We start from the raw sequence: 288,358 nt of genomic DNA on the forward strand, positions 1-288,358 counted from the left end.
TTGATGCCACTCCATTGTCATCTTCCTGCACATTCTTTTTTGGATAATCCAATTCCCTCTTGGATGTCACTGTGATGCCAGATGCTGTTTCATCTCCAAAACCCAGAGTTAAAGCTGCTGCAACTAATGACACTTCCTGCACATACCGTTATTCACAGCACGGGACGATCCTGAAATTCCTACATTACACAGCATGTGAAGTCTGGTGGCTGGGGCCATTTCCCTATCTATTAGATCCTTGCTACTACTAATAAACTACAAATACTGAAGAATTCCTTAGGAATGATAACAACCATGCCACCCATCACATTTTCCTGGCATCTGTTAACAGCATGAAGCAATTCCATACTAATTCACTAAACATGTAATAATGCTTTGCTTTAAAGAGTGTCTGGACCTTAATGGATCTGAGCTTCTTTCCCAAAGTATTTAGGACAAATTTGAGTGAAAAGGCCATTTTGGTTTTTTTTATTGAATTATGACCAGTTTTGTGCCTACTGGGAATAGTCCAAACCATTCAAACATTCCTTAACTAGGAGCCTTAAACCTCAAAATGCTTAATTCATCAGTAGATTGGATTGGAAACTGGAAAGGATCATGTTTGAACTCTGCACCACTCATCCCTGTGTAATGTAGGTAAACATGATGTGGAGATGCCGGCGTTGGACTGGGGTAAACACAGTAAGAAGTTTAACAACACCAGGTTAAAGTCCAACAGGTTTATTTGGTAGCAAAAGCCACACAAGCTTTCGGAGCTGCAAGCCCCTTCTTCAGGTGAGTGGGAATTCCCACTCACCTGAAGAAGGGGCTTGCAGCTCCGAAAGCTTGTGTGGCTTTTGCTACCAAATAAACCTGTTGGACTTTAACCTGGTGTTGTTAAACTTCTTACTAATGTAGGTAAAAACAGGTAAAGTAAAAATAATTGCATTTATAGTGCGCCTTTCACAACCTGAGGACATCTCAAAACAGTACAGACAGTGAAGTAGTTTTGAAGACCCATTGAAAGACAGCACCCCTGACTGGAGGACTCCCCTCAACAGCCTGTACTAGAAACACACTTCTGTGCCGGAATTCTGCCACCCCGCCCGCCACAGAATCAGAGCGAGCGAGGGGTTGACAATAGAAATGTCTGTTGACCTCGGGTGGGATTATCCGGTCTCAGGTTGAGTGAGGCCATAAACTCCTGCCCCTGGTCACTGGAATGGGTCTACTAGTTCAGAGCAAGAGCACCAACTCAGAACTGATGCTGGCTGAACAACTAACAAAAATAATTGTGCTTGGGAGAAATAGCTTGTTCTGCATACTTTCTAACTTCAAGCTCTTGTCAGTTTATCTAAAGTTTAAGCTGCAGTAAAAGCCAATTTGACTATCTGAGATAACAAAAGGAATTTCTCAATCTTAAATCAGAATTAAGCACACTCTCTCCCATTTCACACCAATATACCATCTGAATGGACTGATGTGGCCTTTCATAACCAGCTCTTTTTTATCGGGATTTATCTTGACAGTCCACTTTAAAAGGTATGAAAAATAACTCAATTTTTATCAACCCTTTTATGAGAGGTTTTGATCCAGTCGATGAAAATCTCTGGCAGAAGTAACCAGGAGACAGATTTAACAACCAAAGGACAAGATGTGAATTTATTTTTATAATTATCATGGTCTGGAATGTGTTGCCTGAAGAGATGGTGGAGGCAGATACGATAGGAACTTTCAGAAGGGGATTAGATAAATACTTGAAAAGGAAAAAAATTACAATATTATGGGGAAAGAGCAGAGGGGTGAAATTAAATGGGATAACACTTTCAAAAAGCCAGCACAGGCATAATTGGCCAAATAGCCTTCTCTGCACAGTGATTCTAAACTAAAGGTTGTGTTGAAATATTATCTGGAATGAATGAGTCACAGCTGCATGTGGTTTCCAGCTGCTAGGCTCCAATTCATCTAATGAGCTATTCCATAAAGTTTAAGCCCTTGCCTTAGAAGCTCCAAGTGAGGCAGTTTTTTGATTGCATGAACACATCTGGAGGCTGGCCAACAAAACAGACTGATGTGCATGTCCTGTTGGAAGATTGGAGACTGGTTTGGAATCAAATAATAGGATACATCAATCATTTGGGTTCCATTGTTTATGAACTTTAATTTACTCAAGCGGTGACTGTTGATAGCCTGATTATTGGAAAACTGGTGCAGAAGTAATGAACAAAATCAACAGAGGTTAAAAAAAGTTAAAATATTATGATCTTTTTTCCTTGGTAGAAATTATCTGCTAAACCTCACCTATTACTAATGTTGAGCCTTAACTGCATGGTTGTAGGTCACTCAACCATAGGAAGCATCGCAGCCATGCAGTTTAGGCCCTTCAGGAGTAACTTGGAAGATGGTTGTAAGTGAGATCACTAGTCACGGTGCTCCTAATGTAATGCCTGTTGTGAACAGCGACCAGTTACTAAAGGCTGCACTGCAGCAACTCGCCACGGCTTCTTCAGCAGCATGTCCCAAACCCCTGACCTCTACCATCTAGAAGAACAAGGGCAGCCAGCACAACTCTCTCTAAGCTTTGCTCTAAATTGTACACCATCCTAACTTGGGTATATAATCACTGTTCCTTTATCATCACTGGGTCAAAACCTTGGAAGTCTCTCCCTAACAGCACAGTGGATGTACCGACACTACATGGACTACAGTTCACAATGACACTTATCTCAACTGACCAAGAGATTCAATAAATGGCGACCTTGACAGTGATGGTCACATCCTGAGGATCAATTTTAAGAAGTATATTAATTGTCTGGGATGGTTTAACGATTCTATTTAATCTGTTTGTAGTTAAATTCAGCTCCATCATGCTGTTGGGACTCAGAGACCCACAAAGTTATTTAAAAATATTTTCCTTTTTTTTAAGCTTTGTGGTTCTGTTTCTCGTTTGAGATCTGAAGACCCTGTCTCAGAAAAAAAACTAATCCCAATTTCCTTGCAAATACCAGACTGATTTGTGTCCTGAATCAAATTAGATTTACTTCTCCTGTATAGCTTCAATTATGATGTGGAGATGCTGGCGTTGGACTAGGGTAAACACAGTAAGAAGTTTAACAACACCAGGTTAAAGTCCAACAGGTTTATTTGGTAGCAAAAGCCACACAAGCTTTCAGAGCTTCAAGCCCCTTCTGAAGAAGTTCTGAAGAAGGGGCTTGGAGCTCCGAAAGCTTGTGTGGCTTTTGCTACCAAATAAACCTGTTGGACTTTAACCTGGTGTTGTTAAACTTCTTACTAGCTTCAATTATACAAATGCTGCTTGCAATATATTGGGAGAGGAGAGTTTATATTTTTCTTCAATAGTTTGGAGCAAAGTAGTTAATGCTGTAGAGGTATTGTGGAGGTATATAGTTTGAATGGTAGCTGGGCACAGCATGATACAGTGGAGATCCCCACTTATAGATACAGTGTGCCACTGTCGAGTACCTGAGCAGAAGTTTAGAATTTTGGAACCTCCTATGGTTGTGTTAGATTCTGCATAAATTAAAGCTTTCACTGAGGGAAGCTTGTGCGTTGCTGGATATCCCTGTCTGCTTTGAGCAAAGATGACAGATTGCCCATATCTATGCCAAACATGACTGGTTCAATTTTGCATGCTTCAGCTGAGGAGAAGGGAGGCTTAGCATAGCTCCTTTTTGAATAAAGTGTTTATTGGAAAGGCAAGTTATAATATGCTTGCACAAAATGGTTTAGCCATCCAACCTGGGGTTTAGTTTGCTTCCTTATACTGTCAGAAGGGAGTCTTGAACTCAAGTGGAGTCTCGGAGTTTCTGTGAAAATTCCTTCAGTTTTGGCCGGGAAAATTAAATTCCACCATTCCCGGTTTAATTTTGAATTGTTTCCTTTCTCCTTTCATGTCAAACAACAAACAGCAGCAGCAGCTTACTGAACATCTGTCTGAATCAGTGATTGTCAAGCGTCAGCACTTACAGAGGGAAAACATTGACAGTAAAATTACTTCTTGAAAATCCGACTCAAGCCTTCTTCAATGCTTTTGTTTCAAGCTTACTTCAGGGTAAAGCTAAGTAATGTTGACAAGGTGATTAATCATTTTTGTGATTTCAGCAAAGGCCATGTCTAGTACTAATCTGGGATGCACTGTTTGAAAGGGTGGTGGAAGCAGATCTAATAGTAACTTCCAAAAGGAATTTTAAAATTTATTTATTCATTCACCGGATCTGGACATGGCTAGCTACACCAGTATTTATTGCCCATCCCTAATCGTGCTTAAGAAGGTGCTGGTAAGCTACCTTGTTGAACCGCCAGTCCATGTGGTGTAGGTACACTATGATGTGGGGATGCCGGTGTTGGACTGGGATAAGCACAGTAAGAAGTCTCACAACACTAGGTTAAAGTCCAACAGGTTTATCTGGCAGCACTAGCTGTGTAAGCTAGTGCTGCCAAATAAATCTGTTGGACTTTAACCTGGCGTTGTGAGACTTCTTACTGTAGGTACACCTACTGTGCTGTTAGGGAGTTCCAGGATTTTGAACCAGCGGCAGTGAAGGAACAATAATAAAGTTCCAAGTCAGGATGGTGAGTGGCTTGGAGGGGAACATGGTGTTCCCATGCATCTGCTACCTTTGTCCTTCTAGGTGGTAGATGTTACGGTTTGGAAGGTGCTGTCTAATAAGCCTTGATGCACTTCTGCAGTGCATCTTGATGATGTTACGGTGCCGATCAGGCGGGCTGCATTGCCCTGATGGTGTCGAGCTGCACTCATCCAGACAAGTGGAGCGTATTCCATCACACTCCTGACTTGTATTCCATCACACTCCTGGCTTGTGCCTTGTAGATGGTGGATGGGCTTTGGGGAGTCAGGAGGTGCGTTATTCACCACTGTATTTTACCTTCTGGCAGCTCTTGTAGCCACACTTATATGGCTGGTCTAGTTCAGTTTCTGGTCAATGGTAACTCCCAGGATGTTGATAGTGGGAAATCTACCAATGGTAATTTCAATGAATGTCAAGATGATTAGATTCTCTCTTGCTGATTGCCTGTCATTGTGTGGCTCAATGTCACTTGCCACTTCTTAGTCCTGGCCTAAATGTTGTCCAGGTCTTGCTGCCTATGAACACAGACTGCTTCAGTATATGAGGGGGTCCAAATGGTGCTGAACACCTAATTGGATACTCAAAAAGGCAAGAGGGGAATTGCAAGGCTATGAGTAAGAACAGAGCTCAATTTAGGGAGTTAGTAGTTAAACTAAAAAGTCAGACCTCAAAGGTAGTAATTTCAGGATTGCTACCAGTGCCATGTTGGTGTGTTGCCTCCCAGGTGCCAGGATCCGTGATGTCTCGGATCGTGTTTTCGGGATCCTTAAGGGGGAAGGGGACCAGCCCCAAGTCGTGGTACACATAGGCACCCAAGACATAGGTAGGAAAAGGGATGGGGATGTAAGGCAGAAATTCAGGGAGTTAGGGTGGAAGCTGAGGGCAAGAACAAACAGAGTTGTTATCTCTGGTTTGTTACCCGTGCCATGTGCTAGCGAGGAAAGGAATAGGGAGAGAGAGCAGTTGAACACGTGGCTACAGGGATGGTGCAGGAGGGAGGGATTCAGATACCTGGACAATTGGGGCTCATTCTGGGGTAGGTGGGACCTCTACAAACGGGATGGTCGTCACCTGGACCAGAGGGGTACCAATATCCTGGGGGGGAAATTTGCTAATGCTCTTCGGGGGGGGGGGTTTAAACTAATTCAGCAGGGGGATGGGAACCTGAATTGTAGCTCCAGTGTACAGGAGGTTGAGAGTAGTGAGGTCATGAATAAGGTTTCAAGGTCGCAGGAGTGTACCGGCAGGCAGAAAGCGGGTTTGAAGTGTGTCTACTTCAATACCAGGAGCATCCGGAATAAGGTGGGTAAGATCACCCAGCATGGGTTGGTACCTGGGACTTCGATGTTGTGGCCATCTCGGAGACATGGATAGAGCAGGGACAGGAATGATTGTTGCAGGTTCCGGGGTTTAGATGTTTCAGTAAGATCAGGGAAGGTGGTAAAAGAGGGGGAGGTGTGGCATTGTTAGTCAAGGACAGTATTACGGTGGCAGAAAGGACGTTTGATGAGGACTTGTCTACTGAGGTAGTATGGGCTGAGGTTAGAAACAGGAAAGGAGAGGTCACCCTGTTGGGAGTTTTCTATAGGCCTCCAAAATGTTCCAGAGATGTAGAGGAAAGGATTGCAAAGATGATTCTGGATAGGAGCGAAAGTAACAGGGTAGTTGTTATGGGAGACTTTAACTTTACAGATATTGGCTAGAAACGCTATAGTTTGAGTACTTTAGAGGGGTCAGTTTTTGTCCAATGTGTGCAGGAGGGTTTCCTGACACAGTATGTAGATAGGCCAACAAGAGGCGAGGCCACATTGGATTTGGTACTGGGTAATGAACCAGACCAGGTGTTAGATTTAGAGGTAGGTGAGCACTTTGGTGATCGTGACCACAATTCGGTTACGTTTACTTTAGCGATGGAAAGGGACAGGTAAATACCGAAGGGCAAGAGTTATAGTTGGGGGAAAGGAAATTATGATGCGATTAGGTGAGATTTAGGATGCATAGGATGGGGAAGGAAACTGCAGGGGATGGGCACAATTGAAATGTGGGGCTTGTTCAAGGAAACAGCTACTGCGTGTCCTTGATAAGTATGTACCTGTCAGGCAGGGAGGAAGTGGTCGAGCGAGGGAACCGTAGTTTACTAAAGAAGTTGAATCTCTTGTGAAGAGGAAGAAGGAGACTTATGTTAAGATGAGACATGAAGGCTCAGTTAGGGCACCTGAGAGTTACATGTTAGCCAGGAAGGACCTAAAGAGAGAGCTAAGAAGAGCCAGGAGGGGACATGAGAAGTCTTTGGCAGTTAGGATCAAGGAAAACCCTAAAGCTTTCTATAGGTATGTCAGGAATAAAAGAATGTCTAGGGTAAGATTAGGGCCAGTCAAGGACAGTAGTGGGAAGTTGTGCGTGAAGTCCGAAGGGATAGGAGAGGCACTAAATGAATATTTTTCGTCAGTATTCACACAGGAAAAAGACAATGTTGTCGAGGAGAATACTGAGATACAGGCTATTGGACTAGACGGGATTGAGATTCATAAGGAGGAGGTGTTAGCAATTCTGGAAAGTGTAAAAATAGATAAGTCCCCCGGACCGGATGGGATTTATCCTAGGATTCTCTGGGAGGCTAGGGAGGAGATTGCAGAGCCTTTGGCTTTGGTCTTTATGTCGTCATTGTCTACAGGAATAGTGCCAGAAGATTGGAGGATAGCAAATGTTGTCCCCTTGTTCAAGAAGGGGAGTAGAGACAACCCTGGTAATTATAGACCAGTGAGCCTTACTTCTGTTGTGGGCAAAGGTTTGGAAAGGATTATAAGAGATAGGATTTATAATCATCTAGAAAGGAACAATTTAATCAAGGATAGTCAATACGGTTTTGTGAAAGGTAGGTCGTGCCTCACAAACCTTATTGAGTTCTGTGAGAAAGTGACCAAAGAGGTGGAAGAGGGTAAAGCAGTTGATGTGGTGTATATGGATTTCAGTAAAGCATTTGATAAGGTTCCCCACGGTAAGCTGTTGCAGAAAATACGGACGCATGGGATTGAGGGTGATTTACCGATCAGAAATTGGCTAGCTGTAAGAACAGTAAGAAGTTTAACAACACCAGGTTAAAGTCCAACAGGTTTATTTGGTAGCAAAAGCCACACAAGCTTTCGGAGCTCCAAGCCCCTTCCTTCACTCACCTGAAGAAGGGGCTTGGAGCTCCGAAAGCTTGTGTGGCTTTTGCTACCAAATAAACCTGTTGGACTTTAACCTGGTGTTGTTAAACTTCTTACTGTGTTTACCCCAGTCTAACGCCGGCATCTCCACATCATAGCTGTAAGAAGACAGAGGGTGGTGGTTGATGGGAAATGTTCATCCTGGAGTTCAGTTACTAGTGGTGTACCACAAGGATCTGTTTTGGGGCCACTGCTGTTTGTCATTTTTATTAATGACCTGGATGAGGGCGTAGAAGGATGGGTTAGTAAATTTGCAGATGACACTAAAGTCGGTGGAGTTGTGGACAGTGCGGAAGGATGTTGCAGGTTACAGAGGGACATAGATAAGCTGCAGAGCTGGGCTGAGAGGTGGCAAATGGAGTTTAATGCGGAAAAGTGTGAGGTGATTCACTTTGGAAGGAGTAACAGGAATACAGAGTACTGGGCTAATGGTAAGATACTTGGTAGTGTGGATGAGCAGAGATCTCGGTGTCCATGTGCAGAGATCCCTGAAAGTTGGCACCCAGGTTGATAGGGTTGTTAAGAAGGCGTACGCTGTGTTAGCTTTTATTGGTAGAGGGATTGAGTTTTGGAGCCATGAGGTCATGTTGCAGCTGTACAAAACTCTGGTGCGGCCGCACTTGGAGTATTGCGTACAGTTCTGGTCGCCGCATTATAGGAAGGATGTGGAAGCATTGGAAAGGGTGCAGAGGAAATTTACCAGGATGTTGCCTGGTATGGTGGGAAGGTCTTATGAGGAAAGGCTGAGGGATTTGAGGTTATTTTCGTTAGAGAGAAGAAGGTTAAGAGGTGACTTAATAGAGGCATACAAGATGATCAGAGGATTAGATAGGGTGGACAGTGAGAGCCTTTTGCCTCGGATGGTGATGGCTAGCACGAGGGGACATAGCTTTAAATTGAGGGGTGATACATATAGGACAGATGTCAGAGGTAGGTTCTTTACTCAGAGAGTCGTAAGGGCGTGGAATGCCCTGCCTGTAGCAGTAGTGGACTCGCAAACATCAAGGGCATTTAAATGGTCATTGGATAAACATATGGATGCTATTGGAATAGTGTAGGTTAGATGGGCTTTAAATTGGTTTCACAGGTCGGCGCAACATCGAGGGCCGAAGGGCCTGCACTGTGCTGTAATGTTCTATGTTCTATGTGCTAGTCGGAGTAGGAAAGTCAGGATAGCTAAGATGAATATGTGGCTTGAAAGATGGTGCAAGAGGGAGGGATTCAAATTCCTGGGACATTGGAACCGGTTCTGGGGGAAGTGGGACCAGTACAAATCGGATGGTCTGCACCTGGGCAGGACTGGAACCAATGTCCTAGGGGGAGTGTTTGCTAGTGCTGTTGGGGGAGGTTTAAACTAATGTGGCAAGGGAATGGGAACCGATGCAGGAAGTAAAGTGAGGACAGAAACAAAAGGCAGTAAGGGGAAAAGTGAAAGGCAGAGAAACTAAGATCAAAAATCAAAAAGGGCCATAATAGAGTCCAACACTATGGAGAACTCAGTGAATGAATCACGTAAGGCTGAGAGAAATAAAACACAGGGAGTGTACAAAACATGACCGGACAGATGGTCTGAGAAAGCAGGGCATAGAACAAGGGAAGTCGAGATTAAACTGCATTTATTTCCATGCAAGAGGCCTGATGGGCAAGGCAGATGAATTCAAGGCATGGATGGGTACGTGGGACTGGGATATTATAGCAATTACTGAAACATGGCTAAGAGAGGGGCAGAACTGACAGCTCAATGTTCCAGGGTACAGGTGCTATAGGAAAGATAGAACAGGAGGTTAGAGAGGAGGGGGAGTTGCGTTTTCCATTAGGGAGAACATCACGGCAGTACTGAGAGGGGATACATCCAAGGGTTCGCCCATTATGGGTAGAACTGAAAAATAAGAAGGTACTACAGGCCCCCAAATAGTCAGTGAGAAATTGAGGAGCAAATATGTAAGGAGATTACAGATCGCTGCAAGAAAAATAGGGTGGTAATAGGGGACTTTAACTTTTCCCAACATTGTCTGGGACAGCCATAGTATTTGGGGCTTGGATGGAGAGAAATTTGTTGAGTGCATTCAGAAGGAATTTCTCATTCAGTATGTGGATGGCCCAACTAGAGAGGGGGCAAAACTTGACCCCCTCTTGGGAACTAAGGAAGGGCAGATGACAGAAGTGTTAGTGAGGGATCACTTTGGGACCAGTGACTATAATTCCGTTAGTTATAAGATAGCTATGGAGAATGATAGGTCTGGCCCAAAAGTTAAATTCTAAATTGGGGCAAGGCCAATTTTGATGGTATTAGACAGGAACTTTCAAAAGTTGATTGGGGGAGTCTGTTGGCAGGAAAAGAGACGGCCGATAAGTGGGAGGCTTTCAAAAGTGTGTTAACCAGGGTTCAGGGTAAGCACATTCCTCTTAGAGTGAAGGGCAAGGTTGGTAGAAGTAGGGAATCCTGGATGAGGCAAGGATTGATTATGGCCAGTCAGCATGGCTTTGTGAGTGGAAAATCTTGTCTCACAAATTTGATTGAGTTTTTTGGAAGGGGTAACCAAGAAGGTAGATGAGGGCAGCGCAGTTGATGTTGTCTACATGGACTTTAGCAAGTCCTTTAACAAGGTACCGCATGGTAGGTTGTTGCAAAAGATGAAATCTCATGGGATCCAGGAAATCTCATGGAAGCCAATTGGATACAAAATTGGCTTCACGACAGAAGACAGTGGGTGTTTGTAGAGAGTTGTGGAGGCCTGTGACCAGTGGTGTGCCTCAGGGATCGGTGCTGTGTCCACTGTTATTTGTCATTTATATTAATAATTTGGATGAGAATTTAGGAGGCATGGTTAGTAAGTTTGAAGATGTCACCAAGATTAGTGGCATAGTGGACAGTGAAGAAGGTTATCTAGGATTGCAATGAGATCTTGATCAATTGAGCCAGTGGGCCAATGAATGGCAGATGGAGTTTAATTTAGATAAATGTGAGATGATGCATTTTGGTAGATCAAATTGGGGCAGGATCTACTCAGTTAATGGTAGGGCATTGGGAGAGTTATAGAATAAAGAGATCTAGGACTATACGTTCACAGCTCCTTCAAAGTGGAGTCACAGGTGGTCAGGGTGGTGCAGGAGGCATTTGGCATGCTTGGTTTCATTGGTCAGAACATTGAATACAAGAGTTGGGACATCTTGTTGAAGTTGTACAAGACATTGGTAAGGCCACACTTGGAATACTGTGTACAATTCTGGTCACCATATTATAGAAAGGATATTATTGAACTAGAAAGAGTGCAGAAAAGATTTACTAGGATACTACCGGGACTTGAAGGTTTGAGTTATAAGGAGAGGCTGGATACACTGGGACTTTTTTCCCTGGAGGGCAGGAGACTTAGGGGTGATCTTATAGAGGTTTGTAAAATAATGAGGGGCATAGATCAGCTAGGTAGTCAACATCTTTTCCCAAAGGTAGGGGAGTCTAAAACTAGAGGGCATAGGTTTAGGGTGAGAGGGGAGAAATACAAAAGGGTCCAGAGAGGCAATTTTTTCACACAGAGGATGGTGAGTGTCTGGAACGAGATGCCAGAGGTAGTAGTAGAGGTGGGTACAATTTTGTCTTTTAAAAAGCATTTAGACAGTTACATGGTAAGATGGGTATAGACAGATATGGGCCAAATGCGGGCAATTGGAACTAGCTTAGTGGTAAAAACCGGATGGCATGGACAAGTTGGGCCAAAGGGCATGTTTCCATGCTGTAAACCTCTGTGACTCTAAAAGAGGTTAGGAAAATTGGATCGCTTTTTGAAAGAGCTGTCACAGGTATGATGGGCCAAATAGCCTCCATTTCAGTATGATTCTACCAAACACAAACACATATATTTGATAGTTGCTCAAAGTGGGAAGTCTGTGGGACAGGCTGTCCACATGACAGTAATTAGATTTTGTTAGATTTTACTTTGACAAAGGGTCATCTGGACTTGAAACGTCAGCTCTTTTTTCTCCTTCCAGATGCTGCCAGACCTGCTGAGATTTTCCAGCATTTTCTCTTTTGGTATGAGATTTTATTCATTGGCAATGGTTGACTATAAGTAGCTAACTCCTTTTGGAATCTTTTAGCTCTTTTCCCCTTCCATTTCTTTCCAATGAATTGTTGATGTGATTTATAATTTATTGTAACAATTTAGACAGACCAGTGTGTTGCATGGTATGAACAAGAGATCTCTCAAGTACAAACTGAAAAATAAAGGCCCATTAATGTTTGAAAAGTAATGAAGACCCTGATTTTAATTGTTACCGTGGCGTTAATACCATATTTACCAAGCTTTTAAATAACCTGGAATCCAGTGGCCTTGAGGAAATAATTTTCTCTGCTCACTTCTGGCATAGGATACATTAATTGTTGTGGTTTTCAATTGATTTTCTAAAGTAATCTCAGCTCCAGCCATGATCTCATCCCTATTTAATTCTGGACTTCACCAAATACAAGGAAGCAAGCAACAGATCAGCCTGTACTTTGCAGGACCTGATGTTATAATACAGCCTGGACAAGCCGCACTGAGGGTGGTGTGATGGTGTCAACCTTTCACCTGTTCATACATACCATGATTAGGATTACTAGTCGCCAGCATTGCCCAGAACCTCCCAGAATTGAAGATTAGTCTTCTGGACAGTGTTACAGAAACCCAAGTATTAAAATCAGAAAATGCTGGCAATACTTGGCAGGTCTGGCAGGATCTGTGGAGGGAGGAACTATAAAAAAAAAAGTAATTTCATTGCATTTGTTGCCCGTTCCTGATTGCCCTTGAATGAAAGGCAGTTAAGAGTCAATCACTTTGCTGTGGATCTGGAATCACACGTAGGCCAGACCAGTCCTTCTTTAAATAATAAACTAGATGTGGCTTTACAATAATTGATGATAGTTTATGCAGCACAGCAGGCAGGGAGACTCAAGTGGAGGCCATGTAACGGGCTTCCCACTGGGCACTATGGCCTCCGCTCGTCTCCAGCTGTCGGATTTCCGGTGTCGTCAGATCCAAGCCAGAAATCGATGTGGAGCTTTATAAATTATGTGAATGTCCATTGCCATCTCTGACCTGCTAGTGTCTCCCCCCGCCCCCGCCCCTCTCCCGCCAGGAGTATTTCACTCCAGCGCGGTTTACAACAGCTCTCCTCTAGCGGGGACCTGGCGCTCCAACCCCGCTGGAATGAAGGGTGATCCATGGAGGCACCCCAGGAGTTCGGGTGTAAGGGGGGTGCTCCCTGGGCATTGTCAGTTTGGCAATGCCAGCCTGGCCCCCTGGCACTACCCAAGGGGCAAAGTGGCCACGCCCAGGGGCCACCTTGGCACTACCCACGGGGCATCGTGCAATGCAAAGGGGGCGGGGTCTAATGGGGTGGGGCTTCTGGGGGGAGATCAGTGGGGGTTGGGGCTCCCACTGCCACTCTGCACTTGGGCTTGGTGACAGAGTAAGGGAGGCAGCGATTGGGGCTGGACATTTGGGTGGTGGGGGAGGGGGGGGTGGAGTCGGCCTGCCGGGCCGGGGGGGGGGGGGGGGGGGGGGGGTGGGGGGTCCGGGGCTGCCAGTGGGGTTGGGGGGAGAACAGGAAATCAGGATTGCTAGGGGTTGGGGGGAGGAGGCTCGGACACATCCGGGAGGCTGGTGATCAGGCCATGGAGGGGGGTGGGGGGCGGGTTGCAGTCAACGATGGGGAGTCGCGAGGCTGGCCACTGATCGAGCAAGCCAGCAATTGGGAGGCCAGCAGTTTGGGGCTACTGCACTGGCACCCATCTCCACTATGACAGATCGGCGCATGTTCAGTGACCCGCTCAGCGCTATGCGAATAGGTCCCACCCACTGATTTTTGATGAGATTCACGTTCGGGTCCTCTGTGATGAACAGAACATGGGAGATTCATTTTGAAAATCCCGTTGAAGAAACCATCGGTATTTACTCCAGTTTTTATGCGAATTCGACACTTAGAATTTTTTGGGAGAATCCCACCCGAGCTTTTTATATTCCAGATTTTATTTCACATCAGCAGCCATGTTGGGGTTTGAACCTACATCCCCAGAGCAGAGTCTAGGCCTCTGGATTGCTAGTCCAGTGATACAACCACCACACCATCCCCTCATAGAATTCTATTTACTCGGTTTCTCTCTCCACTGATGCTGTGGATGTCCTGGAATTTTCTGCTTTGATTTCAGATTTCCAGCATTTGCAGTATTTTGCCTCTGTAACAAACTCAAGAAGTTGCCTCTCTGGTGCAGGGTCGAAGATGTCACTGAGCAGCTGCAGAGCATTCTGGCACAGGGAAGGGCATGAACAGATGGAGGTCATGGTTCATATCAGTACCAGCGGATGGGTAGAAAGAGCGATGAGGTCTTGAAGGCAAACGTTAGGAAGCGAGGAACCATAGAATCCCTACAGTGCAGAAGGAGGCCATTCGGCCTATCGAGTCTCCACCGACTCTCTGAAAGAGCATCTTAAACATTCCCAACCTCATAACTCCACATATTTAGCATGGCTAATCCACTTAACCTGCACATCTTTGGACACTAAGGGGCAACTTAGCATGGCCAATTCACCTCACCTGCACAAAGATGGACTGTGGGAGGAAATTGGAGCACCCGGAGGAAATCCACGCAGACATGGGGGAGAAAGTGCAAACTCCACACAGTCACCCAAGGCTGGAATTAAACCTGGATCCCTGGCACTGTGAGTCAGCAGTGCCAACCACTGTGCCACTGCGCCGGAAAGAAATTAAAAGGCAAATACCTCAAAAGTAGTAACCTCCAGATTACTCCCATTGCCACACACTATTGAGTTTTGAAGTGGTGGATAGAGCAGCTGGTTGTGTGCCTAGAGGGATGTTGCTGGAGGAAGGGCATTTGGAATAGGTTTTGGGGAGATACAAGGTGGGTGCATTGCCCCTCAACAGAACTGAGAGCAAACTCTTGTAGGAAATTTTGCTAGGGCTGTTGGGGAGGGTTTAAACTAACTTGGTAGAGAGGATAGAACATAGAACATTACAGCGCAGTACAGGCCCTTCGGCCCTCGATGTTGCGCCGTCCAGTGAAACCAATCCAAAGCCCCTCTAATCTACACTATTCCAATATCATCCATATGTTTATCCAATAACCATTTGAATGCTCTTAATGTTGACGAGTCCACTACTGCTGCAGGCAGGGCATTCCACGCCCTTACTACTCTCTGAGTAAAAAACCTACCTCTAACATCTGTCCTATATCTCTCACCCCTCAATTTAAAGCTATGTCCCCTCGTGTTAGTCATCACCATCCGAGGAAAAAGGCTCTCACTATCCACCCTATCTAATCCTCTGATCATCTTGTATGCCTCTATTAAGTCACCTCTTAACCTTCTTCTCTCTAACGAAAATAACCTCAAGTCCCTCAGCCTTTCCTCATATGATCTTCCCACCATACCAGGCAACATCCTGGTAAATCTCCTCTGCACCCTTTCCAACGCTTCCACATCTTTCCTATAATGCGGTGACCAGAACTGTACGCAATACTCCAAGTGGGGCTGCACCAGAGTTTTGTACAGTTGCAGCATGACCTCATGGCTCCGAAACCCAATCCCTCTACCAATAAAAACTAATAAGGATAGGAAGCAAATGTCATAAAATAGATAACAAGGGAATAAGGAGCTTAATGAATAAGGCAGATGTGCTGAGGGCACAGAGAGACACTCAGAAGAATGATATGATTAGTTATTATTGAACCATGTCTTAAGAAGGGCAGGAACGTCAGCTCAACATTCCTGGTTACTGGGTTTTCAGATCAGATAGAGAGGGGTTTAGAAAAAGGAGCGTTGTGAGAAAGATTCACAGCTGTGAGGAGGGACCATATGCTCGAAGAATCATCAAGTTAGGTTGGACTAAGGAACAAAAAAAGGGACTGCTGGAAGTGTACCATATATCCCTAAACAGTCAGGGAAAGATAGAGGAACAAATCTGAAGGCAATTGCTGAGAAATGCAGAAACAAGAAAAAAGTGGGAATTTCCACTACTCTAGGATTTACTGAGAGAGATTAACGCAAGATAGAATTAGTATAAGACGAAGAATTCTTAAAATGCATTCAAGGGAACTTCTTTTAACTGGTACACAAGCCCAACCTAAGGGATTGGCTTTAAGGAATGAATCTGGACAGGTGGAAAGGGTATCAGTGGGAGAATATTTTGGCAGTAGTGATCATAATTCCGTTAGACATAGAAAGACCAATTTTAGCAGAGCAGGCTTGAAGGGCCGATGGGTCTTCTCCTGCTCCTAATTCATTTGTCCTAATTTGTATGTTTACTAAATTGGGGAGAAAGAGGAATAGAAACAGCTACTTGAAGTTAAATTAGTGTCAGAGAAGTGAGAGGCATTCAAGGATGAAATAAAGAAGGTTCAGAGCAAATATGTTCCTTCTAAGAAAAAGGGTATGAGTCATAAATTGAGACTGACTATCCAGGTGGCAAAGAGCGGATAGGGTTGTGATTGTCTAAGTGCCGTGCCGAGTGAGTTGGTGGCCATGGTCTCCCAAACATTTCAATCATATCAGCACTGTTTGTCCTCCTTGTTGGAGTTCTGGTTAAGTTGGTCTATAATGTTGTCTGAGTCCACCTGCAGTTCATACTGAGTGACCATTTTCAAATAAACCCCAGTCAAACATGGTCAGTACAAACAACTCCTATCAAATAGAGTGGGATAAAGCCAAAACGGAAAGCTTATGTCAGATACAGAGAGGTCAATATTGGTGAAAACCTAGAATGTAGAAATCATCAGTGTAAAATTAGGAAAGCAAAGAGAGGGCATTAAAAGACATTGGCAAGTAAATTTAAGGGCCTGAGTTTTTGCTGGGACAGGAGGAGTCTCTGATTTAGCCAAAGAGGAGCCAAGCCCTATTTTTGCTGGGGGGGGGGGGGGGGGGGGGGGTCATAGGCATATTGTAGTTCTGTGGTTCATAGAGGCAGCTGCACATGTAAAAGTATAGCTGCCATCAAACAGATGCAATTTTCTTTAGTGCCATGTGTAAACCATGCCTCATGAGTTATAAACATTTGAGCAAAAGATCTAAGGCTACTGGAGTCATTTGGAGAAGTAAGGGACCCTTTGGGAGAAGTAGAGTTCTTTAGGAGAGATCAAGTGTCCTTTGGGATTGTTAAAATTAGACATGATAGTGTGTAAGGTGATACAACTGTCAAACTGTCTAAATCCCCAAGCTCTATTAAAAAAAGCCTTCTTTCAATTTCACTGATTATTATTATAGGATTAATACCAAATGATGATTCATAAGTGGTTTTGATGACATGTAAGTTCACAGTTTGATTGACAGGCTCAAGTGTTTGAAATGGGACTATGAATACAAATGTGTATTTTCATAAGAGATTAAATACTTGAAGGAAGTTAAATAGCACTTGGGGCAAATGGGACCAAAGGTTATGAGGAGAAAGCAAGATTAGGCTATTGAGTTGGGCGATCAGCCATGATCATGATGAGTGGCGGAGCAGGCTTAAAGGGCCAAATGGGCTCCTTCTGCTCCTATCTTCTATGTTTCTTCTATGTATAGATATAGATATAGATAGGCTGGAAATTCTAGGATATAGATAGGCTGGAAATTTGGGCAAAGAAATGGCAGATGGAGTTCAATCCAGATAAATGCGAAGTGATGCATTTTGGTAGAAATAATGTAGGGAGGAGCTATACGATAAATGGCAGAACCATAAAGGGTGTAGATACGCAGAGGGACCTGGGTGTGCAAGTCCACAGATCCGTGGAGGTGACGTCACAGGTGGAGAAGGTGGTGAAGAAGGCATATGGCATGCTTGCCTTTATAGGACGGGGCATAGAGTATAAAAGTTGGGGTCTGATGTTGCAGATGTATAGAACGTTGGTTCGGCCGCATTTGGAATACTGCGTCCAGTTCTGGTCGCCACACTACCAGAAGGACGTGGAGGCTTTGGAGAGAGTACAGAGGAGGTTTACCAGGATGTTGCCTGGTATGGAGGGGCTTAGTTATGAGGAGAGATTGGGTAAACTGGGGTTGTTCTCCCTGGAAAGACGGAGGATGAGGGGAGACTTAATAGAGGTGTATAAAATTATGAAAGGCATAGATAGGGTGAACGGTGGGAAGCTTTTCCCCAGGTCGGTGGTGACGTTCACGAGGGGTCATAGGTTCAAGGTGAAGGGGGGGAGGTTTAACACAGATATCAGAAGGACTTATTTTACACAGAGGGTGGTGGGGGCCTGGAATGCGCTGCCAGGCAAGGTGGTGGAGGCAGACACACTGGGAACGTTTAAGACTTATCTAGACAGCCATATGAACGGAATGGGAATGGAGGGATACAAAAGAATGGTCTAGTTTGGACCAGGGAGCGGCACGGGCTTGGAGGGCTGAAGGGCCTGTTCCTGTGCTGTATTGTTCTTTGTTTGTAAATGTATTAAATGGGTTAGAGAGTTGTTTTAAACAGTGAAGTTATCAATAGACATTTAGAACTTGATTTTACTTAGAGTCATAGAGATATACAGCACGGAAACAGGCCCTTCTGTCCAACTCGTCCATGCCGATTAGGTTTCCTAAACTGAACTAGTCCCATTTGCCTATGTTTGGCCCATATCCTTCTGAATCTTTCCTATCCATGTACATGTCAAAATATCTTTTAAATGTTGTAATTGTACCAGCCTTTACCACCTCCTCTGGCAGCTCATTCCATATACGCATCACCCTCTGTGTGAAAAAGTTGTCCCCTCAGCTCCGTTTTAAATCTTTCTCCTCTCACTTTCAACCTATACCCTTTAGTTTGTACTCCCTTACCCTGGGGAAAAGACCTTGGTTATTCACCTTATCTATGCCCCTCATGATTTTATAAACCTCTATAAGATCACCCCTCATCCTCTAATGCTCCAGGGAAAAAATTCCCAGCCTATCCAGCCTCTCCTTATAATTCAAACCTTCCAGTCCTGGTAACATCCTTGTAAATCTTTTTTACACCCTTTCCAGTTTAATAACATCCTTCCTATAGCAGGGCGACCAGAATTGTACCCAGTACTCCAAATGTGGCCTTACCAATGTCTGGCACAGTTGTAACATAACATCCCAACTCCTGTACTCAGTGCTCTGACCGATGAAGGCAAGTGTGATGAACACCTTCTTCACCAACCTGTCTACTTGTGATGTCACTTTCAAGGAATCTGCACCCTTAGGTCTCTCTGTTCGACAACACTCTCCAGGGCCCGACCATTAACTGTCTAAGTCCTGCCCTGGTTTGTCTTACCGAAATGCAACACCTCGTGTTTATCTGAATTAAACTCCATCTGCCACTCCTCGGCCCACTGGCCCAGTTGATCAAGATCCTATTGTAGTCTTCGATAACCTTCTTCACAGTCCACTACACCAATTTTGGTGACAGCTGCAAACTTACTAACCATGCCTCCTATATTCTCATCCAAATTATTTATATAAATGACAAACAACAGTGGACCCAGCACCAATCCCTGTGGCACACCGCTGGTCACAGGTCTCCAGTCTGAAAAACAACCCTCGACCACCACTCTCTGTCTCCTACCGGCAAGCCAATTTTGTATCCAATTGGCTAGCTCTCCCTGGATCCAATCTGATCTAACCTTCTAACTTGGAGGATGTAAATGCAAAGGTTGGTGGGTGGGGGGCATGGATTGGCATACATTGGCAACAAGTTGGCACAGAAACTATATTAGAGTGAGTATGGGGCATAGGTTGACATAGAAGGTATGAGGACCATGGGGTTGGTTGGAGGGGCATAAGACAGTATGGAGGGCACGACGGCTCATGGGGATATGTGAAAGGTATGAGGTGGAATGAGTTGGGATGTATGGGGCGTGAGGAGTGAGGGCTAGAGGGATGTTTTCGGTTTTGTATTTTTTACAGTTGGGTTGAAGTCATAGAGCACTGAGATAGGCCTTTAACACAGCCCACCTAGACACCTGACTGTCCTTGTGATTGGGGCCAACAGGCTTCCATTAATACCCCACCTCCAGAACCAAAATCTGACTGTTCGGGGCACGTTCTCCCGAGTCGGGTTTGCGAATTTGGAATTTTCCTGACTCTAGAAGTGAAAATTTGGCCCAAAGAAAAGTTAAAGATGTTTTAGACATACCCAAAAGACAAAGAGAGGGACAAAGCAGACATTGTAGTTAAGATGGAAGAGTGTGAAATATTGGCTGGAAAAAATGGAGAGAGGAAATGTTCAAGGGTTTAGCATCTTTGGAAGTAGATAAATCCCCAGACCTGGATGAAAAGTACTGAAGGCTGCTAAAGGAAGCAATGGAAAAAACGGTGGGGGCTCGTTCATTCCGAGGGTCGGTATAAATCATTATTTAAAAGGCCACAGATTAATCAGATAGTCATCATGGATTTGTGATGGGAAGGTCATATTTGACTAACTTGACTGTATTTGTTAAGGAGGTTAAAGAGGAACAATAATGAAGATGCCACGCTTGATGTAGGCTCCATGTCTTTCGGCAAGGTAACACGTGGCGGACTGATCAGAAAATTAGAAGCTCATGAGATTTAAGGAAAAGTGAAAATTTGGATCCAAAATTGGCTGAGGGGCAGGAGACAGAGGGAAATGGTTGACAGGTTTTATTTAATGATTGGGAGATTGTTTCTAGTGGGATACTGCTCAGAGTATTGAGTCCCATGCATTTTGTTATTTATATCAATGATTTATATCAATGATAGGGTAAGCACTGCAGCCTCACAGCTCCAGTGACCCGGGTTCAATTCTGTTTGGAGTTTGCACATTCTCCCCGTGTCTGCATGGGTTTTCTCTGGGTGCTCTGGTTTCCTCCCACACTCCAAAGATGTGCAGGTTAGGTTGATTGGCTATGGTAAATTCCCCCTTAATGTCAGGGGGATTAGCAGGGTAAATACATGGAGTTATGGAGATAAGGGCATGGGTGGAATTGTTGTCGGTGCAGGCTCAATAGGCCAAATGGTCTTATTGTGTACTGTAGGGATTCTATGATTCTATTCTATGACTTATGGAGGGATAGAATGAAAAGTAGGGAAGTAAAGCTAAACTTGGTGTACTATGTACTGTTTATTATAGAAAGGATATAGAATCACTGGAGAGGATGCAAAAAAAGGTTCACAAAGATGATACCAGAACTGTGTGGTTCTACCCATCAGGAAAGGATGAAAAGCCCGCGATTCTTTACTCCTGAAAAGATGAGGCTGAGAGGTGACCTCATTAAGGTCCTTACACTATCAAAATCATTCACAGTTTTAGATATAACAAGCGTTTTTCCTTATGTGGGGAAAGCAAAACGAGGGGCCATCAATATCAGATAGTCAACAAGAAATCAAATAGGGAATTCAAAAGAAACCTCTCCACCTGTGTGGTGAGAGTGTGGAATCCGCTCCTACATTATATAGGCATTTAAAGGAAGTTTGGGAAGCTATTAGGGAGAAAGGGTTACGCTAATAATTCAATAAAGATGGACAGAAAGGGGCTCAAGTGAAGCCTAAAGGCCTGGATGGGCTGTTCAGCACTGTATATTCTATGTAAAGCTGAAGACTATGGAAGATATCGATAGATTTGCCAGATGGAAAATAGAATTCAATATGGAGAATTGGGAGATAATGTATTTTGGGAGGACAGACAAGGCAAGGAAATATAGAATAAATAGTAGGATACTGAGAACTGTTGAGTAACAGAGGGACTTGGAGTATGTCCCTCTCAGTAGTAGTATAGATAGATAAGGTGGCTAAAATGGTATATAGAACACTTTACTTTATTGGCAGAGCCTAGAATACAAGGGCAGGGAAGTTACGCCAGATTGTAGAAGATACAGCTAGAATATTGGAGGCAATTTTACCATTTTTTTCTAAGTGCTGGGCGGACTTGAAACTGGGAGAGTTTCAGATCCAAAGTTTGGGCGTGTTTTCAGCACCCCCCCCCCACCCTGCACCCCCCCGCCCCGCCCCCACCCCCCGCCCCAACTCCCATATGCATTCTGCCTGCAAACTTTTTGAGCAAGTCTGTTGCTCGTTGCAGAAGCCTGTGGGTGAGGCTTAACGTGCCAGTAAGCCTGCAGAGGGAGGTAGTGCGCATGTGCAGGCCTCTGATGCTGCACATGAGCATTAGCAGTAGCAGGGGTCTGACAGAAAAGAGAGAGCTGTCTGGTCCCTGCTAGTGCAAGTTGCCTGAAGCAGCCGCCCCCTCCCCCCACCCCAATCGCAGGGGCCCGCAGCCCGAGATACAGCCCCCGCCGACCCCCCGCCGCCCAGACTGATCGCGGACTCCCCTCCCGCACTGATCGCAGACCCCACCAATCGCTGCAGAGTGGCAGTGGGCCTCCTCCCCCATTAGCCCCGCCCCACTCCCACTGGCCCCTCCCTTATTAGCCCCACCACCTGGCACTGCCCGGTGGCCATTGCCCAGGTGCCAGGGTGGTACTGCCAGTCCGGCACTGCCCATGGAGCACCCCCCCCCTTGCCCTCAGTGGCCTCTGGTTCCACCGGTGAGGCCAAGTCGACTGTCTACTCCTCGCCGGCAAGAACCTTTCCTGGAGAGGTCATAAAGAGTGCCGAGCCCAGACGATTGAGCGCCGGGCTCACGAAGCAGATGTAAAACAGTATTAAAATAAATTTACATGCATTAACCTGCCTGTCGCCCATTTCCAGCGAGAGGCTGGCCGCGCCAAAAATCCGGCACTCTTAAAATGTCATCAGTCATGAAAACCAGCGCCAATCACGCTAAGCGCTTCATGCCCGACTTTACCACCACGTCGTACCCAGATACGGGTGCAATACGATGGTAAAATTGCCCCCATTGTGTCCAGTTCTGGTCACTGCATTATAAGAAGGCACGATCTCACTAGACAGGGTTTGAGGAGATTTACACGGGTGTTTCAGAAATTGAGAATTTTACCTATGTTGAAAGAATGGATAGGTTAGGATTGTTCACTTTGGAACAGGAGAGGCTGAGGGAACATTTAGGTGAACTTGTAGATATATGTGGGGCCTATATAGAGTGGAAAAAACCTATTCGCCTTTGCAGAGAAATTAATAATCTGGCAGCATAAATTAAAGTAACCGGCAGAAGAATCAGTGGAAAATTAAGGAGCAATTGTTTTCACCAAGAGGGTGGTGGGGGTCTGGAGCTCAAGGCCTGAACAAGTGATGGAGGCTCATACCCTCATTGTGTGTAAAAAACACTTAGACAGGAACTTGAAATGCCACAGTCTACAGAGCTATGAACCAAGATAGAAAACAGGATTAGGCTGGATAGCTCTTTTACAGCCTGCATGGTCAGTGGGACTAGGCAAAAAATGGTTCGGCACAGACAAGAAGGGCCAAAAGGCCTGTTTCTGAGCTGTAATTTTCTATGGTTCTAAAAGGCCAAATGGCTTCCTACTGTGCTGTAAATTTTCCATATTTCTAAAAATCATAGGGGCACTGGAAAAAGTGTACAATTTCCTTATTGTTTAAAGTTTATGAGTTAGCAATATCGTAAATGGGGAGGGGTGCGGGTGGGGGAGGGAAATGGCCACTTGACTGAACAATTCTTAAAAGTCAATTAGGTAATGAAGGATCTTTTGATGTGGGAAGGCAGAGCACCATCGGGCGGGGCAGGGCGGGGGCGGGGGCGGGGGGGTGGCGGTACTGGTTGACCTGGGGGGCTGGGCTATAGGTGGCAGTCGGCCATGTGATAAGCCCATGGGCCAGGTGAAAACGGACTTGGCAACCCTAATTGTGACTTGAGATTTACCTGCATTTGGAATAATAAACCGCTCTCTAAGGTGAGTGATTGAACAAAGAACAGTACAGCACAGGAACAGCCCTTCAACCTGCTCCAATTGAGCTAATCAATGACAGTAAAGTAATACTTTGGAAAGGAAGAAGCAAAATACCGCTGTAGTACACGGCAGCTCCAGAGAAAGGATGATATGCAGGCTGTTTGTCTATGATGTTTCCTTTAGACAATTCCAGCAGGACCTGTGTTGCTGTTTCTGTCCAGTCATTTTTCTCAGTTGCTGTTCAGCCAGCTAGTACTGTCGCTTTCTGACTTTTTAAAATCTTATGTCTGAAGTGAACCTGTATTCACACAAATGTAAAATCCCCCTTCTCTTCTTTCAAGTCCGTGCATGCTTAGTGGGGGTGATGCATGGCTTCTGTTGTCACGTGACCTGCAGCCGCTCCCACTGTTGGCTGCTGAGCTCAGGGCGACAGGATGTGGTCCCCACGCGGCTGGGTTCGGTCTTGGTTACTTGGCTGTCCAAGCAAGCGCCAGTTATGAGGTGCTGGATGGACGATCCCTTCAACTTCCATTTCTGAAATAAACCAGGAACATATCTTTACATACTTGTATTCACTCAGTGTCTTTCGTGACCTCCGGATGTTTCATGGTCACCATTAACAACACAAGATTTTTATTCCAGAGTTATTTCATTAACAGAATCAAAATTTCCCCCAGCTGTCAAGGTAGGATCTGAACTTGTTTCTCCTAATCATGAGTCCAGGCCTCTGGGTTTCAGTCGCTGACCTACAGTTGTATGACTGTAGCCTCACTGCGCCCTGACTGTTGGTCAGGTGGGAAACATGGAAGCCAATGTAGGCATGGCAAGCTTCCACAAGCTGGAATGAATGAATGAGGGATAAATATTGCCTGGGGCACTGGTGAGAGCTCCCCTGCTCTTCTTTGGAATAGTGCATGCCACTTTATATGTTAATCTGATAGCGCTGGTGGGACCTCATCTTGGGGCCAACACAAAATCATGTTGCTCCTGCCTGATTTATTTTCTAAATATCCAGCTGCTACCTCCCTAATATTGGATTTTAGCATTTTCCTAAGGACAGATGTTAGAATAACTAGCCTACATTTCTTGCTATCAAGTCTCCCTTTTCTCTTGAATGGTGGTGTTAGATTTTCCAAGTGACTGGGACCTTTCCACAATCTAGGGAATTTTAGAAGATTACAAGTGTATCCACTATCTCTGCAGCCGCTTCCTTTAAAACCCTAGGATGACGTGTATCAGATCAACAGGACTTGTCAGTCTTTAGTCCCATTAGTTTTCCTCGTATTTTTCTCTAATGATTGTGATTATTTTAAGTTCCACCCTCCTGTTTGTTCCCTGCCATTCTCCTATTCTTGCAATGTATTTTATGTCTTCCAGTGTGAAAATACCTGCTCAAGGTCTCTGCCGTTTCCTCATTTCCCATGATTAATTCCCCAGTTTTATCCTCTAACACCACTCACGTTAGCTTTTCCTTTTTATATATTTGTAGAAGCTTTTACAAACACAGACGGAAGGCAGCAAGAACTGGCTACAGAGAAGGCAGAGCTAGGAAAGGCACTGGGGAAATGCTCACATCAGAGCTACACTGGAAGTTTTGAAATGCAAGATTCAAGCTGAGTATAGATTTGTGAAACTCCATGATAAACCGAAGGCAGTCAGAGTATAAATCTTCAATGCGGGCCCGGGAAGGTATTATCTGGGCCCGCTAGCATCTCCCCGCCGCCCCCTCTCCCCCCAACCGAGTGGTTCCCACCAGTGGGTTTACAACTGCTCCCCACCAACGGGGAACAGGCATACTCACTCCGCTGGTGGGGACAGAGGCAGTTGAGGCCCCCCGGTCGGTCGGGAGAGTGCCCCTTGGGCAGTGCCAGCTCGGCACACTGGCACTGCCCAAGGGACAAACTGGCACTGCTCACCAGACACTGGGCAATGCAAAGGGGGTGGGGCCAGAGGGGGCAGGGCAAACGTATCGGTGGTGGGAGGGGATTCGCTGCCACTCTGCAAGTGGGATCAGTGGGGGAAAGTGGGCAATTGGGGCTGGCCATCAGGGTTGGGAGGAGGGAGAGGGTCTGGCCATTGGGGTGGGGGGGGGAAGGGGGAGGGTCCGGCCATCGGGGTGGGGGGGAGGGTGTTGGGGTTGGCCATGGGGGAGGGGGGGGGGGGTGGCATGATTGGGGTGGCCTGGGGAGGGATTCGGTATGCCAGTGATCAGGGGGGGTTTGTAGGGAAGGCCAGTGATCGGGAGGCTGGCGATGGGAGCTAGTGCGCATGCGCAGATCTCTGCACTGACAGATCAGTGCGTGCACAATGGCCCACTCAGCGCTATGCTGCCGGCCTCATGGGTAGGATGAGGCCGTGCCCCCTGCTTTTCAGAATGAATCACGCTGAGGTATTCTGTATTGCTCAGACTGTCGGAGATTCATTCAAGTAAGTACGCCCAAAAAACAGGCAGGAAATACTTTCGTTTTCCTGCCTGCCGGACACATTGATTTGTTTTGGGAGAATCCCGGCCATGAAATCTGAGATCAATAGTGTTTTGCTAAAACAGGGTATGATTAGGAAATGAAAGCAAGGCATGTGGGTGGATTTAGGGTAAAAATCAGCCATGATCCCATTGAATCATGGCTTCCTACCATTTCTATTCCAAAAATTCACAAGAAAATCACTGCTCTGTAAGAACACAGACTACAGTGTTCAATAGTTGTATTTATTCCCTTTCCATAACATGCATTTACAACATAGTTTAAATGTGTCACTCTTCCCTCTAATAATATGGTAGTATAGTCATTACATGCCATTGGATTGTTAATCCACAGAACAAGTTCAAACTCTAACAGAGCAGTTTGAGATTTTGAATTTAGTTTGAATAATCTGGGAATAAAATAAAACCTAGTGTCGGTAGGGTTGACCGTGAAGCTGTCAGTTTGTCATTAAAAACCCCTAAACGATGAATGTCCTTTAAGGAAGGAAACCTGTCCGGGTTTATATGGGACTGCATTCCCACAGCAACATGGTTGATTTTTAATGCCTTCTAAGTGGTCTAGAGGTTGTATCAAGTGGTGCAAGGGATGGGCAACAGATTCCAACCTCGTCCGCAACACTCACTCTAATTGTTATTTTGGAACACACGGGCAATTTGTTCGCGTGCACGGCCCCTTTAAATTATTTTGCTTGGCCACATGCAAAGTAATTCAAAGGGGCCAAATTATCTGCTGTCTGCTGGGGACTTGCAGCTGTGGCACAGAGGGGACAATTGCTTGTCAGTAACATCCACATCTGGAGAAAATGGGTGAAACACTCGGTTAGAATATACCTCGTGCCATTTCATCTCTGCAGAGGGAAGAGATTTGGCTATTGAGCCAGTTTAGTCTTAAAGAAATACCGCAGGGTGTTCCTTGGGATATAATAACCAGTGATCCCTGCTGATGTTTATGTTTTAATGTCTCCGCTAAGTTACCATTTTCTGTTTTAAGTGTGCCTCCCGCTGTCTGACCATAGCTGCTATTAGTCAATTTAATGTTTTATTATAAATACAAACCGCAGGTGAAAGCTTGTGTAGTGGGAAGCCCTGCACATGTTTTCCATTAAGAATTAGAATGTTTTAAAGAGCAAGTACTAGGTGATACTGTAGCAAAGAGGCTGATTTACTTTTCACTATTATAACAAAGATATGAAAACCGTTTAAAGTTTTATTTTATTAGTGTCACAAGTAGGCTTACATTAAGACTGCAATGAGGTTACTGTGAAAATCCCTAGTCGCCACATTTCGGCACCTGTTCAGATACACTGAGGGAAAATTTAGCATGACCAATGCACCTAACTAGCACATCTTTGTGGGACTGTGGGAGGAAACTGGAGAACCTGGAGGAAACCCATGCAGACATGGGGAGAACGTGCAGACTCCACACAAACAGTGACCCAAGCCGGGAATCAAACCCAGTCCCTGGTGCTGTGAGGCAGCAGTTTAAAGTTTAAAGTTTTATTTATTAGTCACAAGTATGCTTACATTCACACTGCAATGAAGTTACTGTGAAATTCCCTAGTCGCCATACTCTGGCACCTGTTCGGGTACACGGAGGGAGAATTTAGCATGGCCAATTCACCTAACCTGCACATCTTTGGACTGTGGGAGGAAACCGGAGCACCCGGAGGAAACCCATGCAGACACGGGGAGAATGTGCAAACTCCACATAGACAGTGACCTAAGCCGGGAATCAAACCCGGGTCCCTGGCGCTGTGAGGCAGCAGTGCTAACCACTGTGCCACCGTGCTACCATTTAATGGTGACTCTCCCTCTTCCCTAGATTTAAGTTGGTAGATGCACTAGTTATTTCCCTTCCAATGATCCTTTTCTAATCTTCATCCCCTATTGACTTCGTCATTGACATATCGGAAAGGTCAATCTCTGCTCTGTGCTGAGTGTAAGGTGTCTTGGCAGTGAGCAGCACTCTCCGTTCATGAGTCATGGATTCAAGGCCAGAGACTTGAGCACAAAACTCACACAGACATTCCAGTGCAGTTCGGAGAGAGTGCTGCACTGTCAGGGATGCTATCTTTCGGAGGAGGTATTTAAACAGATATTAAACCTGTTCTCTCAGGTGCAACTGGAAGGGGAGGAGAGTTTGTGACTTAGCCAATATTTATCCTTTAACCAGCCAACTAAAGCACTAATTATTCTTGTCATTACCTCATTGCATACAGCAAGATTCCACAAATAGAGCCTTAGGTACTGTGTTTCCCCATATTTCCAGAAGAAAAAACCAGTATAGCTTGGGAAATGACTGGTGTTGTCTGAGCTGATCTTGTACACCTTAAAATGGAACTCCAGTTCGGACCAGTAGCCATCATTGACAATTCTTTCTGTTTTTTTATTTTGGGTTGCAACATTAACTATAACAGTGGCTGTAAACACTGTTGTCCTATATATCAGGATGACAGGAGAGGAGGAGGAGGGACTGGGTATCTGAGATTGGAGCATGCCTGTATGGAGATCCCACCCTCCGATTCCTCATTGCCGGAAGCTCAATTCCTACAGATACACATAATCTGACGCTCACCTGTCTACCATCCTCTCGACTGCACAGTTCCAGGACGACCTGCGAAGCTATGGAGAAGTTTGTAATCGCCACACACTTGTCCAGCTGCCTGATTAATGGTCCAGAAAACACCCATTCCTGCAAGTAATCCAAAACCCAGTCACAACCATACTGTAACCCCAATTACAACAACAACAATAACTTGTATTTATATAGCATCTTTAGTGCAATAAAACATTCTGAACCACTTTACAGGAGCATTATTAAATGAAATGTGACACCAAGCCACAAAGGAGATAGTGGGACAGATGACCAAAAGGTTGGTGAAAGAAGTAGGTTTCAAGGAGCATCTTAAAAAATGAAAGAAAGATAGAGAAGCAGAGAAGGTTAGAGAGAACATTCCAGAAATTAAAATCTAGGCAGTTAAAGGCACAGCCACCAATGGCAGAATCATTAAAATCGGGACTGCTTAAGAATCATAGAATCCCTACAGTGCAAGAGGAGGTTCTTCGGCCCATCAAGGCTGCACCGACTCTCTGACAGTGTACCTTACCCAGGCCCTTTCTCCCACCCTATCCATGTAACCCCACACATACACCATGGCTAACCTATCTATCCTACACATCTTGGGACACTAAGGGGCAGTTTAGCATAGCCAATCCACCAAACCTGCACACCTTTGGACTGTGAGAGGAAACCGGAGCACCCGGAGGAAACCCATGCAGACACGGGGAGAATGTGCAAACTCCACACAGACAGTGACCCAAGGCTGGAATTGAACCCAGATCCCTGGTGTTGTGAGGTAGCAGTGCTAACCGTTGTGCCACCATGCCAAGATCAGAATTAGAGGAGCATAGGTATCTCAGAGGGTTGTGGAACTGGAGGAGATGAGAGATAGGTAGGGGCTGTGCCATGGAGAGATTTGAAAACAAGGATGAGAATTTAAAATCAAGGCATTGCTTCATTGGGAGCCAAAGTTGGACTAGTGAGCACAGGGGTGATAAGTAAACAGGAGTTAGGATATGGCAACAGAGTTTTGGACACACTTAAATTTAAGATGGGTGGCAGATGGTTGCTGGACAAGAGTGTGTTGGAATAGTCAAGTCTATAGGTAACAAAGGCACGGATAACAGTTTCAGCAATAGATGGACAAAGTCGGGTGATGTTCTAGAGGTGGAAATAGTCAGTCTTCGTGTGGCCAGAAGCTCATCTTGGGGTCAAATATAACACTGAGGTTGCAGACAGTCTGATTCAGCCTAAAACTTTCAGGGAGAGGGATGGAGTTTGGAGCAGGGACTGAAAGGGATTTTACGGCCTCGCTTGTCCCAAAACCGGAAAATCCCACCCAAGGTCAATGGACCTTTCCATGGTCCGCCCCTCACCCGCTCCGATTCCAGTGGCAGGCAGGACCCTAAAATTGTGGCCAAATGCTTTGGTCTCACCAATATTTAAAAAGAGGAAATTTCTACTCAGTCAGGACTAGATGTCGGATAAGCAGTCTGATAGTCGAGCAACAATGAAGAAGCCAAAGATGCTACTTGTGTGAAGTGACAAGGGCAGATGAGAAATGGGAGGAAGCCAGGGATTCATCTTTGTGGGAGGCAGAGATAACAGTGTGGGAGCAGGAAGAGCAATCATTGCATGTTCTGGCTATGCTTAGATAATCATCTGGACACAGTGAAGAGGTCGGTGTTGGCAGAAGATGGTCTGGTCAAACGTGTGAAAGGCAGCAAACATGTCAAGAAAGTTGAGAAGGAAAAATTAAACTTTGTCCCAGTCTTATAGAATGTACCTTGTGATTTACAAGAGAACATAATCACACCATGTTTTTAAAATATTTTTGTTTATATAACCATTATTTTCTACCAGTTTTCTTCCATCCTCTCCTGACTCGTACTGGAGAAGATCTTGGGCACTGGGAACTCTCTGTGATCAGCAAGCTATTCCACCATGAAGTGCATCACAACCAAATGTGATCCCATTAGCAGTTATGATGAGTGAGAAACTTGGCCATTGGATTTTTCCTGTCCTTCCTACATCAGTGGGGCTGTCCTAGCTCAACTCTGTTGCCTCACCCTTCATCAACCCAAAAAAAGATATGGCCTGGATCTATCCAGTAGAATTATTCAGCATCACACGTTCTTCATTTGGGTCAGATCCGAGGCTAATCTGAGGCCCTGTCTGCCCTCTCAGGTGGCACTATTTCAAAGATCAGGATGGGGTTGATATCTCACAATGTTTTGTGTGGTCTTGCTGTGCGCAAAACTGACTGCTGCATCTCCCACACTTCCACATCAACCAGTGCCTGCACTTCAAATACACGTCAACTGGTTGTAAGTTGTTTTGGGAAGCTCTGAGCCTCTGGAGATACTATATAAATGCAGGTCTTTCCTTTTTGGATTTAGAATAGGGAAGGATCTCTTGGTCTCATTCCATGGTTGCTATCCAGCATGCAATTATAGATACTAATCCAAAATATGTTTGAACAGGCACACTGTACCATTCACAACAAATTGCAGGCTGACAATTGCTGCCTGGTCACACATGAATGAAGATGCAGAAGGCAGCTGAGGTGCATGGTTCCTGAGCCTTATGTATGGCTCAGTTTCATATTTCCTAACTCATATCAAGTCCCATCCACCCTCTTGCTCACTGATGTACATTGGTTCCTGCTCCACTAACCTCAATTTAAAAATTCACATCTCCCTCCATGACTTCACCCCTCCCTATCTCTGTAACCTCCACCAGGCCCACAACCGAGGTACTTGCGTTCATCCGATTCTGGCCTCTTGAATATCCCCAATTTTTGACCACTCCACCATTGGTGGCCATGCTTCCAACTGCCTCTGGAATTCTCTGAACTTCTCTGCCTCTATCTCTCCTTTTTTTAGGAGCTAACTCTTTGACCAAACTTTTGGTTATTCTGTGCTTATATGTTCTTGTATGGGTCAATGTTAAACTTAGTTTGATAACAATCCTGTGAAGTAGCTTGAGATTTTTTACTATATTAAAGATATTGGGCGGGATTTTACAGTCTCGCTCGAGCGAGACTGGACATTCCCACCTGAGGTCAACAGACATTTCCATTGTTCGCCCCTCACCTGCTCCGATTTGGAGGCGGGCGAGTCGGTAGAATTCCAGCGATTATATCAATACAAGTTGTTGAGTGGAATTTTCCAGCCCTTCCAGCGGCAAGATCTTCCATTTGTGCTGAAGGTGAGCCCCGTGGCAGGAAGGGAAAGCCACTCAAAACAGTATAGACACCAGTAGGATCCAACCAGTTGCCAAAGGCGAGCCACCTCTGCTGCCGGAAAGCACGCTGCGCAGGGACCGGAAAATCCCACCCGTAATTTAGGAAAGAGAATATTGAAAGCTGCCTCTCACCTGGCTGTAGGGAATACTGGTTTGCATCTCTGAACACTGCCCCAGGGTGATGATGACATTGCCCATTTTGTAAGGGGCTTGAGACTGCATACATCTTCCCCTCTGTCTCACCACAACCGTTTCAGATATTTCCTTTTCTGGGATTCTAAAACAAAAGTAAACATGTGAAGGCCATTCAACATAACATAAGAACATAAGAAATAGGAGCAGGAGTAGGCCATCTAGCCCCTCGAGCCTGCCCCGCCATTCAATAAGATCATGGCTGATCTGAAGTGGATCAGTTCCACTTACCCGCCTGATCCCCATAACCCCTAATTCCCTTACCGATCAGGAATCCATCTATCCGTGATTTAAACATATTCAACGAGGTAGCCTCCACCACTTCAGTGGGCAGAGAATTCCAGAGATTCACCACCCTCTGAGAGAAGAAGTTCCTCCTCAACTCTGTCCTAAACTGACCCCCCTTTATTTTGAGGCTGTGCCCTCTAGTTCTAGTTTCCTTTCTAAGTGGAAAGAATCTCCCCATCTCTACCCTATCCAGCCCCTTCATTATCTTATAGGTCTCTATAAGATCCCCCCTCAGCCTTCTAAATTCCAACGAGTACAAACCCAATCTGCTCAGTCTCTCCTCATAATCAACACCCCTCATCTCTGGTATCAACCTGGTGAACCTTCTCTGCACTCCCCCCAAGGCCAATATATCCTTCCGCAAATAAGGGGACCAATACTGCACACAGTATTCCAGCTGCGGCCTCACCAATGCCCTGTACAGATGCAGCAAGACATCTCTGCTTTTATATTCTATCCCCCTTGCGATATAGGCCAACATTCCATTTGCCTTCTTGATCACCTGTTGCACCTGCAGACTGGGTTTTTGCGTCTCATGCACAAGGACCCCCAGGTCCCTTTGCACAGTAGCATGTTGTAATTTTTTTCCATTTAGATAATAATCCAATTTGCTATTATTTCCTCCAAAGTGAATAACCTCACATTTGTCAACGTTATACTCCATCTGCCAGATCCTCGCCCACTCACTCAGCCTGTCCAAATCTCTCTGCAGACCTTCTACGCCCTCCACATGCTGCACTCAGTCATGGCAAACCTGACAGAAAGCAGTACCTGAGGAAATACATGTCATATATGACATGGAAATGTGTGTGACACCAATATACATGGTAAAGAGTCAACAATGGAGAGTAATGCTTGGAAAGGTGAGGTACAATTCCCACACAAATACTTCTAATATCACTACATGCTCACATTATTCCTCAAAAGGATGACAAATGGTTTTTGACAGCTGCTTGACTCCCAGTGTTATAGTGGTTTTGTTGTGTGCCTCTGCTGTCTCTCAGCCACATTGGTAGAGGCTTCATTCTTTATAATGTCATCAGCTAACCAACAGCAAATGTATAAATTATGGCTAGCTTCCATTTGGAGTAGTGTGTTCAGTCCAGGACGGTGCAGTCTGAATTTTCGCAAAGCCAGAAGGACTCTGCTTCTTATCCAAAATGGCACCAGAGTCAGGATTCTGTAAGTTCTGACTCTGAAACCGACGCTCATCATTTTTGTCGGGGGTTGGGTGTTAGGAATGGGTTGTACTTTGCATATCCATGGTTCACTGAGGCAGCTACACATGGAAATGTTTTTAAACAGATGCAATTTCTGTTACTGGGATATTAAAACATGATTGTGGGCTTTAGACATTTGAAAAAAGGTTTAAAGGTGCTGGAGTTATTTAGGGAGATAAGGTATCCTTTAGGAGAGGTCCAGTTACTCTTTTGGAGAGGTATGGTACCCCTATCAGAGAGGGAAGGTGCCCTTTGGGATTGTTGTAGATGTGAATGTATGTAAAAAGTGGATAAGTTCAATGGAATTGTCAAGCTGTTATGTCATTGAAATCCCCAAGTCCGTTAAATATTTGAGAAAAAAACATCCTGTTATGGTTCTGCTTGTAATTTCACTAGCTGTTTGCTATTATACACCTGAGGGCTATCATTATAGGATTAATGCTGCTTGACTGCTTCTACAATCTGCCATTGTCACCAATTTTTAAAGTTTACTTATTAGTGTCACAAGTAGGCTTACATTAACACTGCAATGAAGTTACTGTGAAAATCCCCTAGTCCGGTGCCTGTTCAGGTACACTGAGGGAGAATTTACCATGACCAATGCACCTAACTAGTATGTCTTTCAGACTGGGGGAGGAAACCAGAGCACCCGGTGGAAACCCACACAGACATGGGGAGAACGTGCAAACTCCGCACAGACAGTGACCCAAGCCAGGAATTGAACCTGGGTCCCTGGCACTGTGAAGTAGCAGTGCTAACCACTGTGCCACCGTGCTGCCCACACGTGTGGAGGTTCTTTAAGTTTACAGTTTAATTGGCAGCTCCACTCTCCTTTATGTGGAGCTATGAATTTAAGTGTTCCTTTATATATGCGATTAAATACTTGAAGGAAATGCCCTCACAAAGAAGGTCGCTGCTATTTGAGAGCTCACCAATGTGCCTCACTTGGTAGATGGCAAGAACCAGCAACTAACTGCATGAGGCCTAATAAGTAGCATAACATTAAATATATTATTCCTCGGGTGGATGGAGCTATTACAAGGGGGCATAACTATAGGGTTCATGGTGGGAGATATAGGAAGGATATCAGAGGTAGGTTCTTCACGCAGAGAGTGGTTGGGGTGTGGAATGGACTGCCTGCAGTGATAGTGGAGTCAGACACTTTAGGAACATTTAAGCGGTTATTGGATAGGCACATGGAGCACACCAGGATGGTAGGGAGTGGGATAGCTTGATCTTGGTTTCAGATGAAGGTCGGCACAACATAGTGGGCCGAAGGGCCTGTTCTGTGCTGTACTGTTCTATGTTCTATATGCAACAGGCACAGGTAGGCTAACAGAATGAGTTGACAAGGAGAAGATGGAATTTAACACACAGAAATTTGAGATGATGCATTTTGGTTGAAAGGATTGGGAGAGACAAGATAGGTAAAGTTGTACAAAGTTGACCAAGCAAATGTTGATAAAAATATAACAATATGAATAAAATAAGGTTTTAGAAACAAGAAACTTGTGGATGTAAGCTTAATATGATTGTTCATTATGATTATAAACTAGGTATATAGCATATTTCTTGCACAACATTGGACTCTGGAAGACACAGCTTGCAAACCCCTGTGGAGTACTCTGTTCATGAGAATTTTTGGTATTGGTCTACATGCACTGGTTTGTATTAGTGAATTTATTAATCAAATCTTGTATCAGAAGAGAAGGACATTTGAGAATTGTAAATTTCAACAATGGACAGAGAACAGAGGGTAAGAGAGGGACCTAATTGGAAACATGCAGCAATCCTACCTCAGCTCAGGATAGACATTCTCGAGGTACCATTGAAAGGACTTGCATTGTAGCTTCTTCCGCAGCTGCACTCGGTCTGCAATACTGAAACAGAGAGCACTAAGTTTTTGAACTTCAAATTAATGGTCATTGTTTACAACAAACAGATTCAACCATTGGAAACATAGCCATTTCTGTGCTCACCGGTGCCCCATTTTACCTATACTTCCTGGAAGAGACTTGTTCAGAAACATAGGAGGACTGATTTGACTTTGATCCTTCAGATACAGACAGGCACTGCTAGGATAGTGAGATTAACGGGTTATGTCCTCTCAGCCATGTCTATGTGGTTAGCACTCTACCCTCTGACTCAGAAGGTTGTGGGTTCAAGCCCCACTTGAGGACACAATCCAGACTGACACTCTCAGTGCAGGAATGAGGGACTGCTGCACTGCCGGGAATGCTGTCTGTAAGACAAGGTGTGGTCCTTAAAGGTCCAATTGCACTGTTTGACGAGGAGCAGAGTCATTCTCCCTATGCCCAAGCCACTGTGTCCAAAAAAATCAGAAACATCTCATTGCTGTAGGATGTGGACAAAATGGCTGCCAGTGTTTCCAATGTAATAAAGGTCACTCCACTGTGAAGTAGCTCAAGGCATGGGCAGCACTTTGCGGTGTGACAAGGTGCTCTAAACAGATAGAAATTCAGTGGATTCAGTGGATATATGAATAGACAAGAAGTTGCTGGAAGATTTTACAGACTTACTTTCCATAGGCCTTTCCAACAGCTGAGGGCCTGGCTTCATAATAATATTGTTTATAGTCATCCATCCAGACCTCCACAGTGCGTTTGGTGTTCCTTCAAGAAACACATGCAAACGTTCTTCAATATCGGAACTTAAAATATAACAGGGACTCATCAACTAATCACCTACTGTCATGTGATTAATGATGTCATACAACCTGGGCTAATTCATATTAAACGAATCATTTTCCTCTCCTCTTTTTATTACCAGCCCATCCCCCCTCCCTTCTGACTCACTCGCCATCTTTCTGTTTCTCTGATATCTTCCCTCACATCAATTTTTAAATTGTTGAATTGTGTACCAAGGTGCTAACTGCATATTGCCAGCCTCATCTCCATTATTTAATGTAAAAGCAAAATACTGCAGATGTGGGAATCTGAAACAAAAACAGAAAATGCTGGAAAATCTCAGCAGATCTGACAGCATCTGTGGAGAGAGAACAGAGCCAATGTTTCGAGCCTGGATGACCATTCGTCAGAGTTGAAGACAACAGAAAATAGGATGAGATTTATACTATTAGGGCGAGGAGAGGGGGAATTGACAAAGATGTCACAGACAAAAAGACAAAGGAGTGTAAATGGTGGTGATCATGGCTAAGAGGGGTGCTGATAGCGGCCGTGTAGAGATCTGAATGTGTAAATGGCAGAACAAAGGTAAGCAGAGTGTCACAGGACAACCTGAATCATGTAACAGATGGCCCTAGTGGGGTTGGGGGACAATGTGGGGGGAACAAGTTGCAAAGTGAGATTTTTAAAATAGTTATTTAATGAACTGCTCTTAGACTTCTGGTTGCACTTTAGTCCCAGGGTCATGAACTTTGACCAATCACTGCAGAGAGAGAGCAGGAAGTTGGCAGGACTTCCTCATTGGGTTGCTCTTCAGTCTGACAGCAGCCTTGCAGACGTCTAGGCAAAAGCAGCTGAGGAAGTTTGTTTGGTTTGACTGCCTGCCTCTCTTCTGTGGCAATGGTGCCTTGGAGAGACAGCATGCAATGAATGGCAGTGTACTTGAGATCTTTTACAATCGGAGGACACCAGGCAAACTGGTGGCAACATCAGGAACAATATTATGATTTGATGCGATAAATTCCCTTTATTTATAATTTCCAGGTTACTTTCCATGCTCCTTTAAAAAGAGAGCACTCGTTGTCATCCTCATTGGCAATCAAGATAAAAATACTAACCTTGCATCGCTTAGCAATATAAACTTTCAGGTTAGTGTGCATTAACTTGGGCTGTATTCCCTCGAGTTTGGAGGATTGAGGGGCAATCTAATCAAGGTGTTTGAAATAATTAAAGGTGAGGAAAAACTATTTCCTCTGGACGAGGAATTCAGAAAAAGGGGGTGACAACATTGAAATGAGAGCCTGGTCATTCTGACGCGATGACAGGAAACACTTCTTCGTATAAAGGGCAGGGATTCAGGTTCCTGGATCATTGGGACCTCTTTCGGGGCAGGTGTGACCTGTACAAAAAAGACGGGTGGCACTTGAATCCCAGGGGGACCAATATCCTGGCAGGAAGGTTGGCTAAGGCTACTGGGGAGACTTTAAACTAGAAAGGTTGGGGGGAGGGAATCGTGATGAGGCGACTGAGAGCGAGGAGGGTAGCCCGCAAATAGAGAAGGATTGTAGACAGGGTAAGAGGGAGAATAGACGGGTGATGGAGAAGGGGAGAGCTCAGACCAAAGGTTTGAGATGTGTCTATTTTAACGCCAGGAGTGTAGTGAATAAAGTGGATAAGCTTAAGAGTGTAGATCGATGCTTGGAAGTGTGATGTGGTGGCCATTACGGAGACTTCGGGACAGGGACAGGACTGGATACTTCAGGGGCCGGGCTTCAGATGTTTCAGAAAGGACAGAGAGGGAGGCAAAAGAGGGGGGGGGGGAGTGGCACTGCTGATCAGGGATAGTGTCACAGCTGTAGAGAAGGTGGAATCCGTGGAGGGATTGTCTACGGAGTCTCTGTGGGTGGAAGTTCAGAGCGGGAAGGGGTCGATAACTTTGCTGGGTGTTTTCTACAGGCCGCCCAATAGTAACAGGGATGTTGAGGAGCAGATAGGGAAACAGATCCTGGAGAGATGTAGTAATGATGTGGAGATGCCGGCTTCCCACTCACCTGAAGAAGGGGCTTGGAGCTCCGAAAGCTTGTGTGGCTTTTGCTACCAAATAACCCTGTTGGACTTTAACCTGGTGTTGTTAAACTTCTTACCGAGATGTAGTAATAACAGGGTTGTCGTGATGGGAGACTTTAATTTCCCAAACATCGATTGGAATATCCCTAGGGTAAGGGGGTTGGATGGGGAGGAGTTTGTTAGGTGTGTTCAGGAGGGTTTCCTGACACAGCATGTGGGTAAGCCTACAAGAGGAGAGGCTGTACTTGATCTGGTACTGGCTAATGAGCCTGGACAGGTGTCGGATCTCTCAGTGGGGGAGCATCTTGGGGATAGTGATCATAACTCTATCTCCTTTACGCTAGCATTGGAAAGAGATAGGATCAGGCAAGCTAAGAAAGTGTTTATCTGGAGTAAGGGGAAATATGAAGCCATCAGGCAGGAGATTAGAGGCGTAAATTGGAAGGAGGCATTCTCGAGGAAAAGTACCAAAGTAAGGTGGCAGATTTTCAAGGAATGTTTGTCTGGAGTCCTGCATGACAACGTTCCGATGAGACAGGGAGGTTTTGGTAGGTTACGGGAAGCGTGGTGCACGAAAGCTGCGCTGAACCTAGTCAAAAAGAAAAGGAAAGCGTACAAAAGGTTCAGAGAGCTAGGCGATGATAGGGATCTAGATGAGTATACGGCTTGTAGGAAGGGACTTAAGAAAGAAATTAGGAGCGCCAGAAGGGGTCACGAGAAGGCCTTGGCAGGTAAGATTAAGGAGAACCCTAAGGCGTTCTATAAATATGTGAAGAGTAAAAGGATGAGATGTGAAGGAATAGGACCTATAAAATGTGAAGGTGAGAAAGTCTGTACAGAACCGGAAGAAATAGCAGAGGTGCTTAATGAATATTTTACCTCGGTATTCACGGTGGAAAAAGACCTGGGTGGTTGTACTACAGGATTGAGGTGGACTGAAAATATTGAGTATGTGGACATTAAGAAAAAGGATGTGTTGGAAATTTTGAATAGCATCAAGATAGATAAGTCGCTGGGACCGGATGGGATGTACCCCAGGTTACTGTGGGAGGCGAGGGAAGAGATTGCAGAGCCTCTGGTGATGATCTTTGCGTCGTCGATGGAGACGGGAGAGGTTCCGGAGGATTGGAGGATTGCGGATGTGGTTCCTATATTCAAGAAAGGGAATAGGGATAGCCCAGGAAATTACCGACTGGTGAGTCTAACCTCAGTGGTTGGTAAGTTGATGGAGAAGATCCTGAGGGACAGGATTTATGAACCTTTAGAGAAGTTAAATATGCTCAAAAGTAGTCACCACGGCTTTGTCAAAGGCAAATCGTGCCTTACAAGCCTGGTGGAGTTCTTTGAAAATGTGACTAAACACATTGATGAAGGAAAAGCGGTAGATGTGGTTTACATGGACTTCAGCAAGGCGTTCGATAAGGTCCCCCATGCAAGACTTCTCGAGAGGGCATGGGATCCAAGGGGCTGTTGCCTTGTGGATCCAGAACTGGCTTGCCTGCAGAAGGCAGAGAGTGGTTGTAGATGGGTCTTTTTCTGAATGGAGGTCGGTCCCAAGTGGAGTGCCCCAGGGATCTGTTCTGGGACCCTTTCATAAATGACCTGGATGAGGAAGTGGAGGGATGGGTTGGTAAGTTTGCCGACGACACGAAGGTTGGTGGTGTTGTGGATAGTTTGGAGGGATGTCAGAAGCTGCAGCGTGACATAGATAGGATGCAAGAGTGGGCAGAGAAGTGGCAGATGGACTTCAACCCGGATAAATGTGTAGTGGTCCATTTTGGCAGGTCAAATGGGATGAAGAAGTATAATATCAAGGGTAAGACTCTTAGCAGTGTAGAGGATCAGAAGGACCTTGGGGTCCAGGTCCATAGGACTCTTAAATCGGCCTTGCAGGTAGAGGAGGTGGTTAAGAAGGTGTATGGTGTGCTGGCCTTCATCAATCGAGGGATTGAGTTTAGGAGTCGGGAGATAATGATGCAGCTTTATAAGACCCTCGTCAGACCCCACTTGGGATACTGTGCTCAGTTCTGGTCGCCTCATTACAGGAAGGATGTGGAAATTATTGAAAGGGTGCAGAGAAGATTTACAAGGATGTTGCCTGGATTGGTTGGCATGCCTTATGAGGATAGGTTGAGGGAGCTCGGTCTTTTCTCCTTGGAGAGACGAAGGATGAGAGGTGACCTGATAGAGGTGTACAAGATGTTGAGAAGTAGATCGGGTGGATTCTCAGAGGCTTTTTCCCAGGGCTGAAATGGCTGCTACGAGAGGACACAGGTTTAAGGTGCTGGAGAGTAGGTACAGAGGAGATGTCAGGGGCCAAGTTTTTCACTCAGAGGGTGGTGGGTGAGTGGAATTGGCTGCCGTCAGTGGTGGTGGAGGCAAACTCGATAGGGTCTTTTAAGAGACTTCTGGATGAGTACATGGGACTTATTAGGATTGAGGGTTATAGGTAAGCCTATATATAGCCTAGGTAGGGAGGGACATGACCGGCGCAACTTGTGGGCCGAAGGGCCTGTTTGTGCTGTAGTTTTTCTATGTTCTATAAAGGGCAGTGGAAATTTGGAACTCTCTTCCTCAAAAGGCGTGGAAAATGTTGGAGCTTTCAAGAATGAGATTGATAGACTTTTGTTGGAGAAATGTGACACAAAGTAAAGGTGGATAAATAGAGTTGAAATACAGGTCAGGCATGATCTAACAGAATAGAAGAGAAGGCTCAAGGCCAGGGCCGAATGGCCTAATGCTGTTCTTATCTTTGAACCAGCTTCAGGAAAGCTCCTTCTATTCTGATCTAACATTGTGTCTTTGTTCCATCTTCAAAATAACAAGCCCTCTTCTATACTTCTGGTTTGAATCCAACTCCCACACATATATTGACTTTTGTGGGAGAGATTGCTGATTATTGGGTTATTTCAATCCCCCTGCCCCCAGGAGGAAGGAGTTAACATGCCGGTTGGGGAGGGGGTGCAATTAGGAGTTAATGACATGTTTCTGTTCCCCTGCCAGCTGAAGTGGCCTGAAATCAAGCATGAGAAGAACACTCCATCTACTCACCTTAACATCCTTTCCTGTCAGAAATCTATCAAAATGCATCATCCTACACTCACTGTATTGTTTATTGAAATATATCTCATCCCACTGCTATTCTAACCCATGAGCCATTGAGGCAGACAATCAGCGTGTGCTTACCTTATATAAGTGAGCGCATTGCCCTCAGGAAAGCTGTACGGGTGCCGCTTACGAAAGACATGCCCCACCCGGCTGCAGGGGACAATCTCCAAACTTCCTCCACACATCCAGACACGGAAAGACAGCTCTAGAACAAGCACAGAAGTTGCTAGATAAAAGGAGACTAAAGTTCCTCGGGTTCACCTTCTACTATCCTGATACCATATTATACAATGGTCATAAGGTTGCCGCAGCATCATAGAGTCATCTATGGTGCAGAAAGAGGCCAGTCTGCCACCCATTGAGTTCATGCTGGCTCTCTGGTGAGAAATCCAGTCAGTCCCATTCCTCTGCTCAATCTCCCATTGTGGTGCAAGTTCATTTCCTTCAAATGCCCAGACAACTTCCTTTTGAAATCATTCTTCATCTGTGCTTCCACTATTCTCATGTGCAACAAGTTCCAGAAATGTTGACTAATCATTGTATTCAATCTCTATTCACAAGTCTCCAACAGACCAAGACATGAGGTGAGGAAACCCCAGAGATGGAGAGCTTTGGGGAACCACAAGTCACCTGTTCTTTGGGATGACCACTCCCTCATTGAAGTATCACCACTACACCCATTCCTTCCATCCATCCCCTTCAAGCACAGACATGTCCTCTGCTGGCTCTGGCTTGTCATGGTCGACATTATCTTGTCCCAAAAATGTCACAGAACAGACTGCACCAACAGGCTGTGATATGAGGGCTGGCTGCCTCAGAGGCTGTGGAAGATTTCTCCTTTTAGACCTGCACCTACAATTAACTTCAATCCAAGGGGAACCTCTCATTGTCAATAAAAGCAACTTGCATTTATATAGTGCCTTTGACATAGTGAAACAACGCAAAGTACTTCACAGGAATGATTATCGAATATAATTTGATTCTGGACCCACATAATGAGTGAAATCTTACCAAAAAAATGGCAGTGTTGGTTCTGGCAAGAAAAATGCCCCTGTCCTCTGGCACAGGTTGGCACTGTCGGGTTGGCACTATCAGGTTGGCATATGCATGGTGCTGACCTGGCAGTGCCAACCTGTGCCAAGGGTCAGTCATGATGTGGAGATGCCGGCGTTGGACTGGGGTAAACACAGTAAGAAGTTTAACAACACCAGGTTAAAGTCCAACAGGTTTATTTGGTAGCAAAAGCCACACAAGCTTTCGGAGCTCCAAGCCCCTTCTTCCCAGGGTCAGGGGGCATTGCCAGGCCATGTCTGGGTGAACCTGTTGTAAACAACGCCATAGGCTTAATATATGGCAAGGGGGGTCTTTAATAATATGGTAATATATTGTAATGTATTTAAATCAGATTCAAGCCAGCAAGAGGCAGAAAGGGGCAGTCACGATTTTGCAGGAGAGATTCGCGACTTCCGGGTTTTGCTGAATCTTGAGCCCCGCCGTCATTCCTGCAGATGGCGCACACGGGCTCAAGGTCAGCCCAGCGAGTCTTAAAAGAGGGGAGAGATGTTTAGGGGAAAATTCCAGATCTTAAGTACTTGCCGCCAACGAGGAAACATTGACAAGAGGCTAGAACTAGAGAATTGCAGGTACTTCGGAGGGAAGTTGAGGGGCTGGAGTAGGTTACAGAAATAGGGAGGGTCAAGGTGATGGAGGAATTTGAAAACAAGAATGAAAAATTTAAGATTGAGGCACTGCTGAGCCAGGAGCCGATGTAGATCAATAGCACACAGGGGGTGGCTGAATGAAACTTAGTGTGACTTAGCGCATGGGCTGCAGAGCTTTGCATGAGCTCAAGTTTACATCTAGTCACAGTATTTTGATTCAGTTTTGAGATTAACATAATTCCCTACATTCTTCTATTCCTCATTTCTCTTCTGATAACTGGAGAAGTGTTTGTTAATGTTGAGGAATTAAGACACATTACCCCAGCTTTTGGTCCATGTTGGGTACTTCTGGATCAGTGGTGGCATAGCTGGGTGTAGAATAAAACTCTCTCCCCTACCCTCACACCATCATAATCCTTTGGCTACCAAACTATGAACAGTTTTACGATTTAACAGCTGTCGCAAACCCTTGTTGATCCTCCAATGAAAATCCTGACTAGAATCTTTACACACCTCTTCCAGCTTGAAGTGTCAGCAATGGTTAAGTGGTAATGCTATCGCTTCTGGGTCAAGAGATTGGGGGTTCAAGTCTCATTCATGGCACTGGAGCTCAATAATCTAGGTTGACACTGCAGTGCAGTATTGAAGGAGAAAGGTACTATCGTGCAGATGAAATGTTGAACAAAGGCTCCACCTGCTCTCTCAGCTGAACATAAAAGATCCCATGGCCATGATTTGAAGAAGACCAGAGGAGTTCACCAGTTGTCAAACTGTAATGGGAAATGGCAGCAACAGCTCTCGATTTTGGAATACCATTCTACTATTGAGCATGAACCAATGTTCAGAATGACCTTACAATCAGCGATCACCTGATAACAGACTACAAGAATAAATACAAAATCTCACCAAAATTTTCACCACCCCAGATGTCCATCTGCGTGTCATATTTTCCAAGGTAGTTGAACCAGGATTTACTAATGACAAAGATCCCTCCGGCAATAACTGGGGTCCTGCAGAAAAAAAGCAGAGGTGTCAGTCGAGGGGTTTTTTAATTCTTTCATGGAATGTGGGTAATTGTTGCCCGTCCCTAATTACCTTCTAGAAGCTGCATTATTGAAGCGCTGCTGTCCATTTGCTGCAGCACACCAGTGTTAGGGAGGGAGTTCCAGGATCTTGATCCCATGACAGTGAAGGAACATTGACATATTTCCAAGTCAGAATGGTGTGTGGCTTGGAGGGGAAATTGCAAGTGGTGGTGTTCCTACGTATCTGCTGTCCTGGTTCTTTGAGGTGCTGTCAAAGGAGCCTTAGTGAGTTGTAGCAGTGCATCTTGTAGGTGGTACACCCTACTGCCACTGTGTGGCGGTGGTGGAGGGAGTGAATGTATAACATGGTACTTGGGGTGCCGATTAAGTAGGCTGCTTTGGATGGTGTTCAGCTTCTTAAGTGTTGTTGGAGCTGCACTCATTCAGGCAAGTAGAGAGCATTCTATCACACTCCTGACTTTAGCCTCGTGGGCAGTCAGGGGGTGAGATACTCGTTGCAAAATTTCCAAACTCTGAACCTGCTCTTATAGCCACAGTATTTATATGGATATCTAGTTCAATGGTCAATGGCAACCACCAGGAGGTTGATAGTGGGGGGGTTCAGCGATGGTAATACCATTGAATGTCAAGGAGCGATGGTTAGATCCTCTCTTGTTGGAGATGGCCATTGCCTAGCACTTGTGTGTTGCGAAAGTTACTTGCCACTTAGCAGATCGAGCCTGAATGTTGTCCAGGTCTTCCTGAATATAGATGTGGACTGTTTCAGTATCTGAGGAGTTGAAAATGGTGCTGAATATTGTGTATTCATCAGGGAATATCCCCACTTCTGACCTTATGATGAAGGGCAGGTCATTGATGAAACAGCTGAAGACGGTGGGGCCTAGGAACCATGAGAGAGGCCCTGGGGCTGATCTGATTGACCTCCAACCACCACAACCATTTCCCTTTTGCTATTGATTCTCATTGACTTCAATGTGAATAGGGCTGCTTGAACCCACACTCAGTCAAATGCTGTTTTGATGTCAAGGGCAGTCATTCTCACCCCGCTTTTGAGTTCAGCTCTTTGTCTGTGTTTGGACCAAGGCTATAATACATTCTGGAGGTTTTGATGAGTAAGTGCTGCTTTAAGCAGTGTCACTTTGATGTCAACTTCCATCATTTTGCTGATGATTGAGAGTAGATTGATGTGGTGGGAATTGGCTAATTGGATTTGCCCTGTTTTTTGTGAAAAGGACATACCTGGGCAATTCTCCACATTATCAGTTAGATGCTGGGGTTATAACTATATTCAAACAGCTTGGCTAGGGGCGCAGCATGTTCCGGAGCACAAGTCTTCAATGAGCGGCATGATGGTACAGTGGTTAGCACTCTTGCCTCACAGCACGAGGGAGCCAGGTTTGATCCCCGAGTCGGGTCACTGTCTGTGTGGAGTTTGCACGTTCTCGCCGTGTCTGCGTGGGTTTCCTCTGGGTGCTCTGGTTTCCTCCCACAGTCCAAAGATGTGTGGATAAGGTGGACTGGCCATGCTCAATAGCCCGTTAGTGTCGGGGAATTAGAAGGGTTAATACGGGGATAGGGCCTGGGTGGGATTGTTGTCGGTGCAGGCTCAATGGGCTGAATGGCCTCCTTCCGCACTAGAGATTCTATGTTCTATGCTGTCAAACCCTTTGGGGTATCCTTTGTTCAAGTCCCAATCCAGAGCTTGGGCACCAAATCCAGACTGACAATCCCAATTTTTCTAATGAGATTTTAAACCAAGGTCTCTCGGGTGGAGGTAAAAGATCCCACAGCCCTTCCATTCTCCACACACACAAGGTTTCATGGGAGGTCACAAATTTTACACAAACATGCTAAAATATAGTCAAGTATTTGAAGTTGAATTTTTCTAGTTTTACAGTTTTGCAATCCAACTGGATAAGTCAATTAGTCCAGCTCTACCTGCTAGAGTTTAGTACTCAGGCAGCTCAGATATTTATCAAGGGTCTACATTTGACAGACCTACAAAAGATCTCGTAAATGCTGTTTAACCTGGTGAGTCACAGAATCATCGAAATTGACAAAGGAGGCCATTCGGCCAATTGTGTCCATGCTGATCGACAAAGAGCTACCCAACCCGATCCCATCAGAATTTTTTACTTATTTCATAATATAAAGCACTGAGCTGCACAAAATCAGCTCTCGAGCGACAACGAGGATGGAGTCAATCTCAGGTCAGGTTTGGTTGACATTTAGTGTGTTAAACTGATTTGTAAGCAAGGTACTGCAATAATCATGGGTGTTTTTAATCTACATACAGAGCGGATGAATTAGATTGGCAAAGGATGCCTGCAACATGAGTTCAAAGGATGTTTTCAGGACAATTGCTTGGAGCAGTACGTTCTAGAGCCAACCAGGGAACACACTGGGCGCGATCTTACCGCCCATCCACACCACGCTCCCGCTGCAGTGAAGACGGAGAATTTGGCGACAAGCTAAATCTCTGTTCACTGCAGCGGGATGGGAAAATCCCACTGGCGTGAATGGTCAGAAACGTCCGGCCACTATTCCAGACTTGGTAATGTGAAATGCAGCAGCATTAATTAAATTAAAGACTTCAAAGCAAAGGAGCATCGAGGCAGCATTGATCATAACATGATAAAATTTCACATTCAGTTTGGATCTAAGACTTGTGTTTTGAACTTACATAAAGGCCATTGCCAGGATACAAAGGCAGAGTAGGCCAAAGTGAACTGGAAAATTATGTTAAAGGATAGGACAGAGGGGATGCATATATTTCATAACATTAGCAAAGATACATTCCAGTGAGAAAGAGGAGAATTATTCACCATCTGTGGGTAACTAAAGAAAATACTTGAACAAGAGGTAAAATGGAGGGAGGAACTTAAAATAGTCACAATCACCAGGGAGAAGGTACTGGGAAAACTGTTAGAGCGAAAGGGTGCCAAGTCCCAGGACCTGACGGCCTGTATTATAGGGTTTTTAAAAGAAATGATTGCAAGAATAATAGATGCATTGATTGTGATCTTCCAAAATTCCCTAAATCCTGGAAAGATCCTGAATTGAAAAATCCCTTTCTCCAGCAGAGAGGAAGATGTTTCCCAGGGTGCCCATGACAAGAGCTGCCTGTGGAGTCTTTTAACATGAAGATGGTGTTATGCTGCAGCTAAATGCAATTTTTGCAGACCAGGAAATTCTCCTGCTTGTACCCACTTGTACCCACTGCCCAAGTTGCCAGATCGGAAGGATTTACAGATTGACAACCAACCTACCTGGCCACATCAGGTACACCGCCATCCATGAACATCAGGTTCTCGGGTGGAACTCCTATCCAGACATTCTGGCTCAGGGGTAGGGAAGTTATCCACTGCACCACAAGACCTCCCAACAGACTGGGAGACAGCTAATATAATACCTCTTTTCAAAGAGGGAGACAGAAAGCAGAAAACTATTGGCCATTTAGCCTGTCACAGGGAAATGCTAGAGTCTACTATTAGGGAGGCAATAGCAGAACATTTAGAAAATCATAATGTGATCAGGCAGAGTCAACAAATAAAAGTTCATGGTGTAGGTGATAAGATATTAGCTTGGATAGAAGATCGGTTAACTAACAGGAAGCAGAGTGTAGACATAAATGGGTCTTTTTCAGGTTGGCGGGATGTGACTAGTGGAGTACCACCAGGGTCAGTGCTGACCTCAACTATTTGCAATCTATTTCAATGACTTGGATACATTGACTGAACGTGTGGTTGTTAAATTTGCAGATGACACAAAGATGGGTAGGAAAGTAAGTTGTCAAGTAGATGGTATAGATGGGATTTTCTACCCCACCCTCCAACTCTTGTGCCATGTACTCTGACGGTGGAGATGGCCCACCATTGGGCAGCAGTGAGATCTTCCAGTCCCACTGCTGTCAACGGGGCTTCCTGTTGTTCGCACCCTCCACCGCTGGGGAATCCACAGTGGGGTGTCGCTGTTGGTGGGACCAGAAGATCCCACCAGTGGAAACGGCTGGAAAATTCCACCCAAAGAGTCTACAGATATAGGTAGGTTAAATGAGTGGGCAAAAATTTGACAGATGGGAGTATAATATGAGTAAAAGAGAACTTGGCCACCTTCGCAGGAAGAACAGAAAAGTGGCATCTTATTTAGATGGGGAGTGACCTCAGAATTCTATGTTACTGAGGGATCTGGGTGTCCTGGTACATAAATCACAAAATGTTAGCATGCAGGTACAGCAAGTGATTAGGAAGGCAAATGAATGTTGTTGATTATTGCAAGGGAGTGGGATTATCAGAAGTAAACAACATTGGAACAAGCTTGGTAAACTCTCTGACTCAGTGCTTACCGTATTGATTTAGTTGGGTCCGACCGTACCATCTTCTGTTCAATAGGCATCTGCTCCCATTTGAAATGTAAACTCCAGTCAAATCCTATGGGGTGGGAGGGGAGACAGCAAGAAGAACAAAAGGGAAACTGAACTGAGAGACTGCAAGAAATGTGCTGAAATTATGGGCGGGATTTTACAGCCTCGCTCAGGCGAGACTGGAAATTCCCACCCGAGGTCAACAGAGATTTCCGTTGTCGGATCTTCACCCGCACCGATTCCATGACGGGCGAGGTGGTAGAGTTCCGGCCTATATCATAAGATAGACACAAGTGAGGCAAATCTGTCAGTCCAGCTCTTAGCTCAGCCACCTAAAGGCTTACATGACACTCTTCACGGGGGCGGCACGGTGGCACAGTGGTTAGCACTGCTGCCTCACAGCACCATGGACCCGGGTTCGATTCCTGGCTTGGGTGACTATCTGTGCAGAGTCTGCGCATTCTCCCCGTGTCTACGTGGGTTTCCTCCGGGTGCTCTGATTTCCTCCCACAGTCCAAAAGACGTGCTGGTGCTCTATGTCAAAAGAAATCAAGGGGATGTAATTCACGCCGTCATACAGGAAGGCAGGGCCTAAACACACTGGCAAAACCCCACTGCTCAGAGATCAGGGCACCATTTGTAAAGGGCACCCCAATCAGAGCAGCAATAAACCTCTCCCCACCCCACCGCAGTGGCCTCAGGGGCTCCCTTTCCCACCCCTGATCAGAGCCAGAATTCACTCCGATCCCCGCCCACCCATCTCAAGATCATCGTCCCATCTCCTCCGTCCAATGATCATCAGCCCCTTCTCCTCCGCCCCCCCTCCCGCCCCTGCGAACATCGGGCCCCTCTGTTTCACCCCCGAAGTCACCGGCCCCTTTTCCCTCCTGCCCCCGTGATCATTAGCCTCTACCGCTACCAAACAACCATCACCGGCATCTCCTGCTCATCTGACCGCTCCCAGTCCACAGCCAAGTCTGCATGAATCCCTCCCTGTGAGGCTCCCACAAGGACCCACCTCTTGGCACTGCCAAGTTGGCCTGTGCATGGTGCCAACCTTGCAGTGCCAACCCTGTGCAAGGGGAAGTGCTGGGGCATTGCCAGGGCATTGCCTAGCAAAGTCCCTTGACCTCAGGGGCTACACTTACCTTTACGACCCCGGGGCAAATCACCCCCCAACAGATTTTCATCTCTGTGAACCTATTGTAAACTACACTAATGGTGAGTGGTCAAGATACGGGGAGGGGTGTATGTGAACCAGGTGTGCACCCGTTATGGACATAACCCTGATGATGTCGCTGTCGAGAACTATGACCTCTGGATCTTTAGTCCTGCCAGAATTCACACGGACGGCTAGCTCAAGATTGCCCCCTTAATATTTATCACCATTACTTTCCTTGGACAGACTTGTTTTGAAAGACTCTGGCAGGGACTTTCCACCCCCGTTTCCGGCGGGCAGGAAAGACAGTAGGGTGGAGAATCCAAAGAGAGTCCCCATACCGTTGTCCCATTGGCATTGTGTGCCCCCCATCCCCCCTCCCCTGATCCCCGTCAATGACATAATGAAGTTCCAGTCATGAAAGGTTGGGAACTCCATTACCATACTGTTAAATATCATTAGTGGGCTTCCCCGCAGTATTATCCCCCGTGTATGGAATTCCTCCTGTGCATTACCATTTATTGGTTCCACCGGCCCCAGCTGTCCTCTGACCCCTCTATATCCCATGTAGGCACTGACTTTTACTGGGATTCAGTTCCCGTGCACCCTCCCCAACCCATCACCCTAGTCTGACCCATGTGTGCATCCTCATTGTCCATCTTTGCAGTGAGTCCTGGCAGCCAATTCCAGTCAGGTGATAGCAAAACCAAGCCTTGAACTGTCCTCACTAAACATCCAATTCCCAACTGGGATGATTGGACACCAATAGCAGCAGCAGCTCAGGCCGTTGTTCTTGATCTCCCTTGCCCTGGAGCAATAAAAACAATTGAAGCTCCTACTGTCTAGTCGAGAAGGGAATAAGTACAGCTACAGCTTAGGGTGTTCATACTTTTTCTCTTTGGTCGTTTAAGTACACATTTATATAGTGCCTTTCATGATCTCAGAATGGCTCAAAGTGCCTTACAGAAAGTGGGATATTTCTAATGTATAGTCTGATGGTGTCATAGAGGTTAACAGTCTTCGGCCCAACTTGTCCCTGCCGCCCAGTTTTGCCACTAAGCTAGTTCCAATTGCCCACATTTGGCTCAAATCCTGCTATACCCATCTTACCCATGTAACTGTGTAAATGCTTTTTAAAAGACAAAATTGTACCCGCCTTTACTACTACCTCTGGCAGCTCGTTCCAGACACTCACCACCCTCTGTGTGAACAAATTGCCCCTCTGAACCCTTTTGTATCTCTCCCCTCTCACCTTAAACCTATGCCCTCTAGTTTTAGATTCCCCTGCCTTTGGGAAAAGATGTTGACTATCTAGCTGATCTATGTCCCTCATTATTTTATAGACCTCTATAAGATCACCCCTAAGCCTCCTACGCTGAAGGGAAAAAAGTCCCAGTCTATCCAGCCTCTCCTTATAACTCAAACCATCAAGTCCCGGTAGCATCCTAGTAAATCTTTTCTGCACTCTTTAGAGTTTAATAATATCCTTAATAGTAAGTGTGGTGTTACTAATATCTTGTACAATTTCAACAAGATGTCCCAACTCCTGTATTCGATGTTCTGACCAATGAAACCAAGCATGCCGAATGCCTTCTTCATCAACCTGTCCATCTGTGACTCCACTTTCAAGGAGCTATGAACCTGTACTCCTAGGTCTCTTTGTTCTATAACAAAGGCCCTGAGTAGGTCCTGCCCTGATTCGATCTACCAAAATGCATCACCTCACATTTATCTAAATTAAACTCCATCTGCCATTCATCGCCCCGCTGGCCCAATTGATCAAGGTCCCGTTACAATATTAGATAACCTTTTTCACTGTCCACTGTTCACTTTTCACCTTAGGAATGCAATAGCCAAAATGATCCATAAATTGTCTTTTGTGATATTGGTTAATTGATAAATATTAGGCAGGACACCACTCCCCCACTCCCATTTTTCCCGCTTTTTCGAACAGTACCACGGGATTTTCATGTCCACTTGAGAGTCATAGAGTCATAGAGGTTTACAGCATGGAAAGAGGTCCTTCGGCCCAACTTGTCCATGCCGCCCTTATTTTTTTTTAAAAACCCCTAAGCTAATCCCAATTGCTCACATTTGGCCCATATCCCTCTATACCCATCGTACCCATGTAACTATCCAAATGCTTTTTAAAAGATAAAATTGTACCCGCCTCTACTACTACCTCTGGCATGCTTGTTCCAGACACTCACCACCCTCTGTGTGAAAAAATTGCCCCTCTGGACACTTTTGTATCTCTCCCCTCTCACCTTAGACATACGCCCTCTAGTTTTAGACTCCCCTACCTTTGGGAAAAAATATTGACTATCTACCTTGTCTATACCCCTCATTATTTTATAGACCTCTATAAGGTCACCCCTCAACCTCCTACGCTCCAGAGAAAAAAGTCCCAGTCTATTCAGCCTCTCCTTATAATTCAATCCATCAAGTCCCGGTAGCATCCTAGTAAATCTTTTCTGCACTCTTTCTAGTTTAATAATATCCTTTCTATAATAGGGTGACCAGAATTGCACACAGTATTCCAAGTGTGGCCTTAGCAATGTCTTGTACAACTTCAACAAGACGCCCCAACGCCTGTATTCAATGTTCTGACCGATGAAACCAAGCATACCGAATGCCTTCTTCACCACTCTGTCCACCTGTGACTCCACTTTCAAGGAGCTATGAACATGTACCCCTAGATCTCTTTGTTCTGTAACTCTCGCCAACGCCCTACCATTAACTGAGTAAGTCCTGCCCTGGTTCAATCTACCAAAATGCATCACCTCGCATTTGTCTAAATTAAACTCCATCTACCATTCGTCAGCCCACTGGCCCAATTGATCAAGATCCCGCTGCAATTGGAGATAACCTTCCTCACTGTCCACCATGCCACCAATCTTGGTGTCATCTACAAACTTACTAACCATGCCTCCTATATTCTCATCCAAATCATTAATATAAATGACAAATAACAGTGGGCCCAGCACTGATCCCTGAGGCACACCACTGGTCACAGGCCTCCAGTTTGAAAAACAACTCTCTGCAACCACCCTCTGGCTTCTGTCAAGAAGCCAATTTTGTATCGATTTAGATATCTCACCCTGGATCCCGTGAGATTTAGCTTTATGCAACAACCTACTATGCGGTACCTTGTCAAAGGCCTTGCTAAAGTCCATGTAGATGAGAGGGTAGACATCTGATCTGAAAGACAACATCTATTACAGAGTCGCATTCCCTGAGTACAGCCCTGGTGTGGCAGCCTGGACTATGTGCACAAAACACTGGGATGCAACTTTGTGAGTACAGCGATCTGACTCAGGGATAGAGTACTATCCCACCGAGCCATGGCTAATAGTCATGGTCATATACAATGCCCATGATCCCATTCATCAGTCGCTATCTCGAGATGCAGGTACTCATGGATTTTATTGTCCTGATGCGCCAGTGAACCCATAGCAATGAACAAAAAAACAGGCCTTTACAAACCTCCAATTCACAAAATTCAAACAGGAGAACAGAGTAAATGAGGAATATAAATCTGGGCTTCCTCGGCTGGATTACCCTGACTCCCATGTAGCCATTCTGAACGCCCCTGGGAATGACTTTTAAAAATAAAAGCAGGCAGCAGCAAAAACATTGCCAGTCTCCATATTCTCTTCCCTTCCTGTTGTAATTTAGTCATTTATGTCACTCAGGTCGCGGTTGCGTCTCCCAGGCCTCAGAAATCGGCTGGGAGGCGAGGCGAGCATTTAGATAATATTTTACATACTATTTAAATGCTATTAGCAGGCCCAGGACTGAATTCTCCAGGTCCGCTAGCATCTCCCACCCCGCCCGAATGTTTCATTCCAGCGGGGATTACAGTAGCTCCTCACTTTCGGGGAATTATCGATCTGACCCTGCTGGAGTGAAGGGGGGGTAATCAGGGCCCCCCAGGGGTTGGACGGCAGGGGGGTGGTGCCCTCCAGGCATGAGGCAGTGCCAAGGGGGCTTGGCCTGTTGGTGGCAATCGGTGGAGTTGGAGATTCCACTGCCATTCTGCCATTGGGACCAATGGGGGCTGGAGGGAGGCCAGCGATCGAGGTGAGCTGTGGGGGGGGGGGGGGGGCGATGGTAAGCCGGGGGGTTGATTTGGTTGGGGGTGTCTGCTAGGGGGGTGGGAGGGGGTCTGCTTGCAGAGGGGGTTGGGGGAGGCTGGAGATCGGGGCGGGACCTGTTCGAGGCAGGCCCGCGAATGAACGGGGGGGCCGCAATCGTGCAGTGGGAGGGTTTGGGGGGGGGAGGCAGCACTGCAGGGGTCCCAGGCTGGCCAGCGATCGAGCTGGCCAGCAAATGAAAGGCTGACAGTTTGGGGCCACTGTGCATGTGCAGAGGGCTACTGGTTTCAGCCTCTCCAGTGTGAATAGGCCCCGCCCCTGAAATCTAATGATATTCACACTGGAGGCCTCTGCATTGCACAGAGTGTGGGAGATTCTAGTGTGAATTCCCACTGAAATAAACCAGCGTGAATTACTCCAGTTTTTCCGCCAATTCGACACTTAGAATTCTTTGGGGAGAATCGCCCCCTGTGTCTGTTCTCAGGACTGACAGGCACAATGATTGAATGCTGCAGAAGAAAAGAACTCAAGTCAAGCAAATGCCCTAAAAATTTACCGGTGCCTTTAACCTACAAGAGAGAGCAAGCCAATCACAATTTCTCACTAAGCTCAGGCCTAGTGCTTTCTCTTTAATTCTTTGAAACATTTTTTAAACAATGTCCAGACAAAGCTCGTTGTACCGACCTCCTCTCAGATCAGCAGATGCAGCCAGATATGCAAAGTTGTCCAGGCTGATGACATCGATGATGGGACTCGCCACACGAGTGTAATCCTGGAGAGTGAGGAAGAGAAGATGGCTGCAGTCAGCATCGAGGAACTACACTCATAAAACAGGGGAAAGGGAAATATCACAGGGTCCCTCCGACACAAGGCAGCATTTGCATTGGTGGAGCACTTCACTGCCTCCTCAGACTCAAAGCATTTTGCAACCCACAGACTGATCTTCAAAGCAACGTTACTTCTCTAAACTGACATCATAACCAGTCAGCGCACAGCCAGATCCCACAGGCAGCAACTGAATGAATGATCAGATATTCTGTACCAGTTGCAGGAAAAAATGTTGATTAAGAAATCAGGAGAACTCCTTGCTCTTCCGCAAGTAATGCCGTCTCCTTATTTCAGGAAGGATGCGGGTGGCATTGGAGGCAGTTCAAAGGAGGTTCACCAGATTGATTCCAGGGATGAAATGGTTGACGTATGAGGAGAGATTAAACAGTTTGGACTTGTACTTGCTGGAGTTTAAAAGGATGAGAGGGGATCTGATCGAGGTATCTAAAATTTTAAATGGGATTGATAAAGTAAATGTAGACCAAAGCCGGAATTTTACCTGCCCGTCCACCACGGGAATCGGAGCGGGCGAGGGGTGGAGCATGGGACAGTTCACTGACCTCGGGCAGGATTTTACGATTTCAGGATGAGCAAGGCCGTAAAATTCCGCCCCAAATGTTTCCTCTTATGGGGCAATCTAGAATAAGACGTCACAGGTATAGGCTGAGAAGCGGTAGATTTAAAACTGAGATGATTTAAAACTGAGAACTACTTCTCACAGAGGGTCATGAATTTGTGGAACTCGCTGCCCCAGAGCACGGTGGAGTCAACCATTGAATGGTGTCAAAAAGTAGACAGATATATTTCTGATAAAAAACGGGCTAAAGGGATATGGGGAATAGGAGGGGAGGTGGGTTTGAGACCAGAGAGAGATCAGCCATGATCTGATTTGAATGGCGGAGCAGGCTTGAAGGACTGACTGAATTTGCCTACTTCTGCTCCTAATTCCGATGTTCCTATGCCATTTTTTACAATCACCTGATGAAGCACATTGCCTCAGGACCACACAGGAACTGTCATAGTTCTGATAGTAAGAAATCTCACAACACCAGGTTAAACTCCAACAGGTTTATTAAAATCCAGCCTCCATTTGGAATTTTCTTTTTAAATGAAAGACACACATTGATTTTTGTTTTGCAGTCTGTATAGTTGTTGTATGTACAACTAGCTTTTGGAACTGGCTGCTCCTTCGTCAGGTGGGTGGGAGTTCTGATCACAAACAGGGCATACAAACACACAAACTCAATTTACATGAATAATGGTTGGAATGTGAGTCTTTACAGCTAATCAAGTCTTAAAGGTACAGACAATGTGAGTGGAGAGAGCATTAAGCACAGGTTAAAGAGATGTGTATTGTTTCCAGCCAGGACAGTTAGTGAGATTTTGCAAGTCCAGGCAAGTTGTGGGGGTTACAGATAGTGTGACATGAACCCAAGATCCCGGTTGAGGCCGTCCTCATGTGTGCAGAACTTGGCTATCAGTCTCTGCTCAGCGACTCTGCGCTGTCATGTGTCGTGAAGGCCGCCTTGGAGAACGCTTACCTGAAGATCGGAGGCCGAATGCCCGTGACCGCTGAAGTGTTCCCCAACAGGAAGACAACAGTCTTGCCTGGTGATTGTCGAGCGGTGTTCATTCATCCGCTGTCGTAGCGTCTGCATGGTTTCCCCAATGTACCATGCCTCGGGACATCCTTTCCTGCAGCGTATCAGGTAGAAACGTTGGCCGAGTTGCAAGAGTATGTACCGTGTACCTGGTGGATGGTGTTCTCACGTGAGATGATGGCATCCGTGTCGATAATCCGGTACGTCTTGCAGAGGTTGCTATGGCAGGGTTGTGTGGTGCCGTGGGCACTGTTCTCCTGAAGGCTGGGTAGTTTGCTGCGGACAATGGTCTGTCATTGCACAACCTCAAACAGGCCATTGTCCACAGCAAACTACCCAGCCTTCAGGAGAACAGTGCCCACGGCACCACACAACCCTGCCACAGCAACCTCTGCAAGACATGCCGGATCATCAACACGGATGCCATCATCTCACGTGAGAACACCATCCACCAGGTACACGGTACATACACTTGCAACTCGGCCAACGTTGTCTACCTGATACGCTGCAGGAAAGGATGTCCGAGGCATGGTACATTGGGGAAACCATGGAGACGCTACGACAACGGATGAATGAACACCGCTCGACAATCACCAGGCAAGACTGTTGTCTTCCTGTTGGGGAACACTTCAGCGGTCACGGGCATTCGGCCTCTGATCTTCAGGTAAGCGTTCTCCAAGGCGGCCTTCACGACACACGACAGCGCAGAGTCACTGAGCAGAGACTGATAGCCAAGTTCTGCACACATGAGGACGGCCTCAACCGGGATCTTGGGTTCATGTCGCACTATCTGCAACCCCCACAACTTGCCTGGACTTGCAAAATCTCACTAACTGTCCTGGCTGGAGACAATACACATCTCTTTAACCTGTGCTTAATGCTCTCTCCACTCACATTGTCTGTACCTTTAAGACTTGATTAGCTGTAAAGACTCACATTCCAATCATTATTCATGTAAATTGAGTTTGTGTCTTTGTATGCCCTGTTTGTGATCAGAACTCCCACCCACCTGACGAAGGAACAGCCAGTTCCGAAAGCTAGTGGCGTTTGCTACAAATAAACCTGTTGGACTTTACCTGGTGTTGTGAGATTTCTTACTGTGTTTACCCCAGTCCAACGCAAGCATCCCCACATCATAGTTCTGAAAGCACATACTCCCCAGTTAGAAGGTCCTGGGTTCATCCCCACTGGTAGTCATGATGTGGAGATGCTGGCGTTGGACTGGGGTGAACACAGTAAGAGTTTTAACAACACCAGGTTAAAGTCCAACAGGTTTATTTGGTAGCAAATACCATAAGCTTTCGGAGTGCTGCTCCTTCGTCAGATGGAGTGGAAATGTGCTCTCAAACAGTGCACAGAGACACAAAATCAAGTTACAGAATGCTGATTAGAATGCGAATCCCTACAGCCAGCCAGGTCTTAAAGATACAGACAATGTGGGTGGAGGGAGCATTAAGCACAGGTTAAAGAGATGTGTATTGTCTCCAGGCAGGACAGCCTGCAAGTCCAGGAGGCAAGCTGTGGGAGTTACTGATAATGTGACATAAATCCAACATCCTGGTTTAGGCCGTCCTCATGTGTGCGGAACATGTGTACTGCAAGCCCACGGATAACCTCACGATGCTCCACTTCTCCAGCTTCCACCCTAAACACGTTAAAGAAGCCATCCCCTACGGACAAGCCCTCCGAATGCACAGGTTCTGCTCGGATGAGGAGGATCGCAACAGACACCTCCAGACACTGAAAGATGCCCTCATAAGAACAGGATATGGCGCTCGACTCATCGAGTAACAGTTCCGACGTGCCACAGCGAAAAACCGCACCGACCTCCTCAGAAGACAAACACGGGACACGGTGGACAAAGTACCCTTCGTCGTCCAGTACTTCCCCGGAGCGGAGAAGCTACGGCATCTCCTCCGGAACCTTCAACATGTCATTGATGAAGACGAACATCTCGCCAAGGCCATCCCCACACCCCCACTTATTGCCTTCAAACAACCGCGCAACCTCAAACAGACCATTGTCCGCAGCAAACTACCCAGCCTTCAGGAGAACAGTGACCACGACACCACACAACCCTGCCACAGCAACCTCTGCAAGACGTGCCGGATCAGCAACACGGATGCCATCATCTCACGTGAGAACACCATCTACCAGGTACACGGTACCTACTCTTGCAACTCGGCCAACGTTGTCTACCTGATACGCTGCAGGAAAGGATGTCCCGAGGCATGGTACATTGGGGAAACCATGCAAACGCTACGACAACGGATGAATGAACACCGCTCGACAATTCACCAGGCAAGACTGTTCTCTTCCTGTGGGGGAACACTTCAGCAGTCACGGGCATTCAGCCTCTGATCTTCAGGTAAGCGTTCTCCAAGGCGGCCTTCATGACACACGACAGCGCAGAGTTGCTGAGCAGAAACTGATAGCCAAGTTCCGCACACATGAGGACGGCCTAAACCGGGATGTTGGATTTATGTCACATTATCAGTAACCCCCACAGCTTGCCTCCTGGACTTGCAGGCTGTCCTGTCTGGAGACAATACACATCTCTTTAACCTGTGCTTAATGCTCCCTCCACCCACATTGTCTGTATCTTTAAGACCTGGCTGGCTGTAGGGATTCGCATTCTAATCAGTATTCTGTAACTTGATTTTGTGTCTCTGTGCACTGTTTGAGATCACATTTCCACTCCTTCTGACGAAGGAGCAGCGCTCCGAAAGCTTATGGTATTTGCTACCAAATAGACCTGTTGGACTTTAACCTGGTGTTGTTAAAACTCTTACTGTGTTCATCCTCACTTCCAGAGACTTGAACACATGATCAAAGTTAACACCCCTAATGCAGTTCTGAGGGGGTGCTGCACTGTCAGAGGTGCCATCTTTCAGATGGAACATTAAAGCAAGACCTCATTTGCCTGCTCAGGGTAGATTAAAAGATTCCATGGCACTATTTCAAAGAAAAGCAGGGAAATTCTCCCTGGTATCCTGGCCAATTGTTATCCCTCAATCAACATCACAAAAACAAATTATCTGGTCACTATGATGCTGGTTATGGGAGTTTGCTGTGCGTAAGTTAGCCTGCCATCGTTCCTACAAGATATCAATGACTACAATTCTAAAGTGAATCATTGGCTGTAAAGCACTTTGGGATGTCCTGAAGTTGTGAAAGGTGCTATATAAATGCAGGCCTTTTTCTCTCGCTATTTCAGAGTCACTTGCAAAGGGTAAAGGGAGGGAAGAGAATGCTGGGAGTAGGAAAAGCAGAGAGAAAGTTCCACAATCACAAAATATTTCTGCTCTGGGATGACTTCTTAACCTCTGCTGTTTAGGTTTACCATAATCAATAAAAAAATTGTTTCGGAATGCTAGCCACACTCCCCTCCCTAGTATTGTCACTTTACCAGAGTACATTACACAGGATGATCCAATCTACTTCCCATTCAGCATGTGTCCACAGCACAGAAACATGGTGGCAGTGGGCAGCTGGGTGGCACAGTGGTTAGCACTGCTGCCTCATTGTGCCAGGGATCCAGGTTCAATTCCAGCCTTTGGTCACTATCTGTGTGCATTTGGCACGTTCTCCCCATGTCTGCTTGGGTTTCCTCCGGGTGCTCTGGTTTCCTCCTACAGTCCAAAGACGTGCGGGTTAGGTTGATTGGCCATGGTAAATTGCCTCATAGTGTCAGGGGGACTAACAGGGTTAAAAGGTGGGGTCAAGGGGATAGGGCCTGGGTGGGATTGTGGTTAGTGCAGACTCGATGGGCCAAATGGCCTCCTTCTACACTGTAGGGATTCTATGATTCTATGAAGCACTTAGAATATGGCAGAGAATCAAACTGGACTGACTGTCTCATACACGAGGATGTCAGAGATGTGGAACAGGAAGAAGTGTCCCATTCGTGGAGTAGAGGTGCTCAAAAACAGAGGCAAACTGCTTGAGGCAGGTCCAAAACCCACAGCCTCCACCACCTAGGACAAGAGCAACAGATACATGGGAACACCACCACCTGAAAGTTCCTCTCCAAGTCACTCACCATCCTGATCTGGAAATATATTACCATTCCTTCATTGTTATTGCATCAAAACCCTGGAATTCGCTCCATAACAGGTGTAACTACATCATGCTGACTGCAATGGTTGAACAAGGCAGTTCACCACAACCTTCTCAAGGGCAATTAGGAATGGGCAATAAATGCTGACCTTGCCTGAGAATCGTTTATTCCCCATCACTAAGGCCCTCGCCTTGACAAGCCCATGTGCTTACCCTTTGGAGTCATTGGGCGGGACTTTCCAGCCACGCTCTCCCAAAGGCCAGAAAATCCCGCCTGAGGTCAATGGACCTTTGCGTGGTCCTTGAAAGGGTTATAAATCACACAAGTTCTAATGCACGGTAGCACAGTGGTTAGCACTGCTGCTTCACAGCTCCAGGGGCCTGGGTTCGATTCCTGGCCTGGGTCGCTGTCTGTGTGGAGTTTGCACGTTCTCCTTGTGTCTGCGTGGGTTTCCTCCGGGTGCTCCGGTTTCCTCCTACAGTCCAAAGATGTGCGGGTTAGGTTGATTGGCCATGCTAAAATTGCCCCTTAGTGTCCTGAGATGCATAGGTTAGGGGGATTAGTGGGTAAAATATGTAGGGATATGGGGATAGGGCCTGGGTGGGATTGTGGTCGGTGCAGGCTCGATGGGCCAAATGGCCTCTTTCTGTACTGTAGGGTTTCTATGAAGTTTAAAAATCACATAAGCTGCAAGCTGAACCTCAGTCACACAGGGAAAGCTATGTGCAAATGATAGGCTTTGATTAAAGTATGCCCAAATAAGGGTCAAGAACTATCTAATCGAATGATGGGCAGCCACAGTTCATGCCTGCCCATTAGAACAAGAAACAATGGAAAGGGAGGTTGAGATACCATTGGTCAGAGATATAGCTATCATTTCCTGACGATATAACATGCACAACTTTTAACTGGACATTATACCCTTATGTGTGCATGATGTAACCATAACTATGATTGGATAGAGATTACACCTGTCTATCTATTGGTATATGGTAATTACTTGTAATTGAAGCTGAGACTTCAATTGCCTTTGTATTTCTGAATTTTTCACTCTGAATGCACATTCAGTGCCCTGTTTAATTTAATAAATCATCTTGAAACCACTCTGTTACTTTGTTTGGCTACTTGAGGGGAATGATAGTTTTTGAAGAAAACCATCGTAATAGCCCCTAACAGTCCTGTCCCGCCCGCTACGATTCTCATGGTGGGCTGGACGGGAAAATTCCGGCCATTCGCTCTGGCCCAGTCCTTGAACTGCCCGCGTCACTGTGGTACAGAACAACTCCCAGAAACTCACCTCATTAACCCTTTGCAAGAGTGGTTGTAGCCAGTCCTTGTTGACCTCACAGTGACTGTCAAGGAAGGTTAGGACCTCTGCAACAGCGGCATCAGCTCCCTTCACCCTTGACCGGATTAACCCTACAGACACAGAAGCATTTTAGACTAAAACAACAACAACTTGCATTTGTACAGTATCTTTAACAACCCAAGACACTTCACAGAAGTGTTATCGGATAGAATTTAACACCATAGAAGGAGATATTAGAACAGGTAAGCAAAAGCTTGATTAAAGAGGTGGGTTTTAAGGAGAGAGGTGCAGAAAAGTGGAAAGGTTTGGGGAGGGAATTCCGGAGATTAGGGCCTTGGCAGCTGAAGATACAGTCGACAATGGTGAAACGATTAAATTGAAGGATGCTCAAGATGCTAGAATCAGAGGAGCACAGATATTTTAGGGGGTTGTAGGCCATTGGGGATTACAGCGATAGGGAGGAGTGGGGCCATGGATGGACTCACAAAGACTTGTATGTTGAATGCCATTAATCCCTCAGTAATTCAGACATGATCCCTCAGCAAAGAGACCACCTTTTGACAGGCTCTCATGTAGAGGCACATTGTTGGGGGAATTCAGGCTTGATTTTTCGCTGTGTCAGTTCTTCTGATCTAGAGGCACTTGGACATACAAACGCCTGGTGCCTCTGATTGGAGGAGAGGAAACCACATGTAATGTGATCCAGTTTCCACAAAAACCATTAAAATTTCATGAAAAGGAACAGAGAAAAATCAACAAAGCTAATGGAACGCTGACCTTTAGATTTAGAGGACTAGAATATAAGACATAAAAGTCATACTTCAGCTATGCAGAGTCCTGGTTAGATCACATCAGGAGCACTGTGAGCAATACTGAAGTGCTGGAAAATGGGATTAGTGTGGCTTAGTGGTTGTTATTGTCAGTGCAGACTCAATGGGCCGAAGGGCCTTTTCTGCGATGTATGACTCTATGGGAGCCAGTTTTACAGTCCTCTCAGATAAGGAGTTTTGGCTGAAAAACCTCTGGCTATGGAAGACAGACACACCATTCCATGATCTTGAAGGAATTTAACTTCTGGTCATAGACATGAACCTAGATTCACTCTGGTATGGTGACAAGCAAATATTTGAGATTTTGCACGTTGTCCAAAACCAATCCTTTTCTCTCTTGAGCAGGGATGCCTGTGTTGCTCATATCCTCCTCAAAACAGCAGAAGTGTCAAAACTATATGGAACAGCAGGTTCCTGTGCCACTCACCAGCACAGATACTCTGGACTGGGACTTCAGCTCTGAATTATCTGCACTCTTTGCAGAGCCAGTTAGTCCAATTCCTTTGCAGACGACAGCAGAAGCTCCTCAAGCCTTCAGCTGAGCACCGACATGCTCTGATCGGAAGGTTCACAGGATAGCAATGAGCCCCAACCTCAGAGACCAACAGTTGCTGTCACACAACCGGCCAAAGCCAAAAGAATGAAGCTGCAGTTTCCACCTGAAACACACAGCAGTAAATCGATGCTGCAGCGAGAGCAGCGACCACCAGCTCATCAAGACTCATCCCAACGAGCAACATGGGTGCAGAAATGAACATGATGCGGCAATGGAAGCAAAACTGCAGGCTGAGCTCATGGATCAGGAATGTTCAAACATGAGGGAGATACACCTTCAAATCCCAGAAGGATTCCCTTTGGAAGGAACAGGACAAACACAGGGTGTCCGAACAAAGCAAACAGGTTGTCAACAAAGAGAAATTCAACTCAAAGAAGCGCAAAGGCAAATCAGATGGAGAGAACCAAGTGCCAGAAACACAGAATGGTACAATTTCAACTCTGAACCAACAAGTTCTGCCCATGGAAACTGAACCCATCACTCCTCCAAATGTGGCAAGAATGATCCAGGCCCTACGCCTGAATGGGGAGGGGCTTGTGAGGAGGTCTGAAGTGCGGCTGAAGGGGGCAGGGCCTGGACAGTGGAGCTAGGCCGGTACGGCCCGATCACGGAGGGAGGGGTGGGACCTGCTACATACTCTGCCTGTGATCAGTGGGTAAGGGAGAGGGGGCCCGCTGAGCATCCTGCCTCTGATCGATGGGGGGATGGAGAGGGGCCCACTGTGCACTCTGCCTGCAATCGGTGCAAAGGGATGGGTGCCTGCTGCAACTCTGCAGGTGATCGGTGGGGGGACGGAGGGACAGTGGGGGGGGAGCTGGGTTGAGGCTGGTTTCATCAGCAGAGACCTGACAACCTGACAGATCTCTCTCTCTCTCTCTGTCAGGCCCCTGCTGTTGCAACTGCACATGTGCAGCCACAGAGATCTGCACATGTGCAACAACTCCTTCTGTTGCCTGATCAAGCTGGCTGGTGAATTAAGCCCCACCCAATGCCTCATGTAGCTAGAAACAGTCTAGCCCATTTTTTCATGCACTAAATGCATAAGATTGGGAGTAAAAATTCACCTAGATCTGCGACTCTCACATTTTCACACTCGACACACTGAATTTTTCTCGTAAAATTCTGCCCAAAGTGTCAATTAGAGAACATACCCATTAATCCCACTCTCCAACTTAGGAAGGTAGCCTTCAATTCGACGTACTCAGAAATGAGAGTGCTACCATTGAGCCAAGGCTGACAGAAAGCTAAGTGGGAGCGACATGTGAAATAATTGACCATGTGATGAACACGGTTGCATTCTGTTAACGGAATGGGGAGCACGGGGAAAAAAACACGAATATATCCAGACTTACCTTCTCGCTTCACATTCCTCAAACACTTGACTTTCGGAATCTTTGTTAAGAGTTCACAGTCATCAGCTGAAAGGAAAACAAGGTCTGATTAATGTTTGAAGGATGAACTGTGTGCTCCAGAACATGAATGTGGCTGTCTCGTTTTTATCACTGGACGTTAGCTACTCCCACTGCATCTTATAATGTTCATAGTGTCAATACAGCACAGGAGGCCATTCAGCCTGTTGAGTCCATGCTGTCTTTCTGTAGAGAAATTCAGTCATATCCATTTCCCCGCTCTATCCCTGTAGCTCTGCAAGTTTATTTTCCTCAAGTGCTCCATCCAATCTCCTTTTAACATCATTAATCGTCACCAATTTCATCACACATGTATGCAACAAGTTTCTGGTCATTAGCACTCAACTGCGTAAAAACGTTCTTCCTCACAACCCCTTTGCATCTCTTACCCAAAACCTTGGACCATTCATTGTAGGCACTAACAGAAACTTGTATTTACATAGCACCTTTAACTTGTTCCAAGGTGCTTCACAGAAACATTATCAAACAAAAGTTGACACCAAGCCACGTAAGGACATATTTAGGCAGTTGACTGGTCAAAGAGTTAGCTGTAAGGAATGTGATGTAGAGAGGCAGAGAGGTTTAGGGAGGGAATTCCAGAGCTTAGGGCCCAGGCAGCTGAAGGCACAGCTATCAAAGGTGGAGCGACTAAAACTGGGGATGCTCAAGTGGCCAGAATTCAATGAGCACAGATATCTGAGAGGGTTTTAGGTTGGTGGAGATAACAGAGCCTGGGAAGGGCAAGTACATGGAGGGATTTGAAAACAAGGATTAGAATTTTAAAATAAAGGCATGGCTTAACTGAGGACTAATGAGCACAGGGGCGATTGATGGACCGGATTTATTGCAAATTAGGACATGAACATCAGAGTTTTGGATGACCTCAAGTTTATGGAGGTGGCATGTAGGAGGTCGGCCAGGAACGTTTTAGAATTGTCAAGTCCTGAAGTCACAAAAGCCATGGAGAAAGATTCAGCAGCAGATGAGCTGAGAGAGGGACTGAGTCGAGCGATGTTACTGAGGTGGAGATAGTCTGAGTGCTGGAGCGAATATGAGGTCAGAAGCTTATCTTGATTGAGGCTAAATTTAGCACTAAGGTTGTGAACAGACTGGCTTAACCTCAGGGTGCTGCTAAGGAGAGGGATGGAGCTGGTAGCTATGGAATGGAGTTTGGAGTGGGGAGCGAGAACAGTGGCTTCAGTCTTTTCAATAGTTAACTGGAGGAAGATTTTGCTCATCCAGTACTGCATGTTTAATAGTTTAGCAGGTGAGAGAGATAGTGATAGGGTGTTGTCACTGCACATGTGAAAACTGATGTATTTTTAGAAGATGTTGGCAAGGGGCAGCATGCAGCTGAGAAATAGGAAATAAATTGTTCATCAACAGATTCCGTGAATTCTGCTAATTTGAGACATTACCTGATGTACACAATACAGTAATGAAATAAAAAAATCTGCTTATGTTACTTCAAGTCGCAAGCAGGAACTATAAACAGTTATTTGGGGCCTGCTTTTCCAGACAGAGTTGGGAAGCAGGTGTTTCAGGATCCTGATCCCCTGCCTTAGGGATGGGGGAAGCAGACATGGAATCTGATTTTCACTGGGAGGTCCGTTGATTGGTTACAGGGTGGGTTGGATGGCAGGGGCAGGAAAGAGACTGAGTGAATATAGGACTAATTGAAACTGTGGCAGGCTGTGATTGCTGGATTACTGATGGAGCAGGAAAGGTAGAATACTGGAACCGAGGGTAGGGCTGCCTCTTACTTTGCTAATGCAGACCTGGAGACCCTCTGTGAAGCACTGAAGAAAAGAACAGGGGATCTCTCTCTGCAGTGTGGCAGGAGAAAGCCCCCCTTCCCCAACCAAGCAGGCCCTTCTAGACATGGCTGAAAATGTGAGCAAATGGAATACAGTCTGGAAGAACTCACTCCGAGCTCCATGACCCTGGGCCCCATGGCTACTGGTCGAACATGGGTAAAGCAGTCTTCTGCTGATTACCACATACCTTCCACTTCAGTTGATGAATCAGTACTTCTCCACGTTGAACACCACTTGGAGGAAGAACTGAGTGTGCAGAATGTACCCTGGGCGGGTGGCTTTAATGTCTGTCACATAGAGTGGCTCAGTAGATCGAGCTGACCAAGTCCTCAAGGACATAGCTGCTAGATAGAGTCTGCGGCAGATGGTGAGTGAACCAACAAGAGGGAAAATATACTTGACCACCTCCTCACTAATTTGCCCGCTGCAGATGCACTTGTCCATGACAGAATCAATAGGAGTAACCGCCATACAGTCCTTGTGGAAACAAAGTCTCATCTTCACTTTGAGGAACCCTCCATCGTGTTGTGTGGTACTACCATCATGCCAAATGGGATAGATTTTGAACCTCATGGTCTGGCATATACCCCACGCTACCATGCCCACTAAGCCAGCGGGTCAACCCTGGTTCAATGAAGAGTGTAGGAGGTCAAGCCAGGAGAAGCCCAGGCAAACCTAAAAATGAGGTGTCAACCTGGTGAAGCTACAACACAGGAACACTTGCGTAATAAGCAGCATAGGAGGCAAGTGATAGAGATAGATAGACTCCACAACCAACGGATCAGAGCTAAGCTCTGCAGTCCTGCCATATCCAGTCGTGAACAGTGGTGGACAATTAAATAACTCACTGGAGGAGGAGGCTCCACAAATATCCCCATCCTCAATAATAGAGGAGCCCAGCACATCAGTACAAAAGATAAGGCTGAAGCATTCGCAACAATCTTCAGCCAGAATTGCTGAGTGGATGATCCAACTCGGCCTCCTCCAATGGTTCCCAACATCTCAGATGTCAGTCTCCAGCCAAATTGATTCACTCCACGTGATATTAAGAAATGGCTGGAGTGCCAAGTAACATTTGTGCCACACAAGTAACAAGCAATGACCACCTCCAGCAGGAGAAATACTAACCATCTCCTCTTGACACAATGCTGCTGAGGACATGCCAGCACTGATACATGCAACTTCCCTTGTTAAAGGCCTATGGCATTGTCCCATAGAGGCCAGCTGTGCCTTATCTCTTTTTCCTTTGTCCTTGCAGGAGAGCAGACCATCAGGTTTCTGAATATAAGAACATTAAGAAATAGGAGCAGGAGTAGGCCATCTAGCCCCTCGAGCCTGCCCCGCCATTCAATAAGATCATGGCTGATCTGAAGTGGATCAGTTCCACTTACCCGCCTGATCCCTATAACCCCTAATTCCCTTACCGATCAGGAATCCATCTATCTGTGATTTAAACATATTCAACGAGGTAGCCTCCACCACTTCAGTGGGCAGAGAATTCCAGAGATTCACCACCCTCTGAGATAAGAAGTTCCTCCTCAACTCTGTCCTAAACTGACCCCACTTTATTTTGAGGCTGTGGTTCTGGTGCCTGGGCCAGTCTCCCTGGTAGAAGCAAAGGCCAATATGGGCAGCCCCTTTGGAGTATGGAGGGCAGACACAGCCCTGCTCAGCTGGGTGCAGATGCACAGTTTCAGGAGACACATTAAGAGTGGATCTATTCCAGGCTATCTCTTCAATGGAGGTGGTGTTGTGACAGGCAGCTCAAAGTGAGTCAAAAGGGTTCAACAAGCCTGAACCAAGTGATCCCTGATGCTGATAACATCCTGACAGAGTTCTCGTTGGTTCTGGCCATCTTCATTAACAGCAGGGGCACCTCTGTGATCTGCACCTTCCCCCCTCCTCCACTTCCATGTTCTTGTTCCTCTGCTTCCTCCAGTGGGCTGTGGCATTGCAGAACCTCACCCTCTATAAGATCCACACCTCCAGGAGGGCCGTGTAATGGAGAATATAGCAGACTACCACAGAGTGTGAGACCCTTAGAGGAGTGATCTCCAGGGCACCACCTGATCCACATCTTCAGAAGCCTGGTGGCCTAGTCGATGGTGGCTCCTATAGCTTCAGTTCTACCACCTCAGGGTCACGTAACCTGGTGAGTATCTCTTCAAGGGGTATCCCTTGTCTCCAAACTCCATCCAAAGAGTTTGGGGGTGGAATAAAGACCTGTAGTACGCTGGATTGCGAGAGGATGAAGTAGTCCTGCTGGCTGCCAGGGTAGGAAGCACACACACACAGGAAGCTTTTGTGGTGCAGAGCAACATAACATTTGGGAAGTGAAGGCCCTTCCTGTCAATGAATCTGACTGGCCAGCCAGTCAGTGCCTTGATGGTCACACGGGTGCAATCGCTGATGCTCCGCACCGCGGGGATCCAGCAATGGAGATGAAACTCACTGCCCTTTGTCTCTGGAAGGCTCCATCTGTCTGGAATTGAGTGTAATGTCCTGCTGTTAAAAAAAGGGCAGCAGTGACCCGAGAGATGCAGTGGTTCAGCAGCCATTTACAAGATGCTACCAAGGTCTGTAGCTGATCCTTGGAAGGAGCCAGTGGCAAGGAGATTCAAGATCATAGTGACTTTACTAGCTAATGACAGGCCATGGCGGGTGGTGCTGCAAGGTACGAAGTCTTCCGCCACACGGGCACAAATCTGTCAGAAAAGTAGAAGTCTCCTGCGGCTCTGGTTCTCTGACATCTCCAGGTCCTCAGTAGTAGTTCCTATGCTGAGGATATGGCTCCATTGCCTTTCTGCCATTCATCCCTTTCCTCTACCCTCCTGATGCCCAGGAGCTCTGCCTACCCTGCTGAGGAAGTTGCTGCTGAATATGAGATTCATGCTTCAATTGCCAACTACAACTGTCCTTATATTCAGTAGGACTCACAATATTGGTGAAAGTCTTCCCCCCCATCCTGATATGTCCCCCATTGCCAGGAGGGCGATGAACCCCTGCACTGTGTAGACAGCACTCTCCCTGCAAACTTTACAGAATCCCTACAGAACCACAGAATCCTTACAGCGCAGAAGGAGACCATTCGGCCCATCAAGTATGCAGCGACTTTCCAAACAAGGCCCACCCCTCCACCCTATGTCCATAAACCCACACATTTTCCATGGCAAATCTACCTAATCTTTTGAGTGTGAGATGAAACCGGAGCACCTGCAGGAAACTCATGCAGACACGGGCGGAACATACAAACCCCACACAGACAGTCGCCCAAGGCTGGAATTGAATCTGGGATCCTGGAACTGTGAGGCAGCAGTGCTAAGCACTGTGCCACAGTGCCACCTTACTTGATGGCACCTATGGACTATGGCTGAGTGTCTCTCTCTTGTATGAGTCCACCTAATCTCAAGGAAAGTCATGACTGGCTCCTCACTGTGTTCCTACCTTCAGCATCTGGCTTTCCCCTGACATGGTGTACAATTCATGCGGCCACACCAAGAATCCCAAACTGACCCTCCACAAGTTCTCAATGTCCTTCTTAGCTAACTTAATTGGCATAATTGCCGAATCGGGCAGTTTTCTTGGAAAAGTCTTGCCAGCAGCTGTTACAGTGACAGGAAACCAGCGTGCCGCCCACTGCCACTATTTTTAGCATTCACTGACCTCCATCCTGGCAAGACCTAAAGTCAGGCTCTTGGTTTTGCAGTTCTAATGCTCTTTCTAGGATTCCTCAAATGTTCAATAAAAAGACATTCCATTAAAAAACAGAAACTCAGTGAGAAAGATCAATCCTTGGTTTACAAAGGAAGTTAGGGGATAGTATTACATTAAAAGAAGAGATTCATAATGTTGCAAAAAATAGTAAATCTGAAGATTGAGAAAGTTTTAAAAACCAAAAGATGGTGACCAAAAAGTTGATTAAAAAAAAGAAAGAAAATAAATGAAAAGGAGAGTAGCTAAAGTAAACGCTAATCCCTTAGATAGACAGGCAGAAGGAATTATCAAGAGCAATGAAGTAATGGCAGAGAAGTGAACAATTACATTAAGGGGGAGCTGATGGCTGAGTGGTATTATCACTGGACTATTAATCCAGAAACTCAGCTAATGTTCTGGAGATCGGGTTTGAATCCCACCAGGTGATGGGACCTATGTTAGACTCCTATTTATTGACTACAGCTCAGCTTTTAACACTATTATTCCTACAAAACCCATCTCCAAACTCGGTGGCCTGGGCCTCGGCACCTCCCTCTGCGACTGGATCCTAAACTTCCTCACCCACAGACCACAATCAGTAAGGATAGGCAACAACACCTCCTCCACGATCATCCTCAACACCGGTGCCCACAAGGCTGTGTTCTCAGCCCTCTACTATACTCCTTGTACACCTATGACTGTGCAGCCAATTCCCCTCCAATTTGATTTTCAAGTTTGCTGACCACACCACTGTAGTGGGACGGATCTCAAACAATGTCGAGACAGAGGACAGGAATGAGATAGAGAATCTGGTGAATTGGTGCGGCAACAATAATCTCTCCCTTTATGTCAATAAAATGAAGGAGATTGTCATCGACTTCAGGAAACATAAAGGAGAACATGCCCCTGTCTTCATCAACGGGGCTGAAGTAGAAAGGGTCAAGAGCTTCAAGATTTTAGGTGTCCAGATCGCCAACAACCTGTCCTGGTCCCCCCCACGCTGACACTATAGTTAAGAAAGCCCACCAACGCCTCTACTTTCTCAGAAGACTAAGGAAATTTGGCATGTCAGTTACGACTCTCACCAACGTTTACAGATGCACCATAAAAAGCATTCTTTCTGGTTGTATCACAGCTTGGTATGGCTCCTGCTCTGCCCAAGACCGCAAGGAACTACAAAAGGTCATGAATGTAACCAAATCCATCATGCAAACCAGCTTCCCATCCATTGACTCTGTCTACACTTCCCGCTGCCTCGGCAAAGCAGCCAGCATAATTAAGGACCTGACGCACCCCAGACATTCTCTCTTCCACCTTCGGGAAAAAGATACAAAAGTCTGAGGTCACGTTCCAACTGACTCAAGAACAGCTCTTCCTTGCTGCTGTCAGACTTTTGAATGGAATTACTTTGCATTAAGTTGATCTTTCTCTACACCCTAGCTATGACTGTAACACTACATTCTGCACTCTCTCGTTTCCTTCTCGATGAACGGTATGTTTTGTCTGTACAGCGCACAAGAAACAATACTTTTCACTGTATGTTAATATATGTGATAATAAATCAAATCAAATCACCATGGCAGATGGTGGAATTTGAATTCAATAAAAAATATCTGGAACTAAGAATCTACTGATCACCACAAAACCATTGTCAATTGTCGAAAAAACCCATCAGGTTCACTAGTGTCCTTTAGGGGAGGAAATCTGCCGTCCTTACCCAGTCTGGCCTACATGTGACTCCAGAGCCACAGCAATGTGGTTGACTCTCAACTGCCCTCCAAGGACAACTGGGGATGGGCAATAAATGCTGGCCAGCCAGTGACACCCATGTCCAACAAATGAATAAAAGAAAATACATTGTATCAATCTTCACAGTTAAAAACATACATTATGTACCAGAAATAGAAGGTAACCTCGCTGCTAATAAGAGTGAGGAACCTAAACTAATTAATATTAGCAGAGAAAAAATATTGGAGAAACTTAAGAGACTAAAATCTAACAAAGCCCCAGGACCTGACAACCCACATCCTAAAGTTCTGAAAGAGATGGCTGCACAGATAGTGGATGCACTGGTTATGATTTTTCAAGATTCCCTGGGCTCGATAGGTCTCAGTGGATTAGAAGTTAGCAAATGCAATGCTGTTATTCAAGAAAGAAAAGAGAGAACATAAAAACTATAGGTCAGTTAGCCTGCTATCATTCATCAGGAGAGTGCTGGAATCTATTATTAAGGAAGTCTTAACAATGAACTTCGAAAAATCAAGGTTTATTACAACTTTTAGAGGATGTAACTAACAGGGTTGATGAAGGGGAACCAGTAGATGTAGTATATACTTGCTCTGGAGGTGATACAGCAAAGGTTGAATAGGTTGGTTTCTGAGAGGCCGTGTCAAATGGGCCCATATTCTCTGGAACTTAGATGAGCAGCCATCTCATTGAAACATACAAGATTCTGAAGGAACATGACAGGGTAGATTCCAAGAAACTAGCTGGGGAATCTAGAACACAGAGACAGAGAATGATCATTGGTTGAGAAAAGATTCCTTCACCAGGAGGGTTGTAGGAACTGTTATCCCAAAGGATTATGGATGCTCTATCATCTATAGTCAAGGCTGGGATAGATTTTTGGTCCCTCAGGGAATCCAGGGATATGGGCATGTGGCAGGAAAGTAGAGTTGAGGCTGAAGATCAGCCATGATCTTACTGAATGGTGGAGCAGACTTCAGAGACCATCCAATCTACTCCTGATTCTAATATTTATGCTTCTTTGTCCTAGGTAATTGATCCTTTTTCCTGAGACTTGTGCCCTCCTATCTTAGATCCCAGGGAGTGTGGGCCCAGGTTACTCAGCCTCTCTCTGCAATAACGTAGGAAACACAGCAGTCAATTTGCCACACAGCAAGATGCGAAAAACAGCAATGTGATAATGACCTGATAATCTGTTTTATTGTGATGTTGATTGAGGGATAAACATTAGTCAGGAAACCAGTTGAATTCCCTTGCTCTTCTTCAAAATTTACATCATTTACATCTATCTGAGAGGGCAGGTTGGGCCTCGCTTTAACATCTAATCTGGAACATGGAACTCTGACAGTGCAGCACTCTCTTATTGCTGCACTGCTAGTGTCGGCCTAGATTTTGGGTTCAAAGCTCTGGAGTGGAACTGGAACTCACACCCTCCTAATTCAGAGATAAGAGAGCTAGCCACTGAGCAAGATGAAGAGGAAGATTGGATCCTATACCCAAATTTTAAGGTTTGAACTCCATGTTTCCATTAAATTCGATGCCTCTTTTTGTGATGGAGTTGGCTGCAAGCCTAGGGTTTTCATACACAGAATCAGTACTTGGAGCAGTGATTTCATCCCTGCCTCCCATGTTATGTATCTCTTCTGCTGCCCCATCCCACCAGCTAAATTTAGACTTAAAAAAACCCAGCTCCTCTAAAAACCTTGAATAGACACACCACAGTTCATTCCTGCCCTCGATTTTCTAAGCACCCCTGTTTGAAGACCGAACAGTTACTCACGATCGCTGCTGAAGTCATCCACAAGAATGATTTCCTGGATTAGTTTAGGGGGACTGCGGTTCAGAATGCTGAAAGAAGCAGGAAAGAGAAGGGGATTAGAAACTGTGACTCATTACCAGCGGGCGCCAGAATAACAAAGCTCCAAGATAGCTCATCCATCTCCCACGATTCCAGATGCTTTGCTTGAACTCCAACTTCAGTAATTGGAATAATACTAAAATTTATTATGAGGGACATGATAACAGAGCGCTTAGAAAATCATAGTATGATTAGGCAGAATCAACATAAATCAACATTGACAAATCAGTTGAGAATTTTTTGAGGTTGATAGGAGGGAACCGGGGATTTGTTCTTCCAAAAAGCATTCGAAAAGGTGTCACACAAGGTGTTATTACCAAAATTAGGGCCGAAGGAATAAATTTACATGGATGTATTATATATTAACGTGGATCGAGGATTAATTAATGGAGAAGAGAGTAGGAATATGGGTCATTTTTGGGTTGACAGGATGGAACTAGCAGAGTTCCAAAAGGATCAGAGTTTGAGCACCAGCTATTTATAATCCATATCATTGACTTTGAAGAGCAGACTGAGTGTAATGTATCCTGGTTTCCTGATGATGTGAAGTTAGGTGGGAAAGTAAGCTGCAAGAAAGATGCAAAGAGTTCTGCAAGATGATTTAGACAAGACTAAGTCAGTGTGTAAGAAGGTGATAGATGGAGTATAAGGTGGGAAAAATGTGAAGTGATCTACTTTTGAGGGAAAATTACAAAGTATATATGGTGAGAGACTGGGGAAAGTTGACATTCGGAAGGATTTGGGAGTCAGACACAAACAAATCACAGAAAATTAAAATTCAAACACAGCAAGTAATTAGGGAAGCAAACAGCACATTAGTCTGTATTACAAAGGGATTGGAGTATAAGAGTGAAGACTGCAATTGCATAAATGTACAAGCACTCAGATCCTGTGCAGATCAGCTGGCAGGGTTATTCGCAAACATCTTCAGCCTCTCTTTACAACAATCTGAGGTCCCTATCTGCTTCAAGAAGACGACCATCATCCCAGTACCAAAGAAAAACCAAGTAGCGTGCCTTAATGACTATCGTCTGGTGGCTCTGACATCCATCATTATGAAGTGCTTCGAAAGGCTAGTCATGGCACAAATCAATTCCAGCCTCCCGGACTGCCTAGATCCACCACAGTTCGCCTATTGCTGCAACAGATCCACAGTAGACGCCACCTCCATGGCCCTGCACTCAACTCTGGAACACCTAGATAACAAAGACACCTATGTCAGACTCCTATTTATTGACTACAGCTTAGCCTTCAACACCATTATTCCTATGAATCTCATCTCCAAACTCCGTGGCCTGGGCCGTGGCTCCTCCCTCTGTGACTGGATCCTGAACTTCCTAACCCACAGACCACAATCAGTAAGGATAGGCAACAACACCTACTCCACGATCATCCTCAACACCGGTGCCCCACAAGGCTGTGTTCTCAGCACCCTACTATACTCCTTACACACCTATGACTTTGTGGCCAAATTCCCCTTCAACATGATTTTCAAGTTTGCTAACGACACCACCGTAGTCGGTCGGATCTCAAACAGTGACAAGACAGAGTACAGGAATGAGATAGAGAATCTAGTGAACTGGTGCAGCAACAAAAATCTCTCTCTCAATGTCAACAAAACGAAGGAGATTGTCATTGACTTCAGGAAGCGTAAAGGAGAACATGCCCCTGTCTACATCAGCGGGAACGAAGTAGAAAGTGTCGAGAGTTTCAAGTTTTTAGGTGTCCAGATCACCAACAACCTGTCCCGGTCCCCCCATGCCGACACTATAGTTAAGAAAGCTCACCAGCGCCTCTACTTTCTCAGAAGACTAAGGAAATGTGGCATGTCAGCTACGAGTCTCACCAACTTTTACCGATGCACCATAGAAAGCATTCTTTCTGTTTGTATCAGTTTGGTATGGCTCCTGCTCTGCCCAAGACCGCAAGGAACTACAAAAGGTCATGAATGTAGCCCAAATTATCACACAAACCAGCCTCCCATCCATTGATTCTGTCTACACTTCGTGCTGCCTCGGAAAAGCAGCCAGCATAATTAAGGACCCAACGCACCCCTGACATTCTCTCTTCCACCTTCTTTCGTCGGGAAAACAATACAAAAGTCTGAGGTCATGTACTAACCGAATCAAGAACAGATTCTTCCCTGCTGCTGTCAGACTTTTGACTTGACCTACCTTGCATTAAGTTGATCTTTCTTTACACCCTAGCTATAACTGCAACACTACATTCTGCACTCTCTTGTTTCCTTCTCTATGAACGGTATGCTTTGTCTGTATAGCACGCAAGTAACAATACTTTTCACTGTATGCTAATACATGTGACAATCATAGAACCCCTACCAGTACAAAAGGAGGTCATTCGGCCCATCAGTCTGTACCAAACACAATCCCACCCAGGCCCTATTCCCGTAATCCCACACATTTACCCTGCTAATCTTCCTGACACTAGGGTCAATTTAGCGTGGCCAATCAACCTAACTTGCACATCTTTCGTCTGTGGGAGGAAACCAGACCACCCAGAAGAAACCCACGCAGACACAGGAAGAAAGTGCAAACTCCACACAGACAGTGACCCGAGGCTGGGAAGTGAACCCGGTACCTTGGCACTTTGAGGCAGCAGTGGTAACCACTGTGCCATCATGCCGCACACACTAAGTCAAATCAAATCAAAGTATTGGTGAGATCGCAACTGGAGTACTGTGTACAGATTCAGTTTCCTTACCTAAGGAAGGATTGGAATGAAGATTCCCTAGATTGATTCAAAAACAGAAAATGCTGGAAAATCTCAGCGGGTCTGACAGTTTCTGTGGAGAGAGAATAGATGTGGAGATGCTGGTGTTGGACTAGGGTAAACACAGTAAGAGTTTTAACAACACCAGGTTAAAGTCCAACAGGTTTATTTGGTAGCAAATGCCATTAGCTTTCGGAGCGCTGCTCCTTCGTCAGATGGAGTGGAAATCTGCTCTCAAGACAGGGCACAGAGACACAAAATCAATTTACAGAATACTGATTAGAATGCGAATCCCTACAGCCAACCAGGTCTTAAAGATACAGACAATGTGAGTGGAGGGAGCATTAAGCACAGGTTAAAGAGATGTGTAATGTCTCCAGACTGTTCTCTTCCTGTGGGGGAGCACTTCAGCGGTCACAGGCATTCAGCCTCTGATCTTCAGGTAAGCATTCTCCAAGGCGGCCTTCACGACACACGACAGCGCAGAGTCGCTGAGCAGAAACTGATAGCCAAGTTCCGCACACATGAGGACGGCCTAAACCGGGATGTTGGGTTTATGTCACACTATCAGTAACCCCCAACAGCTTGCTTCCTGGACTTGCAGAATCTCACTGGCTGTCCTGTCTGGAGACAATACACATCTCTTTAACCTGTGCTTAATGCTCCCTCCACTCACATTGTCTGTATCTTTAAGACCTGGTTGGCTGTAGAGAGAGAATAGAGCCAATGTTTTGAGTCTGGATGATGCTTCGTCAGAGCTAAGAGCAAAGAAAATCAGAAAAGGTTTATACTATCAGGGTGGGGAGGAGGCTGTAATGAGATAAAGGGAATGTAAATGAGGATGAAGAAGGCTGAGAAAGATGCTAAAAGTGTCCATTAAGTGATCAGAATGTGTGAATGGCAGAACAGAGATATAGATGATTAAGGCAGTGCCCTGAAAGGGGAGGTGGGGGGGGGATGATTGAGATAAAAAGTAAAGGAATTAAAGATTATGGTGAACAGGCGGGTGAGTGGAGCCGAGTCCATGAAAAGATCAGCCATGAACGCATTCAGAGGATCATCCTCTGCCATTTCTGCCAACTCCAACATGATGCCACCACCAAACATATCTTCCCCTCACTCCCCCGTCAGCATTGAAGTGAGTTGCCGCAATTGGAGCTCACCTGTAGTGATGGTACCAAAACCAGATGTTATACAGCGGTAACGTGTGGATTACAGAAAAGTCAATGCGGTTACGAAGTCAGATTTATATTCTATTCCTCGATTGGAAGATTGTGTTGAAAAGGCGGGACAAGCAAATTTTATTACCATACTTGACTTACTTAGGGGATATTGGAAAGTATCTTTATCAGAAAGAGTGAAGGACATTTCGGCGCTTGGTCCTCTGCTCTTTGTGATTTTTATTAATGACTTAGAGGAGGGGGCTGAAGGGTGGATCAGTAAATTTGCTGATGACACCAAGATTGGTGGAGTAGTGGATGAGGTGGAGGGCTGTTGTAGACTGCAAAGAGACATAGATAGGATGCAAAGCTGAGCTGAAAAGTGGCAAATGGAGTTTAACCCTGATAAATGTGAGGTGATTCATTTTGGTAGGACAAATTTAAATGTGGATTACAGGGTCAAAGGTAAGGTTCTGAAGACTGTGGAAGAACAGAGAGATCTTGGGGTCCATATCCACAGATCTCTGAAGGTTGCCACTCAAGTGGATAGAGCTGTGAAGAAGACCTATAGTGTGTTAGCTTTTATTAACAGGGGGTTGGGGTTTAAGAACCGTGGGGTTATGCTGCAACTGTACAGGACCTTGGTGAGACCACATTTGGAATATTGTGTGCAGTTCTGGTCACCTCACTATAAGAAGGATGTGGAAGCGCTGGAAAGTATGCAAAGGAGATTTACCAGGATGCTGCCTGGTTTGGAGGGTAGGTCTTATGAGGAAAGGTTGAGGGAGCTAGGGCTGTTCTCTCTGGAGCAGAGGAGGTTGAGGGGAGACTTAGTAGAGGTTTATAAAATGATGAAGGGGATAGATAAGCAAACGTTCAAAGACTATTTCTTCGGGTGGATGGAGCTATTACAAAGGGGCATAACTATAGGGTTCATGGTGGGAGATATAGGAAGGATGTCCGAGGTAGGTTCTTTACTCAGAGAGTGGTTGGGGTGTGGAATGGACTGCCTGCAGTGATAGTGGAGTCAGACACTTTAGGAACATTTAAGCGGTTATTGGATAGGCACATGGAGCACACCAGGATGATAGGGAGTGGGTTAGCTTGATCTTGGTTTCAGATAAAACTCGGCACAACATCGTGGGCCGAAGGGCCTGTTCTGTGCTGTACTGTTCTATGTCTATGTCTAAATGGTCTGTATCAATTTAAAGTCATGCCGTTTGGAATGAAAAATGCACCAGTAACATTCCAAAGACTGAACAACAAGGTAATTTCTGGGCTAAATAGTTGTGCAGTGCACATAGACAATCTGGTGTTTTTCAGTCAGATATGGAAGAAGCATTCGGTACATTTAAAGGAATTATTCATTCAACTACAGGAGACGGGCTTGGTGGTAAACTTGGCTAAAAGTGAGTTCTCAAAAGCCCAAGTCACATTCTTCAACCGTACAATTGGATATGGACAGATGGCCCCACGGAATATGAAAACGAAAGTTACTGGGGATAGATATGTTTCTGATGAAAAGCAGGATAAAGGGCAATGGGGAGCAGGCCGGAAAGTGGAGTTGAGACCAGGATAAGATCAGCCATGATCATGTTAAACGGCGGAATGGGCTTGAAGGGCTGAATTACCTACGCCTGCTCCTAATTCCTATATGTTCCTAAAGGTTCTACTTTGGCTTTATTCTCTACGTGAAACTCTTCTCATCCAATTTCATCTAACCCAATCAACATAACTTTCTATTCACTTCCTCTTAAATGTATCTATATTATTCACCTCAGCCACCCAATGTTGTAGCAAGTTCTACATTCTAACCACACTATGGAAAGTGGTTTCTCCTGAGTTCTCTAATATATTTAATAATGATTATCTTATATTCATGACCCCTACTTTTGGGCAAGCTGAAACATCTTCTCTATGCCTACCCTACCAAACTCCTTCATAATTTTTAAGACTTCTTTATTAAATCGCCCTTCAGTCTTCTCTTTTCTAGAGAAAAGAGTCCCAGCTTTCTCAGTCTTTACAGATAGTTATAACATCTTGATTCTGGTATCATCCTTGAAAATCATTTCTGAATCTTCGCCGTGCTTCTATATCCATTTTTTGTGATATGGAAATTAGAACTGTGCAGCGAGCTCCAAGTATGACCTAAACAAACTTCTGTACAAGTTTAAATAATGTGACATGCTGCAGAATTGCCTGGCAGGCTGTCTGCAGAACTCATCCCCACCAGTCTGAGGCAGAAGCACATGTTTTCTGATACATTTTGGGGTGAACGCAACAAAGATCAGAGAATCAAAGTTCTCTATTAGCTCAGCTCCCTTAAAGGAAAATGTCACTATGCCCGAGAAGATATTGATGACCAATCAGATATATTTATATATTTCCTTCTAATGGTGTTAAAGATGCTGGAACAAAGGACATAAGCTCCAGTCGCCTAATTTTAAGCCTTCTTGCAGTTCAGAGTACTGTGGTTTTATCACTGGACAAGCAATCACATAAGCCTGAACACGCCAATAAAATGATTTATTTATCAGTGCCGCAAGAAAGCTTACATTAACACTGCAATGAAATTACTGTGAAAATCCCCTAGTCACCACACTCCGGTGCCTGTTCAGGTACACTGAGGGAGAATTTAGCATGGCCTAACCAGCATGTCTTTTGGACTGTGGGAGAAAATTGGAGCACCCAGAGGAAACCCACGCAGACACGGGGAGAACGTGCAGACTCCGCACAGACAGTGACCCAAGCTGGGAATCGAATCCGGGTCCCTGGAACTGTGAGGCAGCAAACCACTGTGTCACCATGCATATGAGCTCAAATCCCACCATGGTAGTTTAAGAACTCTATTTCAGGTTTAAAATATCAATATTGGGCAGGATAACTTCAACTTGTGTTTGTGTAATGCTCTGAATGTATTAAATAAAACCTTGGGTTTACACCTTGTATATCTTGCACTCTCTCACTATAGTGTCAACCTAGGTTATTTGGTTGGACTTCTAGAGTATGATTTGAATCCATTCAGGGGTAAGAGGATTATGCATTATACCAATCTTACTACTAACGTGGGAATGAACATGAACATCCCAGGTCTCTGGGTTGGGTGCTATCATTCAGGGCAATTAACTTTTGAATAGCAATGAGTTAAAGAACAAAGAACAGTACAGCACAGGAACTGACCCTTTGGCCCACCAAGCCTGCGCCGACACTTGATGCCTTTGTAAACTGAAGAGATTTTGCCTCTAAGCGGTCTGTATCCATCTATTCCCTTCCTATTCACGTATCTGTCAAGATGCCTCTTAAACATTGCTATTGTACCTGTTTCTACCACCTCCTCTGGCAGCGCTTTCCAGGCACTTACCACTCTCTGTGTAAAATCCTGCCTTTCACATCTCCTTTAAACCTTTCCCCTTTTACCTTAAACCTATGTCCCCTCGTAATTAATATTTCTACCCTGGGTAAAAGACTCAGACTATCCATTCTATCCATGCCTCTCATAATTTTGGAAACTTCTATCAGATTGCTACCCAGCCTCCGACATTCAAGTGAAAACAAACCAAATTTGTCCAAACTCTCCACTTGGCTAATACCCTCCATACCAGGCAAAATCCTGCTAATCCTTTTCTGTATCCTCTCCAAAACCTCCACATCCTTCTGGTAGTGCGGCGATCAGAACTGTAAACAGTCTTCCAAATGTGGACTGACTAAAGTTCGATATAGCTACATGACTTGCCAATTTTTATGCTCTATGCCCCGACCAATGAAGGCAAGCATCATATATGCTTTCTTCACCACCTAATCCACTTGTGTTGCCACTTTCAGGGAACTGTGGATCTGTATGCCGAGATCCCTCTGTATCTTAATGCTTCTAAGGGTTCTGCCATTTACTGTTTACTTCCCACCTGCATCAGACCTTCCAAAATGCATCACCTCACATTTGTCCGGATTAAATTCTATCTGACATTTCCCTGCCTGGTTTGGAGGGTATTAGCCAAGTGGAGAGTTTGGACAAATTTGGTTTGTTTTCACTTGAACGTCGGAGGCTGAGTGGCAATCTGATAGAAGTTTCCAAAAATGATGAGAGGCATGGATAGAATGGATAGTCTGAGTCTTTTTCCCAGGGTAGAAATATTAATAGAAATAGTCTCCAGCCTATCTATATCCTGCTTTATTCTCTGGCAATCCTCCTTGCTGTCTACAGCTCCCCCAATCTTTGTGTCATCTGCAAACTTACTAAAATCAGACCACCCACATTCTCCTCCAAATCGTTTATATATATTACAAAGAACAGGGGTCACAGCACTGGTCCCTGCAGAACACCACTGATCCCAGACCTCCGGTCAGAAAAACATCCTTCCACCGCTACTCTCTGTTTTCTATGACCAAGATGTGGAGATGCCGGCGTTGGACTGGGGTAAACACAGTAAGAAGTTTAACAACACCAGGTTAAAGTCCAACAGGTTTATTTGGTAGCAAAAGCCACACAAGCTTTCGAGGCTCTGAGCCCCTTCTTCAGGTGAGTGGGAATTCTGTTCACAAACAGAACTTATAAGACACAGACTCAATTTACATGAATAATGGTTGGAATGCGAATACTTACAACTAATCCAGTCTTTAAGAAACAAAACAATGGGAGTGGAGAGAGCATCAAGACAGGCTAAAAAGATGTGTATTGTCTCCAGACAAGACAGCCAGTGAAACTCTGCAGGTCCACGCAACTGTGGGAGTTACAAATAGTGTGACATAAATTCTGATTCTAGGATCGCATGATAAAGACTCAGGAGGAAAAAAGCAGAAATATTTATGTGAAATAGTGTGACATAAACCCAATATCCCGGTTGAGGCCGTCCTTGTGTGTGCGGAACCTGGCTATCAGTTTCTGCTCAGCGACTCTGCGCTGTCGTGTGTCGCGAAGGCCGCCTTGGAGAACGCTTACCCGAATATCAGAGGCCGAATGCCCGTGACCGCTGAAGTGCTCCCCAACAGGAAGAGAACAGTCTTGCCTGGTGATTGTCGAGCGGTGTTCATTCATCCGTTGTCGCAGCGTCTGCATAGTTTCCCCAATGTACCATGCCTCGGGACATCCTTTCTTGCAGCGTATCAGGTAGACAACGTTGGCCGAGTTGCAAGAGTATGTACCGTGTACCTGGTGGATGGTGTTCTCACGTGAGATGATGGCATCTGTGTCGATGATCCGGCACGTCTTGCAGAGGTTGCTGTGGCAGGGTTGTGTGGTGTCTTGGTCACTGTTCTCCTGAAGGCTGGGTAGTTTGCTGCGGACAATGGTCTGTTTGAGGTTGTGCGGTTGTTTGAAGGCAAGAAGTGGGGGTGTGGGGATGGCCTTGGCGAGATGTTCGTCTTCATCAATGACATGTTGAAGGCTCCGGAGGAGGTGCCGTAGCTTCTCCGCTCCGGGGAAGTACTGGACAACGAAGGGTACTCTGTCCACTGTGTCCCGTGTTTGTCTTCTGAGGAGGTCGGTGCGGTTTTTCGCTGTGGCGCGTTGGAACTGTTGATCAATGAGTCTAGCGCCATATCCTGTTCTTATGAGGGCATCTTTCAGCGTCTGGAGGTGTCTGTTGCGATCCTCCTCATCGCAACAGACACCTCCAGACGCTGAAAGATGCCCTCATAAGAACAGGATATGGCGCTAGACTCATTGATCAACAGTTCCAACGCGCCACAGCGAAAAACCGCACCGACCTCCTCAGAAGACAAACACGGGACACAGTGGACAGAGTACCCTTCGTTGTCCAGTACTTCCCCGGAGCGGAGAAGCTACGGCACCTCCTCCGGAGCCTTCAACATGTCATTGATGAAGACGAACATCTCGCCAAGGCCATCCCCACACCCCCACTTCTTGCCTTCAAACAACCGCACAACCTCAAACAGACCATTGTCCGCAGCAAACTACCCAGCCTTCAGGAGAACAGTGACCAAGACACCACACAACCCTGCCACAGCAACCTCTGCAAGACGTGCCGGATCATCGACACAGATGCCATCATCTCACGTGAGAACACCATCCACCAGGTACACGGTACATACTCTTGCAACTCGGCCAACGTTGTCTACCTGATACGCTGCAAGAAAGGATGTCCCGAGGCATGGTACATTGGGGAAACTATGCAGACGCTGCGACAACGGATGAATGAACACCGCTCGACAATCACCAGGCAAGACTGTTCTCTTCCTGTTGGGGAGCACTTCAGCGGTCACGGGCATTCGGCCTCTGATATTCGGGTAAGCGTTCTCCAAGGCGGCCTTCGCGACACACGACAGCGCAGAGTCGCTGAGCAGAAACTGATAGCCAGGTTCCGCACACACAAGGACGGCCTCAACCGGGATATTGGGTTTATGTCACACTATTTCACATAAATATTTCTGCTTTTTTCCTCCTGAGTCTTTATCATGCGATCCTAGAATCAGAATTTATGTCACACTATTTGTAACTCCCACAGTTGCGTGGACCTGCAGAGTTTCACTGGCTGTCTTGTCTGGAGACAATACACATCTTTTTAGCCTGTCTTGATGCTCTCTCCACTCCCATTGTTTTGTTTCTTAAAGACTGGATTAGTTGTAAGTATTCGCATTCCAACCATTATTCATGTAAATTGAGTCTGTGTCTTATAAGTTCTGTTTGTGAACAGAATTCCCACTCACCTGAAGAAGGGGCTCAGAGCCTCGAAAGCTTGTGTGGCTTTTGCTACCAAATAAACCTGTTGGACTTTAACCTGGTGTTGTTAAACTTCTTTCTATGACCAAGCCAGTTCTGTATCAATCTTACCAGCTCACTGGGAATCACATGTGACTTCACCTTCTGTATCAGCCTGCCATGAGGCACCTTTTCAAAGGCCTTGCAAAAGTCCATGTAGACAACATCTACCGCCTTGCCCTCGTCAATCATCTTTGTCACTTCCTCAAAAAACTCAATAAAGTTTGTGAGACACAGCCTACCCCGCACAAAGCCATACTGTTTATTGCTAATAAGTCCATGTTTTTCCAAATGTGAGTAAATCCTGTCCCTAAGAATCTTCTCCAATAATTTTCCAGATGATGTAAGCCTCACCGGCCTATAATTTCCCTGTTGCTCTTCTTAAACAAGAGAACAACATTGGCTATTCTCCAGTCCTCTGGGACCTCTCCTGTGACTAAAGAGGATAGAAGGATTTCATACAAGGCTCTTATTTCCTCCCACGCTTCCCTCAGTGTTCTAGGATAGATCCCATCAGGTCCCGGGGACTTGTCTAGCTTAATGTTTTTCAAAACACCCAACACATCCTCCTTTTTTATATCGACATGCCCTAGAATATCAACATACCCCTCTCCAGACTCACCATGTCCTTCTCCTTTGTGAATACCGATGCAAAGTATTTGTTAAGGACCTCACCCGCTTCCTCCGGCTCCACGCATAAATTCCCTCCTTTGTCCTTGAGTGGAACAACCCTTTCCATAGCTACCCTCTTGCTCCTTTATTACATATAAATCACCTTGGGCTTTTCCTTAATCCTGTCTGCCAAGCATATTTCATGGCCACTTCTAGGTCAGGGAGAGGGACAGGTGGAAGGAGAGAGAAAACAGGCCTAATTGATCCTTAATTACTTTCTTGAATATGGCGGACAGATTGTGGTTTTAGTTCCCTCCCCCTGCAAATCCAAAACACACTCAGTGGGGGGCATGTTCAGCCCACTGATGGTATCGCAATCTGTGACCACAAGCAAAATGAAAGACTCTTCAACTTGATGCTTCGCTCATTAAAGGAGCTACAAATTCTCTCAAACCCTCTGCCTTACCCCCGACTGCTTGTGTTCAAATATACATCTCTAAACACATTAAACATTAGAAAGCAGGAAGAGATTGTAAAATTTAATTATTGGAAAATAACCCCTGGAACACTGGTAACATTAGACACAGCACCGCATAAAACAACACTCTGCAGTGTGTTCAAAGGCTGACACTAATAAACAGAGATGGCTTATGTTGCCGGTTCAGACTAATGAATACCAGCTTTTAGCTGCTGGATGAAAGAAGGTTCCTGTCAAAGCTTGTTTCAATTCACCGTAGGGTATGGCACAAAACTTAATCTCCCTCAAACAATGGGGAGAAGTTTCATTTTTAAATCCTGAAACTTTGAAATCTTGTCTTTACTGGGTATGAAATTTAACTACAATTGATCGAAAACTCTGCTCCCCTCTATCCAATTCCCACTGTCCCACTCCCAATCATCCCTCGGCTCATTCGTCTACTTTGGCTTCTGGTCTACAAACACCCAGTTTTAAAATTTTCATCCTTGCTTTCCAATTCCTTCAAGGCCATGTCTAAGACAAGGGGCGTGATCTTATCATCAGCCGATGGGTGCTGCGAGCCGGCAAGATCGCAAGAGAGCCGAGAAATCAGGTTCGCGTCTGAATCCTCGCCTCTCATGACCTTACTGGCACCGAAGATCCTGCACAATCAGCCTCGCACCCATTTCCAGCGCGAGGCTGAATAATATCTATAAATATATTTTAATCTGTTTTAACATTGATTAATGAGCCTTGGGTGTTATTGTCTGGGCTCACTTGCCTCTGTGACCTTGCCGGACGATGTTCTCTCCGGCAAGAATCACAGCTGGTTCCAGCAACGGGCACCAGTCGTTATGGCCTCACTGGTAGAACCAGAGGCCACTGAGATGCCCTGAGGGAGGTCATAGAATCATAGAAACCCTACAGTGCAGAAGGAGGCCATTCGGCCCATCGAGTCTGCACCGACCACAATCCCACCCAGGCCCTATCCCCAAATATTTACCCGCTAATCCCTCTAACCTACACATCTCAGGACTCTAAGGGCCAATTTTTAACCTGGCCAATCAACCTAACCCACACATCTTTGGACTGTGGGAGGAAACCGGAGCACCCGGAGGAAACCCACGCAGACACGAGGTGAATGTGCAAACTCCACACAGACAGTGACCCGAGCCGGGAATTGAACCCGGGACCCTGGAGCTGTGAAGCAGCAGTGCTAACCACTGTGCTACCGTGCCGCCCACGGTAGGTCAGGGGCAAGGAGATGGGCAGTGCTAGCCTGGCATCCTGGCACTGCCCACGGGGGCACTGGGCAGTGCCAAGGGGTGGGGTCTACCGGGGCAGGGCCAGACCAGGAGCAGCTGGTCGGTGGGGGAGGGTGGGGGTGGAGGGGGGAGTTGTTGCGGAAGGAGAGGGAGGGGGGGGGGGGCGCTGTGCACTCTGCATTGAGATTGGGATGGAGTGGGAGGGGGATGATCGGGGCTCGCCAATCTGGGCCGGGGGTGATTGGGCGGCCGATCGGGGGAGGTAGCCAGACTGCTACGTGGGGGTTGGGGTAGCATGTGGGGGGGGGGGGGGGTTGATTGGGCAGCCAAACGTTCAAGAGGCCAGTCGCAGGTGGGGGTTGGCTGGCCGATTGCAGAGAGGTTGGGCGGCCGATTGCAGTGGGAGGTTGGGTGGCCAATAATGGGGTGATAATTGGGGGGAAGGGATGGAGGGTGAGGCGGCCGATTGTTGTGGGGGGAAGAGCGGGATCAGTTCAGGCAAATGCTGGGGGAGGGGGGGGGGGTCGCAATAGGCCGCAGTAGCTGGGAGGTTGCTATGTTTGTGAGGCTGGGTGCTTTGCGGAGGCCATGGAGGCAAGCGTATAGCAGCAGAGACTGAGTGACAGGCCTCTGCTGCTAGAGACCTGCATATACGCAATGACGCCCTCTGCTGCTCTCAGCCACTATTTGGGCAACTTAAGCCCGGCCCCCACCTCTGCGACAGGCGAAAGTCTGTTTCTCCTGTTTTTTCATGCACTGAGTGGATAAGATATCAGATTTGAACTTGCCCAAAAATCGGATCTGAAACTCTCCCGTTTTTCCACCCGTCCTGGACTTAGAATTTTCCAAAAGGCACTTGAGAAGAGTTCACAGCTCTTATTTACAACAACTTCTCATGGAGAGAGGACTGGTTACCTAACAGGACGCAGAGAGTACGGAAAAATAGGTATTTTTGGTTAGCACTGTGGAATGCTGTAGGAATCAATGCTGGGACCTCAACTATTCACAATTTAGATAGGTTAAGTGAATGAGTAAAAATTTGGCAAATGCAGTATAATGTGGAAAAATGTGAACTTCCCCACTTTGGTAGGAAGAGTAGAAAAGCAGTATGTTATTTAAATGGAGTGAGATTGCAGAAATCTGAGGTACAAAGGAATCCAGGTGTCCTGACACATGAATCACAAATGAGTATGCAGGTACAGTAAGTGATTCAGAAGGCAAATGGAGTATTGTCATTCAATGCCAGGAGAGTGAAGTGTAGCAGTAGAGAGGTTTTGCTACAGTTATACAGGGCATTAGTGAGACCACAAGTGGAGTACTGTGGCAACATCCATGGAGAAACAGAGTTAACTGGCGGAATTTTACAGTCTCTCCCCCCGCTGAGATCTTCCAGTCCTGCCAAAGTCAATGGAATGTTGAATGGCACGCTGCATTTTCCAGACCCATCCCCACTGTGACAGGGCGGTAAAATCCCACCCAATGTTTCTTCATTTCTAACACGTCGCCTCCAAAGAAGAGTCTGTTGGAACAACGTATAATTTCTAAGTTGAATATATACATATGTGTGTGTGTGTGAAGTTAGGTAAAAGAGGTTTTGGTTTCATGTAGGTTTGGAATGAGCCGTGGCATATAGAAATCTGGATAGACCTGCAGCTAAAAGGTCAGTTTCTTTGTGTTTGTTTATAAGTATATGCATTTTAATGAGGTTTTACAACCCTGGAAGTTAAAGAAAAGAGTTAAAAAGAGGTTAGAACTTGGTGATTTGTTTTTCAGAAATCACTAAAGTAGCATAAACTGGTCTGTTGCTTAGCAACATTGCTCAAGTGACACAGAGACACAGAGTAAGAAGCATCAAGGGAATGCTCCAGAATTCACTGAAAGAAAACTGTTTGCATTTGTGCCAGTCTCAAGCAAGGAGCCTTTGTCTCAAGCTAGAGGTAACTCTTCACTGGGTTACTGTGATAATGATGTGGAGATGCCGGCGAACAGTGAACAGAATTCCCACTCACCTGAAGAAGGGGCTTGCAGCTCCGAAAGCTTGTGTGGCTTTTGCTACCAAAGAAACCTGTTGGACTTTAACTTGGTGTTGTTAAACTTCTTACTGTGATAAACCACTGTTGTCTGTTATCGGTGGTGGTTAACCACTGTTAGTTAGTATTTATTATTACCTGTACTACCTGTATATGTGGCACATCCCTGTCAGTTCCGCTCAAGACTCCTCCCCCTGGTCTGGGTATAAAGGCGGTGGCTCCTCCCCCCTAGCCTTCAGTACAGACCAGATCTCCGACAGGGATGGCTCCAAGTTCTTGCTAATAAAAGCCTATTTGTCGTGCTCACAACTAGTCTTGACTCGACTGATAGTGCATCAATTACTTGTCTGTTCGCTAAAGGAATATTGGAAAATCGAATCATCTTCTTCCGTTTCTAATGCGATCTTTCCAACCTTTTTGTCAGGTGTCATATAGCTCTTTTTTTTGTTTTAATAAACATTTTATTCTTTGTGTTAAAAGTTCATCAGCAGGCTCATATAAATTTGCTCAGTAGCTGTCCGCGACGGTTTCTAAAAAAAAAGGTAGGGGCTGGAATCTTCTGTCCGTTCGCGCCCTGCCGCCGCTGCAAGCGAAGATGGAGAGTTTGGCGCTCAGCCAAATCTGCGTTCACTGCAGCAGGACCAGAGATACCCACCAGTGTGAACAGCCAGAAGATTCCAACCAGACTCTATCAAGCCAGTTTATACTCTGGGATCTGACTTATTCAGTATTAACATCAGCTGAGATCGAAAAAATTCACATTCGACTTGAAATGATGTTGATCAACCTGCTGCATTTTTCCAATACTTTCTTATTTCAGATCTCCAGCATCTGCAGTTATTCTGGAACACTGTGCACAGTTTAGTCTCCTTATTTAAGATATAACTGCATTAGAAGGTTCACTCAGCTGAATCCTTGTCCTTTGAGGAAGGGTTGGACAAGTTGGGCCTGTGTCCATTGGAGCTCGAAGATTGAGAGGTGATCTTATTGAAACATAAAAGATGCTGACGGGATTTGACAGGATGGAGGCGGAAAGGATGGGAGAGACTAAAACAAGAGGACACACTTTAAAACTGAGGAGTCTCCTATTTAGGGTGGAAATTTGGAGAATTGTTTTCTTTCGGAGGTTCATTTATTTGGAATTTGCCCAGAGAGTAGTGGAGGCAGTGGAAGGGAATTGAATATTTTTAATGCTGAGTTAGATAGTTTCTTGACTGGTGTCAGTCAAAGGGAGTCAAAGGGTAAAGGGCAAGGCAGGAAAATAAAGACTACAATTAGCCATGGTTTTATCAATTAGTGTAGCAGACTCCAGGGGCCGAATGGCCTAGTCCCACTCCAAAATGTCTCAAGATGGTAATTCTACAGAGTGCAAATTGATCTCTAATATCAAATCAGCAACTAAGACCAGAAAAAGAGTTTAGCTCAAAATTCTGCAAAGAAACATAAGATGTGCCCCAAAAGTGAGAGTGACATGTGCATTTGAAATGTTCAGGCACTTCAAATAAACAACCACAACTTTATCACCTCATAAACCCTGTAGGATTCAAAAAAGAAACTTGGCAAAACAACTGCTTAACATTATCTCACACTTCCAAACAAAAGGATCTGGAAGCAGTTAATGGCCAGAAGGGTTGAAAGATCAAGAGTGGTAGCAAAGTTCCTACGTGGTCAAGGGGAAAGTTTTTAAGCAGGCTTTGAGGAGTGTCGGGAGAGGAGGGGGGTGCGGGCTGAACAATTCCAGAGTTTAGAACGTGATAATTGAATGATGGGCCTCTGAAAGAATGGGGAATAAAGAAAGAAAGACCTGCATTTATATAGCAACTTTCACAGCCTCAGGAAGTCCCAAACTGATTTACAGCTAATGAAATATTTTTCAAGTATTGGTCACTATTGTAATTGACGAAATGCAGCAGATAATTTGCACTCAGCAAGCTCCCACAAATAGCAACATGAGAAAGATCAGATCATCCTTTATATTGATAAGTATTGACCAGAACACCATCGAGAACCCCTTCTCCTCTCTTTAAATAAGTGCCATGGAATCTTTTACATTGTGGTGAACTACTGTTACTACATGTATGTGCCTGGACACACCCATGCTGCACCTGGCCCGAGACTCCTCCCTTTCCACCTGAGACCCCTCCCTTTCCACCCAGAGTGGGGTATAAAGGCGATGGTCCCTCCTCCTCGCCTCAGTCTAGACCAGGTCAGCTACAAGGGTGTGCTCCTGTTCTCTGTGAATAAAAGCCTATTAGTTTCCCTCACTCACAGGAGTCTTCGTGTCATAATTGATAGTGCATCATACATCCACATGAGAGAGCAGACTTGGTTTAAAATCTCAACCAAAAGATAGCACCTCTGACAGTGCAACACACCCTCACTATTGCACTGCAGTGTCAACTTAAATTAGAGGCTTAAATCTCTGCAATGAGGCTTGAGCCAACAATCCACTGACTCAGCAACAAGGGTTAGGGTTATTGAGCCATGGCTGATTCAGCAACAGCCGTCTCAGGAAGGAAGAACTTTAGCATCCTTCAAAACCTCAGGCTGACGTGCTTCAATCTGAAATTGGAGAAGCAAGTAGTGCACTCAAGGGGGATTCGGTGAAAGGGATTGCACAGATAGAGTGTAGGAGTTCACAAAGGGGTTTGAAGAGACCGACAACACTCCAGGAATTGAGATGCGGGTGCTGGAAGGTAACAGTGAATTTTAACACACAGCCAGAGGTGATAGATGTGTTGGTACATTGTTGGTATCCATTGGTGCAATCCACTGACCTTTTCACTGTGCGGAGCAACGTTGAGCGAGCCTCATTGTGGAAGGTGATGACAACACTGGTCACTGGCAAGTCCTGGTTGTACTGAATGGAGGAGCATCTGAAAAGCACAAAGTGAGGGCAGTTATAAAGCAGAACTTCCAAGTGAAATACACCAACAGGAATAAGCCTTCAATTCAATCATGGCTGATCTATATTCTGGGATAATCCATATCCCTTTCTTTCTTTACTACACCCATTACCACTCCTTTTGGCTTTTGAACCACAAAATGTTTGTGATTTAACGGAAGTTGGTGCAAGTACACGAGCAACAGAGTTTAGGATGACCTCAAGTTAATGGAAGGTGAAATATGAGAGCCCATCCAGAGATCCATTGGAATAGTCAAATCTAAAGGTAACAAAGGCATGGATGGTGATTTCACCCGCAGGTGAGCTGAGACAGGGAAGTCAGGCAATGTTGTAGAGGTGAAAATAGTAGCTCTTAGTGATAGCGTGGATATGTGGTCAAAAGTTCAGCTCAGGGTCAAATGTGACATCAAGGTTGAACAACCTGGGGTAAATTTTACCGTCCCGCTCACCGCAGGAATCGGAGCAGGTAAAGAGCGAGCCATGGAAAGGTCCGTTGACCTTGATTTTTTGGTTTTGGGACGAGGGAGGCCGGAAAATTCCGCCCTCTGGTTCAATTGTTGCTAAGGAGGCGATGGGGTTGGTAATTAGGGAATGGAGTTTGTGATTGGAAGCGAAGACAATTGCTTCAACCATCTCAATGTCTAATTGGAGAAAATTCTGCTCATCCAGTACTGCATGTCTGATAAGCAGTCGGATCATTTAGCAACAAAGGAGGGGTCAGGAGAAGTGCTGGTGAGGTAGAGCAGAGTGTTGTCAGTGTACAACTGGAAATTATCGCTGTGGTTTCGGATTATATTGCCCAGAATCAACTTTTGGATGAGAAATAGGAAGGGGCCAAGGACAGATCCTTGGGGGACATCAGAGGTAAAAGTGTCAGAGCAGGGAGAAAAGCCATTACAAGTGTTTCTCTGGCCACGGTTCAAAGGGGAAAGCAGCCTATGGTCATCTGGGACTATGGCAACTTTACTTTTTTACCTAAGGAGAAGGTCCCCCTTTTGAGGAGAGGGATCATGACAACAGATTTAAAGGAGAGAGGAGCAACACCTGAAGAGAGAGAACCGTTAATAATACTGAATGACCAGAGCAATCAACTACACCACTGTGTCAGCCAATGAGTTGGCAGGGGTGGGATTTGTGATTTTTGAGTCTCTAAACTCTTGACCGAAACTGCAGCAAACAGAATTTCTTGATTCCAGCAGGATTATTTCTTCAGCAAGGTACAGTAGGTGGGGGATAGTTATGTAATACTAATTATGAGTATAAAATCAATTGAGTCACTTATGGGGGAATTACACAATAGTCATTGTTTTACCATATAACCATAGAATTCTTACAGTGTAGAAAGAGGACATTCGGCCCATCGAGTCTGCATTGACTCCCAAAAAAGCATCCCACCCAAGCCCTACCCTCCACCCTGTCCCCATATACCCATGCATTTACCATGACTAATCCATCCAATCTACACATCTTTGGACACTAAGGGGCAATTTAGCATGGCCCAACCCCCCATCCTGCACATCTTTGTGTTTGTGCTGTCACTATATGCATTCTTAAATAACCCTGTTTTTTCTTATTCTTTAATGGGATGTGGGCATCACTGGCAAGGCCAGCATTTGTCACCTATCTTTAATTGCCCCTGAACTGAGTGGCTTGTCCACCCATTTCAGAGGGCAGTTAACAGTCAGCCACACTGCTGTGGATCTAGAATCAAATGTAGGCCATACCCTGGTAAACACAGTAGATTGCCTCTCCCAAAGGACATTAATGAATCAACGATAGTTGTCATGGTCACCATCACTCGACTAGCTTTACATTCCAGATTTATTAACTGAATTTAAATTCCACCATGTGCCATGGTGGGATTTGAACCCTGTCTCCAAAGCAGACGCCTGGGCCTCTGGATTACTGATCCAATGACATTACCACTACACCAGTGCCTCCCAATTAAGGTTTGCCCTTAATTAATCTAATGAGTGCACATTGGCTAATGTGCTGTATTGCTGTAATCTCGGCAACTGAATTAATCAAAATGAAACTTGCTTCAGGCAGAACTCCACATTAGTCAGAAACTGGTGAATTATGGTGGATATTTCTATTCAGCTCACCATTCATCCCATCTTTCTCAATAAAGTTGTCAATTAGTGCTTTCTTGTGCTGACTGTTGGCACCAGCTCGGATCAAGAGTAGGTTGAGGCTGCCCTCAGTCCCCAGTTATATCAGAATAGTGAGAAGTGAGGAACAGTTAATGCTTCTGTTAGCAGTAATTACCTTACACTTAATCAGCACTACCTGACTGAAGCATTCCTGCCCTATGAAACAAGACCAGGTTAAAGTCCAACAGGTTCATTTGGTAGCAAAAGCCACTAGCTTTTGGAGCGCTGCTCCTTTGTCAGGTAAGTGGGAGTTCTGTTCACAAACAAGGCATATAAAGACACAAACTCAATTTACAAAATAATGGTTGGAATGCGAGTCTTTACAGGTAATCAAGTCTTAAAGGCACAGACAATGTGAGTGGAGAGAGCATTAAGCCATAGTCCCAGATGACAGCTGCTTTCCCCTTTGAGGGGGACAGCTAACTGGTGGTGATTTAACCTGAGGGTCACCACACCTCAGGCAACAGGCAAGGAGAAGGCATGGCCTCAAGGATGTGTATTGTCTCCAGACAGGACAGTTAGTGAGATTTTGCAAGCCCAGGCAAGTCGTGGGGGTTACAGATAGTGTGACATGAACCCAAGATCCCGGTTGAGGCCGTCCTCATGTGTGCGGAACTTGGCTATCAGTCTCTGCTCAGCGACTCTGCGTTGTCGTGAGTCGTGAAGGCCGCCTTGGAGAACACTTACCTGAAGATCAGAGGCCGAATGCCCGTGACTGCTGAAGTGTTCCCCAACAGGAAGAGAACACTCTTGCCTGGTGATTGTCGAGCGGTGTTCATTCATCCGTTGTCGTAGTGTCTGCATGGTCTCCCCAATGTACCATGCCTCGGGACATCCTTTCCTGCAGCATATCAGGTAGACAACATTGGCCGAGTTGCAAGAGTATGTACTGTGTACCTGGTGGATGGTGTTCTCACATGAGATGATGGCATCCGTGTCGATGATCCGGCACATCTTGCAGAGGTTGCTGTGGCAGGGTTGTGTGGTGTCGTGGTCACTGTTCCCCTGAAGGCTGGGTAGTTTCCTGCGGACAATGGTCTGTTTGAGGTTGTGCGGTTGTTTGAAGGCAAGAAGTGGGGGTGTGGGGATGGTCTTGGCGAGATGTTCGTCTTCATCAATGACATGTTGAAGGCTCCAGAGAAGATGTCGTAGCTTCTCTGCTCTGGGGAAGTACTGGACGATGAAGGGTACTCTGTCCGCCATGTCCCGTGTTTGTCTTCTGAGGAGGTCGGTGCGGTTTTTCGCTGTGGCGCGTCGGAACTGTCGATCGATGAGTCAAGCGCCATATCCTGTTCTTATAAGGGCATCTTTCAGCGTCTGGAGGTGTCTGTTGCGATCCTCCTCATCTGAGCAGATCCTGTGTACGGAGGGCTTGTCCGTAGGGGATGGCTTCTTTAACGTGTTTAGGGTGGAAGCTGGAGAAGTGGAGCATCGAGAGGTTATCTGTGGGCTTGCGGTACAGTGAAGTGCTGGGGTGACCGTCCTTGATGGAGATGCGTGTGTCCAAGAATGCAACCGATTCTGGAGAGTAGTCCATGGTGAGTCTGATGGTGGGATGGAACTTGTTGATGTCATCATAGAGTTGTTTCAGTGATTGTTCACCATGAGTCCAAAAGAAGAAAATGTCATCAATGTATCTAGTGTATAGCATCGGTTGAAGGTCCTGTGCATTGAAGAGGTCTTGTTCGAACCTGTGCATGAAGCTGTTGGCATATTGAAGTGTGAATTTGGTCCCCGTGTATCTGGATGAAGAACTGGTTGTTGAAGGTGAAGACATTGTGGTCCAGGATGAAGCGGATGAGTTGTAAAATTGCATCTGGAAACTGGCAGTTGTCGGCGCTGAGCACTGAGGCCGTTGCAGCAATGCCATCATCGTGGGGGATGCTGGTGTAGAGTGCACTGCAACTGCAACTGCTGCAACGGCCTCAGTACTCAACGCCGACAACTGCCAGTTTCCAGATGCAATTTTACAACTCATCCGCTTCATCCTGGACCACAATGTCTTCACCTTCAACAACCAGTTCTTCATCCAGACACACGGAACAGCCATGGGGACCAGATTTGCACCTCAATATGCCAACATCTTCATGCACAGGTTCGAACAAGAACTTTTCACCGCACAGGACCTTCTACCAATGCTATACACTAGATACATCGATGACATTTTCTTCCTTTGGACTCATGGTGAACAATCACTGAAACAACTATATGATGACATCAACAAGTTCCATCCCACCATCAGACTCACCATGGACTACTCTCCAGAATCGGTTGCAATCTTGGACACACGCATCTCCATCAAGGACGGTCACCTCAGCACCTCACTGTACCGCAAGCCCACGGATAACCTCACGATGCTCCACTTCTCCAGCTTCCACCCTAAACACGTCAAAGAAGCCATCCCCTACGGACAAGCCCTCCATATACACAGGATCTGCTCAGATAAGGAGGATCGCAACAGACACCTCCAGACGCTGAAAGATGCCCTCATAAGAACAGGATATGGCGCTCGACTCTTCGATCGATAGTTCCGACGGGCTACAGCGAAAAACTGCACCGACCTCCTCAGAAGACAAACAAGGGACTCGGCGGACAGAGTACCCTTCGTTGTCCAGTACTTCCCCGGAGCAGAGAAGCTACGACATCTTCTCTGGAGCCTTCAACATGTCATTGATGAAGACAAACACCTCTCCAAGGCCATCCCCACACCCCCACTTCTTGCCTTCAAACAACCGCACAACCTCAAACAGACCATTGTCCGCAGCAAACTACCCAGCCTTCAGGAGAACAGTGACCACGACACCACACAACCCTGCCACAGCAACCTCTGCAAGACCTGCCGGATCATCGACACGGATGCCATCATCTCATGTGAGAACACCATCCACCAGGTACACAGTACATACTCTTGCAACTCGGCCAACGTTGTCTACCTGATACGCTGCAGGAATGGATGTCCCGTGGCATGGTACATTGGGGAGACCATGCAGACGCTACGACAACGGATGAATGAACACCGCTCGACAATCACCAGGCAAGATTGTTCTCTTCCTGTTGGGGAACACTTCAGCGGTCATGGGCATTCAGCCTCTGATCTTCGGGTAAGCGTTCTCAAAGGTGGCCTTCACGACACACGACAGCGCAGAGTCGCTGAGCAGAAACTGATAGCCAAGTTCCGCACACATGAGGACAGCCTCAACCGGGATCTTGGGTTCATGTCACACTATCTGTAACCCCCATGACTTGCCTGGGCTTGCAAAATCTCACTAACTGTCCTGTCTGGAGACAATACACATCTCCTTAACATGTGCCTAACGCTCTCTCCACTCACATTGTCTGTACCTTCAAGCCTTGATTACCTGTAAAAACTCGCATTCCAACATTATTTTGTAAATTGAGTTTGTGTCTTTATATGCCCTGTTTGTGAACAGAACTCCCACTTACCTGACGAAGGAGCAGTGCTCCGAAAGCTAGTGGCTTTTGCTACCAAATAAACCTGTTGGATTTTAACCTGGTGTTGTGAGACCTCTTACTGTATTTACCCCAGTCCAACGCCGGCATCTCCACATCATGACTACGAAACAAGAAGCAGGAGTAAACCATTCGGCCCCTCAAGCCTGCTCCGTCATTTATTTTGATCATGGCTGATTATCAAATTCAATATCCTGATCTCCCTTCCCCCCTCCCTTATCCCTTGATCCCTTTAGCCCCAAGAGCCATATCTAATTTCTTCTTGAAATCTCACAATGTTTTGACCTCAGCTACTTTCTGTGGTAGTGAATTCCACAGATTCACCACTCTCTGGGTGAATAAATTTTTCCTCACCTCAGTCCTAAAAGATTACCTCTTATCCTCAAACTATGATCCTTAGTTCCGGACTCTCCCACCATTGGGAACATTCTTTCTGAATCTAGCCTGTCCTGTTAGGATTTTGGAAGTTTCTATGAGATCCCCTCCCACTCTTCTGAACTCCAATGAATACAATCTTAACTGACTTAGTTTGTCCTCATATGACAGACCTGCCAACTCAGAATTAGCCTGGTAAACCTTCGCTGTACTCTCTCTACAGCAGGGGCATCCTTCCTCAGATAAGGACACCAAAACTGCACACAATCTCACCAATGCCTTGTACAATTGCAGTAAAACATCTCTATTCCTATACTCAAAAGCTGGAAAACACTCTCCAGTTTACCAGACATCACCTGGTTATGAAGTACTGTTGGATATTTCGATACTGTCACATGGAGGTTCAAGAAGCTTCTTAAATTAGGCATCTGATTTGACCTTGAGATGAGTTTCTGATCCCACACTCCCTCTCTCACTACTTCCACCTCTATAACATCGCCTGTCACTGCCACCACCTCACCTCATCTACTGCTGAAAAATTCTTCCATGCTTTTGTTAACCTCCACACGCGGCCATTCCAATGACTTCCTGCTCTGCCTTACGGCTTTCACCCTCCATTAACTTGAACTCATTCAAAACTCCAGCGCCAACATTCTAACTTGCACCAAATCCTGTTTCCTCGTCAACCCTGTGCTCACTGCCTCCCAGAAAGGCAATGCCCTGATTTTAAAATCCTCATCCTTCACTTCAAATGCCTTTCCTACTCTCCCTATTTCTGTTACTTTCTCCAACTCCACTTGCCCCCAACTCTGGCCACTGGATATCCCCTGATGTTAATTGCTCCACCATTATTGGCTGTGCCTTCAGCTGCTGGCATCTCAAGCTCTGGAATTCCCTCCCTAAATCTTTCTGACTCTATACCTCATTTTCCTCTTTTAGGATAGTGCTTCAAACCTATCTCTTTGACCACATTTTTTGTTACTTATCCTTTAGGGAAGGAAATCTGCCGTCCTTACCTGGTCTGCCCAAAGTTGGCAATCCAACAGTCTGTCCCGCGCTTGTGTGGAACATGCAACTTTATGTAGCTAGTTTATACGTACAGCAGGGAGACTAGCCCCACATTACAAAGCAAAATGTAAAAGAGTAATTTAATCTAATCATTCTCCCTAGCCCTGGGCTCCAACAGCAATGTAGCTTTCATCTTCTTGCTCTCTCTTTCTCATCTTTCCAGCTCCCTTTTCTCTCTCTCTCTCCATTCCTTCTGTTTCTCTCTCTTTTCCTTTCTCTCTCTTCCCCTCCCCCTTTTTCTCTCAGCATTCTTCCCCTTCCCCCTCACACTATCACACAGTTTCTGACAACGTCTTTGTAAAGACTGTTCAGTGAGTCTTAGTACACACAAGATGACCCTCTGCCCTACAGTCTAGACTTGGCAATATCTCTCACAGATTTTGTAATCCCAATTTCGTTCTCAGGTCCGGAAAGGAGACCTATGTAAACAGTGCTCTCATTACCCTTCCTATATCCCCAGCACAGGAATGTACTGCTGTCAGTAATATGGGAATGGTCTCCAAGGCATCTTACAATATAAATCACGTTCTGGCAGCTAGCAGGCAATTAAGAAATGCCACATAGAATATTCATGGAAGTCATTGTGCATAACGCAGGATCTTTTAGTTAATTCAGGATCAAAATTCAACTGAAGTGGCGGCACAGTGGTTAGCACTGCCGCCTCACAGCGCCAGGGGCCCGGTTCAATTCCGACCTCGGGTCACTGTCTGTGTGGAGTTTGCACGTTCTCCCTGTGTCTGCGTGGGTTTCCTCCGGGTGCTCCAGTTTCCTCCCAGTCAAAGATGTGCGGGTCATTAATGCTAAATTGCTAAATTGATCCTAGTGTCAGGGGATTAGCAGGGTTAAATATGTGGGGTTACGGGAGTAGGGCCTGGATGGGATTGTGGTCGGTGCAGACTCAATGGGCCGAATGGCCTTCTTCTGCACTGTAAGGATTCTATGATTCCATGAACTGCCAGCATAAATCAATAAGGGGAAAGGTAATTCCTATCTTCTGATCCACCAAGGCACAGCAAGATCCCACAAACAGAAATCTGATTAATGACTATTTCTGTGATGTTGGCTGAGGGAGAAATATTAGGCCCTACCCTACCTTTGTTCAAAATAATGCCATGGGATCTTTTATGCCCAGCTCAGAGGGTTGACAGTACATCAGTCTGACATCTCATTTGAAAGACGGCACCTCCCACAGTACAGCACTTTCATAGTACATTACTGCATTTAACAGGAATCCAGGTAAGTACACAGGGGAGAAAGAATTAATAGGATATGTGATGGCTTAGATGAGCAAATGTGGGAGGAGGCTTGTATGGAGCATAAGAGCCAGGATAGACAAGTGGGCTGAATGGTCTGTTTCACTGCTTTGCATTATAGGTCATTCTAGCACTGCACCCGAGTGTCAGCCTGAATTATGTGCTCAGGTCTCTAAATCTTGACTCAGGCAGGATTTTACTACCCATTCTAGTATTACTACCACAGCTGACAATTTGATGGGTCACATCTGGTCCTGTAAAACATAGTGATGGCATGACTTCACTTTACCTTTATTTGTAAGCTTTATTGACCACCCTCTCAATCTTCCCTGTCACCTTCAATAATTTGTTCACATATGTCCCAAGTCCTTCTGCCCCTGAACCAACTTTATAATTGTACCCTTTATTTTATATTGCCTCTCCTCATTCTTCCTGTCAAAATGAAGCATTTCACATTTCTGTGCACTAAATTCCATCTACCACTTGTCTGCCCATTCCAGCAGAAGCCAACTTTCCACTGAACAAGGTAATCCAAGGCCTGGTCTACCATGTGAAAATGTCATGTTACACTTGGGGAAGACGACAAGTTCTCCTAGTGTCCTGGGCAACGCTGTTTCACAACACCAGGTTAAAGTCCAACAGGTTTATTTGGTAGCAAAATCCACTAGCTTTCGGAGCGCTGCTCCTTCATCAGGTAAGTGGGAGTTCTGTTCACAAACAGGGCATATAAAGACACAAACTCAATTTACAAAATAATGGTTGAAATGCGAATCTTCATAGGTAATCAAGTCTTAAAAGTACAGACAATGTGAGTGGAGAGAGCGTTAAGCACAGGTTAAAAAGATGTGTATTGTCTCCAGACAGGACAGTTAGTGAGATTTTGCAAGCCCAGGCAAGCCGTGGGGGTTACAGATAGTGTGACATGAACCCAAGATCCCGGTTGAGGCCGTCCTCATGTGTGCGGAACTTGGCTATCAGTCTCTGCTCAGCGACTCTGCATTGTCGTGTGTCGTGAAGGCCGCCTTGGAGAACGCTTACCCGAAGAACAGAGGCTGAATGCCCGTGACCGCTGAAGTGTTCCCCAACAGGAAGAGAACACTCTTGTCTGGTGATTGTCGAGCAGAGTTCATTCATCCGTTGTCGTAGCGTCTGCAAACACGGGACACGGCGGACAGAGTACCCTTCGTCGTCCAATACTTCGCCGGAGCGGAGAAGCTATGACATCTTCTTCGGAGCCTTCAACATGTCATTGATGAAGACGAACATCTCGCCAAGGCCATCCCCACACCCCCACTTCTTGCCTTCAAACAACCACGCAACCTCAAACAGACCATTGTCCGCAGCAAACTACCCAGCCTTCAGGAGAACAGTGACCACGACACCACACAACCCTGCCACAGCAACCTCTGCAAGACGTGCCGGATCATCGATATGGATGCCATCATCTCACGTGAGAACACCATCCACCAGGTACACGGTACATGCTCTTGCAACTCGGCCAACGTTGTCTACCTGATACGCTGCAGGAAAGGATGTCCCGAGGCATGGTACATTGGGGAGACCATGCAGACACTACAACAACGGATGAATGAACACCGCTCGACAATCACCAGGCAAGAGTATTCTCTTCCTGTTGGGGAACACTTCAGCAGTCACGGGCATTCGGTCTCTGAACTTCAGGTAAGCGTTCTCCAAGGCGGCCTTCACGACACACGACAATGCAGAGTCACTGAGCCGAGACTGATAGCCAAGTTCCGCACACATGAGGACGGCCTCAACCGGGATCTTGGGTTCATGTCACACTATCTGTAACCCCCACAACTTGACTGGGCTTGCAAAATCTCACGAACCGTCCTGTCTGGAGACAATTAACCTCTTTAACCTGTGCTTAATGCTCTCTGCATTCACATTGTCTGTACCTTTAAAATTGATTACCTATAAAGATTCGCATTCCAACCATTATTTTGTAAATTGAGTTTGTGTCTATATATGCCCTGTTTGTGAACAGAACTCCCACTTACCTGACGAAGAAGCAGCGCTCCAAAAGCTAGTGGCTTTTGCTACCAAATAAACCTGTTGGACTTTAACTTGGTGTTGTGAGACTTCTTACTGTGTTTACCCCAGTCCAACGCTGGCATCTCCACATCACAACGCTGTTTCCTCAGCTAACACCACCCCACAAACAGACTATCTTGTTACTTGCTGAATGTAGGATCTTGCTGTGCAGAAATTGATTCGTACAAGTTGGGCATTTATTTCAGAAAATGACATTCAATGGAACAGCATCCAAATAAGTTGAGGCATGATGTGTGATGAGTGTAGCATGTTTGGGTGGAACAGGTGACTTCGTCCACTGAGGTTTCCTTCACCTCCAGTCTGGGTCTGGGTAGACTCATTAATGGAGATTGATTACAGTGATTAACCAACAACTCCATCATTACATTATTTGACCTGCAGGATGGTGGAAAATGAACTCGAGGTACATTGGTCTTCATTATTTCGCAATTCCTACCTTGTTATATTGGCTATTGTTGTTGTCTTCGACACAGCATGGCATGGTGGCACAGTGGCCTCACAGCACCAGGGACCCAGGTTCAATTCCGGCCTCGGTCGCTGTCTGTGTTGAGTTTGCACCTTCTCTCAGTGTCTGCGTGGGTTTCCTCCAGGTGCTCCAGTTTCCTCCCATAGTCCAAAGATGTGCGGGTTAGGTTGGTTGGCCATGCTAAATTGACCTTAGTGTCAGTGGGATTATCAGGGTAAATGTGTGGGTTTATGGAAATAGGGCCTGGGTGAGACTGGTCCATGCAGACTCGATGGGCCAAATGGACTTCTTCTGTACTATAGGGATTCTATGATTCTATGGATTCTATGTAACTACAATTCAAAAGTAATCCACAGTAAAAACCTTTGGGACATTCTGAGAACGCTATAAGTGGTTCCTTTACTTTTTTTGCAAACCATATGGAATAGAATCATAGAATGATGCAGCACCTACAGGGGCCATTCAGCCCATCCTGCCGACTCTCCAGGAGATCTATCCAATCAGCCCACTCTTTCTCCAAAGATCTACAAATTTTCCCTTCTCAAATACTTATCTAATTTCTTTTTGAACGTTATTATTGAATCTGCATACCCCATCCTTTCAGGAAAAACATTCCAGATCATACCAACTCACGGAGTGAAACAAAGCTCAATTCTCCCCATTTCTTTCACCGATCACCTTCAATCTATGTGCTCTGGTTACCAATCTTCCTGCCAGTAGGAACTATTTCACCTTATTTCACAAAATCATAGAACCCCTACAGTGCAGAAGGAGGCCATTTGGCCCATCGATTCTGCACTGACTCCATGATAGAGCATCTTACCCAGGCCCACCCTCCCCTACCCCTGTAACCACACATTTTTACCCTGCTAATCCTCTTAACCTACACATCTTGTGACCCTAAGGGACAATTTAAAACAGCCAATCCACCTGAATTCTATTTCACAGAATGATAGAATCCTTACAGTGCAGAAGGAGGCCATTCAGCCCATCAAGTCTGTACCGACCACAATCCCACCCAGGCCCTATTCCCGTAACCCCACACATTTACCCTGAAAATCACCCTGACACTAGGGTCAATTTAACATGGCCAATCAACCTAACCCCGCATATCCTTGGAGGGTGGGAGAAAATCGAAGCACCCGGAGAAAACTCACGCAGACACGGGGAGAACATGCAAACTCCACACAGATTTATTCTATCAAAACCCCTAATAATTATAAACAACTTTCTGGAATCTTCAGTTAACCTTCTCTGCTCTAAGGAGAATGATCCCAGTTTCTCCAATCTCTCACCATGTCAGTTATAAAGCCTCAGTTTCAGAGGCAAATTATCCCAATCCGCCTGCCATGGGAATCATAACGGGCGAGGGGCGAACCATGGAAAGATCCGTTGACCTCGGTTGGGATTTTCCGGTTTCGGGGCGAGTGCGGCCAGAAAATCCTGCCCTCAGTCTCTGGATTATGCTGTGCTAATTGACTCTAAGCTTAGATAACTTCACATTGTTAAACATTTACTGGCCATTTTAGGCTTGAGGATTCCACATAACCTGCTTCTGTTCACAGTGTGGAGAGGGTAAAACTAAACGGTTCAAAAAGCATCGCTGTTTTGTGGAAGATTAGTTTGGGATTTTGGGAAATGTAGGAGCGTGCATTTGCATGACATAAAGCTATTTGATACCACAACAACAATTGTCCTGACGCGATCACCATGACGGTTACTGAGGTGCTAGACAAGGGTTGCTAGGCAACAGGAGTGGTTCAGAGTCCCATACCAGCAGCAGCAAGAGAAAATGTGGATTTCAATACTGCCAAAGGATCAAACACCCGATTATTAAACTCAATTCACTCTGCTCCTTTTTTTCCAGTAAGAAGTCGAACAACACCAGGTTAAAGTCCAACAGGTTTATTTGGTAGCAAAAGCCACACAAGCTTTCGGAGCACTGCTCCTTCGTCAGGTAAGTGGGAGTTCTGTTCACAAACAGAGCATTTAAAGACACAAACTCAGACTAAGACACAAACCTTTTTTTCCATCCACACCTCATGACTAATATTGAATTTCATAGCACAGTTTTACTGCGTTACAGAAATGGAGAATTCACTAAGGGTAGGTTCTCTGCTGTAGGACATCAAAACAATAGCAACGACTGCATGCTGATAAAACCATAAGAAATAGAAACAGGAGTAGGCCATTCGGCCCCTCAAACCAGCTCCACCATTCAATTGGATCATAGCTGATCCAACATTCCTCGTGTCCACTTTCCTACCCTTTCCCCGTAACCCTTGATTCCCTTACTGATCAAAAATCTATCTATCTCAGCCTTAAATATGCACAATGGCTGGAATTTTACCAGCCTGCCTGCCACGGGAATTGGAACGGGCGAAGGGCACACAATAGAAAGGTCCTTTGACTTCAGGCAGGATTTTATGGTTTTGGGATGAGCGAGGCCATAAACTCCAGCCCAACAACTCTGCCCTCACAGCTCTCTATGGCAAGGAGTTCCAAAGACTCTCAACCCTCAGAAAGAAGTCCTCCTCATCTCAGTCTTAAATTGGCACCCCTTTATTCTGAGACTATGTCCTCTGGTCCTAGACTCTCCCGGGGGGGGAACATCCTCTCAACATTTATCCTGTTAAGCCACTTAAGAATCCTATATGTTTCAATGAGATCACCTCTAATTCTTCTAAATTCCAACGAGTAGAGTCCCACCTGTTTAGTCTTTCCACATAAGACAATCCCTCCATCCCGGGGATCATCCTAGTGAACGTTCTCTGAACTGACTCCAACTGCCTCCAGATGTGATTCTCGCCAGCAGGGGAAGGGGGTGGAGCCTATTCTCACTAGGATTAGGGATGCCATTGCGCAGATGCCCTAATTTCCCAGTGCACTATGTACATACAGTACACTGGGATATCTGCAGTCACCACCCCCACCCATCCCTCCTGGACAATGCCCCCACCCACCTCCCGATCACTGCCCTGGACATTCCCCCCCACTGATCAGCACCCCAGGCATCACTGATCCCCCCCCCCCCCTCACCACCCCCCCACCCCTCACCTATCACTGCCCCGGAATTCGTCAATCCACCCCTCCAAATATCGCCCTGGCCGATCCCCACCCCACTTCTGCAGTCTGCCCCCCTACCCTTCCCCCCCTATGGAACTCCTCCCCCGCTTCCCCCTCCATGGCCTTGCTTCCTTCATGGGCTCGCCCCCTTCAGGCCCTGCCCCCCCCTCAGGCCCTGCCCCCCCCTCAGGCCCTGCCCCCTTGGCACTGTCCATGGGCAGAGCCAGGGTGCCAAGCTGGCACTGCCCAAGAGGCACTGCCCTGCCCTGCCCCAACAACCCGGGGTGCTTTAATGGCCTCTGTTCCTATCTGTGAGGCCTTCATGCCTGATCCCCATTGGTGGGGACATACACGGTTCTTGTCGGTGAGGACCTCGACCAGCGAGCAGGTAAAGACAAGTCGGCCCGGACAATAGTGTCCGCGATTCACTAATTACATGCAAATTAAGTTATGAATATTGAAATCTATGTTGTGCCCTTTATAGGCACGAAGCCGATTTCGCCGGCAAAACAGGGCCGGTAACATCACGAGAGGCAAAAAACCAGGCGCGAACCCAATTTTCCGCCTCTCGCTCGATCTTACCGGCTTGCCATGCTGGTCAACCAGCGGGATAAGCCAGTAAGGTCACCCCCAATATTCTTCCTTAAATAAGGGGGCTAAAACTGCTCACAGTACTTCAGATGTGTTCTCACCAGTACCTTGCACAGTTGCCGCAAGACTTCTCGACTCTTATACTCCAACCGCCTTGAAATAAAGGCCGACATTCCATTAACCTTCCTGATTACCTGCTGCACCAGTGTGCTAGCTTTCCGTGTTTTGTGCACAATTACCCCCCTTTGTATTGCAGCTTTCTGCACTTTATTTCCATTTAAATAATATTCTGTTCTTTTGTTCTCCCTTCCAAAATGAACAACTTCACATTTCCCCACATTAAAATCCAGTTGTCAACTTTTTGCCCATTTATTTAATCTATCAAATAACTATTTGTAAACTATATGTATCCTTCTTGCAAATTACCTTTCCACCTATTTTTGTGTCATCTGCAAATTTGGCTACAGTACTTTCGCTTCCTTCCTCCAAGTCATTAAATAAATTGTAAACAGTTGTGGTCCCAGCACTGATCCCTGTGGAAGCCCACTGGTTACAGGTCACCAACCTGAAAAAGAACCCCTTATCCCCACTTGCTGTTTCCTGCCTATTAGCCAATCCTCCATCCATGGCAATATACTACCTCCAACACCATGCACTCTTGATTTTATAACTTAACCTTTTATGAGGTGCCTTGTCGAATGCCTTCTGGAAGTCCAAATACAGCGCATCTACTGGTTCCCCTCTATCCACTCTGGTTGAGACTTCCTTGAAGAACTCTAATAAATTTGTCAGACACAATTTCCCTTGCATGAAGCTACGCTGACTCTGCTTGATTAGATTATGATTTTCCAAATGTGCTGCTATTACTTCCTTAATAATTGATTCCAATATTTTCCCAACAGTAGATGTTAATTGGTCTATAGTTACCAGCGTTTTACCTCCCTCCCTTTTTGAATAAGGGTTTTCCAATCCTCCGGTACTTCGCCAGAATCCAATGATTTTTATTTTATTTATTAGTGTCACAATTAGGCTTACATTAACACTGCAATAAAGTTACTGTGAAAATCCCTTAGTGGCCACACTCCGGTGCCTGTTCGGGTACACCGAGGGAGAATTTAGCATGGCCAATGCACCTAGCCAGCTTGTCTTTCAGACTGTGGGAGGTAACCGGAGCACATGGAGGAAACCCATGTAGACACAGGGAGAACATGCAAACTCCGCACAGACAGTGACCCAAGCTGGAGATCGAACCCGGGTCCCTGGCGCTGTGAGGCAGCAGTGTTAACCACTGTGCAATTGAGTTTTGGAAAATTACAACTAATGCCTCCACTAAAACTTGACTTGATGACTGGGGAATTCAGAATGATTCATTCCCACTGTTAACACGAACCCTCCTGGTCTTAATACACACTTTCATGATTCAAATCTCAATGAGGTTGGGCTCTTTCACATATAGCTGAGAAGTCTCACTGTCAGTTATCAGGGACTCTATTTGAAGGTTGTTACTTAATGATAGGAAATGCTCTCACTCCAGAGCTTGGGGGTTGTGGTTCAAGATCCATTCCAGAGATTTGAGCACATAATCTATAACTGAGCATGAAATTTCAGTCAGAATACCACCTCTACTCTTTTTCCAATAGTGTCACAGGATTTTTTACATCTGCCTAAGAGTCCTCGTTTAACATCTTGTACCGTCTCCAAAAGTGCAGTATTGCACTGGAAGGTCAGCATGGATTGTGCGTATATTCATTTAGATATTAACAAGCTTCTTCCCTCTTTAATTCATGATGACCAAAAGGTTTTAATACAGTAGAGAAACTAATCCTTTGATGAGGAATCAAGAATGAACGATCATGATGGATCTGTGGCATGTTCTGTGTCCCATGGATCTGTGGCAGGTTTCTGTGTTCTGAGAACACAGAGATCTGAGCATGCATCATTGCATCCTCTGCTGCTATCAGCTGGCTTTCGGGCAATTTAGGCCCCACCCACTCCCCCTGCTGGCGAACTTCAAGTTTGTCAAGATATTTTTGCCAGACTGAGGTAAGATTCGATTTATAAGTCGCCCAAAAAAACAGTGTGAATTTTTCCCATATTCATGCTCATTCTGAACTTAGAATTTTTTTGGTAAGATCACCCCCTGTGTCTTTTGTTATGTGTGTGTCTTTGTTGTGCATGTGTCTTTTGTTGCGTGTGAGTATGTTGTGTCTTTATTGTGTGTATTCTTTGTTGTAAATTAGTTTGTGGGGACGATCTTACTGGCTCATCAGCTGGTTAATCGCCCATAAAGGGTGCAAAGCCTATTTCAATATTCAGCAGGTAACTTAAATATCATCAGTGAGTCCCAGACGCAATTGTTCCAGCTCACTTGTCTTTACCTGCTCACCAGTCGAAGTCCTCATCGGCAAGGATCATGTATGGTCCCTATGGTGGGACCGGAGGCCAGTGAAGCCCCCCCCCCCCCCCCCGGGTGGTGGTCAAGGACAGTGAGAGGGCTGGGCAGTGCCCCTTGGGCAGTGCCAGCCTGGGCACCCTGGCAGTGCACACCAGGCATTGGGCAGTGCCAAGGAGGCAGGGTATGAGGGGAGGAGGAGGGGCCTGAAGGGGATGGGGTCTATAGAGGCAGGCCCATAATGAGGCAGGGCCATGATGGAAATGGATCTCTGCAGTGGGGGGGTTGTGAAGGGGGGGGTATCCTACACCGGGGTGTGGGGATGGTGATCGGCCAGGGTGGCTATTGGATGGAGGGAGAGTCGGCGATGTCCAGGGCAATTGCAGAGGGAAGGGCAGGTGATGTCCATGGGGGGCACGCGATGTCTATGGGGGACATGCGATGTCCATGGAGGGCAACTGGGAGGGGAGGGAGAGAGATTCAGGGGTTGCTAGGGAGTGACAGATCTCCCAATGCTGTACATTCCACCAAGTTCGCTGAGAGATCAGGGCACCTGCGCAATGGCGCCCCTCGTGCTCAGCAGCCAGCTCTGCCCACTCCCCCTGCTGGTGAGAATCACATTTGGACTCTTTTTTTCTACGTGCCATATAATTGCTTCTTGGAGCTGGCCCAAAAAATGGGCACGATTCTCTCCAGTTTTCCCACTCGTTCGTCACTTAGAATTTTTTTGGTAAGATCATCCCCTCTGTCTTTGTTGTGTGTGTCTTTATTGTATCTGAGTGTGTGTGTCTTTTGTTTTATATTATAGAGTCATAGAGTCATAGAGGTTTACAGCATGGAAACAGGCCCTTCTTTTTTAAACCCCTAAGCTAACCCCAATTGCCCGCATTTGGCCCATATCCCTCTATAACACATCTTATCCATGTAACTATCTAAATGCTTTTTAAAAGACAAAATTGTACCGGCCTCTACTACTACCTCTGGCAGTTGTTCCTGGCATTCATCATCCTCTGTGTGAAAAAATTGCCCCTCTGGACACTTTTGTATCTCTCCCCTCTCACCTTAAACCTATGCCCTCTAGTTTTAGACTCCTCTATCTTTTGGAAAAGATATTGACTATCTAGCTGATCTATGCCCCTCATTATTTTATAGATCTCTATAAGATCACCCCTCAGCCTTCTACACTCAAGAGAAAAAAGTCCCAGTCTATCCAGCTTCTCTTTATAGCTCAAATCATCAAGTCCCGGTAGCATCCTAGTAAATCTCTTCTGCACGCTTTCTAGTTTAATAATATCCTTTCTATGATAGGGTGACCAGAACTGTACACAGTATTCCAAATGTGGCCTTACCAATGTCTTGTACAACTTCAATAAGACGTCCCAACTCCTGTATTCAATGTTCTGACCAATGAAATCAAGCATGCTGAATGCCTTCTTCACCACTCTGTCCACCTGTGATTCCACTTTCAAGGAGCTATGAACATGTACTCCTAGATCTCTTTGTTCTGTAACTCTTCCCAATGCCCTACCATTAACTGAGTAAGTCCTGCCCTGGTTCAATCTACCAAAATGCATCACCTTGCATTTAGAATCATAGAAAACCAACAGTGCAGAAAGAGGCCATTTGCCCCCATCGAGTCTGCACCGACCACAATCCCACCCAGGCCCCAGCCCCATATCCCTACATATTTACCCACTAATCCCTCTAACCTACGCATCTCAGGACTCTAAGGGGCAATTTTTAGCATGGCCAATCAACCTAACCCGCACATCTTTGGAGTTATCTAAATTAAACTCCATCTGCCATTCGTCAGCCCACTGGCCCAATTGATCAAGATCCCATTGCAATTGGAGATAACTTTTCTCACTGTCCACTATGCCATCAATCTTGGTGTCATCTACAAACTTACTAACCGTGCCTCCTATATTCTTATTCAAATCATTAATATGAATGACAAATAACAGTGGGCCCAGCACTGATCCCTGAAGCACACCACTGGTCACAGGCCTCCAGTTTGAGAAACAACCCTCTACAACCACCCTCTGGCTTCTGTCAGCCAATTTTGTATCCATTTCGAAACCTCACCCTGGATCCCTTGAGATTTAACTTTATGCAACAACCTACCATGCGGTACCTTGTCAAAGGCTTTGCTAAGGTCCATATAGACAACCACAACTGCACTGCCCTCATCTACCTTCTTGGTTACCCCTGCAAAAAAACTCAATCAAATTTGTGAGACATGATTTTCCACTCACAAAGCCATGCTGACTGTCCCTAATCAGTCCTTGTGTCTCTAAATGCCTGTAGGTCCTGTCTCTCAAAATACCTTCCAACAACTTACCCACCACAGATGTGAGGCTCACTGGCCTGTAGTTCCCAGGCTTTTCCCTGCAGCCCTTTTTAAACAAAGGCACAACATTTGCCACTCTCCAATCTTCAGGCACCTCACCCGTGACTATCGATGATACAAATATCTCAGCTAGGGGACCCGCAATTTCCTCCCTAGCCTCCCACAATGTCCTGGGATACACTTCATCAGGTCCCGGGGATTTATCTATCTTGATGCGCTTTAAGACTTCCAGCACCTCTTTCTCTGTAATATGTACACTCCTCAAGACATCATTATTTATTTCCCCAAGTTCCCTAACATCCATGCTTTTCTCAACAGTAAATACTAATGAGAAATATTCATTTAGGATCTCACCCATCCCTTGTGGATCCACACATAGATGACCTTGTTGATCCTTAAGAGGCCCTACTCTCTCCCTTGTTACTCTTTTGCCCTTTATGTATTTGTAGAAGCTCTTTGGATTCTCCTTTGCCTTATCTGCCAAAACAATGTTGTGTGTGGGCAGGACTTTCCATCTGCGCTCTCTCCAAGACCGGAAAATCCCATCTGAGGTCAAAGGACCTTTGCATGGTTTGCTCCCTGCCCTCTACGATTCCGGTGGTGGGCGGGGCGGGAAAATTCCGCCCTGCATCTTCTGTTGTATGTGAGTGTGTGTGTCTCTGTTGTATCTAAGTGTGTGTCTTTTGCTGCATGTGTGCATTCTTTGTTTCACGTGTGTGCCTTTGTTGTGAGTGTGTGTGTCTTTGTGAGCGAGTGTGTCTCTGTTGTGAGTGTCTTTTGTTTTGTGTATGTCTTTGTTGTGTGTGCATGCATTTGTCTTTGTGAGTGAGTGTATCTTTGTTGTTTGTGTATGTGTCCCTGTCGTGTGTTGGTGTGTGTGCCTTTGTCTTGTGTGTGAGAATGAGTGAGTCTGTGTATATATTATGGTTTCCTACTTTGGTTGAAGATATTCCTGGAGGTTTCATCCGCCTCCAACAGAATGGAGAGTGTGATGAGCTCCAGCTGTGTACACTCCCTTCCCACGACCACCATCCCCATATGGAGAGAAAGCTTCAAAATACACAACGCGTATTGTTCCAATTGAACTGATGTTCAGAGTGGAATCATTTGTTCCTTAGACACTAGTTTCATTCAATGCACAGATGTTAACTGAGAGTTGACATATGCCTTCATTTAACAAGTGAAAATGTTTCCTATAGTTGTACAATCTGACTGGTTGGCTACCTCATTCTAATACCTGACAGTCACTGGTTAAACCCAACATAACTCAATCTCTCGGTGTTGGATATCAACAGCTTCAATTCATGTGTCAGCCCTGAATCAGTGCTCTTCCCTCTGACTCAGAATGTTGTGGGTTTAAGAGAGATTTGACCACATAATCAAGGCTAATGGGGAGATACAACAGTCCAGTGTTGGTCTGATCAAGCCTTTCCTTACAAAGGTGGCTAACCAGATTATCCTTGGGTTGGTGAATGGAGTTGGTGTTGTTCCCTGCTCTTGAAAATGATCATCTGGAAAGTGTGTGGACACAGGATGTGCTCGGAACCAGGCTTGGCCCAAACTCCAAATGGTCCGCTGATACTTGCAAGGGAAGCAGAGCCAAATCAGGGGGTGAGTGATTCACCTCTCGACTCTCCATACCACCCCATCACCTCAAAAATGTGCACGTCAGGAATGTGATGGAATACTCTCCACTTGCCTAGATGAGAGCAGCTCCAACAAGACTCAAAAAGCTCGGCATTGTCCAGGGGACAAAATATTCCATTTAATCAGCAACCATCCACCATCTTAAACGTTCACTCCCTCCACCAGCAGCACATTGTAGAAGCAGTCTATAACATCTACAGGGTGCAGCAACACTTCAAGGCTCCTTCCACAGCACCTTACGAGCCCACCTCTACCATCTAGAAAGCCCAGGACAACAGACACATGGGAACACCACCACCTGCAAGTTCCTCTTCATCCTGACTGGGAACTATATCGCTGTTCCTTCACTTTCACTGTGTCAATGTCTTGGAACTTTCTCCCGAGCAGCACCATGAATGTAACTACGTCAGAGAGATTGTAACAGTTGAAAGAGACAGCTCACCATCACCTTCTTAGGAGGAAATTAGGGGTCACTGGCCTCAGTGGTAATGCCCACAACCTGAGAATGAAAATGAAGGGAAAATCCTACCAAGTCAGGACCTTCAGAAAAGGAAGATGGAACATGGGGAAGGGTTTTGGTAAGTGAAAGGCACTCTTAATTTCCAATCCACTATTGATTGTTTGGAGTGCTTCCCGCTACCTGTAATGCCTGGTGTCACGAACCGCCCTGTCACTGGCGAGTTTGTCACTCTCCTGCTGGTTGAAAGCATGGTGTCCATAAGGATCATCCCCAGGTTTCAGAAATTTGCTGGAGAGATAGGCCTTCTCATCAAAGGCATGCAATTTACCTCTATCCAGCCAAAGTGTCTTGGTTACCTGGAAAAGAAAGAAAACTTACATTTATACAGTGTCTTTCATGGCATTTATATTTATAAGTGTAGTCACTGTTGTAGACCATTGCCAACGATGGTTGGATATATCCCGGGAGGTTTAATTTCACTTTCTTCCTGCCTCCTATTGCCTTGCCCAACCAAACAGTGTGGTTATAACTATTAATCAGAAGGCTTCAAAGGAAATGAAAATATCAACACAATTGTTTTAATGACCCTTTAATATTTTTCCTGGGTTACATGCTGAAGTGTGCTGGATTCCTGGAATTAAGGTTAAGGTTAGGATGCCCTGAAAAGTTACCTCTCTACCTCTGTCTCCTCCTTCAGACTCTTGTGAAAACCTCTCTTTAGCCAAATATTTGGTCATTTATCCGAATATTTCTTTCTTTTAGGAGAGAGATTTTGTCTATCTTTTTTGTGAAGGAGTTCTTCCTCATTTCACTCCTGGACAGTCTAGCTTTTAAGATTTTAAGAAAGTGTTGTGCAGTGAGACCCTCGTACACCAGTCGCTGAAGGTAAGCATGCAGGTGCAGCAGTCAGTGAAGATTGCAAATGGTATGTTGTCCTTCATTGCGAGAGGATTCAAGTACAGGAGAGGGATGTCTTGCTGCAATTATACAGAGCCTTGGTGAGACCACACCTGGAACATTGTGTTCAGTCTTGGTCTCCTTGCCTGAGGAAAGATGTTCTTGTTCTAGAGGGAGTGCTGCGAAGGTTTACTAGACTGATTCCTGGGACGGCAGGACTGACGTATGAGGAGAGATTGAGTTGGTTAGGATTATATTCACTGGAGGGGGAGTCTCATAGTAACCTATAAAGTTCTAATCTATAAAGTTGGACTTTCCTGACGGTGGAGGTGTCCAGACCAGGGATCATAGTCTAAGGATATAAGTAGACCATTTAGGACTGCGATGAAGAGGAATTTGCTCACCCAGAAAGTGGTACGGCTGTCGAATTCTCTACCACAGAAAGCAGTTGAGGCCAAAACATTGTACATTTTCAAGAAGGAGTTAGATATAGCACTTGGAGCGAAAGGGATCAAAGGGTATCTGGGGAAAGAGGGAACAGCTTACTGAGATGGGTGATCATAATGAATGGCGGTTCAAAGGGCTGAATGGCCCACACCTGCCCATATTTTGTTTTCTATTATGCCATCCTGGTGATGACAATGAATTTGTCAATTCATTTAAACTCTGGGTAAATCTCCAAGTGATTTTGACCCCCGTGCTTGAAGCATTAATAATATCAGCACAAAGTTTCAATATGCAAAACTAAAGAGATTTCTCAAATGATCGGGTAAGCATTCTCCAAGGCGGCCTTCATGACACACAACAGCGCAGAGTCGCTGAGCAGAGACTGATAGCCAAGTTCCGCACACATGAGGACAGCCTCAACTGGGATCTTGGGTTCATGTCACACTATCTGTAACCCCCACGACTTGCCTGGGCTTGCAAAATCTCACTAACTGTCCTGTCTGGAGACAACACACATCTCTTTAACCTGTGCTTAATGCTCTCTCCACTCACATTGTCTGTACCTTTAAGACTTGATTACCTGTAAAGACTCGCATTCCAACCATTATTCTGTAAATTGAGTTGGTGTCTTGATTCTTGATTAAGCGGCACGGTAGCACAGTGGTTAGCACTACTGCTTCACAGCTCCAGGATCCCGGGTTCGATTCCCGGCTCGGGTCACTGTCTGTGTGGAGTTTGCACATTCTCCTCGTGTCTGTGTGGGTTTCCTCCAGGTGCTCCGGTTTCCTCCCACAGTCCAAAGATGTGCGGGTTAGGTTGATTGGCCAGGTTAAAAATTGTCCCTTAGAGTCCTGGGATGCGTAGGTTGGTGGGATTAGCGGGTAAAATATGTGGGGGTAGGGCCTGGGTGGGATTGTGGTCGGTGCAGACTCGATGGGCCGAATGGCCTCCTTCTGCACTGTAGGGTTTCTATGTTTCTATGTTTCTATATGCCCTGTTTGTGAACAGAACTCCCACTCACCTGACGAAGGAGCAGCGCTCCGAAAGCTAGTGGATTTTGCTACCAAATAAACCTGTTGGACTTTAACCTGGTGTTGTTAAACTTCTTACTTTCTCAAATAATGCAGTGGGATCTTAGACATCCTCCTGACAGGACAGAGAGGGCCTCGGTTTTACTTCTATTCTGAAAGAAGGCATCCTGACATTGCAGTACACTCCGTCAGTACTACGATGGAGTGCAAGCCTGGATTATTTGCTCATAGCCAAAGGCGAGAATGATACCATCGAGACACAGCTAAGGGTCTGTATAGCTTATGTTGACATCTATGAGATCAACAGCCATTGTCTGTTTCCTTCAACACTTAATCCACGCTCAGCGTCTCCACCAGTTCTTATTGCTAATCCATCAGAGGATCAACATCAGGGCAGTGGCACAGTGGTTAGCACTATTGCTTCTCAGCGTCAGGGACCCGGGTTCAATTTCAGCCGTGGGTCACTGTCTGTGTGGAGTTTTGGACATTCCCCCCATCTGCTTGGGTTTCCTCTGGGTGCTCCGGTTTCCCCCCACAATCCAAGGAATATGGAGGTTGGGTAGATGGGCCATGCTAAATTACCCCTTAGTGTCCAAAGATGTGCAGGTTAGGTGGATTAGCGGGGTAAATGTGAGGGGTTATGGGAATAAGGGGAGTGGGCCTGGGAAAGGTGCTCTGTTGGAGAGTCAGGGCAGACTTGATAGGCTGAATGGCCTCCTTCTGCACTGTAGGGATTCTATGATTCTATGGTATGAATTAGGAACAGGAATAGGCCATTTGGCCCCTTGTGCCTGCTCCAACATTCAATAAGATCATGACTGATCTGATTGTAACCTCAACCCCTCATTCCTACCTACCCGCAGCAATCTTTCATCTCCTTGTTAATCAAGAATCTATCTAGCACTTAGAACATAGAACATAGAACAGTACAGCACAGAACAGGCCCTTCGGCCCACGATGTTGTGCCGAGCTTTATCTGAAACCAAGATCAAGCTATCCCACTCCCTATCATCCTGGTGTGCTCCATGTGCCTATCCAATAACCGCTTAAATGTTCCTAAAGTGTCTGACTCCACTATCACTGCAGGCAGTCCATTCCACACCCCAACCACTCTCTGCCTAAAGAACCTACCTCTGATATCCTTCCTGTATCTCCCACCATGAACCCTATAGTTATGCCCCCTTGTAATAGCTCGATCCACCCGAGGAAATAGTCTTTGAATGTTCACTCTATCTATCCCCTTCATCATTTTATAAACCTCTATTAAGTCTCCCCTCAGCCTCCTCCGCTCCAGAGAGAACAGCCTAGCTCCCTCAACCTTTCCTCATAAGACCTACCCTCTAAACCAGGCAGCATCCTGGTAAATCTCCTCTGCACTCTTTCCAGCGCTTCCACATCCTTCTTATAGTGAGGTGACCAGAACTGCACACAATATTCCAAATGTGGTCTCACCAAGGTCCTGTACAGTTGCAGCATAACCCCACGGCTCTTAAACTCCAACCCCCTGTTAATAAAAGCTAACACACTATAGGCCTTCTTCACAGCGCTATCCACTTGAGTGGCAACCTTTAGAGATCTGTGAATATGAACCCCAAGATCTCTCTGTTCCTCCACAGTCTTCAGAACCCTACCTTTGACCCTGTAATCCACATTTAAATTAGTCCTACCAAAATGAATCACCTCACATTTATCAGGGTTAAACTCCATTTGCCATTTTTCAGCCCAGCTTTGCATCCTATCTATGTCTCTTTGCAGCCTACAACTTCCATAAATATATTCAAAGATTCTGCTTCCACCACCTTCTGAGAGAGTTCCAAAATGCACGACCCTCTGAAAGAAATAATCTCTCCTCGTTTTCTGTCTTAAATGGGCTTTATCTTTATTGTTAAACAGTGACCCCTAGATTTCCCACAAGAAGAAACATCCTCTCCACATCCATCCAGTCAAGAACCCTCAGGATCTTATATGTCTCAATCAAGTTGCCTCTTCCTTTTCTAAGCTCCAGCAGATATGAGTGGAAAGAACTCTCGTCCAGGTCAATATTTATCCCTGAACCAATATCATCAGAACATTATCACAATGCTATTTGTGGGAACTTGCCTGTATGCAAATTGGCTGCTATGTTTCCTACACAACAACAGTAACTACACTTCAAAATAGAACTGAAGTGGTTGTAAGTGGTGTGGGATATTCCTGAGGTCCTGAAAAGTGCTACAGAAGTGTCAGCCCTTTCTTTTCAATTTCAAAGCCTGAAAAGGACATAACATCCTTTTTAAAAAATCTGTTGTGCTGGATATTTTAATGGAAACATTCTGGAAAAAACTTTAGAAATTGGAACATGTGTTACTAGAAAACCAAACCAGATTTATTCTTTATTCTGAAGGGAGATAAATCTGAGTGGATTTGCTGGCATGGCCTCCTGACTTCAACATCTAGCTTATATTTTAAAAAATCAAGCAAATATTTTCTCTCTGTAATGGTCTTGGCATGAAAGCTGCCTCTTGTTTCAATAACTGATTCACTAGGATACTACATACATTATACAACTCATCAGATGTAAAAGTACACAGGGATAAAAGTGTAGACAGTGCACATCTCTATTTCATTCTCACATTTGTTTGTGTTCTCGTTTTCCTGCTCCTTTGCTTCTTCTCAATTGTTCTTTCACTCCCTCGTTTATTCTGTTTTATGCACTTTAACCTCATGAGCACTCATTCTTCTTGCGCACTCTTGTTCACACTCTGTCTCTCATCTCTTTCTCATTCTGCCTCAGTCTCGTTCCCTCTCACTCCCTGTTCTCTCCTGTTTCTCACTCGCAGTTCTGTTCTCTCTGGTTTCCACTCTTATTTATCTCTCGCCCAGTCCAATTCTCTCAAGTTCTCATCCTCTGTCTCTCACCATTGTGTTCTCTTTCCCTCAATCCTGTTTTCTGCAGTCTTCTTTTCCCCTCGCATTCTCTCTCTTGCTCTGTGGCTTCCAGCTTGTTCTCACTTGTTCTGTTTCCATTCTCTCTCTCTCACCTTATCATCCCTTTATTCACTTAATTCATTCATTCCAGATGTCTTGCTCCCAATCTTGCTCTTATTCTCAAGCTCACTCCCTCTTGCCCCGCCTTCATTTGCACTCTTTCACTCACACATTGGTGTTCTCTCTTTTTCCATCTTGCCTTGCTTTGTCTTGTTCTTTCTCAGCCATTGTCTCTTCCTCCTGTTCTCTCACTCCCTTCACTGCTTTCATTCTTTCATATTCCCTCTCCTTTCTCTCATTCTTCCTTATTCCTCATCAGTCTTCCTCCTTTGTTCTCTTCTCTCTCATGTCTTCCCATTCTCTTGCACACTGCCACTAAACTATTTGTTTTATCAATTGTACTGTGCAGCTGAATGTTCCTCCATTACTTCTCCTCAACCCTAAACAACCTCTCCAACATGCTCTCTATATCCCAGCATCCGCAGTATTTTGCCTTTACGCTCTTTATATTGATGATTTCGACAAAGTGGCTAAAATTACATCCAAACTCATGAATGAGGAGCAGAAGTAGGCCATTCAGCCCCTCTAGCCTGCCCTGTCATTTAATAAGATCATGGCTGATCTGATAGGAACCTCAAATCTGCATCTGGCGTACCCCCAAAAACTTATCACCCCTTTGCTTACCAAGAATCTATCCACCTTTGCCTTAAAAATATTCAAAGTCTCTGCTTCCACTGCCTGTTCAGGAAGAGTATTGCAAAGACTCACAGCCCTCTGAGAGAAAACATTTCACCTCATCTCCATTTTAAATGGGCAGCCACTTATTTTTCAACAGTGATCCTTGGCTATGCTAAGTCGCCCATTAGTGCCCCAAGATGTGTCGGTTAGGTGGGTGGTACATGTGTGATGTTACAGGGATAAGGTGGGAGAGAGGGCCTTCGTAAGATAGTCTGACAGATAGTCAGTGCAGACTTGATGGGCCAAAAGGCTTCTTCTGCACTGTATGGGTTCTATGATACTATCTTTAATCTTTCTGTGTCTTTTACCATTTTTCATCTCTATCTGAACTGCTTCCACATCCTGGTTTCCTGAACTTAGGTCATCCCTCTCTTTTGTGCTAACTAACTAACAGAGCCACTTCTCCATCTTTTCCTAGCTTCCTGTTCTTCCTAAATATCCTGTACCCTTTAATGTTCAGGCCCTGATCCATTTCCTCCTGCAGCCATGTCTCTGTAATGACTATTAAATTGTATTACTTATTTCTATGTGTGCTCTTAGCTCATCTATTTTGTTCCAAATGCTTTATGCATTCAGATACAGAGCTTTTAGTTTTATCCTTCTTTTTTTATAACCTCTAGTCTCACCTGTTGATTTACTGTTATATTTATACTGTCGATCCCTTCCTGTCATGGTCTGTTTTTCATTTCCCATAAAAACACCTTTCTCTTTTGCCTTGTCACTGCTCTTTGATTTACCACATCCTCCCTTGCCTCCACCACTTCATTTAAAAACCTCTCTACTTCCCGAGTTATGTGGCTCGCAAGAATACCGGTCCCGGCAGGAAATGGGTGTAAACCATTCCAACATTACAGATCCCACTTTCCCCAGTGCTGATGCCAGTGCCTGTGAACCGGAAGCCACTTCTCCCACACCTGTCTTTCAGCCATGCATTGATCTCCCTAATTTGATTTGTCCTATGCCAATTTTCACGTGGCTCAGGTAATCACCCAGAAATTCTGACCTTTGATGTTCTGCTTCTTAATTTAGTCCCAGTCTCCACATACTGATTATGTCGGGTGTCCCGATGTCTGTGGGGGGTCTTAAACTTCAACTTGATATCAGGGCACCCCAATCGCTGTGGAGTCAGCCTTGCTGGTGTCTTTAGGCTGCACCCCTCAAGAATAACAGCGCAAAAAACATCCCCTACGTGTTTTTGACAAAGGGCCATCAGGTCTGGGAAGAAGCACACCGGTTTTCAGTCAGAATCTGACACTCGGCCATTTTTTAGGAAAATTCCACCCTGTATTTTACGGAAGGACATTTCTGCCTTGGAGGCAGTACAGCAAAGTTTCACTAGATTGGTCCTGCGATGTGAGGGTTGTCTATGATGAGAGGCAGCATAAATTGGGCCTATACTCTCTGCAGTTTGGAGAGGTACGAGAGGTGATCTTAATGAAACATACAAGATTCTGAAGGGCCTTGACAGGATAGACAGAGGTTGTTTACCCTGGCTGGGGAATGTAGAACATGGGGACAAGTCTCACGATACGGGGTTGATCATTTAGGACTTAGATAAGGAGAAATTTCTTCAATCAAAGTAAATCTTTGGAACCCTCAGAAGGTTGTGGATGTTCCATCGTTGAACATATTTAAGACTGAGATCAACAGATAATGGGTTTCTCAGGGAATCAAGGGATTTGGGGAGTGGTTTGGAATCATAGAATCCCTACAGTGCAGAAGGAAGCCATTCAGCCCATTGGGTCCGCACTGACTCCCTGACAGAGAATACCACCCAGGCCCAACCCCCGCCCTATCCCCATAACCTCACATATTTACCCCACTAATCCCCCCAACTTACACATCTTGGGACACTGTGGGGCAATTTAGCATGGCCAATCCACCTAATCTGCCCATCTTTGGGCTGCGGGAGGAAACCAGAGCACCCAGAGGAAACCCACGCAGACACTGGGAGAATGTGCAGAAGTCCACACAGACAGTCACCCAAGGTCAGAATCGAACCCGGGTTCCTGGCACTATGAGGCAGCAGTGCTAACCACCGTGCCATCGTGCCGCCCACAGTGAAATTGAGGCAGAAGATTGGCCTACAATTGTACTGAAGAGTGGAGAAAGCTTGCAGGACTATTTAGCATACTGCTCCTATTTCTGGTGTTCTTATGTTTCGATGCTCTCTGCTCACATTTCCTGCAAACACACTACATTGGAATCAAGACTCAGGATTGTCTTACTTTTCCTCAGACAGCAGTCCATTCCCTCTATCTCCAATGCATCATGACTGCAGGGTGTACCCTCCAATGGATGTAGAGTCCACAAACGGATTTATTCAGAGTTGAGACAGAACAAGAAAGATGAGTTCAGGGGAATAACAGTTTCACCAGTACTGCTTTGACATTAGAATGATACCAGGGTGAAATGGTTAAATTATGAGGACAGATTGTGCAGACCAGGTTTGTATTACCTTGAATAGAGAAGATTGTAGAGTGATCTAATTGAGGTGGTAAAGATGGTGAAAGAAGTTGATAGGGTAGAGAGAGATTATTTCCTCTGATGCTGAAGTCCAGAACTTAAAATTAAAGCAAGGCTGTTTACGGGCAATGCTGGGGAGCATTCCTTCACACAAAGGGTAGCAAAAATCGGGAACTTGCTCCCCCAAAACGCCTGGGCATCAATTGAAAACTTCAAAACTGAGGTTGATCAATTTTTGTTGGATATGGGTTACAGATCCAAAGGGTGACTAAGGGTTACAGATCCAAAGGGTTACTAAGGGTTACAGATCCAAAGGGTGACTAAGGGTTACAGATCCAAAGGGTGACTAAGGGTTACAGATCCAAAGGGTTACTATGGGTTACAGATCCAAAGGGTGACTAAGGGTTACAGATCCAAAGGGTTACTAAGGGTTACAGATCCAAAGGGTTACTATGGGTTACAGATCCAAAGGGTGACTAAGGGTTACAGATCCAAAGGGTGACTAAGGGTTACAGATCCAAAGGGTGACTATGGGTTACAGATCCAAAGGGTGACTAAGGGTTACAGATCCAAAGGGTGACTAAGGATTACAGATCCAAAGGGTGACTAAGGGTTACAGATCCAAAGGGTGACTATGGGTTACAGATCCAAAGGGTGACTAAGGGTTACAGATCCAAAGGGTGACTAAGGGTTACAGATCCAAAGGGTGACTAAGGGTTACAGATCCAAAGGGTGACTAAGGGTTACAGATCCAAAGGGTGACTAAGGGTTACAGATCCAAAGCAGGTGAATGAAGTTCAGCTACAGATCAGCTATGATCGGACTGAATCATGGCCGAACACGATCAAGGCGCTGAATGGCCTCCTCTTACGGTTGAGATGAGAAAGATTTAATATAGTTGTGCAGAGAAGTTTCATCTCAAGGAGTGTCAGGGGAATGCTACAGATTACAGAGCTATATCCTTTGGCAAATACATTCCTTAGGGTTTTTTTGATTGTTCTCCAGGGACAAGATGTACAGAAACCAACTATCATTTCACAATAACTGGTGTGACTGATCTGTGCCCGTAAAAGTAATAAAAGCCAGTAATTTTTTTACAGCATCTGCTCTGACGTGGGCTCCCAATTTTCTGTTCAGACCGCAACCACTACAACAACAACTTGCATTTAATGCGGTGTTTCACAGGAGCATGCATCAGACACAATTTCACACCATGCCACAAAAGGAAACTTTAGGACCGGGTCAAAGAGGTAAGCTTTAAATTAGTGTCTTAGAAGGAAAAAGAGAGGTTTGGGGAAGGAATTCAAGAGCTCAGGATAAGGCAGTTGAAGGTATGGACATCAATGGTGGAGTGATGGAAACTGGGGATACACAAGGGGCCAGAATTGGAGAAGAGCAGAGATAGCAGAGTGCTGTTGGTGCTGGAGGAGATTACAGAGAGAGGCAAGTCCATGGAAGAATTTGAAAACAGGAATGAGAATATTAAAATCAAGGTTTGCTGGAAAGGGAATGGGATTGCGGGACTGCGAGTCGGGATATAGAACATAAAACATTACAACGCAGTACAGGCCTTTCGGCCCTCGATGTTGCGCCGACCTGTGAAACCAATCTAAAGCCCATCTAACCGACACTATTCTAATATCATCCATATGTTTATCCAATAACCATTTAAATGCCCTTCATGTTGGCGAGTCCACTACTGTTGCAGGCAGGGCATTCCACGCCCTTACTACTCTCTGAGTAAAGAACCTACCTTTGACATCTGTCCTATATCTATCACCCCTCAATTTAAAACTATGTCCCCTCGTGCTAGCCACCACCATCCGAGGAAAAAGGCTCTCACTGTCCACCCTATCTAATCCTCTGATCATCTTATATGCCTCTATTAAGTCACCTCTTAACCTTCTTCTCTCTAACGAAAACAACCTCAAGTCCCTCAGCCTTTCCTCATAAGACCATCCCACCATACCAGGCAACATCCTGGTAAATCTCCTCTGCACCCTTTCCAACACTTCCACATCCTTCCTTTAACGCGGCGGCCAGAACTGTACGCAATACTCCAAGTGCGGCCGCACCAGAGTTTTGTACAGTTGCAGCATGACCTCCTGGTTCCGAAACTCAATCCCTCTACCAATAAAAGCTAACACACCGTACGCCTTCTTAACAACCCTATCAACCTGGATGCCAACTTTCAGGGATCTATGCACATGGACACCCAGATCTCTCTGCTCATCCACACTACCAAGTATCTTACCATTAGCCCAGTACTCTGTATTCCTGTTACTCCTTCCAAAGTGAATCACCTCACACTTTTCCGCATTAAACCCCATTTGCCACCTCTCAGCCCAGCTCTGCAGCTTATCTATGTCCCTCTGTAACCTGCAACATCCTTCCGCACTGTCCACAACTCCACCGACTTTAGTGTCATCCGCAAATTTACTAACCCATCCTTCTATGCCCTCATCCAGGTCATTTATAAAAATGACAAACAGCAGTGGCCCCAAAACAGATCCTTGCGGTACACCACTAGTAACTGAACTCCAGGATGAACATTTCCCATCAACCACCACCCTCTGTCTTCTTACAGCTAGCCAATTTCTGATCCAAACCGGTAAATCACCCTCAATCCCATGCCTCCGTATCTTCTGCAATAGCTTACCGTGGGGAACCTTATCAAACGTTTTACTGAAATCCATATACACCACATCAACTGCTTTACCCTCTTCCACCTCTTTGGTCACCTTCTCAAAGAACTCAATAAGGTTTGTGAGGCACAACCTACCCTTCACAAAACTGTGTTGACTATCCCTAATCAAATTATTCCTTTCTAGATGATTATAAATCCTATCTCTTATAATCCTTTCCAAAACTTTGCCCACAACAGAAGTAAGGCTCACTGGTCTATAATTACCAGGGTTGTCTCTACTCCCCTTCTTGAACAAGGGGACAACATTTGCTATCCTCCAGTCTTCTGGCACTATTCCTGTAGACAATGACGACATAAAGATCAAAGCCAAAGGCTCTGCAATCTCCTCCCTAGCTTCCCAGAGAATCCTAGGATAAATCCCATCCGGCCCAGGGGACTTATCTATTTTCACACTTTCCAGAATTGCTAACACCTCCTCCTTATGAACCTCAATCCCGTCCAGTCCAATAGCCTGTATCTCAGTATTCTCCTCGACAACATTGTCTTTTTCCTGTGTGAATACCGACAAAAAATATTAATTTAGCGCCTCTCCTTCTCTTCGGACTCCACGCACAACTTCCCACTACTGTCCTTGACTGGCCCTAATCTTACCCTAGTCATTGTTTTATTCCTGACGTACCTATAGAAAGCTTTAGGGTTTTCCTTGATCCTACCTGCCAAAGACATCTCATGTCCCCTCCTGGCTCTTCCTAGCTCTCTCTTTAGGTCCTTCCTGGCTAACTTGTGACTCTCAAGCGCCCTAACTGAGCCTTCACGTCTCACCTTTACATAAGTCTCCTTCTTCCTCTTCACAAGAGATTCAACTTCTTTAGTAAACTACGGTTCCCTCGCTCGACCACTTCCTCCCTGCCTGACAGGTACATACTTATCAGGGACACACAGTAGCTGTTCCTTGAACAAGCTCCACATTTCAATTGTGCCCATCCCCTGCAGTTTCCTTCCCCATCTTATGCATCCTAAATCTCGCCTAATCGCATCATAATTTCCTTTCCCCCAGCTATAACACTTGCCCTGCGGTATATACCTATCCCTTACCATCGCTAAAGTAAATGTAACCGAATTGTGGTCACTATCACCAAAGTGTTCACCTACCTCCAAATCTAACACCTGGTCTGGTTCATTACCCAGTACCAAATCCAATGTGGCCTCGCCTCTTGTTGGCCTATCTACATACTGTGTCAGGAAACCCTCCTGCACACATTGGACAAAAACTGACCCATCTAAAGTCCTTGAACTATAGCTTTTCCTGTCAATATTTGTAAAGTTAAAGTCCCCCATAACAACTACCCTGTTACTTTCGCTTTGCAATCCTTTCCTCTACATCTCTGGAACTTTTCGGAGGCCTATAGAAAACTCCCAACAGAGTGACCTCTCCTTTCCTGTTTCTAACCTCAGCCCATACTACCTCAGTAGACGAGTCCTCATCAAACGTCCTTTCTGCCACTGTCCTTGACTAACAATACCACACCTCCCCCTCTTTTATCACCTTCCCTGATCTTACTGAAACATCTAAACCCCAGAACCTGCAACAACCATTCCTGTCCCTGCTCTATCCATGTCTCCGAGATGGCCACAACATCGAAGTCCCAGGTGCCAACCCATGCTGCAAGCTCGCCCACCTTATTCCGGATGCTCCTGGCATTGAAGTAGACACACTTCAAACTACCTTCCTGCCTGCCAGTACACTCCTGCAAACTTGAAACCTTATTCATGACCTCACTACTCTCAACCTCCTGTACACTGGAGCTACAATTCAGGTTCCCATCCCTCTGCTGAATTAGTTTAAACCCTCCCGAAGAGCATTAGCAAATTTCCCCCCCAGGATATTGGTACCCCTCTGGTTCAGGTGTAGACCATCCTGTTTGTAGAGGTCCCACCTACCCCAGAGTGACCCCCAATTATCCAGGTATCTGAATCCCTCCCTCCTGCACTATTCCTCTCCTCGCTAGCACGTGGCACTGGTTACAAACCAGAGATAACAACTCTGTTTGTTCTAGCTCTAAGCTTCCACCCTGACTCCCTGAATTTCTCCCTTACATCCCCATCCCTTTTCCTATCTATGTCTTTGGTGCCTATGTGGACCACGACTTGGGGCTGGTCCCCCTCCCCCTTAAGGATCCCGAAAACACGATCCGAGACATCATGGACCCCGGCACCTGGGAGGCAACACACCAACCGCGAGTCTCTCTCACTCCCACAGAATCTCCTATCTGTCCCCCTAACTATGGAGTCCCCAATGACTACTGGACAGTAGGCACATGGAACAATGAAAAGCTGGCCCTTTATAAGGAAACCTTGTTAATGTTTTATTGAAAAAGCAGTTGAGATTTAATTTACAAAGAATGTAACTTCAAGCTGGTTGTAACAATTGTGTGGACAAAAGCTAATGAAATAAAGCCAACTTGCCTTCTTGGGAAAGCTTTGCATCACACAACAAAAGGCAAATAAAAAGTACAGAGATGTTGTAGCCTTGTGAGTAAAGGTGTTTAAGGAATAGTGCTACAGACAAACACGCAGTTCCCACCCCGGAACTCTGTCACCTAATCAGGGCGGCCACATCCCGCCAATAAGCGCTCAACTTGACAATCCTCCAGGACTTCCCCAGATTCTCCAGGAATTAAAGATTAATCCCTTGATCAATATATTCAACAGCTCTTGGATCCTGGGGTCTCTGACCACTTTTATTTGCGGGGGGAGGATGGAGAGCGAGGGGAGGTGAGAGATCATCCAATGAGTAGTTTTGGAATAAAATAGTGAGAGTGGGCACTTTGCTCCAAATTTGTGATGCATATCAAAGAGGATCCATTTTCTTTCTCACTGGAGATTGGAGTGTTAGCATTCAGGCAGCTCAGAGCCTCGCCTTCTTTTAAAACAATCAGTTGGATCCTAACAACAATTGGCAGCTTTCAGAGTGCTTTCCATTGACTTTCCATTGCTGGAATGTAAATGATCAACATGATTAGGATGGTCAAGGTATTAGTCCAATTCTGGCCTCTTGCACATCCATAATTTTCATTTCACCGCCATTGGTAGCCATTCTTTCAACTGCCTCGGCTCTAAACTCTAGACTTCCCTCTCTAAATCTTACTATCCTCCTTAAAATCAGACCACATTTGGAATATTGTGAGCAATTTTGGGCCCCGTATCTAAGGAAGGATGTGCTGGCCCAAGAGAGAGTCCAGAGGAGGTTCACAAGGATGATCCCAGGAATGAAAAGTTTGACGTATGAGGAGCGTTTGAGGACTCAGGGTCTGTACTCGACGGGAGTTTAGAAGGATGGGAGGATCTCATTGAAACTTACAGAATACTGAGAGGCCTGGATAGAGTGGACATGGGGATGATGTTTCCATTTGTAGGGGAGGCTAGACCCAAGGGCACAGCCTCAGAGTTAAGGGACGACCCTTTAAAATTGGGATGAGGAGGAATTTCTTCAGCCAAAGTGTGGTGAATCTGTGGAATTAATTGCCAGGTCATTGAGTGTATTTAAGACATAGATAGATAGGTTCTTGATTGGTAAAGAGATCAAATGTTACAGAGAAAAAGCGGGAGGATGGGGTTGGAAAACCTATCAGCAATGATCAAATGGCAGAGCGGACTCGATGGGCCGAATGGTCTAATTCTGCTCCTATACCTTATGGTCTAAAACCCTCCTCTTTGATCAGGCTTTTGGCCACCTGTCCAAATGTCTCCTAATGTGGTTCAGTATCAAATCTTGTTTGACACCATTCCTGAGAAACAACTTGGGATGTTTTACTGGATTAAAGGTGCTGGATAAACACAAGCTATTAATGAGTTCAATTCTACCATTTAGTATTAATGGAATTTGAATGCACAAGCAGCATAACCACAAGCTTAAATATATCCACCCAGTGTAGCATGGCCTCCAGTATTACACTGCAGTGTCAAATCAGATTATGTGCTAGCACTTAAAATCATCCCAACTTCTTTTTATCCCTGTGAATGTTCCCCATCTGTCTCTAATAAAGAAATTCTTCGCTTTAATCCATGGTAATGGATGAACTTCAGCCACAGCCAAATGGAAAAAGAAATCCGTCCCTAAATCATTGGGATTCACCTTCAGTCCCTGGCGAACAATGTCATTTTAGAAGCATTTGTTCCTTGATCAAAAACACATGAAACAAATCAGGCTGTGGTTTAGTCATTTAAGGTTCCTTTCCAGAGTAACTATTTCTTCCAGAATCCCACATTTCTCTGGGATGCTTCCATCACCCCCTGTTTTATTGGTCCTGGTATTACATGCTGTAATGTTTAAAACTAAAAACATACACACAAACAATCTAATTACTCCTCTCAGAACAGACATACATTGGCGACGGGTTTGTGATCAGCCACATGAAAACATAAAGCTGTCGTTGAAAATCTAATTCCTCTGCCCATTTCTCCTGAAGGCACTGAACCATGCTGGGGCACTGATCCCCATGCTGACACTTCTCTATTACCTTGTTTAAAGAGCTATACTGAGTGTTAGATCATCCGTAAGAGGAATCACAGCCAAGACAAACCCTGTAACTCACAATGCGGAGGCAATAGCTTAGTGGTATTGTCACTGGACTAGCAACCCAGAGACCCAGGGTAATGTTCTGGGGACCTGGGTTTGAATCCCACCATAGCAGAAGGTGGAATTAAAATTCAATAAAAAATCTGGAATTAAAAGTCTAATGATAATTGTGGTTAAAAACTGCAGAAGTTAATTTGCTATCCTTACCTCGTCAGGCCTAAATGTGACTCCAGCCCCACAGCAACGTGGTTGATTTTTAAATGGCCTAGCAAGTCACTCAGTTCAAGGGCAAATAATGGGGGACAATAAATGCTGACCTCGCCAACCACATCCCATGAAATAATTTTTTTAAAACAATGATAAATGGAAACTTCACAAGGTCAGCCTTGCTTCTGTGGACAGTCCTTGGGGGTCACAAAATGCTCAATTCAAGTCACACTCCAGGGCTTAAGCACAAAATCAAGGCTGACACTGCAGTGCAGTACTGAGGGACGCTGCACTGTTGGTGATTCTGGGCAGCATTCTCCGGGGCCACCAGATGCAGCCGGGAATCCTGATGGCCCATTGAATTGGGCATTGGCCAATAATCAGGCTTCTCACTGGGCATGAAAGCAATCCAGACGCACCGAGCCAACCTGCTGGCCCTAATCAGGTACCGCCCACCCTGATTATTATTCAGAAACCCTTTTTCAAATCTCATTAGCGGGCTTGAAGCCTGATTCAATGCCCTCCTGCCATTCCCCCACCTCCCCAGCTGGAAATGCGCCAGGTGGGCTTTGGTGCTGGGGTCAAGTAGCTAGGTCCAGTTGCCATTTGCTCCTCTGACAAGCTGATGAGGGAGGGTCTCCCAAGCGTCCAGGGGGGCTGGGTGGGCTCGGGCATGGGGCAACGGTTTGATCACCACACTCCTCAGGGTTAGGGAGTCCCATGTCTGGACTGCTGCTCCTAGCCCTGGCAGACCTGAAGATCACTCCCGGCATGGTGATTTCAGGTAGCCCTGTGATCAATATCTTCATTCCTGCCTGTCAGCTGTAAAAATTCTGAAGTGGCCTATTCACTTTAATCTCCATGCCCCCTGGTCACCTGACTAGCTTTCAAATCATTGCAGCACTCCATTCTGCAGCAGAGATTTTCCTTTCTCTCTGTCAGAAGCTGCAGGTGTAAGCAGATCCCCCTGACGTCCTCTGACAGAAAGCAGATGCCACTTTCACTGGTGTGTTCCCTACTCCACAGCTGTTCACTCAGCCCCAATGTATTCACACAATTTTTATTTGAAGTCTCTGAGCCTTCCTAGAAATCGCCTATGCTTTGAAACCCTCTCTATTCCATTGAAAACCTTTGATCTGTTTCAATTTCATTTTGCAGTGCTTTGAACTAGGCTCTGATTGACAGCTTAATAGTTTTCTACTCAGCCTCCAGTCAACTCTGTTTATTTACCTTTTGCAGTGGCCTGTAAAAGAGGAAGCAAAACCACTTATTCCTTTTGAAGAAACCACAGCTGTCAATTAGGCTTAGAATCTTTGTAAACACTGCGGTTAGGAACAATAGGGGGGCATTTCAGATACATTCAACCATGAAGGGAAGGGGGTGACCTGTTATTTGAGTGGTGGAGGAGGAGGATACCCCCTCTTTGCTGAGGGGACAATGGTACTCCCCTGATCACAGTAAGAAGTTTAACAACACCAGGTTAAAGTCCAACAGGTTTATTTGGTAGCAAAAGCCACACAAGCTTTCGGAGCTCTAAGCCCCTTCTTCAGGTGAGTGACGAAGGGGCTTAGAGCTCCGAAAGCTTGTGTGGCTTTTGCTACCAAATAAACCTGTTGGACTTTAACCTGGTGTTGTTAAACTTCTTACTGTGTTTACCCAACACCGGCATCTCCACATCATGACTCCCCTGATCAGCAGGGGGCTGACTATTTCTGTTTTTTGGGGGCAAGGAGACTAGTCTGCGAATGAAGAGATTGGGGTGTCTTATCTCTGAACAGGCAGGCTGGCCAGCCTGATTCCTGGGATGCATAAATTTGCATTCATCAGGTGCCAGAGGGAAACACTCTGGTTTTACCGCTAGCATGGGCACTCAGTCCCGATTCAGGAGAATTATGCCCTCTGTCTTTTAGCGGAGACATTAAACCAAGGTCCGTCTGCAATCTCAGCTGTAGATAATGGATCTTTAGCACTATTTCAAAGAGCAGGGGAGTTCGTCTTGGTCAATGTTCATCACTAAAACAGATTATTTGGTCATTATCACATTGTTGGCTGTGGGAGCTTGCTGTGCACAAATTGGCTGAGAAAATAGTCACTATGCTTCAAAAGTCTTTCATTGATTCTAAAGCGCTTTGGGATGTCCTGAAGTTACAGACAGCACTATAGAAATATTCTTTTTTCAAACAGATTTCATATCTCAGATCAGTGAAACTAATGTACTAAATGTTTGTTGGCCTTTATTACAAGAGGATTTGAGTTCAGGAGTAAAGATGAGTTATTGCAATTATGTAGAGCCTTGGTGAGACTGCATCTGCAGTATTGTGAGCAGTTTTGGTTTCCTTACCTAAGAAAAAATATACTTTTCATAAAGTGATGCAGTGAAGGTTCATTAAATTAATCCTGGGATGGAGGGGTTGTCCTATGAGCAAAGATTAAATAGACCGGGGCCTTGTTTCTTGAGAGTTTGGTAGAATGAGAGATTATCTCATTCAAACGTATTAATTTTTTACAGGGTAAATGCAGGAGAGATGCTTCCCTTGGCTGGGGCTGTCTAGAACCAGGAAACAATCTCAGAATTAGAGGCATGGCCGTTTAGGACTGAGGTGAGGACAAATTTCTTAACTCAGAAAGAGTGGTAAATCTTTGGAATTCCCTGCCAGAGAGGGCTGCAGAGACATAAAATCTATCAATCTCTGCTTTAAACTTTGAACTTCCACAGCTCTCTGGGGTAGAGATTTCCAAAGATTCACAACCCTCTTGATCTCATCATCTCCATCTCAGTCCTAAGTGGCATCCCCCTTATTTTTCTTTGCCAGAGGGCTGTTAGTCTGTGGAATTCCCTTCACCAGAGAGCAATGGATAAAAGCAAATTACTGCGGATGCTGGAATCTGAAACCAAAAGAGAAAAGCAATGGAGGCTGGGTCATTGAACATACTTACGGTTAATTTATATAGATTATTGATCGATAAGGGAAGGCAAGCATTAGGAAGGGGTGACAGAGAGTGGTTGAGGCCACAGTCAGCTCAGCCAAGATCTCATTGATTGGTGGAACAGATTTGAAGGTGCAAATGGCCTACTCCAGATCCTATTTCTTGTGTTCTGTAGTGTTTGACTGATCCTGCTTTTCCCTTGTACTGCTCTGGCTTGCGTGAGGTAAAGTTTGACCAAAGCACGTTTATTGTCAATTGTATGGAACAGCACAGTGTCTAAGTGAAGGGTGATAGGGACAGCGATGTCTAAATGCAGAAGGAGAAGTCACCAATTTGTTTGAGATAAATGGAGGCAGCCAGCTTTGCAAATTTGTTGCAGGCTGTGAGGAATTGATTATCAAAGGGATGAGGGGACGGTAATTCCAGCAGCAGATAGATGAAAGAGAATAACATAGCAGTGAGTGAGGAGAAATCTTCAAACAGACAAATCAATGCTCTCACTGTACACTGAGTTCAAAAACAACATCACATGGTGTGATAACATTGCATCCAGACCTATATTATTTTACCACAGGGAAGAAGTGAGCCTTTAACTCAGCTTCTAGGTCAGAAGCACTGCAGATAGTCTTGGTGAATGGAATGCAGAGCTCCAGCGGGCGGCACAGTGGTTAGCACTGCTGCCTCACAGTGCCAGGGACCCAGGTTCGATTCCTGGCTTGGGTCACTATCTGTGTGAAGTCTGCACATTCGCCCCCATGTCTGCGTGGGTTTCCTCCGGGTGCTCTGGTTTCCTCCCACAATCCAAAAGACGTGCTGGTTAGGTGCATTGGCCATGCTAAATTCTCCCTCAGTGTACTCAAACAAGCGCTGGAGTGTGGCAACTAGGGGATTTTCAAAGTAACTACATTGCAGTGTTAATGTCAGCCTACTTGTGACACTAATAAATAAACTTTTAACAGTGGGATATCTGCATCTGGTGTGCGTGAGCGATCACCAATGACACCCCCATACTATGGCTGAGGGAGTACATATTACCCACCCACTGCATGGGAATAACAGCCACCCCCATCCTTCACCCTGAGCTGATGTAAAATGGCTATGAGCATGGAAGGAGTGTTCACCTAGTGGCCTGTCAGACGGTTAATCGGCCTACGAATTCTCTCACTACTGAACACTGCCTGCTCCTGTCTCACACGATCACTCTCAGGGCTGAATAGGGAACTACGTCAAGGTGGAGCCAACATGCTCTGCTCCAACCCACCCCACAGCCATAAAGCGCTGCAGGGCTGGATAACATGGGCTAAGCAGGACTTGCACCCATCATTAGGGGGGAATTGCTATCATCTGGAGCTGCCGCCCAATCTGACCAGCCAGCAGCTCATCAGTCCCGGCAGCGGCAGGAAGGCAATAGTGGCCACGGGTCAGACTGCTGATGAAGAAAGGGCCAAGGCTTCGGATGCTCAAATCAGCTAAGACTGGGGTCTTGAGCAATGTGGGTTTGGGTAGGTTCGGGAGAGGGGCAGTGGTGGGGTGTGGGAGGGATAAGTCTACAGGAGGCTGCAGGTAGGATAGAAGAAGGGGCTGCCCGGTGCTTAGCAAAAAGCAGCCCCTGAAGAGTGACCCTCCCCCTTCCTACCGTTTAAACTTGAAAGCTGAACATTTTATCGCGGGGGCAGCATATTATCAAGGTCAACTAACTGATAACAAAATGACCTCTAATTCTTCACTTAAATATGGTGGGTAGGGTACAAACATCGGTACCCCGTTCCATCGCCCCCCCCCCCTCCCCCCCCCAGCCCATATTATGGGATGAGCTAGGGGTGGGTTGGGTGCCCACTCCATATTATGTGCCATCCCCACAGGAAACACACCTGCCGGGACACATAAAATTCAGCCCTCAGTCTTGGTTGTGTTAAAAACAGGTCATTACCTTGCGTTCTCACCAAAGTTCTTTTGCAGGTGTATATGGAAGGTGACCTCTGTGTGATGCTCCAAACAAATCCTTTCAGTGTAAGTCACATTGAACGTAGGTGGACAGCTCATTTAAGGAGAAACGTCTTCCATTGTCCCAGCGTTTACTGAATCATAGAATCATAGAATCCTTACAGGGGACCTTCCTTTCAGAAGGAGCGTTGCAGGGTACCTCCTCAGGTTCCATTTCAGCAGGGAAAATCACCTCTTCAGCCTCCATCACCGAGTCCATATCTTCACTATTGGGGGGGCCAACGCGGAGTCAGCTGCGGACTGGCACTGGCTTCTTTAGGGTTTTACCCTGAACTTTAACCTTGTAAGATACTGGTCCTGTTTTCTCCATAATGATCCCAGGGACCCATTTGGGACCATCCTCAAAATTCCTCCTGTGAACCAGATCATCCGTCGGAAAAGATCTTTCTGTTTTAACAGAATCGTAGTTTCCTTTTCAGTTTCCCTGGGACTCCACCCTTCCCACCAAGTTTGGGAATAGCAGGCTCAAACTGGTACAAACTTGTCGCCCCATTAACAGCTCTGCTGGTTCAACACCTGTTGTTGGGGGCGATGTGGTCCTGTAATTGAACAAACATAGTGCCAGCTTGGTCTCCATGGATGTTTCTTCATGCCATTTTTGAAAGTTTGAACCGCCCATTCTGCCAGTCCATTTGACAACGGCTGATAAGTTGCAGTCTGGGCATGTCAGATACCATTGGAGGTCACAAAGTTCTGGAAATCATCGCTAGTGAAACCCATGCCGTTATCAGAAACCGGACCTCCGGTATTCCATATGTACTGAAGCTCTGCTGCAATTTCTCAATTATAGCCAGAGTAGTTGTAATACCCATGAGGTACACTTCCAACCACTTGGACTGTGCATCTACCATAATTAAAAACATGGAACCCATAAAGGGGACCTGCAAAGTCCACATGTACACGCACCCATGGCCTGCCAGGCCACTCCCCATGGGTGTAAGGAGGCTGAAGGTAGGAGTCTTTGATTTTCCTGGTACAGGTTACATTGCTTCACCAAGTCTGTGATGTCAGAGTGAAGATTGAGCCACCAGACATAATTCCCGGCCAGCATCTTCATTTTGATACTCCCGGGTGGCTATTATGTAGTTCCGTGAATATTGGACGTTGCTCTGGGGGGGGAACAATTACTTGGGACCCCCAAAGGATGATCCCGTTCCCAAAACTAAGCTCAGATTTCTTAATGAGTTATGTTTCATTTCTTTGGAGGGTTGTCCTTGGAGTCCCCTGTGTAGGGTCACTTGCCTTATTTTGGATAAGGTTGGATCCTTCTGGGTCCAGGCTTTAATCTGCTTTGCTGACACTGACAAGGTCTCCAAAATTTCAGAGTCATCACAACCTCATCCAATGCCGGTAAAGGAGCCACGCTTATGGGCAATGGGAGGCGACTCGGTGCTCATTAGCTATTTGGGTTCCAGAGCGGTGTTCCAGAAGATATTCATAGGCTAACGAAAGCAAGACCCAGTGCTGTACACAAGTGGAGGCAAGGGGGGAATTGCCTTGTCCTTTTTGAAGAGGCTCAATAAGGGTTAGTGGTCAGTAATTATAAAAAACCATCGACCATAGACATGTTGATGGAACTTCTTCACACCAAATATGACCGCCAACCCTTCCTTTTCAATTTGAGAATGTCATCACTCTGCAACCGAAAGGGTATGGGAGGCATACGTAGTGGGCTTCTCCATCCCATCTTTCCAGCGATGTGATAGCACCGCACCACCCCTGTATGGGGATGCATTACAAGTTAATATAAGTTCTTTCTTAGGCTAAAAACGAGCCAGGAAGTTACATGACAGGAACTGATGTTGAACTTTAGAAAGAATCTCTACCTGCGGACCTTCCTAGGGCCATCTGTGGTATTTTCATAGTAGGACAAGCAAGGGAGGCAGCTTGGAAGCCAAGTTCGGGAGATATTTTCCACAATAATTGACTATTCCCAGGAAGGATTTTAACTCTGTGGTGTTCCTTAGGGTTGGTGTTCCTTGATGACCTTTACTTTATCCTCTACTGGATGTAACCCCCTGCCATCTACTCGGTAGCCTAAATAGATTACTTCAGCCACTTGGAAAACACTTTTCTCCCTCTTTAAGTGAACTCCCGCTCTGGAAAATCTCTGCAAGACTTCTAGGTTGATCAAGTGTTCCTGTTCTGAAGCCCCCGTGACCAAGGCATTATCTAAGTATGCTGCTACCTTGGGTAGCGCTTGAAGGATGCTCTCCATAGCACTTTGGGAGGTGGCTCACACTGACAAGTCCCCAAAGGGCAAACGGGTATACTCGTCAAGTCCCTTATGTATGTTGATTATCACATATTTCCAAGAGACTCGTCTAATTCAAGCTGAAGATAGGGGTGACTCATATCAAACTTGGAGAACATCTTGCCACATGTTAACTTAGCGTACAAATCTTCAACCTGGACCTTGGGGTATCTATCGAGTTTGGAGATCTGATTGACTGTTAGCTTATAGTCCCCACAAAGATGAATTGGTTTGTCAGGTTTAAGAACAGGAACTACCGGCATGGCCCATTCTGCAAATTGCACAGGCCTTTTAATACCCAAGCTTTCAAGTTTACACTTCAGTTCAGTTTACACTTTCTCCATCAAGGAGTAAGGGACTGGTCTGGCTCTGAAATGCCCAGGTGTAATGTCGGGGTCAACGTAGACTTTGGCCTTGGCTCCTTCTCTTTTCCCCAGGTCCTCCTGAAAAACTCCAGTGTATCAATTGATAACTTTGTTCATTCCCTCCATGCCTTGCCTGAAGATCTCCAACTGGATCAGCCAGATCTGCTGGAGCCAATCTCTCTCCATAAGGCTTGGTCCATGCCCTCGCACGAGTGCGAGGCAAGCTGATTGCTGCCTATAGGTTACTGAGACCATTATGATGCCTTCATTTGTAAGGATTCCCTCGTGTATCTTTGTAGCTCATACTCCATGAAGCCCACGGGGAGATTTATTGATGATTCCTCCATCGTCTTCATGGCCATCAGAACACTCAGGAACCAATCTGTACACAGCAAACTCCCACAAACAGCAATATGATAATGACTAGATAACTTGTAATTGTGTTGGTAGATGAAGGAATATTGGCCATGATGCAAAGGTAAATTCCCCTACACTTCTTCAAATAATACCTTGAAATCTTTTACATCCACCTGAGAGTAGATACTGTAATGTCCCAGAAATCCAGGTGGTGAAGGATAGAACTGCAGCCAATACAGGCTTTTATAAGTATTTATTTAGATAGATACACATTACAACCATGTATCTCTTCACCCACCAATCACAGTTTCAGTCGAGTCATCTTTATAGGGGTACAAGTGACTCCCCAGTTAATGCCCATCACTTGCATACATTCAATATCTAATTAATAAATGGTTTTGTTGTCTCATCCAAAAGACAATGCAGCACTCCCTTAATCTTGCTCTGGGAGTTTCAGCCTGGATTACATACTCAAGCCTCTGGGAGTTGGTTTGAATCCATGACTAGCCTTGAGGCAACAATGCCAACTTCAGCCTTTCTCAAGATTTGAATCTAGTATTTGGACAAGAATAAGTGGTGTGAAGTGGGTAAAGATTCTGTTAGTGTAACTATGAATGGCAGTGGCTGACTGACAATTTTATTATGATAGCAGCAGATATTTTCAATGCAGATTTCTGAATGGACGTTTTTATGAGCATTTCAAGACTTGCCATTGTTACTATTTCGCTGTGATTCTGCATATAGGGCATAATGGGTGAGAGGGCATGGGGAGGGGCATGGATAAAAGATTTTAAACTTACCCTTTAAAAGGTTCCCAAATGCAGAATTTGGTTCGGGGGGTGAGGGGTGGGGGGAGGGGCAAAGTCAGGAGTGCAGGGCATGTGATCATTACCCAGATCCTTATCCGGCACTGGCAAAAATTGCCAACATGGCTGGAGGCATGAAAATACGGGCCAAGGAGATCATAATTCTAAGCAACACATAAATCTAAATCAAAATTAAATTCACAAAAGAAAATCTCAAGTCAGGTCTGCCCTGACATTTCAAGGGGATTAAAGTATAAAGCTTTTTCATTCCTACTCTACTTCTCCTTCGTATGACTTGTTTATGCAGCTGCCTTGTTAATTTGACAGAATTTACTCGAAATAAAACTGGGGCCTCTTGAGAAACAGACGTTTGTTAAGGTTTTTGAGAAATAGTCTCATTTCCATCCCTCCTACAACCTCAAGGCTCAGAACACAAAATAATGAATACATTTTTTTTACGAGGATGTTTGCTTCTGGGGTAGTTTTCAAGAAAGAGCAAGGGGTGAATTCTTTGTCGGAACAAGGGATGAATTGCTCTCTCCTGAAGCATCCTCACAACAAACTTCTGCCAGTGAGGCAGCAAACGGGCAGGAGGTCAGGAAAGGTCATCTTCCTCTATAGCCAGATATGTTGAACAAAGTCTCCTTGTGAGGAACCACCGGTGGCAAGAGAACATCCTGTCAGTACCAGATCCTGAGGAATGCTGTGTCTCCTTACAAACAACAAGTTGCATTTATGTAGCATCTTTAACATGGTAAAACATTCCAAGGCACTTCACAGAAGAATTCTCAAACAGGATATCAGGCCGAGTCATTTAAGGAGATCTTACGGTCAGATGCTGGACTAAAAGCTTCCTAAGGGGATAGGCTTTAAGGAGAGTCTTAAAGGAGAAAAGCAAGCTAGAAAGGAGAGCTGGAGGGAGGGAATCTTTGTTTATATTATTTCACAGGGGTGGGGTTGACATCGCTGGCCAGGCCAGCATTTATTGCCCATCTCTAATTGTCCTCGGAAGGTGGTAGTGAGCTGCCTTTTTGAACCACTGCAGTCCTTATGGTGTAGGTACACCCACATTACTGTGATGGAGAGTGTTCAAGGATTTTGACCCAGCGACAGTGAAGAAACAGCAATGTAGTTCCAAGTCAGGATGGTGAGTGGCTTGAAGGGGATCCTGCAGGTGGTGGTGTTTCCATGATCTGCTGCCTTTGTCCTTCTATGTGGTAGAGTACAAGAGTTTAGAAGGTGCTATCGAAGGAGCCTTAGTGAGTTGCTGCAGTGCATCTTGTGCTGCCACTGTGCTTCAGTGGTGGAGGGACTGAATATTTGTGGTGCGAGCTGCTTTGTCCTGGATGGGATCAAGCTTCTAGATCATAGAATCCCTACAGTGTAGAAGGAGGCCATTCGGCCCATCGAGTCTGCACCGACAACAATCCCACCCCAGGCTCTATCCCCACAAATTTATCCCACTAATCCCTCTAACCTACACATTCACTGACGCTAAGGGGCAGTTCAGCATGGCCAATCAACCCTAACCCTCACATCTTCGGACAGTGGGAGGAAACCGGAGCACCCGGAGGAAACCCACGCAGACACGGGGAGAATGTGCAAACTCCATACAGACAGTGACCCAAGCTGGGAATCGAACCTGGGTCCCTGGAGCTGTGAGGCAGCAGTGCTAACCACTGTGCCACCGTGCCGCCCAGTGCTCTTGGAGTGTTATTGAAGCTGTACTCATCCAGAGGAATGGAGAGTATTCCATCACACTCCTGATTGTACCTTGTAGATGGTGGAGAGGCTTTGGAGAGTCAGGAGGTGAGTTTCTTGCTGTAGAATTCCCGGCCTATGGTCAGCTCTTGTAGCCACAGTATTTTTATGGCTAGTCCAGTTCAGTTTCTGGTCAATGGTAGCCTGAAGATGTTAATAGTGGGGGATTCAGCAATGGTAATGTAATTGAATATCAAGAGGCGACGGTTAGATTCTCTCTTGCTGGAGATGATGATTTCCTGGCACTTGCGTGGCACAAATATTACTCTCAACTTAACAGTCCAAACCTGAATATTGTCCATATTTTACTGCAAATGGACGTAGTATCAGATCTGAGGAGTTGAAAACAGTGTTGAACATTGTGCAATCATCAACGAATATCCCCATTTCCGATCTTATGATGGAAGGAAAGTCAATGATGAAGTAGCTGTAGATGGTTGGGCCTAGGGAACTACCCTAAAGAACTCCTGCAGCAACGTACCAAGACTGATATGACTGAGCACTAACAACCATAACCATATTCCTTTGTGCTAGGTATGACTCCAACCAGTGGAGAACTTTCCCCCGATTCCCATTGACTTCAATTTGGCTAGGGCCACTTGATACCACACTCGGTCAAACATTGCCCTTATTTCACAGGCAGTCAGTCCTCTCTTCAGTTCAGCTCTTTTCATAGAATCATAGAAACCCTACAGTGCAGAAAGAGGCCACTGGGCCCATCGAGTCTGCACCGACCATAATCCCAACCCCCATATCCCTACATCTTACCCACTAATCCCTCTAACCTACGCATCTCAGGACACTAAGGAGCAATGTTAGCATGGCCAATCAACCTAACCCGCATATCTTTGGACTGTGGGAGGAAACCGGAGCACCCGGAGGAAACCCACGCAGACACGAGGAGAATGTGCAAACTCCACACAGACAGTGACCCAAGTTGGGAATCGAACCCAGGCCCCTGGAGCTGTGAAGCAGCAGTGCTAACCACTGTGCTACCGTGCCGCCCTCTTTTGGCCATGTTTAGACTAAGGCTGTAATGCAGTTAGAAGCTGATTGAAGTGGGTGAAATCCAAACAGAGGTGGGAATTTTCCAACCCCTTGTAGGGGACTTTCCCACTTTTGGTCGCTGGTAAGATCCTCTGGTCCCACGGATGTCAATAACAATTTTGGCTGGCTCGCCCCCGCACCAAACCCCCCGCCCCACCCCCCAGCGGTGGGGATCAACTTCAGCAGGACCGGAGGATCCTGCTCTGAGTGTCAAGGAGCAGGTTATTGTTGAGTAAATGCTGCTCGATAGCACTGTTGTCAACCCCTTCCATCACCTTCCTGACGATCAAGAGCTGACCGATGGGGCGATCACTGGCTGGGCTGGATTTTTCCTGCTTTTTGCAGCTATTTTCCACATTGCTGGGTAGATGTCAGTATTGTAGCTGTACCGGAACAATTTGGCAGGGACACAGCAGGTTCTGGAGCACAGGTTTTCAGTATCATTGCCGGAACGTTGGCAGGGCCTATACTTCACGGTATTCCAGCGTTCAGGCCCAATGCAACTGAAGGTGCAGCCACCAATGATGGAACAATTAAAATTGGCGTGTGCAAGAGCCCAGAATTGGAGGAGCTCAGATATCTCTGAGGGTTGCAGAGCTTGAAAAGAATTAGAGAATGGGGAGTGGCAAGGCCACAAAGTGATTTGAAAACAAGGCTGAGAATTTTAAACTTGAGGTGTTCTTAACTGGGAAACAATGTAGGTCAGTTAGCATTGGGGTGATGGTGATAGGGACTTAGAATCATTGAATCATACTGCGCAGAAGAGGCCCTTCGGCCCATCGAGTCTGCACCGACACATTAGAAACACCTCAACTCCCACCTAATCCCATCTGCCAGCACTTGGCCCATAGTCCTGAATGTTATGATGTGCCAAGTGCTCATCCAGATACTTTTTAAAGGATGTGAAGCAACCCGCCTCTACCACCCTCTCAGGCACTGCATTCCAGACTGTCACCACCTTCTGGGTAAAAAAGCTTTACCTCACATTCCCCCTAAACCTCCTGCCCCTCACCTTGAACTTATGTCCCCTTGTGACTGACCTTTCAACTAAAGAGAACAGCTGCTCCTTATCCACTCCATCCATGTCTCTTAAAATCTTGTACACCTCGATCAGTCTTCTCTGCTCCAACGAAAACAATCCAAGCCTATCCAATCTCTCCTCATAATTTAAATGTTCCATCCCAGGCAGCATCCTGGTGAATCTCCTTTGCACCCCCTCCAGTGTAATCACATCCTTCCAATAATGTAGCGATCAGAACTGCACACACTACTCTAGCTGTGGCCACAGCAAAGTCCTATTCAACTCTAACATGACTTCCCTGTTTTTATAATCTATGCCTTGATAGAAAAAGACATGTCACATATGCCTTTTTTACCACTCTACTAACATGCCCTTCCACTTTCAGAGATCTATAGACAAACACACCAAGGTCCCTTTGTTCCACAGAACTTCTTAGTGTCCTACCATTCATTGAGTACTTTCTTATCAAATTACTCCTTCCAAAGTGTAACACCTCACACTTTTCAGGGTTAAATTCCATCTGCCACTTATCTGCCCATTTGACCATTCCATTTATATTTGATTTGATTTGAGTTATTATTGTCACAGGTATTAACATACAGTGAAAAGTATTGTTTCTTGCGCGCTATACAGACAAAGCATACCATTCATAGAGAAGGAAACAAGAGAGTGCAGAATGTGGTGTTACAGTCATAGCTAGGGTGTAGAGAAAGATCAACTTAATGCAAGGTAAGTCCATTCAAAAGTCTGACAGCAGCAGGGAAGAAGCTGTTCTTGAGTCGGTTGGTACGTGACTTCAGACTTTTGTATCTTTTTCCCGAAGGAAGAAGGTGGAAGAGAGAATGTCCGGGGTGAATGGGATCCTTAATTATACTGGCTACTTTGCCGAGGCAGCGGGAAGTGTAGGCAGAGTTAATGGATGGGAGGCTGGTTTGCGTGATGGATTGGGCTACATTTACGACCTTTTGTAGTTCCTTGCAGTCTTGGGCAGAGCAGGAGCCATACCTAGCTGTGACACAACCAGAAAGAATACTTTCTATGGTACATCTGTAAAAGTTGGTGAGAGTCATAGCTGACATGCCAAATTTCCTTAGTCTTCTCAGAAAGTAGAGGCGTTGGTGGGTTTTCTTAACTATAGTGTCGGCATGGGGGGACCAGGACAGGTTGTTGGTGATCTGGACACCTAGAAGCTTGAAGCTCTCAACCCTTTCTACTTCATCCCCATTGATGTAGACAGGGGCAAGTTCTCCTTTACGCTTCCTGAAGTCGATGACAATCTCCCTCGTTTGTTGACATTGAGGGAGAGATTATTGTTACCGCACCAGTTCACCAGATTCTCTATCTCATTCCGGCACTCTGTCTCATCATTGTTTGAGATCCGGCCCACTACGGTAGTGTCGTCAGCAACTTGAAAATCGAATTGCTGGAGGGGAATTTGGCCACACAGTCATAGGTGTATAAGGAGTATAGTAGGGGGCTGAGAACACAGCCTTGTGGGGCACCGGTGTTGAGGATGACCGTGGAGGAGGTGTTGTTGCCTATCCTTACTGATTGTTGTCTGTGAGTTAAGAAGTTCAGGATCCAGTCGCAGAGTGAGGTACCAAGGCCAAGGCCACGGAGTTTGGAGATGAGTTTCATGGGAATAATGGTGTTGAAGGCTGAGCTGTAATCAATAAATAGGAGTCTGACATAGGTGTCTTTGTTATCTAGGTGTTCCAGGATTGACTGCAGGGCCAGGAAGATGGAGTCTGCTGTGGACCTGTTGCGGTAATAGCCAAACTGTAGTGGATCCAGATAGTCCGGGAGGCTGGAATTGATTTGTGCCATGAATAGCCTTTCGAAGCACTTCATAATGATGTCAGAGCCATGATGTCAGAGCCACCAGACAAAAGTCATTAAGGCACGCTGCCTGGTTTCTCTTAGGTACCGGGATGATGGTCGTCTTCTTGAAGCAGATAGGGACCTCAGATTGTTGTAAAGAGAGGTTGAAGATGTCTGCAAATACTCCTGCCAGCTGATCCTCACAGGATCTGAGTGCTCGTCTGGGTACCCCATCCGGGCCAGTTGCTTTCCGTGGGTTGACCTTCGAGAAAGCTGCTCTGACATCTGCAATGGTGACCCCGATACAGGTTCATCCAGGGCTTCCAGGGTGGAGGGCATACTCTTGCTGATCTCTTGCTCAAAACGGACGTAGAATACATTGAGCTCAGCAGGGAGGGGTGTGTTGGAGCCGGCGATTTTACATGCCTTCATCTTGTAGCCTGTCATGTCTTGCAGACCTTGCCATAGTCGACAGGGGTCGGTGTGGCTAGCCTGGGACTGAAGCTTGTTCCGGTATTGTCTTTTGGCATCTTTGATGGATCTCCTTAGATCGTATCTGGCTTTCTTGTATAGGTCAGTGTCGCCTGACTTGAACGCCTCAGACCTGGACTTCAGCAAGCAATGGATATCCCTGTTCATCCAGGGTTTCCGGTTGGGGAACACATGGATTTGCTTCTTTGGCACACAGTCTTCTACACACTTACTAATGAAGTCAGTTACTGTAGTGGCGTACTCGTTCAGGCTGGTCACAGAGTTTTGAAACACTGACCAGTCCACTGACTCCAAGCAATGATCGTAGGAGACCATCCGATTCCTCAGACCAACACTGCACAACTCTTTTTGATGGATTCTCCCGCTTCAGTTTTTGCTTGTAAGCTTGTAAGCCTTGTGGTCTGATTTGCCAAAGTGTGGGCAGGCGATACACAAACTCATCCGCGACTGCGACCCCAGGGACATCATCCACTTACCGGCCATCGACCCATCCAAACCGGAGCATGGTCCGCATATCCAATGACCAGCGAAACCAAAACGCAGCCTGACAGCAACCCGGAACACCCAACCATGCAGACCCATCTACCGATGCAGGAACTGCAAGCAAGGCAACAAATCCTCCATCCGCACACCGACCAGAGCAAAAAACCTCATCGGACACAACCAAACCCTTAACACCGCAAACCACTCTCACCGTCTCCCTGGCTCGGAAAGAAGCAAACACTCCAGGAAGCGTGGAAAACGTGCAGGCCTGCAGGTGAGAGTGAAACAACCCAGTCCCAAGGCCCCCCTCCCCAGCTTACTGCTTGCAAATGTCCAGTCTCTGGAAAACAAGCTGGACGAACTTAGAGCCAGACTCACTTTCCAAAGAGAACTGAGGAGGCTGCTGTGAACTCTGTTTCACGGAGACGTGGCTCACTCCTGCTTCACCGGACAGTGCCCTACAACCAGAGGGCTTCTCAATCCACCGAATGCACCGCACAGCGGCCTCAGGCAAGGCTAGGGGAGGTGGGGTCTGCTTCCTAATCAACGCCTCGTGGTGCCTAGACGTAGCAACACTGGTAATTTTCTGCTCCCCAGACCTAGAATACCTGACGCTAAAATGCCGCCCCTAGTACCTTTCGCGGGAGTTCACCTCCGTTATCCTGATGGCAGTTTAAGTCCCACCCCATGCGGGCGTGAAGATCGCGCTGGACGAAATATACACCACTCCGAATAGCCTTGAGACGAAACATCCCAAGGCCTTGTTCATCGTGGGGCTGGGGACTTCAATCAGGCCAAGCTCAAGAGCGTACTACCAAGTTACCACCAAAACATCTCTTGCTCCACCAGAGGCCCAAACATCCTAGACCACTGCTTCACAAATATCTATATCTTCCTGTAGCCCAAGACACTCCACCTCTATCTTTGTGTCATCCGCAAACTTACTAATCCTACCCCCCACATAGTCATCAATGTCATTTATATAAATGGCGAATAATAGGGGACCCAATATAGGTTCCTGCGGTACTCTACTGGACACTGACTTTCAGTCAATAAAGCAGCATTCTGTCATCACCCTCTATCCCCTACAACTGATTCAATTTTGAATCCACTTTATCAAATTACCCTGTATCTCATGTGAATTTACCTTCTTTACAAGTCTCCCATGCGGAACCTTTTCAAAGGCTTTGCTGAAATCCATATAAACTACATTGATTGCACTACACTTGTCTACACACCTGATCACCACCTCAAAAAATTCAGTCAAATCTATTAGGCATGACCTCCCTCTGACGAAGCCATGCTGACCATCCCTGATTAAGCTTTGCCTCTCCAAGTACAGATAGATGGTTGCTGCAACTTAGGGCATGGTCAGCAGGTTTTGGATGCTCCCAAGTTTACAGAGGGCAGAAAATGGAAATTTGGCCAGGAGAACACTGAGGTAACAATGACATGAATGCAGTGTTAGAGAGGTGGAAATAGGCAAACTTAGTGACGGCAAAAATGTGTGGTCAGAAGCTAACCTCAGGGTCGAATACGGCACAAAGGTTGCCAAAGTCCGGTTCAGCTTTAGACAGTTATCAGGGAGAGAATTGGAATTGTTGGCTAGGGAAAGGAGTTCCTGGTGGGATCTGAAAACAAAGGGCAGGATTTTCCAGATCAGCTGCCACAGGATTGTCTGGTCCTGCTGAAAATCAATGGACTTTTGGCCAGCCCACCACATTCTCCGTGGTGGGGCCTACTATCCCTTTGGTGTTAATTGGAGGGAGTTTCCGTTGGTCCAGTACTGGATATCAAATAAACAATCTGATAATTTAGCAGTGGGGAAGAGTCGGGAAAGGTGGTGGTGAGGTGGAGCTGGGTGTCGTTAGCATACATGTGAAAGCTAACACTGTATTTTTGGATTATGTCATCGAAGGGCAGTATGCAGATGAGAAATCGATCCTCAGGAGATACCAGAGTAACGGTGTGGGAGCAGGAAGAGAAACCATTGCAATTGATTCTCCGTTACGATAAGAATGGAGCCATGTTAGAGCAGTCGCACTCAGCTGGACAATAGTGGAGAGGCCTCGGAGGGGACGGTGTGGTCAACCTGTTAAATGCTACAGATACAGTCAAGGATGAGGGAGGGAAAGATTCCCTTTGTCACATAGAATGTTATTTAGGACTTTGATAAGAGGTGGAAACCTGATTAGAGGGATTTAAACATGACGTTCTGGGAAAGATAAGACCATAAGATATAAGAGCACAATTAGGCCATTCGGCCCATTCAGTCTGATCTGCCATTCCATCATGGCTGATATGTTTCTCAATCCCATTCTCAGACCATAAGACCATAAGGTATAGGAGCAGAATTAGGCCATTCAGCCTATCGAGACTGCTCTGCCATTTAATCATGGCTGATAAATTTCTCAATCCCAATCTCCCATTTTTTCCCCGTATCTTTTAATCCCCTTACCACTCAGGAATCTATCTATCTCTGTCTTAGGCATACAGGGAGATGACAACACATTCAAAGACCCTGGAGAGGATAGGGAGGTTGAAGATGGATAGAGCCATAGATAGATAGAGTAAGGATAGAGGGGTCTGGGCTGATGTTTGTTCAATGAGCATTGGACTTTTGCCAATGTAAGTGGAAGCATCTCAAGGAATGAATACCGTCTGTGCCAACTCATTGCCTCTGTTACTTATTCAAAACTACAGGAACATTAAAATAAAGTATTGCAGACCGCACATTTTTATGTTAATTTTCTTGAACCTACATATATTGGAACTGAACCTGGGCACATAGTGTGCCAGTTATCAAGACAAAACAGTGATGGTATTACATAGAAATCATCGCACCAAAATAAGACCATTCAGCCCAACTGCTCTCGACTGGTGTTTATACTATTAAGCCTCCCCATAAATGCATCTATGCTATTTGCCTCAACCATTACGTACATTAGCAATTTCCACATTTTAACTACTCTCTGGGTAAATAATTTTATTCTGAATTCCCAATTGGATTTATGAGCGAATATTTTATAGTAATGATCTCAAATTCTAGTCTCCCCAATAAGTGGAAACAACTTCATTACTATCCAAGCAAATCTCTCCCATCATTCTAAAGGCCTGTTCATCAGGTCACCCCTTAGCCTTTTCCACAACAATGAACCCCAGCCTGTTCTAATAGATGATGGGTTGGATGACTGGAACAGAGTTCACTCTTCCCAAGTTATATCATCAGGCTTCAGGCTGACTCTGCAAACCAGGCTCACAATATAAGGCCCATGCCTCCCGTAGGGTGCTCCTAGTATAACGCCTGACTGTGATAGGCTGAATTTGGATGGTTTGTACATTATTGGGCACATGGTCCAGGCTGACACTCCACTGCAGTACTGAGGGAGTGCTGTACTGTATAAGGTGCTGTTCTTCACATACGACATTAAACCGAGGCCCCATCTGCCCTCGCAATCCCCAGAACTATTCAAAGAACAGGAGAGTTCTTCCTGGTGTCTTAGCTGTCACATCCAAACAATGGCACCTCCGATAATGCAGCACACTGTTAAATTAAAGCCCCAATTTCTCCTCTCACACCTGTCCATAAACAGAGAGGCTTCTTGATGTGTTTCCCTCTTTATAAATGGTGGCATATTTCTCAAACCTGCGGTTTTGGTGTGATTAAATTTTTTATTAATAACCTCAGAGCAAATTCAAGATAAGATGAACTCAAAGGGTTAGCTTATTTGCAAACAAGGGGAAAGGTCGCAATGTAGCCTCCTTTGCATTCATACCTTTACAGAGAGATAGAGAAAAGATAGATTTACGGTGCAGAGACCACAGAGAAAATCAAGTGTGTTTCACATAGGTTCCAAAGTCCAGAATCAATTAAGTATTCTGTCACAGAGGTCCGTGAGCTGAAAAACAATGCTGGTTAATTCACTTTTCTGGTAGTGTTGAATTCACACAATGAGATGGGCTTGCAGAGATGAATCAGGCTTGTCGGCGATGGTTCCCAGTAATTTCCAGTAAAAGAAGTGTAGATGGGGCCAGGTAACCGGCCTGGGTTAGAGCTCCTTGACTGTGATGCTGCTAGTTTGACAGTAAAATGGCAGTTTGAGATTTTTCAGTATAGCAATTCAATATTATTAGTTCCATGAACCAGACGTCCATGTCACATAACTCCCACCTCTTCACACTGTCTTTTACAAAGGGTGTGTATTCCTTGTCTGGGTCACCGAGATTGTTGAATGACTCAACCAATAAAAATTGAGTTGAAGGCTAGGGTCCTTTGTCTTAGCAGACAAGCAGACACCTGTTGGCCAGCCTGGGTGATGAAATGCAGATGGCCTTTATTTTATTGTTCTCCTTGAATTTGTTCTGGGCAGCCCACAATGTGTGATTAATGGCTCTTCAGAGATAACAAGAGAGCTGCGAGTTTCCCTGATGCTGCTAGGGAGCATCAGGGAATGGTATGGTGGCACAGTGGTTAGCACTGCTGTCTCACAGCGCCAGGGTTCCAGGTTCAATTCCGGCCTTGGGTCACTGTCTGTGTGGAATTTGTACGTTCTCCCCGTGTTTGCATGGGTTTCCTCCATGTGCTCCGATTTCTTCCCACAGTCCAAAGATGTGCGGGTTAGGTGCATTGGCCATGCTAAATTGCTCCTTAGTGTCCCAGGATGCGTAGGTTAGAGGGATTAGTGAGGTAAATATGTGGGGTTACAGGGATAGGGCCTAGGTGAGATTGTTGTCAGTGCAGATTCGATTGCCTGAATGGCCTCCTTCTGCACTGTAGGGTTTCTATGATTCTTTTGTTTGAGGGTCATAGACAGACATAGATTCAGCCATTTTGGGTCTTTGTCCAGTTTTATATTTTTAGAGATAACAATAGGCATATCTCTATTAATTATATTAAAACAACATACAGGGTGAGAGCTTAGTCCCTCACAATATCCTCAGTGTTGCACAGGGAATGTCGACCTGGATTATGCTCAATTCTCTAGATTTAGGACTTGAACCCACAACCTTCTGACTCAGAGGTTACAGTGCAGCCCACCTAATTAGCACTTAAATCCCTGGATTTAAGGAGAATCCTAAGGCATTCTATTCATACGTTAGGAACAAAAGAGTTGTCAGGGAGAAAATCGGACCTCTCAGGGACAAAGGAGGGGAATTATGCTTAGAATCCAAGGGAATAGGGGAGATCCTAAATGAATACTTTGCATCGGTATTCACGAAGGAGAGGGGCGTGTTAACCGGGTGTGTCTCGGAGGGAGGTGTTGACCCGTTAGAGAAAATCTCCATTACAAGAGAGGAAGTGTTAGGTTTTTTAGGGAACATTAAAACTGACAAAGCCCCAGGGCCTGATGGCATCTATCCTCGACTGCTCAGGGAGACGAGAGATGAAATTGCTGGGCCTCTGACGGAAATCTTTGTTGCTTCTTTGGACACGGGTGAGGTCCCTGAGGATTGGAGGATAGCGAATGTGGTCCCGTTGTTTAAGAAGGGTAGCAGGGATAACCCAGGAAATTATAGGCCGGTGAGCTTGACGTCCATGGTAGGGAAGTTGTTGGAGAGGATTCTTAGAGACAGGATGTATGTGCATTTAGAACGGAACAATCTCATTAGTGACAGACAGCATGGTTTTGTAAGAGGGAGGTCGTGCCTTACAAATTTGGTGGGGTTTTTTGAGGAAGTGACAAAAACGGTTGATGAAGGAAGGGCCGTGGATGTCGTCTATATGGATTTCAGTAAGGCATTTGACAAAGTCCCACATGGCAGGTTGGTTAAGAAGGTAAGGCTCATGGGATACAAGGAGAAGTGGCTAGATGGGTGGAGAACTGGCTTGGCCATAGGAGACAGAGGGTAGTGGTCGAAGGGTCTTTTTCCGTCTGGAGGTCTGTGACCAGTGGTGTTCCGCAGGGCTCTGTACTGGGACCTCTACTATTTGTGATATATATAAATGATTTGGAAGAAGGTGTAACCGGTGTAATCAGCAAGTTTGCGGATGACACGAAGATGGCTGGACTTGCGGATAGCGAAGAGCATTGTCGGGCAATACAGCAGGATATAGATAGGCTGGAAAATTGGGCGGAGAGGTGGCAGATGGAGTTTAATCCGGATAAATGCAAAGTGATGCATTTTGGAAGAAATAATGCAGGGAGGAGTTATACAATAAATGGCAGAGTCATCAGGAGTATAGAAACACAGAGGGACATGGTGTGCAAGTCCACAAATCCTTGAAGGTGGCAACACAAGTGGAGAAGGTGGTGAAGAAGGCATATGGTATGCTTGCCTTTATAGGACGGGGTATAGAGTATAAAAGCTGGAGTCTGATGATGCAGCTGTATAGAACGCTGGTTAGGCCACATTTGGAGTACTGCGTCCAGTTCTGGTCGCCGCACTACCAGAAGGACGTGGAGGCGTTAGAGAGAGTGCAGAGAAGGTTTACCAGGATGTTGCCTGGTATGGAGGGTCTTAGCTATGAGGAGAGATTGGGTAAACTGGGGTTGTTCTCCCTGGAAAGACGGAGAATGAGGGGAGATCTAATAGAGGTGTACAAGATTATGAAGGGGATAGATAGGGTGAACGGTGGGAAGCTTTTTCCCAGATCAGAAGTGACGTTCACGAGGGGTCACGGGCTCAAGGTGAGAGGGGCGAAGTATAACTCAGATATTAGAGGGATGTTTTTTACACAGAGGGTGGTGGGGGCCTGGAATGCGCTGCCAAGTAGGGTGGTGGAGGCAGGCACGCTGACATCGTTTAAGACTTACCTGGATAGTCACATGAGCAGCCTGGGAATGGAGGGATACAAACGATTGGTCTAGTTGGACCAAGGAGCGGCACAGGCTTGGAGGGCCGAAGGGCCTGTTTCCTGTGCTGTACTGTTCTTTGTTCTTTGTTAAATTATAAGGATGACATATTTCTAATACCATAGCGGAAGAGCATTGGTCTTGAGAAGCCTGCTGTCATTCTGAAACCACAATCATTCTAATCTTTACCAGAAGTTGTATGACAATAATTAGTGTTCAAGATCCTCTATGACTTAGTTTGTTCCGCGCTGGGTTTTTTTAAATGTTAAAGTTTCTTCCCCTTGTTTTAACAAAAAATTGGATGAACGCCTTTGAACTGGTACATAATAAGCTGGCATGGATTCAGTAACACTAAACTATCTGCAACAGTCTTGGATTCAGTCCCAAGTTGCAATAGTAAAAGATCACGGTGTTGAGGTAATATTCTTGCATGGATGCAAGATTGGCTAACTAACATGAAACAGAGCCCAGATAAATGGGTCATTTTCAGGTTGGCAAACTGCTGGAATACTCCAATTCTGGGGCCTCAATAATTTACAAACTATAATGACTTCAATGAAGGAACCAGCTGTATTGTAGCCAAATATACTGATGATATAAAGATAAGTAGCAAAGCAAGTTGTGAGGACACAAAAAGTCTGCAAGGGGATACATTGAATGAGTGGGCAGAAATTTGACAGATGGTGTAAAATGTGGAAAATGTGAACTTAAACAGAAAATTCTGGAAAATCTCAGCAGGTCTGACAGCATCTGTGGAGACAGAATAGAGCCAATGTTTCAAATCAGGATGAGTCAGAGCTGTTCGCCAGCTCTGACGAAGGGTCATCCAATTGGCCTACCCTTGCTCCTATATTTTTAATATTCTTTATATTAATATTTCGCTAGTACTATTGTGTGCACAAGGCGTGTGTTGCAGCTAGTGGAAGCCAGCAGTTGGAGCAAAGAAAGAATAAATGATTTGCATTTATCTAGCACTTTTCCAGAACATTCCAGAGAACTTTACAGTTAATGAAGTACTTTCAAGTGTACTCACAATTGCAATGTAGGAAATGCCACAATAATGACCAGTTTATTTTTTACTACGTGTTGCGTGGTATATATTTGGCTTTTCTAAAACATCCCATGGCATATCACAGGTGCAAAAAGGAATCCTATTTCTCAAGCTATGTGCTGGAAAGATTCATGCTTTTCATGCATCAACAATTCCATCACTCTTCTGAACAGCTTCCCTTCTTCCAGTCTCCAAATATTTAACTCACCTGCTTGTCCATGTCTTAACTTGCATCAAGTCCCATTGGCTCATCACTGCTCTGCTCCACTGAGCTACATTGTTTCTGATCCAGCAGTGCCTCAATTTTAAACTTCTTCTTCTCATGTTCAAGTCCTTCCCTGGACCCCATTCCTACCGACCCCACTACCCTATCTCTGTAACTTCCTCCAACCCACAACCCTCCAAAATTTCTGCCCTCCTCCAATTCTGGCTTCTTGCACTTCCTGATTTCCCTCACTCCAACATTGGCAGCTGTGCCTTCAGCTGCGTGGTTCCTAAGTTCATGAATCTTTCCAGATCGAAGCTTGAGAAATAGTTACCATTTGTCATGTGAGCCAGGTACACATGTGCATGAGGTGTAGAAATAATAAATCTTTGGAGGTGCAGCTCCATGAACAGAAAGTGTCTCACTGCAGTGAGCCTAAAGTAACCCAAAGTGTGAGTGTTTACAGCTGAAGTAGGCGACAGTGAAATCATCCTCCAGCCAAGCAATGTATCAAACATAAGGTTGGCCTAGTTATAGACTCAAGTTTAAGGAGACATATCCTTGGCTTGATGTTTATTTATTCTTCACTGTGCAACCATTGCAACGTGCCAAAACATTCCATGCCACCTTGACACTCACTTTTTCAAACATAACTTTCTTTATTTGTTAGTTCTGCTCCAGCTCTGTATGTTCAGTAGCTTTCAGCATTGACACACAGGTCCATTTTCCAAAGTTAGGCTCCCAACTGAGGTTATGAGTCAGAAACTCAAGTATGCAATGCCTGTCATTACTCAATGTTTGAAGTAACAGTTGGAATATCGTGTAGAGTACATTCTCCAGGTTCTGATGTACAAACACTTCAAAAAGCTAGAAATAAAGTTACTACTTGTGGTATTGGTAACCATGAAGCTAACTGGATTGTTGTAGAAACTCAACTGGGTCACTAAATCTTTTGGAAAGTGAACCTGCCGTCTGCTCCCAGTCTGAGCCTACATCTGACTCCAATCCCATGTCAAGATGGCTGGCATTTAACTGCCCTCTGAGGAGCCACACCATTACATAAAACCACTACAAAGTGCAATGGTTCAAGAAGGCATCTTAACATCTCCTACTCATGGTAAATTAGGGATGAGTGATAAATGCCGACCTTGCCAGCGACGCTCACATCCCAAGGATGAATTTAAAAAGAGAACGCAGGTTTATGATCAATAACAAAAGAACAGAGGAGTGATGAGGAGAATTTGTGAGTGAGTTATGATCCAGAAGGCAGCTTGAAAGAGTGGTGAAAGCAGAATCGATAGCAACTTTCAAAATATCCCAGTGGCTTCATTGCTGACTCCTATGCAGCATCATGGACATTTTCTCATTATTAACGGTGCTACATAAATCCAAGCTCTTGTCATTTGTCTCTTGGTCCCAGGGCCCCCTCGGCTCAGTATGTATCCACCAGCTCCATTCTGGCTACCTAACCCCTGGTCCTGGCCTTGCATGATGGCAGTGGGTCTCCAAACAACAGAGGCAGCTTCTTCCAGCCACAATGACAATAGGCGGAATTCTCCCAATCTGCCCGTGGCGGGTTTTGTGAAGGGTGGGTGTGGTGAATCAGGCAGGAGCCAAAATGTCAGAAAGCCGCCGGTGTAAAATCGTGTTGCAATTCTCCCACTGGCAGGCCAAAGGTGGTCATGATGTGGAGATGCCAGCGTTGAACTGGGGTAAACACAGTAAGAAGTTTAGCAACACCAGGTTGAAGTCCAACAGGTTTGTTTGGTAGCAAAAGCCACAAGCTTTCAGAGCCTTAAGCTCCTTCTTCAGGTGAGTGAATTCTGTTCACAAACAGGGCATATAAAGACACAAACTCAATTTACAGAATAATGGTTGGAATGCGAATACTTACAGCTAATCAAGTCTTAAAGGTACAAACAATGTGAGTTGAGAGAGCATTAAGACAGGTTAAAGAGATGTGTATTGTCTCCAGACAGGACAGCCAGTGAGACTCTGCAGGTCCAGGCAAGCTGTGGGGATTACAGATAGTGTGACATGAACCCAATATCCCGGTTGAGGCCGTCCTCATGTGTGCGGAACTTGGCTATCAGTTTCTGCTCAGCGACTCTGCGCTGTCGTGTGTCATGAAGGCCGCCTTGGAGAACGCTTACCCGAATATCAGAGGCCGAATGCCCATGACCGCTGACGTGCTCCCCAACAGGAAGAGAACAGTCTTGCCTGGTGATTGTCGAGCGGTGTTCATTCATTGTTGGAGATCTCTACTGCCTCCCGAAGATACACAAGGCAAACACACCCGGCCGTCCCATTGTATGGGGCAATGGGACCCTGTGCGAGAACCTCTCCGGCTATGTCGAGGGCATCCTGAAACCCATTGTACAAAGAACCCCCAGCTTTTGTCACGACACTACGGACTTCCTACAGAAACACGGCACACATGGAGCAGTTGAACCAGGAGCACTCCTCGTCACAATGGATGTCTCGGCACTCTACACCAGCATCCCCCACGATGATGGCATTGCTGCAACGGCCTCAGTGCACAGCGCCAACAACTGCCAATTTCCAGATGCAATTTTACAACTCATCTGCTTCATCCTGGACCACAATGTCTTCACCTTCAACAACCAGTTCTTCATCCAGACACACGGAACAGCCATGGGGACAAAATTCGCACCTCAATATGCCAACATCTTCATGCACAGGTTCGAACAAGACTTCTTCACCCCACAGGACCTTCAACCGATGCTATACACTAGATACATCGATGACATTTTCTTCCTTTGGACTCATGGTGAACAATCACTGAAACAACTATACGATGACATCATCAAGTTCCATCCCACCATCAGACTCACCATGGACTACTCTCCGGAATCGGTTGCAATCTTGGACACACGCATCTCCATTAAGGACGGTCACCTCAGCACCTCACTATACCGCAAGCCCACGGATAACCTCACGATGCTCCACCTCTCCAGCTTCCACCCTAAACACGTTAAAGAAGCCATCCCCTATGGACAAGCTCTCCGTATACACAGGATCTGCTCAGATGAGGAGGATCGCAACAGACACCTCCAGACGCTGAAAGATGTCCTCATAAGAACAGGAAGAACGCGCCACAGAAAAAAACCGCACCGACCTCCTCAGAAGACAAACACGGGACATGGGGACACATCGTCCAGTATTTCCCCGGAGCGGAGAAGCTATGGCATCGCCTCCGGAGCCTTCAACAAGTCATTGATGAAGACGAACATCTCGCCAAGGCCATCCCCACACCCCCAATTCTTGCCTTCAAACAACTGCACAACCTCAAACAGACCATTGTCCGCAGCAAACTACCCAGCCTTCAGGAGAACAGTGACCACGACACCACACAACCCTGCCACAGCAACCTCTGCAAGACGTGCCGGATCATCGACACAGAGGCCATCATCTCACGTGAGAACACCATCCACCAGGTACACGGTACATACTCTTGCAACTCGACCAACGTTGTCTACCTGATACGCTGCAGGAAAGGATGTCCCGAGGCATGGTACATTGGGAAAACCATGCAGACGCTGCGACAATGGATGAATGAACACCATTCGACAATCACCAGACAAGACTGTTCTCTTCCTGTTGGGGAGCACTTCAGCGGTCATGGGAATTCGGCCTCTGATATTCAGGTAAGCGTTCTCCAAGGCGGCCTTCACGACACACGACGGCGCAGAGTCGCTCAGCAGAAACTGATAGCCAAGTTCCGCACACATGAGGACAGCCTCAACCGAGATATTGGGTTCATGTCACACTATCTGTAATCCCCACAACTTGCCTGGACCTGCAGAGTCTCACTGGCTGTCCTGTCTGGAGACAATACACATCTCTTTAACCTGTCTTAATGCTCTCTCCACTCACATTGTTTGTACCTTTAAGACTTGATTAGTTGTAAGTGTTCGCATTCCAACCATTATTCTGTAAATTGAGTTTGTGTCTTTATATGCCCCGTTTGTGAATAGAATTCCCACTCACCTGAAGAAGGAGCAGCGCTCCGAAAGCTTGTGTGGCTTTTGCTCCCAAATAAACCTGTTGGACTTTAACCTGGTGTTGTTAAACTTCTTACTGAGGCTGATGGTGGTCATTCTTCCCACTGGCAGGTGGCACAAACGCCATTTGTGTTTATTTGCATCTCATGAATGCTCATTCAAACAGCAGGCCCCTGGCATCCTGTCAGGCCTTTCAATCTGGCATCACACCAGTGGGAAATCACATTGACCAATGGTCAAAGCCCATTGCTAAAGATTGACGTGCACAAGATGGTCCTCAGCTCACCAGAGACTTTGAGGTGAGTGCAATAATTTGCTGCACTGCTTCTGATATGCTCACTGTTCACTACTCTGCTAGGGCAGACCCTCTAAGGTGGACATCCCACAGCACTGTTTGAAAAAGAGGCCAAGTCAAGCATATCAAAATTGTGCAGAAGGATGGAGAGAGGATTTACAGAAAAATGGCAGGTTGAGGGACTTGAGTTGTGTGGAGAGATTACAGTAACTGGCTGTGGAGCAGAGAAGGCACCATCTTTGAAAAGGGGAAATATGCAGGGCTGTGGTGTAAGAGCAAGGTGTGATGTTCCAAATGGTCTCCTCCTGTGCTGTGTGTACATGTGATAGCTATAGTACTGCATGATTCAATGATAACTGCAGGGCAGTATTCCCTTTGTTATGACTCCAGTTGATGTTATAACTGGACGGGAAGATCCCAGAATGGAACCCTGGCTCAAAAGACTGTAATGGTTATTTCTTTACAAGTATGGAGGAACAGAGCCACAGGACCGCTAATTAGTTTTAACAAAAAACATTTACTAAACATGAAAGAAATGGATTATAATACAATACTCCTTCACTCCCTCCTTAGCTTAGCAAATACACAAAGGTTTTAAGATTAACACAGATAATAAAGTTTATTTGAAGCTCCAATGGTTTACTTATCACAAAAAAAATGCTTTTTTAAAGCACACAAATTGACTGTGGTCGAATATACACTCTGCTCTGAATCCAAGTTAGTGTCTGTGGATTTCTCCTCAGAATCTCCCCAGATGATTGCCACAGTCCAAAGATGTGCGGGTTAGGTTGATTGGCCATGCTAAAATTGCCCTTAGTGTCCTGAGATGCGTAGGTTAGAGGGATTAGTGGGTAAATATGTGGGGGTAGGGCCTGGGTGGGATTGTGGTCGGTGCAGACTCGATGGGCCGAATGGCCTCTTTCTGTACTGTGGGGATTCTATGAGAGTTTCCAAACTCCACTCCCAAAACCATGCTTGAAAATCTTCTCTCTTAGTAATACTTTCCATGAGCAGGTTGCATTCCGAATTCCACTCCACATTTCCAAAGGACTCTTTTAAACAGAGCTGCCGCTCCATTCCAGGATTTTGCACCAACCCCTTTAGGATTTCTTTGTCTTGACTGCTTTTACACACAAATTACAATATTCTGCCACCGATTGCTCCACAATTATTTCAATTAATGTCTCACAAACTGTAGTAAGATATCACAAACCTTAGAACCACTTCAGATATCTTTCTGACTTCTCATGAGCTAGCTCCTTTTCAGTTCTGTGACTTGAAATGGAACTGGCCTGTTCCCAGTTCCTCTTTGTTCCTTTAACCTCAGCTCCCTGGAAACTCCTCTTCATTTCTCTAGTTTCCTCAAGCAGCAGTCCTTTAGATTTCTGGCACTGACTTTCTTAACCATTACTCCATTGTATGGCTTTTTTTCTAACAAAGCTGAGAGCGATGTTCCCTCTCTAGCTTTCTGAGGTGGGGTATCCTCTTTGAGGGGGGCTGGAATTCCCACCCTCCACTCATTAAGGCCTCCCATGCATATTAAAAGACAGAGTTGGCTAAAGCAGACTGGGAAAATAGGTTAAAAGGTAAGAAATAGAGAAGCAATGGAAGGCATTTGAGGAGATAGTTCATAACTCTCAAAAAAGATATATTCCACTGAGGAAGAAAGGCTATCAGAAGGATGCACAATGTGCGGTTAGCTAAGGAAGTTAAGGATGGCATCAAACTGGAAGAAAAGATAGGATGCGGAGAGTAGTGGTGAGCTAGAAGATTGGGAAAACTTTTGAAACCAGCAAAGGTTGAGGAAGAAAATAATAAAGAGGGAGAAATTGGAAAATGAGAGTAAACTAGCAAGAAATATAAAACATACAATAAAAGATTCTGCACGAATGTAAAAGGATAAGTGAGCAGGGGTGACACTAGGGAATTACTAATGGGAAATGAAGAAATGGCAGAGGCTTTAAACAAGTAGTCTGTATCTATCTTCAGAGTGGAAGACACAAAAAACATCCCAAGAATAGCAGAAAAGCAGTGGGCAAAAGAGAGACAGGAACTTGAAATAATCACCATCACTCGAGAAAGTGGACTAGGAAATCTAATGTCACTAAAAGCCGACAAATCCCCTGCATCTGATGGCCTGCATCCAATGGTCTTAAATGAAAGGCTGCATTGGTTGTAATTTTCCAAAGGTCCCAGTAGATAGGATAATCACTAATGTAACACAACTATTCAGGAAAGGAGGGAGACAAAAAGCAGGAAACTATAAGCCAATTAGTCTAATATCTATCATGGAAAAATAATTGAATCCATCATTAAGAAGGTAGCGGCAGGACATTTAGAAAATCATAACACAAGCAGAGTCAACATGGTTTTGAGAAAGGGAAATTATGTTTGAAAAATCTATTGCAATTCTTTGAGGATTAACAAGCAGGGTGGATAAAGGGGAACCAGTAGATGTGGTGTATTTGGATTTCCAAAAGTCATCCAAAAAATGCCACATAAAAGTTTTCTGCAAAAGATAAGAGTTCATGGCATTGGGTTTGATATATTAGCGTAGCTGGAGGACTGGTTAACTGACAGGAAATAGAGTCGAGATGAGTGGCTCATTTTCAGATTGGCAAACTGTCACTAAATAATGTACAGTAAGAAGTCTCACAACACCAGGTTAAAGTCCAACAGGTTTATTTGGTAGCAAATACTATGGTATTTGCTACCAAATAAACCTGTTGGACTTTAACCTGGTGTTGTGAGACTTCTTACTGTGCTTAACCCAGTCCAACGCCGGCATCTCCACATCACAAAATAATGTTGCAGGGATCAGTACTCTGGCCCCAACTATTTAGATCTATATTAATGTCTTGGATGTATTACAGCCAACCTTTCTTACTATATAAAGATAGGTAGGAAAGCAAGCTGTGAAGCGGTTACAGAGCCTGCGATGGGATATAGGTTGGTTAAGTGAGTGGGCAAAAAATGGCAGATGGAGTATGATGTGAGATTGTCCACTTTGGCAGAAAGAATAAAAAAGCAGAATAATGGGCGAGATTCTCCAGCCTCCCAACTGTGTGTTTCCCGCCAGCGGGAGGTGGCGTGTTGTTTGCTGGCGGTGGGATCAATCCCGCCGCTGTCAATGGGGATTTCCATCAATGTCACCCTACACCAGCCGCAGGCGGGAATGTGCTGCTGGCGGGACCAGAGAATCCCATGGCATGAAAGGCTCGAGAATTCCAGCCCAGTCTACAGAATGCTGCAGTGCAGAGGGATCTGGATGTCCTTGAACATGAATTACTAAAGGTCAGTTTGAAGGTACAGCAAGTAATTAGGAAGCCAAATAGGATGCCTAATTTAACGGGATTTAAATTACCAATTACCAGCCATTAATACCTGTGGTGAATTTACTCTGTATCTGCCACTCAAACTGAGCAAATTCACACTATTTCAATGGTGACCCAGGCAGCAAGTTGTCATTGTTGTGAAGTTAACAATGGTAGTTCCGCTTACACTAGAAATCCATGTTTAACCATGCATCTGATCCACACCTGAAATCACTTTGTCTCATAAGTAACAATGAATGATATTAATGATATCATCACTTACTTTGACAGCACATTCCGGCTCAGTATAATGAAAGGGGCAACACTTCCTGCATTTCTTTACTGTGAGAGTGAAAAGTCACATATGCCTTTAATCATAACAACTGGTGACACAAAATTCACAAAACCATAACTTTAAAACAAATGAGGGAATGTTTGCCAAGCAATTTTTCACACTCCTTCTTTCTTGATGAAGACAGTGGGTTGTTTAACTTAACCACAGCTGCATGGCTAATCCTTTTGTCTGAATTCAGATTGATATAAGCGATTAAATTTGCATCTCATTATTTACAAAATAATCCTGACTGAAAGGCATTCGAGGCAAGGTATTGTCTCATTGTCATTGTGAGCTGCAAGGATCGAATTTCACGGTATCTTGGTGCCTTCATTAATGTAAACTGTTTTCAGCTCTTTCCATCGTTACTGCCCAGGTTTGCTTTATTATTGACAATGAAACGTTGCAGCAATACTCTCTCAGGATGACTGACCTCTAACCCTAATCTTATATAAAATTACTCACTGTAACATCTGTCTCATACTTTAAAGATTTCACTCCTCTCAAAACATGCGAAAAAAAACTATTTGGATTCCTAGTATTCCTCAGCTTTTGCTTAATCCCCATATTTTATTTCGAATATATAACCAAAAGCACACAATTAGGAACCATAAGACCATAAGATATAGGGGCAGAGTTAGGCCATTCGGCCCATCGGGTTTGCTCCGTGATTCAACCATGGCTGATATGTTTCTCAACCCCATTCTCTCGCCTTTTCCCCGTAACCTTTGTTCCCCTTAGCAATCAAGAACCTATCTATCTCTGTCGTAAATACACTCAATGACCTGACCTCCACAGCCTTCTGCAGCAGTGAATTCCATAGATTCACCACCCGCTGGCTGAAGAAATTCCTCCTCATCTCAGTTCTCAAGGGCCACCCCATACCCATGTCCGAGATCTCTACACTCCTTAAACTCTGGCCTCCCACTCTCTTCACCTCACCATTGGTGGCTGTGCCTTCCGTCTCATGGCCTTAAACACTGAATTCCATCCCTAAACCTCTCTACCTTGTCACCTCTCCCCTCCTTTAAGATACTCCTCTAAACCTACCTCATATGTTCTAATATCACCTTTTGGCTCAGTAGCATTTGACTGTTTGACTGGACTCCTGTACTTTGGGATGTTTCACTACATTAAAGATGTTGTATAAATGCAAACTGGTCTAGGAATAAGGAGTCACCAGCCGTCAGCCAAACCCTACAATCAATAGCACACATAATTCATTAGATTTATCTTTCTTTACTCACTCTTCTCATTGGGCAAATTATTGAATAAAATAAAAATAGGAGGTAGCTAAATAAAGGGTTGCGAAACCCACAAATGGCACCATCCCAGTGCACTATTTTCACAGTGATAGCTTGGGAATTGGCTAGCTGCCTACTCCTTGCTCAGTGCTGGCTGGCTCAGCAGAGTTCCAGATCACATCCAACCTCGAAAATGCCACAGAATACAAGAGGTATTCTGTGAGCACTGTGTAAAAAAAAAAGTCTTTTTTATGAACTGGATTCAGCACAAAAACTATTTCATATTTATAGGAATACAAAAGATCACATATTTACCTCATGTTGTATTACAAAAGTGCATTTTTAATAGAATGTTCAATTTACTTTCAAAAGAAGCACTGGAATAAATGGATATAGCAATTGCATGTGCCACTATTTACATTACTAAATCATCAGATTCTAACATGTATAGATATATATTTGATTTTATTTCCCTGCGTGCTGCTTAGCAACGCTCTCAGTCACCATCACTCCTGAACTCACGCCATGCACTATGCCAACTCCAGGCACACACTGTTTTCTCCCTCACCCCCTTATCCTTTTAATCTCTTACCCCCCTCACTCTCTCACCCCCTCATCAATGTCTGGAAGAGGTTCCAATTCTTCACAGATCGTTTTAAAAATAAACCTTATGATTAAGGGGAGGAGGCGAGAGAGAGATATAGCAATAGAAACAGAAACAGATAGATACAATGATAGATAGAAAGATGATAGGCAGATGAAGAGAAAGACAGATTATACAGAAACAGATAGACACAATGATAGATAGAAAGATGATAGATAGAGAGAAAGACAGAGTAAACAGAAACAAATGGGTACAATGATAGATAGAAAGATAATATACAGATGGAGAGAAAGACAGACAATAGGAAGAGGAATAATTGAGAAATAGGGATAATAGATAAGATATAGATAGATGATAGAAAATGTAGATAATAGAGGAACGGATACAGATAAAGGGAGAATTCCTTGGGTCATACAGACTTGTCTCACCATCTCACTCAGATGCTATCTCTTGCTGTGTTGCTCTGTGTAGCACTCACCTCTTGCAGGCTGCTCCTGCCCTGTCTGAGGGCTCCAACTTCAGCCTCAGCTTGGGGTTCAGGCCTGACAGCTCGATGCGCCCTGGTGCTGCTGCTCAGGGGTTGGGGATGTGGTTTGTTGTCCTGCCACAAGTAGTAAAACATGCCCAGGATCCAGGCGACAGTCAGCAGAGCGGCAGCATTGACCCGGACCCTCCTCATGCTGCAAGGATGGACAGGGGAAGGGGGGGGGGGGGGGTTTGGTGCTGGATGGATTTACGGGGGGTTGTTGCTAGGCAGATTCCGGTCTGTATCCCTGTCTACCTCCAGCCCGCTACTCCCTCTGATCTTCCCCCCAACAACTCACTCCCCTTCAGCCCAGCAGCACGCTGCTCACAGAGCACCGGTAACCGCGGGGTCCTAAAGCACGCCGCACTCGCTCAGTCCCCCTCCTGTTCTCCCTCTCTTCCCCCACCCCCCCCCCCTGCTCTCCCTTTGTCTCCCTCCTCCTCTCTCTCAGTCCCCCTCCTGCTCTCCATCAGTCCCCCTCCTGCTCTCCCTCTGTTCCCCCCCACCCCACCCCCCTGCTCTCCCTCTGTCTCCCTCCTCCTTTCTCTCAGTCCCCCTCCTGCTCTCCCTGTGTCACCCCCTCCCCCCGCCCGATCTCCCTCTGTCTCCCTCCTCCTCTCTCAGTCCCTCTCCTGCTGTCCATCAGTCCCCCTCCTGTTCCAAACTGTTCAATTCCCACTTAATTCATAATCTGCTCAGAGTAACTCAGCAGACAGCAATCCTGATCTTGGGAATATGATCTCATCATTTCCCACTCATTCTGTTGCCCTCAATTCTCCAATCCATTCCTCTCCATCCTTCTCTCTCCATTCCAATCCATATCACTCTCCATTCCACAGCCCATCAATTCATCTGTATCCCCATTCCATAGCCCACCCTCTTCTGCATCCCCGTTCCATAGCCCACTTGTTCCTCTGCACCCACTCCTCTGTACCTCACTCCATGGCCCACCCACTCCTCCGTACCCTACTCCTTAGCCCACTCACTCCTCTGCACCACCACTCCATACTCCACCTACTCCTCTGTACCCCACTCCATATCCCACCCACTCCTCCATACCCCACTCCATGGCCCACCCACTCCTCCATACCCCCATTCCATACCCACCCACTCCTCTGTACCCCACTGCATGGCCCACCCATTCTTCCGTACTCCCTCCATGGCCCACCACTCCTTCATAACCCCACTACACACCCCACCCACTCCACTGTACCCCACTCCATGGCTCACCCACTCCTCCGTACCCCCCCCATGGCCCACCCACTCCTCCATACTCCACTCCATGGCCTACCCACTCCTCTGTACCCCCACTCCATAGCCCACCCACTCCTCCACACCCCACTCCATACCCCATCCATTTCTCTGTGCCTCTGCTCCATTTCTCACTCATCCCCCTAAGTTTGGGGGGGGGGGGCAACCATATCTGAGATTGGCATATTTGGCTCTGATCACCAGAATACCTATGAGTCAGTATGGTGGCACAGTGGTTAGCACTGTTGCCTCACAGCGCCAGGGACCCGGGTTCAATCCCAGCCTCAGGTGACTGTCTGTGTGGAGTTTGCACATTCTCTCCACGTCTCCATGCATGGGTTTCCTCCAGGTGCTGCGGTTTCCTCTCACATTTCAAAGATGTGCAGGTTAGATGGATTGGCCATGCTAAATTGCCCCTTAGGTTCCCAAGATGTGCAGGTTAGATGGATTAGCCATGCGAAACACGTGGGATAGGGCAAGTATCTTATCTGTGTAGGATACTCTGTTGGAGGGTCAGTGCACTGTAGGTTATGATATGATTCTATGAGGCTGATTGATTCAATTCCAGGTTCCCATTATTAACTGGGCTATGAAAGTGTGGTGAACCATAGATGGTTACCACTATGGGTACTTGTACATATGTTACTCTTGTTACTGTTGGGGTTAGGGTTGGGGTGTTCCACCTGTTAGCATTGTTCTGTGGTACACTCCGTTTGGCTCCGCCTTCATACAGGAGTATAAAGGTCACTGCTACGTCCTAGTAGCCCTTAGTCTGGGATAGTATTGTTAAGCAGTATGCTCTATTCTTGTTGTGAATAAAAGCCTTTATTCCCGGGTACGTCCTAGCCTCCCGAGTGAATTAATCGCGCATCAGAAAGAGGACCGGTTGGACTTTTAAACACTGTTCTGTAACTGGGAGTTATATATTTAGGCTGTGGTTATACTGCAGTTATTGTTTGACATCAAATTCAGCTGAGAATTATGGAAGCCTCTGTGCTCTTCTCAAACAATGAAGATCGTACACGCTACTGAAAGATTCCATCTGTCCAACTGTTGGGACGGACACATTGGAAAGGGCCTTTGCACCAGACAAGAGTCAGATTGATGAAGTGAGACAGCTCTCCTAGGAACTCATATGAATGTACGGCAGTTGAGGTCTGGTTTCTTGAACCATACTGCATTCCTCTCATCCAAACACACTTGGTATTTCAAAAATATGTATGCCCTATACTTGCTTCTCATTCCTTGATTTTATTTAGAACAGGTGTTTTTGATATAACAGCAAACAACAGATATCTGCAGTGATACTGAATTAATTCCTTTGGATATAGAAGCTTGAGGGAAAATCTGTTCAAGGTATTTAAAATAGTGAAGGGTTTATTAAGATGGATACAGACAAACTATTTCCTCTGGCGGGGGGAATCCAGAGCAAGGAGACACACTCTTAAAATTGAAAGCTAAACTGTTCAAGAAAGAAATCAAGATAGTGATAGAGGAGTCTGGGGTATTGGCTGCAAGGTGTAACTCTGTCAGGCTGTTTCTTGGCTAGACTGTGGATCATCTCTCTCCGTTTTGGTCTCTAGATGTTAGTGAGGAGGACTTTGCCAAGTCGACTGGGCCTTTGTTATTTCTGATGTTAAGGTCAATCGATGTCAGGTTGTTCAATGGGTTTTATTTTCTGTAGAAGCTTAATACAACTGAGTGGCCCACTCGATTGAGGGTAGTTAAGAGTCAACCACCTTGTTGTAGTCTGGAGTCACATGTAAACCAGGGCAGGGAAGAATGGCAGAATTAATTCCCTAAAGGATATTAGTGAACCAGGTGGGGGTTTTTTTAACGACAATTTGATAGTATCATGATCACCATTTTGGAGACTTGCTTTTCACTCCAGAGTTATTTAAAACACTGAATTCAAATTCATAAACTGCTATGATGGGACTTGAAATCCAAATTCACCGAGTTTACAATGCTACCTTAGCTGATCAATTCAGACAGGTGACCAAAAGCCTGATCTAAGAGATGGGTTTAAACATGAAGAGAGAGGCAGAGAGGTTTGGAGAGGGCATTCTGGAACTTAGGACCTAGAAAACTGCAGGCACAGCCAACAAGGGAAAGGCAAGGATCGTGGAGATGCATCAGAGCCAGAGTTGAAGGAACACAAAGTACTTGGAGTGTTATAAAAGTGTTTGTCAGTCTCTGTAAAGATAAGTACTCTTCTGAAAGTCATTAGTGTCTATAAAAATCATTGACTCCCCTCTGCACTATTTAAAGTCAAACTTCCTCCTTGAAGCAACCCGCCAGTATTCCCTCTCATTCACTCTCACAGATCTGCATCAGACTCAATCTACCCAGCATCCACAGCTTCCCTCTGCTTGTAGGTCCATATGGCAGCTGTTAAACACACATTAAAGTGTCTATTTAATAATTACAAGTCTCATTCCAGTTGTATAACAATCAGAGGATTGTCAGGTAAACTTTGTAGCAATATGAACGAGCTGAGGAAAATGGATTACTGGCAGTATTAATTCATCAGACAATCTGTTCGGGGATACAACAAATGTACATAATCTTTTTTAGAGCAACAAAGACAATTCATTAAAATGATAGTTTATAGGATATCTGACATGGTTCAGTTGATAGCACCCCTTCACCCAAGTCAGAAGTCCCACATAATCCAGGCTGACACTCCAGTTCAGTACTAAGGGAGTGCTGCACTGTCAGAGGTGATGTTGTTTGAAAGAAACACCCCAATACACAACTTTGCAGAGCAGGAGTTCTTGTTGGCATTCTTCAATCAACATCACTAAACAACAAATTATCCAGTTATTACTGTTTGTGGGACCTAACTTTCCACAAATTTTCTGCTGTATTTCATTGGCTCTAAAGCCCTTGGGAGGTTCTACAGAAACAGAATATAGAATGAAAAATGGGATTTCTTTTAATTGACCAAACTCAACTCACTGGTTATAGTGAACTGTCAACAATTTTACCTGAAAATCTTAATCATTTTCAGGAGTTAAGTTTAAAAATGACATACGAGTCCATTTAAGCTGCAATTGATTTAATACGAGCAATTCTCTTGAGGAAATTGAGTTTCAGAATGGCCTCCATAATGATCTAGCGTGAAATCTGAACCTTAAAACGTGCTGTGGGGTTTGTCAGTCGCCTGTTTGCCAACTAATGATGTTATAAGATACCCAGTTCCTTCAAGGCACGCTGTATTAAAAGATGGAGTAAATATTCAGCAGGGAATCATCAAATCCTACAGCACAGAAGGAGACTGTTTTTGTAGGATTTGGACTCAATACTAAACCCAATAGTAAGAAAGTCCTTGTGGAGGAATAACCTTAGTGTCAAAAATGGCAATCACTAATTTAGAAGGTGGAAAAAAACAAGACTTATTGAACAACAAGCCATGGCCCAATTAACAAGTTCAACAAATGACATAGTGGTTAGCACTGCTGCCTCACAGCGCGAGGGACCCGGATTCGATTCCCGGCTTGGGTCACTGTCTGTGCGGAGTTCGTACATTCTCCTTGTGTCTGCGTGGGTTTCCTCCGGGTGCTTCGGTTTTCTCCCACAGTTCAAAGATGCACGGGTTAGGTTGATTGGGTACGCTAAATTGCCCCTTAGTGTCAGGTGGATTAACAGGGTAAATATGTAGAGTTATGGGGATAGGGCCTGGGTGGGATTGTTGTCGGTGCAAACTCGATGGGCCAAATGGCCTGCACTGTAGAGATTTCTATGAAATGTCTAGCTGTCTTTTCATAGATTCTGGGATCTCTGGGGTCTTTTCTTCTCATTTTACTGAATCTGGTCATTCCCTGTCAGGCAAAGGAAATTTATATGGGCAGCACGGTGGCAAGCATTGCTGCTTCACAGTGCCAGGGACCCAGGTTCAATTCCGGTCTTGGGTGACTATCTGTGTGGAGTTTGCACATTCTCCCCATGTCTGCGTGGGTTTCCACTGGATGCTCCAGTATCTTCCCACAGTCCAAAGATGTGCAGGTTAGGTGGATTGGCCATGCTAAATTGCCCCTTAGTGTCAGGGGGGCTAGCTAGGGTAAATACATGGGGTTATGGGGATAGAGCCTGGGTGGGGTTGTGGTCAGTGCAGACTCGATGGACCAAATGGCCTCCTTCTGCACTGTAGGATTCTATGATTCAATGACTCACAATATCCTTTGGGATTTTAACTTTCTCAATTTAACTCTAACGTAGGTATAAGCCCCTTTGCAGCTTTAAGACCTCAGCTCTAGTTTCCCAGTCCAACTGTTGAAGCTTTCCGTCCACCGTAACGATCTGAAGCTGCACATTTCACAGCTGCTTGCTGAATGTTACTTTCTCTCTCACATTTGAGAGGAGCTTCTTCACAAAGTTTATTCACTTTCTCTTAAGGCAACTGCCTTTAACCTTAATACTGGATTCTACTACTGATCCCTATACTGAATTACATACAAACATACAAATTAGGAGCAGGAGTAGGCCACTTAGACCCTCTGTCATTCAATAAGATCATGGCTGATCTGGTTGTAACTTCAACTTCATATTCCTGCTTACCCCAATAAACCCACAGCCCAAAGATGTGCAGGTTAGGTGGATTGGCTGTGCTAAATTGCCTCTTAGAACCCCAAGACGTGTAGTTTGGGGAGGGTTATGCAGGAAGGTAAATCATGGAATCATAGAATTCCTACAGTGCAGAACGAGGCCATTCAGTCCATCGAGTCTGCACCGACCACAATCCCACCCAGCACCTATCCCCCTAGCCCCACATATTTACCCTGTTAGTCCCCCTGACTCAATGAAAATTTACAATGGCCAATCAACCTATCCCGCACATCTTTGGACTGTGGGAGGAAACCAGAGCACCCGGAGGAAACCCACGCAGACACGAGGAGAATGTGCAAACTCTACATAGACGGTGACCCAAGCTGGGAATCGAACCCAGGTCCCTGGTGCTGTGAGGCAGCAGTGCTAACCACTGTGCCACTATGCCACCCTGTGCCACCATGGGCTTACGGGAATGGGGGAGGGGGATGTAGGCCCCTCATTCCTGCCTACCCCCAGCATCCTTTGCTTATCTAGAATCTCTCTCTGCCTTAAAAATATTCAAGGACTCTGTTCCCACCGTCTTTTGGGGAAGAGAGTTCCCAACACTCATGATCTTCTGAGGGAAAAACATCTTCTTATCTGTCTTAAATGGGCAATATTTATAGCAATTCTCAACATGTGACAATTACATTTGTCACTTTGGGATTCTTATGGCAATCCCCAACCTATGAGAATTACCTGTCCACTGGCAGTGTCCTACTCAATGCTAGCTTCCCAGAAAGTTGTCTACACTTAACTCTTCTCTCTGACAAATGCCCCCAGCAAGTGTCCTCTGATAAATGCTATCCCCTGGCTAGTGCAAACACACTAGTGATGTTCCTCTATTTTTATACCCTTTTTGCAGGTGATGTTTACAACATTCAGCCCAAGTCTGTGCACTTGTGTCAAACAACTGCACCTCTGACAGTGCAGCACTCCCTCAGTACTGAATTGGAGTGTAAGTCTGGATTATATGAGACTTGAACTCAAATTTCTGACTCGGGTAAAGGGTCATCAGCTGAACCATGGCCAATATATTCTGTACTATTTACTGCCAGTTTAATCAATTGTTGCTCTAAAATAGATGATGTTCATTGCATCCCTGAACAGATTGGTCAATGGATTACAATCAGCAGTAATCCATTTTCTTCAGCAGGCTTATAGCACTATAAAGTTTTGTCCGACAATCCTCTGACTTGTACAACAGGAATTAGGCTCATAATTATTAAATACCCATTTTAACTAATAACCTCTAACCAAATATTTGCAATTCTTGACCAATGGGAAGAGTGCTTCTCTCCTCTCTACAACAAACTGACCTTAACTTGTACATTTTTGACAGGAATCGCAGATATTTCTAGATGGAAGAGGAAGTGGAAGCGAAGTCTGGAAATATTTATAAGGCAGCACTCCCTCAGTATTGAAGCGTCAGCTTGGCTTTTGTCTTCAAATCTCTGGAAATAGGACTTGAACCTGCAATCTTCTGATTTAGGGGTAAGAGGACTACACACTTATGACAGCTGACACCTTGAAGCATTTTGATGAGGTAATCTCTCATGCAAGATAATAATTTTCTTCTGTTTTATTTACAATCAATTTCCTGCTGAATTGTTAATTTTCTTTCAACTTTGCCCTTTTCACATATTGCTCCTCACCTGTGGCAGGTGATTTGTCGCTGGGCCCTTTCCTTTGTACCTGACTGCAGCTGGTACAGCCCCCTATTGTATTCCTAGTCTCATTGTGTAGATAGAATAGTCATGATGTGGAGATGCCGGAATTGGACTGGGGTAAACATAGTAAGAAGTTTAACAACACCAGGTTAAAGTCCAACAGGTTCATTTGGTAGCAAATGCCACTAGCTTTCGGAGCGCTGCCCCTTCGTCAGGTGGAGTGGAGATATGCTCACAAACAGGGCATACAGAGACACAAACTCAATTTACAGAATAATGATTGGAATGCAGTCTTTACAGATAATCAAGTCTTAAAGGTACAAATAATGTGAGTGGAGAGAGCATTAAGCACAGGTTAAAGAGATGTGTATTGTCTCCAGGCAGGACAGCCAGTGAGATTCTGCAAGTCCAGGCAAGCTGTGGGGATTACAGATAGTGTGACATGACCCTAATATCCCGGTTGAGGCCGTCCTCATGTGTGCGGAACTTGGCTATCAGTTTCTGCTCAGCGACTGCGCTGTCGTGTGTCGTGAAGGCCGCCTTGGAGAACGCTTACGCAAAGATCAGAGGCTGAATGCTCGTGACCGCTGAAGTGTTCCCCAACAGGAAGAGAACAGTCTTGCCTGGTGATTGTCGAGCGGTGTTCATTTATCCGTTGTCGCAGCGTCTGCATGGTTTCCCCAATGTACCATGCCTCGGGACATCCTTTCCTGCAGTGTATCAGATAGACAACGTTGGCCGAGTTGCAAGGGTATGTACCGTGTACCTGGTGGATGGTGTTCTCACGTGAGATGATGGCATCTGTGTCGATGATCCGGCACGTCTTGCAGAGGTTGCTGTGGCAGGGTTGTGTGGTGTCGTGGTCACTGTACTCCTGAAGGCTGGGTAGTTTCCACGGTGGACAGAGTACCCTTCGTCGTCCAGTACTTCCCCAGAGCGGAGAAGCTATGGCATCTCCTCCGGAGCCTTCAACATGTCATTGATGAAGACGAACATCTCGCCAAGGCCATCCCCACACCCCCACTTCTTGCCTTCAAACAACCGCACAACCTCAAACAGACCATTGTCCGCAGCAAACTACTCAGCCTTCAGGAGTGTTATGTGTTATGTACTATGTGGTCAGCTCACTTTAACAGCAAAGATAAAGGAATGAAAATGTTGCCACACAGTGTGTCAGTTAGTGGAGCTTTATTGGATAAGTGTTGTTGCTTATTGTGCAGAATGGAAGAGAACAAAACTCTCCCAAATGTCTCTGATGATGTCACCACATAATCATGTGACACACTACACAGAGGTGCATTGGTTTACAATACATAACAAGAAGAGGTTTACTAGAATGGTTCCAGGGAGGAGAAACTTCAGTTAGGGGGATAGATTGGAGAGGTTGGGACTGTTTTCCTGGGAGAGAAGAAGGCTAAGAGGAGATTTGATGGAGGTGTTCAAAATCATGATTGGGCTGGACAGAGTAAATACAAAAAAACTGTCCCCCTTATAAAATAATCAAGAATGAGAGGGCACAGATTGAAGGTGATCTGAAAAAGAAACACATGCGATATAAGAAATAATTTTTTCACACAGCGAGTGGGTCTTGTTTGGAATGCACTGCTTGGAAGTGTGGTAGAGATAGGTTCAATTGAGACATTCAAGAAGGAATCAGATGATTATTGGAATAGAAATAATGTGCAGGGGTTTGGGGAAAAGGCAGGGGAATAACACTAAGCCATGATGCTCATTTAGAAAGCTGGTGCAGATATGATGGGCCAAATGGCCTCCTTCTGAATCATAGACTCCCTACAGTGCAGGAAGCCATTCGACCCATCGAGTCTGCACCAATTCTCCGATAGGGCCTCTTACTCAGGCCCACCCCCTGCCCTATCCCCGTAACCCCACATATTTATCCTGCTAATCCCCCAATCGGCACATCTTGGGGAGCAATTTAACACGGCCAATCCACCTAACCTGCACATCTTTGAAGTGTGAGAGGAAACTGGAGCACCCGAAGGAAACCCAAGCAGACAAGGGGTGAATGTGCCAACTCCACACAGACAGTCAACCGAGACCGGAATTGAACCCGGATCCCTGGCCCTGTGGATGCTAACCATTGTGCCACTGTAATAATTCTGTGAATATCATTGATTTCTTCATGGACCTTGCCACCTTTCGAAGGCTTCTCTTTTTGTTTATTCTGTACAGGTTTCCTGCTGAGTCACACAGCCTGAAAGTGACCCTTCATTCTGCAAAAATGGCATACAGCCATTTTGCAGAATGGGACACACAGACGGGACAATTTTCATGCCTGTGTTTCTTGCTGCCACACCAATTACAGTTAACTGAGGCAACTGATGGATGCACTTCATGCCTCCTATGCATAGGGACAGTCACCTCTCTGCTTTTGAATTTAGCATACTCCGCCGAGTCAGTCATTTTTGGGATATGGTTTTGCCTGTCAACCGGAATCACTGATCGATTTTGCTTCCTGGCCTCAGCTTGTCTGCCCAGTTAAATTGCCTTTGTTAAGATTAAATCATATCTCGGTCGGCAATGCTTCATTCAAGACTCTGATAACAATTCTGTCCCTGATTAATCAATCTTTTAAGCTGCCATATTTTCAGTTCTCTGCCAGCCTGTAAAGACTGTTTATAAATATACCAATAATTTCCCCTTGCCATCGGGGATGCTATTTAAATTTACCCCACTTGACATTGGTTTTCTTTCTCAGATTGAAGTAGGCATCTAGTGCTCTTATTATTTCATCCAGACATGGCTTTTTCTTTGTCGATCCTGTGGCTGGAATAACACCAGCACAGCTACACATTGCAGACTAGAGGCCAATCAGTTTAATTTTGGAGGTGGGGAGATCTTAGAAACAATAATTTGGGAGAAAATTAAAATAGTCACTTAGACAAAGGCAGATTAATTAAGGAAAACCAGCATGGAATTCTTGAGGTTAGTCCGTGTTTAACTAATTTGTTTGAGTTTTCTGACGATGTAACAGAAAGGCTAATGCTGTTAATGTGGTGTAAAATTCACCCAAATTGACTCTTAGTGCCCACGCCAGAGATTGGGGCGCTGTTCTTAAAGGATGCCCCTGATTTCTATTCACAGACAGACCCCTTCCCCCAACCATCAAAATGGAAAAGGCAACCTTCCACTGGACCCAGGGAGCACCCCTCACCCTGTCACAGAGAGAATGGGTCACCTGCACCCCCCATCACACGCTTAGGCATGAGGGTGACCCGACCTCCCAGCACCAGACAAAGATTCTGACATAGGGTCCCTTTAGGCTCCCCCAAGCCACCATCTAGGTCCCACCCCTTGGCCGTGTCAACCTTGCACTGGCCCCTGACATGACATCCTGATCTGGCACGTTGGACTCTGATGGGGGGGTCAAGGAGGTAAATGCTCTGCCCAGGTGCCCCTTTGCCACTGCCAGGTTGCAGAGAGAGGGTCCCCCAAGAGACATGGGAGTTGCAGGCAGGTTTCAGTGTGGGGCTATATACACTGTGCTTAGAAACAAGGAAGTAATTGCCTGGTATGAATGGGTCTTTTTCTGATTGGCAGGTAGTGACTAGTTGGGTACCGCAGAGATCTGTGCCAGGACCCCAACTGTTCACATTACATATTAATGATTTAGAAGAGGTAACTAAATGTATTGGGTGGGATTATGCCAAAAACATTCTAAGTACCAAATTCACGTAAAAACTGGAGTAAATCCCGCTGGTTTTTTCAGCGGGATTTTCAAAATGAATTTCCCACACTCTAATACACCCTGCAATGCACAGTGCGAATCTCACAAAAAATCAGGGGGCAGGGCCTATTCCCACTGAAAAGGCCGGCAGCCATAGCGCTGAGCGGGCCACTGCGCATGCACTGATGAGATCAGCACATGCGCAGTAGCCCTGCACTGCTGGCCTCCCGATCGCTGACTGTGCGACCCTTCCCCCATCCACCCCCATGCCCTGAACACTGGACTCCCGGACATGTCTGGGCCAGCCCCGACCCCCAACCTCCCTCACCTCAATGGCCAGCCCCGAACACTCCCTCTGATCTTAGTGCAGAGTGGCACCCTCCACCCACCTCCCCACAGAGACCCCACCCCCTTGGCACCGCCTGATGGGCAGTGCTAAGGTGCCCCCTGGGCATTGCCACATTGCCCCTTGGGCAGTGCCCGAGGGTCAGGCTGGCAATGCCCAGGGGGCATCCCCTTACCCCCAACCCCCTGGGGGGCCTCCATGGCCCCTCTTCACTCCAGCAGGGTCAGGCTGCCAGCTCCCCACTAGTGGGAATCTGTTGTAAACACCACTGAAGTGAAACACTCTTGGCAGGGGGAGGGGGTGTGGGAAATTACCAGCAGGTATAGATGTTTCAGCAAGTGTAGGGAAGCTGGCAAAAGAGATGGAGGAGTAGCATTGTTAATCAAGGATAGTTTAACGGCTGCGGAAAGGTACTTCAGGGGGGATCTGCAAACTGAGGTAATATGGGCTGAAGTTAGAAATAGTAAAGGAGTGGTCACGTTGTTAGGAGTTTACTATAGACCCCCAAATAGTAATAGAGATGTGGAGGAAGAAATTGCTAAGCAGATTATGGATAGGTGTGAGGGTCACAGGGTAGTTGTCATGGAGGACTTTAACTTTCCGACTATTGATTGGAACCTTTGTAGGTCGAATAGTTCAGATGGGCAGTTTTTGTGCAGTGTGTGCAGGAGGGTTTCCTGACACAATATGTGGATAGGCCGACAAGAGGTGGGGCCACATTGGATTTGGTACTGGGAAATGAACCGGGCCAAGTGTTAGATTTGGTTGTGGGAGAGCACTTTGGCGATAGTGACCACAATTCGGTGTCTTTTGGTATTGAAATGGAGAGGGATAGGGCCGTACGGCAGGGCAGGGTTTATAATTGGGAGAGAGGTAATTATGATGCGATTAGGCAAGAATTAGGGGGCATAAGATGAGAACAGAAACTGTCAGGGAAAGGTACTAATGAAAAGTGGAACTTTTTCAAGGAACAAATACTGTGTGTCCTTGATAGGTATGTCCCTGTCAGGCAGGGAGGAAATGGCCGAGTGAGGGAACCATGGTTCACAAAAGAGGTGGAATGTCTTGTAAAAAGGAAGAGGGAAGCTTATGTAGGGATGAGGAAACAAGGTTCAGATGGCTCGATTGAGGGTTACAAGTTAGCAAGGAATGAGCTGAAAAAGGGGCTTAGGAGAGCTAGGAGGGGGCATGAGAAGTCCTTGGTGGATCGGATCAAGGAAAACCCCACGGCTTTTTATTCTTATGTGAGGAATAAAAGAATGACCAGGGTGAGGTTAGGGCCGGTCAAGGACAGTACTGGGAACTTGTGTATGGAGTCAGTAGAGATAGGAGAGGTGATGAATGAATACTTTTCTTCAGTGTTCACCAAGGAGAGGGGTCATGTTTTTGAGGAAGAGAAGGTGTTACAGGCTAATAGGCTGGAGGAAATAGATGTTCGGAGGGAGGATGTCCTGGCAGTTTTGAATAAACTGAAGGTCGATAAGTCCCCTGGGCCTGATGAAATATATCCTAGGATTCTTTAGGAGGCAAGGGATGAGATTGCAGAGCCTTTGGCTTTGATCTTTGGGTCCTCACTGTCCACGGGGATGGTGCCAGAGGACTGGAGAGTGGCGAATGTTGTTCCTCTGTTTAAGAAAGGGAATAGAAATGACCCTGGAAATTATAGGCCGGTAAGTCTTACTTCGGTGGTTGGTAAGTTGATGGAAAAGGTCCTTAGGGATGGGATTTACGACCATTTAGAAAGATGCGGATTAATCCGGGATAGTCAGCACGGATACGTGAAGGGCAAGTCGTGCATCACAAATTTGATAGAATTTTTTGAGGAGGTAACTAAGTGTGTTGATGAAGGTAGGGCAGTTGATGTCATATACATGGATTTTAGTAAGGTGTTTGATAAGGTCCCCCATGGTCGGCTTATGATGAAAGTGAGGAGGTGTGGGATAGAAGGAAAGTTGGCCGATTGAATAGGTAACTGGTTATCTGATCGAAGACAGAGGGTGGTGATGGATTGAAAATTCTCGGACTGGAGGCAGGTTGCTAGCTGAGTGCCACAGGGATCAGTGCTTGGTCCTCTGCTATTTGTGATTTTTATCAATGACTTAGAGGAGGTGGCTGAAGGGTGGATCAGTAAATTTGCTGATGACACCAAGATTCGTGGAGTAGTGGATGAGGTGGAGGGCTGTTGTAGACTGCAAAGAGACATAGATAGGATGCAAAGCTGGGCTGAAAAATGGCAGATGGAGTTTAACTCTGATAAATGTGAGGTGATTCATTTTGCTCGGACAAATTCAAATGTGGATTACAGGGTCAAAGGTAGGGTTCTGAAGACTGTGGAAGAACAGAGAGATCTCGGGGTCCATATCCACAGATCTCTGAAGGTTGCCACTCAAGTGGATAGAGCTGTGAAGAAAGCCTATAGTGTGTTAGCTTTTATTAACAGGGGGTTTGAGTTTAAGAGCCGTGGGGTTATGCTGCAACTGTACAGGACCTTGGTGAGACCACATTTGGAATATTGTGTGCAGTTCTGGTCACCTCACTATAAGAAGGATGTGGAAACGCTGGAAAGAGTGCAAAGGAGATTTACCAGGATGCTGCCTGGTTTGGAGGGTAGGTCTTATGAGGAAAGGTTGAGGGAGGTGGGGCTGTTCTCTCTGGAGCAGAGGAGGTTGAGGGGAGACTTAATAGAGGTTTATAAAATGATGAAGGGGATAGATAGAGTGAACGTTCAAAGACTATTTGCTCGGGTGGATGGAGCTATTACAAGGGGGCATAATTATAGGGTTCATTGTGGGAGATATAGGAAGGATGTCCGAGGTAGATTCTTTACTCAGAGAGTGGTTGGGGTGTGGAATGGACTGCCTGCAGTGATAGTGGAGTCAGACACTTTCGGAACATTTAAGTGGTTATTGGATAGGCACATGGAGCACACCAGGATGACAGGGAGTGGGATAGCTTGATCTTGGTTTCAGATAAAGCTCGGCACAACATCGTGGGCCGAAGGGCCTGTTCTGTGCTGTACTGTTCCAAGTCTAAGTCTAAGTCTAAGGCCCGGAGACTTCAGTCCTGGGTCTGCTAATGATATGCAAATCATCATTTAAATAATTTATTCAGCTCCTCGTCAATTTCTAATGTGGAGCCGACGATGCTGGAAATCTGGCGGCCGAAGACTGTTGTGCCGAACAGGAAGCCCACCAAATGGCCTCTGCTTAAGTATCTCGGCCCACTGCGCTGCACCGCAGTGGGCTGGAAGAATCGCACTCATTATCTCCAAATTTACAGATGATGCAAAGTTGGGTGGGAGGGTGAGCTGTGAGGAGAATGCAGAGGTGTTTCAGCGTGATTTGGATAGGCTGAGTGGGCATATACATGGCAGATGCAGTATAATGTGGATGAGTGTGAGGTTATGCACTTTGGTATCAATAATAGGAAGGCAGATTGTTACTTGAATGGATGTAAATTGTGAGCTGGATACTCAGCAAAACCTTGGTGTCCTTGTGTGTCAGTAGTTGAAAGTAAGCACGTAAGTATAGCAGGCATTAAAGAAGGCAAATAGTATGTTGGCCTTTATAGTGAGAGGATTTGAGTATTGGAGTAGGGAAGTTTTACTGCAATTGTATAGGGTGTTGATGAGGCCACACCTGGAGTATTGTGTGCAGTTTTGGTGTCCTTATCTGAGGAAGGATGTTCTTGCTCTCGAGGGAGTACAGCGAAGGTTTACCAGGCTTATATGACAGACCAGGCTGGTCTGTCATATAAGGAGAGACGATGTCAGTTAGGAATTTATTCACTGGACTTTAGAAGAATGAGAGGGGATCTCAAACTGGGTTAAACAGTGGTGGGGAGTCCAGAACCAGGGGTCATAGTCTGATGATAAGGGGAAAACTCTTTAGAACTGAGGTGAGGAGAAATTTCTTCACCAACAGAGTGGTGAATGTGTGGAATTCACTACCAAAGCAAGGCCAAAACATTGTGTGATTTCAAGAAGAAATTAGATATATCTCTTAGGGCTAAATGGATATTGGTGGGGGTGGGGAGGGGGGCTTAGGATATTAGATTTGGTGATCAGCCATGACCATAATGAATGGTGAGCAGGCTCGAAGGGCTGAAACATAGTTTTTAAGCCTGCTGCTTTTAGGTTGCCTGCAGGAGTCAAGCAGAACAAGGATGTTTATAGACATTGTAGGGATAATGTGGCGTATATCGGATGAATTCAAACAGGGAGGGAAATAGAAATAAACAATCCTCGTGCATGCTATGTACTGGACCATGAAATCAAAGCGCGACCGTGCCCGGCCAAAAGACTGAACGCACTTCTCAACCAAATTGATTGGGAGATAAACATGGCCACTGTAATAGATTGAAAGTTACCAGATGTGGCTCAAAGTGACAATGGGTTTATTGCCAACAATAAAAGGGTGTAACAGAATAAGCTATGCGACTGTACAACACTCCTCCCTGGCTCCAACTGATGATACTCCCTGATCTGGAATACGTGCTCGCACTCGATTGGCTCAGCTTCCCACCTCAAGACTTCGTAGGGTCCTGCCTGATCATGTGGCCCTCAGGGAACGCCCCCTTAAAGAGGCCACGCTACCACACTCCCTCCCCCCCTCCACCAATTCCTGAATTCACCTATGGAGGAAACAGCTAAGAACATCATTAAGGGGATTCAGAGGGCATTTGAGAAAAAACATTTTCACCCAGAGGGTGGTGAGAATCTGGAATGCACTGCCTGGGAAGGTAGTGGAGGGCGGAAACTTTACAGCCTTTAAAAAAATATTTGGATGAGCACTTGAAATATCATGACATTCAAGGATATAGGACAAGTGCTGGAAAATGGGATTAGCGTGACTTTAGTGGTAGTTATTGTCGGTACAGACTCAATGGGCCAAAGGACATTTTCTGCGCTGTATGACTGACTCTATGAACATAGGCAACAAATTGCAAAAGACATCCAGAATACCCCAGGGCAATTCATCATTAGTTTAGTCGATTCAGAGACATCTGAACCCTGTAGAACATCTCAATTCTGTGCTAGGATTTTCTGGGAATGAAGAATCAAGTCGGACAGATGCGAAAAGCAAACTTATCAATCCAGGATCGTGATCCTCCGCAGTAGCTGCTGTATCCTCAGTTACAGAAACCACTCGCTGTTCCAGTTCCACATTTACAACTGGGATCCCTGTAACCAATCCTGGTAAAATCCAAACTTTACTGGCTATTGATCCCTTGTAACAGACCCTGCTCTCCTCCTCAGATGCTTTACATGTTTATTGACACAACAACCTTGTATCTCTATGGTATAGGAGACCAGTTCTGTTCTTCCCACAATCTTACCAGTCGGTCCTGCTGCAAAGTTTCTGACCATGGCTAAATCCTCAACTTGGGAAAACTCTTGCCATTTTACCTTGAGTCGTGTTTTTTCATTCTAGGCTTGCCTAGCCTTCACCTTCCCACCAAATCTGGGAATATCATATTCAACTATGTCCATAAGTGGCATTCCATTAGTAGCTCAGCCGTGTGACCCCTGTGGTCACATTTGATGTGGTGTTAGAAACATAGAAACATAGAAAACTACAGCACAAAACAGGCCCTTTGGCCCCACAAGTTGTGCCGAACATATCCCTACCTTTTAGGCCGACCTGTTGTCGTAAGACAACAACAAAAAACTGGCTATATGAAGGGGTAGAGGCCTATTGACTTGTTTCTTCATCGATGATTTGAATGTTTGTACAACATATTCCGCTAGCCCAATTGAGACTGGATGGTAAGGTGCTAACCTGACATGGCAAATGCCATTTGACTTGACACATTTGAAGCTCCCAGCTGTGAATGATGAGACATAGTCCAATGCCAAGACCTCCGAATGCCATGAATGACAACATTTTTCCTCAATTTGTCAAGGGTGGCAGTGGCCATTGTGGACTTCCTCAACCAAACATCCAAACACCTAGAATGTTAACTAATATAAGAAACACATGACCCATTAAGTGTCCGGCAAAGTTTATGTGTATTCTTGCCCAGGGTTTACCAGGCCACCCCCATGGATGCATTTTCACCAGAGCAGCCCTAGAAATTACCGTAACTCCTGAATTGAGGTGGGAGCCGGGGCACCTTTAACCACCTGCACCCAGTCTCCAAAGGATATAGACCTGACCTGTCCACTTTGTAACCTAGATAAGTCATTTTAAGTACCAGAAAGACACATTTCTCCCTCCTTAAGCGCCGCTGGCTCTTGGAAAATGACTAAGGACTTCCTCCAGGTTCCGTAGGTGTTCTGCCTTTGTTTTACCTGTAATCAGAACGTCATCCAGGTAAATGGCCACCTGAGGTAAACCTTGTAATATGTTCTCCATTGTTCTCCGGAAAGTCAAGCAGGCTGACGATACCCCAAAAGATAACCTTGTGTATTGACAGAGGCTGTTTAGAGTATTGATCCTGGAATATTTCTGCGAATCCTTATCCAGCTGCAACTGCAAATAAGCATGACTCATATTTAATTTTGAGAATAAGAGTCCCCCTGCCAACTTTGCATACAAATCTTTCATCTGGGGAATGGAGTATTTGTCCAGCTGTGAATAATGGTTTATTGTTTGCTTAAAGTCCCCGCAAAAACAGACTGAACCATCTGGCTTCAAAATAGGCACAACTGGTACTGCCCATTCCATGAACTGAAAAGTTTTATGATATTATGATATTTGGATACAAAATTGGCTTGATGACAGAAGACAGAGGGTGGTTGTAGAGGGTTGTTTTTCAAACTGGAGACATGTGACCAGCGGTGTGCCTCAGGGATTGGTGCTGGGTCCACTGTTATTTGTCATTTATATTAATGATTTGGATGAGAATATAAGAGGCATGGTTAGTAAGTTTGCAGATGACACCAAGATTGGTGTCGATCGGGGGGGAGATTCTCTGACCTCGCTCTGCCGCCAGCAGATTGCACCGATCCCGGGAAATAGTGTGCGGGCCTAAAAATCCATTTTTCACCTTGCACCAAACAATTTGCAATTCTCCCAGCCCCTTCCATATGGCGAGAACTGGATTGTGCCCAGAAAGGGTGCAAGTCCGATTAGCGTATTTAAAGTAGTATTTAAATATTCATAGCCCGATCAAATCCCAGCACACGGAATTCACCGGCCTTCGAGCATGGGGCCATAACGGCGAGAATCACTATTAGTCTCCAATTGTGGAGAGCTGACACAATGGTCATGCTGGGGGGGGGGGGGCACAGAGGCCACTGAAGCCCTTGGGTGGTCAGGGCATGGCCATACGGTGTCCATTGGGCAGTGCCCCCACCTGGCCGGGCCCAGCTGGCAGGGCCGACCTGGCACACTGGCGGTGCCTAGCAGTGGCTATCAGACAGCCTGGCAGTGCCAGTTTGGCACCGCCAGTGTGCCAGGCACAGTGCGGTGGGGGGAGGGACCTGATTGGGGGGCAATGCAGGGGAAGAGGTCTGTCTGAGGTGGATGCGTGCAGGGAAAAATTATGAAGGTGGTTCTGATGGTTGGGGGGGTGAGGGGGGGTGGGTGCATGTCGGGGCAGGGGGACCCATCGGGAGTGCCCCTGCTAACTTCCGATTGAAATGTACATTTCTCTCATTTCAGCCTAATCCCTGCTTCCTTAAACTGTGTCAATATTTCTAAATTCAATCTGTGATCTTCAGGTGAGGTATCAGTGATCAGCACGTCGTTCAGATAAATCAGCACATTGGGGATGTCTTTGAAGAGACTCGCCATCATAGCCTGGAAAATGGCACAGGCTGATGAGACATCAAAAGGCTTACTGGGACAACCCTTTGTGTGTCTTGATTGTCACCAGCTTTAGTGATTCCTTATCCAAATCCAGCTGCATGGTTGAGGTCCAATTTAGCATATTTTAATCCTCCTGTTAGTTTAGCATAGAGATCTTCAATTCTGGCTATGGGGTACCTGTCTATCTGTGCTCCTCTATTGACAACTAATTTGTGATCCCTGCAAATTCTTACTGTCCGATCCGGTTTTAAAATGGAGACTGTGAGTGCAGCTCATTTGAAGCATCGTACAGATTTTATTCTACCTAAATCTTCCAGCCTCTTGAGTTCGATTTCCGTCTTCTGATGAAGGGCATGAGGTACTGGGCGGGCCCGAAAAAATGTCGGTGTCGCTTCCTGATCCAGATAGATTTTAGCTTCAGCTCCCTGTATACATCCCAATTTGTCTCTGACGACCTCAGAATATTAATACAGCAGCTCCTGAAAATCTCCATCCCTCAGGTTTCTAGCCAGTTTAGCCTTATCCACTTTAACCAATCACGTCCCATTAAGTGAGGTCTGTGACCCTGTGGTGAACCATCGTTGGTTCCCACTGGATAGTACTGAGCCAGGGTCTGGCCAGTACTACAAGGATGTACATATGTTACTGTTGGGTTGTGCTACTTGTTGCTGGTGGGGTTAGGGTGGGGTTGTTACACCTTTGCACTGTAGTGTTGTGGTACATCCCAGTCGGGCTCCGCCTCCTGGGAGAGGTATAAAAGTCCCTGCTCTGGCTGGGACCCCTCAGTCTGGGATCGTGTATATAATTATTGGCTGCTTCATTACAGTAAATAAAAGCCTTTATTTTCCGAGCATCGAGCCTCGTGTTTGATAACGCGCATCAGACTCTTGATTACCAAGACCAGCAGCTTCGCTGTCTGGTTCTGATGCCACGGCAACAGTTGCTGTGCCTAAAGTCTGCAGTGTCTCTCTGGTATATGTGGACAAAATGGCACCTGACTCACTAAATCTTAATGATGGGAGTCCTTTTTTGAAGATAACAAAATGCCTGTTCCACGATGACCGCGACCGCCACCCTTGTATCCACTTCCATTTTGAGTGCTTTTCCATTGACCGCTAAGTTATCTCTATTGGGGCACTTTGCTTAGTTGGACCTGGTTTAGGGTAGATGACTTGGATTCATTGCTGGCCCCTCACCCAAATTGTCTAAGGGAGTTAAGCCAAGAGTTGCCGTCTTTTGTTTTGCACTGACTGTCCTGGTTGCTTTAAGCTGCATCACGCTTTTAAGTGACTTTCTTGTTATACTTGAATCATAGAATCATAGAAACCCTACAGTACAGAAAGAGGCCATTCGGCCCATCGAGTCTGCACCGACCACAATCCCACCCAGGCCCTACCCCCATTTCCCTCTAACCTACGCATCTCAGGACACTAAGGGCAATTTTTAGCATGGCCAATCAACCTAACCCGCACATCTTTGGACTGTGGGAGGAAACCGGAGCACCCGGAGGAAACCCACGCAGACACGAGGAGAATGTGCAAACTCCACACAGACAGTGACCCAAGCCGGGAATCGAACCCAGGTCCCTGGAGCTGTAAAGCAGCAGTGCTAACCACTGTGCTACCGTGCCGCCCAATGAAGTGTACATAGTTCTTGCATTGGCAAATGTCTTGGGAGTATTCTCCCCCAAATTGAAAACATACTTGAGCCCTCACTGTTGCACCTGCTCCTGAGCTGCTTTGCACCTCAGCCTTTTCCCGTCACAAATGACTTACAATCCTTGAAACTTTGTTACACCCTGTTCCATGCTTTCAGTCACCTGGGCCAATTCGACAGCTTTCTCTAAGGTGATTTTCACCTCCGCTAATAACATTTTTGTTTGTTTAATAAGCTGTTTATACCACAGACAATTCTGTTACCTAACATTCCTGCCAATGCTGGGCCGAATTTGCAATGTTCTGCCAGTCCCCTGAGTGTAAGCCACAGAGTCTGGGACTGTCTCCCCTGGCTCGCCGATTGCCGAATGAAATTTGTAACACAGCATAATGATTGAGAGGCGGGGATTAAAATAGTATTTTGACCACAATCTGGTCAAAAGACTTGGGCAACTCACTATTTCACCCCGCTGGCTGATGGACAGGGCAAGCCAATAAGATCACAAGGCATCTAAGAAATTTCTCGACTCTCGCGATCTTACCGGCTCCGGATATCCAGTGAGATCAGCCTTGCACCAGCAAAGGGCGCGAGGCTGATCTCAATATTTAAATTCCATTTAAAATTAAATTTAAATATTATAAGTGAGCGCGGGACACAATTGGTCGGCTCACTTGCCTCTGCGACCTCATCGGTGAATGTTCCCACTGGCGAGGCTCCTGTATGGTTCCCATCAACGGCGACCTGTCGTAATGGCCTCGCTGGTGGCACCAGGGGCTATTGAGGCCTCACCAGGAGATCAGGGGCAGAGGGGGGGTGCTCCTTTAGCACTGCCAGCCTTGCACACTGGCAGTGCCAGCCTGGCACCGGGCAGTGCTGAGGAGGCGGGTCCAACTGGGAGGAGATGGGCCGATCCATGGGGGAGGCTGTTCACTCTGCAACCAGCAATCGGCTGGTCCATGCAGGGTGGTGGGATTAGTCACGGAGCCCCGTGATGGCGAGGGGTGAGCAATTGGCCTGTGCGAGGGCGGGGGAATCAGACAGCCCGTGCAGGGGTGGGGGGGGTGATTGGTCCGGACAGGGGGGTGGTTTGATCATGGAGGCAGCCATAATGGGAGGGACGTTCATCCGCGAAGGCTGGCAGTAGCTGGGGGAGGCACAGAACACAGATATCTGAGCATGTGCAATTGCGCCCTCTGCTGCAAGCTGCCGGCTTTCAACTAGCTTAGGCCCCACCCCTTCTCCTGCTGGCGGGAAACAATCTTGCATTTTTTTTTCACACAGTGAGGTAAGATTCGATTTTTAACTCGCCCAAAATATCAGTGTGATTCTCTCTTGTTTCACGCTCATTCGGCGCTTAGAATTTTTTGGTGCATCTGGCGATGTTAATGTTCTTACTAAACTGTTAGTCTGTTGGCCACAGACCATAAGCAAAATAACCTTTTGCTTTTCTGAAGTGGTTATTTAATTTGCTACAATGAAGTAACGTAGCCTTTCTATATATTGTCCCCAGTTGTCTATTTTGGGATCAATGCCTCCATTTTTCCAATTTTAGGCATTGTACTAAGTAAATGTACCTTACTTCCATGTATTCTCAACACTCAATCTCCTCCCCCTCTAGCTGGATACTGCAATCCCTGACAACTTCCATGTTTTGTCTCATCGCCGGTGTAGTGGATTGAGGGTGACCTGATGTGGCTTCAACAATATATATATACAATGACATCTGACTAGATTGACTTCCTGGCTCCAACTGAGAGTCCCTTCTCAACCCATGGTATACACCCTGCTGTTGATTGGCTCAGCTTCCCACCAGGACAATCCATAGGCATTTCGCCGATCACGTGGTCCTTGGGAAACACTCCCCCCATAAAGGGCCACGCTGCCACAGTAGTGATATAGAGTGTGACCTCTGGTTATTCAGAATGTTCTGCAGCCACTCTGGGTAACGTAGCCTTTCTATATATTGTCCCCATTTGTATACTTTGGGATCAAATGCCTCAATTTTTCCAATTTTGCAATTCACCCTGCACCAGGGAGGAAACATCCATTCTGGATTTGTGTCTGTAGCTGCAGAAACTCCTGACAGTTCCTCTAATAGAATTCCCACTGCCACTGCATTCCCGATCTTCCTCCAACCCCCATGAGTTACTCATGGCACCATGGACTTAACTCGGTCTGTGCTCCCCAAGGAGCATATCTCTTAGATTGGGTCTGTGGTTTGAGGCTTGTGGTGAAAGAACCAACAAGAAGGAAAAACCTATTTGAACTCATCCTGTCCAATCAACCTGTTGGAAATGCATCTGTCCATGACAGTACTGGTAGGAGTGACCACCACACAGTTTTCTTGGAGATGAAATTATTATCATTTATGTGAGTCTCCAGAATTAAGGAAAGTGTTGGAATGAAAAGATAGTTCATTTGCACTTCTCCCTGAGAACAGGCTGTGTGTATCACATTGCCATAAAGATGGGTGGAGCATAGTGAGGTTCTCTGTTTTGAGTTTATCTCTGTGAATTCAGTAAGGGCAGGCAAGAATGTTTGGAAAAGCGGCAGTGTCAGCTGTGGGTCTTATGTCGCTTTTAGCTCCTTGAAGGTCAAGAGGTAAAGCCAGACCTACAACTGAAGAAAAGGAAATGCCATATCTATCATCCATGATGCAGTCTGTGATTGTGAGCTGGTGTTCAGACAAAGTTGGAAAGACGAAGGATGACTGGAACATTCCTACAGTAATCCTCTCAATGAAAGGCAGTGAGTTGCAGCTGGAATTCTGGAAGTAATCAGCCTGGATGCAGTCTGAAACTAGAACTGCAGGCTGTCAGAAACCAAAGGTGTTTCTGATGCTCTGATTACAGTACACAAGTGGCAGGGAGGACTCAGCTGCAGCTGTGGAGTCCAGAGTCATCAGAATGGGGTGAAATTGGAGGGTCGCTTAGCCAAGAGTTAATGGAAGAACTCCAATAAAATTTTGTCCTTTGAATAACAGGAACATTGAAGAGAAATCAGATTTAATACCAGAGGACGGTGAGACACTGGGCACAGCCAGGGGGCAGTGTCAGGGACTGCCTGGGCATGACCCTCCCTGGGGCTGTACTTACCTGTGCCCCAGCGGGTACTGTTCACCAGGTTCCCGTTGGTCCAGACCTGTTGTAAACCCCATTGACATGACATCAGCAGGTGGGGGAATTCCTGATGTAGAGGGAATAATACAGTAGGGAAGCGTGCTAATAATATTTAGATGTATGGAAGTAATGTTCCCAACTTTTTATGGTGGGAACCCCATTTTGTGATTTGCAGTGGGTGGGGATAATGGCAATGAAAATCTGACTATTACTGTGAAGACGTGCTATATGGAATATTAGTCACACATCAGCTGGTCACACACATATATATATATAAAATGAGCTTATTTTTAAAGACAAAGACCCTTTTTCTAAACATAGGACATTGACTGGAAGAAGCTGCTAATTTGCTCCTGTGAAGCCACATTCCATTCCATAGAGTTGCAAAATCTACACAGGCCCCAACAGAGACAATGGTGCCCGTGGAGGTGTGGACTGTTCCCTTTCTATTTCATCAAGGCAGAGGGTGGCTGCGAAACAACAGCTAAAGGGGAGCTGTGTGTGAGACACGACTAGTCTTCTCTCCAGAACGGAGAGAGGTCATGTGATACAACGTTTTGTGTAGTGAGTAGAATTAGGGTCTAAGCAGAGAACACGGAGGCTGCTGCAGAGAGCAGGACATGGCATTGTCCTCTCTCTACAACATTTCACCTAATTCTGCGCTTGTTTTGCTGAGAAAAGTGTTGACGTCCTTACAGTAATCAGATACTCCATCTGCTCTGACGAAGGGTCATCTAGACTCGAAATATTGGCTCTATTCTCACCCCACAGATGCTGTCAGGCCTGCTGAGATTTTCCAGCATTTTCTGTTTTTGTTTCAGATTCCAGCATCCGCAGTACTTTGCTTTTACTCTACGAACAGTCGCTGGATTTGCGACAACAGTGATTCCATTCCAATTCCAATTTTCTTCCCACACCTAGTGCTGCACTAAGACAGACTTTTGTCTACTTCCATAGCGAGTAACTCCTGGAACAGGTTGCTAGTCTCTTGCCACAAGCTTACAGCTTGAGGGGGCACCACTCCACATCAAGTGTGGCTAACCAAGAGTTTCTCCTGCTCTTACTACCAGCCATTGGTGTGTTGGAAGGATTTGCAGGTTGAAAACCTGTTTGGCTACGTTACAAAGGCACCTTCCTTGGCCAACAAGTCCTGGATTGAGACCAGCGCTACTCACTGCACCACAAGAACCCCACAACAGCAATTCCAGGATAGGAATTGTGATCTACCAGTCACATCTGTAAAGCAACAGGTTCATGAAGAACCAGAGTCCAGATACAATCAGTGAATCCTTGCTACCTTACTTCCTGTCCCCATTTTAAATCTGCACTTTAACCTAGCCAAGTTTGACATCTGATATTCTGTAAAGCTGTATTTTTTCTGCACGCTTGCAGGGGGTGGGGGGGGGGGGGGGGGGGGGGGGGTGGGTGGCGGGGTGTGTGGAGGTGTATGTGTTTACACAAATGGAAAGTACAGGAGTAGGATTCATTTTGGGATTGACACAGCTTTACAGGAGGGAGAGTGGGGTGTTGGGATTTGTTTTGGGATTGAAAATGGAGTTATAGGGATAGTTCAGTGTAGTGGAATTAGTTTGGGATTGATGCAAGGCAATGGGGGAAGAGTGGGACAGGATTAGTTTCAAAATTGTTACAGGGTTATGGGGGAGTGTGGGACAATGGGATTAGTATTGGGATTGATACAGGGTTATGGGTGAGTGGGGGACAGTGCGATCAGTTTTGGGATTGATACAGGGTTGCGGGGGGGAGAGCGATTTTGATTTATTATTGTCACAGTGAAAAGTACTGTTTCTTATGCGCTATACAGATAAAGCATACCATTCATAGAGAAGGAAAGGAGTGGGTGCAAAATGTCATGTTACAGTCCTAGCTAGGGTGTAGAGAAAGATCAGCTTGATATGAGGTGGGTCCATTCAAAAGTCTGATGGCAGCAGGGAAGAAGCTGTTCTTGAGTCGGTTGGTACGTGACCTCAGATTTCTGTATCTTTTTCCCGATGGAAGAGAGTATGTCCGGTGTGTGTGGGGCCCTTAATTGTGCTGGATGCTTTTCTGAGGCAGCGAGAAGTGTAGACAGAGTCAATGGGTGGGAGGCTGGTTTGCGTGATGGACTGGGCTTCGTTCATGACCCTTTGTAGTTTCTTGCGGTCTTGGACGGAGCAGGAGCCATACCAAGATATGATACAACCAGAAAGAATGCTTTCTATAGTGCATCTGCTAATGTTGGTGAGAGTCATAGCGGACATGCCAAATTTCCTTAACCTTTGAGAAAGTAGAGGTGTTGGTGGGATTTCTTAACTATAACATCAGCGTAGAGGGACCAGGACAGGTTGTTGGTGATCTGGGCCCCTAGAAACTTGAACCTCGCAGCCATTTCCACTTCATCCCCATTGATGTAGGCGGGGCATGTCCTCCACTATGTTTCCTGAAGTTGAAGACTATCTCCTTCGTTTTGTTGACATTGAGGGAGAGATTTTGTTGTTGCACCAGTTCATCAGATTCTCCATCTCTTTCCTGTACTCTGTCTCATCATTTTTTGAGATCTGACCCACAGCGGTGGTGTCATCAGCAAACTTGAAAATCGAGTTGGGGGGGAATTTGACCACATAGTCATAAGTGTAAAAGAAGTATAGTAAAGGGCTGAGGATACAGCCTTGTGGAGCACCGTGGAGGAGCTTGTTCCAGACATTCACCACCCTCTGTGTGAAAAAATTGCCCCTCTGGACACTTCTGAATCTGTCCCCTCTCATCTTAAACCTATGCCCTCTAGTTTTAGACTCCCCCACCTTTGGGAAATGATATTGACTATCTAGCTGATCTGTGCCCCTCATTATTTTATAGACCTCTGTAAGATCACCCCTAAGCCTTCTACGCTCCAGGGAAAAAGTCCCAGTCTGTCCAGCCTCTCTTTATAACTCAATCCATCAAATCCCGGTAGCATCCTAGTAAATCTCTTCTGCACTCTTTCTAGTTTAATAATATCCTTTCTAAATTAGGGTGACCAAAACTGTACACAGTATTCCAAGTGTGGCCTTACCAATGCCATGTTCAACTTCAACAAGACATCCCAACTCCTGTATTCAATGTTCTGACCAATGAAACCAAGCACGCTTAATGCCTTCTTCACCACTCTGTCCACCTGTGATTCCACTTTCAAGGAGCTATGAACATGTACCTGTGGTAAACCACTGTTAGCTGTTATCTGTTGCGGTTAACCACTGTTAGTTAGTATCTGTTATTATCTGTATATGTGGCACATCCCTGCCGGCTCCTCCCAAGACTCCTCCCCCTGGTCCGGGTATAAAGGCGATGGCTCCTCCCTCTAGCCTTTAGTACGGACCAGATCTCTGACAGGGATGGCTCCAAGTTCTTGTTATTAAAAGCCTATTTGTTCTTGCATACAAATTAGTCCTTGCTTGATTGATGGTGCATCAGTACCCCTAGGTCTCTTTGTTCTGTAACTCTCCCCAACACCCTACCATTAACTGAGTAAGTCCTGCTCTGGTTCAATCTACCAAAATGCATCACCTCATATTTATCTAAATTAAACTCCATCTGCCATTCGTCAGGCCACTGGCCCAATTGATCAAGATCCCATTGCAATCGGAGATAACTTTCTTCACTGTTCACTATGCCACCGATCTCTGCAAACTTACTAACCATGCCTCCTATATTCTCATCAAAATCATTAATATAAATGACAAATAACAGTGGACCCAGCACTGATCCCTGAGGCACACCGCTGGTCACGGGTCTCCAGTTTGAAAAATAACCCTCTACAACCACCCTCTGACTTCTGTCAAGAACAGTAAGAAGTGTCACAACACCAGGTTAAAGTCCAACAGGTTTATTTGGCAGCACAAGTTTTCGGAGCACTGCTCCTTCATCAGGTGAGTGGTTGACTCACCTGATGAAGGAGCAGCGCTCCAAAAGCTTGTGCTGCCAAATAAACCTGTTGGGCTTTAACCTGGTGTTGTGACACTTCTTGCTGTGTTTACCCCCGTCCAACGACGGCATCTCCACATCATGGCTACCATGAACACTGTAAACTGCCGGCTCCAAGTGGAGAGGATCTCCAAGAAGATCGCGCAGACTCACCTGAGCAGCGCTCCGAAAGCTTGTGCTGCCAAATAAACCTGTTGGACTTTAGCCTGGTGTTGTGACATTTCTTACTGTGCTTACCCCAGTCCAACGCCAGCATTTCCACGTTCTGTCAAAAAGCCAATTTTGTATCCATTTAGATACCTCACCCTGGATCCCATGAGATTTAACCTTATGCAACAACCTACCATGCGTTATCTTGTCAAAGGCCTTGCTAAAGTCCATGTCGACAATATCAACTGCAGTGCCCTCATCTACTTTCTTGGTTACCCCTTCAAAAAACTCAATCAAATTTGTGAGACATGATTTTTCCACTCACAAAGCAATGCTGACTGTCCCTAATCAGTCCTTGCAGCTCTAAATGCCTGTAGATCCTGTCTCTCAAAATACCTTCCAACAATTTACCCACCACAGATGTGAGGCTCACTGGCCTGTAGTTCCCAGGCTTTTCCCTGCAGCCCTTTTTGAACAAAGGCACAACATTTGCCACCCTCTAATCTTCAGGCACCTCACCTGTGACTATAAATGATTCAAATATCTTGGCTAGGGGACCCGCAATTTCCTCCCTAGCCTCCCACAGCGTCCTGGGATACACTTCTTCAAGTCCCGTGGATTTATCTACCTTGATGCGCTTTAATGGGCGGCACGGTAGCACAGTGGTTAGCACTGCTGCTTCGCAGCTCCAGGGACCTGGGTTCGATTCCCGGCTTGGGTCACTGTCTGTGTGGAGTTTGCACATTCTCCTCGTGTCTGCGTGGGTTTCCTCCCACAGTCCAAAGATGTGCGGGTTAGGTTTTTTGGCCGTGCTAAATTGCCCCTTAGTGTCCTGAGATGCGTAGATTAGAGGGATTAGTGGGTAAAATATGTAGGGATATGGGGGTAGGGTCAGGGTGGGATTGTGGTCGGTGCAGACTTGATGGGCTGAATGGCCTCTTTCTGTACTGTAGGGTTTCTATGATTCTATGATTAAGACTTCCAGCAGTTCTTTCTCTGTAATATTTACACTCCTCAAGACAGCACTACTTATTTCCCCAAGTTCCCTCACACCCATGCTTTTCTCAACAGTAAATACTGATGAGAAATATTCATTTAGGATCTCACCCATCTCTTGTGGATCCACACAAAGATGACCTTGTTGATCCTTAAGAGGCCCTACTCTCTCCCCTGTTACTCTTTTGCCCTTTACGTATTTGTAGACGCTCTTTGGATTCTCCTTTGCCTTATCTGCCAAAACAATCTCATGTCCCCTTTTTGCCCTCCTGATTTCTCTCTTAACTCTACTCCTACACCCCTTACTCTTCAAGGGATTCACTTGATCCCAGCTGCCTATGCATGTCATGTGCCTCCTCCTTCCTCTTGACCAGGGCCTCAATATCCCGAGTCATCCAGGGTTCCCGACTTCTGCCAGCCTTGCCCTTCGCTCTAAGAGGAACGTGCTTACCCTGAACCCTGGTTAACACACTTTTGAAAGCCTCCCATTTACCACCGTCCCTTTGCCTTCCCACAGACTCCCCCAATTAGCTTTTGAAAGTTCCTGCCTGATACCATCAAAATTGGCCTTGCCCCAATTTAGAATTTTAACTTTTGGGCCAACCTATCATTCTCCATAGCCATCTTAAAACTAGAGAATTATGGTCACTGGTCCCAAAGTGATCCCTCACTAACACTTCTGTCACCTACCCTTCCTTATTTCACAAGAGGAGGTCAAATTTGTGGGTTACAAAGTCTAGGATCCAGTTGCAGAGGGAGGAGCTGAGCCCCAGGCCACGTAGTTTGGAGATGAGTTTTAGGAATAATGGTATTGAAGGCTGAGCTATAGTCAATAAATAGGAGCCTGACATAGGTGGCTTTGTTATCCAGGTGTTCCAGGGTTGAATGTAAGGCCAGGGAGATGGGTCTGTTGTGGACCTGTTACGGCGGTAGGCAAACTGTAATGGATCCAGGCAATCTGGAGGCCGGAATTGATTCGTGCCATGATTAACCTTTCAAAGCACTTCATAATGATGGATGTCAGAGCCACCGGATGATAGTCATTAAGGCACGCTGCCTGGTTTTTCTTTGTTACAGGGGTGATGGTCGTCTTCTTGAAGCAGATAGGGACCTCAGATTGGTATAAAGAGAGGGGCAGTAGGATTCGCTTTAAGATTGATACAGGGTTACTCGGAGAGAGCAGGGCAGTGGGATTAGTTTGGGATTGATACAAGGCTATAGGAAGAGAGCAGGGCAATGGGATTAGTTTGGGATTGATACAGGGCTATGGGGAGAGAGTCAAGCAGTGGGATTAGTTTGGGATTGATATGGAATTATGGGGGAGATGATGCAGTAGGATTCATTTTGGGTTTGGTACAGGGGACGGTGCAGAGAGATTATTTTTGGGATTGATACAGTGTAATAGGGGGAGAGTGGGGCAGTAGGATTAGTTTTGGGATTGATAGGAAGATTCAGCCAGAGTGAAGGTATTGGAAATTTGGAGCTGAGTGGAATTCGGTGCTGAGGGAAAGAGGTGCTCACCTTCGTGAGGAGCGGAGAGGCGGACCTGCGAGGGATAGTTGAGGACAAGAGAGAAATAGAAAGAAATTGAACCTTGACATCACAGCCAACAGGTAAGTGATTGGCCTGTGACCGGTAAGTAGTTTTTTTTTTTCTTTTTTTCTCATTTTGTTTTTCTCTTGGCATTGTAGTTGTTGTTGTTAAGTTAACTTAAGGGTTAAGTCATGGCAGGAGATCCCAACCCATGTCATGCTCCTCTTGTGCGATGTGGGAATTCAGGGATCCTTCCAATGTCCCTGACTCCTTCACGTGCAGGAAGTATGTCCGACTGCAGCTCCTGTTGGACCGCTTGATGGCTCTGGAGCTGCGGATGGATTCACTTTGGAGCATCCGCGATGTTGAGGAATACGTGGATAGAACGTTCAGTGAGTTGGTCACACCACAGATAAAAATTACTGAGGGAGATAGGGAATGGGTGACCGCCAGACAGAGGAAGAATAGGAAGACAGTGCAGGGCTCCCTGCGGTCATCTCCCTCCAAAAAAGATATACCACTTTGGATACTGTTGGGGAGATGACTCACCAGGGGAAGGCGGCAGCAGCCAGGTTCATGGCACCATGCCTGGCTCTGGCACAGGAGGGCAGGAAAGAGTGGCAGAGCTATAGTGATAGGGGGTTCAATTGTAAGGGCTTTTCTACAGACGCAAACAAGACTCTAGGATGGTATGTTGCCTTCCTGGTGCTAGGGTCAAGGCTTCATGAAGGCTGAACAGCCAGCTGTTGTGCAGATAGGCACCAATTATATAGATTTTTTAAAAAAGGGATGAGGTCCGACAAGCTTTAGCAAGACCTTTGACAAGGTACCGCATGGTAGGTTGTTGCATAAGATTAAATCTCACAAGGTCCAGGGTGAGGTAGCAAAATGGATACAAAATTGGCTCCTTGACAGAAGCCAGAGGGTGGTTGTAGAGAGTTGTTTTTCAAACTGGAAGCCTGTGACCAGCGGTGTGCCTCAGGGATCAGTGCTGGGTCCACTGTTAATTGTCATTTATATTAATGATTTGGATGAGAATACAGGAGGCATGGTTAGTAAGTTTGCAGATGACAGTAAGATTGGTGGCATAGTGGACAGTGAAGAAAGTTATCTCCAATTGCAACGGGATCTTGATCAATTGGGCCAGTGGGCTGACGAATGGCAGATGGAGTTTAATTTAGACAAATGCGAAGTGATGCATTTGGTAGATTGAACCAGGGCAGGACTTACTCAGTTAATGGTAGGGCGTTGAGGAGAGTTACAGAACAAAGAGATCTACAGGTACAAGTTCATAGCTCCTTGAAAGTGGAGTCACAAGTGGACAGAGTGGTGAAGAAGGTATTTGGCATACTTGGTTTCATCGGTCAAAACATTGAATGCAGGGGTTGAGACGTCTTATTGAAGTTGTACAAGACATTGGTAAGGCCACACTTGGAATACTGTGTGCAATTCTGGTCACATATTATTCTATAATATCCTTATGGAAAGGATATTATTAAACTAGAAAGAATGCAATATGGGTAGAGCTCAGGAATAGGAAAGGTGTAGTCACAATGTTGGGGGTTTACTATAGGCTGCCCAACTGCCAGGGGGAGATTGAGGAACAGATGTGCCGGCAGATTTTGGCAAGGTGTAAAAGTAACAGGGTTGTTGTGATGGGAGATTTTAAATTCCCCTATATTGATTGGGACTCACTTAGTGCTGGGGGCGTGGATGGGGCAGAGTTTGTAAGGAGCATCCAGGAGGGCCTCCTGAAACAGTATGTAAATAGTCCAACTGGGGAAGAGGCCATACTGGACCTGGTATTGGGGAATGAGCCCGGCCAGGTGGTCGAATTTTTAGTAGGGGAGCAGCTCGGGAACAGTGACCACAATTCAGTAAGCTTTAAGGTACTGATGGATAAAGATAAGTGTAGTCCACAAGTTAAGGTGCTAAATTGGGGGAAGGCTAATTACAACAATATTAGGCTGGAACTGAAGAATGTAGATTGGGGGCAGATGTTTGAGGGCAAATCAACAAAGAACAAAGAACAGTACAGCAGAGGAAACAGGCCCTTCGGCCCTCCAAGCCTGTGCCGCTCCTTGGTCCAACTAGACCAATCGTTTGTATCCCTCCATTCCCAGGCTGCTCATGTGACTATCCAGGTAAGTCTTAAACGATGTCAGCGTGCCTGCCTCCACCACCCTACTTGGCAGCGCATTCCAGGCCCCCACCACCCTCTGTGTAAAAAACGTCCCTCTGATGTCTGAGTTATACTTCGCCCCTCTCAGCTTGAGCCCGTGACCCCTCGTGATCGTCACCTCCGACCTGGGAAAAAGCTTCCCACTGTTCACCCTATCTATACCCTTCATAATCTTGTATACCTCTATTAGATCTCCCCTCATTCTCCGTCTTTCCAAGGAGAACAACCCCAGTCTACCCAATCTCTCCTCATAGCCAAGACCCTCCATACCAGGCAACATCCTGGTAAACCTTCTCTGCACTCTCTCCAATGCCTCCACGTCCTTCTGGTAGTGCGGCGACCAGAACTGGACGCAGTACTCCAAATGTGGCCTAACCAGCGTTCTATACAGCTGCATCATCAGACTCCAGCTTTTATACTCTATACCCCGTCCTATAAAGGCAAGCATACCATATGCCTTCTTCACCACCTTCTCCACCTGTGTTGCCACCTTCAAGGATTTGTGGACTTGCACACCTCTGGCATGTGGGAGGCTTTCAAGTGTAAGTTGATAGAGATTCAGGACTGGCACATTCCTGTAAGGATGAAGGATAAGTATGGCAAGTTTTGGGAACCTTGGATAACGAGAGATATTGTGAGCCTAGTCAAAGAGAAAAAGCAAGCATTTGTCAAAGCTAGGAGGCTGGGAACACACGAAGCAAGTGTGGAATACAAAGAAAGTAGAAAGAAACTGAAGCAAGGAGTAAGAAGAGCTAAAAGGGGTTATGAAAAAGCATCGGCCAGCAGGATTAAGGAAAATCCCAAGGCTTTTTACACATATATAAAGAGCAATAGGGTAGGCAGGGAGAGGGTTGGCCCACTCAAGGACAAGGGAGGGAATCTATGTGTGGAGCCAGAGGAAATGGACGAGATATTAAATGAGTACTTTGCGTCAGTATTCACCAAAGAGAAGGACTTGGTGGATGATGAGTCTGGGAAAGGATGTGTAGATAGTTTGAGTCATGTTGAGATCAAAAAGGAGGAGGTATTGGGGTTCTTGAGAAACATCAAGGTAGACAAGTAGATAATTAGAATCATAGAATCCCTACAGTACAGAAAGAGGCCATTCGGCCCATCGAGTCTGCACCGACCACAATCCCACCCATATCCCTATATATTTACCCACTAATCCCTCTAATTTACGCATCTCAGGACACTAAGGGCAATTTTTAGCATGGCCAATCAACCTAACCCACACATCTTTGGACTGTGGGAGGAAACCGGAGCACCCGGAGGAAACCCACGCAGACACGAGGAGAATGTGCAAACTCCACACAGACAGTGACCCGAGCCGGGAACTGAACCCAGGTCCCTGGAGCTGTGAAGCAGCAGTGCTAACCACTGTGCTACCGTGCCGCCCCAGGGTCTCCAGGGCCTGATGGGATATACCCCAGAATACTGAGAGAGGCAAGAGAGGAAATTGCTGGGGCCTTGAGAGAAATCTTTGTATCCTCACTGGCTACAGGGAAGGTCATGATGTGGAGATGCCGGCATTGGACTGGGGTAAAGACAGTAGGAAGTCTAACAACACCAGGTTAAAGTCCAACAGGTTTATTTAGTAGCAAATGCCACTAGAGCACGCTCCGAAAGCTAGTGGCATTTGCTACCAAATAAACCTGTTGGACTTTAACCTGGTGTTGTTAGACTTCTTACAGGGAAGGTCCCAGAGGATTGGAGAACAGCCAATGTTGTTCCTTTGTTTAAGAAGGGTAGCAAGAATAATCCAGGTAATTACAGGCCGGTGAGCCTTACATCAGTGGTAGGGAAATTATTGGAGAGGATTCTTCGAGACAGGATTTATTCCCACTTGGAAATAAGTGGACATATTAGTGAGAGGCAATATGGCTTTGTGAAGGGGAGGTCGTGTCTCACGAACTTGATCGAGTTTTTCGAGGAAGTGACGAAGATGATTGATGAGGGTAAGGCAGTGGATGTTGTCTACATGGACTTCAATAAGGCCTTTGACCAGGTCCCTCATGGCAGACTGGTGCAGAAGGTGAAGTTGCATGGGATCAGAGGTGAGCTGGCAAGGTGGATACAAAACTGGCTCGGTCAAAGAAGACAGAGGGTAGCAGTGGAAGGGTGCATTTCTGAATGGAGGGCTGTGACAAGTGGTGTTCCTCAGGGATCAGTGCTGAGACCTTTGCTGTTTGTAATATATATAAATGATTTGGAGGAAAATGTAACTGGATTGATTAGTAAGTTTGCGGACGACACAAAGGTTGGTGGATTTGCGGATAGCGATGAGGACCATCAGAGGATACAGCAGGACATAGGTCAGTTGGAGACTTGGGCGGAGAGATGGCAGATGGAGTTTAATCCGGACAAATGTGAGGTAATGCATTTTGGAAGGTCTAATACAGATAGGAAATATACAGTAAATGGCAGAACCCTTAGGTGTATTGATAGGCAAAGGGATCTGGGTGTACAGGCACACAGGTCACTGAAAGTGGCAATGCAGGTGGAGAAGGTAGTCAAGAAGACATACGGCATGCTTGCCTTCATCGGCCAGGGTATTGAGTTTAAAAATTGGCAAGTCATGTTGATGCTTTATAGAACCTTAGTGAGGCCGCACTTGGAATATAGTGTTCAATTCTGGTTGCCACACTACCAGAAGGATGTGGAGGCTTTGGAGAGGATACAGAAAAGATTTACCAGGATGTTGCCTGGTATGGAGGGCATTAGATATGAGGAGAGGTTGGAGAAACTTTATTTGTTCTCACTGGAGTGACGGAGGTTGAGGGGCGACCTGATAGAAGTCTACAAAATTATGAGGGCGTGGACAGAGTGGATACTCAGAAGCTTTTTCCCAGGGTGGAAAAGTCAATTACTAGGGGGCACAGGTTTAAGGTGCGAGGGGCAAGGTTTAAAGGAGATGTACGAGGCAGATTTTTTACACAGAGGGTGGTGGGTGCCTGGAACTCGTTGCCGGGGGAGGTCGTGGAAGCAGATACGGTAGTGACTTTTAAGGGGTGTCTTGACAAGTACATGAATAGGATGGGAATAGAGGGATATGGTCCCCGGAAGGGTAGGGGGTTTTAGTTAAGTCGGGAAGCATGGTCGGTGCAGGCTTGGAGGGCCGAAGGGCCTGTTCCTGTGCTGTAATTTTCTTTGTTCTTTCTTTGTTCTTTGTACAGAAAAGATTTACTAGGATGCTACCGGGACTTGATGGATTGAGTTATAAGGAGAGGCTGGATAGACTGGGACTTTTTTATCTGGAGCGTAGGAGGCTGAGGGGTGATCTTATAGAGTCTATAAAATAGTGAGGGGCACAGCTCAGCTAGATAGTCAATATCTTTTCCCAAAGGTAGGTTTAAGGTGAGAGGGGAGAGATACAAAAGTGTGCAGAGGGGCAATTTTTTCACACAGAGGGTGGTGAGTGTCTGGAACAAGGTGCCAGAGATAGTAGTAGAGGCGGGTACAATTTTGTCTTTTAAAAAGCATTTAGATAGTTACATGGGTACGATGGGTATAGAGGGATATGGGCCAAATGCGGGCAATTGGGATTAGCTTAGGGGTTTAAAGAAAAAGGGCGGCATGGACAAGTTGGGCCGAAGGACCTGTTTCCATGCTGTAAACCTCTATGACTCTATGACTCTAAGCTGAATTTAGGAAGTTTGGAGTTAAATTAGAAAGTAGGACCTCAAAAGTTGTCATCTCAGGATTGCTACCAGTGCGAGGTACTAGTCAGAGTAGAAACGTTAGGATAGCTGAGATGAATACGTGGCTTGAGAGATGGTGCAAGAGGGAGGGATTTAAATTCCTACGACATTAGAACCGGTTCTGGGGGAGGTGGGACCAGTACAAAATGAACAGTCTGTACCTGGGCAGGACCGGAACCAATGTCCAAAGGGGAATGCTTGCTAGTTCTGTTGGGGAGAGTTTAAACTAATATGGCAGGGGGCTGGGAACTGAAGGAAGTCAGAGGGAAGTAAAGTGGGGACAGAAACAAAAGGCAGTAAGGGAAAAAGTGGAAGGCAGAGAAACCAAAGACAAAAATCAAAAAGGGCCACATTACATCATAATTCTAAGAAGGCAATAAATGCCAAAAAAATAAGCCTGAAGGCTCTGTGTTTCACTGTGAGGAATATTTGTAATAAGGTGGATGAATTAATTGTGAAGATAGTCATTAATGAATATGATGTAATTGGGATCACTAAGACCTGGCTCCAAGGTGACCAAGGATGGGAACTCAACATCCAGGGGTATTCAATATTCAGGAAAGATAGATGGAAAGGAAATGAGGGTGGGATAGTGTTGCTGGTTAAAGAGGAGATTAATGCAATAGTAAGGAAGGACATTAGCCTGGACAGTGTGGAATCTGTGTGGGTGGAGCTGCAGAACACCAAAGGACAAAAAACGCTAGTGGGAGTTGTATACAGACCACCAAACAATAGTAATGAGGTTGGGGATGACATCAAGCAGGAAATTAGAGATGTGTGCAGTAGTGGTACAGCAGTTATTATGGGTGACTTAAATCTGCATATTGATTGGGCTCACCAAACTTGTAGCAATGCGATTGAGGAGGATTTCCTGGAATGTATAAGGGATGGTTTTCTCAACCAATATGTTGAGTAACCAACTATAGAGCAGGCCATCCTAGACTGGTATTGTGTAATGAGAGAGGATTAATTAGCAACTTTGTGGTGCAAGATCCTTTGGGGAAGAGTGACCATAATATGATAGAATTCTTCACTAAGATGGAGAGCGACACAATTAATTCTGAGACCAGGGTCCTGAACTTAAGGAAAGCCAACTTTGATGGAATGAGACGTGCATTGGCTAGGATAAACTGGCAAAGGATACTTATGGGGCTGACAGTGGATAGGCAATGGCAGATATTTAAAGAACGCATGGATGAACTTCAACAACTGTACATCCCTGTCTGACGTAAGAATAAAATGGGGAAGGGGGCTCAACCATGGATAACAAGGATAGTGTGAAAGCCAAAGAGGAGGCATATAAATTGGCCCGAAAAAGCAGCAAACCTGAGGACTGGGAGAAATGTAAAACAGTAAGAAGTTTAACAACACCAGGTTAAAGTCCAACAGGTTTATTTGGTAGCAAAAGCCACACAAGCTTTCGGAGCTCTAAGCCCCTTCTTCAGGTGAGTGGGAATTCTGTTCACAAACAGAGCTTATAAAGACACAGACTCAATTTACATGAATAATGGTTGGAATGCGAATACTTACAACTAATCAAGTCTTTAAGAAACAAAACAATGGGAGTTTGTGTGGCTTTTGCTACCAAATAAACCTGTTGGACTTTAACTGGTGTTGTTAAACTTCTTACTGTGTTTACCCCAGTCCAACGCCGGCATCTCCACATCAGAAATGTAAAATCCAGCAGAGGAGGACAAAGGGTGTAATTCAGGAGGGAAAAATAGAATACGAGAGTAGGCGTGCAGAAAACATAAAAACTGACCGCTAAAACTTTTATAGATATGTGAAGAGAAAAAGACTGATGGAGACAAATATAGGTCCCTTGCAGTTAGAATCAGGTGAATTCATAATAGGCAACAAAGAGATGGCAGAGCAGCTGAACAAACACTTTGGATCTGTCTCCACTAAGGATGACACAAATAATCTTCTGGAAATGCGAGGGGACAGAGGGTGTAACATGAAGGAGGAACTGAAGTCATTAGTCAGGAAATTGTATTGGGGAAATTGCTCAGATTAAAACCCGATAAATCCTCAGGGCCTGATGCTCTGCATCCTAGAGTACTTAAGGAAGTGGCCCTAGAAATAGTGGACGCATTGGTGATCATTTTCCAGCATTCTATAGACTCTGGAAGAGTTCCAATGGATTGGAGGATAGCTAATGTAACCCCACTTTTTAAAAAAGGAGGGAGAGAGAAAACGGGAATTATAGACCGGTTAGCCTGACATCGGTTGGGGTGAAAATGCTGGAGTCAATTATTAAGGTTGTAATAACTAAGCATTTGGAAACTGGTGACAGGATCAGTCCAAGTCAACATGGATTCACTAAAGGGAAATCGTGCGTGACAAATCTTCTGGAATTCCTCGAGGATGTGACCAGTAGAGTGGACAAGGGTGAACCAGTGGATGTTGTGTATTTGGACTTTCAAAAGGCTTTTGACAAGGTCCCACACAAGAGATTAGTGAGCAAAATTAAAGCTCATGGTATTAGGGATAATGTATTGATGTAGATAGAGAACTGGTTGGCAGACGGGAAGCAGAATGTGGGAATAAATAGGTCCTTTTTAGAGGGGCAAGCAGTGACTAGTGGGGTACCGCAGGGTTCAGTGCTGGGATCCCAGCTGTTCACAATATACATTAATGATTTGGATGGACATGAATGCAATATCTTCAAATGTGCAGAAGATACTAAGCTGGGTGGCAGTGTGTGCTGCGAGGAGGATGCTAAGAGGCTGCAGGGTGACTTGGCCAGGCTGACTGAGTGGACAAATCCTTGGCAAATGCAATATAATGTGGATAAATGCGAAGGAAATCCTCATTAGTTAGGAAATTGCTGGGATTAAAACCCGATAAATCCCCAGGGCCTGATGCTCTGCATCCTAGAGTACTTAAATGTAAAGTTATCCACTTTGGTGGCAAAAACAGGAAAGAAAATTATTATTTGAATCGTGGCAGTTTGAGAAAAGAGGAAGTGCAACGTTACCTGGGTGTCATGGTGGAACAGTCGCTGAAGGTTGGCATGCAGGTACAGAAGGCGGTGGGGAAAGCTAATGGCACATTGGACTTCATAGCATGAGGATTTGAGTATAGGAGTAGGGATGTCTCGTTACACTTATACAGGGCCTGGGTGATGCCACACCTTGGGTATTGTTTGCAGTTTTGGTCTCCTAGTCTGAGGACATTCTTGCTATTGAAGGAGTCCAGCAAAGACCGAGTGGTGTTATTGCTAGACTATTAATCCAGAAACTCAGCTAATGTTCTGGGGACCCGGGTTTGAATCCCACCATGGCAGATGGTGGAATTTGAATTCAACAAAAGATAGCTGGAATTAAGAATCTACTGATGACCATGAAACCATTGTCGATTATCATAAAAACCCATCTGGTTGCTGGGTATTTTTGGTGGCTGGCTGTTTTAAGTGCTGGATGATTTGGGTGCAGTGGTGATGTTGGGAATGGCATTAAACACGAAATTAAAGATGCCAGTGATAAGGGATTATTGGTGATCATGGGTGATTTTAACCTGCACATAGATTGGGCAAATCAAATTAGCCACAATGCTGTAGAGGAGGAATTCTGGAATGTATATGGGAAGGTTTTCTTGACCAATATGTGGAGGAACCAACTAGAGAGCAGGCCATCTTAGACTGGGTACTGTGTATTGAGAAGGGAATCTTTGCCAATCTAGCTGTATGAGATCCCTTGGGGATGAGTGACCATAACATGATAGAATTTTTAATCAAGATGGAGAGTGAAGTAGTTGATTCAGGGCCTATGGTGCTGAATCTTAATAAAGGAAACTATAACGATATGAGGTGTGAGTTGGCCTTGATAGATTGGGAAGAGTTACTTAAAGGGATGATAGTGGGTAGGCAATGGTAAACATTCAAGGAACACATGGGGGAACTACAGCAACTGTTTATTCCTGTCTGGCACTAAAGCAAAGTGGGTAAGAGGGCCAATCCATGGCTTACAAAGGAAATTAGAGAGAGTAGGAGCCTGCACCCCTAATTACCCTACACCCAAAACACCCAGCACCCAGCACCCAAAACACCTAGCACCCAGCACCCAAAACACCCAGCACCCAAAACACCCAGCACCCAGCACCCAAAACACCCAGCACCCAGCACCCAAAACACCCAGCACCCAAAAAACCCAGCACCCAGCACCCAAAACACCCAGCACCCAAAACACCCAGCACCCAAAACACCTAGCACCCAGCACCCAAGACACCCAGCACCCAGCACCCAAAACACCTAGCACCCAGCACCCAAAACACCCAGCACCCAGCACCCAAAACACCCAGCACGATCTAAGGAAGAAGCATACAGATTGGCCAAGAAAAATAATAAGTCTGAGGGTTGGGAACAGTTTAGAATTCAGCAAAAAAGGACCAAGGGATTGATTAAGAATGGGAAAATATAATACAAAAGTAAGGTTGCAGGAAACATAAAGACTGACACTAAGAGTTTCTATAGATACGTGAAGCGAAAGAGGTTGGTGAAGACAAATGTAGGTCCCCTACACACAGAAACGGGGAAATGTATAATAGGGGACAAAGAAATGGCCAAGCAACTGAATACATACTTTGGTTCTGTCTTCACAAAAGAGGACACAAATCAAATGCCAGAAATGTTGGAGAATGCAAGATTTAGTGAGAAGGAAGAACTGAGGGAGATCAATATTAGAGAAATGGTGCTGGGAAAATTGATGGGACTGAGGGCAGATAAATCCCCAGGGCCTGATAATCTACATCCCAGAGTACTTATCTGGTCCATATCTGCGCCAGGTGCGTCGAACTGCAGCTCCTGAAAGACCGCGTTAGGGAACTGGAGCTGCGGCTCGATGATCTTAGTCTAGTCAGGGAAAATGAGGAGTTAATAGATAGAAGTTACAGGCAGGTCGTCACACCAGGGCCATGGGTGGAAGGCACCTGGGTTACGGTTAGGAAGGGTAAAGGTCACGTACCAGAGAGTACCCCAGTGGTTGTCCCCCTTAACAGTAAGGGATGTGTGTCAGACGGGAGAGAGGAGGGGAGAGAGCAGTCAGTGATGGGATCCCCTGTGGTTGTTCCCCCTCCAAAATAAGTATACCATTTTGGATACTCTGGGGGGAGATGACCCTCCAGAGGTAAGCCACGATGACCAGGTCACTGGCATGGAATCGGGCTCTGTGGCTCAGAAGGGAAAGAGGGGAACCGGGAGAGCAATAGTAGTGGGGGATGAAATGGTTCGAGGCACAGACAGGCGGATCTGTGGGCGTGAACGAGACTCCAGGATGGTAGTCTGCCTCCCTGATGCCAGGGTCCTGGATGTCTCTGAGCGGGTAGGATGCATCCTAAAAAAGAGGTAACCAGGCAGACGTCATTGTCCACATTGGTGCAAATGACGTAGGCAGAAAGAGCAGGGAGGTCCTGCGAGAGCAATTCAGGGAGCTGGGTAGTAGGCTGAAAAGCAGGGCCTCGAGGGGAGCGATCTCTGGACTACTCCCAGTGCCACAAGCTAGTGAGGCGAGGAACAGGGAGATTGTACAGCTGGGAGGGTTTCAAATTCGTAGATCACTGGGAAGTCTTCAAGAGAGGATGGCACCTGTACAAGAAGGACGGGTTGCACCTAAACTGGAGGGGTACGAATATCCCAGCTGGGAGTTTTGCTAGTGTGGTTCGGGTGGGTTTAAACTAATGTGGCAGGGGGGTGGGGATCAGAACAATAGGTCAATAAGCATAGAGGCTGGGGACGAGGTTGGGGCCAAGACAAGGCTATCTAAGAGGAAGGGCATTCTGGGGGAGAATGACCTCAGTGGGCCTGGAGGTCTGGAGTGCATCTGCTTCAATGCAAGGAGCGTCACGGGCAAGACAGACGAGCTTAGAGCCTTAATGCTTGTGCGGAACTTGGATGTGGTTGCAGTGACGGAGACTTGGTTAAAAGAAGGACAGGACTGGCAGCTGAATATTCCGGGGTCCAAGTGTTTTAAGCGAGACAGAGGAGGGGCGAGGAGAGGTGGGGGAGTAGCAATGCTGGTTAGGGAGCATATTACAGCGGTACAGAGGGTGGGCAATATGGAAGGGTCAGGTAACGAGTCACTGTGGGTGGAGCTCAGAAACAGGAAGGACACAGTCACTATGCTGGGGGTATACTACAGGCCTCCCAACAGCCCACGAGGAGCAGGGATGTGTTGTTGCAATTATACAGGGCCTTGGTGAGGCCACACCTAGAGTATTGTGTGCAGTTTTGGTCTCCTTTTCTGAGGAAGGATGTTCTTGCTCTCGAGGGAGTGCAGCAAAGGTTTACCAATATGATTCCGGGGATGGCGGGATTGATGTATGAGGAGAGATTGACTAGGTTAGGATTGTTTTCACTGGAGTTCAGAGGAATGAGGGGGGATCTCACAGAGACTGATAAAATTCTAGCAGGACTAGACAGGGTAGATGCAGGGAGGATATTCCCGATGGTGGGGGAGTCCAGAACCGGGGTCACAGTCTGAGGATTCAGGGTAGACCATTTAGGACAGAGGTGAGGAGACATTTCTTAACCCAAAGAGTGGTGAGCCTGTGGAATTCATTACCACAGGAAGTAGTTGATGCCAAAACATTGAATGTATTCAAGAGGTGGCTGGATATAGCACTTGGGATGAATGCGATCAAACGTTATGGGGAAAAAGCAGCATTAGGCTACTGAGTAGGATGATCAGCCATGATCATAATGAATGGTGGAGCAGGCTTGATGGGCCAAATGGCCTCCTCCTGATATGATCTTCTATGTTTCTATGTCTATGTTTTGGGTGCTGCATGGTCTTTGGGGTGCTGTGCGATTTTTGGGTACTGCCGGGTGATTTTGGGCGCTGGGTGATTTTTGGGTGCTGGGTGTTTTGGGTGCTGGGTGATTAGGGGTGCACCCCAAACTCCCAGCACCCAAAACACCCAGCACCATGAATCACCCAGCACCCAAAACACCCAGCACCCAAATCACACAGCAATCAAATCACATGGAACACAAAAATTACCCAGCATCCAAGACACCCAACATCCAAACACCACTGTGTGATTTAGGGTACTGAGTGATTAGGGGTGCTGGGTGATTAGGGGTGCTGAGTGACTTGAATGTGGTTGTTTTGGGAGCTATGTGATTTTTGGGTACTGGCTGTTTTGGTTCCTGGGTGTTTTGGGTGTGTATGTTTTGCGTGCTCTGTGATTTGAGTGCTGTGTGATTTTTTTGGGGTGCTGGGTGTGTTGGGTGCTGGCTGTTTTGCGTGCTGGCTTTTTGGGGTGCTGTTGTTTTGGGTGCTATCTGATTTTTGTGTGCTGGTTGCGTTTTGGGCGCTGGGTGATTTTTGAGTGCTGGGTGATTTTTGGGTGCTGTGTGTTGCTTGGGTGCTGGGGGATTTGGGTGCTAGGGGATTTGGGGTGCTGGGGGATTTGGGATGCTGGGGGATTTGGGGTGCTGGGGGATTTGGGGTTTTAGTATGTTTTGGTTCTGGTGTGTTTTGGGCGCTGGTTGTGTTTTGGGTGCTGGTTGTGTGTTGGGCGCTGGGTGTGTGTTGGGCGCTGGGTGTGTGTTGGGTGCTGGGTGTGTGTTTGGCGCTGGGTGTGTTTTGTGCGTTGGGTGTGTTTTGGGCGCAGGGTGTGTTTTGGGCGCTTGTGTGTCTTGGGTGCAGGGTGTGTTTTGGGTGCTTGTTGTGTGTCTTGGGTGCTTGTTGTGTGTTTTGGGCGCTGGTTGTGTTTTGGGTGCTGGGCATGTGTTGGGCGCTGGTTGTGTGTTTTGGGTGCTGGTTGTGTTTTGGGTGCTGGGCGTGTGTTGGGCACTGGTTGTGTGTTTTGGGTGCTGGTTGTGTTTTGGGTGCTGGGTGTTTTTTGGTCGCTGGGTGTGTTTTGGGCACTGGCTGTGTGTTTTGGGTGCTGGTTGTGTTTTGGGCACTGTGTGTGTTGGGCGCTCTGTGTGTGTTGGGCGCTCTGTTGTGTGTTGGGCGCTGTGTGTGTGTTGGCTGCTGGGTGTGTGTTGGCTGCTGGGTGTGTTTTGTGCGCTGGGTAACTTGATTGTGGATGTTTTTTGTGCTGTGTGATTTTTGGGTGCTGGATGATTAGGTTGCTGTATGATTTTTGGGTGCTGTGTATTTTGGGTGTTCGGTGATTTGTGTGTGGATGTTTTTTGTGCTTTGTGATTTTTGGGTGCTGGGTGATATGAGTGTGGATTTTCTGGGTGCTGGCTGTTTTGAGTGCTGGTTGTTTTAGGTACTGGCTGTTTTGGGTGCTGGGTGACTTGAGTGCGGTTGTTTTGGGTGCTATGTGATTTTTGGGTGCTATGTGATTTTTGGGTGCTGGGTGTGTTTTGGGTGCTGGGTGTGTTTTGGGTGCTGGGTGTGTTTTGGGTGCTGGGTGTTTTTTGGTCGCTGGGTGTGTTTTGGGTGCTGGGTGTTTTGGGTGCTGGGTGTGTTTTGGGTGCTGGTTGTGTTTTGGGCGCTGGCTGTGTTTTGGGTGCTGGGTGTTTTGGGTGCTGGGTGTGTTTTGGGTGCTGGGTGTGTTTTGGGTGCTGGTTGTGTTTTGGGCGCTGGGTGTTTTTTGGTCGCTGGGTGTGTTTTGGACACTGGCTGTGTTTTGGGTGCTGGGTGTTTTGGGTGCTGGGTGTTTTGGGTGCTGGGTGTGTTTTGGGTGCTGGGTGTGTTTTGGGTGCTGGGTGTTTTTTGGTCGCTGGGTGTGTTTTGGGCACTGGCTGTGTTTTGAGTGCTGGGTGTTTTGGGTGCTGGGTGTTTTGGGTGCTGGGTGTTTTGGGTGCTGGGTGTTTTTTGGGTGCTGGGTGTGTTTTGGGTGCTGGGTGTTTTGGGTGCTGGGTGTTTTTTGGGTGCTGGGTGTGTTTTAGGTGCTGGGTGTGTTTTGGGCGCTTGTGTGTGTTGGGCGCTTGTGTGTGTTGGGCGCTGTGTGTGTTCTGGGCGATGTGTGTGTGTTCTGGGCGCTGTGTGTGTGTTGGGCGCTGTGTGTGTGTTGGGCGCTGTGTGTGTGTTCTGGGCGATGTGTGTGTGTTCTGGGCGATGTGTGTGTGTTCTGGGCGATGTGTGTGTGTTGGGCGCTGTGTGTGTGTTGGGCGCTGTGTGTGTGTTCTGGGCGATGTGTGTGTGTTCTGGGCGATGTGTGTGTGTTGGGCGTTGTGTGTGTGTTGGGCGCTGTGTGTGTGTTCTGGGCGATGTGTGTGTGTTCTGGGCGATGTGTGTGTGTTGGGCGTTGTGTGTGTGTTGGGCGCTGTGTGTGTGTTCTGGGCGATGTGTGTGTGTTCTGGGCGATGTGTGTGTGTTCTGGGCGATGTGTGTGTGTTGGGCGCTGTGTGTGTGTTCTGGGCGATGTGTGTGTGTGTTGGGCGCTGTGTGTGTTGGGCGCTCTGTGTGTGTGTCGGGCGCTGTGTGTGTGTGTTGGGCGCTGTGTGTGTGTGTTGGGCGCTGTGTGTGTTGGCTGCTGGGTGTGTTTTGTGCACTGAGTGTGTTGGCTGCTGGGTGTGTTTTATACGCTGGGTGTGTTGGCTGCTGGGTGCTTTGGCTGCTGGGTGTTTTGGCTGCTGGGTGCTTTGGGCGCTGGGTGACTTGAGGGTGGTTGTTTTGGGTGTTGGGTGCATTTGGTGCTGGGTGATTTTGGTTCCTGGGTGAGTTTGGTGCTGGCTGTTTTGGTTCCTGGATGATTTGGGTGCCGTGTGTTTTGGGTGCCATTGATTTGGTTCCTGGGTCTTTGGTTCCTGGGTGTTCAGGGGTGCTGCATGTGTTGGGTGTTTTGTTTGCTGGGTGTTTTGTTGGGTGACTTGAGTGCGTGGTGTTTTGGGTGCGTGGTGTTTTGGGTGCGTGGTGTTTTGGGTGCAGGGTGATTTTTGGGTGCAGGGTGATTTTTGGGTGCAGGGTGATTTTTGGGTGCTGGGTGAATTGAGTGCGGATATTCTGGTTGCTGTGTGATTTTTTGGTGCTGTGTGTTTCGGTGCTGTGTGTTTTGGGTGCTGTGTGTTTTGGGTGCAGGGTGATTTTTGGGTGCAGGGTGAATTGAGTGCGGATGTTCTGGTTGCTGTGTGATTTTTGGGTGCTGTGTGTTTGGGGTGCTGTATGTTTTGTGCGCTAGATGTTTTGGGAGCTGCATGTTTTGCGTGCTGGGTGTTGAGGGGTGCTGTGTGATTTTGGGGTACTGATTGTTTGGGTGCTGGTTGTTTTGGGTGCTGGTTGTTTTGAGTGCTGGGTACTTTGGGTGCTGGTTGTGTTGGGCGCTGTGTGTTTTGGGTGCTGTGTGTTTTGGGTGCTGGGTGTCTTTGGTGCTGGATGTTTTCGGTGCTGGGTGTCTTTGGTGCTGCATGATTTTTGTGTGCTGCCTGATTTGAGTGCTGGGTGTTTAGGGTGAGGGCTGTTTAGGGTGCTGTCTCTTTTGGTTCCTGGATGTTTGGTTCCTGGGTGTTTGGCTCCTGGGTGTTTAGGGGTGCTGGCTGTTTTGTGGCCTGGGTGTTTAGCATGCTGGGTGTTTTGGGTGCTGGGTGTTTTGGGTGCTGTGTGTTTTGGGTGCTGTGTGTTTTGGGTTATGTGTGTTTTGGATGCTGGGTATTTTGGGTGCTGTGTGATTTTGGGGCACAGGGTGTTTTGGGTGCTGTCTCTTTTGGTTCCTGGGTGTTTGGTTCCTGGGTGTTTAGGGGTGCTGGCTGTTTTGTGTTCTGGGTGTTTTGGGTGCTGTGTGATTTGGGGGCGCTGGGTGTTTTGGGTGCTGTCTCTTTTGTGTCCTGGGTATTTTGGGTGCCATGTGATTTTTTGGTACTGGGTGTTTTGGGTGCTGGGTGTTAAGGGGTGCTGGGTGTTTTGGGTGCTGGGTGTTTTGGGTGCTGTGATTTCTGTGTGCTGGGTGTTTTGGGTGCTGGGTGTTTTGGGTGCTGTGATTTCTGTGTGCTGGGTGCTTTGGGTGCAGCTGTTTTGGGTGCTGTGTCATTTTTTGTTGCTGGCTGTTTTGAGTGCTGGGTGTTTTGGGTGCTGGGTGATTTTTGACTGCTGGGTGTTTTGGATGCTGCCTGATTTTCTGGTGCTTGGTGTTTTGGGTTCTGGGTGAATTGGGTGCTGGGTGAATTGGGTGCTGGGTGAGTTGGGTGCTGGGTGAGTTGGATGCTGGGTGAATTGGGTGCTGGGTGAATTGGGTGCTGGGTGAATTGGGTGCTGGGTGAGTTGGGTGCTGGGTGAATTGGGTGCTGGGTGAATTGGGTGCTGGGTGAATTGGGTGCTGGGTGAATTGGGTGCTGGGTGAGTTGGGTGCTGGGTGAATTGGATACTGGGTGAATTGGGTGCTGGGTGTTTTGGGTGCTGGGTGAATTGGGTGCTGGGTGAATTGGGTGCTGGGTGAGTTGGGTGCTGGGTGAATTGGGTGCTGGGTGAATTGGGTGCTGGGTGTTTTGGGTGCTGGGTGAATTGGGTGCTGGGTGAATTGGGTGCTGGGTGAATTGGGTGCTGGGTGAGTTGGGTGCTGGGTGAGTTGGGTGCTGGGTGAATTGGGTGCTGGGTGAATTGGGTGCTGGGTGAATTGGATGCCTGTCCCTTTAAATCTGTGCTTTTGAATTCAGGTCCGTCCCCTTGCTGCCAATAAGGAGAGGCGCATGCGCATTGCTTCTTGTCTGCCTAGCAACCGCGGCTGCCGCGCGCAGAGGCCGGGATCCCCCCCATTTCCCCCAATGGTGAGACACCGACACCAATCCCCCCGATACCCGGGCAACAAACCTCCCAAAACCTTCCCCTGGGTCCCCCAGTTTCCCGGTGAGTGTCACAGAGCGACACTGACCCCCCCCCCCCCCCCCAACACCGGGGCAACAACCCTCCTCACCCCCTCCCCCCCAATACCGGGACCCTCAGCATTCCCCAATGGTGAGAGGCACCGACAGACCCTTTTCACCGCCCCCCACCCGGGGCAACCCCCTCCTCCAATACCAGGATACCCTCCCCCCCCCTCCCCCGGACACCGGGGCAGCGAATCCCAAGGAGTCAAACCAACCCTCTCCAAACCCCACTGTGTCACCCCAGAAACCCCTGACCAACCTCAGGAGCCAGGCTTGACCCCCACTCTCGGTAACATTGATTTTTTTTTTCTTTTCTCTAGGCCAAAGCAACCACTATTAAAGAGGCTCTGGCCAAATGGGTGAGTAACAGCGGCGCTGGCGGACATTCCCCCTGACATAAGGAACTGACCAGATGATCTCCAGGGAGAGATAGACTAACCCCCCCTGAGGGAGCAGCAATGACCCTGACCATTGATTCCTGATCCCCCTAGACCCGCTGCTCAGTGCTGCCTCCTCTCCATTTCCAACCCTTTGGCTCTTTTTGACCATCCAATTTCCCGCCCCCCCCCTACATTATGCAACATCTGAATGGGTTATGGGGACAGAATTGAATTGCATAAATTCTTGAAGGCAGAAATATTCAGGGCTATGGGGAAAGAGCATGAGAGTGAGACGAATTGGGTGGCTCTTTCAAAGAGTTCATGTGTACAGTGGCCTCTTGCTGTGCTCTGTTATTCTAGCGTCATAGAGGTTTATAGCATGGAAACAGGCCCTTCGGCCCAACTTGTCCATGCCGTCCATTGTAGATGAGTGTTTCGTTATCCCTTCAGTGTACTGTGTCTTTGGGAACTTGAAAGATCTGTACCTATTTAGATGAGCCCTGTCTGGTAGTTTATACTGCCATTAGTCTTGTATTCTGGCAGGTTCCAAAAAGTGGCCATATTTTGAAACCTCTCTGCTGTCTAATTGACTGCAAAGTGTATGGATCCAATTGCCCTTGACATTCTCTCAGTTGCCATCATTCCAATCGATGATTGCTGCTGATGAGTATTGAATTGTTATTGGGTGAGAACCGAGTCAAGCTTAGCTGGGTTGTCCTTTCACAGTTGACACTGAGCTACATGTGAGGTACTGGGACACACGAGGAAGCAGGTTTTACTGAGCCTCTTAATGGAGGGAATAGAGGTAGAGAGACAGAGGTTTCGGGAAAGACTTCAAGCTTTCAGTCCAGGCTGCTGAAGGCTAATATGGGGGATTATTCAAGAGGCCAGAATTGGAGGAGTGCATAGATCTTGAAAGGTTATAGGGATATTGGAGATTAAAGAGAGATTTGAAATCAAGGCTTCTCCGCTATTTGACTATTATCACGTGTCGTCGGATCAAGCCCGAGATCAGGTGGAACGTCTGTTTTTGTCCGCTTGGATCTAGTATATCTCTCTCTCTCTTGTGGGGACTGTGAATTTGATTCAATTTGAATTGGTTTTTGGAGCAAGCAAGGAGATGGAATGTCCACTCTGCACATTGGCTTTGTAACTCTGAGAAAGGAATTACAATTTATAAGATTTGGAATCCAGGACAGATAGTAACACTTATTTGTTTTGAGGACAATAATGACAAGGTTGGATGATTCATGACTTTCAGGAGGAGAAATCAGGTGAAAAAGCAACTGAAGCCATGGAGGTGAAGTTATATGGCCAAGTGCCCCCGATTGAAAAGATGGATGCTTCCCTCTCTACACTGAGTAATTGCGAGTAAGTTTTACCAGGTGAAATCTTGAGTGCTTATTTGCGTCCCTTGCTTCTACTAGTTACCTCTTCGTTAAAAAGTATATTTTCATGTTGAGAGCCATAACCTTTCCTAGATTTCTCCCTTCGCTCACATATCCTGAATTGTGTTCGGTGCTGGTTCCGCTGGCATTGGGTATCTTGTCTAAGTGGGTGTCCCGTTTCTCTGAGCCGAGGTGAAGCGTATTGGTCTGTTTTATCACAAGGCATGTCACAGTTAGTCTGATATGCGTTTTCTACCAGTACTTGGGAGCAGGAATGCTGGCTGATTTCACCACCTTAGCCCCCTGCACCACCGACCCCACACAAAGGTATACTGAGGCTAATTGTTCACCATCCTGCTTGAGATCAGTAAACTCAGTAGTATCCTGTTAGCATCCTGATTGAAAAGTATTTGTCAGTTTAATCAATATTGTAAACTTGGGTCATACTTTGCCCCCCCGACACTAGCTACTCAACCTTTGTTTTAAAAACAATTTCTGTCCTCTTGGAAATGTAGTCAGCTATTCTTGGGCTGTCTGATAACAGATTGATTGATTGATTATACAAACTCTTTTGGTCAATGTAACTGCTGTGGCTGCTAGAGCAAGTCACAGGCTAAACATTCTATAGTGAGTGTCTCACATCCTGATTACCCCAAACCCCTCCACCACCTACAAGTCAAGAGTGAGATGGAATACGCTTCTTTCGTCTGGATGGGCGCAACTGTAACAGCATTCAAACTCCAGCATAATGCAGCCCACTGGATCAACACCCCCATCCATCACCTCAATCGTTCACTCCCTCCGCCAACATCACACAGTGACAGCAATATTATTATCTACATGATGCATTGCAGCAATGTGCCAAGCCACCTTCAGCAGCATGTGCTATACCCGTGACATTTAGAGAAAGCAAAGAGTTGCATGTTTTTACTTGTCTCATTGTATCCAGTTTACCAGCAATATTACAGCTTTAAGCAAGTGAGAATCAGTTGATGCAAAAAAAAGAGAAATGTGCGATGATGTCCCAAATATAAAATATTTTTTCCCTTTTTCAGAAAGTTGTCCCTTTCAACAAACTGCATTGAAAAGATAGCGAATTTAAATGGACTAAGTAAGTGTATGTCTCTCTTAATAAAAAGAAATGAAAGATATTACTTCCAGTTTTAGAAGGGTATTCATGTATTGCTCTGGTTCCACTTTTATATGGAGATCAACAAGAGAGCAAAAGTGCATTGTCGACTCCATTTACATTAATAATGGAGTGCCTAATCCTATAAGAAGAATCATAGACACAGGCTCACTATTGTCTATGATATCCATTGGCATGAACATCCAGCTCACATGTACTGTGTGCTATTATCTACAGGATGCACTGAAGCAAGATTGGGTATGGTAGTGCAGGGGTTATGTTACTGAACTAGTAATCCAGGGACTTAGACTCATAATCCAGAGAATGTGAACTCCTACTCCGCTATGACAGCTTCAGAATTTGAATTCCATTTCCAAAAATATCCGGTATCAGTAGAAGTAGTCATGAAACTGTTGGGTTGTTGTAAAAGCCCAACTGGTTCGTTAATGACCTTTAGGGAAGAAGACCTATTGCCCTTTCTTGGTCTGCTAATATGCGACTCCAGTCCCATACCAATTTGGTTGACTCTTGTATAAAAACAAGTAAAAACAGAATATGTTAGCAATACTCAGCAAATTTGGCAGCATCTGTGCAGAGAGAAATAGATTTAACATTTTCAGTCCAATATGACTCCGAGCTGAAGAGAGGCGGAAATGTGATGGATTTTATGCTGTGGAAGAGTGGGTGGAGCAAAATATAAAGTCAGAGATAGTTGGGAACTTGGGAGAGATTTGACGAAGATGTCATGGACCGTAGACAAAGGGAGTGTTAATGGTAGTGTTAAAGACTAAAGAAGGTGCTAATAGTGGCATAAAGATAAGATAGAAGAATGTGTTCATAGCAGAACAAGGGTCAGCGCTCTGTGAAAGCAAAACATAAGAACACATTACAGACTGGCCCTGCGGGGGCAGGACAGAGTTCATGGTGTGAAGTTGTTTAACTCAATGTTAGGTCCAGAAGGCTATAAAATGCCTAATTGGAAGATGAGGTATGGTTCCTCCAGTTTGTGTTGGGCTTCATTGGAACACCAAAAGCAGGCCAAGGTCAGAAATGTGGGCATGAGAATAAGATAGTGAATTGAAATGGCAGATGACAGGAAGGTGAGAATTGTGCTTGCAGATTGAAGATGTTTCACAGAGTGGTCACCCAGTCTGTTTAGTCTCCCCAGTGTAGAGGAGACAGCATTGTGAGCAGCGAAAGCAGTAGATTAAATTAAAAGGTGCAAGTGAACCATTGCTTCACCTGAAAGGAGAGGCTTTGGATAGTGAGGAAGGCAGAGGTAAAGGGGCACCTTCTGCAATTGCGTGGGAAGTTGCCGTGGGAAGGGGATGAGGTGTCAGGGTTAAGGAGGAGTGAACCAGGGTGTCACAGAAGGAATGATCCCTGCAGAATGGAGGCGGGAGGTGAGGGGAGGGTGTGTTTGGTCGTATCATGCTGGAATTGGCAGAAATGGCGGAGGATGATCCTTTGCAGAGGCCAGTGGCATGAAAAGTGAGAACAAGGGGAACCCTCTCATTGTACTGTAGGGACACACCGGGTGAGAGCAGAGGTTGATTGATTCTTTATTGTGTGGCCACTCTGAAGTGACCTAGCAATCCATTTAGCAGCATTAAACAGCTATTGCGGTGGTTCAAGAAGGTGGCCCAGCATCATCTTAGTGCAATTAGGGATGGGCATTAAATGCCAGACTTGCCAGTGCCGCCCACATCCCAAGAGGAATTTTTAGAAAATGAGATCAGAGATAGTTTAATACCATGCTGATTTTTGAAAGGGAAAACTGAGGCTGAATTTTAAGCTGGGGACGGATCCCTGCCCCACAGCGTTAGTCAACCATTAGGCTGTTAATTGGCTCAGGACCAAACTTTGCCTCCATCTGGGAGGAAGTCTGTCTCTCATTTTTATAGGCTGGCAGCTGTTATTTTCCAGCAGCACCACTGTGGGTGGTGGCCACTGCTGGGAGTTCAGGAGGTAAAATCTGAGAAAGGGGCAGCACGGTAGCACAGTGGTTAGCACTGCTGCTTTACAGCTCCAGGGACCTGGGTTCGATTCCCGGCTTGGGTCACTGTCTGTGTGGAGTTTGCACATTCTCCTCGTGTCTGCGTGGGTTTCCTCCGGGTGCTCCGGTTTCCTCCCACAGTCCAAAGATGTGCGGGTTAGGTTGATTGGCCATGCTAACATTGCCCCTTAGTGTCCTGAGATGTGTAGGTTAGAGGGATTAGCGGGTAAATGTGTAGGGATATGGGAGTAGGGCCTGGGTGGGATTGTGGTCGGTGCAGACTCGATGGGCCGAATGGCCTGTTTCTGCACTGTAGGGTTTCTATGATTTCTATGAAATGACCCTTTAGGGTCTCAATTGGCGAGCAGACCACACAACGACCTACCCTGCTGCTGGTAAAATTGCAGTGGGGCTGGGCTGGTGGTAGGTTTAGCACCACTGCCAAGATGCGCAATTATGCAGCCCCTTCCCCATTACTTTGCCTCGCCTCTTCCTCCCTTGGGTGGATACTGTAAAATTCCAGCCCTGTACTCCTTGGGATAACTGCATCTGTTGTGAAAGCACCTTTTGTTGGAAGAATTATTTGCATATGTAAAATATTATACCTGATTGTACTTGCCATTTTCTTGCTGAAATCAAGAGAGCAATGGTGCTCCATTTTTATCATGCAGCATTACTGTGAGCTGATACATTCTTGCAGATACTTAACTAATATGCTTGGGCTCAGCAGGAATGTTCATGCACCCTTTGCTAATGGTCCTTTTTTACCTGAAAATTTCTGAAGAAAATCGGTTCCTTTAAACTTTATCAGGTTTCATGGGACCCCTTTCTTTCTGTAGGTAGGTATTTTAACAATACGTAATGGGGCAGTAGTTTAATTGAGTTAGTGCCTCAAACAAAGATTGCAGCTTAGGTTATTTACTGAAGCCAGTAGACCCAGTGAATAAATGACTGGTTTGCTGCACACGCTGAACCATATTTAAGTTTTTTTAATACTCCTTGCTAAATTTGAAAAAGTCAAGTAAAGTTTGAGCATAAAGATTATATTTAAAGAACAGTTTCAGCCCTTCCCAGAAAAATAATTTTATTATTTACAGAATCAGTCATTAAAAAAGAATTGTTTAAAGTTTATTTTTAAAAAAGTTTTAAAATGTATTAGTCACAAGTAAGGCTTACATTAACGCTGCAATGAAGTTACTGTGAAATTCCCCTAGTCACCACAGTCCGGCACCTGTTGGTCATTGCACCCAACCAGCAGGTCTTTTAGAATGTGGGAGGAAATCGGATTGATGCAGTTGATGGGCAACATCCTCAGTGGCTTCTGCTGCCAATGTGTGACATGCAACTGCAGCCCATATGGTATGCGGTTAATGGACAGCTCCCAGTGGCAAACTAAGCAAGTGGCTCGTGCATTGCCTTGGGATTGAAGTGACTGAGCCTTGTGTTCAGAACGTTGCTAGGCTCATCCTTATTTTGTAATCCATCTTTGGCATAATAACCAAATTTAACCCTAAAATCAGATGTGTTAGCTCAGTTCAGAATTGTGTGAATTTATTGAGATGTCATCTCAAACATTTGAAGGGTCAGAGATGGAATTTCCAGAGTAATTTACCTCTATTGGCCCAGGATTGTTCCCTGCTCTTGGTCTCACTAAGAGCTTTTTTTTTTGTTTGTTTATGGGATCGTTGGCTGGTCAGCATTTTCTGCCCATCCCTAATTGCCCTTGAGAAGGTGGTGGTGAGCTGCCTTGAACCGCCGCAGTCCATGTGTTTTAGGAACACTTACAATGCTGTTACGAAGCAAGTTCCGGGACTTTGTCCCAGCGACAGCAAGGTAACTTGACTGAAGTGAGGGAGGGGTGGCACAGTGGTTAGCACTGCTGCCTTACAGCGCTAGAGATCTGGGTTCAATTGCAGCCTTGGGTGACCGTGCAAACTCCACGCAGACATTCTGACAACTAGACGAATACATGAATGGGATGGGAATGGAAGGATACGGACTCCATAAAGTGCATGCGGTTTTAGTTTAGGTAGGCATCATGATTGGCGCAGGCTTGGAAGGCTGAAGGGTCTGTTCCTGTGCTGTTCTTTGCATGGGTTTCCTCGGGTGCTCTGGTTTTCTATAACAGTCCAAAGATTTGCAGGCCATGTTAAATTGTCCTTAGTGTCCAGAGATATGTAGGTTAGGGGATTAGCAATGATAAATGCATGGGGTTACGGTGATAGAGCAGTGGGGTGGGACAGGGTAAGATGTTCTTTTGGAGAATCGGTGCAGACTCGATGGGCTGAATGGCTGCCTCCTGCACTGTAGGGGTCCAATGGTTCTAAAGAAATTTGGTTGTAAAGTGTCTAGACATGATGCTCCAACTACCATAAGTATTCAGTTGGCTTGAGAGACCAGCTGGGCTTTTCCTATCTGTCAATTTTGTGTGTTATTTAAAAGTGAAATGCTGTTCTTTTTCTCGTGTTTTCCAGAGAAATTAACAATTCTGTCACTGGGAAGGAACAACATAAAGAATTTAAATGGTCTGGTATGTTAATATAGTTTCACTCTCTAATTCTAAATCTTGCTGCTGAAAGCTGTAATTAATGATGGGGATGTTCTCCTTAAAAAAAGAAGGTTGAGAGGAGATTTGATGGAGGTGTTCAAAATCATGGGGTCTAGACCATAGATAGGGAGAAATTGTTCCCATTGATGCAAGGATTGAAAACCAAAGGACACTGATTTTAAGATAATTGGCAATGGTGACATGAGGAAAATCCTTTTTATGCAGTGAAAATTTCAAAATTTGTGGGTGATACAAAACTTGAAAATATCGTAAATTGTGAGGACAGTGTAGAACTTCAAAAGGCCATAGTTTGTGGACTATGCAGATAGACAGTCAATGAAGTTTAATGTGGAGAAACGCAAAGTGATACATTTTATTTTAGTAGGAAGAAAATGAGGAGACAATATAAAATTAAAGATACGATAAAAAGAGTGTAGTAACAGAGAGACCTGGGTGTATTTGTACATAAAGTTATTCAAGGTGACAGGACAGATTGAGAGAGCAGTTAATAAAGCATACAATTTAGAAGAATGAAAGGTGATCTTGTTGATGTATACAAAATCCTTACATGGCTTGACATGCTGGAAGGATGTTTGTCCTGGTTGTGGGGTATCTAGAACCAGAGTATGCAGTTAATAAGAGATAGGTAATTTAGGAACAAGATGCAAAGGCATTTCTTTACTCAAATTGCTGAATCTTGAGAGTTCTCTTCCCCAGAGATTTGATTTGAATTACTATTGTCACATGTATTAGTATACAGTGAAAAGTATTGTTTCTTGCACGCTATACAGTCAAAGCATACTGTACATAGAGAAGGAAAGGAGTGTGTGCAGAATGTAGTGTTACAGTGATAGCTAGGGTATAGAAAAAGATCAACTTAATGCGAGGTAGATCCATTCAAAAGTCTGATGTCAGCAGGGAAGAAGCTGTTCTTGAGTCGGTTGGTACATGTCCTCAGACTTTTGTATCTTTTTCCCGACGGAAGTAGGTGGAAGAGAGTATGTCCAGGATGCATAGGGCCCTTGATTATGTTGGCTGCTTTTCTGAGGAAACGGGAAGTGTAGATAGTGTCAATGGATGGGAGGCTGGTTTATTAGTCTTGGACAGAACAGGAGCCATACCAAGCTGTGATACAACCAGAAAGAATGCTTTCAATGGTGCATCTGTAAAAGTTGGTGAGAGTCGTAGCGGACATGTCAAATTTCCTTAGTCTTCTGTGAAAGTAAAAGCGTTGGTGGCCTTCCTTAACTATAAGCGTTGGCATGGAGGGACCAGGACAGGTTGTTGGTGATCTGGACACCTAAAATCTTGAAGCTCTCGACCATTTCTACTTCGAGGAAACTCAGTCATTGAGTGTTCAAAGTAGATGTTGATACATTTCTAGGTACCATTGACATCAAGGGATATGGGTTAGTGCAGGAAGGTGGTGTTGAGGGAGAAGATCAGCCTTGATCTAATTAAATGCATCTTGGGCTTTATTAATAAGGGCATAGAGTACGAGAGCAAGGAGGCTATGTTTAACTTTATTTATTAGTGTCGCAAGTAGACTTGCATTAATACTGCAATGAAGCTACTGTGAAAATCCCCTAGTCGCCACACTCTGGCGCCCGTTTGGGTACACTGAGGGAGAATTTAGCATGGCCAATGCCCCTAACCAGCACATCTTTCGGCCTGTGGGAGGAAACCCACGCAGACACTGGGAGAACATGCAAACTCCAAACAGAACTGAATAGCCTCATTAGCGATAGACAACATGGTTTTGTACGAGGGAGGTCATGCCTCACAAATTTGGTTGCGTTTTTTGAGGAGGTGACAAAAATGATTGACGAGGGAAGGGACGTGGATGTCATCTACATGGATTTTAGTAAAGCGTTTGACAAGGTCCCTCATGGCAGGCTGGTGCAAAAGGTTAAATCTCATGGGATCAAAGGTGAACTAGCTAGATGGGTACAGAACTGGCTTGGCCATGGAAGATAGAGGGTAGCAGTGGAGGGGTCTTTTTCTGATTGGACGTCTGTGACTAGTGGTGTTCATGATGTGGAGATGCCGGCGTTGGACTGGGGTAAACACAGTAAGAAGTCTAACAACACCAGGTTAAAGTCCAACAGGTTTATTTGGTAGCAAATGCCACACGCTCTGAAAGCTAGTGGCATTTGCTACCAAATAAACCTGTTGGACTTTAACCTGGTGTTGTTAGAGTTCTTACTAGTGGTGTTCCGCAGGGCTCTGTACTGGGACCTCTGCTGTTTGTGATATATATAAATGATTTGGAAGAAGATGTAGCTGGTCTGATTAGTAAGTTTGCGGACGACACAAAGATTGCTGGAGTTGCGGATAGTGATGAACATTGTCAGAGAATACAGCAGGATATAAATAGGCTGGAAAATTGGGCGGAGAAATGGCAGATGGAATTTAATCCAGATAAATGCGAAGTGATACATTTTGGTAGATCTAATGCAGAGGGGAGCTATACAATAAATGGCAGAACCATCAGGAATATAGACACACAGAGGGATCTGGGTGTACAAGTCCACAGATCCTTAAAGGTGGCAGCACAGGTGGAAAAGGTGGTGAAGAAGGCATATGGCATGCTTGCCTTTATTGGACGGGGCATAGAGTATAAAAGTTGGCATATGATGATGCAGTTATATAGAACGTTGGTTAGGCCACATTTGGAATACTGCGTCCAGTTCTGGTCGCCACACTACCAGAAGGACGTGGAGGCTTTGGAGAGAGTGCAGAAAAGGTTTACCAGGATGTTGCCTGGTATGGAGGGTATTAGCTATGAGGTGAGATTGAGTAAACTAGGGTTGTTCTCCCTGGAAAGACGGAGGTTGAGGGGTGACCAAATAGAAGTTTATAAAATTATGAAGGGCATAGATAGGGTGGACACTTGGAAGCTTTTTCCCAGATCAGAAATGACAAACACAAGGGGTCACAAGTTCAAGGTTCACTACAGATATGCGGGGGACGTATTTTACACAGAGGGTGGTGGGGGCCTGGAATGCACTACCAAGCAAGGTGGTTGAGGCAGACACGCTAGGATCATTTAAGACTTATCGAGATAGCCTCATGAACAGACTGGGGATACAGGGATACAAACTAGTCTAGGTCTAGTTAGGAACACCTGATCGGTGCAGGCTTGGAGGGCCGAAGGGCCTGTTCCTGTGCTGTATTGTTCTTTGTTCTTTGACAGTGACCCAAGCCGGGAATTGAACCCGGGTCCCTGCACTGTGAGGCAGCTGTGCTAGCCACTGTGGTGAACTTGTATAAGACACTAGTTAGACCTCAGCTGGAATATTGTACACAGTTCTGGGCACCACATTTTAGGAAGGACGTGAAGGCACTGGAGAGAGTGCAGAAGAAGTTTGAGAATGGTTTCAGCAATGAGGAATTTCAGTCATGAAGTAAAATTGGAGAAGTTGGGTTTCTTTTCCTCGGACAAAAGGAGGTTGAAAGAACATTTGATAAACGTATTCAAATGTATAAGTGGTCTGGCAAAGTAGATAGGGAGAAACTGTTCCCACTGGTGAAAGGATTGTGACAAGGGGGAACAGATTCAAGATAATTAGTAAAAGAAATAAAAATGATGTGAGAAAAGTTCTTCCACGCAACAAGTGGTTGGGGTCTGGAATGCACTGCCTGAGAGTATGGTGGTGGGGGTGGCAGGTTCAATCAAGGCATTCAAAAGGGAATTTGATGATTTATTTGAAAAGAAACACCCTGTATGGTTATGGTGGAGGGAAGGCAAGAAAGTGGCACTTGATGAAATGCTTATTTGGAGAGCTGATGCAGACATGATGGGCTGAATGGCCTCCTTCTGTGCTGTAACAATTCTGTGATTGAGTAGTTCGGATCTGCCAGAGATTGTGATGAAGGCAGGTTTGATCAAAGCGTTCAAGATGAAATTGGATTATTATCTGAGAAGGAAGAATGTGCAATTCTATAGGGAGACGGCAGCGGAATGGCATGAGGTGAATTTATCCTTTAGAGGACAAGAGCAGACACGATGACAGATGGTCTCCTCCTATGATTCTCTAATTCTGGTCTCAAGCGCTTTTCCAATTTTAATTACTTCACCGTTGGCTTTCAGCTGTCTGGATCCTAAGTTTTGGAATTCCAACTCTAAACCAATCTGCCTCATATTCTCCTCTCTTATTGGTTCCTTAAAACCTATCCTTTTGAACAAGCTTTTGGTCATCTCCTTGCTATCCAGCTCTCAAATTTGCAGAGCATGATCTTGACATGAGGGTGTTTTTCTGAATGGAGGTCTGTAACTAGTGGTGTTCCGCAGGGATCAGTGCTGGGACCTCTGCTGTTTGTAATATATATAAATGACTTGGAAGAAAACGTAGCTGGTCTGATTAGCAAGTTTGAGGATGATACTAAGATTGGTGGAGTTGCGAATAGTGATGAAGATTGTCAGAGAATACAGCAGGATATAGATAGGCTGGAAAAATGGACGGAGAAATGGCAGATGGAATTTAATCCAGCCAAAGGTGATGCATTTTGGTGGATCCAATTCAGGTAAGAGCTATAAAATAAATGGCAGAACCATCAGGAGCATAGACACACAGAGAGATCTGGGAGCACAGGTCCACAGATCTTTAAGTGACAGCACAGGTGGAAAAGGTGGTGAAGAAAGCATATGGCATGGGACATCGAGTATAAAAGTTGGCAAATTATGTTACAGTTGCATAAAACATTGGTTAGGCCACATTTGGGATACTGTGCCCAATTCTGGTCACCACACTATCAGAAGGACGTGGAGGCTTTGGAGAGAGTACAGAAAAGGTTTACCAGGATGTTGCCTGGTATGGAGGGTATTAGCTATGAGGAGAGATTGAAGAAACTGGGATTGTTCTCCCTCGAAAGATGGAGGCTGAGGGACGACCTGATAGAAATTTATAAAATTATGAGAAGTATAGATAGGGTGAATAGTTGGAAGTTTTTTCCCAGGGCAGAAATGACAATTACAAGGGGGTAAAGGTTCAAGATAAGGGGGGAAAGGTTCAGTGGAGATGTGCGGGGGACGTTTTTTGCACACAGGGTGGTGGGGGCCTGGAATGCACTGCCAAGTGAGGTGGTTGAGGCAGTTATGTTAGCCACACTTGAGACATCTTGATAGGCATACGAACAAATGGGGAATAGAGGGATATAAACGGCTGGTCTAGATAGGACAACGTGATCGGCGCAGGCTTAGAGGGCCGAAGGACCTGTTCCTGTGCTGTACTGTTCTTTGTTCTTTGTATTAGCTCCAGGCCATTCTGGAGTGAAACCAAGAAACATTTTTTCACGTAAAGGGTAATCTGGAATATTCTTCCGAAAAGAGGGGTTGGTGGGGAGGGGGGGTTCAATTGAAATTTTGTGTTCCAAATTTCGACTAAAATAAAGGCAAAATACTGCAGGTGTTAGTAGTTGAACTGCTAGATGATGCTACAAGAAGTTACATTAACCCTGTTTCTCTCTCCACAGATTCTGCCAAGCCTGATGAATTATTCCAGCATTTTTTGTTTTTATTCCAGATCCCATCGCGGCACAATGAATTAGTACTCCTGCCTCACAGCGCCAGGGACCTGGGTTCAATTCCAGCCTTGGGTGACTGTCTGTGTGGAGTTTGCTTCCCGTGTTTGCATGGGTTTCCTCCAGATGCTCCAGTTTCCTCCCACAGTCCAAAGATGTGTGGGTTAGCTGGATTGGCCATGCTAAATTGCCCCTTAGTGTCATGAAGGTTAGCAGGGTTACAGGGATAGGGCCTGGTTGGGATTGTTGTCGGTGCAGACTCTTCCTGCACTGTAGGAATTCAATGGTCTATGATCTGTGTGTGAAGAAGTGTTTTCAGATATCACCCCTTAAGGTTATTCCCCTCATTCTGGACTTCCCCAGTTGAGGAAATAGTTTATCTTTATCTACCCCATAAATTCCTTTAATCATCTTAAACGCTTGAATCAAATCACCCCTTATATATTTTCTATACTTGAGGAAATACAAGCCTAGTCAATCAAATCTGTTCTCGTAACTGAAGCCTGTTCACTCCTTGCACCATTCTGGTGAATCTGCACTGTCTCCCGTCCTAGGTTAGTGTATTCTTCCAGAGATCCAGTGCATAGAACTGAACACACTCCGCATAGTCTAACCAGACCTCTGTACCACTGTAACATAACTTCCACTCCTTTGTCTTCCAACCCTCTTGAGCCAAAGGCTAAAATCCATTAGTATTTTAAATTACTTTTTGTAGCTATTCACTGGGTTTTACTGATTCCTGGCTTGCTAATTAGCTTCAATAATGCAATGGCACGTCCACCTGCCTATTGCTCGATCTGACTTGAAAATCCTTTTTTGAGTTTAATTCATAAATCCTGTGCTGTATGTCAAATTAGTGGTACAAAGGGACTCTTAAAATTTGATGTTGTAATTAGTTTTACTTTCTCCAGGAGGCAGTGGGGGAAACGCTGGAAGAGTTGTGGATTTCGTATAACTTGATTGAGAAGCTTAAAGGAATTCATGCCATGAGGAAGCTTCGAGTACTGTACATGTCGAACAATCTAGTGAAGGATTGGGGTATGCTTCATTTCCTTTCAAAGAGGAAGACTTGCATTTAAAGAGTGTCTTTCACAAGCTGGGTATTTACCAAAATGCTTTTCAGTCAATTAAAGATTGTTGAGGTGTAGTCACTGTTGTAATGTAGGAAATGGGACTGTGAATTTGTACACAGCAAACTCCCCAAAAGTGACAATGGCCAGATAATCAATTTTTATGTGTTGGTTGAAGGAAGGCACCTGGGAAAACACCCCTCCTTCTTCAAAATGGGATCTTTTATGTCCACCTGAGAAGACAGCCAGGGCCTTGGTTTAACATCTCTGGGTGGCACGGTGGTTAGCGCTGCTGCCTCACAGCACCATGGACCCTGGTTCAATTCCAGTTTTGGGTGACTCTGTGTGGAGTTTGCACATTCTCCCTGTATTTGCGTGGGTTTCCTCCGGGTGCTCTGGTTTCCTCTCATAGTCCAAGGATAGCTGGTTAGCTGGATTGGCCATGCTAAATTGTCCCTTATGAAATACAGGTTAGAGGGATTATGTGGAGTTGGTGCAGGCGCAATGGGCCGAATGGCAGCCTCCTGCACTTTAGGGATTCTATTCTATGATTCTAAGACAAAATTTCCAACAGTGCTGTGCTGAAATGTCAGCCTAGATTATGGGTTCAAATCTCTGGATTGCGATTTGAATCTACAATGTTCTGACAGAGGCAAGAGCAATATCACCTAGCTTCTGTTGGTACCTTTGTGACTTAGTTAAAGCTTTCTGATTCCATTAATGTATTCTGTTGCTCTATTGAACACAGAATCAGCACATTGAATTGCTATATTCGGTGAGTTCCTGACCTTAACACTGATCCCAAGGTAGCAAATGGAAGTCCATCTCCCTATTCGTGGGATTCTAACTACAATTTTCCAAATTTCCCTTGACTCAAGAATTGTTCCTTTTAGATTGGAGCATTGTGTGTGCTGTTTGAGAGGTGAGAGCAGCAATTCAGGGAATTATATCCAGCCTAACATTTGTTGTTGGAAAACTGCTGGAATCTATAATTAAAAATAGGATGACTGAACATGTTGAAATTTTTCCTTGTCAATCAAAAATCCCTCAAATTCTTGAATCTATTCAATGGTCCAGCATCTGTTGTTATTTGCGGTAGAGAATTTCAAAGATTCACAACCTCCAAGAGGAGAAATTCCTCCTTAACTCTGTCTTAAATGGGAGACCCCTTGTTCTGAAACTGTGCCCCCTAGTTCTGGATTCTCCCTCAACATGGAACATCCTCTTAGCATCTTACCTTGTCCTGTCCCCTTAGAATCACATGTTTCAATAAAATCACCTCTCCTTCTAAACTCCAGTGATTATAGGTCCAACCTGCTTAACCTTTCTTCATAAGACAACCTTTGAATCAACTTGGTGAACTTTCTCTGAAGTCATGATGTGGAGATGCCGACATTGGACTGGGGTAGGGCACAGTTGTGTTGTGAGATTTCTTACTTCTCTGAAGTGCCTTCAACCAAGTTAAATCCCTCCTCTAGATATGATCTCGCCAACGCTCTGTATAGTTGTAACATACCTCCCTACTTTCATATTCCAGCCTCCTTACAATAAAGACTCCCATCCCATTTGCCATGCTGAGCCTGCATGCTAACTTATATGCTTCATGTCCCAGTCTCCCAGATCCCTCTGCACCTCAGCGTTCTGCAGTCTTTCTCTATTTAAATAATATTCTGCTTTATTATTCCTTCCTAAGTGGACAAACTCACATTTTTCACCTTCTACTTCATCTGCTAATTTTTTGCCCATTCACTTAACCTACATCTAAATCCCTTTGCAGATTGTGTGTTCCCCTCGCAACTTGCTTTTCCACCTATCTTTGTATCAGTAACAGATTTGGCTATGATACAGTCAGTTCCTTCAGTCAAGTCATTCATATAGATTGTAAATAGTTGAGGTCATGGTGCAGATCTCCTAATCTATTATTTATAATTGGCAACCTATTATTTGCCAACCTGAAGATGACCCATTTATCCTGATTGGTTATCTATTCATGCTAATATATTCCGCACCATGAGCTCTTATTTTTTGAAATAAACTTATATTATAGGATATTGTCTAAAAATTACAGCCAGACCTTTCAGGAGTGAAATGAGGGAAACACTTTGGAACTCTTGTGCAAAGGGCAATTGATGTTGAATCAATTATTATTATAAATCTGAAATTGATAAGATTTTTGTTAACCAACGAGATTAAGGGATATGAGGCAACGGTGAGTTTATGGCATGAGACTGCTGATCAGCTGTGATCTCACTAAATGACAGAACAGGCTCAAGGGGTTGAATGGTTCATGTGTTTCTAGATTTAGTGCAGCAGTCTGAGCTACACTTGTGCCATCTTGTGGCCAATTGTAGAATGGCATTGCAAGAGTTCTGAGATTGTGACTTTCAATGCTGTCTGTCCCCACTAGGAATGGGACTAAATTAGACAACATTTTTAAAGAGCTGGCACAGGCGTGAGGGGTCAAATGGCAACCTTCTGTTTTATAATGGCCTGTAATGGTCTTTTTTAACTTTTTGGAGTGAGAAACATTAAATCAGCTAGAATTTAAAATCCTTAACTTCGTCTAGGAAACAACAGGGAAAAGAGCACTGGGAGATCCTGAAAAAAGAGAGAACTTGCATTTGTATAGCACCCTTTGCAACCTTGGAATATCCCAAAGCCCTCTACAGTCAATGGCGTACTTTTGAAGTGTAGTCACTATTGTGGGGAAAGGTGGCAAGCAATTTGAGCAGAGCAAGGTCAACAATGTGGTAATGGCAAGTGAGGAATAAATATTGGCCAGGTTAACAAGAAGAACTTCACTGCTCTTTGAATAATACCCTTGCAGCCATCTGAGGAGACAGATGGGGCTTTGGCTCATTGTCTCATCCAATACTGCACTCAGAGTGTCAACCTAGGCTATGTATTCAGCTTTGGAGTGGCACTTGAACCTGCTGTCTTCTGACTAAGGTGAGAATGGGACCAACTTAACCACAGTTGACTTTATTTTGACACAGTTCTGAAGTATCTCTCAACAAACACAATGGACTCCCTGAACATCTTCAACCCACTCCATTTCAGTTCAAGGCGGCACAGTGGTTAGCACTGCTGCCTCAGTGCCAGGGACCCAGGTTTGATTATGGCCTTGGGTGACTCTGGAGTTTATATATTCTCCCCATGTCTGCATGGGTTTCCTCTGGGTTCCTCCCACATTTCAAAGATGTGTGCAAGTGAGGTGGAGTGGCAATGTTAAATGCACGAGGTTATGGGGATAAGGCAGGGGTGTGGACCCTATGAAATGCTCTTTCAGAGAGTCAGTGCAGACTCGCTGGGCAGAATGGCCTCATTCTGCACTGTAGGGATTCTATGGTACTATGATTAAAGCAAGATGCAGTTGTAAAAATACTTCAGTATGCAGCACCATAACTTACAGATATAAAGAGAAGAAAATAAAAGTGAAAGAAAACTTCTTCATCCCACCATAATTATGATACGGTTACTGCAGTGGCAGAACTGACCTAATTCAGAATTGATCTGCTCTGTAGCACAGTGATCATCTTCCAATAATGCATTTCTCTAATCTTTCTGCTGTTGTACAATATCAGACTAATGCAGCCCCAAACTGTTAAATTTCTCTTGCCAATTTTGCTGGAAAAATGATGGTATGAGCAATCCCATTTGAAAGCACCTTAGTGCTTTGATTATTTTGATCCTTTGCTTATATCATTTTGATTCCTTATTAATATTCCACCTCTAAGGCTCAGGATACTAACCTATTAACAGAGAGGTGTCTGCCCTTTTGTGCCACAATACTTGCATGCCCTAGGTGACAATCTGCCATTACAGAGTTGACTGGAGTGAGGAGTTTTAGGATGTCGAGAGTTTGTCGCTATGAACTAATTCAGTATTTGGCATTTGTATAGTGTTTCATGTCCTCAGGACATCCCAAAGCCCATCAATCCTGTTCACTCGCAAAGTCCTCCTTACTACGTCTGGAACTTGTGCCAGAATTAGGAGAGGTGTCCTACAGACTAGTCAAGCAACAGCCTGACGCAGTTATGCTCACCAAATCTTACAGCCAATATCCCAGTCTTCTCCATCACCATCCCTGGTGATGGGGTGGCACGGTGGCACAATGGTTAGCACTGCTGCCTCACAACGTCAGGGACCCGGGTTCGATTCCCCGCTTGGGTCACTGTCTGTGTGGAGTTTGCACGTTCTCCCCGTGTCTACATGGGTTTCCTCCGGGTGCTCTGGTTTCCTCCCACTTTGTGAAAGACGTGCTGGTTAGGTGCATTGACCCGACAGGTGCTGGACTAGGGGACTGCAATGAAGTGTTAATGTAAGCCCTACCTGTGACTAATAAATAAACTTTAAACTTTAACCTTTGGTTATTACCACCATAAGAGTAGTCCCGGAAAAGGCGGCATCACAGTGGCAATGGGAAGGAGTGGCCTTGGCAGTCCCGAACATTAAATTTTTTAAATATACAATACTGGTGGGAAGTGAGTTCCAAGATTCTGATCCCATGACTGTGAAGGAATGGTGATTTGGTTCCAACAGGCCCGGATGGAATGCATCCCAGGGTACTGAAAGAAATGTCAGAGGTAATAGCGGATGCGTTAGTGGTTATTTATCAAAATTAGTTGGATTCTGGGGTAGTGCTGGCGGATTGGAAAACAGCTAATGTTAAGCCGCTGTTTAAAAAAGGAAATAGACAAAAGGCGGGTAACTACAGGCCAGTTAGCTTAACGTCTGTAGTTGGGAAAATGCTGGAATCCATCATTAAAGAAGAAATAGCAGGCCATCTGGATAAGAATGGTTCGATTAAGCAGAGGCAGCATGGATTCATGAGGGGAAAGTCGTGCTTGACGAACTTGTTGGATTTTTATGAAGATGTGACTAGTGCGGTTGACGGAGGGGAACCGGTGGATGCGGTGTTTTTGGATTTCCAAAAGGCGTTTGATAAGGTGCCTCACAAAAGGTTGCTGAAGAAGATTGGGTCACATGGAGTTGGGGGTCGGGTGTTAGGGTGGATTGGGGATTGGCTATCCGACAGGAAGCAGAGAGTCGGAATAAATGGGTGCTTTTCTGGTTGGCAGATGGTAACTAGTGGCGTGCCGCAGGGATCGGTACTGGGGCCTCAACTATTTACCATTTATATAGACTATCTGGAGGAGGGGACTGAGTGTAGGGAAACAAAGTTTGCAGACAACACAAAGATAAGTGGAAAAGTGAATCGTGTGGAGGGTGTAGAAGGTCTGCAGAGAGATTTGGACAGGCTGAGTGAGTGGGCGAGGATCTGGCAGATGGAGTATAACGTTGACAAATGTGAGGTTATTCACTTTGGAGGAAATAATAGCAAATTGGATTATTATCTAAATGGAAAAAAATTACAACATGCTACTGTGCAAAGGGACCTGGGGGCCCTTGTGCATGAGACGCAAAAACCCAGTCTGCAGGTGCAACAGGTGATCAAGAAGGCAAATGGGATGTTGGCCTATATCGCAAGGGGGATAGAATATAAAAGCAGAGATGTCTTGCTGCATCTGTACAGGGCATTGGTGAGGCCGCAGCTGGAATACTGTGTGCAGTATTGGTCCCCTTATTTGCGGAAGGATATATTGGCCTTGGAGGGAGTGCAGAAAAGGTTCACCAGGTTGATACCGGAGATGAGGGGTGTTGATTATGAGGAGAGACTGAGCAGATTGGGTTTGTACTCGTTGGAATTTAGAAGGCTGAGGGGGGATCTTATAGAGACCTATAAGATAATGAAGGGGCTGGATAGGGTAGAAGTGGAGAGATTCTTTCTACTTAGAAAGGAAGCTAGAACTAGAGGGCACAGCCTCAAAATAAAGGGGGGTCAGTTTAGGACAGAGTTGAGGAGGAACCTCTTCTCTCAGAGGGTGGTGAAGTGGTGGAGGCTACCTAGTTGAATATGTTTAAATCACGGATAGATGGATTCCTGATCGGTAAGGGAATTAGGGGTTATAGGGATCAGGCGGGTAAGTGGAACTGATCCACTTCAGATCAGCCATGATCTTATTGAATGGCGGGGCAGGCTCGAGGGGCTAGATGGCCTACTCCTCCTCCTATTTCTTACGTTCTTATGTAAGGAGTCTAACAACACCAGGTTAAAGTCCAACAGGTTTATTTGGTAACAAACGCCACTAGCTTTCGGAGCACTGCTCCTTCGTCCGGAACTGGGCTGAAAAATGGCAGATGGCGTTTAACCCTGATAAACATGAGGTGATTCATTTTGGTAGGACAAATTTAAATGTGGATTACAGGGTCAAAGGTAGGGTTCTGAAGACTGTGGAGGAACAGAGAGATCTTGGGGTCCATATTGCCACTCCAGTGGATAGAGCTGTGAAGAAGGCCTATAGTGTGTTAGCTTTTATTAACAGGGGGTTGGAGTTTAAGAGCCATGGGGTTATGCTGAACTGTTCAGGACCTTGGTGAGACCACATTTGGAATATTGTGTGCCGTTCTGGTCACCTCACTATAAGAAGGATGTGGAAGCGCTAGAAAGAGTGCAAAGGAGATTTACCAGGATGCTGCCTGGTTTGGAGGGTAGGTCTTATGAGGAAAGGTTGAGGGAGCCAGGGCTGTTCTCTCTGGAGCGGAGGAGGCTGAGGGGAGACTTAATAGAGGTTTATAAAATGATGAAGGGGATAGATAGAGTGAACGTTCAAAGACTATTTCCTCGGGTGGATGGAGCTATTACAAAGGGGCATAACTATAGGGTTCATGGTGGGGGAGATATAGGAAGGATGTCCAAGGTAGGTTCTTTACTCAGAGAGTGGTTGGGGTGTGGAATGGACTGCCTGCAGTGATAGTGGAGTCAGACACTTTAGGAACATTTAAGCAGTTATTGGATAGGCACATGGAGCACACCAGGATGATAGGGAGTGGGATAGCTTGATCTTGGTTTCAGATAAAGCTCGGCACAACATCGTGGGCCGAAGGGCCTGTTCTGTGTTCTATGATCGTATTGAATGGCGGAGCAGGCTCGAGGGGTCGGATGGCCTACTCCTGCTCCTGGTTCTTATGTTTAAAGTGGGTAGATCCAGATTGATCAAATGGAATAGGCTGAATGAAGTTCCTAATTAGACAAAGCTTGTCGATGATACTTAAATAAATAACTTCAATCCTCTCATAGCAAACTTCTTGTAGTAGTGGATTCAAGCTAATGACCATCAGAGCTCTTATTATTGAGGCTTGAAATTTTCACACTGGTAAGAGATGTCAGTGCTGAAGAATGTATGGCTCAGTGAGAAACACTCGAATCCCTGTCAGGTTGTGGATTCAACTCCCGTTCCAGAAGCCTGGGCCCATAACCTTGGTTCACACTCAGCTTGGTACTGAGGGAGTGCTGCAAAGTCAGAAGAACACTTAGTCACTCAAACTGTTCCACAATTCAGTAAGATCATAACTGATTTGCAACCTAACTCGGTATACCTGCCTTTGCCCCTTATCCTTTAAAACCTTTGGCTACAAATGTTTCATCAATCTTAGATTTAAAATTTACAATTGATCTCGCATCAATTGCCGTCTGAGGAAGACAGTTTCAAGTTTTGCTTCATGTGTAGAAATACTTCCCAATTTCACTCCTGAAAAGGTCCGGTTCTAATTTTTAGGCTATGTCTCCTAAATCTGAACTCCCCAGCCAATGGGAAATTGCTTCTCTCTGTCTCACCTATATGTTCCCCTTAAAAAATTAATAACTTTGACCGGGGCCTGATGCGCTGTCTTTCATATAAGATACTAAATCTTTTCTGCCCCCTCAGTTGTATGTGATAAAACTCATGGCACTTTTGGAAGAGCAGAGTCCCGGTCAATGTTTATCCTTAAACTAATGTCACTAAAATCGGTTTTCTCTCTTCTTTTGGTGGTATCTTGCTGTGTACAAATTGAATGCCTCTTTTGTATTACAATAGTGACTATACTTCAAAAGTACTTAATTGGCTGCACGTGCCTTGGGACATTCTGAGATTGTGAATAGTGCTGAACAAATGCAAGGCCTTTTTTTCTTCTGGTTTGTACACTGAGCATCAAATCTTCCCCTTCCTCTTGCCAGCAGCAGAAAGATGTTAAATCTCCAGTCTCATTCCACTTACTGTTTAAATCGATTTTAGCAAGCAGTGTATAGTGCAGCTTAAACTTGTATCATTTTGGAGCATTAACAAACATTTATCTGGGCTGGACTCCAGTCCCGATCCCATCAGAACTTTCCTGCATTGAAATCCTCTATTTTAAGTCTCGATCTGTTTAACTGTGTCAGTCTTTCTCTTTCCATCTCTCTCTCTCTCATGGATTTCAAGGGTATATTTTCTCATTCATGGGATAAAATGGAAATTGCCTATCCATACCCCTGATCCCTGTGTGGAAATTAGATTGGGGAGAGGGGGGGGTTATTTGCCAACGTTTCATTAATGACTTTGTTGATCATCTATATCTCTGACTCTGGGTGAGATTTGAACTCACTCAAAACACAGATAAAATTGGGCCCTTTGTCTCTGAATCTCAGAAATTTTAACTTTTAAGAGAAGGTGTGTTTGGAAGTGCGGGGGTGGGGGTGGTTAAAATCACTGAAATTGGCAACATATCGGAAAACCAGCTCCAACCTGCTGATTGCTGCATTCAACTGCGGTGCCAAGAGAGGTGGGTTATTAATTTCAGTATATTAATATCTCAGTAAGAGTAGTTTTAACATAGGTTTTGTGATTTAACTGTGCATCGCTGGGTTTCTCGGGCTTCCAGCAAGAACACCAAAATTAAGAGCAGGATAGGCCATGCAGCTTCTCAAGGCTGCACAACCGTTTAACAAGATCATGGCTGATCTGATTGTCAAAATCTCTTTAACTCCGTTTTGAATACATTCAATGACCCAGTCTACAGCTCTTTGGGGAAAAGAATTCCACAGACTCTCTGAAAAAACATTTCTCATTTTTAAACTCTCCTGTTGTAAGCTCCCCCCACATGGGAAAATACCCTGTCAAGTCCCCTCAAGACCTTTTATATTTTAGTAAGATCACCTCTCGTTCTTCTAAACTCCAATGCATTGGCCCATCCTGCTTAATCGTTCCTCATAAGTTTAAAGTTTATTTTTTATTAGTGTCACAAGTAGGCTTACATTAATACTGTAATGAAGTTGTTGTGAAAATCGTAAGATAGCCCCTCACCCCAAGAATCAATCAAATGAACCTTCTCTTTACTGCTTCTAATATCCTTTCTTGAGTAAGGAGACCAAAATTGTACACAGTACTGCAAATGTGGTCTAAATAAAGTCCTGTACAGCTGCAGCAACATTTCCCTACTTTTATACTTGATTCCCATTGCAATAAATACCAATATTCCATTTGCCTTCCTAATCACTTGCTGCACTTGCATACCTAACAAGACACCCAAATCCCTCCACCATGGAGCTCTGCAGCCTCTCACCATTTCAACAATATATTTCCTTTCTGTTCTTTCTGCCAAAGTGAACAGGTTAGTATTTTCCCACCTTGTACTTCATCTGCCAAATTTTTTTGCCCAGTCCCTTAACATATCTAAATCCCTCTGTAGACTCTATGTCCTCTTGACAACTTACCTTTTTTTGTGTCGTCATTAACTTTAGCTCCCATAAATCCAATCCCTTCTTCTAAATCATTGATATAGATTGTAAATAGTTGAGGTCCCAGGACTGATCCTTGTGGCATTTTATTGATAACATCTTACCAACCTGAAAATGACCCTTTATCCTTACTTTCTGCTTCTTGTTAGCTAACCAATCTTCTATCCGTGCTAATATGTCGCCACTTACACCATGAGCTCTTATTTTGTGTAGTAACTTTTGATGTGGCACTTTATTGAATGTCTTTAAGAACTCCACATCTATAGGTTTAGGCAGATATGTGAAATTATATTGCCGAGACTACGAGGTTATGAATTAATACTGTCTCATTGCACATTATGTGGAGATGCCGGTGTTGGACTGGGGTAAACACAGTAACGGTTTTAACAACACCAGGTTAAAGTCCAACAGGTTTATTTGGTAGCAAAGCTAATGGTATTTGCTACCAAATAAACCTGTTGTACTTTAACCTGGTGTTGTTAAAACTGTTACTGTCATTGCACATTACCAGGTTTAAAATAACCTGATGTCTGGTTGAGTCTAGATTTTAAAAATTTGTCCCTAATACACTCTTCCATCTTCCACACTACCTTTGCAAATCTGATTTGTCCAATCTATATAAAGATTAAAATCATGCACAATTATTGCCGAACCTTTCTTACAAGCCCCCATTACTTGTTCCTGTATACTGTCCTGCAGTGTAACAATTGTTAGGGGGCCTGTAAACTACTCCCATGAATGACTTCTTACTTTTGCTATTTCCTTATTTCTGTCCAAATCGATTCTACATCTTGAACTAAGGTAAGCTCTTAGAAGGTCATCTCTTACTATTGTACTAATATCATCCTTAATTAACAGAGCTACCCCACCAACCTTTCATAACTCTGTCCTTCTGAAACGTCAAGAATCCTCGAATATTTAGGTCCCTGCCTTGGTCACCTTGCAACTATGTCTCTGAAATAGCAGTCGCCTCATACATATTTATTTCTACTGGTGCTATCAATTTATCTGCTTTATTGCAAATGCTGTACACATTCATAAACAGTCTTTAATTCTGTCTTTATACCATTCTTGTACTCTCTAGCCTTATTGGTTGGTGCACTCTTAAGTTTATGCACTCTGTCCCTTCCTGCCCATTATGGTACCCATGTCATTACGCTGCTCTAATTTTTTCATTATTCATTGATTAGACATGGGTATCGCTGGCTGGGCCAGCATTTATTGCCCATCCAGATGCCCCGAAGCCTGCCACTCGATAGTGCAACCTTTTGGACTCATGCTATCAGCTGCAGAGAACTGTGTCTATCTCCCTGCCCATACTACCCCCCATTGCCCTAAATCCTCCCATTTGAATGGCTCCCTGCACCACTGCCATGGTCAGTTTGCTCATTCATCCTGCAGATCCTCTATAAGCTACAGAAACCATGAACCTGTCAGACAATTGCAAGGGCTGAGGCTCCTCCATTTTTACCTTCTCAAACCTCATTCCTGTCTCTCTTACGGTCACACCCTCCTGTCTCTGGACATGGACCAAATCAGAAGACCTTAGCCCAAGGACTGCCTAATGGAACAAATATCCAGGCAACAATTCCCCTTCCTGATGCATCCCAGTGTCTGAAGCTCAGCTTCCAGCTCACTAACTCTGAACTGAGGTTCCTCAAGTCACAGGTGTTCTGTGTCCTCTTCCACATCAAGGAGGGAGAGAAGAAATTGGAGTGAGCGTAAAGGATGGCACAGTGGTTAACACTCTTGCTTCACAGCGCCAGGGACCCAGGTTCGAATCCGGCCTTGGGTGACTGTGTGAAGTTGCATGTTCTCCCTGTGTGCGTGGGTTTTCTTCGGGTGCTCCGATTTCCTCCCACAGTCCAAAGATGTATAGATTAGGTGGATTGACCATGATCAATGTGCAGGGTTTTGGAGTAGGGCTTGAGGACTGAGCCTAGGAAGAGTGCTGTCTTGGAGGGTCAGTGAAGACCTAATGGCCTCCTGCACTGTAGGAGTTCTATGAATGTGTTAAACAGTTGGATGAACAGCATTTGTTGAGGGTAACTGAGGGAGAAGTATAACTTTGCATTAAAGTTGGGGGTGTGAGTGTCAGTATGGTCAGAGATGGGGACGTATGAGGAGATGAAATTTGGCAGAGTTTGTATGTTCCTGTCAGGATTAAAGGCAAAGTAAATAGGAATAAGGAACCTTGGTTCTCAAGGGAGATTGTAACACTGATTAAGAGGAAGAGAGAGTTGTATGAAATGTACAGGCAGCAAGGAACACATCAGATGCTCGAGGAGTATAAAAAGTGCAAGAAGCTACTTAAGAGGGAAATCAGGAGGGCTAAAAGAAGACATGAGGTTGCTTTGGCAGACAGAGTGAAGGAAAATCCAAAGAGCTTCTATAGGTATGTTAGGAGCAAAAGGATAGTGAGGGATAAAATTGGTCCTCTTGAAGACCAGAGTGGTACACTGTGTATGGAACCAAAAGAGATGGGGGAGATACCAAATGGGTTTTTTGCATCCGTATTTACTGAGGAAACGGGCATGGAGTCTACGGAAATAGGGCAAACTGGTAGGGAGGCCATGGAACCTTTACAGATTAAAGGGGAGGAGGTGCTCGCTGTCTTGAGGCAAATCAGAGTGGATAAATCCCCAGGACCGGACAGGGTATTCCCACGGACCTTGAGGGAAGCTAGTGTTGAACTTGCAGGGGCCCTGGCAGACATATTTAAAATGTCAGTATTCACGAGGGAGGTGCCGGATGATTGGAGGGTGGCTCATGTTGTTCCGTTGTTTAAAAAAGGTTCCAAAAGAAATCCGGGAAATTATCGGCCGGTAAGTTTGACGTCGGTGGTGGGCAAGTTATTGGAAGGTGTGATAAGGGATAGGATCTACAAATATTTGGATAGACAGGGACTTATTAGGGAGAGTCAACATGGCTTTGTGCGTGGTAGGTCATGTTTGACCAATCTATTAGAGTTTTTCGAGGAGGTTACCAGGAAAGTGGATGAAGGGAAGGCGGTGGATGTTGTCTACCTGGATTTCAGCAAGGCCTTTGACAAGGTCCCTCATGGGAGGTTAGTTAGGAAGGTTCAGTCGCTAGGTATACATGGGGAGGTTGTAAATTGGATAAGACACTGGCTCAATGGAAGAAGTCAGAGAGTGGTTGTGGATGATTGCTTCTCTGAGTGGAGGCCTGTGACTAGTGGTGTGCCGCAGGGATCGGTGTTGGGTCCATTGTTGTTTGTCATCTATATCAATGATCTGGATGATAATGTGGTAAATTGGATCAGCAAGTTTGCTGATGATACAAAGATTGGAGGTGTAGTGGACAGTGAGGAAGGTTTTCAAAGCTTGCAGAGGGATTTGGACCAACTAGAAAAATGGGCTGAAAAATGGCAAATGGAATTTAACGCAGACAAGTGTGAGATATTGCACTTTGGAAGGACAAACCAAAGAAGAACGTACAGGGTAAATGGTAGGACTCTGAAGAGTGCAGTTGAACAGAGGGATCTGGGAATACAGGTACAGAATTCCCTAAAAGTGACGTCACAGGTGGATAGGGTCGTAAAGAGTGCCTTTGGTACATTGGCCTTTATAAATCGGAGTATCGAGTATAAAAGTTGGAGTGTTATGGTGAGGTTATATAAGGCATTGGTGAGGCCGAATTTGGAGTATTGTGTACAGTTTTGGTCACCTAGTTACAGGAAGGATGTAAATAAGATTGAAAGAGTGCAGAGAAGGTTCACAAGGATGTTGCCGGGACTTGAGAAGCTGAGTTACAGAGAGAGATTGAATAGGTTGGGACTTTATTCCCTGGAGCGTAGAAGATTGAGGGGAGATTTGATAGAGGTGTATAAGATTTTGATGGGTATAGATAGAGTGAATGCAAGCAGGCTTTTTCCGCTGAGGCGAGGGGAGAAAAAAACCAGAGGGCATGGGTTAAGGGTGAAAGGAGAAAAGTTTAAAGGGAATATTAGGGGGGGCTTCTTCACGCAGAGAGTGGTGGGAGTGTGGAATGAGCTGCCGGATAAAGTGGTAAATGCGGGGTCACTTTTAACATTTAAGAAAAACTTGGACGGGTTCATGGATGCGAGGGGTGTGGAGGGATATGGTCCAAGTGCAGGTCAGTGGGACTAGGCATAAAATGGTTCGGCACAGACAAGAAGGGCCAAAAGGCCTGTTTCTGAGCTGTAATTTTCTATGGTTCTAAATGTGTAGATGGGTGGATGCAGCTGTAGGGTGAGTTGGTGTATGGAATTATGGAATCACAAAGGAGAGGGATGTGTTGACTGGGCGTGTCTCGGAGGGGAGTGTTGACCCGTTAGAGAAAATCTCCATTACAAGGGAGGAAGTGTTAAGTTTTTTAGGGAATATAAAGACTGACAAATCCCCAGGGCCTGATGGAATCTATCCAAGGCTGCTCAGGAAGATGAGAGATGAAATCGCTGGGCCTCTGACGCAAATCTTTGTCTCGTCACTGGACACAGGTGAGGTTCCAGAGGATTGGAGGATAGCTAATGTGGTCCCGTTATTTAAGAAGGGTAGGAAGGATAACCCGGGAAATTATAGGCCGGTGAACTTGACGTCCGTGGTAGGGAAGTTGTTGGAGAGGATTCTTAGAGATAGGATGTATGCGCATTTAGAAAGGAATAAACTCATTGACGATAGTCAGCATGGTTTTGTGAGAGGGAGGTCATGCCTCACTAACCTGGTGGAGTTTTTTGAAGAAGTGACTAGAATGGTTGATGAGGGAAGAGCCGTGGATGTCGTCTATATGGACTTTAGTAAAGCGTTTGACAAAGTCCCTCATGGTAGGTTGGTGCAAAAGGTTGGATCTCATGGGATAAAGGGGAAGGTGGCTAGATGGGTGGAGAACTGGCTTGGTCACAGAGGGTGGTAGTGGAAGGGTCTTTTTCCGGCTGGATGCCTGTGACTAGTGGTGTTCCACAGGGCTCCATATTGGGACCTCTGCTGTTTGTGATTTATATAAACGATCTGGAAGAAGGTGTAACTGGGGTGATCAGTAAGTTTGCGGACGACACGAAAATGGCTGGACTTGCAGATAGTGAGGAACATTGTCAGAGGCTACAGAAGGATATAGATAGGCTGGAAATCTGGGCAAAGACATGGCAGATGGAGTTCAATTCAGATAAATGCGAAATGATGCATTTTGGTAGAACTAACGTAGGGGGGAGCTATATGATAAATGGCAGAACCATAAAGGGTGTAGATACGCAGAGGGACCTGGGTGTGCAAGTCCACAGATCCTTGAAGGTGACGTCACATTTGGAGAAGGTAGTGAATAAGGCATATAGCATGCTTGCCTTTATAGGACGAGGCATAGAGTATAAAAGTTGGGGTCTGATGTTGCAGTTGTATAGAATCTTGGTCTGGCCGCATTTGGAATACTGCGCCCAGTTCTGGTCGCCACACTACCAGAAGGACGTGGAGGCTTTAGAGAGAGTGCAGAGGAGGTTTACCAGGATGTTGCTTGGTATGGAAGGGCTTAGTTATGAGGAAAGATAGGATAAACTAGGGTTGTACTCACTGGAAAGACGGAGGAGGAGGGGTGACCTAATAGAGGTGTATAAAATTATGAAAGGCATGGATAGGGTGAATGGTGGGAAGCTTTTTCCCAGGTCGGTGGTGACGTTCACGAGGGGTTGTAGGTTCAAGGTGAGGGGGGGGGGGGGTGGGAGGTTTAACACGGATATCAGAAGGACGTCTTTTACACAGAGGGTGGTGGGGGCCTGGAATGCGCTGCCGGGCAAGGTGGTGGAGGCGGACGCACTGGGAACGTTTAAGACTTATCTGGATAGCCACATGAATGGAGTGGGAATGGAGGGATACAAAAGAATGGTCTAGTTTGGACCAGGGAGCGGTGCGGGCTGTGCTGTATTGTTCTTTGTTCTTTGTTATGTGCAGGAGTAGGCTTGAGAAAGCAGAGTAAGGGGGTTGTGCCACAGCACTCAACTTTCGTGCACTGATTAAATCATTAAACCGTTTTCAGCACTGTATGCAGTAAGGTGGCACCATACACCTCCAGCCGTGACACCTTGCTTTCAGCAGTATGCTGCTACCTCCCATCATCTACCTGCCAGAACCCCCAGCGTCACATACAGGGAGGCATCACTAAAGCAAGCTGCAGACTTGAAGCACTGAGATTCCGTTCTGACAGTTCAATCTCCCATCTTCAGAATCCATCAAGTGCCATCTTTGCAAACCTAAAAGTCAGATACAAATGATTATTAAAAAGCCGTTTATAGAAGCGTTGCACCTACTTCTGGGTTTCCCACCTGATACCCCCAAGCTCCCAGCATGCTGTCATCTCTGACTTCTTATAGAATCATAAAGTCATACAGTGCAGAGGCCCATCAAGTCTGCACTGATGCACGAGAAACACCAGACCTCCACCTAATTCCATTTGCCAGCGCTTGGCTAATAACCTTGAATGTTATGATGTAGTAAGTGCTCTTTCTTCTTTTTGTCTCCCTTGTACTCATCTGTCCATCAGCCTGTTTTTCTGACTCTTGCATGTGCACAACTTTGACTGTATTCTTGTTTTAACTTTAGCTGAGTTTGGCAAACTGGCTGATCTTCCTAATCTGGTCGACCTTGTCTTCGTGGGAAATCCTATTGAAGAGAAATACTCGTCTGAAGGCAGCTGGGTGGAGGAAGCAACAAAGAGGCTCACTCGGTTGAAGAAGCTGGACGGTATGTTAGTTCTACCCATTACTCCTGTTGTAGAAGTAAACCATTCATATCTACAAGAACTAGTGAACTTCTGTGTTATTAATTATCAGTTAACCTGATTCCTTTCACATTCCAGCATAAATGGTGAGCCACATTACAAAACATAAAGCCACCATAAATGTTATTTTGTTCAATAATTTGTGTTTATATAGCATCTTTATATGTTGTAAAACATCCCAAGATACTTCATAGGTGCATAATCAGTCAAAATTTGACACCGAGTCACTCAAGGATATATTAGGAAGGTGACCAAAAGCTTGGTTGAATAGGTAGATTTTAAGGAATTACTTAAATGAGAAAAGAGAGGTGGAGGGGTTCAGGGACAGAATTTCAGAGCTCAGGATCCAAGTAGTTGAAGACACATCGACTAACGGTAGAGCAAGTGAAATCTGGGATGTGCAAGAAGCCAGAATTAAAGGAGTGTGGAGTTAGAAAACATAGTAACTACAAGCAGGAGTAGGCCACTTGGCCCTTCAAGCCTGCTCCGCCATTCATCTTGATCATGGCTGATCATCAAATGCAATATCCTTCCCCCATATTTCTTGATCCCTTTAGCCCCAAGAGCTATATCTAATTTCTTCTTGAAATCAGACAACGTTTTGGCCTCAACTACTTTCTGTGGTAGTGAATTCCACACATTCACCACTCTATGGGTGAAGACATTTCTCCTCGACTCAGTCCTAAAAGGTTTACCCCTTATCCCCAAACTATGACCCCTAGTTCTAGAGTTCTTGGGTTGTGGGGCTGGTGGCCATTATAGAACTAGGGAGGGATGACGCCATGTACAGAGTTTTGAATGACCTCAAGTTTACAAAGTATGCAAGATGGGAGGCCAACCAGGAGAATACTAAGAAAGAGGTAAACAAGTCAGATATTCACACAGTGGATCTCTTGAAGTGAGGTAGTGCATGCTGATGGACTTTGGTTTGGGGATTTCCCTTTCTAGCAAACTTCACAAGGGAAGAGAATTCACAGCCTCAGAGGGGTCATACCAACAGAATGATGATTTCATGACTTAAAATGGATTTTGTCACATCAAGAATAGTTCAGCCCACAAGAGTCCTGATCTCCATATTATGAAGGAACAAACAAGATTTGCAACTGTAAAATTACAGCTATTGGGAAAGATTGAACAGGCTGGAGCTCTTTTCTCTAGAAAAGAGAAGATTGCAAAGTGCCCTCATAGACATCCTAAAAGTAATGAAGGTGCTTGATAGGGTTGACTGATAGAGTAGACATAAAGAAGATGTTTCCACTTAGGGAAATAAATAATCCGTTAAAGAATGCGGAGAATCTCAGCCTGTTTCTGTGCTGTATATATAATTCTATTTAGTTTGCAGCATGTATGCAATGTCCAGACAGTGAGGGAAGTGTGTAACCGGAAAAAAAGCAAATGTCAGCTGTGGCTCAGTGCTCTGAGTCATGAGTTTAGGTCTCCCTTCAGAGGCTCCAGCGCACAATCTGGGCTAATATGCCAGTGCTTTACTAAGTCAATGCTTCATTGTCTGGAGGTTCCCACTTTTGGATTAAACTTTTAATCAAGGTTCTCTCCACTCAAGTGAACGTATAAGATCCCATGGCACATTACAATAAAAGTGCAAGTGAGTTCCACCAATGTCCTGGCCAAAGTTTATCTCTCAGCTAACATTGCTAAAACAATTTAACTGGCCATTTATATCATTGATGTTTGTGGGTTTTTGCTGTGTGTGTATCATTGGGTTCTGAAGCACTTTGGAACATCCAGGGGTCATGAAAGATAGTGAATGCTCTTCCATTCTACAGCGAATGGTATGCTTTACCTCCAGTTTGAATTGTGTTTTCAGAACACAGGCAACTTTCTAACAATGTAACTTCTTGTAAGTTTAGGAGTCCCCGTCATAAAACAAGTGGAAGAAGAGGCTGAAGATTAATGCCCACATCACAACTGCTGACATCTGGAAGATCTCAAATGTTCTCCTTCACCATTGCACTTTCTGCACCCTTCCTTGTGACTGGACACCCCAAGCTGCTTGCAATCTGTAGTTTCCAAAACATTCCTAGTATATTCTCTGTCATGTTGCTTTGTGATTTATATTGCTTGTTGAAGCAGTGAGCTCTCCTGTATCCAGTGACCAGCTCCAAATTATCTGAATTTCTGTTTCTATCACCAGCAGCAAGCGTTTCTTCAACCACAGAATTTTTTAAAAATAGTTTTGTATAGCAAATGCATTCGCTTATAAACACTTTTTGGTTACACGATAAACATTTGCTCATTTGTGGTAGGGTACTTGAAGTTAGTTTTTTTTATTTTAACTTATTTGTAATTATAAATTAATTCCAGGATGTTGTTACAAGGCAGCTATGTAGCTCAGGAGTGTGATGTTACTTTTGCACTAGGACTTCCCCTTGCTCTTGCCTCTTGTGTGCAGATTGCAGCTTTTCTTCATGCTTCCTTCAACAAGATCAGTCCAGATTTTTAAGTGATTACCTAGTTTTTGTAAAGTGCTTTTTATCCATTTTATATAAAATAATTTATCAGAGGATGTTGTACTTGTATGTGCTATCTTGTGAAAAATGATCTATTCTGGTAACTATTAAAGATAATTAACTTTCCCATCTCTGTTCTCGCTAATGATTCCAAAACCCCAATGCTGTCAGCCCTCTTGTACTTCCATCCTTCCTTCATCTGATGTGTCTGCTTCCATGCACCCTTCCAACAAAAATAATTTCTTGTTAAATAATTTAACTTTGGCAGGTTTATGGTCATCCAGAGGCATGCTGATTCAGCCATCCTTGGTTTAGGCCCTGCATACAGGGCTTTAGGTACTGCATTTGCTGACCTCAACCTGGCAGCGCACAAGTTTGTACAATTGACCTTTAACACTTAGGTTTGGAGTGAGGAGCTAGCCTTGTTGTTTCCTCCTCCTCAAGCTGAGCTGAGGGGATTTGGTACGGGCTAGAGTTTGTACCTCGCCTGTCGTTCCACTTCCTTGTCTGTATGCCCAAACCTCTAAATTTGATTAATCCTAAGGAGGGCCTTGGAGCATCTTTGGTATAGATGAGGGGCTGCTTCATTGGGCAGAGCACAAGTTACAACAGTTGCAAAGAGCCAAGGTACAGTAAACAGATGGAAGATGAGATGCACTGATACTGACCAGCTTGTGAAGTGTTTTGACTTCAAACTCAACCAAAGCTGGTAAGCAACCTGGTTGGTTGGCTCTACTTCTGTTACAACTGAGGTTAAAAACCTTTTCACACAATCCCTACAGTACAGAAGGAGGCCATTCGGCCGATCAGGCCTGTACCAACAACATTACCACCCTATCCTCATAACCCTACATATTTACCCTGCTAATCCCCCTGAAACTAGGGTCAATTTAGCATGGCCAATCAACCTAACTGGCACATTTTTGGGAGGAAACCCACGCAGACACAAGGAGAATGTGCAAACCACACAGTGACCCAAGCCGGGAATTGAACCCAGGTTCCTGGTGCTGTGAGGCAGCAGTGCTAACCACCGTGCCACCATGCTGCCCACTATTCACACATAATCGCATCTGTGTGCCTCTTGACCAATGGAAACATCCCTATGTTATTTTTACATTGTATATTTTAATGCACTTTGCATTCTTTGTAAACTAGAAGCAAAAACTAAATCATAAAGAATTGTTTAAAAAAGGCTCCATGCGGTTTCCACTCCTGAAGACCTGGGGTAGATATTGGTAAACACAGTTAGGAGTCTACTAGCTTTCGGAGCGCTGCTCCTTCGTCTGCAGATTTCCACTCCATCTGATGAAGGAGCAGCGCTCCGAAAGCTAGTGGCGTTTGCTACCAAATAAACCTGTTGGACTTTAACCTGGTGTTGTTGGACTCCTAACTGTGTTTACCCTAGTCCAACGCTGGCATTTCCACATCGTAGATATTGGTAAGCATGTGTTGGTTTTTTTCAGGTTCCAAATGAGTGTAATGCTGGTGAAATTGGCATTTGGGGCACTTTGAAATTTGTCTGTCCCATTTCAAGGGTGGCTGCCTCAGACCTATTGCCTATGTTAATCGGGGCCTAACACCCTGCACCACCTCTATGTTTTGCTTGCTTTATGTTATGTTTTATTTCATTGTTATATTGGAGGGGGGAGAAAGTTCCTCAGGTAGGCTATGAAGAGTGGGTGTTAGGTTTGCCACATCTGGCTGGATGTGTTCCTGGAGGTTTTATCACACAGCTTCTCCCCTTGAACTATCAGTTCAGCCTCAACCTCCGGACATACTGCCTTCCCAGAGCTGTTTCGAAATTGAGTAGATTCTGTTACTCAGCTGGATTAACCTTTACTATTACTAAAGAGGGATTTGTTTCTTCTTCTCCTAATATTATAAATAATAAATTGAGTACTCCAAAAGTTAACAAAATGCTGTTTTTTAGTACAGCCTCAGATTTTTCTCCTGCCACCGTGTCCAGGCAATTCCTTGAGCCTACAGGGCAATCCTAAAGTGTTGGTAGCTCCCTCCCACCCACAGAAGTACTTAGATCGCAGCCATTGCCAGTAAGACATGTGACCTGACAGTTCCATTATGCAAGCTGTCTATTGAACACAGAGACTCCAATTACTCACATGTATGTTAATAAGGCTTGTGGCCCAAATTCTAGGTTGTTTGGGGGTGGAGTGTAACAGCATAATGCTTAGTTCCAAAAATAGACCCAGGCAAACTTGGTGAAAGAGGGTAGCGGCTGGCCCTGAGACATGTGGTTCACTATTTAGCAATGAAGAGCAGAGACTTTGATTACTGTTTTCTATCTTCTCTCCCCATTGCAGGGGGGAATGACAATGGATCAAGCCCTACCACCACTGAGTATGCCTAGTCAGCCAGGAGGTGAAACAGCCTTTATATGTAAAGTTGAACAACTGCTTGTTTCATTGATAAGTTGACATGTAATTTAAGGTGATTTATCCCTTTATCTGTTTAAAAGTTTTGTGGGTCCATACACACTTATTGGTGAGCTTCTGCTTAGCTGGCAATTTTTATTTTAAAGCTGATTTAACCGAGAGCAGATGGAGGAATTTAAGATGATAAAGCATTCGATAGGGTAGATCGAGAGAAATTATTTCCTCTAGGAGAGAGTCACCTTAAAATTAGAGTCAGGCCAACTCGCAGGTGATGCCAAGAAGCAGTTTTCAAACAGAAGGTAGCAAAAAACTTGAAGTTTCAACCAAAAATGCTGGGGCAAGGGGCCAAGTTAAAATTTCAAAATTGATACCGAGACATTGAAACATAAATAGCAAATAGAAGTAGCAGGAGGCCATTCGGCCCTTCGAGCCTGCTTTGCCATTCATTATGATCATGACTAATCAAATTCAATATGTTGATCCCGCCACTTGCCCATATCCCTTGATCCCTTTAGCTCCAAGGATTGCATCTAATTCCTCCTTGAAATCTCATCAACGTTTTGGCCTCGACTACTAGGTTTTGTTAGATAAGAGTGGAACCAAGAAGGGAAGGTGGAGTAAAAATGCAGATCAGCCATGATTTGTCCATGGGGTTGAATAGCCTCTTCCTCTTTCCTCCCCCTCTCGGCATTCCTTCAATCACCTCAGGAGGGTTGTTGGCAAGTGACAGAAGCAAAATCAAAGCATCTCTACCTGACTTGTCTACTGACTTGTGCCTAGTTTGTATCTGCATTATATAACGGACTTTATTCCAATTCATGTCATTAAATGTTTTATTAATTGTTAATCACAACTTCATCAAAGAGCAGATTAGCATTTATACTGTAGAACTTTTAATGACCTTGAGACATCCCAAAGTACTTTGCAGCCAATCAAGTACATTTGAAGTATAACCACTACTGTAGTGTTGGAAATACTGCATTCAATTTGTGCACAGCAAGATCCCACAAACACCAATATGATGATGATCAGTTTTTCAGTGATGCTGGTTGAGGAGTAAGTATTGGCCATGGCATTAGGGATAATACCCCTGCTTCTCTTCCCAATAGTGCCTTAGTTTCTTTTCCACCTACCAAAGAGAGCAGGTAAGGCTTCACTTTAACATCTGAAAGATGGCACCTCCAACATCACATCACATCTGGTAGAGTAAGTCTAGTAGATGACTAGGGTTTGGCAGGAGTTTCCGCTAGAAGTTAATGTTATGCTAAAAGGCGAGGGAACTTATAGAGGATAACAAATAAAGCAAATGCACTAAAAAGATTAGCATTATTGATAGTTGGTAAGTTACCTGGTCCAGATAAAATTCATCCCAGGTTGCTGCAAGAAGCAAAGATAGAAATAGCAGGAAACATTGAATCCAATGAGAATTGAAAGACTTTGACCAATCAGGCATGGTATCAGAGGACTGGAGAGTTGAAAAGGGGATGGACATGAACAAGGAAACTACGGGCCACTCTGTCAACATTGATGTTCGCAATGTTATTGGAAACCATTCTTCTGCGTGTAGTTTCCTCAATTATTCGAGGATTGCTGAACCATGGCTTATGCTATGGTTTTACTATGGGGCAGGGCAAGAGGACAGGCCCCAAGTTTAACACAGCCAGAATGGGATCAAGCTCGATGCTGTTGACGTTATTCTGAACTGCATGATAGCCTTCTAACCAACTGAGTGATCAAAATCCCAGAAACCATCAAGAACAAAACAAACAATGACTGAGAACCAGCATGAATTTATTTAAAACAAATAGTGTTTGTCTAACCTCATTAAATTCTTTGATGCGATAATAGAGAAGATTGATCAAAGTTGTGCAGTGGATGTTTCCATGCACCTTTGGAAGGCGATTAGCCAAGTGTGACACAGGAAGCTTAATAGGAAGATGGACCCACTGAACTAAAGAGGAAGTGGCAGCATGGACAGAATTGGTGACTGGAAACAGAGTTAGGTTCCAGATGGATGGATGCTTTTCACACTGGGAAGTGGCTTGCAGTGGTATTCCCTAAGGATCAAATGTGGTTCTGTAACTCTTCTCAATTTTTATAAATGAACAATACTTGGTTGCAGGGAGCACAGGTTTATAAATTTTTGTAGATAGGAAATTTTGCAAAATAATAGTTCATGATATGGATCGTTGTAGATTTCAAAATAACAGACAGGATAGTGAAATGGGCAGAAGCAGAGCAAATAGATTTGAACGCAGTGAACTGTGAAGTTATGCACTTTGGAAAGACCAATTTGGAAAGATGGTAAACTATAAATGGCATGATTTTGAAAAATGTATATGACCAGAAAGACAAGACCTTAAAGATGGTATGGAAAATTGGTAAGATGGTTGAAAAGGTACATTGCTTTATAAATGGAGTAGAATATAAAAATAAAGAGATCATGCTAGAACATTCTAAATCATGGGTTAGACATTAGCTGGAGTATGATAGGCAATTCAGGGCATCAAAGCAGGTCAGTGGGACTAGGCATAAAATGGTTCGGCACAGACAAGAAGGGCCAAGAGGCCTGTTTCTGAGCTGTAATTTTCTATGGTTCTATGGTTCTAAAGCCGTAGAAAGACCATGAAGGAGGTTCCCCAGCATGTTACCAGGAATATAGGACTTCAGTTAGGAAGAAAGGTTGGAAAATTCCTTGGAATGGACAAGTTTAAGTGGTAAGAGGTTTTAAAAATGATGATAGATTTTAATAAGGTAAATATGGAAATAAAAACTGTTCCCTCCGGCCAGAGAACATAGATTTACAGTTTTTGGGATTTGGAATGCCCTACTTGAAAAGGTGGTGGAAGCTGATTCCATACATAATCTTAATGGGGGGATGAGGTTGGGCAGGAACTTGCAGACAAAAAGCAGAGATATGTAACTATATACAACTGGCCTTTCAAAGAGCCAGAACAGGAAGAATAGCCCAATATCTTCCTTTGTGGTGTAAGATTCAATGGCTGAAATTTTCCAACCCTTCTTGCTGATGGGGATCTTCCAGTCCCTGCACACTGAAAGGAGTGCTTTTGGAGTTGGATGAACACAGGGAGTTCGATGAAACAGGCAGCAGAGGCTACAAGTGAGAGTGCTGATTGGTAAGTGTTTTTTCTTTTTGCTCTTGGCATTGGATTGCCCCAGGGATCTGTTCTGGGACCCTTGCTCTTTGTGATTTTTATAAATGACCTGTATGAGGAAGTGGAAGGATGGGTTGGTAAGTTTGCTGATGACACAAAGATTGGAGGTGTTGTGGATAGTGTGGAGGGATGTCCGAAGTTGCAGTGAGACATTGATAGGATGCAAGACTGGGCGGAGAAGTGGCAGATGGAGTTCAACCCAGATAAGTGTGAGGTGGTTCATTTTGGCAGGTCAAATAGGATGGCGGAATATAATATTAATGGTAGGACTCTTGGCAGTGTGGAAGATCAGAAGGATCTTGGGGTCCGAGTTCATAGGACGCTCAAAGCAGCTGTGCAGATTGAGGCTGTGGTTAAGAAGGCGTATGGCCTTCATCAATCGAGGAATTGAGTTTAGGAGTCGTGAGATAATGTTGCAGCTATATAAGACTCTGGTCAGACCCCACTTGGAGTACTGTGCTCAGTTCTGGTCGCCTCATTACAGGAAGGATGTGGAAGCCATAGAAAGGGTGCAGAGGAGATTTACAAGGATGTTGCCTGGGTTGAGGAGCATGCCTTATGAGGATAGGTTGAGTGAGCTCGGCCTTTTCTCCTTGGAGAGACGGAGAATGAGGGGTGACCTGATAGAGGTGTATAAGATGTTGAGAGGTATTGATCGAGTGGACAGTCAGAGGCTTTTTCCTAGAGCTGAAATGGTTGCCACAAGAGGACACAGGTTTAAGGTGCTGGGGAGTAGGTACAGAGGAGATGTCAGGGGTAAGTTTTTCACTCAGAGGGTGGTGGGTGCGTGGAATGGGCTGCCAGCAATGGTGGTGGAGGCGGATTCGATAGGGTCTTTTAAGAGACTTTTAGATAAGTACATGGAACTTAAGTCAGATAGAGGGTTATAGGTAAGCCTAGTAATCACTAAGGTAGGGACATGTTCGGCACAACTTTGTGGGCTGAAGGGCCTGTATTGTGCTGTAGTTTTTCTATGTTTCTATGTTTACACTATTATAGTGTTTCTGTGTAATTTCTGTGGTTTATAGTTTGAAAAAGGTATACTCGATAGTAACAAGGAGCAGGAAAGAAGGGCCCTAGAAAATTGCATATATCTGAAACTAAACATCATTTAAAAGTTTAATTTAAAGGGGCAAGACATGACAGGAGAGCTCCAAGCCATGGTTTGCTCCTCTTGCTCCATGAGAACCAGCATGAATTTATTTAAAACAAATAGTGTTTGTCTAACCTCATTAAATTCTTTGATGCGATAATAGAGAAGATTGATCAAGGTTGTGCAGTGGATGTTTCAATGCACTTTTCCAGTCCCCTGGGTCAGCATATGTGCGGGAAGTGTCTCCAGCTACAGCTCCTGGAAGCTCGAGTTTCAGAGCTGGAGCGGCGGCTGGAGACACTATGGAGCATCCACAAGTCAGAGAGTATCGTGGATAGCACGCATAGAGAGTTGGTCACACCGCAGGCTCAGACTCCACAGGCAGGAAGAGAATGGGTGACCACCAGACAGAACAAGAGAGATAGGCAGGTAGTGCAGGAATCTCTTGTGACCATTCCCCTGCAAAACAGATATACCGCTTTGGATACTGTTGAGGGGAATGACCTCTCTAGGGAAAGCAGCAGCAGCCAAACTCGTTGCACCACGGTTGGTTCTGCTGCAGAGGGGAGGGGTAAAAAGTGTGCCAGTGCAATAGTTATAGGGATTCAATTGTAAGGGGAATAGACAGGTGTTTCTGTGGCCGCAAATGAGACTCCAGGATGGTATGTTGCGTCCCTGGTGCCTGGGTCAAGGATGTCTCGGAGCGGCTGCAGGACATTCTGAAGGGGGAGGACGAACAGCCAGTCGTCGTAGTACACATTGGTACAATCAACATAGGTCAAAAAAGGGATGAGGTCCTTAAAGCAGAATACAGGGAGCTCGGAAGAAAATTAAGAAATCGGACCTCAAAGGTAGTGATCTCAGGATTACTACCGGTGCCATGTGCTAGTCAGAGTAGAAATGAGAGGACATATCGGATAAATATGTGGCTGAAGAGATGGTGTTGGGGGAGGGTTTCAGATTCCTGGGGCATTGGGACTGCTTCTGGGGGAGGTGGGACCTGTACAAATTGGATGGGTTACATCTGGGTAGGACTGGGATTGATGCCCTAGGGGGAGTGTTTGCTAGAACAGTTGGGGAGGGTTTAAACTAATATGCCAGGGGGATGGGAACCTATGTAAGGAGTCCGAGAAGGAGGGAGCAAGGACAAAATGTGGGGAGAAGGTTCCAACTACATCAAAAATCAGGAAAAAAGTTAAAAGGAAGGAGAACTCAGGAGATGTTATTAATGGAAGTATTAGAATTCAAAAAGAAGGTACAAAAACTAGCACAAGGGCACTTTATCTGAATGCTCGTAGCATTCGAAACAAGGTAAATGAGTTGACAGCACAAATCATTGCGAACGAGTATGATTTGGTGGCCATTACAGAGACATGGTTGCAGGATGGTCACGACTGGGAGTTGAATATCCAGGGGTATCAAACTGTTCGGAGGGACCGACAGGAAGCTAAAGGAGGTGATGTAGCTCTGATATTTAAGGATGATATCAGGGCGGCAGTGAGAGCTGATATAGGTTCTATGGAAAAAAAGGTTGAATCCATTTGGGTGGAAATTAGAAATAGTAAGGAGAAAAAGTCACTGATAGGCGTAGTCTATAGGCCACCAAATACTGACACCATGGTGGGGCAAGAAATAAACAAAGAAATAACTGATGCATGTAAAAATGGTACAGCAATTATCATGGGGGATTTTAATCTACATATCAATTGGTCAAACCAGGTCGGTCAAGGCAGCCTTGAGGAGGAGTTCATAGAATGTATCCGCGATAGCTTCCTTGAACAGTATGTAATGGAACCAACAAGGGAGCAAGCTATCCTAGATCTGGTCCTGTGTAATGAGGCGGGAATAATTAATGATCTTGCAGTTAGGGATCCTCTTGGAAGAAGCGATCACAGTATGGTTGAATTTAGAATGCAGATGGAGCGTGAGAAGGTAAAATCCAATACCACCGTCTTGTGCTTAAACAAAGGAGACTATAAAGGGATGAGGGAGGAATTGGCTAAGGTAGACTGGGAGCAGAAGCTTTATGGTGGGACAATTGAGGAACAGTGGAGGACTTTCAAAGCGATCTTTCACAGTGCTCAGCAAAAGTATATACCAGTGATAAGGAAGGATTGTAGAAAAATAGATAATCAGCCATGGATATCTAAGGAAATAAAGGAGGGTATCAAATTGAAATAAAATGCATACAAAATGGCAAAGATTAGTGGGAACCTAGAGGATTGGGAAATCTTTAAAGGTCAGCAGAAAGCCACGAAAAAAAGCTATAAAGAAAGGTAAGATGGATTATGAGAGTGAACTAGCTCAGAATATAAAAACAGATAGCAAACATTTCTACAAATATATAAAACGAAAAAGAGTCCTTTAGAGGACGAGAAGGGGGATGTAATAACTAGAAATGAGAAAATGGCTGAGACATTGAACAGGTATTTTGTGTCGGTCTTCACAGTGGAAGACACAAATAACACGCCAAAAATTGATGACAGGAAGGCTATGGCAGGTGAGAACCTAGAAACTATCATTATCATGAAAGAGGTAGTGTTGGGCAAGTTAATGGGGCAAGTCTCCTGGTCCTGATGGAATGCATCCCAGGGTACGAAAAGAGATGGCGGGAGAAATAGCAAATGCACTAGTGGTAATTTACCAAAATTTGCTGGACTCTGGGGTGGTTCCCGCAGATTGGAAAACAGCAAATGTGACGCCACTGTTTAAAAAAGGAGGTAGACAAAAGGCAGGTAACTATAGGCCGGTTAGCTTAACTTCTGTAGTAGGGAAAATGCTTGAATCTATCATCAAGGAAGAAATAGCGAGACATCTGGATATAAATTGTCCCACTGGTAAGACGCAGCATGGGTTCATGAAGAGCAGGTCATGTTTGACTAATTTGGTGGAATTCTTTGAGAACATTACATGTGCAGTGGACAATGGCGAACCTGTGGATGTGGTGTATCTGGATTTCCAGAAGGCATTTGACAAGGTGCCACACCAAAGACTGCTACATAAGATAAAGGTGCACGGTGTTACGGGTAATGTATTAGCATGGATAGAGGATTGGTTAACTAACAGAAAGCAAAGAGTGGGAGTAAATGGGTGTTTTTCTGGTTGGCGATCAGTGACTAGTGGTGTGCCTCAGGGATCAGTGTTGGGACCGCAATTGTTTACGATTTACATAGATGATTTGGAGTTGGGGACCAAGTGTAGTGTGTCAAAATTCGCAGATGACACTAAGATGGGTGGAAGAGCAAAGTGTGCAGAGGACGCTGAAAGTCTGCAAAGGGATATAGATAATCTAAGTGAGTGGGCGAGGGTCTGGCAGATGGAGTACAATGTTGGTAAATGTGAGGTTATCCATTTTGGTAGGAATAACAGCAAAATGGACTATTATTTAAATGGTAAAGAATTGCAGCATGCTGCTGTGCAGAGGGACCTGGGTGTCCTTGTGCAGGAATCTCAAGGAGTTGGTTTGCAGGTGCAGCAGGTAATTAAGAAGGCAAATGGAATTTTGTCCTTCATTGCTAGAGGGATAGAGTTTAAAAACAGCGAGATTATGTTGCAACTGTATAAGGTGCTGGTGAGGCCACACCTGGAGTACTGTGTACAGTTTTGGTCTCCTTACTTGAGAAAGGATATACTGGCTCTGGAGGGGGTGCAGAGGAGATTCACTAGGTTGATTCCGGAGTTGAGAGGGTTGGCTTATGAAGAGAGACTGAGTAGACTGGGGCTATACTCATTGGAATTCAGAAGAATGAGGGGAGATCGTCTAGAAACATATAAGATTATGAAGGGAATAGATAAGATAGAAGCAGGGAAGTTGTTTCCACTGGCAGGTGAAACTAGAACTAGGGGGGCATAGCCCAAAATAAGGGGAAGTAGATTTAGGACTGAGTTGAGGAGGAACTTCTTTACACAAAGGGTTGTGAATCTGTGGAATTCCCTGCCCAGTGAAGCAGTTGAGGCTACCTCATTGAATGTTTTTAAGGCAAGGATAGATAAATTTTTGAACAGTAAAGGAATTAAGGGTTATGGTGAGCGGTTGGGTAAGTGGAGCTGAGTCCACAAAAAGATCAGCCATGATCTTATTGAATGGCGGAGCTGGCTCGAGGGGCCAGATGGCCTACTCCTGCTCCTCGTTCTTATGTTCTCATGTTTCTACCAATGGCGACCCCCCAACGGCACATTCCCTAGCGGTGGAGGGTGTGGAATATGCATAAATACAATTACTTTTCTTATTTCAATTTTCCAAAGATATTGACTGAATATATTTACCACATTAAATAACAGGTTGTTGTGCACCAAATAAATTCTCAACATTGTATAAAATTTTGGAGTGCATCAGAATTTTCTTTCTTGTCCTCCGACTTCATGCCATGATATAATTTTATGATCAGCAAGAACCATGTCTCATCAAAATGACCATTTTCTCATATTTTTGTAGACATCGGCAGGGTCTAAAGATCCCACTGTCAGTCTATGGCAGGCCAACTCCAACACCAGAATATATGCTGGAAAATCCCACTCTACAGCATTATGATTCCACATTTTTGGAAAGGGTAGAGGAATAGAAGAAAGGACCCAGTCACGTAAAATGAGAATTGCCAGGAGAGAGACACAGTGGGACTCAGAACATGGGGAAATTCAGAGTGCAATCCAAGTTTCAAATATTGAGGAAGAGTGAATAATGTATCTTTCTCTTTTCCTCTTTTTTTCCCCTGTAGGGGAGACCCAGGAGAGAAATTAATAGGAAACACAGGAGGAGTAAAAAAGGGGGATATGCCTCCAATAACTGGAGTTAGAAATGATTCAGAAGAAGAAATGACCTTGCATTCACATAGGACCAAAGCATATCACGGCCATTGGGTAGGCATAATGTAACCAAACGTGGATACCAATTTGCAGATAACAAGATCCCACAAAACAGCAATAAATTAAAGCCTGAATTTGGTGTTAGGTGGCATTGTCCGGAATAGCAGGGAGAGTTCTCTTACTTTTCAAATAGTGCCATGGGTTCCTTCAGATCCGACTCATCAGGCAGACGGGACTTTGATTTAACATTTCAACCAAAAAGTGGTGCCTCTGACAATGTAGCACTCCCTCAGTACTGCCTTGCATTGGTATTTTTACTGGCAATAGTGTATGAATGTTCAGTGTATTTGCATGACCCTCCATCACTCTTTTGTGAAGGGTGTTAATCAATTTTCCCATTAAGTTGAACAGATGCTTAGTCGCACAGCAGCCTGTGAGACCTTATCCTGTGATAAATAATGTGTGCACCAAAAATGTTAAATGTACTGAAAAAAGGCCTTGCACTACAATTAAATTTTAAAGAGAACTCTTTCATTTTAACCATCCCATGAGTATTCGGGTCTGTTCAACTAGATCTATTTTCATCATTAAAATATGTACATTCCTTCCCGGGAAAATTGTTCCTGGCTTGAAAGACTCAATTGCAGGAGGTTCCAAAACGTCAGAAAGCATACCAAATGAATGGTGCAAAATCATAATTTTCTGATATTCCAGACCCTTATAGAAATTAAATTTCCTGCTTTCAGGAGTTACATTCTCCTTGAATGGTTACTACATTGGAACTCCACGGTGGCACAGTGGTTAGCACTGCTGCCTCACAGTGCCAGGGACCCAGGTTCAATTCTGGCCTCAGGTGTCTGTCTGTGTGGAGTTTGCACATTCTCCCCATGTCTGCATGGGTTTCCTCCGGGTGCTCCAGTTTCCTTCCACAGTCCATCAGGTGTTAGTCTGATGCTAAATTAACCTGCACCCTGGGGACTTGCAGGGTGATTACGGGGTTAGGGCTTGGGTGGGATTGTGGCCGGTGCAGGTTCAATGGACCGAATAACCTCCTTCTGCTTTGTAGGGATTCTATGATTAACGGCACATTTATATGCTGAGAGTATTTTCCATATTAATGTATTGAACGTTGGGTGTTCAAGTAACAAGGGTTCCATTGCACCGTAAGTCCAACTTGGTTCCATGTTCTGGGAGCTGAGTGTTTTATTTTAATTTATTGGAACCATTTGTTAGTCTTCATGGTTGGTGGGTATGGTTTAGAAGATTGAATTCACAGTGCAGAAGATGATTTCCCAATCTAGAATAATCTTCCTGTGTAACACTGAAGGGGTGCTGCATTTTCAGAGTTACTGTCTGACAGGTGACATATCAAACCAAATTCCTGCTCTGCTGATGTTAAGGAAATAAGAGAGATAGGAGCAGGAGTAGGCCATTCGGCCCTTCGAGTCTGCTATATAGTATTGATTTCAAATCAAGAGACGGATATCGATGATATTATAGATCTCCTGCCACACACAACCACGTCAGTGTTGCTTTTATTTACAAAGAAATTGCATTTCTATAGCACCTTTCACAACCTCAGGCCATCCCAAAGCACTTTATAGCCAATGAAGTACTTTTGAAATGTAGTCACTGTTGTAATGTAGGAAATACAGCAGCAGATTGTACACAGCAAGGGTCCCACAAACAGCAATGTGATCATAACCAAATAATTGAATAATATTTGGCCAAGATGCTGGGGAGAACTCATCTGGTTTTCGAAATTGTGTCATGCAATCTTTTACACCCAGCTCAGAGGGTTAATGTCTCAACTGAAAGGTGGCATCTGGGCAGCACAGTAGCACAGTGGTTAGCACTGCTGCTTCTCAGCGCCAGGGACCTGGGTTCGATTTCCAGCTTGGGTCACTGTCTGTGAGGAGTCTACACTTTCTCCTCATGTCTGCGTGGGTTTCCTCCAGGTGCTCCAGTTTCCTCCCAAAGGTGCTGGTTAGGTGTATTGGCCATGCTAAATTCTCCCTCGGTGTACCCGAACAGGCGCCGGAGTGTGGCGACTAGGGGATTTTCACAGTAACTTCATTGCAGTGTTAATGTAAGCCTACTTGTGACACCAATAAATAAACTTAACCTCCAAAAATGCAGCACTCCCTCAGTACTGCAATGGAGTGTCTGCTTAGATTATGTGCTCAAGTGTCTGAAGTGAGAGTTGCACCCACAGCTTTCGGTCCAAGTTGAGAGTGCTAACATTGAGACACAACTGACACATGTCTCTCCCAATCTGCAGTGGCCAGCCCATCCAAGTTCCAGATTCACAGAATCCCTAAAGTGCAGAAGAGGCCAATCAGCCCATCGAGTCTGCACTGACTCCCTGACAGAGAATCTTACCCAGGCCCTCTCCACCGCTCTATCCCTGTAACCCCACATATACCTCACTAACTCCCCGCTAACCTACACATCATGGGATACAAAGGGGCAATTTAGCATAGCCAATCCATCTAACTTGCAGTTCCAGCAATCTGGAGGAACAGTGTCACAATTATGAAATGTAGAAGATTGTTATATTTTGGAACAGTGTATTTAATTTACGATAAAAAATGTCATAGAATTCTGACAGTGCAGAAGGAGGCCATTCAGCCCATTGAGTTTGCACCAACTCTCTCTGACCGAGTACCTTACCTTGGCCCTACCTTGTAACTCTACCAATTTATCATGGCTAACCCATCGAACCTACAAATCTTGGGACGCTAAGAGGTAATTTAGCATGGCCAATCCACCTAACCGGCACATCTTTGGACTGTGGGAGGAAACTGGAGCACCCGGAGGAAACCCACGCAGACACAGAGAGAGTGTGTAAACTCCACACAGACAGTGATCCAAGGTTGGAATTGAACCCAGGTCCCTGGTGCTGAGAGGCAGTAGCACTAACCACTGTGCCACCATACCGCTTCACTGTTGTACCATTGGGATTCCTAGTGTGTCCCAGGTCATTCCTTCCTTTCCTCTCACATGGGCCAAATGTACAACTTTGGTTGAGTTGAAAGCAGATCACTATTTGCAGTGGAAAGGAATTTTGGGGGCTGGAAATGGGAGATGTGTATACTGCGAAGCTCATCCAGCAGCCTTTAATTATTTCTATCAGCTGGATTATAGAATTGAAATTTAACGTAAAGTGAGTGGGGAGACTTTCCAATTGAATAAAATGAAAAAATAAGGAAATTACTGCGGATGCTGGAATCTGAAACTAGAGGTTGCTGGAAAAACGGTAGGTCTGGCAGCAAGAGACAGATGTGGAGATGCCGGCGTTGGACTGGGGTAAATACAGTAAGAGTTTTAACAACACCAGGTTAAAGTCCAACAGGTTTATTTGAGACAGAAACAAGAGACAGAAACAGAATTAAGGTTTCGAGTCCTTTGACTCTGCTGGATCTGAAAGGAGGGAGAATGTGTTTGAACTGTAAGAAATTGCAACAAAATGTAGCAACATTAAGAACAAAGGACACATGACTTGGTGGAGGAGGGGGAAGAGGGGATTGCATTGAGGCAATACGTGTTCGGGATATTTTTTTTAAAGGGTGTTTAAGATGGAGAAGTATCACAGTGTGGTGAACCATAGTTGGTTACCACTATGAGTGCTGAGCCATGGATGGTCAGCACTATGGGTGTTTGTAGATATGTTACTGTTGTCACTGTTGGGGTTAGGGTTGGGCTGTTCTACCTGTTGATATTGTTCTGTGGTACACTCCAGTTGGCTCCGCCGACCTGGGGAAGTATAAAGGTCACTGCACTGCCTGGTGACCCTTTAGTCTGGGATTGTATTGTATATAGTGTGCTCCATTCTTGTTAGTAATAAAAGCCTTTATTTCCCGGGTACAATCTAGCCTCCCGAGTGATTTAATCGCGCATCACACAGTCGAAGGAATTTGCAGGGCAATAAGTTCGAACAAGGGAATGGGACTGACTGGACTGCTCTTATGGGAATCGGCACAGACTTGATAGGCTGAATGGCCTCCTCCTGTGACAAAAATGGTTCCATGACTCGATGTAACAAAGGTCAGCCTGCTTCCGTGGTGACGTCCGTTCCTTCTTGGTCATTTTCACTATGTCACGGTTGCAGGCACACACAATGCAAGATCACCTTACTGTACAATAGATGTTGTATCACCTTGGTTACTTTTGTTCTGGCGCTTTGCATGTAATCTGATAAGCAAATCGATAATCTTAGCACTAGTACAACCTGCACTGTGCAATCTGGAATGACAATCTGGTTCATATAGTGTGTGAGAAAACATGTAGACTGCATTTTCTCTCAACTCAGCTTACATCACTGTAGAAACTAATTCAGCTTTTGCACTGCACTTGGAGATGTCACACAAATATTTCTGAATCTAGTAATGGGTGGAATGAGATCCTTACATGTAACATGTATGCTTTTTACCTATTATTTAGAATCATAGAATCCCTACAGTGCAGAAGGAGGCCATTCGGCCCATCGATCTTACCCGACAACAATCCCACCCAGCCCCCATCCCCATAGCCCAATGTATTTACCCTGCTAATTCCCCCTAGTCTACACATCTTGTGATACGAAAAGGCAATTTAGCATGGCAATCAACTTAACCAGCACATCGTTTGGCTGTGGGAGGAAATCAGAGCGCCTGGAGGAAACCCACATAGAAGTGGGGAGAACGTGCAGACTCCACACAGTGACCCAAGGCCGGAATTGAACCCGGGTCCCTGGCACTGTGAGGCAGCAGTGCTAAGCACTGTGCCACCGTGCCACCCCATGGTGGCACAATAGTTAGCACTGCTGCCTCACAGTGCCAGGCTGCAAAAATAGATTTACCCCAAATAGGACTATGTGCAGTTCTGATCTCCATATTATAAACAAAATAGCAGCACTAAAGAAGGTTCAAAATAGATTCACAAAGATGATAGCAGAACTGAAAGATCATAACTTCTCAGGAAAGACTCAACAGGTTGAGTCTCTTTTCTCTAGAAAAGAGAGGTCTGACAAGCCACCTAAGTCTTAAATTTATTTATTAGTTTCACAAGTAGGCTTACATTAACACTGCAATGAAGTTACTGTGAAAATCCCCCAGTTGCCGCACTCCAGTGCCCGTTTGTACACTGAGGGAGAATTTAGCATAGCCAATGCACCTAATCAGTACGTCTTTCAGACTGTGGGAGGAAACCAGAGCACCCGGAGGGAATCCACGCAGACACGGGGAGAACATGCAGACTCGGCACAGTCACCCAAGCTGGGAATTGAATCTGGGTCCCTGGCACTGTGAAGCAGCAGTGCTAACCACTGTGCCAACGTGCCATCCATAGTCACCTGACAGCAGTCTTTAAAGTTGATAGAATTCGATAAGGATAAGATAACTGAGGACATTCGGCCCAGCCTAAGTTCTCCCAAGCCAACCCGCCCTCTTGTACCCTGGAGCTTGGTGCTAAGCAGTACTCAGTTCCTCACTTGTCAAAGCAACTGTTGTGCTGGAACTGCACTTTGAGGGATGAGAAGTGATTCGCATCTGTGTGACGTCCCGCCGTAGAGGTGGGAACATTCCGGGACACAGATGATCACGTGCCAAACCTGCTAATGATACTGAAATCCAGTCAATCTCATGCAAATCGGCCTCACCCCCAGAAAGGACACGATCCGGTTTGTGCCAATCGCAAACTGTTTGGCACTGGATGCAAAACCCATTTTTAGGCCTGCACACTATTTTCCAGGATCGGTGCAATCTGTGCCAGGCACGATGAGGAAAATCACCCCCAATGTTTCCACTTATGGGGCAGTCCGGAACTGAGGACCATAAATATGATAGTCACTAACAAATCCAATAGGGAATTACAGAAAAATATCTTTACTCAGAGTGTTTGAATCATTGAGAGATACAACACAGAAGGAAACCTTTCAATCCATGTAAAGCGTAGCCATTTAGTCCTATTCCCATGCTCTTTCCCCATAAACCTTCAAAATGTGCTTCTCCAAGTATTTATCCAATTCCCTTTTGAAAGTTATTATTGAATCTGCCCTGGAACTTGCCACAAGAGGTAGAAGTGGAAACATTTGATCATTTCAAATGGAAATTGATGGGGCATTTGAGGAAAATAAATAACAGGGCTACAGAGATAAAGTGGGAGAATGGAACTGACTGGATTGGTCCACAGAGCACCTTGCTATTCCTACCTAAATGAATCACATTACACATCTCTACATGAAATTTTATTTACTATGTTTATACCCATTTCTCTAATCAGTCTTCTCCTCAAGTTTAGTACTATCCTCCTCTCCTCCGGACAAATGTGAGGTAATGCATTTTGGAAGGTCTAATAAAGATAGGAAATATACAGTAAATGGCACAACCCTTAAGAGTATTGATAGGTGGAGGGAACTGGGTGTACAGGCACACAGTTCATTGAAAGTGTCAATGCAGGTGGAGGAGGTAGTCAAGAAGGCATACGGCATGCTTGCCTTCATCGGCCAGGGCATTGAGTTTAAAAATTGGCAAGTCGTGTTGCAGCTTTGTAGAACCTTAGGCCGCACTTGGAATATAGTGTTCAATTCTGGTCGTCACACTACCAGAAGGATGTGGAGGCTTTGGAGAGAGTACAGAAAAGATTTACCAGGATGTTGCCTGGTATAGAGGGCATTAGCTATGAGGAGAAGTTGGAGAAACTGGGTTTGTTCTCAATGGAACGACAGAGGTTGAGGGGCGTCTTGATAGAAGTCTACAAGATTATGAGGGGCATGGACAGAGTGGATAGTCAGAAGCTTTTTCCCAGGGTGGAAGAGTCAATTACTAGGGGGCATAGGTTTAAGATGCGAGGGGCAAGGTTTAAAGGAGATGTACAAGGCAAGTTTTTTACACAGAGGGTTGTGAGTGCCTGGAACTCGCTGCCGGAGGAGGTAGTGGAAGCAGATACAATAGTGACTTTTAAGGGGTACCTTGACAAATATATGAATAAGATGGGAATAGAGGGATATGGTCCCCGGAAGGGTAGTGGCTTTTAGTTCAATCGGGCAGCATGGTCGGTGCAAGCTTGGAGGACCAAAGGGCCTGTTGCTGTGCTGTAATTTTCTTTGTTCTTTGTTCTTCATTGTTTTGTGTCATATGCAAACTTTAAAGCTATGCTGGACATTAGTATATTGCAAAATGAGCAGTGACAACCCCTAGGGAACACCACTGCACATTTTCCACCTGTTTGAAAACAGCCAATAACCATTACACCCAGCTTTCAATCTCAGCCAATTTTATATCCATCGAACCACTGCTGCTTTAATCTGATCATTTCAATTTGCTAACAAATCTACTATGTGTTTTTTTAATGAAGTGCCTTTTCACAGTCCATATTCACCACATGAGCAATTACCTCCATCCAGGATAACATTTCCATACATTTCCCCACTACCATTGGACTGTAAGTTATGCAGTTATTGGATATTTTACCATTGCGTTTTACATGGTACCAGTTCTATGACACTAACCCCGTATTGAAGGAGGTTTGAAAGATTGTTACCAGAACTCCATTATTTCCACCCTTCCTTCCCTCAACAATCTAGAGTGCTAGACTGTGTGACTTTGCTACTTTCTACTGTCTTTTGCTTTACTGTGACATTGTAGCATCTTTTTCAGTGAAGACAAAATACCTCAGTATCTTCACATCCATAATTTGAATGGTAACCCCCAGGATGTTGATTCTGGGAAATTCAACGATGGAAATGCCATTGAACGTCAGGGGGCAATGGTTAGATCCTCTCTTGTTGGAAATGGTCATTGGCTGGCACTTGTGAATGTTTGCCTGATATCCATTGACTACAGTATTGCTAGGGCTCCTTGATGCCACACTCGGTCAAATGCTACCTCGGTGCCAAGGACAGTCACTCTCACTTCACCTCTGGAATTCAGCCTCTTTTGTCCATGTTTGAAGGCTATAATGAGGCCATGAGCTGAGTGACGCTGGTGGGACCCACCTGGGCCTCACTGAACAGGTTGTTTCTGAGTCAGTGTTGCTTGATTGCACCATTAATGACCTCCTCCATCACTTTACTGATGATCGAGAGTTGACTGATGGGACAGCAATTGGCTGGGTTGGATTTGTCTGGCTTCTTGTGTACAGGACATATTTGGGCAATTTTCCACATTGCTGTGTAAATGCCGGTGTTGAACTTTACTGGGATAATTTAGCTGGGGACACGGCTAGTTCTGGAGCACAAATCATCAGTACTATTGCTGCAATGTTGTCAGGGCCCATTGCCTTTACAGTATCCAGTGCCTTCGGCCATTTCTTGACATCACATGGACTGAATCAAATTTGCTGAAGACTCACTTAATAGCTATTTTTGATGCTCATTGAACCTCACCCTTCCTCTGACTGCTTCTGTTTATATAAGACTTTTGATTTCCTTTATGTTATTCACTAATCTATTCTCATATTTCCATTTTCAGAGTTCCCCTTTACTTTGTTTATTCAGCTTTGCTCTCCTGAATTATGAACCATTTTATCAAAGACCTTTTCTGTTTAATTTTAATCTCTATATCCTTAGAACTGGGGAGCTCTCACTTTGGATTCTCTTCATATCCCCCCTTGTGACTAATCTGCACTAGTTCTTCTTGGAAACCGTCTGATTGTTAATTCACTGTTTTACCCGCCACTCTTTGATTCCAATCTACCTGAGCTAGATCCTTTTCCAGCTCACTGAAATCAGCTGTCCTCCAGTTCAGTAATTCCACATTTGATTTGCCCTTTGTCATTTTTCATAGATACTCTAATCCTAATATTGTGATCACCATTTCCCAACCTGCTTCCTTCATCATTGGACTGGAAACACACACTCTTTCAGTGAAAATTCACTTTTGGACGTCAAGAATTCCTCCCCTTCTTTTTGTTATTTATTATGGGCAGCACAGTGGCACAGTGGTTAGCACTGCTGCCTCACAGCGCCAGGTAATTCCCGGCTTCGGTCACTGTGTGTGTGGAGTCTGCACATTCTCCTCGTGTCTGCGTGGGTTTCCTCTGTGTGCTCCGGTTTCCTCCCACAGTCTGAAAGACGTGCTGGTTAGGTGCATTGGCTATGCTAAATTCTCCCTCAGTTTGATTTGATTTATTATTGTCACATGCATTAACATACAATGAAAAGTATTGTTTCTCGCGCGCTATACAGACAAAACATACTGCTCATAGAGAAGGAATCGAGAGTGCAGAATATAGTGTTACAGTCATAGCTAGGGTGTAGAGAAAGATCAACTTAATGCAAGGTAAGTCCATTCAAAAGTCTGATAGCAGCAGGGAAGAAGTTGTTCTCGAGTCAGTTGGTACGTGACCTCAGACTTTTGTATCTTTTTCATAGAACATAGAACATAGAACAGTACAGCACAGAACAGGCCCTTCGGCCCACGATGTTGTGCCGAGCTTTATCTGAAACCCAGATCAAGCTATTTCCTTCCTATCATCCCGAAGTACTCCATGTGCCTATCCAATAGCTTCTTAAATGTTCCTAAAGTTTCTGACTCCGCTATCACTGCAGGCAGTCCATTCCACACCCCAACCACTCTCTGAGTAAAAAACCTACCTCGGACATCCTTCCTATATCTCCCACCATGAACCCTATAGTTATGCCCCCTTGTAATAGCTCCATCCACCCGAGGAAATAGTCTTTGAATGTTCACTCTATCTATCCCCCTCATCATCTTATAAACCTCTATCAAGTCTCCTCTCAACCTCCTCCGCTCCAAAGAGAAAAGCCCAAGTTCCCTCAACCTTTCCTCATAAGACCTACCCTCCAAACCAGGCAGCATCCTGGTAAATCTCCTCTGCACTCTTTCCAGTGTCTCCACATCCTTCTTATAGTGAGGTGACCAGTACTGCACACAATATTCCAAATGTGGTCTCACCAAGGTCCTGTACAGTTGCAGCATAACCCCACGGCTCTTAAACTCAAACCCCCTGTTAATGAACGCCAACACACTATAGGCCTTCTTCACAGCTCTATCCACTTGAGTGGCAACCTTCAGAGATCTATGGATATGGACCCCAAGATCTCTCTGTTCCTCCACATTCTTCAGAACCCTACCTTTGACCCTGTAATCCACATTTAAATTTGTCCTACCAAAATGAATCACCTCGCATTTGTCAGGGTTAAACTCCATTTGCCATTTTTCAGCCCAGCTCTGTATCCTATCTATATCTCTTTGCAGCCTACAACAGCCCTCCACCTCATCCACTACTCCACCAATCTTGGTGTCATCAGCAAATTTACCGATCCACCCTTCAGCCCCCTCCTCCAAGTCATTAATAAAAATGACAAATAGCAGAGGACCAAGCACTGATCCCTGTGGCACTCCGCTGGTAACCGGTTTCCAGTCCGAAAATGTTCCATCCACCACCATCCTCTGTCTTCTGTTAGATAGCCAGTTACCTATCCAATCGGCCAAACTTCCCTCTATCCCACACATCCTTACTTTCTTCATAAGCCGACCATGGGGGACTTTATCAAACGCCTTACTAAAATCCATGTATATGACATCAACTGCACTACCTTCATCTACATACTTAGTTACCTCCTCAAAAAATTCTATCAAATTTGTGAGGCAAGACTTGCCCTTCACAAATCCGTGCTGACTATCCCGGATTAAGCTGCATCTTTCTAAATGGTCGTAAATCCTATCCCTGAGGACCTTTTCCATCAACTTACCGACCACCAAAGTAAGACTAAGCGGCCTATAATTACCAGGGTCATTTCTATTCCCTTTCTTAAACAGAGGAACCACATTCGCCACTCTCCAGTCCTCTGGCACCACCCCCGTGGACAGTGAGGACGCAAAGATCAATGCCAAAGGCTCTGCTATCTCATCCCTTGCCTCCCAAAGACTCCTAGGATATATTTCATCAGGCCCAGGGGACATATCAACTTTCAGTTTATTCAAAATTGCTAGTACATCTTCCCTCCGAACATCTACTTCCTCCAGCCTGTGACACCATCTCTTCCTCAAAAACATGGCCCCTCTCCTTGGTGAACACTGAAGAAAAGTATTCATTCATCACCTCTTCTATCTCTTCTGACTCCATGCACAAATTCCCACTGCTGTCCTTGACCGGCCCCAACCTCACCCTGGTCATTCTTTTATTCCTCACATAAGAGTAAAAAGCCTTGGGGTTTTCCTTGATCCGACCAGCCAAGGACTTCTCATGCCCCCTCCGAGCTCTCCAAAGCCCCTTTTTCAGCTCATTTCTTGCTAACTTGTAACCCTCCATCGAGCCAACTGAACCTTGTTTTCTCAACCTTACATATGCTTCCTTCTTCCTCTTGACAAGACATTCCACCTCTTTTGTGAACCATGGTTCCCTCACTCGGCCATTTCCTCTCTGCCTGGCAGGGACATACCTATCAAGGACACGTAGTATTTGTTCCTTGAAAAAGTTCCACTTTTCATTAGTGCCTTTCCCTGACAATTTTTGTTCCCATCCTTTGCTTCCTAATTCCTGCCTGTTTGCATCATAATTACCTCTCCCCCAATTGTAAACTATGCCCTGCCGTATGGCCCTATCCCTCTCCATTGCAATAACAAAAGACACCGAATTGTGGTCACTATCTCCAAAGTGCTCTCCCACAACCAAATCCAACACTTGGCCCGGTTCATTTCCCAGTACCAAATTCAATGTGGTCTCACTTATCCACATAGGTCGACTTATCCACATATTGTGTCAGAAACCCCTCCTGCACACACTGCACAAAAACTGCCCCATCCGAACTATTCGACCTATAAAGGCTCCAATCAATATTTGGAAAGTTAAAGTCCCCCATGACAACTACCCTGTGACCCCCCCACCTATCCATAATCTGCTTAGCAATTTCTTGCTCCATATCTCTATTACTATTTGGAGGCCTATAATAAACTCCTAGCAACGTGACCACTCCTTTCCTATTCCTAACCTCAGCCCATATTACCTCTGTAGGCAGATCCCCTTCGAAATGCCTTTCTGCAGCTGTTACACTCTCCTTGATTAACAGTGCCACTCCTCCACCTCTTTTACCAGCTACCCTACACTTACTGAAAGATCTATACCCCAGAACTTCCAACAACCATTCCTGTCCTTGTTCTACCCATGTCTCCGTATTGGCCACAACATCGTAGTCCCAAGTGCCAATCCACGCCCCAAGTTCACCTACCTTATTTCGGATGCTCCTTGCATTGAAGTAGACACACTTCAACCCACCATGTGTTTAACTGCACTCTCTCCCTGTTCCTCAACTCGCTATCCCATGGCACCGGCAACATACCAGAGATGACAACCTGTTTTGTCCTGGCTCTCAGCTTCCACCCTAGCTCCCTGAATTCCTGTTTTAAATCCCCGTCCCCTCTCTTACCTATGTCTTTGGTGCCGACGTGCACCACGACTTGTGAATGTTCCCCCTCCCCCTTTAGAATCCTGAAGACACGGTCGGAAATGTCACGGACCCTGGCATCCGGGAGGCAACATACCATCCGTGAGGCTCTCTTGTTGCCACAGAACCTCCTATCTATCCCTCTAACAAACGAGTCCCCAATAACTATAGCTCTATCGCTCTCCCCCTTTCCCTTCTGAGCCACAGGGACGGACTCAGCGCTGGCGATCTGGTCACTGCGGCTTACCACTGGTAGGTCGCCCCCCTCACCTGTATCCAAAGTGGAATACTTGTTGCTAAGGGGAACGACCACAGGGGATCCCCGCACCGACTGTTTCCTCCCAGCCCCTCTCACCGTCACCCATCTATTTTCATTCCCTGGAGCAACTGTATCCCTGAAGCTTGTGTCTATGGCCCTCTCTGCCTCCCTGATGACCCTAAGCTCATCCTAAGCTTTTCCCAAAGGAAGAAGGTGGAAGAGAGAATGTCCAGGGTGTATGGGGTCCTTGATTATGCTGGCTGCTTTGCTGAGACAGCGGGAAGTGTAGACAGAGTCAATGGATAGGAAGCTGATTTGTGTGATGGATTGGGCTACATTCACAACCTATTAAGAACAAAGAACAAAGAACAGTACAGCACAGGAAACAGGCCCTTCGGCCCTCCAAGCCTGTGCCGCTCCTTGGTCCAACTAGACCAATCGTTTGTATCCCTCCATTCCCAGGCTGCTCATGTGACTATCCAGGTAAGTCTTAAACGATGTCAGCGTGCCTGCCTCCACCACCCTACTTGGCAGCGCATTCCAGGCCCCCACCACCCTCTGTGTAAAAAACATCCCTCTAATATCTGAGTTATACTTCGCCCCTCTCACCTTGAGCCCGTGACCCCTCGTGAACGTCACTTCTGATCTGGGAAAAAGCTTCCCACCATTCACCCTATCTATCCCCTTCATAATCTTGTACACCTCTATTAGATCTCCCCTCATTCTCCGTCTTTCCAGGGAGAACAACCCCAGTTTACCCAATCTCTCCTCATAGCTAAGACCCTCCATACCAGGCAACATCCTGGTAAACCTTCTCTGCACTCTCTCTAACGCCTCCACGTCCTTCGGGTAGTGCGGCGACCAGAACTGAACGCAGTACTCCAAATGTGGCCTAACCAGCGTTCTATACAGCTGCATCATCAGACTCCAGCTTTTATACTCTATACCCCGTCCTATAAAGGCAAGCATACCATATGCCTTCTTCACCACCTTCTCCACCTGTGTTGCCACCTTCAAGGATTTGTGGACTTGCACACCTAGGTCCCTCTGTGTTTCTATACTCCTGATGACTCTGCCATTTATTGTATAACTCCTCCCTGCATTATTTCTTCCAAAATGCATCACTTCGCATTTATCCGGATTAAACTCCATCGGCCACCTCTCCGCCCAATTTTCCAGCCTATCTATATCCTGCTGTATTGCCCGACAATGCTCTTCGCTATCCGCAAGTCCAGCCATCTTCGTGTCATCCGCAAACTTGCTGATTACACCAGTTACACCTTCTTCCAAATCATTTATATACATCACAAATAGCAGAGGTCCCAGTACAGAGCCCTGCGGAACACCACTGGTCACAGACCTCCAGCCGGAAAAAGACCCTTCGACCACTACCCTCTGTCTCCTATGGCCAAGCCAGTTCTCCACCCATTCCAGCCACTTCTCCTTGTACCCCATGAGCCTTAACCTTCTTAACCAACCTGCCATGTGGGACTTTGTCAAATGCCTTACTGAAATCCATATAGACGACATCCACGGCCCTTCCTTCATCAACCGTTTTTGTCACTTCCTCAAAAAACTCCACCAAATTTGTAAGGCACGACCTCCCTCTTACAAAACCATGCTGTCTGTCACTAATGAGATTGTTGTTCCTTGCGATCTTAGGCAGAGCAGGAGCCATACCAAGCTGTGATACAACCAGAAAGAATGCTTTCTACGGTGCATCTATAAAAGCTGGTGAGATTCGTAGCTGACATGCCAAATTTCCTTAGTCTTCTGAGAAAGTAGAGGCTTTGGTGGGCTTTCTTAACTATAGTGTCGGCATGGGTGGACCAGGACAGATTGTTGGTGCTCTGGGCACCTTAAAACCTGAAGCTCTCGACCCTTTCTGCTTCGTCCCCATTGATGTAGACAGGGGCATGCTCTCCTTTACACTTCCTGAAGTCGATGACAATCTCCTTCGTTTGTTGACATTGAGGAAGAGATTATTGTTACCGCACCAGTTCACCAGATTCTCTATCTCATTCCTGTACTCTGTCTCGTCATAGGTTGGACCCCAAACAATTACGGCGGTGTCGTCAGCAAACTTGAAAATCAAATTGGAGGGGAATTTGGCCGCACAGTCATAGGTGTATAAGGGGTATAGTAGGGGGCCGCGAACATAGCCTTGTGGGACACCGGTGTTAAGGATGATCGTGGAGGAGGTGTTGTTACCTATCCTTACTGATTGTGGTCTGAGAGTTAGGAAGTTCAGGATCCAGTCACAGAGGGAGGTGCCGAGGCCCAGGAGTTTGGGGGAATAATAGTGGGAATAATAGCGTTGAAGGCTGAGCTGTAGTCAATAAATTGGAATCTGACATGTGTCTTTGTTATCTAGGTGTTCCAGAGTTGAGTGCAGGGCCAGGAAAATGGCATCTACTGTGGAACTGTTGCGGCAGTAGACGAACTGTAGTGGATCCAGGTAGTCCGGGAGGCTGGAATTGATTCGTGCCATGACTAACCTTTCTAAGTACCCGAACAGGTGCCCGAGTGTAGCGACGAGGGGATTTTCACAGTAACTTCCCTGCAATGTTAATGTAAGCCTACTTGCAACACTAATGAACAAATAAATAAACATTCGTTCCTGGGATGTGGGCACCACTGGCCAGCATTTGTTGCCCATGAACTAAGTAGTTCACTGGACTATATCACAGTGCAGTTGAGAGTCAACCACATTGTTGTGGATATGGAGTCACGTGAAGGCCAGACCAGGTAAAGATGGCAGATTGGTGAACCAGATGGGTTTTTATGACAATCAATAATGGTTTAACGGTCACCATTGCTGAATTAGATTTTAAATTCCAGATTTACTAATTGAATTCTAAATTCCACCAGCTGTCATGGTAGGATTTGAACTCATGTCTCCACAGTATTAGTCATGATGTGGAGATGCCGGACGTTGGACTGGGGTAAACACAGTAAGAAGTCTAACACCACTGTGTTGTTAGACTTCTTACTGTGTTTTCCATGGTATTAGCTCAGGCCTCTGGATGACTAGTCCAGTGAAATCATCACTACGCCACTGTCCACAATAATATGTGTAATGTTATTTTCCCAGTCTATTTTAGTATAATGGAAATCCCCTATTAGCACTAATGCAAGGTTCATGCAAGTTTCGGCAATTTGTCTGCAAAGTTCCCCTTTTATCTCCTTCCTACTCTCTGGTGGCTTTCAATATACACCCAGCAGCTTAATATTTCCTCCATTCTCCCTTAATTTTAACTAAATAGATTAATTATTTGAACCCTATACGTTCAAGAACACCATGGAACCTGCTACCACATGATATAAATTTAGGTGAATAGCACAGATTAATTTAAAGGGAGGCTGGATAAACACGAGGGAGAAAAGGAGTAGAAGGATAGGGCGGGCTGAATTAAAATGGGAGGAGGCTTGTGTACAGCACAAACAAGTACTACTGGCAAGTGGAGCTGAGTGGCCTATTTCTGTGCTTGTACAATGCTTAATAATGTGCACTCTTAAAAATAATTAACTTTGCAAAATCCTTCAGGTTAGTTAGGAAGTGTTTATTTGGGCAAGAGAGGTAGAGGGAATAAGAGGAAAAAAACTTCTACAAAGCGAGTGGTTATGACCCAAAACTCGCTGTCCACAAAGATAATGGTAACAGAAACAATCAACATTTCAAAAGGAGATTTAATGGGTACAGCAGCAGACCATTTTGTTCTAACTGGTCAATGCTGATGCTTACATGCCACACAAGTCTCTTTCCATTCTACTTCATTAACTCCATCAACAAGCCTCCTAATTCTTTCGTCCCGTGCTTATCCATACTATTAGGGGGAAGATGATGAGGTAGTGGGTAATGTCACTGGACTAGTAATAGGTTAATGCTGTGGGTTGACAGCTTCAAATCGCACCTGGGTAACTGGTGGAATTTAAATTCAGTTGATAAATCAGGAACAAGTTAGTTATTCTCAGTACAGTGAACATGAAAATAGAATCGTCATTAAAAACACATCTGGTTCATGCATGCCCTTTAGGGAAGGAAGTCTGCTGTCCTGACCTTGTCTGGCCTACATGCAACACCAGGCCTGTGGTTGATTCTTAGCTGCCCAGTGTGGCCCAAGTCAATTCAAGGGCAATGAGGGATGGGCAACAAATGCTGGCCTTGCCAGTGACACTCACATCCCATGAAAGAATAAGGGGAAGAATTTGCCTTAACTACTCCTTGGGGTAGCGAGTTCCACAATTCTAGCCATTCTCAGGGTGCTTCTGAATTGATTAATGGATTTATTGGTGACCTTTTATAAGGACTCCCTCAGCTTTTTCTTTTCTAGGCAATGAAGATCAAATTCTCATTATCTTTTATGCTGCTGGTAAATCCTTACAAGTCAGTAATGTTCTTTTTTCCTCCAAACTTTGCATTGTGTTTTGTTTTGACTGCAGTATCAAAGTCTGCTCACCTCTTCAGCAAAGTAATCTGTTTAAAATTACAAGGTCTGCTTACCTCAGCGAGATCTCCTTGAAGCTGGATTGATCTCCTCTTTCCCCCCCCCAGATTCCAGCTGTGGCTTAGAGCGTAAGGTTGCTGCTCGGATCAGAGGGTGGTGGGTTCAAATCCCATTCCAGGCCCTGATTGTGTAATCTAGTAAGAAGTCTCACAACATCAGGTTAAAGTCCAACAGGTTTATTTGGTAGCAAAATCCACTAGCTTTCGGAGCGCTGCTCCTTCGTCAGGTAAGTGGGAGTTCTGTTCACAAACAGGGCATATAAAGACACAAACTCAATTTACAAAATAATGGTTGGAATGCGAGTCTTTATGGGTAATCAAGTCTTAAAAGGTACAGACAATGTGAGTGGAGAGAGCGTTAAGCACAGGTTAAAGAGAGGTGTATTGTCTCCAGACAGGACAGTTAGTGTGATTTTGCAAGCCCAGGCAAGCTGTGGGTATTACAGATAGTGTGACATGAACCCAAGATCCCGGTTGAGGCCGTCCTCATGTGTGCGGAACTTGGCTATCAGTCTCTGCTCAGCGACTCTGCATTGTTGTGTGTCGTGAAGGCCGCCTTGGAGAATGCTTACCCGAAGATCAGAGGCCAAATGCCCGTGACCGCTGAAGTGTTCCCCAACAGGAAGAGAACACTCTTGCCCGGTGATTGTTGAGTGGTGTTCATTCATCTGTTGTCACGGGCATTCGGCCTCTGATCTTCGGGTAAACGTTCTCAAAGGTGGCCTTCACGATACGTGACAACGCAGAGTCGCTGAGCAGAGAGTGATAGCCAAGTTCCGCACACATGAGGACAGCCTCAAACCGGGATCTTGGGTTCATGTCACACTATCTGTAACCCCCCATGACTTGCCTGGGCTTGCAAAATCTCACTAACTGTCCTGGCTGGAGACAATACACATCTCTTTAACCTGTGCTTAACCCTCTCTCCACTCACATTGTCTGTACCTTTAAGACTTGATTACCTGTAAAGACTAGCATTCCAATCATTATTTTGTAAATTGAGTTTGTGTCTTTATATGCCCCGTTTGTGAACAGAACTCCCACTTACCTGACGAAGGAGCAGCACTCTGAAAACTAGTGGCTTTTGCTACCAAATAAACCTGTTGGACTTTAACCTGGCGTTGTGAGACTTCTTACTGTGTTTACCCCAGTCCAACGCCGGCATCTCCACATCATGTGTAATCTAGGCCACTGCTTCCAGTAGTGAAGGAGTGCTGCACCATTTTTGGTGCTGTTGTTTGGACAAGGTATTAAACTGAGAGCCCACCTGCTTTCTCAAGATTTAAAAGATCACAATTTGAAGGCCAGGGGAATGTCCTGGCCACTATTTATCCCTCAATCTGGTCACATTACCGTTGTGGATCTTGCTGCTGTAAAGTGCCCTGGGACATCCTGAGTTTGTCAATGCCTCTACTTTTTTGATTGGAACAGAAAACAACTTCTGTTTTTAAAAAAAAAATCCAACTGCAGTTACATTTAATAATGGCATATTTACAATTTCTTTCCTTTGTAAGACAGAACTTTGAATCATTGGTATAAAATAAAATACAAATATTACATTGCAGAAATATTGATGTGGTCAGTAGGTGGTGAGGGGTCAACAGTGACCCATTACTGACTGCTTTAAATTAGCTTCAAAAAGGGCAGGGGGTGTGTCGAAAAGAAACAAAAAAAAAATGTACAAAACCCTTCACAGAAAACATTGTATAGGCCAGCCTTACTAAAATCAATCACATTATAAATCTTATGAAGTTTATACAGAAATCAAATAAGCATAGTAAGAATAAATAATGTCATCTTTTAATATATTTACAAAGCCCGTGGTAAACCAAGCAGATAAATTCAGTGCCAACAGCCTTAGCTGTAGCTCTGGGTTATATAGTTACTTCTTGTGCTGTATATACAGTGGCAGAATGAGCAAAAGCAGCTTTAAGTGATCAAGTTGCAAGGTTCAGAGAGGATCGTGGTTTTCCAGCTTCAGGGCTGGACAACCAGCAATCTCAGAAAGCGACCATCTTTATTTTCCTTTCATATGAAATAACAAGGATTGTACACTTTATGCTAGTGTCAGTCTCTCGTGCAACACGTGGTCCAAGGCCTTTCAGGATTGGCCTAAAGTCTACACATATTAAAAGGAATAACTTAGGTGCTGCTGCCAGTAGCTCTGGGAGAAAACTCTTCAGAGTACCAAACATAAAATAGTGGACGATCTCCCCATTTTTGGAGCACTTTCATTTATAGTCATAAAAATATGGGTTGGGGAAGGTATATTTGACATGCAATGAATTCTCCAGGAACACACCCAACCAGAACTGACAATGGCACCAGAGCATAGCTGCTGCTGTGATTTATTAGAATTCACTTTAAATAAATACTATTGAGGAAAGAAGAGGTGGTGGCAGGCGCGATGAAGTATCTTCTGTGGCTTGTAACAGGGACTGGGTCAGCCTGAAAATTTCCAAACTGCAGCAACTGCAATGGTCGGCGACACAATGGGTAGAATACCCTCCATCTGGTGCTATACAATTCCCTGCCAATGGCCAGGACAAGGCTACCACATGGTGGATGGCATCTGTGGAACTGTCTCATGCCAAGAGTCTTCACAATGGCAAGGCCCTGAGAAAATAGCTCCGTGAAATTGCCTGAATGAAGTTACGAGTCCAGAATGCTTGCTCGATGTTTAGAGGGGGAAGATGTAACACAATTCAAGTCCCCAGCATTTCCTCTCATACGGCAAACTGGTGCCTCACACACTCTGCATTCCTAGGGTGATGATGGGAGGGGTAGGCAGTGCTGATTCAGACAGTCCTGTGCCTGGGCACTGGGGCAAATGAATGATTCTACTCTACGAATCCAAAGTGCTTCGAACAAGATACATCCACGGTCGGGAGAGTTCCAGTGTGTTTCATAAACACTTGAACACGTGCATATAAACAACAGGATAGATCATCAGAGACAGTTTGGTGAGGATTCAGATAGCATTCAAATCCTAGAACCCAGATCAATGTACCAGGACAAGATTCGCCATGAAGTAGCAAACTCAAATAGCCTAACTGCATAGGAGGTTGTATTAAACTGACAAACATCATGACTGTCCAATTTTAATACTGCAGCCCAACATCATGCAATGAAACTCTGTCTAGTGTGATGTAAAAATACAACGCAGTGATTCCTTTCCATTGAATATATTCTTAAAGTCAGTTTCTGCTGAACAACAATAAGATTTGTCTATCCACACTTAAACTACCGTGCAACACTGTGCTCCCAAGCAATCTTCAAATCTGTGCACGAAATCTGTTGTGCAACTGTAAATAAAAAGGGGAACGGTGAGAGAAGGAAAGCATTCAATCAATTGGAGGAAATAGAAAAAAAAGTGCATGTGATTATCCAATAGGTAACCTTCATGTGCTAGTATCGCTGCTGCTTTAGTCCATCACCTGTTGTGCAATCAGCCTGGGATGAGAAACAGCCCCAAAACCCTCTCCACCTGCCATTTACTCAAGTGCAGGGCTGAGGGTGGGGAAGAGATGGTAATAAAGAGACGTCTAGCTTCCCAGAGGAGTTATGTCCAGCACTGCCCATCTCGACATTCACAAGAGAGAGAGTCCGGTCTCTTCACCTACTCTACACATCCTGGTAGCAATAGGAATAGTCATTGTACTGCTCTGACTCCTCCGTCTGCTCTTCCTCTGCCATCACACGGCTCTTCAGTTCCGCCTCCCGCTGCTTTTTTTCTTGGACACTGTGACTCTTCATGTGTGCACTCCGACTCTTCACTTTGGAGAAAACCCTGGAACAGAAAGTTTGGGTCAGAAACCAGGCTCAGGCAGTGCTCTTAACCAAGATGACATCATCCCCATGTGCTCCCTTCACAGAGTCAGCCAGGAATTCCCTCAGACTTGTTCCTAAAGGAAAAATCTGCAACTTTCACCCTCAAAGGTCCAACTGGAATTTTCAAGACAGACCAATGAATTCCTGGCAGGTGTGGCAAAGGCAGGTAACTGAGGTGAGGTATTGCTCCACTGTGATCTTACTCAACAACAAAACAGGCTTGAGGGCCAAATTGCCACTTGCTCCTACGTTTTTATTATGACCAAAAATGTGTTTTTTTTCATGTCTGAGGAGATTGTGTTTCTCAGGGTCAGGGTTTCTCCATACAAACAATGGTATGTTGAGGTAAGCCTGCCCTTAACTTAAAGTTTGACAATCGCCAGGTTGTGTTTTGAACGTTACTCAGGGCTGGGCTGATATTCAAACTTCTTTGTTTCAGAAATCTGAAAATAGATATAGAACATCTGGATGTCCACCCCAGAAGTGCTCAGGGAAAAGAGGCACGTTGTATAAACCCCTAACCCGCATTTTTAAGAGCTCACTGCCCTCTGGGGTGGTATCTGCAGACTGGAAGGAGGCCCAATGTAGCCCTCATCTTTAAAACGGGTGAGGAGATGGACCTTGGTAAGTTTAACCCATTGTTCCTATTGCTGATGTCGAATCAATGTTTCAGGGAATCATTAGGGATGAAATTTATGATTGCGATAAAGGAACGTGTTAAACAACATGGTTCCAAAAGAGGAAACGGCTTATCAATCTAATCATATTTATGCAGTCATTATAGCTTGGAGGAGGCCATTTGACCCATCGGGTCCATTCCCACCCTTCTATCCCTATAGCTTTTCAAGTTTATTGCCCACCTAATTCCCTTTTAAAATCATTCATCATTTCTGCTTCTGCTATCTTCATAGGTAGCAAGTTCCAGGTCATTACCACTCGCTGCGAAAAAATGTTCTTCCTCACATCCTCCCTACCCATAGCCTTAAATCGTGCTCACTGGTCCCTGTACCATCAGCTAATGGGAATAGCTTTTGTCTACCATATCTAAACAGGCCATATTCTTGTACACCTCCATCAAATATCCCTTCAATCTCGTTTGTTCCAAGGAGAGTAGCTCTAGTTTCTCCAATCAAAACCTTGCAAATAAAATAGCTCACCCCGAAGCAATTCTGGCAAATCTCCTCTGCATCCTCTCAATAACCCTTGCCTTCTTCCTAAACTGTGATGACTAGAATTGGGAGCAATACTCCAGTTATGGCCCAACCACAGTTTTATAAAACTTCAGCATAACTTCCCTGTTTGTGTACTCGACAAGCCCAAATCCTATATACTTTGCAAATTATTTTCTCCATATACCCTGTCCCCTTCGAGGATCTATGCATATAAACCCGAGGTCCCTTGGTTCCTGTACACTCTGTTTGGTTTATATAGTCTCTTCCTATCCCTGCACACAAAATTCAGCACCTCACGTCTGTGTTGTATTAAATTCCATCTGCCACTTGTCTGCCCATTCGCTAGCCTATGCCCTGCTACAGACAATTTGCACATCCTCACTGTTTGCCACACCTCTCAAATTTGGTACCATCAGCAAATTTTGAAATTTTCTGAAGCTACAAATTTGGTTGACTTGGATTTCCAAAGAGCTTTTTATGAAAGGAGCTACACAAAGGATTTCTCTACAAAATCAAAGCCTACATATGAACCACAAGGAGGAGTACGCCATTCGGTCCCTCGAGCCTGCTCTGCCATTTGATAAGATCATGGCTGATCTGATTGTGGCCTCTACTCCACTTCCTGTCTATTCCCATGCCCTTTGACTCTCTTGTCAATCAAGAATCTAACTCAAGTCTTATAAATATTCAATGATCCAGCCTCCACTGCTCACTGGGAATGAAAATTCCACAAAATAACGATCAGAGAAATAAAATTCTCCCCATCTGGATCTGAAATGGGAGACCTCTTATTTTTAAACTGTATTCCTTAGTTCTAGACCCTCCACAAGGAGAAACACCCTGTCAGCATCCTGTCAAATCACTTCAGGATTTAATATCTTTCAATAAGATCACCTCTCATTCTTCTAAACTGCAATGGATACAGGCCCAACCTTTCCCCTCCCAAAACAACCTTCATCCCAGGAATCATTCGAGTGAACTTCGCTGAACTGCGTCTTATGCAATTTCATCCATTCTTAAGCAAGGATGCCAAAACTGTACTGTGATGACCAGGATTAGAAGCAATACTCTAGTTATGGCCCAACCACAGTTTTATAAAACTGGGATGCGACCTCACCGCAGCCTTATACAATTGAAGCAATTTACATTTCATCCCCTTGCAATAAATGACAACATACCACCAACCTTCCTAATCAATTGCTGTACCTGCATACCAACCTTTTGTGATTCAGGTACCAGGACATCTAGATCCCTCTGTACTACAGAGTTTTGTGATCTCTCTCCATTCAATATACTGCTTTTCTATTCTTCCTGCCAAAATGGACAAGTTCACATTTTCCCACATAACACTCCATCTGCAAATTTATTTTCCCACTCAAGTCATTTATATAGATTGTTCCAGCTTGCCAATCTGAAAATTACCCATTTATCCTTACTCACCCGATTTCTGTTTTGTTCCCTTCATAAAGTCAAATTTGCCAGTTTCCTCTGATATCAGTGGTAGTGTATTGAGCTGGATTGAAACTGGCTAACAGCACTGGGGGGGGGGGGGGGGGGGGGGGGGGGGGGAGAGAGAAGGTTATAGACCAATTTAGATCCGTTTGGAGACTGGTCACCAGTGGTATAACACAATCATTGCTTTATGTTTATTGGTATAGGAATAGGGACACAATCTCAGCTATGCTCAATATTCATGGACCCTCCAAGGAAAAGTAATAAAATGGGAGTGGGAATAAGATCTGGGCATTCTAATGCAGAACTCTCCAACGGTTCCTGAGGAATTCCAGGAAATGGCAAATGGAGCAAATGTGGTTTTGGGATGCATTTTTAGGAACGGAGTACAAGACAAAGCATGTTATTTTATCCTTGTACACCACCTTCAGCATCTCCGTTGGAATATTCTCTCCAGTTTTGGTCATCTCACATGGCGGTTGATATTGAAGCTTTGGAAAGCATAGGGCTAACTTGCATTTTGTCAAGGTAAGTTTAAATGGCTGGGACACTACACTTTAGAAAAATATATACTTACAGGTGATCAGAGATTAATGTGGACCAGAGCTCACAATTTTAAGTTGTATAAAATCAGATCTGGGTTAGACACCAGTTAGGGTTTTTTTCCCCCCCAGAGAATAGCAAAGTCCTGGACAAAGCTGTGCGGAGGATGTTGTGCTCCTCTCGGTGAGAGCTTGCCCTGTATCTGCAGCAATAGAGATCACCTCTTACAAAAGACAGTTACTGCAATGAATCATCAAGGGCCTGGCCAATGATCCAAGATAGGTCAGCAAGGAGTTTCTCAGATTTTATCTTCTTCCCCCAATGTGGTCTGGATTTTTCTCCTCAGGAGATTGCCTGGTTTCAGCAGGGTTGGAGACTCTGCATTTCGAGAAACACAGTTTTGATAATTATGAGAGATAGGTTGGGCGGAACAGAGGATCTTTACCTCTCCATCATTGCTCAGAGGCTGCTTGCTGAGTGGTCAGCTTCTCTGAGCCTGTGCCAGCTCTGTAGATAGACCCGGCATTCCGTTTTGGACACCGCATCTCAAAAAGGCTGCACTGATTTGGAAGGGGTTTAGTACAGATTCAGAAATATGGATCACTCTGGCCCCTGATGATTCATTGCAACAACCGTCTTTGGTAAGAGGTGATCTCTATTGCTGCCAGATAAAGGGCAAGGTCTCACATAGAGGAGCACAACATCCTCCGCACAAGTTCACAGCTTTGTCCAGGCCTTTGCTAGTCTCTGGGGGAACAAACCACTAACTGGTGTCGAAACCAAATCTTATTTTACACAAGTTAAAATTGTGACCTCTGGTCCTCGCAATCTCCGATTACCTGTACATGTTAAGTTATGAGGACAGATTGCAGAAATCTGACTCGTACTCCCCTGAGTTTAGAATATTATGGGTGATCTCACTGAGGTATTTTAAATGATGGAAGTTCTCAATAGATACAGAGAAATGGCTTCTTCTGAAATCGTGAATAAGGGTCTATGATCTTAAAATTAAAGCTAGGTTCTTTAGGAGTAAAATCAGGAAGGGCAAGTAGAAATTTGGATCTCTTGCCCTGTAAACTTCATTTGACACCCAGTATCCACAGGCATTTGAAAGACAGAGATTGATTTTTGTTGAGTATGGGTATTAAGGGGTAAAGAGCAAGGGCAGGTAAATACAGTTGAGGAACAGATCAGCCATGATCTAATTGAACAGCAGAGCAAGTTTGAAGGGCTGAATGGCCTTCTCCTGTTGCACATCATAACCAATTTCTGCCACATGGGGACACTGTGGTTACAAGTAGGGAAGCTGGACAATCCACTTTACCAAAGCAGAATTAACTTGTGATATATTTTCAGTATACTTGCTTATATAGGATTTATAGAAAATGCATTTTAAATAATGCATTAAAAAACAAAGTGCATCTCAACTCCATAAAATCCAAGTGATCACTGTATCATAGCAACAACACTGATTTATAGGGTGCTCTTAACACCTGGAGCTACTTCACAGGAGCATTGTTAAACAAAGTTTCACACTGAGACAAAGAGGGAGACTTTAGGATATAGAACTAAAGGTTTGGTCAGGACACCAAGAGGAGAGAAAGGCAGAGTGGTTTGGGGAGGGAATGCGAGAGTTCAGGACCCTTGGTAGCACCAATGGTGAAGCAATTAAAATTGGAGATGTGCAGGAGGACAGAAAGGGTGTGGCACAGGAGCCTTGGAGGGTTTCAGGGGTCGGGGAGAGGCACTGCAGATCATCATTCGATCTATTTAACCTGCGCCAGCTCCACAAAAAAGTTGCAGTTCTGAGCGTAGTGCTACAGGGAGGATATTTGAGTCAGAGCGGGTACAGCAAAGATTTACTAGCAACGGCAGCGGAAATGAAAAGGTACAAAGAAAAGTTTGTTAATGAATAAAACAGAGACTATTAATGAAGGGCATGGGGATGTAAAGAATTTTTGAACATTTTGAAATTCCAGTTCCACTTTTTGCCCAATTGGTCCAGAAGGGGCAAAGACTGACTGGATCATCAGTAAAAGAATGAAGAGGGAAGTCAATATAACTTTACAATATTTTAATGCAGATTGTGACTGAGAGATAGACAAGAGCATCATTTCAACAGGATTTGGATCGGAAATGTGAAGAGATTGAAACAGAGCTGATCACCCTCCCTATTTGTCTAAGGCAGGTTTGTGTCAGGAGTATGGCAATTAGTCTCAGTAACTGTGGTTGATAACCAACGAGCAGTTAAATCTCAGGCAAACTTCAAAGAAACATCAAATTTAGAGGAGTTGAGACCATTTGGCCCATCAGTCCTCTGCCAGTGCTAGTTCTTTCCATTGGTTGAAATGGAGCAAATGAATAATGAACAAAGGCAGGGTCATAGCTGGCTGAAAGGCAACACGCGACTGATTTATGCATCAACACGTGTGGCAGAATGGCCACTTGGTTGACGCACCAGAGAGCAGCCAGTCTCAACACAACTATACCCTTTCCTCGGGGAGCATGGATCACCAATGCCTCAGCCTTGGACCCAGAAACCTGCACTTACTTTCCACACTTCTTGCAAGGAAAGATATTTTCTTGACTCTGTTTGTTGTGTTTGGCTGCAGCGCATGACTGTGCCTGCTCACTCCTGGACGGCATGCGGGGCGCTACCGTGGCGACTGCAGGTTGCCGTGGTCTATAGCTGCATCGGTACGTGGGGTCAGGATTCTTCCGCAGGTGAACAACTTGAGAGTGCTTCAAAGAGAAAGGCAGAGGAAGGTAAGGTTGATTAGTGTGGTACAGCTCTCCTGAAACACATCTAAAGAAAGGATATCCATTCTTTTAGCTCCTTTCATAACCTCAGGAAGATTATATAATTCTGTCTATTACATTAAAAACATAAAAACCACTTTACAATAAACAAAGCACATTTTTGAAGGGCAGTTATTACTATGTACCAAACATGGCATCCAATTTACATATAGCAAGGCATCACAAACAGATACTGCAATGAGAAAATGACAGGCGGTCTGCTCTAGTGATATTGGTTGAGGGATATTTATTGCCCAGTACAGTGGGGAGAACTCTCCTGCTCTGTTTCCAACAGTGCCTTGGGATCTTTTACTTTCACCTGAGGGGACGCAGTTTTACAGCACATCCAAAACATGGCACTTCTGACAACACAGCACTCCCTCATTGCTGTACTACCTCTATAACAATGCAGCACTCCCTCAGTACCACACTACTTTGGACAATGCCGCACTCCCTCAGTACTGCATTGGAGTGTTAACCTCAATTATATGCTCAAGTCTCCAGTCCGAAACCAGAACCCACAACCACCTGACTCAGAGCAAGAGTTTAATGCAGATTCTGATGTTGAAAACTGCACGTAAAGAGCTTGCAGACATCACTTCCTGGTTGACATGAAACAAAATTTAAAGTGAGGAGGTGCAGACATTTACACAGACTGGTGCTTGGTATGGCTCCTGCTCTGACCAAGACTGCAAGAAACAACAAAAGGGTTGTGAATGTAGCCCAGTCTATTACACAAATCAGCCTATCCATTGACTCCATCTTCACTTCCCGTTACCCCAGGAAAGCAGCTAGCATAGTAAGAACATAAGAACTAGGAGCAGGCCACCTATTTATTTATTATCACAAGTAAGCTTACATTAACAATGCAGTGAAAACCCCTTAGTCGCCACACTCCGGTGACTGTTCGGCACACAGTCGGCTCACTCTGACCCCTCGAGCCTGCTCCGCCATTCAATAAGATCATGGCTTATCTTTTTGTGGACTCGGCTCCACTCACCTGCTTGCTCACCATAACCCTTAATTCCTTTACTGTTCAAAATTCTATCTGTCTTTGTCTTAAAAACATTCAACGAATATTGTCAGACAGAGAGATCTGAGCGTATGTGCCCACCGATCACTGAAAGTGGTAACGCAGGTGGATAAGGCAGTCAAGAAGGCATATGGCATGCATGCCTTCATCAGTTGGGGCATCGAGTATAAAAATTGGCAGTTCATGCTACAGCTGTACAGAACCTTAGTTAGGCCTCATTTGGAATATTGTATACAATTATGGCCACCACACTACCAGAAGAATGTGGAGGCTTTGGAGAGGATACAGAAAAGGTTTACCGGGATATTGCCTGGTCTGGAGGGTATTAGCTAAGAGGAGAGGTTGGATAAACTCGGTTTGTTCTCACTGGAATGATGGAGGTCGAGCAGTGACCTGATAGAGGTTTACAAGATTATGAGTGGCATGGACAAAGTGGATAGTCAGATGCTCTTTCCTAGGGTAGAAAAGTCAAGTACCTAGGTGTAAGGTGCATGGGAAAAAGTTGAGAGGAGATTTGCAAGGCAAGTTTTTTTTTTCCACACAGAGGATGGTGAATGTCTGGAATGCGCTGCCCGGGGAGGTGGTGGTGGGAACAGGTACGATAGCAGCATTTAAAGGGCATCTAGACAAATACATGACTAGGATGGGAATGGAAGGATACGGACTTCGTAAGTGCAGACGGTTTTAGTCTAGGCAGGCATCATGATTGGTGCAGACTTGGAGGGCCGAAGGGCCTGATCCTGTGCTGTACTGTTCTTTGAGGTAGCCTCAACTGCTTCCCTGGGCAGGGAGTTCCACAGATTCACAACCCTTTGGGTGAAGAAGTTCCTTCTCAACTCAGTCCTAAATCTGCTTCCCATTATTTGGAGGCTGTGCCCCTAGTTCTAGTTTCACCCACCAGTGGAAACAGCCTCCCTGCTTCTATCTTATCTACTCCCTTCATAATCTTATATGTTTCTATGAGATCTCCCCTCATTCTTCTAAATTCCAATGAGTATGGTCCCAGGCTACTCAGTCTCTCCTCATAAGCCAACCTTCTCAACTCCGGAATCAACCTAGTGAATCTCTTCTGCACCCCTACAGTGCCAGTATATCCTTTCTCAAGTAAGGAGACCAAAACTGCACACAGTTCTCCAGGTGTGACCTCACCAGCACCCTGCACAGCTGCAACATAACCTCGCTGTTTTTATATTCCATCCCTCTATCAATGAAGGACAAAATTCCATTTGCCTTCTTAATTACCTGCTGCACTTGCAAACCAACTCCTTGAGATTCCTGCACAAGGACACCCAGGTCCCTCTGCACAGCAGCATGCTGCAATCTTTTACCATTTAAGTAATAGTCCATTTTGCTCTTATTCCTATCAAAATGGATGACCTCACATTTACCAACACTGTACTCCATCTGCCAGACCCTCGCCCACTCACTTAAACCATCTATATCCCTTTGCAGACTTTCAGCGTCCTCTGCACACTTTGCTCTACCACTCATCTTAGTGTCATCTATGAACTTTGACACACTACACTTGGTCCCCAACTCCAAATCATCTATGTAAATTGTAATCAATTGCGGTCCCAACACTGATCCCTGAGGCACACCACTGGTCACTGCTCGCCAACTGGAAAAACATCCATTTACCCACAGTCTTTGCTTTCTGTTAGTTAACCAATCCTCTATCCGTGCTAATCCATTACCTGTAACGCCATGCACTGTTATCTTATGCAGCAGCCTTTTGTGTGGCACCTTGTCGAATGCCTTCTGGAAATCCAGATACACCACATCCACTGGTTCCCTGTTGTCACAAGGACCCCACCTTCTTTCGTCGGGAACAAGATACAAAATTCTGAGGATACGAACCAACCGACTCTAGAATAGCTTCTTCCCTGCTGCCATCAGACTTGTTAATGGGCCTACCTCATTAAGTTGATCTTTCTCTACACCCTAGCTATGACTGTAACACTACATTCTGCACATTCTTCTTTCCTTCCCTATGTACGGTATGCTTTGTCTGTATAATGTGCAAGAAACAATACTTTTCCCTGTATATTAATACATGTGACAATAATAAATCAAATAGCTGATCAAGGTGGATATTTAATATCCGTGCAGTGTACACAAGTTCAACGGTAAATAATACCACAAACAACTTGATGCTTGGGATTGGAAAGCTGTTCCATTTCAGACATCAGGCCTTACTACCAGCTGAGATATTTGGACAAGTCAAATGCAGACTGCATTATCTCCTCTTCCCCCTGTGCATCTTAGCCCCAGTAAAACATTAGGATCAGGAGGGAGCATTCAATCCCTCGAGTCCATTCCTCCACTCAGTTAGACCACGACTGAATCATGTCTTAACACCCACTACCCACCTTAGCTCCCCTGGATACCCTTAGCTACAAAAATGCTTCAACCATTTTGAAAGCTTCAATTGGTCCCCAATATCCACTGCCTTTTGGTATTGAGACTTCTAGACATGCGTGACCTTGAGGGGCCAATAGTCCACGTGTATATCCAGGGCGAGGGGTCAGTGGTTCATGTGTGTATCCAAGGTGAGGAATTGTAGCTCCTGACATTTTTCCCTCCTCACTGCCTTGTCCCTGGTAGCTATCCAACACAGGTCTGGAAACCCCAGGTCCATCCGTACCTGCATCACTTCAAGGCCTCACAGTCACTGAGATATGAGGGCAAAGCAAACTAAGATTTCTTTATAAAACACTGCTCAACCACAGTTGATAAATGCCCTCGAGTCTAATGTGCAAAAACTCGCAGAAACCAGATTAACTTACAACTGCCGAGTTCTGTTCATTCTTCACAACTTTCGCTTGGGTCAGGATTAATTTTTTGTGATCTGGGCTGTACTCCTCCTCCTCCTCCTCCTCTTCATCCTCATCCTCCTCTTTCTTAACTTCTGTTACGAAAGGTACTCGGGCTCTACGAGGGAGAGAATCCTGTAAAATCAAAGTGCAGTATTATTTTGCGAGCCTGCAGAAGGACCGAGCATGGGTGCAGACGGATCCTGGTTTTCTAATCTGTGCCATTCTGAGTCCGTCTTTGCCTCAGCTCACCTGTTGCTGAAACCCTCACCCTTGCTTGTGTTATCTCCAGATTCTAATGCTCTCCTGGTTAGCCTTCCCTCCTTCAGCCTCCATAAACTGGAGCTCATCCAAAACCCAGCTGCCTGTGTCCTAGCTCACACCAACCATTTACCCATCAACCCCTGTGCCCAGCGACTCCTGATCCACCCACACCTTGATTTTAAAATTCTCTATGTTGTGTTCAAGTCTCTCCCTATTCTCTAACCCCTTCCAACTCCTACTACCCTCAGAGATCTCTGCACTCCTCCAATTCGGGTCTCTCCCCTGATTTCCATTGGCTTAATACTGGTGGCCGTGTCTTCAGCTCTGGAACTCCCTCCCTAAATCTCTCTCCGCCTCTCTTTCCCCTACTTTGAGAGATTCCTTAAGATCTACTATCAGTCTTAGTCACCAATTTATCTCAATGATGGGGACTTAATCAGACAAAAACCTATTTGTAAACTGGTTGTTAGGTTACTAACACTTCATCGTACTTCATTGGCTGAAAAGTACTTTGGAATGTCCCAAGGTTGTGAAAGGCGCTATATAAAGGCAAGGCTGTGTGGGAAATGCAGAGACCACAATTTATTCTCTGTTTTTGCCCAAGAGCAAAGGTGTTGCTCCACCCTGCGAGCTGACATCATCGGCTGGAATCTTTCACCTTACAGCAGAATAGAATCCGCACTGTGCAAGAGGCAGCCATTCAGCTTATTGAGTCTACACCAACTCTCAAAAAGAGCACACTCAGGCCAGTAACTCACTTCCTGACTCCCCAAAGCCTGTCCATCATCTACAAGGCACAAGTCAGGAGTGTGATGGAATATTCCCTATTTGCCTGGATGAGTGCGGCTCCAACAATATTCGTGAAGCTTGACACCAAAGAACAAACAAAGAACAGTACAGCACAGGAAACAGGCCCTTCGGCCCTCCAAGCCTGTGCCGCTCATTGGTCCAACTAGACCAATCATTTGTATCCCTCCATTCCCAGGCTGCTCATGTGACTATCCAGGTAAGTCTTAAACGATGCCAGCGTGCCTGCCTCCACCACCCTACTTGGCAGCGCATTCCAGGCCCCCACCACTCTGTGTAAAAAACGTCCCTCTGATATCTGAGTAATACCTCGCCCCTCTCACCTTAAACCCGTGACATCTCGTGATCGTCACCTCCAACCTGGGAAAAAGCTTCCCACTGTTCACCTTATCTATACCCTTCATAATTTTGTACACCTCTATTAGGTCTCCCCTCATTCTCCGTCTTTCCAGGGAGAACAAGCCCAGTTTACCCAATCTCTCCTCATAGTTAAGACCCTCCATACCAGGCAACATCCTGGTAAACCTTCTCTGCACTCTCTCTAAAGCGTCCACGTCCTTCTGGTAGTGCGGCGACCAGAACTGGACGCAGTACTCCAAATGTGGCCTAACTAGCGTTCTATACAGCCGCAACATCAGACTCCAGCTTTTATACTCTATACACAGTCCTATAAAGGCAAGCATACCATATGCCTTCTTCACCACCTTCTCCACCTGTGCTGCCACCTTCAAGGATTTGTGGACTTGCACCCTAGGTCCCTCTGTGTTTCTATACTCTTGATGGCTCGGCCATTTATTGTATAACTACCCCCTACATTAGTTCTTCCAAAATGCATCACTCCGCATTTATCTGGATTAAATTCCATCTGCCATTTCTCCGCCCAATTTTCCAGCCTATCTATATCCTGCTGTATTGTCCGGCAATGTTCATCGCCATCCGCAAGTCCAGCTATCTTTGTGTCATCCGCAAACTTGCTGATAACACCAGTTACATTATCACAAATAGCAGAGATCCCAGTACAGAGCCCTGCGGAACACCACAGGTCACAGACCTCCAGCCGGAAAAAGACCCTTCGACTGTTACCCTCGGTCTCCTGTGGCCAAGCCAGTTTTCTACCCATCTAGCCACCTCTCCTTGTATCGCATGAGCCTTAACCTTCTTAACCAACCTGCCATGAGGGACTTTGTCAAATGCCTTACTGAAATCCATATAGACGACATCCACGGCCCTTCCTTCGTCAACCGTTTTTGTCACTTCCTCAAAAAACTCCACCAAATTTGTAAGGCACGACCTCCCTCTTACAAAACCATGCTGTCACTAATGAGATTGTTCCGTTCTAAATGCGCATACATCCTGTTTCTAAGAATCCTCTCCAACAACTTCCCTACCACGGACGTCAAGCTCACTGGCCTATAATTACCCGGGTTATCCCTGCTACTCTTCTTAAACAACGGGACCACATTCGCTATCCTCCAA

General features: G+C 45.4%; 3 protein-coding genes across 6 annotated transcripts in view; 1 reads left to right on the forward strand and 2 right to left on the reverse strand.

Moving 5' to 3' along the window:
• Nucleotides 1–23,533: 23,533 nt before the first annotated feature.
• Nucleotides 23,534–162,630, reverse strand: LOC144507038 (polypeptide N-acetylgalactosaminyltransferase 16-like). The gene is made up of 15 exons (XM_078233626.1): nucleotides 162,307–162,630; nucleotides 112,825–113,000; nucleotides 91,149–91,247; nucleotides 73,325–73,392; nucleotides 64,232–64,297; nucleotides 61,482–61,603; nucleotides 54,380–54,467; nucleotides 48,422–48,506; nucleotides 43,937–44,040; nucleotides 41,448–41,574; nucleotides 36,090–36,182; nucleotides 35,346–35,429; nucleotides 31,982–32,126; nucleotides 28,619–28,735; nucleotides 23,534–24,095 (listed from the first exon to the last, which is right to left on the reverse strand). The coding sequence occupies exons 1-15, from the start codon at nucleotides 162,505–162,507 to the stop codon at nucleotides 23,943–23,945; spliced, it is 1,728 nt and encodes a 575-aa protein (XP_078089752.1). The 5' UTR covers nucleotides 162,508–162,630; the 3' UTR covers nucleotides 23,534–23,942.
• Nucleotides 162,631–210,543: 47,913 nt separating this feature from the next.
• On the forward strand, nucleotides 210,544–243,677 carry dnal1 (dynein, axonemal, light chain 1). Its single transcript, XM_078233174.1, has 8 exons — nucleotides 210,544–210,606; nucleotides 211,026–211,064; nucleotides 212,347–212,456; nucleotides 213,529–213,584; nucleotides 218,073–218,128; nucleotides 224,581–224,707; nucleotides 240,904–241,044; nucleotides 242,950–243,677. Exons 1-8 carry the CDS (start codon nucleotides 210,604–210,606, stop codon nucleotides 242,991–242,993), a joined length of 576 nt encoding a protein of 191 aa, XP_078089300.1. The 5' UTR covers nucleotides 210,544–210,603; the 3' UTR covers nucleotides 242,994–243,677.
• A 30,269-nt stretch (nucleotides 243,678–273,946) lies between these two features.
• mideasb (mitotic deacetylase associated SANT domain protein b) overlaps nucleotides 273,947–288,358 on the reverse strand; it is a 76,468-nt gene continuing 62,056 nt past the window's right edge. For all 4 annotated transcript variants that reach the window (XM_078233608.1, XM_078233609.1, XM_078233606.1 and 1 more), the window contains exons 11-13: nucleotides 285,785–285,946; nucleotides 281,718–281,908; nucleotides 273,947–275,958 (exon numbers count right to left, since the gene is read on the reverse strand). In XM_078233608.1, coding sequence (XP_078089734.1) covers nucleotides 275,793–275,958; nucleotides 281,718–281,908; nucleotides 285,785–285,946 — 519 coding nt within the window. In that variant the 3' untranslated portion in view covers nucleotides 273,947–275,792. The remainder of the gene's footprint in view (nucleotides 275,959–281,717; nucleotides 281,909–285,784; nucleotides 285,947–288,358) is intronic.

This window comes from Mustelus asterias, chromosome 18 (assembly GCF_964213995.1).
Source record: "Mustelus asterias chromosome 18, sMusAst1.hap1.1, whole genome shotgun sequence".
NCBI lineage: Eukaryota > Metazoa > Chordata > Chondrichthyes > Carcharhiniformes > Triakidae > Mustelus > Mustelus asterias.

What these genes read in the sequence shown, in the direction of transcription:
- LOC144507038 (XM_078233626.1), bottom strand. Translation starts at nt 162,507, where the DNA reads ATGAGGAGGGTCCGGGTCAATGCTGCCGCTCTGCTGACTGTCGCCTGG. An exon ending in GGATGACTTCAGCAGCGATC is followed by an intron (nt 64,298 to 73,324) that starts GTGAGTAACTGT and finishes TTTTCCTTTCAG; the next exon opens with CTGATGACTGTGAACTCTTA. An exon ending in CCAGTATTCCCTACAGCCAG is followed by an intron (nt 28,736 to 31,981) that starts GTGAGAGGCAGC and finishes GATTACTTGCAG; the next exon opens with GAATGGGTGTTTTCTGGACC.
- dnal1 (XM_078233174.1), top strand. An exon ending in TCTACACTGAGTAATTGCGA is followed by an intron (nt 212,457 to 213,528) that starts GTAAGTTTTACC and finishes TCCCTTTTTCAG; the next exon opens with AAAGTTGTCCCTTTCAACAA. An exon ending in AGCGAATTTAAATGGACTAA is followed by an intron (nt 213,585 to 218,072) that starts GTAAGTGTATGT and finishes CGTGTTTTCCAG; the next exon opens with AGAAATTAACAATTCTGTCA.